This window comes from Topomyia yanbarensis, chromosome 2, assembly GCF_030247195.1.
Source record: "Topomyia yanbarensis strain Yona2022 chromosome 2, ASM3024719v1, whole genome shotgun sequence".
NCBI classification, from domain to species: Eukaryota; Metazoa; Arthropoda; class Insecta; order Diptera; family Culicidae; genus Topomyia; species Topomyia yanbarensis.
This window is the reverse complement of record NC_080671.1, coordinates 360,495,869-360,784,226: the sequence shown is the minus strand read 5'-3', so window position 1 is coordinate 360,784,226 and position 288,358 is coordinate 360,495,869. Positions and strand designations below refer to the sequence as shown.

Below are 288,358 nucleotides of genomic sequence, written 5' to 3'. Positions count from 1 at the left end.
AAAAGCATGCATATTTAAATAGGCACATATTTCCAAAGAAACGAAACTTGAATTGCGTCGCAAATTAGAAATTCAAAATGGCGGCCTATTCATGATGATTTAACAACTAGCATGGTTACATTGTGGACCAATATCCACATTAATGATTGAAGGTCGTTTTACATGTTTTGTTGTAATGAGACAGACAACTTCGTGATTGGACACAATGTGAACAAATTTTTTTTATTCAAATTATTGCGCAACATTTTTTTTAAATTTAATTGTTCTGCAGTAGATTTACATACACACATCGACTGCTATCGCCGAAAATATTTATTCCTTAAAGAAACTTAGTTTTTAATGGCGTTAGTTTAGTTGGTTACTGTTCTCAATGAATTAAGTTTTTTTGTAATTGAATAATTTAGTAGTAGTTTTCTCTAAACTCGAATGTTCGCGACCAAACCTTATAGATGTTTCAAAACGATGCACAGTAACAGCAAAAATTACAGAAATACGTATTACCAGCACTCAGTAAATAAGAACCCCACTTGCGTCTGAGTTGCTTACCATATGTGTACACATACACGCAATTGCCTCTGTGCAAGGATAGATGTATCAATACGATGCGCCGTAGCAGTAATAATAAGGATATATGTATACAAAATGCGAGTGTGTGCTCGAGATTATTCGAGAATCGCCTAACCAGCGCAACCAGACGTGGATTAGATCTCATTGATACGACTATTGACGGTATAAATACAGGCCACTTTTAATACATTGCGTGTTAATGTGAAGTTTCATGTGATTCAAGTCATGTTTAATTGATTTAATTAATTTAATTGATTTTATTGTTTTTGTTATTTTATTGACATCGCTGATGCCATTGTTTTCTTTAATTTCAATTTAAACATTTTGACATTAACATCAATTTGTATGCTCTAGACAACTTTGCCAAATCAAACATATCTACATTTCATGGTTCAGCATTGAAACAAACATCAATTGTTGAACTTTTAACAACTGCTCAGAACCACCCATTTTGATATTACCCACATTGACTCTCAACAACTAATTCAATTGTCTATTCGGCAGCACTGCAGACGAATTTACTGCTTCTTCTTTCAACCGAAGCACCGTGTACAGGAAAAACCAGGCTCGGTTTTCTAGAGCCAAACCGAAACCGCTGCTGAGAATACATCAACACAAGTTGAAATTCGTACACACATGTAAACGGTGCTGAGTGGCTCGGTTTGGTTTTATAAATTGAGACTCGGTGGAGGTTTTTCTTTCGTTTACCGTGTGAACGAAATCCAAACTGAATACGATGTGCATCACTCGTTTACACGTGTTGAGATTTTGGGAACAATACCAGTGTATGTACGTACCGGTTGGTTTTCTTACCCATCTCTGTTTTTAGACATATAGAGAGACATATAGAGGAGCTCGTGGTTTGCCAGTACATCTCGAACCGGGACATCTTTCTCGGGCTCGAAAGGAATTCAATAGTTAAGATCTGGAAGAACGGTACTTGGCACATGCTCAGACAATATGTTCGATATCATGATAACCGTTGCCAGAAGTGCAGATATCGCTATTCATTTTTCAGCTTAGCTGTCAAAAATATTCGACAAGTATTTTTTCTTTTAATATATAGTAGGTGGAATTTTCGAGGAAATTTGTCTTTAATTTTGCAAAAAAATACTTATTTTCAAAACTAAAGAAGATACAAAAAATCATCCTAGACACGAAAAATGTGTCTTTTTCAGTTTTAGAATGAGGTATATTAAAACTTTACAATATTGTGTATTTAATCAAAATTATTGAAAAATTATAAATAAATAATTTTTTCCAAACTTGGCCATGATTTATTTCTTTTTTAGCTTAGTCCTGTCTCTAAGTTAGCGGCGGATTCTGATGAGACGAAGTCGGAGCCGTGTTGTATCCAGCGGACTAAAATCTCTCGAAGTATTTCACCCAAGAATTGACCCACTGGTTTCTGTTCCCATGTCATAAGAGGCCAATAACAACAGATGTGGCTGTGGTCCACTAGGAGGTTGTCTACTTTCTTTCTCCTGACTAAACCAGCCTAGAGGCCGTGTGACATCCGGCGGGTTGAAGTATGTCAGCCAAGAATTGATCCACTGGGTTCCAGATCCAATGTCATAAGAGGCGCCTGAACGCAGGAGTCCTCGAATGGAAGTGTTTCTCCGTGCCGAGGACTGAATGGAATTATTAAAATATGCCAGTCGCGCACGGAGTGTCGTGGGTATTGTCCTTGCAGTGTAAAGGGGGGGGGGGGGGGGTGGAGTAGGGCTTTCAGCAAGAAAAAAATACTTTTTTGCGATTTTTTACAAATTCGGGTGAAGCGAATTAACCAAAACTTTTTTGTATTATAATGCATCATTTCAATAACATTCTGAAATTTTTTTCATGCTAAAATATCGACGAGGGAGTCGGTGACGACGCTTTTTGTAGAACGACACTGAAAAAAACACGATTTGTGGTGTTAACTGCCATTCAAAAACTACTCAATCGATTAATTTCAAATTTTGCATACACATTCTATGCAAAAAATATCTAACCCCTACTTTGAGTTTTGGATTTTTTTTTTTGATGATACTTATAAAATGGCGAAATTGTTCGTGAAAGATAATAATTTTAAGTTCAAATGAGTAAAAAGCACCCTTAATTGTAAATTTTCGCAAAAGCTCAACGTAGGGGTTAGGTATTTTTTACATAGAATGCGTATGCAAAATTTGAAATAAATTGATTAAGTAGTTTTTGAATGGCAGTGAACACCGCAAATCGTGTTTTGTTCCAGAGCCGTTCTACAAAAAGATTCGTCACCGAGTCGCTTGTCGATATTTTTACATGAAAAAATTTCAGAATGTTATTGAAATGATATAATACACAAAAGTTTTGGAAATGATATAATACACAAAAGTTTTGGTCAATTCGCTTCACCCAAAGTTCTTGAAAAAATTCGCGAAAAAAGTTTTTTTTTCTTGTCGAAACCCTTAAGCGAATCTCTGATACAGTGGATGTTTGTTTCTTCGCAAATCATGAGATTCAAATGATGGTCATGTCACTAATGCCTACTTCGGGGTTCGCTACAGCCAACGTGTTTGGTATCTTCCAGTAACTGTACAATAAGTGCCGGGGATGAAATGTGCAATGCTCTGATCGACCATGGTTCGAGTAGCCCAAATTAATCTTCAGCATAGATGTACAGCAACTATAAATCTATAGCGCCTTTTGCAGAAAGCACAAACTTTCATAGGTTCAAGAACCATATTTCCACGAAGGAAACTTCTATGTTTGAAAGCTACTTAACCCCGTCTTCGTTACCTTCTTACAATATGGCATGACAAATCCACGCTGAAGGCCTCGTGCATGTAAACTTGTGAATAGTTCTATCGACACATATCTTATATCCGACCTAAAACTCGTGATATTTGTGCTGTCACAGTCAATGTGACTGTTGATAACATAAACAGGAAATACGCCTATTGTTCGGCATATTCGCCGCATAATGAATCATCACCTTCTGATGATTTCAAAAGGGTTGTATCTGTGGTAGAAATGGGTTTCCACTCATAATGGGCAGTGATGCAAATACCCACCACATAATTTGAGGTAGCTCAGATATCAATTTGAGAGGCACCGAATAGATGGACTGTTTAAGCCGCACAAATTTGCATATATTTAATGAAGCAAATCACCCAACATTTGCACGAGCTGGTAGAGAAGAGGTGTTAGATTTAATCTCTGCTCTGACTGTATTACGCATGAGTTGGTAAACTGGCTCGTAACCAACGAGCTCGAAACGTTGTTATCTGATCATAAGTACATCGTCTTTGCTCATTTGAACGCCCAGGTGTAGTAAACTCTTGCGGTTCTACTGTGTGATAATTTAATTTTGAATAAGTGGTAGAAAAAATTGGATTTAATTGTGTCGACTTTGCTAGACTGTAAATTCCCACTCATATGGATGAAAGCGTTGATGCGTGTAGATCCTTTTTGAATTTTCGAGGAATCGAAAATTGAGTCACTTCCCATAACATCAGGTGTGAATACTGGTAGCTGTGAGTGCTCCTTCAAATACCTTAAAATAGTAAAAAAAATTATCAAAATCAAAGGAAAGAAGCACAACCGCAGAGGTGCTCTCTTCAACAATGCTTCGGCTCATTGTATAGAGTCTTCGAGGCTCAATACTTATCGAGTGCAAGCAAGGTTGGAGAAAGGTTACTTTTTGATTGCGCTGAGGGATGATCTGTTAAAAGATCTTCACGGGTGTCTCCTTTCAATCCCTCCTAAATCATTCGTCCCCAATTTCAGTGAGTTTGGCTAGGTATACTGTTGCTTGGTTCTCTTCGGATAAAGAAATTGGAGGAAATAAGTGAGAAAGCAGATGTCTTCCGTTTTATTGTCGAACCATATAGCTTCACTAGAATAAGGTATTCCTTTACATTCCGTGGAGTCCTAAAGAATGTTTGAAGAGGCTGGAGTTCCATAATCCTGGTTCGTAGGCAGTTTGATAGGAAGTTCTAAGAATCGTGTCGCTTACAGATACAAAATACTGCAGTATTTTTGCAGTATCGACGACCGTTCTCTAAAATTTCAATATGGTTCGTTCAACAATAGATTAACCATTGCCTGGTATAATATCGAACATAGCCGTTATCGTTTTTCCATGCTTGACCATACAAATAACGAGTCGTTAAGAACAGTCACCATACTAAAATATGCTGTTTTCCATATACATCTGGACAACATACCATTCAAGAACTATACAGATTATAGTAACATGCATATTTTAGATCTAGCGATGCATAAAATATTAGGCGGAGACAAACATTTCTTCCCTGTCACATTTCAATTCTATCCATTAATGAAATTTTATTTGTTACACGCCATCTTCGGAGGAGAGCCAGAATGTGTGGATAAGCGGGCATCGAGCGGTTATATTCTACTAGAGCGACGCCACAACTAACGGGTTGGGGATCAGCTTTGCAATGGTTGGCAAGATGCACCAAAGCGTAATCAAGTAGCAAACAATCAGTGAAAGGATGTTCATGGATCAAAGGCCATTTCTACAACTACAGCATCGTCAACGTGCACTGGCCTCACGAAGCGAGATCCGAGAACGAGAAAAAAGGATTTTACGCGCATTTGAAGCCCGCGGCAGAATGTGAAGCTCCTCATCAGCGGCATGAACGCCACCCTTGAGATCATCTGATTAACAAACTGAGAGCCAAATCGACCACATTCTAATGAACGCAAATTTCTTCTCCGACATCACAAATGTTCGCACCTTCCACAGTGCGAATATAGATTCGGAATCGCCTACAGGAAGATCGGGATACCGAAGCATGAGCTATGAAGCATTTATACAAAGTTACGAAATTTCTACGACTATCGCTCGAGCGAAGGCTATGTGCCCAAGATAACATATACAGAGATACTAATGGAGACCTTCTCACGACTGAATGTGAGCAGATCGATAGGTGTATTATGACGAATAGCGAAATAGCAGTAGACGACGTGAGTATCGCAAGACTCAGCCTGGCGACGTGCGCAGCCGACGAAAGATTCCCAGCGCCGGATCTACCTAAGATTCATAAGGTGATCGGACGGTTGAGGAGTGATTAAGCCGTTGGTAATGATCAACTGCCATGTTAACTGCTGTAATACGGAAAAGAGGCGTTGGTTAGAGCACTCCACTAGGTGATTTCGAAGATCTGAGAGAAACAGATTTTACCGGATGGAGGAAGTAATATGTCCTGTCTATAAAAAGGGTGTTAAGCGGGATTGCTGCAACTAGTTACCGAGCAATCCCATTGCTCGGTGTTCTCCCAAATTCTTTGTCGCCGCCAATTACCGTTAGCAAGCGAGTTCGTTGAGAAAATTGGCATATAATGCCCAAAAACGGATTCCCGGACAAACGACAATAGATCGAGTGATGTGTGATGAGTATTAGATATACTTCGTTTTTTTCTTTTGAAACTCGGAAAGGGCTACGACAAGATGTGATAATAAAGAGCGAGGATTGACACGAGTGATATGGTTTTCTGGAAGTCTGTTCAGCTTTTAAGCTTCGCCAGTATCGTCAATATTGTGATACACAATCTTGAGATGATGGTGGAGACGTACATTCGACTGACGGTTGAAGCAAGGCGAATTGAACTGGTCTCAAATGCGCCAGACTTAGTATATGAGAGTAAGATGTTACGCCGCCCACCAAGTATATCAATTGATGGTGGTGTCGAGCTGGTTGATGAGTTTGTGTATTTGGGCTCACCAATGACAGCCAATAATGGCACCAACAGAAAAATTTGGAAACGTATTCTAGCAAATGAACGTTGTTACTTTGAGCTTCGAAAAACCCTTCGATCGAATAATGTACGACACGCATGAAGGTAACCTTCTAGAAATCGCTCATTAGACCGGTTGTCCTCTACGATCACGAAAGCTGGAGTATGCTGGCGGGAAACCAACGTGCTCTTAGAATTGCAACAGTAGCTTGGAGAACCACCCATGCGGCTGCAGTGGGCTAAGCATGTTATTAGAATGGTGAACAACTCTGTAAAATGGTTCTAGAAACTAATCCGACAGCTACAAGGAGTAGAGATCGGCCAATATGTAGGAGACCTGAGAAGTTTTCGTGCCCTGCGAGGCGATAAACAGCCATGGTCAGAGAGAACTGGATGCGACTTCTTGATACAACACATGACAACATAGCCTTAGACTGATTGGTAAGTAAAGTATTTAAGTGAATGTTTAGCAACAAGTTTCCCAACATAAATAACATCTTCTGATACAATAATTTTAGTGATAAATCCTCCCAGAAATAATCATGGAAAATCAACTCTTCAAAAAGACTTAGTGTCTTCAGCAAAGTTGTTGGGAATTTCATTTAAAACATCTTTATTGAAGATATGAAAGCTAAATTTGTTTGAAAAATCACAGCATCCATGTGGGAAGATTATTCACCAAAACTATGTTATCAGAAAATGTTTCACGCTGTAAAATTCTTCGAAAATACTACACTTCCAAAGCTGACGGTTTCGAAGCTATGTGATATTGACCGTAAAAGCTGTTTTCGAGCATTTATTTTACATTCCTTCGCTATTAAAGTTCGTAACATAAGAACGAGTCCTTGTATACGAAGTTGTATTACGCTATTTAATTCAGTACGAAAATGTGCATTATAAATAGCACCTAACTTGACATTTTTTAAATTTTCTTCATTTCCATTCTACTTAGCGGCTATTCAAATAAATGATAGTACAAAAGTAAATCAAACGATCCTGATCTGCTAGATGCCAACGGAAAACCCCATTTTGCATCAGTTTCGATGATTCATGCAGATATTTTATTTGATATTGACATGATTTGTTAACTGTAAGATCCTCATTAAGAGATTAGTTACAGATCCCATTCCCATAATTTACCAAAAGTCCCCATGGTGTTTAAAACAATAAATTCTCAATGTATTGATCAGATAATTAACTTCCAAAATCGTTATATAATTTTTTTTTTAATTAAACTGGGTACCACCAATTTTTTTCAATTCAATTAATTTTGGTTTGGGGGGGCTTTAACCGCCACTGACAAAAAGACAAATCATGGTAAGGTACAAATTTCCGATCAACATGGGCAACGTGGCATTTGAGCCAGTCGCTACTGATTACTAATTCCTGAAAGAAGATACTAAAAATTGTCCTAAAAGGCGAACACGAAATTATTGCGACACATTCAACAGGGCATAAATTTTTTACCATTGGGTAAAAATCAACCAAATTTTGCACACTTTCTCATTGATGTGTATTGTTTACATGCTGTCAAACTCGAAGTCGTGTTTTTCGATTCAACGAAAATGGAGGTGAACCAACCCGAGTCGAGAGAACAAATTCTTTCCAAACACCTGGAATTTCCTGACCTGTCGCACCGGCAGTTGGGAAACATGTTGAACATTCATCATTCAACCGCCTCCAGAGTGTTGAAGCGGTTTCAGGAGCGGTTGACGTTGGACGACGGGAAAGGAGCTGGAAGAAAACCGGAACCGGAGAACAAAAAGACGGAGGGAAAGGTGAAGCGGATAAATTTTTTACCATTGGGTAAAAATCAACCAAATTTTGCACACTTTCTCATTGATGTGTATTGTTTACATGCTGTCAAACTCGAAGTCGTGTTTTTCGATTCAACGAAAATGGAGGTGAACCAACCCGAGTCGAGAGAACAAATTCTTTCCAAACACCTGGAATTTCCTGACCTGTCGCACCGGCAGTTGGGAAACATGTTGAACGTTCATCATTCAACCGCCTCCAGAGTGTTGAAGCGGTTTCAGGAGCGGTTGACGTTGGACGACGGGAAAGGAGCTGGAAGAAAACCGAAACCGGAGAACAAAAAGACGGAGGGAAAGGTGAAGCGGATGATTAAAGCAAATCCCAACGTCTTAAGCCGTGATTTGGCTAAAAAGATCGGCATGTCGCAGAGCTACGTCCAGAATGCAAAGAAGAGAGCTGGACTACATACATACAAGGTACAGAACTTCCCAAACCGCGATGAGCGGCAACAATCGACGGCTAAAACTCGGGCACGGAAGCTCTACGAGAAGATGCTGACAAAATATGGCTGCTGTGTGATGGACGACGAAACGTATATAAAAGCCGATTTTAAGCAAATTCCGGGGTTGGAGTTTTTCACCGGCAAGAGCAAGTTCTATGTGGACGACAAATTTAAGAAGAAGAAAATGCCGAAGTTCGCCTCCAAATATCTCATTTGGCAGGCCATCTGCTCTTGCGGACTGAGGAGTGAGCCTTTCGTGACAAAGGGCACAGTAAATGGCGAGATCTACAAATCTGAGTGCCTCGAGAAGCGCCTTTTGCCGTTCTTGCAGCAGCACGACGAAGCTCCGCTATTTTGGCCAGATTTGGCACCATGCCACTATTCTAAAAGTGTCCTGGAGTGGCATGAGGCCAATTCTGTCCATTTTGTTCCAAAGGACATGAATCCGCCAAACTGTCCGGAGCTGCGCCCGGTGGAGCAGTACTGGGCAATGATGAAGCGGGAACTTCGGAAGAGCAAGAAGACAGTCAAAGACGAGAAGGACATGTTAAGAAAATAGAAAAAACTGAGAAACTGGTACCGGATGACACTGTAAAGACTTTGATGGAGGCCATCAAGCGAAAATGCGTTCAATTTTACACTCAAGGCTCCATCGATTAACTTTTCTTTTGATTTTTGAAGTAAATTTATGTATAAAACTACCCTAAAATTTTGGTTTGATTTTAAACATTATAAGAAAATTGGCATGGCATTTTCGGTGTCGCAATAATTTCGTGTTCGCCCTTTAGACATGAAATATGCGTCTGTTTCAGTTTTAGAATTGGGTATATCAAAACATAACAGTATTGTATATTTAATCAAAACTATTGAAAAATTATAAACAAAAAATATTTTTCCACACTTGGTATTGATTTATTTCTTTTTTTAGCTTAGTCCTGTCACTAAGTTAGCGGTGGATTCTGATGAGACGAAGTTGAAACGCACATTCCATAACTCATATATTTTTAATTTTTGTGCATTTCACGCGCACATGTGGCTTTAAAAAAAATTCTCCTTAGTTGAGAAAAAATAATGTTTACCTAAATTTTTCTCCTCTAAGAAAAAATATTGCATAGGGTAATAAACTAGCCCTGAGTATACCACATCCAACAACTCTAGCGAAGGCGTATTGGTGCCTTAGTTTATAACAATTACGTGAGCCAGGTGCTGCAAGACATAAAAGTGCAATTTTATAGGCACACTTAAAACCGCATTAATTAGTAGTGAAAGACGTTATAATACATGTCATATCTAATCAGTTATGTTTTGGTTGAGCATAAATGCACAAGAAAGGAGATGAGAACTAGATGTAAGCAGGAAATCAGGAAATCGGGAAATGAGAAATAGGAAATGAGTCTAATTTGTTATTATAAATTCCATTTACGTCAGTCGTTAATTTGTAGAAATCTGAATTTAAAGAAAAATGCTCGGAGCTCGTGAAGATTTAGTTAATCATAAATCATCTGTAAGTTCTCTCAAATATGTTCGAATGACTGACGAAATTCGAACTAACTCCAGCCCCAAATTTACCCAAATCCAAAGCAATCGATCAGAAGCAATAAATTATACTCCACAGTTCAATATCCTTATATTAGGCGATATTTTTTTATTGATTCTCTTTTCGTCGAAAAGTTTCTTACCACGACTGGCAGGTTATTTGGGCAATTTCGGCTGCGGTACGAACCAGCCTGATGCTTCAGCTCCCTCCGGGACCGGCTAGAAAGGCAAAGCAAAGAATCAAAATTACTACCTATGGGCCAGTGTGTTAATAGGTGATTCTTGTTGGCTTGCTTCCTTCATCTCGTGGGTTGGTCGTTTATGCTATCCTCCATTACCATGCCAAAGGTTATTCACATTATTCCACCGAGAATGAAAATCGTATAGACAAGTTTTTCAGTTCTCCTGGTGTGTAGTCTTTGGAAGGAAGAACCGAAGAGGATGGACAGGTCCGAGCATTGGTCGAGGTGTTTTGCCGAGACTTATTTTCCTAGAGTTTATTGACTCCTTTGTAAACAGCACTGTGATACGATATTGATGAAAAGTATTGAAATTGATATTAATTTTTGTACTGTATTTGTTTTTACATGGGTTGCTGAATATATTTCGGGAATAAATATGAATACACAATTATATAATGTATTATCAAAACTGGATTCACTTATTTTTCAAAATTTCCAAGTTTGAGAAACACATTTCACTCGCGGTGCACTCCTTAAAAGTTTAAAGCGCCCAAGATGCCCATAAAACGAAACATCACTATTCGATTGAATTTAGATTTCCGAACATGTAAAAATATGCATCGTTCGCGATTCTCCAGTTTATTCAACGGAGGTTTACATCGACAGAGACGATATGTTTTTGTTTACATATCAAAACATGTTATATTCTATTAAAAGCCAGAACAGTGCGTCTCAATGCTATTTATGTTGAATGTAATTTTCATTTTTTTAAGTGTGTAATTCGAAAACATACATTTAGAACGACTTAACTGCTTCTTCAGGAAGCTGCACACGAAAATGTTCACGATATAATTTCCTTTTTTCGAGATATTTTTTCCAAGCCAATGTAAACACAACTACAGTGAAGACCCGTTTTTATCAGTCCCTTGGTGAATTTTAGTCTGGTAAAACGGGGACATTGATAAAATCTGTCTTTTTTATGAAACGAAGTTACTTAAATATTTTTCTTTAGTCCCTAGATATAGGCTCATAACCCTTTCTGATTATTTAGTTTAAATTTTCCTTAAGGTGGTCTGACAGCAGTGCTACGAAATTTCATAATCAGTTACCTATTTCTGCTTGCATTTACTGAAACCGACATTCAGATTCAACGCCTCCCTCATTCATTCACTTTCCAACTGACTGCAATTTCATGCAGAATCGAATGCTTGAGTGCAGAGGAAATATAAATTCATTCACCAACCAAAGCATTCATTTGTTATTATGTCGACAGTTTGAAGGCAGAAGTTAGCATCTTCTACATTTTCGAGCATAAGTGAACTGCGTAATCCATATCTGGTGCACTTTTGCTGAATAATCCCTCTCAGAGCTAGCATAAAAACAAAATTCACTTTGCTTCTGAAACCGAACATGTCCGAACCTGAATGCGCTGCATCGGGAAAACGAATGACGAGGGAAACGAACCAAATATTTCATTCATCGCAGCAGGCATGAATTGAATTTCGTTTTCTTTCAAGTTCATGCAGGAATGTCAATTTTTTTAAGCTCTGTCTGACAGTGAAAAAATAAAAAAATGATTTTTTTTGCATATTTCGGATCTCTAAGATAAGAAAAATATGCTGAGGAAAAGATTTACTCGAATTGAAATACTTGGTTCGTCTGCTAGAGCCCATCAAACTACCAAGTATCAATTTCCACATGATGCTGATAAAATCGGAAGTAGACAAAATCGGAGGTTGATAAAATCGAGTGTTCACTGTAATAACAGTCTTAAGTTAAAACGCTCTAAGCTAGTTATCCTCCAGAGAGAGATATGCGGAGAGAAATGCAGACAAAAAGGCAACCTTAAATTCCATTGTAAAAATCGAGCAGTGCTCCCAGAAAAAGCGAGCTGACTCGGCTGGCTCCACAATTTGACAGTTTCACTGGCTCAAGATGGCGTCTCTGCTTATCTCTCCCAGGAAGATATTCACTCTAAGTTCGTTCATGGAACAAAATGTCAAATTTCACGATAGATATGTCAGATTTGACGTGACGGCCTCAGTGTTGTCCATTCCTGAAATATATGGAGCAGCCCACGTATTGTAAGAACATCAGTAGTTGAATCGTTACGTCGAAAGATTATAAAACTGGAACAACATTCGGTCATGAACATTTAACTTGAATGAAAACCAACGCTAAAAAATATTTTTTTCCTAACATTTCTTGTATGAGATTCATAACTTTATCCCAGAGGCAACTGCTAGGTAAATTAATCGCCAAAGCACGTCCGCCTCATTAAGCTGCCCCGTTGAGCCCCGATTCAATCGCGAGGTGAGAGGAAGAATCACAAAAGGGCTCACAGGATTTACGATGCAGTTTCGGCGTTGTCGGTGATGGTGATGCTGACGACAACCAGCGCGGGTGAAGCGGTCAGACGTGGCGGTCCTAATCACATGGACCAGTTGCCGGTGCGCACTGCGCAGTCAACCCGCTCATGTCCGTTTTATGCTCGGTCATCTAAAATCGAAGTACGTTCGAATGGGCTGCGTGTTTTCCAGAAGGAGCAGCATTTTTTTAACGATTAGATTTGGATTCCTGTCGGCTGTTACATAAGAAGGCGTACCTCTGCCGGCGAAGCAAAACAACAGAAGGGTTTATTAGAATATTGACCTTGATACGGTGAATAACCTCTTCGCAGTGTTTAGAAGCACCTGCCCCTTGGGGCGATGGTGCTTCCTCAGGCCGGTAGCGATTCTTTTCCAGTAGAAAAAGCGCACCAGTGCGAAAAGGAAACATCGCGTGCATTCCGTTCGTTCGTGACCTTGAGAGGAATGTGCAATCGCAGGCGCTGAAAGACGCATTTAACCTCCAGTTAGTCACTAACTTAACTGCATTGCCTCCGCTAGTGCAGAACTGAAGGCCCGTGGCAGGTAGGTATAACTGCCATCATCCTCGCTAACGGATATTTGAGGTGCGGATATTGCTGCAGAATCAGTGTGCGATGTGTGGAAAATAATTGAAGCGTGAGCACACCTTGGTCTTTCGATGCGCGTGATATGTGCAGCTTGGTTTTCGAAATCTATGCAATAATGTTTTGCAACATTGAAGGAGGAGGTGTGTGTAAAGTGCAGTCTGCCGAGTAGACGCGTGTCTCTATTGTGAGTTACGCGAAGGAAACTGAACAAACATGCACGGTTAGGACTTAGTGACCGGATGCCGGATGGGGTGGTTGTTTCGAAACATGTTTCGTTCAACTGTGGAGATGATCTTGAACCGGTGACATTGAACGTTCTCATTGACAGTGCGAAACGTTCATTCACCAGTTGCGTGTGTTTATTGTTCAACCGAAACTTGATCGAACTAATTGTAACCAGAGTTGCGAAATGGTGACAGGTCTGTTTCAACTGGTAGAAGAAACAAACTGCAAATCATATCCTCACGGGACAAAATTTAGCATGTTTGAAACAACCTCGTTGGATAATGAGTTAACCTTTTACAACTATATGTTCCAAACGAAACGTATTTATTCTACTACCTACATATTATTATTTCTGAATTGTATCAAGCTTAGTCTCAAATTAAAGGTACAACGCTCCCATAAGCAGCTATTGAATTTGGGGCCGTTCATATAACACTTGCTCAGAAATCCCTTGGTTTTTTACCTCCTCCTTGTCCCTTCGTGGACAAGCATGGACAATCTTTGTACTCTTACCCCCTACTAACGAATATATTTCGTTTGAACTTTGTTCAAAGATTTTGTTTGTTTTTTTATTCTGGTAAATTATCTTATTCTGAATAAAATCGATTTCAATTTTTTGTGTCCAAAAGACACATTTTTGCATTCATCATAATACCGCAAAGTGGAAATAACATGAATTCATGAATTGGGTCATTAAGCTATATATAGTTTTCCGTTCCATTCGATAAATTTTAGCTCCAATATACATAATATAACATTATTAAAAAAAAAGTAAAAACGATTTTTTTGTTTTTTAAAATAAATCTTATGTAAACATAGACAACCATACATAGGAAAACTGTGGTTGTTTACATCTGGCCTATCAAGACAACACTCAAAATGAAAAAAAAAACTATATGCATTGGATAGTGTTTATGTCAAATAAAAATAACCCTGCGGGAAAACTAGGAAAACATGTATTCATTTTTTCTGTCGTGAAATTCGATATGTCAAATGCTTCTGATAGTGTCCAATCAAGACTGTCAACATATTTCTATCATTGTTGTAACCACGAAAATCAGCTTTATGTATGTAATAAAAAAGATTTTTTTCTCATTTAATGACCCAATTGGGGCGTGTAACAAGTTATCAAATCCAAAAAATACAGTTGACTTACAGAAGATTGGATCAAATGCATCTGAGAGCAAAATTGTCAGTTGTACAATTTAGGCAATTTAAGCGTTTCTAAAAAAGAAGAAATTGTGAAAAATCCACGTGGACAATTATCGTACCCCTGCCCCCTCTTCGTGGACATGCGTGGACTTTTTCGTACCCCCAACTCTCCCCTAAACTGACCACGTAGTATATGGATGGAACCTTTCATATAATTCTGACTTCTGGTTCCGGAGCAACGGGTTGCCAAGTGTCGCCACACAGCAAATTAACATTTTTGTCATACTCATATAGAAAGGTTATTCAATCACTATGAACATCGTCAACCTAATTCCAGAAAGTTTTTTTTTTGACTAATATAGGTTTTCTGTATATTAACAGGGGCGTATTTAGGGGTATGCGGTGAGGGGCCCATATCACATCCAATCCTTCCCTAAACGCCCTTCCCCATCAGGTCCCCTCTCATCAAGACCACACCCCCCACCCCCGCGAATAAAATTTCCAAATTCCTACAGAATAAACTTTCCTAATGGGTCCGAAATTTCGATTTTGAAATGAACACATTACGTAATACGGATTAACCGCATTTAATGAAAACCAGTAAAAATTTGGTTTGAAATGATTTTGAGTTTGAAACTACTGCAAAATTGAAACTAATTTAAAATTTATTAACAAGTTAAAAAATTTTGGCTAGAACCGGACTCCCCGAATCCTCCTCGCGACACACAGCATTTCAAGTTTGTAGCTGTCGATGTATTGTATGTATGTGCAAATCTATTACATTATATTAAACATAACCAGGCATAGGATCGTTATTTGGGCAAATGAGAATGGCATGAATGCACCTCTAGGTGGATTAAAACAGATTTTTTTGCCGCCAGAAAATTTGTCTAAGTGTTGAAATTGGGTACCCGGTCAAGAAAAATACGGACGAACATGGTCAGGCGATTTAAACAGTTTGACGTTTGACTCAACTCGCCTGTGCTAATTGCCCCTAGGAACAAATGCAATTTGCGAATGCGATTTAAAGACAATTTCAATACTGGCGGCTGAAATGGACTTGGTTGTTTTCGCGATTTTCAAACATGGCGGTTCATGTTTGGCTTAAGCTTGAAATTGTTTTTTAAGCAATTGGTGTGTTCTCCCTTGTACTTTGTTTGTCTAGTGCACTTGATTTAGCCAAAGAATGTGGGAAATTGTGGAATCGTGTGTAAGTAGAGTGGAACAAGATCTCTGACCTAAAGTCTTAATGAACGTCAGATTGTGGTAAGTTTTGGAGTGCAATACCAATTTCACCATTGATTCTTCCTATAATTTGGTGGTGATTACCTAATATACTGGTAAGTATACTGCCGTGATCCGCATAACAGTCCCATTTGCTATGGGTTTCCTATGCAGGTGGGACTGTTATGCATATCACGGCAGTATATCCCTGTAAAAAAAAATGCGGACGAACATGGTCAGGCGATTTAAATAGTTTGACGTTTAACTCAACTCACCTGTGCTAATTAGGCAATCCATGAGACGTTTCGGATCAGCTGATTATTTCTTGTTTACTTATTCTGACGTTACTCCGAGGGGTGCGACGTCCGACAATATCGTTGATTCGATCCAACATCAAACGAATCGGACTAACAAAGTTGTTTGTCGGACGAGTTTTTCTGTTCGCAGGAGTAGACTTGTTGACAGAATTCACCGCTGAATTGTCAAACAAACGTCTAATGGATTGCCTAATTGCCCCTAGGAACAAATGCAATTTGCGAATGCGATTTAAAGGCAATTTCAACACTTAGACAAATTTTCTGGCGGCTGAAATAGACTTGGTTGTTTTTCACGTTTTTCAAACATGGCGGTTCATGTTTGGCTTAAGCTTGAAATTGTTTTTTGAACAATTGGTGTGTTCTCCCTTATACTTTGTTTATCTAGTGCACTTCATTTAGACAAACAATGTGGGAAATTGTGGAATAGTGTGTAAGTATAGTAGAACAAGATCTCTGACATAAAGTCTTAATGAACGTCCGATTGTGATAAGTTTTAGTGTGCAATTTGATTCTTCCTATAAGTTGGTGGTGATTAGCTAGTATACTGGTAAGTATATGTGAGTGGATAATGAATCCAAAAATAAGTAATATTTGTAATTTTCATATTAGGCAATTAAGAGCGATTAAATGGCGCGTTCCCTGGGCGATTTGGGGGCGATTTAAGGGCGGGTTGGGCGGCAAAAAAATGACGGCGGCAAATCGCCCAAATGTTGCATTTGAAATAGCCCCCTAATTGCCAGCAATTTGCTGGCAAATTGAAGGGCAATTAGCGCATCCGAGTTGGCAAATAGCCCCCCGTTCGCCAGCAACTTGCCCTTTTTGACTGGGTGTTGAAATTGGGTACCCGGTCAAGAAAAATACGGACGAACATGGTCAGGCGATTTAAACAGTTTGACGTTTGACTCAACTCGCCTGTGCTAATTGCCCCTAGGAACAAATGCAATTTGCGAATGCGATTTAAATACAATTTCAATACTTAGACAAATTTTCTGGCGGCTGAAATGGACTTGGTTGTTTTCGCGTTTTTCAAACATGGCGATTCATGTTTGGCTTAAGCTTGAAATTGTTTTTTAAACAATTGGTGTGTTCTCCCTTGTACTTTGTTTGTCTAGTGCACTTGATTTAGTCAAAGAATGTGGGAAATTGTGGAATCGTGTGTAAGTAGAGTGGAACAAGATCTCTGACCTAAAGTCTTAGTGAACGTCAGATTGAGGTAAGTTTTGGAGTGCAATACCAATTTCACCATTGATTCTTCCTATAATTTGGTGGTGATTACCTAGTATACAGGTAAGTATATGTGAGTAGATAATGATTCCGAAAATAAGTATTATTTTTAAGTTTCATATTAGGCAATTAAGGGCGATTAAATGGCGCGTTCCGTGGGCGATTTGGAGGCGATTTAAGGGCGGGTTGGGCGGCAAAAAATGACGGCGGCAAATCGCCCAACTGTTGCATTTGAAATAGCCCCCTAATTGCCAGCAATTTGCTGGCAAATTGAAGGGCAATTAGCGCATCCGAGTTGGCACATAGCCCCCCGGTAGCCAGCTACTTGCCCTTTTTGACTGAGATAAGAAATACATTGCGACGAATCGTGCGCCGAATAGCGCTTCGAATCTTTCTGCGACGAAAAATAATCGTCGCGTCTCTTTTGGAAAAGCACGGACAATAAACAAATGAGTATAGATTTCTCACTCGCTGACGCTCTGAACTGTGTGCGACGATTAACAGTTTGTTCAAATCTTTCGCTCAACGTGAATTTTAACAATTGGCTTGTATATCCTACTCAATAGTTTATCGAGAATCAGTTTTGGACACGATATTGCTATCCTCTTAGAAAATTACCGATCGATTTAACCCAAAAATCGTAAAGAGAAAATCTGCAACTAAAATATGCTTCCATATTTAAACGAAATAGTTGTATGTTTTGGCCCTATGAACAAAGACTAACAGACATAACAATTCCCTAAAAACATCGATCCGACAATTTTCCCAGAACTTTAGCTCCACTTTTTATTCACGGTCCCAAACATTCATTCGCTGGTGGGTTACTAGAGATGGTCGGGTTCGGGTTTTTGGACCCGAAATCCGACCCGAACCCAACGGGTTTCGGGCCGGGTTCGAGTTCTGTAAATTTAAGCTTCTCGGGTTCGGGTCGGGTTCCGGGTTTTCAAATTTGAAATTCTCGGGTTCGAGTCGGGTCCGGGTTTTTGAAATTTTGAACTTTCGGGCTCGGGTCGAGTTTGGGTTTTTCAAATTACAAATTATCAGGGTCGGCTCGGGCTCGGGTTTTGAACAAAACAACCCAACACAACACGCGTCTATACACAAAACGCAGACTTTTTTGTAGTAGTGAATTATATTTCGTGATACGAATGGATGACACATATAACCGTACCAAATGTAAGCACCTCTGAATCACTAGAATTCGTCGTATTTTCCGGTGATCAAAAATTGTATTTTTTCATTCTTGCATAAAATTCCGTCTCTTCAGATTCGCAAGCTGCTTGAATTATTTAATTTTTAAACGAACATTCATGGGAGCATTAAACAATATGTGTTTCACATCTAAAATCTCTTTGCGTTTTATTTTTCATGATAATTAGTAATAAACCATGTCAAAAGGAATTTATCGGAAAATATCGGTTCAACTTTCTATAATGGAATATAAATTTCGACAGGTACTTTAAAACCGACACTTAGGCCGCGGCGACTTTTTCTCTACGTAAACGGTTTTGTGGTGTACATTCGTACCCCAGAACTAAAATCGCTCTAATAGGTCTAATTTTTATTAAATTTAAAAGTAAATTGAATAGTTTTATTCTAAAATCATTCGTAAAGTACCCTGTTTAAAAATATTCGGGTTTTGACTATTTAATTATGTAATATTAAATTTTGTATGGAACAAGTCTTTAAAATACGTCAAAATTCCCTTTTTTCTTCATATTGCTATAACTCCGGTAGTTTCAAATCGATTTTGACCATTTATACGTCGTTGTAAAGCTTATTAAAGTTCCTTTTGAACATTTTTTTTCAAAAACCGGTCAAAAAGTGTATTTATTCCGATGCTTTTTTGAAAACCAAACGCCAATACAAACATCAAAAATAAAGCAATATGCAATAACGGAGATGAAACAGAAAGGACTCGAAGGAACAGGTAGAACCGGTGCATTGTACGTGTAAATAAAGTAAGTATGTTCCAGAGCCTGGGCTGCAGAAGATAACGAATCGAATGATGCGTCTTGCATACTATATACAAATCATATTCACGAATGTGTTTTGACTCTTTCATACGCAAAAGCAAAAATTACGATACCGATCCAAATGCATTTTCTAGTTACTTTGATATAGTGCTTTGTTATATCAAATAACAGATACTATCATTCGGCAGAGTTGGAACTAATACAATTTTACACAAGTTTCTCGTTTACTACACCCAAAACGCGAACCGCATGAATTACATGCGAATAAGCATGATTCTAATGAGAATTTTGCATTGTAACTGGTATAATGCATATAAAGCAATATTGGTCCGGGACAAAAATGCATTAAGGCGATTACACCACAGAAACTTACACAAACCCACAGTTGAGAATGTATTAGTGAATTTAACGATATCGGAGCATTAGTATTAAAATGACTCCGCACTAATACACATGTAAAGGACATCTCCACTCGGATACATGTGTGCTCTGAAAATATTAATACACGCTCAAGGACCAGTTTCCATTTCGCCTTTCTACTGATCACATGCTGCATATTGGAGAGAACAGTTTATAGTATCATCAAATTGGTGGGGTGTGGGTGATGATTTTGTTTTGATAATATGTTGAGCTTTCGGCGTTCTCTAAACCCTAAATTTACCAGCGATATGCGAGTTCTTGCCACTAGATAGGCTCATAAATAATGATTATGCGCACTATACGCAGGAGAAAGTTACCTATATGGGAACATTGGGTTAACACGTTAATTCAAAATTTGTCGGATAGAAGCCGTCCGCCAATCATTTCTGGCATTTCTCATATCAACAGTACTTTCAGGTGATATCATATCAGTATTTTGCAGTAAAAGTATCTAAATTTAAAGTATCATAAACTATAAGGGCAGTGATGACATGGTTTTGCACTTTTGAGTAGCAGTGGCACTGGCAGTTAATTTCAGTTTATATTATTTCCCTAACATGCGAATCTAGCGCACATCATCGCCCTGGGCAACGATCCTCGCAAATCAATCTGAGCACAAATCATTTTCTTCCACTCTTCTCTGAAGCACAGAATGAGAGAGCGATGATTTTACTGCAAAAACCATTCGCTATGGGAAAATAACAACGCGTATATCACACACTCTCGTGAACGTAAACTGTTCCCGCGTTTAGTGTGGTTGGAATTTAGTTGTTCGCAGACAAAAAAGCGTAACTGTGTATGAAGACAGAAGTTCTTACAAACACCACAGAGATATTCATGTATAGAATACACCACCTTTTTGGCAGACTCAGCAAGCAAAACCAACTAATACTTTTACATGCGGGCAGATAATATGGTAGCGTGTATTCTCTATCAATTTATTTCATCATGAATCAAGCGGTGTTGGTATAATGCAGTAGCTATGCTTGGTCTACAATGCGAAGAAAGCATGATTCTAATTCGGAATATGCACGAAAGGATGTAATGCCTTTTTTGCATTGGGAAATTGTTTTGGGTGTATGTATATAATATATAAAGATATAATTTTTTTGAATTATGTACACATGACCAAACACTAACGCAAACAGTTTTGTGGGGTACATTTGTACCCCAAACAAACTTTAAGCAAGCACTGTTAAGTTGGTCAAAGGAAACAAATAGGTTGTACCTGCTTTAACGGAAGTTTAATAATCAAATTGGTTTATGATAAAGATTGCTTGCAATTAAAATAAACTATAACGGAAAAATAAAGATTTGAACTCACAAATTTGGTGGTACTTTGGTGTCATTATGGCGGCTCAAATTTAAAAAGGGCACATTATTTTTTTAAAAGCAGATAGTTTAGGCCAAATTTATTTTCTAGAGACTGTCTTTGTTCCATCAGACCTAAACCTAGCTTCACTTCCGCCAGGTTTCGTTGTTCATGACACTCATATGGTGATGATATAATAGCACCACTATCAAATCCGTGGTACATATATGAAACAAGCACTTTCAGTCAGATCGGGCTGAGATGTTGCATGATCCGGATTCCTTCATGAATTTCCACAAACTTAAGGAATTGATTGCAAAAATTTTGTGTGTTCTGTTGACGCCATTAACGGATTTTTTAAAGTTTGGAGTCGTTCCGAGAGCTCCATTGGAAATGTCGAAGCATCACTATTGGCGCGCTTACCGTGTAATCTGAAGCATAAAATAACTTAGATACCCAATCATAGATCGTCCTAACGCTAATGATGGGACACCAAGAACACGCCAGAAAATCTTGATTGATACCCTTCGATACAGGTTTGATCATTCCAACCAGTAACGTGGGTGACGTCATGTAAACTGTCGAATACGAATTGCCAATTGTCATAGCTTAATTTAATACATGTAACAAATTATATGAAATTGCCTTGCAGGAATGGTTTGTGATAAAAAAAAATTGGTTAAGTTCGACGGGCAAGGTTGTTGGAAACTGTGAACATTAAGCTTTCTGTTTCCCCATGAGTTAGCCGCCGATTTTACTTAATTTCCGGTTAAGATATCGACGATTTATAAGTTTCTCAGAACATTACAAACATTACAAACAACATTACAATACGTTCAATAATAGTAAATATAAATGCGGATTCTACTCGGCAGTGATTTGTTTTGCCATATGCAGATATAACTCAATGTGTATGGTGCTACTTCAGATTCGAGTGATTCTACTATTCTTAGATGAGCCTAGGGTCCAGCTCGGGTGCCAGGAATTAAAAATCTTCGAGATCTTTGGTTGATTCTCCGTATTAGCAAGTTGGATTCGGATCGGGCTTCTGGAATTTTAAATTTTCGGGTTCGGGTATTCCAATTCTAAAATTCTCGGGTCGGGTCGGGTTCGGGTTTTACAAAAATTTTATTCTCGGGTACGGGTCGGGTTCGGGTTTTTAAGTTTTAAAATGGTCGGGCTCGGGTCGGGTTCGGGTTTTTCAAATTTTATAATTTCGGGCTCGGGTCGGCTTCGGGTTTTTAAATTTTCATGCTCTCGGGCTCGGGTCGGGTTCAGGTTCGAAAAAATTGAAACCCGACCATCTCTATGGGTTACCCCTCAGGTTTGGGAACAATTTTTCACTAGTGGTCCCCCATATGTTTGTTCATATGTCAGTGGCGCCATAATTGCAAATGTGGCCGCAGTCCCAACTACAAATATATTTAAAATGACCGTTAAAGCGGGCGAAGCATTGTTTTCGAGTGTTATGTCTGTTAGTCTGTGCTATGAGGGCCTACGGGTTTGGCAAGACGACGTATAATTTCAACTTCTATGGAATTCATTTGTTGCAAACAAATTTACGATATTACGGCTGACTGTTCCCTATCTGTTGGCCCGAAAGGAGAGCTTTGCTCTGCAGAACCCCGGGCGATTATTGTGACGAATAACCTGATTCTTTGCGCTCCGCATAGAATACCGACATGCAACGCAGTGTGCTTCTCGCACAGTAACGCTTTCTTGTATCTTTCACTCTCTTTCTACTGTTAGCTGTCATGACGAGGAATGCGCGCTCAGCTTATCCTGCACAGCACGAGTGGGTAGTGCTTTTGGATTCTTTGCGGCTATCCGGAGAAGTGATATTCTACATCTACAGTAACCGACAAAACTGTTCATAAGGACGAAAAAAGCTTAATGTGAACGGCACAGAACAGTGCTTTACATACGTTTTTCTACCATTTATTTCCACTATTTCGATTATTACTTGTAATCTTCTTCAGTGTTTGTATCAGTCTACAAGAAGACGATTACAAGTAGTAATACCAGGTATCTGTTAAATAGTGAAGTGCAAGTGCATTTAACTATAAACAAACATAGTGAAATTAAATTCTTAGCTTAGCTTAGCTTAGGTTAGGTATAAACAAACATAGTGGAATTAAATGGTAGAAAAACCTATGTAAAGTACATACACTCCGCTAAGACCTCCGGTCGCGTATAGATTGACAGAACAGTGGTTTACAATATGATTTGTCAAAATAACACAACGGTGGATGATTTGATAAATTGATAAATTGATACCCTAGTAACGAGTAACAAAAACGATAAAAGAGTTAATACTTGTCTTTTTCAGCTCAGTGGATAATAAAAATCGTTTAAAGTGTTCTAAAACGAAGAGAAATCAATTTGATTCCAATTTTTGTTTGGTTTTTGCGCATGGTCATATTTTTTTTTACCTTATCCCAGGTTACTAAAAATCTCCGGGTGAAGGCCTTATTAGAGGTTGCAACCCTAGGTGTACGCTTCATTATTAACAAGGTTTATAATCGATGAAATGCGGCAAACTGGCATCAATTTCTTTGCTTAGTTCTTAAAAAAATAGTATAATAACGAAGCTTGAAATTTGCGAAATATGTACTCGTCTTCAAGTGGACAAAGATGGCATACTTGTTCTAAGAGCGGCGTCAAACAGGTAGGGTGACAATGCAAACAGGGCGAAAATAGGCTCACTACCCTACATCTCCCAATAATTTGAACGGGTTAAGGACCGATTTCTTCACTCACGCTTATCTTTTTTGTAGAGGTTTTAACGTTAAAATCATTAACCTCTTCGGGTTAGAAAAATCTCTCATGAATAGTTTATAACCCTATGTGCGGGGTCGGGACTCGAACCCAGGTGCGCTGCGCTCACGCTTATCTTTTAAACCTGATTTAATCTGGTTTGAAAGTTAAGCTTAGGCGAATAAATCGTCCCTCAATAAGTAAAGAAGTGTAAAGTGTTCAAAAAATAAATAATAGAAACCACATCTACTTTTTTTAAAGAAAGATGTTAAAAAACTTAAATAAATTCCCAATGTTTCTCCGTTTTACGGTATCGCTTTTGTATTCACCATATATCTAAATAAACCTGAGCAATAGTCTTTTTCAGCAATAATTCTCTAAAGCTTCCGAAAAAGCTGTAGGCACTATAAAGTGAAGCTTTTTATAGCACGTTTTGCTGTGCACACGCAGCCAAAATAAAGCAAACGCAATGTTCATCATTGAGTAGATGTTTGTACAAACTAACAATAAAGCAACCTAAATAATATTTAAATTTGCGCAAACACCTGTTTTAATCCATTTATTTCTCATTCATGAACACAAGAATTCCATACTTGCTTATTCAATATAAATTTGAAAATGATTTGGGAAATGTAAAACAAAAACTTTCTCTGTAATCAAAAAGCAATCCTTAGTATTGTATAAAAATAAAGATAGTGCATAGATATCGCTCTGTCAAATTTCACGAACATCATATTAATGATTCAAACATTATCAGCAACATCCACATATACAAATGGTAGCTATGGTAAATTCAAATTCTGTCGATATTGTTATAGAATTCAGGACCGAACGTTGTTCTTTCTAATGATTCAGATTATCAGAAACTATATAGTATTATGAGTATATATTTTCTTATCTCTAAAAATATCTTTTTTTCTGAAATATATTTCTTGCATATATGGAAGACAGTCGATTTAAATATCTTAAATGCAACAAAAAATATAACCCCTAATAGTCCCAGACTTTACGAATAAAACCGCCTAACCTCTTCTAGCAGTTTATCTATGGTATTTTCATCGATCGGAATGAACCGTTTCGAATTCCTACTAAAGAAATAAATATCGCCCGTATAAATGTCGAACCATAAGGCGTGAATGTGCAGGTCATGTGATTCGAGACGCTTTTTGAGAAACCCGTACGAAGCGATATTTTCGATCTGCTGCAACGTGTTCACCTGCGACAGTTTATCCTCGATGGCGAACTGATTCTCCGGATCGATGTATGCCACAAACTTGCGCAGCGGTGTTTCCGACGAGAAAATCAACGGTTTATCCAGACCCACCTGTTTGAGATTTTGAAATTTGCTCAAACTGGTGTTAGCATGTTCGCAGAGCCACGCTCGCAGTGGTGATATTCGGCGGTTTTTCTAAAAAGAAAAAAATATTACATTATTGTACATGCTCTAGAAAACAATGCGTAGCTTACCCTTGACGCAAAGTCTGGATCCCGCAACTGATACAGCAGATTCATCGCCTTGCAGTCACTGTGACCACAGACAATGATGTGCTTGATATTGTTAACCACACAGCCCAATTCCAGGGCTGCCGGTTCACAGCTAAAGTATTCGTCCTGAAAGTGTTCGGCGTGCGGGATAAGATTCCCGGCATTTCGCACCACAAACATGTCGCCCACGTGCGTATCCGTGTAACGTGTTGGAATCATTCGGCTGTCCATGCAGGTGAAGAACACCGCTTTTGGCTGAAAATGGGAGATGATAGAATTATTGATCATATAAATCATTGCGTTATAAAATATAATAGCATATAAATGTCACATAAAAAAATGTACCAAAATCTGATAGACACGATTTCAACTACTAATGAACTACGAACAAACCAGTCTTGTTGTTTCAGAGGAATGATGCATTTGGATAGATTGTATTGAGAAAGTGAAAATCCAGTGAGCGTAAAAAAAATTATATGCGTTATAAAATAAAATATATCTTTCAATAGTACATAGTCACATAGACACCTTTAAGTTCATATTATATGACAAAAAATCATTTTTTTTTAGATTCCAAAAACTACTCATCGTGTTGACAATTCAATACAAATAGTTGGTTACCCTATCAACACAATATAAATAAGTTTCCCTGCGCAAGTCTTCAAACCGCTTTGCTCATTCAGTGAGACATACGTTATCTATGGAAGAATCTATAGATATCACTAATCAACTATAGCTACGATAGCTCACCTGTGGATTGTCTCGCACTTTTTGGAATTCCTTCACCATCTGCTCACGGGTAGTGTTCCGGTATCGCATCACTCCTCGCAAAATTCGCTCCATGTCTGACCACAAAATGCATTCGATTTCTCCTAAATAGTATTTGACATCGGATAATTAGCTGAAACACATCAACTTAACTTAATCTTTGGTCAACAGCTGCTTCAGTTTGCACAGTATACATCACTTCATTTTCGTAGAGTGTCTAAATAATCGTAACGCCAGAACGAAAATATTTTGCTTTTAATAATCACTCCTATCAACACAACTTGTTCCGATGCGGCTCACAGGCAAAATGCTGCTGTAAACATTCGCTTGGACTATCCGCATGTTCCACCAACACAGCGCAATACACGTGCGTCTGGTAGCAGTAGTAAATAGCGGCTCGCTGCACGACGACGACGATAGAGTCGCGCCGCCGATTGGAACATAACACGATGACAAGCGTGTTCAAAGTTACGTCATCAACGGACTTCTCGCCACTAATCAATCAATACATACGGTTATCTACAGCAAATACTCACATCTGGCTAGGTATTAGAGTTTTACTTTTAGTCCGCCGTCAATCAAACAAAGTTGAAAATATTACACCAAACGTGCTAACGACGAGCTCAGTAGAGTTCATACCCATTAACTAAGGTCAAGAAGGCTTGTTCAATTTGAAGAAAGGATATCATGACCTTGGTATCTTATCAACCAATCATAATAGAAATATGATAAATATAGCCACGAAACGCTCACGACAAGTTCTTTCGATTGTATTGATTTCGAAAAGAACGAGTTTATAGTTTGATTTGCAGCATTCTTTACTTTGTAATTCGAAATTAAATTTGCAATACTTCAAAATCTGATAAATGTCGAATATAGAAGAAAAAATTCTCTATCCAGAGCTGTCATTTGCTCATTTATTCAAATTTCGCGACTTAGTTCGGTTTGGTTTATCGCCGACCAACTGATCAGTAACAAATTAATTATCTTTCAATACGGGTCACTCTTATTATTAGGGTAACCAGAGATTCATTTTTGCCTTTCTCATATAGAAAGGTTATGCAATCACTCTGAAAAACGTCAACCTAATCCCGGCGGAGGGCCAAATTTTTTTGTTCAACTCGCATAAGGTTTCTGGATTTTAACAGGGGCGTAGTTGATGCTTTACGGAGAGGGGTTACACCCCCCGCCCTCTACTTTTCACTCCCCTCCTTTAAAAATCTCCTTAAATCACCCCTCAGACCACCACCCCATCCAGCCCTCATACCCCTCCCTTTCAACCCCATCATCTTTAAACCACCACTATATCACAAAGCATACCAATTTAAGCTGGGGAGTCGTTCGTTCATGGGACTTTCGCCCTCCTCACATACCCACCCCCGCATGACAAAATAAGTTAGCAAGCAGATAACATTGATCTAATGCTGATTAGGCTAATGAAGTATGATATTTTTTTTGTTTCAAGTGTTTCACCGTCGACACGTAGCTCATCAAGTTCGTGGCTGGCATGCCATTGTGTATAAGTGCAAAGTGTACTAAGAATGTAATGGACATTTCCACAATTATGTTGAACATAAAAAGCCTCCGTGCCATAGTTTAGATAAATGAGAAAGGCACAATTGCACCGCTAGGTGGATTAAAACAGGTTTTTTAGTTACTAACGACTTCGGAAGATAAGTGGTTTAATGTTTGAAACGTTTATAAATTTTGTTGTACTGAATGGGATTAATCAATTCCTTTTCCATTTTATCAAAAAGATGTGTAGTAATGTTATATTAAATTTTGCAATAGGTAGGACATGCATTATAAAGAAAAAGGTGTTCTGAAAAATCTTCAGAAACGGTTCGAAAAAAAATGAAAAACTCCTACTCATCTCGGTCAGAGCCATCAGTGCACCAACCGAACACTAACATTATGAAAAGTTTTAAATCTAGATCCGCTAACGATTTGGTTTTATTATCATTCGTGTTGAGCTGATTGAAGCAAGCAAAGCATCTCCTCGAAGGACTGTACAATACCGCGAGGGAAACATTTGTGAGCTTGCTTCCTAATGTAATACGCTTCAATTACTTTGTGTCGTTCCGGGCTACAGGCAGAGGCAATTATTTTTATTTTCGATGAGTGGAAAGTTGGAAATACACAGCAAAACTCGATTTACAATCATCCGACCGTAGCCCGCTCGTGATTGGTTCCCGTGAATTTCATGCATCGAACCGCAAATCTTGAACTGAATCAATTGTGAAATCAGTCGAAGGCTGCTATTTAAACCACCCATTCTTGAGCTGATAGTGTTGCAATTAGCAAAGGACCATTGCGTCTACTACGGCTGTTATTCATGAAATTGAACAAAATATTCAAATTTTTGTTTCGGGAGTTTTTACCATGGACATTTGAAACCAAGGAAATAAAAAATTTGATTATTTCATTAATTAATTCCGAAAGCTTCGTATTTTCTCTAATTCATCAAAGCTACTAAACATTGAGGTACATCATACTATGTTGCGTTTCGGCTTCGCCTCATCAGAAACCGACACTAACATATTGTCGGAATAGATTAGCGCCGGCTTGACGCAAATCCCTTAAAACTAAAACACACTATGTGTTTCAATCGAACGACTGATCAAACGTGATGTCCCGTTCGAGCAGAAGTTCTGTTTATGCCGATGAGACACAGTGAAGCCGAAACTTGTCTTGGCTTAGCAGACCTATGCGAAAGCACTATGCTATATTTCACCCTAAGGAGGAAAATTTGGTAAAAACCAAAATTTCTCATTAGGGTGAAAATTTGTTGGTAAAAACCAGTCTTTGTACATGAGGGCACAAATCTTTATTTCATACTACTACTAATCTATTCCGACAATAAGTTAGTGTCGGTTTCTGACGAGGCGAAGCCGAAACGCAACATAGTATGAAATAAGGAATTGTGCCCTCCTGTACAAAGACTGGTTTTTACCAACAAATTTTCACCCTTATGAGAAATTTTGGTTTTTACCAAATTTTCCTCAATAGGGTGAAATATAGCATAATGGAGGTACATGCTTTGATCCCGTGTTTGTCAACACCGTCAATATAGAATACCGAAGCTACACTTCGTACTTTTTATAACATAGGCCAAACTCTTGATTTGATTGATTTGAGCTCCCCGCAAGCAGTTGGCAACGAAGGTTGTCCGCAAGAGTGTCAACGAAGCTACCAATCCGCAAGCTGCCCTTCCAGCAGCTGATTCCTGAGAATGCGCGGGACTTCAAAACCGATCAAGACTTCCAGAGCTCAACCGTGATGGCCCTCCAAGAAGCCAAAGTGGATCCACTCCATACAAAAGCTGGACAAAACCTCAAAAGTAGTTTAAAATGTCTGAAAATATCATCTAAGGGGCGCTGAACTCAATTCTGATTAGATTAGGACGCTAAAATAAAAATTATACAGCCTAGGGTGGTTCTATAAGTTTTTTTAAATTTCGCAAAAGTGAATTTTATTAACTTCTCAAAACAGATACTTTGTAAGTAAACAGACACATTTTGATTTCCTAGGGTTGTCCTTAGTAACGAGTTAGCTAGGGTGGTTCCAATTTATAGAAATCTGGTGAATAAAAAATGATGTTATTTTATACATTTGTTGGTAGATCTTCAGTCCAATCTGAATACCATCGTAGAAAAAATCATCCCTTCATAGCTCTTTAAGAGATAATCCTCATGTACTAATTTATGAACATATGCGTTTAGAATAGTTATAAAAGATAGCATATCTTAAGGTGTTTGAAAGAATGCCTTAATTTTTTGTTTCATTGGTTTATTTATAGTTATCGCCAAAGCTATTAAAAGATGACAGGTTTATTTGATTTTAACCCTCCAGCACTCGCGCCGTTGTATTTTGTGCAACAGCTTCCGACACTAGCGAAATCTTCTTCCAGCACCAGCGGTTACTCATTCGGGGAGCCATTCGCGCGAGTGCCGGAGGGTTAATGAAGATCTCAAATCATGCCCTACTATACTCTATTCACAGTTTCTCATAGGATGCATACAGCAGCTAAGCCGCTCAATACTTTTCCACTGATTTTCAATTCCAATGATGATACGAATATCTGTCCTTGTGGGTACTGACTTGGGTTTTTGTACGAAAATCCTGAGCATACTTTGCACTGTATGCGTATGCTTTGAAATAGAGGCGTGAGCGTTTTTGCATGAAACTCTCATCAATTTTGAAGTGATTTTTTGACGGGAGATTTTGAATTTGATTGTTGATTGTGATAGATTCAATAGGGAGTTTGCACTTGAAAATAAATCTTGCATTACTGGCCAATAACTAAAAACCGGATAAAAAAGAACACTTCCCACACTCACGTGTTTACCTTACATCGGTCACCAGTAAAGCTAACAACCAATACCTACTAAAGAAATAGTATTCATGGAAAGGTATGATAATAGTTGCAGCTAGTTTGCTTCGTTGGCTTGTATTTATTTGAATTTTTCTATACTGCAAATAACTGTGAAAATGTAGAAACACGATCAATGAAATCGTCCCAAATCCAGAATTTACAAGCAGCGTTCAGAAAAGAAATCCACCGGTGAATAATAATGCAAAACTTCAGGAAACTAAAAAAATACCATGCGTCTCCATGAAAAAAACTAATTTTTCAAATGTTCAAATATCAACCTTCGGCGCAAGATGGCACTATGATTTTTGAAAACTAGATAAAATTCTACGTCAGTTGTACTAGATGAGATCCTTCAACACGCTTTTACCGATAAAGAGATGACACTCTGAATGTAAATAAATCCGTTAAACAACATAGTTATATTTATTTTATTGGTAACTTTTGAAATACACATTATTTCTCAAAGCGAAATACTCCATTGAATTCCTGAGATAATTTTCTATTAGAAACGCCTATATGTGTTGTTAAATTATTATTGTAGTACTTATTAAAGCGAGATGAATTAGAATGAACAATAACTTTTTGTCACCCAAATTCTTGCAGATTTTGAAGATCTTGTACACTTATATTTTTTAATCGATTACCTCAAAAATTTGGCGAATACAGCTTTGGGTAATGTACATTTAGAATAAAATATAAAAGGTGTGAAAATCGACAATAAATTTTGGAGGTTTTGACCGGCCCGGCCCCACTGTGCAACGAGGCCTGCCTGATTAGTTTGATCGAAGATACGAATCTGTGCGCCAAGAGAGTAAACATCATACCGAAAAACATCCAACTAGCTCGCCGAATCAGCGGTGGGCGGGTCTAAATTATGTTCCCTCAATGAAGCAACCAACGGTCCTTTTCAAGACAAACCAATTATGTTCTAGTAGGAGTTTTAACTGAAATTTCCGCTGATGGCTTTTGGGCAAATTTTTATTTTCAATAAACCTAGGTGGAAAGTAATTCAAATTATCCGACCGAAGCTCGTTCGTGATTGGTTCCCGCTAATTTTAAGCATTAAGCAGCAAAGCTTGAACAGAAAGAATTGTGATTTTAGTCGCATGCTTCTATTCAAGCTTTTTAGATGTCTTCTTTCGAATAAATGCATATAAACACCAGGAGAGAAGACGATTATATTGATGCGGCCGCCTCCATGGACTGACTGCATTATTTAGTTTGTGCAGCTCCATGCTAGTAGCAGGGGTCAATTGAAACAAATATCTCCAATCCGGAGAACATATTCTTCAGCAAACAAAATAGCCCACATCAGCGCTATCAAACCATTCAGATAACAAACATGCCAATATCGCATTCATGAACAACAGATGAGAAATTGAAATATCATTGAATATCATTAAATTTGAATTAATAGCGCGAAATGTACTCACGACAATCCGGTTATGTCACAAACATTGCCTACTTCAGTGTTTGATGCATTGTCTCCATTTTTAGAGACCAAAATATGTGAAGCGGAAAACCCGCCAACTTACTCCGGTCCGGGGTAAGTTGGCGGTATGTGAGTATACGCCAAAAACTAAGCAATCCAATGGAGATTATTTCAAGGATCCTTTTGGATCGTGCTGATTGTCTTTTCGAGAAAACTGTATATTAACCGACATTTGCTATTATATTTCAATTTCAATACCCCGGCATTTTGACTTTTGCGGGTACTCCCTATTCAATAGCAAATTTTAGAAATTCTTCATGCAATTGTCTCCTACATTGGCGAGATATACAAAAAAGATTTTCTTACTTTGGAGTGAATTCCAGAAATAAATTTTTTTGATGACTTGCCCTGCGTGCAGCACCGCCAACTTACCCCAACCGCATATTTTATTAAAAACTATTTAAAAAATAACTTTTGTTTGTGGATAGAAGTAATATCTATACGGATACTGAAAGCTCTTTTCACGCGCTATCGAAAAATATAATCATTCGGGAAATAGATTGAAAAACGCCCTAAATAACGCAAAGTGTCTAAAATTTTGAAAATTTACTTGGTATGCTTGAAAACACAATATCACTCACAACTTCCACCAAACAAATCGTTTTGTAACAAAACGACATTGGATAACGGGTTTCACATAACTCGAGGTACACAAGAAGAGACAGCGCTATATGTCTAATTGAAACAGAGAAAAAGGGATCCCGCCAACTTATCCCAACCGCCAACTAGCCCCGGGCTCCCCTACTACTATACTTGCCTGCTGTGTGCAGTAGGTAGAAAATCTGCGAAGTGAACGAGGAGTGAAACTGTCGTCGCGATCACAGCTAATCATGGCAGTACCTAGAACCACAGAGAACAGACATATAAGCTAGAGCAAACTGTCTCGAAAAACCTGTGTAAACATTTAAATGAAAATACGTTGAAAATCAACATCGCATACAGGTTTACATGCGTGAGTCTCCATTGTATCCAAGTTTGCAAACAAGTCCCATGTAGCGATTGCTGGCCGATCGAAGCGCCGACTAGTGGCAAGTCGCTACTTGCTGTTATCATTTCAAAGCGACAGTTTAGTTTCTTACACAAGTTGAAAACTTTACTTACATAGTTGAAAAATAAATCTGGTGAAGAAAGGTCGGTCTTTTCGTTCTCGGGCTGAAAGTAAAGAAAGCCGTCGGTAGTTTCAGCTTCAGCTTGCAGTGGGCGGTGCAAACAGTGTTTTTTCTCGTTTGTTGAAATTGATCGCGATCGATATATTAAACCGACCAAATTGAAGAAGGTGAACAACAATAATTGGCCGTGTGCGCTTGTGTGTTGCTATAGTTCCTAAAACTAGCGAAGAAAGTCCTTCTGTGGCAGGCAAAGTTCGTGCTCCAACAGTACATGAGACACGGACCTCCGGGCCTCGGAAAAAGTTTTAGCGAATCCTATATATTTCTTATGTAAGAAATGGAAAAATGTGTATTTTCTTATGCCGGAAAAAATCTTAGAACATTTTGAAATTCTAAACAATCACCTAAAAAGTTATTTAAAAAAATTCTTTTTGAGGGCTGCACATAGAAAACTCCACAAATGTCATTGAAAGTTATCAAATAGAAATATGGTCTCTTCCGCAAGGTTGTTTCTTATTGTATTCCCTACAACTCTGCCGAAGAAAGTTTATTTTTATTTTCATGAATGACCAAACGAAAATGTATTACTCAGCTTTAGGTTGATGATTCATCAAAACGTGGTGAAATATGTTCCCATCGCACGTGCGATAAATATGGCTTCCAGTGCATAACTGGCGAGCTCGAAACATCACTCTACAGAGAGTCATGTATACAGAGTCTGACCGCTCAGATGACACTACGAACAGGTCTCTCTCTCCTGTCAAAGTCTTGCCGTTTTCCTAAGGCGAAGCAATCATAACATACAGCTACATATATGAATAAGTTAACGTTTCCATAATGTGCTACAATCACAATATTTTTCATACAAACTGCTTGTCGCTCCTAAATGCCCTGTCTACATATACTTCTGAATATCCAGAGTAGATTGGAGAGTGAGAGACAAATGATCACAACTATACTGTCCTGATTTACGTTTACTTATACCTCTCATGTGACTTGTATTATTACCGAATAGATTTCTGAAGACGATGATTTTCGTTAAGGTTTTGTGAAGTGATCGACAAATCGCACCACCAAACTAATACCTCTATAAAATATAAAATATTTTATGTACAAACTTTGCTGAAGACATTATAGCTCAGAAATCTAGTATCCGAATGTGAGAGGGCTACGAACAAAAATTGATGAGCAGTTCGTCGCTACTTCGGATGTTGATCATGATGTTATTTTCATCTGACTGAAACGTGGTAACTGATCAAACCAACTCGCTTATTTGGCTCAAGGTACTTGGTATATCGTAATGATTGCGATCCTAATAGTGCAGGGAAGAAACGTGGTGGTGGTGTGCTCATTGCACTCTCCAACCGACTCTCATCCAAACACAAAAATGACACTCGCAATCTCGAACAACTCTGGGTAAATATTCGTGGCCCCTATACTAATCTCTGTGTGGGTGTTCTATATATTCCCGCCCGATTCCGCAAGTGATGTAGAAATTATTCAGAAGCACATAGACTCCGCACTTGACATCGCAACTTCGATTGAACCCAACATGACACATCTACTATTTGGTGATTACAGCCAACCTGGACTTCTTTGGAAAAGCACCCCCTGTATACCCGGTATACTTTCCCAGATCATTCTGAATCAACCTTTTCGTGAGGGAGTACTATTTTACTGGTCGGAATGTCTGTACTGAACATGCGGCAAATGTCTACAATGAATAATAGGCGAAATCGAATCTTGGACCACCTGTTTATAAATGAATAAGCATCAATGAACTGCACCGTTTCAGAGGCACTTGAGCCTTTAGTTGCTGTAGACGTACATCATACTCCACTTCTAATAACGCAGATTTGCCCGCACCCGGTTCTCTATGACGAGATGGAGGATGTCAGGGAGTTCAACTTTTCGAAGACTGACTTCTCTAGATTTCACAACTCACTACAAACAAACGACTGGGAGACTTTCTTGAATTTCGCGATCGATGTTAATGCTGCCGTAGAAAAACTTTCACTGGAGCTAAAACAGCTTTTCAGTATACATGTGCCTGTATCTCGTCCCCGAGCACAACCAGCATGGTCTAACAACCGGCTCCGTAAACTGAAAAGATTGCGAGCATAACAAAAAGGGAGTTCACTCTAGCCAGTAACAGCTACAAAACACATCGCTTTCTCTACTCAAGACACGTAGCACAAACCCAATCTTCCCTTTGTAAATGGGGAACGTAAAGAAAATGGGCTTCCTTCCAGTATGTTCCTCCCAAATGAAACGCCTAATACTCCCAGCGGTATCTGTAACTTGTTCGCAAAGCATTTCTCGAGTGTGTTTAAGATTGAATCGGCTTATTCAACTCAGGTGGACTGTGACCTTCAAGATGTCCCTCGCGATGTAATCCATTTTGGAAACATTCAATTTACTGACGAAGACATTCTAACTGCCATAAGCAAGTTAAAGTCCTCTACATCGGTGGGGCCAGATGGGATTCCTTCCATTATACTGAAAAGATGCGCAAGCGCATTGTGTACACCTTTACGACTAATCTTCAACCAATCACTGTCGCAATCGGTGTTTCCTGCGTCTTGGAAAAAATCAGTAATGTTTCACGTTTTTAAAAAAGGTGATAAGCAAAATGTTTCGAACTATCGTGGCATAACCTCACTCTGCGCTGGATCAAAGTTGTTTGAGATCTTAGCAGGAAATATGCTCTTTCGTGAGACAAAAGCATACATATCGAAAGACCTAAATGGCTTTTTTACAGGCAGATCAACAACCACCAATCTAGCCCAATTTACATCGTACTGCATTAAAGATGGGTCACAAGTAGACATACACTGATGGTCAAGCTGCTTTTGGCCGTGTAGACCTCTCCCGTTTTTGGCAAAGATCGAGCGGCTGGGTGATCCATCAAATTTTACAAGGTGGCTTAAGTCATATCTCGTAGATGGATCTCTGTCTGTGAAATTAGGAAGTAACGTGTCATATAGCATCATCAACTTGTCGGGTGTACCTCAAGGGAGCAATCTCGGACCGTTGCTTTTTTCTTTATTCTTCAATGATGTTTGCTATGTTATACCCCCAGGGTGCATAGGGTAAATGTACTATAATTCGCCCCCCTAAAACATTTGTTTGCGGGAAAACTTTAAATTTCAACAATTTTGAATTGCTCTAACTAATTTTATTTTATCGTTCTCATCACGTATCATATAGTATCCAATAATCCTGAATAAAAGTGATTTAAAACATTAAATTAACGAAAAAATAACAATATTCTAAATCAAGATGTGTTTCAATTTTCGTCCCCCTAAATTTAATCTTCACCCCCCTCTTGCTCTATTCTTCGCCCCCGTGCGCCCACGCACAATTTCACGACTTCTATCATGCTACAATATCACAGAATTGGTAATAGTGAAAAGATTAGACAAATCCAGATTATATTTTCAAAAACTAACTATCAAACAAATAATACGTTAACTTACAAGCTCTTGTATTTATAGTCTTGTTATGTTGTGTTGTGTTGCGAAACGAGCGAGAAGCACTCCAAGTCCGTTCGTTCGCGAGCGTGTACGAATAGCACTGCCCATGATCGCATATTTGTCCCTTCTTCTATGGGATTTCCTATCTTTATGGGACTGATTTGCGGTCATGTGCAGAGCATGCCTAGCGCTCTTCATCGTTCGCGACCGGGTGAAGCAAAATCTCGAGCGGGAATCCTCGCAAGAAACCCAAGCTTTCATCTAGTATGTAAGGCATATCCAGGAAGCTTTTCTCGCAAAGTCTCGTGTGCTTTGTTATCTCGCAAGCGAGAAATGCGTTGAAAAGCACACGCGAGTGTGGATGCACGAAGACCATGGACTACTAATGGCATATTCGTTTTGGACAGTGCACTACACCGGTGTAGTTGGTGTTACACCCATTCAAACTTAGGTGTAATCAGTCTATCTCTTTCTTTGCACTTCACCGGTGTAGCACCAAGAAAACACGAAAACGCCATAAGTGTTCTCGATATTTCGCGCGAACAAGGAAGGCGATGTACGCGCCAACGAACGAGAATAGCAAAAACGAACAAACCATTCGTTAACCAAATAGCATTACTAGAAAAATACTCTAAATGCTAGAAAAATCAAGACACCCAAGGCTTCTCACTACATTTTCGTAACTGCACAGGATTAAAAATTTATTTGCCTCCGGTTTTGCAGCAGATGCAATGGATACATAAATTAATATGTCAAGCATATGTTTTAAAAATCATTTTGGAATTATCAACTGATATTCTTTGTGTAAATCATGAATGAAACAGATATATTTTTTGGTAGTTGACTTGGAGCAACAATTCCATTTTCTTTCAAATATTTCGAATATGCCCAAAATGACTACAGATGCTTACTTAAATTAAAAGGATATATGTGTAGATACGAAACAATAACTATTCTTTAGTCTTTCTTATCGTTATACGCAAAACTACTCCATGTGCAATGGAATACCCAATACACATGAGACAATTATACGTAGAGTGGCAGTATAAGTTCTTAAGAATGTTTTTCCAAATTATTATAAATATCCAAGTAGTAGAACCAACATTATAGCGTATTTCATTATTCCGTAATGAGGTCTCGTGTATATACTAGAAACTTTGCACGTGATTATCTCGAAATCATGTTTTTCCAAAAACGTCTTTGCTGTGACTACGATTGCCGAAAATGTTTTCAACCGATGTCTCTTAGACAAAACGCGCTTTTGTGGAAATGGTTATAACTTCGACAATTAGGGTGGATGTACCAATAGTCGCATACTCAAGGAAAACTTTTGCTAAAAATCGATGAATAGACCTATGGGCAATGTTAAAACATTAAACGAAAGCTTTCAATCCCTACTTCATAGGAAAAATATAAAGATTGTTTAATAACCAATTTATGTATTCAAAACCGCTTGTACCACTATAGGAACACATGTACCAATAGCGGTGCAATCGCTAATTTCTGGTCCTATTGTTGCAAATCCCATTGATTTCTTATGGGACTTGCAACTATAGGTACACTATGTCAACTATAGGTGCAAGGAAGCACCTATTCAAAGAACATCAATTTTTTAAAAGTTTTTTTAGCAAATTTCAAGGATACCAGTTTTATTGTCGCATAATTTTAGTGCGATGAATCGATAAAAAATATTTGTTGATGATTGGTACCTTAGTTAGGCGTATAACCCACTACTGAAACTATTGGTGCACCTCAAATATAGGAGCACCCACCCTATTAATATTTATTCATGTTCACAAGTGGGTTTTGCAAAATAGACATTGTACTACGCTAGACGTATGATAAGTATTTGATATAAATAAGGCTACATACCTTCATAAAATTTCAATTTTTTCCCTTTCGTCCTGCACCTCAATATATAAAACCCCTTAATCACAGACAGAAACTCCGTTGTATTTGTTTTCATTAAGGCTTTCCAAACGAATTAATTTTTGGCTTGTTTCTCCATAAACTATTGAAAAATGAATGGAGTGGTTGTATTTTGATAGGTTTTGTCTTCCTTACAGAGAAAGCCTAGAAACCTGCTCGGTGCTGTTTAGAATCCGCATATCATGAATATACTTTCATAAAACATCAAACAATACGTTTGTAAAAGGTTTTCTAATTATAATTGATATAGTTTAATTAAATTGTTAATAACATATTTTAGAAATCTTAAACAACTGCGCTGGATTCAAAGATAGATTGCAGAATCTGATTATCTTCACTGCAACTGAATAGGCAGAGAGCAGTCTTGTGGCGCTCTTATTTTTCCAGTATATTGAAAAGGTACTTTCGTTTAGTTACCAAGTAGTTTATCCGTTTTTACTTTGGTTTAGAGAAGTGAAAGAGTGAATAGCTCTGTAAATAGCGAAAAGCGAAGCGAAAACAGGTTATGGTATTTTAGAAAATTGTCTATTTCAGCCGTCTATATTACTTTCGAGAACATCAGAAATCGCTTGAAGCTCCATAATAGAAGTTATGGTGAAAAAACTGTTTTTGAGGGGCCTTTCACAAATAACGCCCTGTATCTCGAAAACCAAGAGCTTCCGAAAGAAATCTTTCTGGTAAGTTTCTCTACAACTTAATTGAAGTGAGTATTTTTCTATCTGAATTATTGAAGAAAATAAATTTCGTAACTAACTATTAAGAGTATTAGTCAACGATCCGATGTGATTGAAAGAAAGAGCGTTTTATTTCAAGAAATTTCCTCAAAGACTTCACATAACTAAAATCAATAGTCTACTTTGTGACCACTGTGGAACGGGGCGAAGATAGAAACCCACACGAAGAAAAGAACGCTATATGGGATTTCGCCAGGGGCGAAGATTAGAATTGAGTTTCATCTTGCGTTAATTTTCGCCACTTTTTAAAATTGTTGAAACTTAATTAAAGAAAGGTAATAATCGTGGATGTGCATTGACATGTATTCCTGCAATGCTTAAAAACATTACTATTGAATATTCTAACGCTTACTCACAAAATTTATATAACTTTCCCCGCGATACAAAATTGTCACCATTTTTAGCTTTCAGGAAAGTAAGTGCTCTACAGGTACTACTGTATTTACGATTAAAAATACGTTATGAAATATTTTTGTTGAAAATAGGGCAGTTTTCACATTTTATTCGACTTAGTTTGTTTTTCAGTAATAGTCGAAAGCAGAGTTCCAGATCGTAAAGCAGATAGAATTATTTATAATTGTTCTGCAAGGGGGGCGAAAATTAGGGAGGGGGCGAAGAATGATACTTTTACCCTATATGCTGATGATCTCAAACTATTTCTCACTGTGCGGTCAATAGAGTCAATAGAACTTCAGCGACATCTAGAAGCTTTCTGTAATTGATGTAATCGCATTGGCTCTCAGTGTGTCTAAATGCTCTATAATATCTTTCACGCGCAGAAAAAAAAATCCAATTCTCTGGAGTTACAACATCGCCGATCAATTGCTAGAGAGAGTGTCAATTATCAGAGACCTTAGTGTACACGCAATTGACATTCAGAAACCATTACTCTCACGTTATAGCACAGGCAAATAGAAACCTTGGCTTCTTAATAAGAATCGCCAACGAGTTTACTGATCCATATAGTCTGCGAGAATTGTATTTTTCACTTGTTCGGTCTGTCCTGAAAGCTTCCGCAGCTATTTGGTGTCCTTATACGAGCATTTGGACTAACAGAAAGCAGCAAAAAAAACTTATTTGAAATATTATTCTAAGAGTAGACAAACAAGTAAAACGAAATTAAATCATCTCAAAAAAATAATGAAAAATAGTAAAAAAAATGAGGTTACAACTGAAAAAGTATCGATTATATTCGTGACGAAAAAATGAGATAATTTTGAGAGTTTTAAGAGGACGTCAGGTGTAGTGGACAAAAAAAATCGACATTTTTATCTGTTTAATTTTTAGTATCGAACCTCTACAATAGTCTCGCACAATCTCGGTGGCCACGCTGAACTTTTGTTTTAAACGGTCATGCATGTCTCGCGCATATTCAATAACATACGCAGATTTCAATATATCGACAACAATTTTCGAAAAACTGACAGCGATAAAAATACAGTGTAAACAATGCACTCTAAACTAGTTCTATCCAAATTTTCTAGAGAAAATATCCAATGGATTATTTTCTATAGCGTTTTTTCCGTGATGCAATTTGATGTGGGACACCCTTCAATAGCGTTATCTCGAAACCGCGTTTTTTTAAATTTGCGAACACGATAACTCAAAAACTAAAACTCAACGAATTAACATGATTTTTTATATGAGCATGCAACATATGTGTAGCCTGTCGATGAACCACAGAAAACTGAATAAAAAATTTGTTCTCCCTACTATTTTGTAGAAAAGTGAGCGAATTTTTTTTTCTTGAGTTTTCATGAAACCATTTTCTATTTTTTTTTTCGATTTTTTTTTCCTATTTTCTGTGGTTCATCGACTAACTGCAAGTCTAAGCTAATTTATTGAATTTTCCGTATAAGACAATTTTATCGAGAGTTATCGTGTTCGCCGCGGCGATCCTCAACGGGGAAATGGTTGAACGTCTACTCTTGGAACGCTCGTATGTGCGGTTCTGAGTAATTGAAAATATTTTTTTCGTACACAATGAATGTATAAATAAACCTTAACATTACACTAAAGGTCCATTGTTGTCTTGCCTTCAAAATCGTAGAACAAAATACCTTTTAGTTTGAGCACCTTACACCAGACCCCCTCTTAAGAAACTTTTGTTTCATGATACATAAGCTCAGAATTGTGATACACTGTCTAAAGTAAGCAAATGACATTACTGACGACAAGTATTCTATGAAGGACTACTGCGTCAACATGCCTGCCCACAAAGTCAAGATCGACGGTGTGGTCGCCGATTTGGGTTTGTCATGCGTACACCCCTTGCTCCAATGAACTAAGATTTTGAACAAGACGGTACACTCCTGCAAACTCGTATCGGGTGACCTTTGGTGGGACTTCATCGCCAAATTAGGTCTTGTTCGAGAAAGTTCGTCTGCCCGTGGCTATTTGTATCGTCTCTGCACTAAATATGAGCGAATGGGTAATAAGGCCCGATGTGATTAGTGCGTAGAAAGTCATTAGGATAGCTTTTGCATTAGGTATGCTAAAAAGTGTGCATACTGTGGAAAGAGTTTATATAATCTCTTACTATGTCTAGCGTACAAACAGTGGCCGGAGAATCTGAGGTGTTCCCTTAAAAGACTATGCCACCACGGTCACTGGCGGCTCCAGGGAAGGTCACGAGGGGCACGTGCCCCCCCCCCTATTCGACCAGAAGCTGTTTTGGAAAAAAAAAATATTTGTATTATCCTACTTCAACAGGCTAATATTTTAGAAGTGACCTACAAGGTGATCAGTTTGTTTTGCTCTTTTTTACAACTTTTTAACTAAGTAAAACACAATTAATTAAATTTGTTAACAAAAGTAATTTCGAATTTTTGTTAGTAACAAGAAAAATGTAGTTTCCACTAGGGTTGCGGTACCGGTAGCAACGGTAACGAAGATCAGGGAATCCCCTCGCCCATATACAGCACGTTGTGTCCTGACTCGCGTGCGTCGCGTCTCTATAAAATATATCTAACTTAAAGTTAAAACTTAACGAGATTTAATTAACATACCATCGCCTCCAGAAATCTATCCGGTGATAGCTGAAGTTAAATGACACACTCATCAGGTAGGATGACGCAGTATAATTAAACACAGTGGTTACACTGGACGTAAAAAGGCCTTCAACAGTTGGGCTAGAATCGCCGATTCGCTGCACAGAGTGAGAGTTCCCGAGTACCTCTGTAGGATTCTGAGGATCTAGTTTCAGAACCGGTAACTGATCTACGAAACTGACGCCGGAAAAAGAAGTGTGACTTGAGTGTAACCGTAACAGCGGGCGTTCCACAGGGTTCCATACTCGGCCTAACCCTTTGGAATGCTAAATATGTACAACGCACAGATGAGTAACTAGAACAAAATCTTGGCCAAGAACCAAAATATTTTTTTTCGATTTTTTTGTTTCGTTATATTTTTTTTACATACCTAAGAACCTACTGTATAACGTGGCAGAATTAGGAGTATATCAAAAATTGTTAAAGAATTTTTGCATGTATGCCCAATGGTGATATTTTAAGGGATGTTTTAATCGTTTTCGTAATATATTCAGCAAAATCGTTTTCTAGTGATGATGACGGTATTAATAAGACAATATTATTACAAACGTCGTTCAATACAGCCGTTTGTTTAACTTCAGCTTTAAACTAACTAAAAAAGTAGACTTGCTGTGTATTGCACCAACTTTAAAAAATAGCTTTTTTAAACATTTTATTCCAAATTTTAACGATAAAAAAGTTACATTATACGGCTAGATCCGGCCAAGTTGCTGAATCAGTATTACAAAACAAGATTTCAGCTATACAAAAAATATTCAAACTCTTCCGATCTTGTCCGATCCATCAATCCCAAGCGATTTGAAAATATTGAAATTTTCACTAATTTGAGGTACACCGAAATGCTGTAGGGCCAAATATTGTTTGCCAAAATGTATCTCTATGAAAATATGCACAGGCGTCCCTTTTCTTCTCCCTTTCCCACTGATCAAATGTTTATGCAACTGGAAAAACAAATGTATTCACAAAGATCACCTAGAAATTACTAGTATTCGAAAGAATATAGAAAATTGGCCTCTGCACTGGTAGCTGGGTAGATGCCAAATTGTCCCAAAAACTAGTAATTGTCTATTTTTAGGTCGTATTAAGGCATAATAACAACAATTGCAGCAGCAATTAATTTTGGCCAGGATTCGACCCCAATTACTCCTCTGTGCAACGGAGTGCTGAAACTGAGCCTCCCAGGGGTCGTGAAAATTGTCGGTATTGCGGGCGACGTGATGCTCGTAGTGATTGGCGAATCACTAGAGGAAGTAGACATACTCGCAACGGAGGTAGTGCAGCAGGTGATAATTTTAGTCGGAGATTGTATCATTAACTGAAAGCAAAGTTAGACAACTGGGAGTGATGGTAGACGATCGGCTATAAGCTTTAATAACTACATCGACCACGTATGCGAGAGAGTCGTCAAAGTGACCTCGGTACTATCTCCACATCGGTACTCAGACACACAGGGCCTGCTTAGGCGACGACACTACAGACGAAGAGGAACATATCTCGGCCATACGGGTGTCTAGCGCGTATCGAACTATCTCGTCAGAGGCAGCCTACGTGATAGCGGAAATGATTTCCTTAAACCTTCTACTCGAAGAAAATAGCGAGACCTAAAGGGATCGAGACACGACAGGAGTCCATTAACAAGCCCGAGCTGATAACTTAAGCAAGTGGCAACATCAGTGAGATAACGTTGTAAACGGTAGATTGACCCATCAACTCATTCCATGCCTGTTGGTGTGGGTAAACAGAGTTCACGGTAAAGTGAACTTCCATATGACACAGTTCTTGTCTGGGCATGGCTGTCTCAAGAAGTATCTGAATAGCTTCGGCCACACGTTATAGCCGTTCTGCATCGCGTGCGGTGATGCAGAATAAACGTCTGAGTACGTGGTCTTCGAATGCCCGCGATTCGAGCACGAACAAAACGAAATGAGAACCATTGTCGGTGAGGATATTAACATGAACAATGGTGTCCAAAGAATGTACGCAGACAAACAAAAATGAGACACGGCGAACAGAATAGTTGTTCAGATTATGTCAGCGTTGCAACGAAGATCGCGAGAGGAGCAACGACCAGGGTCGTCGAGGCACCGATGAACCGGAAGTTACACTCCAACCGGAATCGCCGGACTCGACTAGTCAGTCTACTGAAGAGAGATAAACTAGACCAGCAGGTGCAACCGGAGTAGGCTTGATCCACCAACGGGAACTACACCGAGCGGATGCATCGTCGACGATAGGCCCACCTGAGAACCGGAAGTCATCCTCCCCCCGGAATCACCGGTCTGACCTTGGCACCTAACCGACCAGCATCGTGATAACGGTTAAGAGAAAACTTTCTACGTTGGAGTACATCGTGAAGTAGCACCGGAAAATAGTCGTCGGGGCGCCTGTGAACTAGAAGTCAACCCTCCACCCAGATTCGCAGGACCTATCTCGGGCATCGGCCCGAGAAGCATCGGTTTCGGAAGATCTTTCACTACCAGGGAACTCTTCGTCGGAGTAGGAAAGATCCACCGTCGGGGACTATTACAAGTAGTCCGTAGCGAACCGCTGGCTTGAATCGTCGCAAACCGGACGCGATCCTCCACCCGGAATCGCGAGACAACCCTCGGTATTCTACCGGACTGCTTTGAAGTAAGAAAAACGCGTGCGTCAACGGTTGCGGGAGACATTCTTTCGTCGGGAAACACTCCTGATAGCCGGACCCCATTGTCGACCACTGAAGCAAGCCCTTGCTGATATGACAGCTAGCTAGATTTGGACATAGCGTAATTGAGTCATCATGAGACTCCTAATGCTGATTTTCTTGCCACAGGAACAGTTCCCTTGGCAAACCATTCGTTTCGAAAATAAACTTTATTCTACTAGAAACCGTGAGCCTATTGAAATTCGAACCCTGCATTAATTTGAAATTGGTTTGCGCACAAGCTCGACCATAGGTCGACCACGACACATCCATCAAATTTCGTCAGCACCTGACTGTACAGCTAACGGGTCCGGGTTCTGACCGGTTTCTGTTGTTTGCGGCTACTGTTAAGTTTTTTATTTGCTGGGTGACATTTGTAGCTCAGTGTTCAGTTTTTTCGCCATAATGGCATAAATTTTTAACGAATAAACCAAAAATCAATTGTCCTAAGTGACTTCCTTGTGTGAAACCTGAAGGCATTTCAACTAAGATTGAGCCTGAGGAACCAACCCATCAATGGCTGCATTAAGATATTGGATTTAAATAAACTATAGTCAAAGAGTAAGAAAAGGCGCTTCTCGACAGACTGGCCTTTATTGAATGTCACCACTTGTACTTGGACTTGTGTTAGTTGGTCTCTGGTTGGTTTTACGGAAATCTGCTTTTCATGGAACGAGGAGTTCGACTGAATCAGTGAAATGCAATGGATGCCTGTTCGCTACCAAACCATCCGCTCTGGAACAATCATGAAATGAAACACCACGTGTAACAACAGCACGTAGCAACATCGGTAACAACAGCGCGTAGCAACAGAGATAGCAACAATAGTAGCAACGGCGATAGCAACGCACGTTGTTATTACTAAATAACAAACTCTATCTATAAATAGCAGCTAGGTCTTACTAGTTTTTTAGTTTTAATTTGAAATTCATCATGTTAACATCGAAGAGGAATAAACATATGCACAAATAGATTGCCGTGGTTTTGTACAACCATTCTTCAAGCCTCCTTCGACCATCGCTCGACTACTTGCTGTTCGGTGCGTTTTCAGTTACCCTGACGACGAGATGATTGTTGATTGAAAAGCGTGTCAATCTTCAACCTCCAGATACAGTCCACTGCCTTGGTGCCGCCGAGTGCGCCAACATATGGTCCTTCGAGCCGGATGCCGATCCAACGAGTGATATTCGTCGTCGAATACCAACAAGCAGATTGAACAAGATGTCCCCGAAAGTACAACACACACCGAAGGTAGAGCAAGCAACTAAAAATGAAAAGGATTCCAGAGCACCTTTGGTGCACCAGCGTGACAGGATCCAGAACAAGGTTAGTGCGATAAGCCGTACGCTGGAAGAAGCCGAGGACGACCCAAGCAAAATAAGTTCATCGCTCCTCAAAGTTTTCGCCAAGAAGCTAGAAATGCACTACAACGAGTTCATCACGGTTCACCAAGCGGTTGTAGCTGACACTCCATCCGATGAGCTTGAAGCTGAAGACGAAGTCCTGGACATTTTCGATGCTCTCCACACCGACACGCTTGCTTTGGTTGAGAACCTCACCGAGAGCCTTCTCCCGCACGGTTCTGGGGGTGTGAATCCATCCGTGATAGTTCAACAACAACCACTCAGAGCTCCAGTTCCAACATTTGATGGGAAGGTGGAAAATTGGCCGAAATTCCGAACGATGTTCCAAGACATTGTCGGAGGCAGCCGTGATTCGGATGCAGTGAAGTTGCATCATCTGGATAAAGCGCTGACGGGTGATGCTTCCGGTTGGATTACTGCAAAAATGATCGTTGACAACAATTTCCAGCAAACTTGGAAGCAGCTCAGCGACCAATACGAAAACCCACGAGTAATCGTCGATACTCATCTCGAAGGGTTGCTCGAGATGAAACCGATGACCAAACGCAACCATAAGGACTTACTCGAGCTAGTGAAGACATTCAACAAACACGTTGGCGGTCTCGAGTACCAGGGACTAGTAGTTGATGAACTTTCTGGTCTTATTCTCACGAAGATCCTTACATCACGACTAGATGACCAAACTCTTCAACTGTGGGAGAGGACACAACAGCACGCCAAGCTGCCCAAGTATGTAGATACTGTGGCATTTTTACGAAGCGAATGCCAAGTATTGGAACGGTTCCAGAACCGCCACCTGATGACATCAAAGGATTCATTTGTGAAGCAGCATTCGGGTCCAAAACCAAACAACCAGAAAACCCACGCTGCAACTACTGTAGCCGCCAGCAGTTCCTGTCAGGTATGTTTCGGCAGCCATCGCCATTTCGAATGTCCAGAGTTCAACAAACTTTCACCAGCACAACGAATCGAAAAGGTAAAGGAGTTGAAAATCTGTTTCAATTGCCTTCGCCCTGGTCATCGTTCCCTCGACTGCTCATCGAAAAAGACATGCTCCCGATGCCACAAACGACACCACACCCTGTTACATGAAGAAAACATTTCAAATTCAGTCGAGATGTCAACTGCTAACCAGAAGAAAGAACAAATTTCCGAGAACCGCTCGGAACCTCAGCATGTCACCAATTCCGTTGTGTCTTGTAACCATTCCCAAACCGTTAAAACAGTGATACTTATGACTGCTGTGGTGCGCATCAAGGATCCTCGAGGATGGACGACACCCTGTCGTGTTCTGCTGGACTGCGGTTCCCAAGTAAATTTCCTCCGCAAAGCAATAGCCGATCGCTTGTCCACCGAAAGAAGACCTGCGCATATACCTATCGCTGGAATCGGTGGAACCAAAACATACGCAAAGGAGAAGCTGGTGGTGGATGTCGAGTCTAGGTATTCCGACTTCTCCACTAGTATTGATTGTCTAATAGTTCCCAAGATAACGGGAGCTCTTCCAGCGGCCAAAATTGACATTTCGGCGTGGCCAATCGATGTCGATTTACCTATGGCAGATCCAAACTTCAACATACCTTCTGACATCGACATGCTCATTGGCATCTCCCAGTTTTTGCGACTATTAAAGGCGGGTCGTATGCAGCTGAGTGATAATTTACCGGAACTACAAGAAACCCATTTCGGATGGGTAGTTGCCGGAGATATCGAAGACGTGTCCACCATCCAGCATTGTTTAGTTGCCACGACAGATCCTATTTCCGACGTTCTTCGCCAATTCTGGGAGTTGGAGGAGCTTTCAGATTCAGCATCGCAGCCTACCGAGCAAGATGAATGCGAAAAATTGTTCCAGTCCAATCATCATCGAGACGAGACTGGCAGATATGTGGTGAGTCTTGGCCATGCGTCGGTTCCTTTCACTGGAACGAAGGTTTAGAAAAGACCCAGAGTTGAAGCAGCAGTACTGTCAATTTATCGACGAGTATATACAGTTGGGACATTGTCAAGAGGTGAATGAATCCGATGATGATACTCAAGGTGTGTATTATCTACCGCATCAGGCCATTCTGCGTCCATCGAGCACCACAACTAAAATTCGAGTCGTTTTCGACGCATCCGCCAAGGCATCCCGAGATGAAAAATCATTGAACGATGTGCTAAAAGTTGGAGCAACATTACAGAGCGACATTTTCAGTATTCTATTACGATTTCGGAAACACCAGGTCGTATTCACTGCTGACATTACCAAGATGTATCGGCAGATACGCATTGCACCAGAGCATGCATGCTTCCAACGAATTTTCTGGCGGTCAAACCCGGATGACCCTCTACGTGTCTTGGAACTCACAACAGTGACCTACGGTACAGCAGCAGCCCCATGCTTGGCAACTAGATGTCTGATGCAGCTCTGTGACGATGAAGGCAGTTCGTTCCCGATCGCAGCACGAATCATCCGCTTGGATTGTTACGTCGATGACGTCATTTCTGGTGCAGATACTGTAGAAAAAGCCATTGTATGCCAAACGGAAATACAACAACTGCTGGAACGAGGTGGATTTCCTGTCCACAAATGGAGCTCTAATGCCGCAGAAGTACTGGAACGAATTCCAGAAGCCGACCGTGAGCAGCTTGTGCATCTTGACAACACCTCCACGGATGTAATGAAGACATTGGGTTTGATGTGGAGCCCTCAAGAGGACGAGTTCGTGATCAGCGTCAACAGACTCGAGCGAGAAACCAGCCCACCTACGAAACGATCAGTATTATCCGAGATAGGTAAAATATTTGACCCGCTGGGTCTCATATCACCAGTCATCATCATTGCTAAAACAATTATGCAGAGGCTTTGGAAGGCCGGCCTTCCATGGGACGCCCCGTTGGAACAAGAACTTCTGAGCTCCTGGCTACAATTTCGTGAAGCTTTACTCCTGGTAAGCAGAATCAAGATACCTAGATGTACCATATCCTGTGGTGCTATTACTGTCGAAATTCATGGCTTCTCCGACGCATCTGCGATTGCATACGGGGCTGTCATTTACACTCGCTGTATCCGGCCAGATGGTACGACAAATATGAATATGCTGTGCAGTAAGTCCAAGGTGTGTCCACTAGCAGAAATGACTATTCCAAGAAAGGAGTTACTTGGTGCCCGACTCCTGTCTCGTCTACTGACCAAAGTGCTGGATTCCTTCCAGCTGGAGATATCAAATGTTGTTCTGTGGTGTGATAGTCAGGTGGTGATAGCCTGGTTACGAAAGCCGTTGCCATCGCTTGAAGTGTTTGTGCGTAACCGCGTGGCAGAAATTTTAAGGAACACAGCTAACTGCACATGGAATTACATTCGATCAAAACAAAATCCAGCCGATTTAATATCCAGAGGCCAACTTCCTCTCGCCCTAAGCACTAACGAGCTTTGGTGGAATGGGCCAGGCTTTTTGAGCACCATTGAGTATAAGTTGGAGATTCCAGATGACATCCCAGATGAAGCACTTCCAGAACTAAAACGGGTAAATATGATCGCCGCTCCAGCCGTTAACGAAAACAGGTTGGAAGTATTTTCCAGATTCAGCTCGTTCAGAAAACTCCAGCGGGTAATCGCGTTAGTCCAGCGATTTATACATAACTGTCGAATAAAATCTCCCAGCGAACGAATCCTATGACGTCATGCTACAATAAAAGAACTGCGATCAGCATTGCAACTAATTGTAAAGGTCATTCAGCATGAGGCTATGGACGACGAAATTCAACGAGTGATTTCTAATGAACCATGCAAAAGAATCGCCCCGCTTAACCCGATCTACAAAAATGGAGTATTACGTGTTGGAGGACGACTACAACATTCTCGGTTACCTTTCGATACTAAGCATCCATTATTGCTTCCGCAACATCCAATCACTGATCAAATCATCCGTACATACCACGAAGAACATCATCACATCGGTCCAACTATGTTATTAGTCACGTTACGATCGCGTTTCTGGTTACTGAAAGGAAGGTCGTCCGTAAGAAAGATCACCAGGAGCTGCGTTACTTGCTTTCGTTCGAAACCCAAAAACTCCAGCCAATTGATGGGCAATCTGCCGACCTGCCGAGTGACACCCGCTGAACCGTTCCAGAAAACAGGTATTAACTACGCAGGACCAGTGTTTGTGAAGGAAGGCCGCCATAAACCGAAAGTCGTCAAGGCCTACATAGCGGTATTCGTTTGTATGTCAACTAAAGCAGTCCATCTGGAATTGGTTTCCGACATTTCCACCGCCGCATTCCTTGCGGCTCTGCATCGATTCATCAGCAGGCGCGGCTTTTGTGAAGAGCTCTATTCCGACAATGGCTCTAACTTTAAAGGGGCTAAATCCGAACTACACGAACTGTATCTTCTTTTCCAAAGCCACCACACCATCGAGGAAATTGCATCATTTTGTCAACCAAAGGAGATCGTCTGGAAATTTATCCCATCGGAAGCTCCAAACTTTGGCGGCCTCTGGGAGAGCGCCGTGAAAACTGCAAAGTACCACTTGAAGAGGACTCTGAAAACCGCCGAACTGACTTTTGAAGAATATGCCACCGTACTTAGTCAAGTGGAGGCTGTGATGAATTCTAGACCTCTTTGTGCAACATCTGATCCAGAAGCTGAAATTTTGACTCCAGGCCATTTCTTGATTGGTCGTCCCCTGATAGCTACACCGGAACCCAGTTACAGCGATCTGCCAACAAATCGTCTAGCAAGATGGCAGTATCTCCAATACCTCCGTCAGCAGTTTTGGACACAATGGAGCCGGGATTACTTGCTGAATCTTCAACCAAGAGGGAAAAATCGCCAAATACAACCAAACATTCAACCCGGTATGATCGTGTTATTGGAGCAGAAGGATGCCCCACCGCAATGTTGGAAGATGGGAAAGGTTTTACATGTCTACCCAGGAACCGATAATTTGGTCAGAGCGGTGGATGTGAGTATCGGTGGTTCTGTCTACAGAAGAGCAGTGTCCTAATTGTCTGTTTTCCCGATTGAAGACAACTGTGAAGAAAACATCAATTCTGTGAATTCTTCCCAGCCTGGGGGGAATATGTTCGCTACCAAACCATCCGCTCTGGAACAATCATGAAATGAAACACCACGTGTAACAACAGCACGTAGCAACATCGGTAACAACAGCGCGTAGCAACAGAGATAGCAACAATAGTAGCAACGGCGATAGCAACGCACGTTGTTATTACTAAATAACAAACTCTATCTATAAATAGCAGCTAGGTCTTACTAGTTTTTTAGTTTTAATTTGAAATTCATCATGTTAACATTGAAGAGGAATAAACATATGCACAAATAGATTCCCGTGGTTTTGTACAACCATTCTTCAAGCCTCCTTCGACCATCGCTCGACTACTTGCTGTTCGGTGCGTTTTCAGTTACCCTGACGACGAGATGATTGTTGATTGAAAAGCGTGTCAATCTTCAACCTCCAGATACAGTCCACTGCCTTGGTGCCGCCGAGTGCGCCAACATGCCAATTTAAGGTTGCACAGAGAAAGCGCAAAATTCGCAAACGAAAAAAGCAGTTTTTTTCCACACCGTATGTCAGATCTTCATAAAAATCAATCAGCGTATGTAGAATGTTGTTACAGTACTGCTGATTGATTTTTATGAAGATCTGACATACGGTGTGGAAAAAAACTGCTTTTTTCGTTTGCGAATTTTGCGCTTTCTCTGTGCAACCTTAAAGGATGACTTCGACTGAGCAGACGTCAACTGACTGACAGGACATTATTTCTTTGAAAAAATGATACCTTGATCTTCGCAACAACACAGGAGTCACACAATTACTGTAAACGCTGTTCTTCAACAATGAAGAATTTATACGTGGTGTTGGGTCAACAAAATTGTGCCATGATTTCAAACAGAACTTCAATTTGTGTAGTCAATAGGGTTACCAACCGTCCTTATTTTAAAGGACATGTCCTTATTTTCAAGGTTTTTGGAAAACGTCCTTATTTTACTTAAAATGTCCTTATTTTTAGTCTCAAACCTTGGCATATACAGGGTGGTTCACCATGATGGTTTTTAAGAGGGCATGTCATGTTATTGTAGTTTAGTATTGTTTGCCACCACAGTATGCTCACCATTTTCAAATTATTCAACTATATTTCGAAAATCAGCGATCTGTGAGAAATGTGTTTCGTGCACTCTGACCATAATATGGTCGACATAATCGGCCAACTGACTCCACTATTCACCATACAATCAAAGAGCTAAAGTTGCAGTTCTCGTTATTGGATGATCAGTGAACAAATCGACCACATCCAACACGCATTGAAGAAAACATAGCGGCGGTGACATTCCCAAGCATTGGAAACCAACATTACTCGACTAATTAGCCAGATACCACTTGAAATACTTGAATCCGTCAATAAAAATTAGACCAGTCGAATGGATTACCTCAAGCGCCAACATGGTTAACATAAAAAAAATGGTTTTCAAACAATAAATGCCAAAAAATGTTCTTTCGATTGACAAATAATCATTTCGCGATTTAGTCCATTTTTCAAATTTTTGTGAAATCAAAAATGTTATTAATTATTTAGATCAACTTTATTCCAAGAGAATCAATTTCAATTGTTAATTTCAAATACTTCCAGCGATTGTTTTTGTTAATGCATACTCTCTGCGACTCATTCCAACCAAAAGTTCTTTTACTCAGAAGTAACCAAAATTTGTTGGATAGCTCTATATGAGGTTTGGCCAAAGTGATTATCTTCGCCCAATATTGGCACTACACCATTCCAATTTGTCTCGATCAAGATTCAACGTCCCAGTTCAACTGTTGGAAAATAAGCCAGAGTCCCGACTTTTTCAGAATTCTGGCTCAAGTGACAACTGATTCAGGCTCCAATTCCGAATAGATTTGGCAGGGGTGTCCTTAATTTGCTCTCAGTCCATTTGGTCAAAGAGAATAGGAAAAGAGACGAATAGTGTGAAGCCAAAAATACCTTATTGAGCAGACCAATCGTGCAATGTAAATAAACATTACTCATGCCTGAGTTGGAGGAGATAAGTATTGTAAATCTATCAAAAAAAAATTTGAATTTTCGTCAGAATTTAGTGCAATCGTGATTGTAAGGTGCATTCTAGAGTCTATGTATGAGTAAAAACAAGTTTTAGAATTATTTCATCTCTTTGTTTCGAAATGCACATCGTTTGATATACAAATTCAACGATCGACAAAAGGTTTGTTTTCAAAATATAATAGGAGTCATTTAAAGTGCTGCCTTTGGAAACGGTTGCCAAATTCTAGTGTTGAAATCATCGTAAAGGGAGTGTTGCCGTTTTGACTGATTTTCACTCTGCGTCTCTTTCACTATTCTCTTTGCATTTGGTAACCCTAGTAGTCAATGAAAGTAAAATTGAAAATTCGGTGGGGTAAAATTGGACTTCAATAACTGGAAAACAAAAACATTCATCATGTCTTGTTTATGTTAACAAAATTAATGGCGGAATGGACTCCCTGACGATTAGTAGGGAAAAAAGAATAGTGATTGCATTCAAGGATGATGTGATTTGTCTAACTATTCGCCACTCTGTAAATACAAACCGTGTTTAGAAATAAGTTTCCAAAATTCGATACTATTTAGTCTGAAAGGTATGCCACCCCTTTGCCAGCCGGCTGGAGCCGCCTACGACCACGGTAAATCCTTATGCTCTCTTGTCTCAGGAAGAGTGCTACTCTGACGATCCCCTTGTGAGAACACCCGTTACTGCTCTTAAAAACTGTAGGCAGATGAGATTCCTTGTAATATTAATACTTTACTCTTGATAGACCGACAGATATAACAGCTTGAGGAAGCGCTGACACAAAGCCGAGGCAAAAAGTCTACAGGTCTTAGAAATTTGAGATCAAACGAGGAGTTTCCAGCGCTTTCAGGAAAAATCTCAAAAAACTCCACTTTTAAACCAGAAATTCAACTTGGTGCAGAACCGGTTGAGCTCTAGCAACCATGTGTTATTGGGGAACTCCTCCGACACCGAGGTGACCTCAAGTCTCAGAGTACGTTATGGGGTTTTCTTCTCGATGATAATCGATCTAGCTTACTCCACAAACTTTGCTACCAGCTATTTATGTTTCTATGAAATCGAGAAAACGAGCAATATTAGTTTGCAACAATGTTCGCATGTACGTGGCATCCTTATTCTGACTTACTTTACAAAGCAGGTCAAGATTTCAGCACTTCCCCAAAGCGTGGCGTTGGCGGGGGCCAAACACATGCTACGGACCTGCACCTACCTTATTTTAAAGGACATATCCCCAATTTCAATGAATCAATAAACAGCTCGGAATCACACATTCTACCGTGTCCCATGAGATCAAGACGTTCAAGAAGCATTAGACAACCAAGCAGGAATGATGGTAGCAATAACAATAGCAGCAAATTCAGCATTGACATACCATTTTAATTGGCAACAAAGTCCAAACTTTGTGCCCAAAACTCGCACATTATGTAGAACGCCAGAACAGGTATACTACTGGGAGCACCATTTGAAGCTGTTTTATAAAAAAAAATCTATCTGACAAACGATCTGCGAATTGGATTCCCCAGAGAAAGCTGTGGTATTTTGTTTGTAAGTGCGACAGATAACTACCAACCGCGGTCTTGCTGTTTCGCCGCACTCTGGATTCTTTACCACTATAAAGAGTGTAAAGTCCGCGATCAGAATGAAGAATAGCCACTATAGCATGACTGTCTCGGTTAAAAGCAAGAATGATAACGAACTCCTCTCAATACGTCTTCTGAGCAAACGAATCACACGACACCGCCCTAGTAAAGGTCCTTCTTACAGAAAATTTTCTGAAAAATAAAATTATTTTCTTAATAAAACATTTATTTCCTCTCGGCGACTTATTCCCGTTTTTTACATTTTTGATTCACTTTACTTTGTACAGCGATGGTTAAATTATTTTAACTTTTCTTTCGATAATTAGTTTTAATCTACGGAAAGGAAAAGTCAAACCCTGGTGATCTAATGGTACCTGGACTAACAACGTTATCTAATGGTACCTGGAAACTCATTTCTTGGAGCAGTCGACTTAATCGTAGGAATCAATGTCTGATTAGTTAAATTTCTTCGTTTGATAAATTTCACTTAGTGATATAAGCATAACAGTTCGTTTAACAAAAATTGGATCATTGAATTAAATTGCAACAGACTATGTTCTGATTTGATTTATATTCCCGTACGAAAGCCGGTTAGTTGACTGTAATTATAGCTATCAGTAGGGAAAATCAGAGGAGAAAACCCGCAGGAAGATTATTGTTTATAGTAACTTCATGGCGACTCGTACCGGAAGTGCTACTTGAAATAAAAGTACTTCTTTTTTATTAAATATCAGTGATACGGATTTGTTGGGTTCTGCTGATGCTGTTGTAACTGCTGCTGCTGTTGGAGAAACTGTTGCTGGAGCTGCTGATGTTGCTGATGATGAGAATAGAAATGGGAAGACCCTCCGTTGACCATCCCGTGGCTGGCGTGGGTAGCCGCCGAATGGATGGCATTACTGGAATTCAAACTATTGGGATTTTCTAACTCTTCGAAATATTTCCTAGCATTCCGTATGTTGATCAATGTGGCCTCCGAGGGGATAGACGGATCGGACATAATAACCATAACGTACGTGTTACTGGTGAAGGTATCAATGAAGGCAGCAAATATACTGTTTCTTACTTCCATTGATGAAAACTTCGCGCCTAGCTTGGAACAGGACAGTTTGAACTGTTTTATAATGTTGGAAACTTTTTCAAATCGATGACTATCCCTATGCTGCTTCCGTTGGCAATGAGAAATCACTAGAAAAGTAGCTCGTTCAAATAACAGCACTTCATCGGCGTCAACGACGTTGGCAAAATAATTCAGCGAATGTTCCAATGCTTTCACGTTTGGAATCAGCTGGTAGACGATGCTGCTCCACGCCCTGTACAACGTTTCGTCCCAGATACTCGTCCGGAAGGCGGTACACTCCAACGGCCTCGAAAGCTTCTTCAGTTCCGCTTCACGTTCTTTAAAAATAATATCACGCTGCTCTTCCGCCACCAGATCCATTTTGTGTACGAGGCAGAAGATTTTGGCATCCGGCGAGTTGAGTATGATCGCCTCCAGACAGGACTGGTAGTAGTGCACTTCCTTTTCCAGCTCGCGGCTCTCCACATCGAACACATAGATCAGAACCTCCACATTGCGGAAAATGTTGTCCTTCTGGGAGGCAAAATACTGCTCCATGAATGACTCCTGGCCACCGCAGTCCCACAGGTTGAGCACCAGGTTGCCCAGGAAGCGCACGTGTGAATGCTCGACATCGACTGGAAAAGAGGGAAAAATTTGGCTGAATAAAATGTGGATCGGAATATTATGCTGATTTCGCTTTTAGATTTGATTCGCTGTAGGTTTGCAGTAATATTTCCAAAAGCCATATAAAAGTTCGTAGAGGACTTGAATTTGAAGACGAAATCAGCATTAGTTTATAAGTGTGATATATTTTTAGAAAAAAACAGACAGGTATACTGCCCATAACAGCATAAGAGTCCCATGTTGAAAAACAGCAAGCCGAGAAAAACGCTGTTCAAGATTGTCCCATCCATTGAGCCAAATGGATGGGACAACCATGTTATGGTATTTTTTTGATATTTTCTGAACAAACCCGGTAATCTTATTTGTGCAGTGTGATTCAGTGGTGATACAGAATACAATCCAACGAATAACTCATTTTCGACAAAAATCGACATGGGACTCTTATGCGTTTATGGGCAGTATAGTGTCCTTTCGCTATAGCTCACGGAAAAACCGAGCTTCGTTAGTGTCTAAAAAGTTTCCAGTAGAAATCTAAATTAAAAACCTTGTGATCTATTGGTAGTAATGAATAGAAAAGTTTTGCCAAACATGAGAATATATTAAACTTTTTCAGACGAAACAGTGATATTATTTCCCTTTGGTGGAGTTGGATGTATAAAGTGAGTCATTATCAAACCATTTAGCGTAAATAGAATTCCGAAATAGGCACGTGCAATTGTTTTACGAAGTTTCCTCTAATCAAAGCAATCCAATAATTGTTTATGACACTTCTGCAAGATCCTCATTTTCGCTCAAAACAGAAGCCCAGGCATGGAATCGATGTACCAACGCTGTCGTAACAACAAATTAATCTTCACGAAGCTGCGTCCCCTGTCTCCAGATTGTGCGGAAAACCTTAACCGTGACGAACGACGTGGCTCCGAGTTGGAGGAACTCTTCAATCGCCGAATTTCATCCTCTGCGGTTGGGCCTCAAGTGATCGGAATGGCAAGAAAAAGCCCGCTTAACTCCACAAATGAATCCACTCGAGATCCCGATTCGGATTTAGATGAAACCCGATCCGACATGGGATCTGAAATCTGCTCCGAGGCAGGAAGTATTTCCAGAAGGAGCATTAAACTTAACAGAATCGTGGGCCTCATTCAAGATGACAAATGTACCCCAACACGAATGAACGAGGCAAACGGATCGCCCAAAGAGCTAACGACCCCAAATATGACATTGGTTCCCGCAGGAGAAATTATGGCATCACCGGAAACTCCGTGTGTGAAATCAATCGACACGACCGCAAACATTAATAGATTTTGCGGGAACTTACAGTGGAACATCATAACCATCATTTCGTTAACAATTGGTCTAGGAATTGCAGAATTGGTGCTGAAACCGTGTGACAGACTGTTCCTCTTTCTTAAAAAATCAATTGAACGGACTGGTAGTTACATGTGGAGTAATTTGCAAACGATCATTGCACCTTTGAGAACTGGCGAAATGACACTCTTTGGATTAGACGACAGACCAAGAGTCGATCTACACGTGGCGTTGACGCTGGCATTGTTCTCACCAGCAGCGATCCTGCTTTCGCTAGCATATGCGCTTGTTTGGATTTTGTACATTTTAAACGTTGTACTATTAACCCAAATCAAATTCTGAAATATAGGCATTGCACGCATATTTATGTATCTTCATGTTTGGTCTCAAATTGTTCATTACGTTCCAGTATAGATTTTTTTTAGCTAGATAATAATAATGTAATTAAATACTAACAAAATAAAATTGTTCTATACGTTTTGAATGAATGTTCTTTCAGTTTATGGGTACTAATACTCACTCGTTGCTCCCAATCTCCTTGTATCTCGTGCAATATAGTTGGCAAAAATAATCGAACGCATACTGGTCTTTCCGGACCCGCTTTTACCCATCAGCAACACCTAAAATAATAACATGTGTTAATGCTGAATTATCAACATATTCGTGAAATCAAAACAGAATACTTCTATCGCTCAATTTCCACTCCAATAATGCAATAACATTACATTGCGTCTTATCAGTTTGGGGCGTCATGTTGCGAGAAATCACACACCATGACCTGATATGCCAATTTGCATATGCATGAAGATTCCAATGCAGGAAATAATTTCGGGAGCGCAAAGGTGATTAAACTCCGATACGGGCGCAAATAGTAGACCTCCAAGTCATCCCGTATCTCTTACCTTCTTCTTCATCTTGGTGACCTTCTGCGTTGTGGTTTCTCCGCACCCTAGAGAAAAAGAAATTCGATCCGAACAACGATCACCAGCCAACACACCCCCGTAAGAATCCTTACAATTTTTCCTCCACTCGCTATCAAAACCTATCAAGAATATAATGATCTAATCCGATGACCTAATTTCAACATTGGTGCTGCTCTAGAACGTGAAAATTTTATAATCTTTTGGAAAACTTCGTCGTCTCGGATCTTGATCACTGCTATTTGACTTTTCTATACGGATCCTGACTGTTCACCAACACAGATTCTGAAACGTGATAGCAATTTTGACGTTTCTTCAGTACCTCCCTTGTTCGCAGGGAGGGACAAAGAGCACAAAGGACAAGAAACTAAAGCATGCGAATGCGACGAAAACTGCACAAACACTTTCACATAGTTGCTTACTGAAGGTTAGAGAGAGAAGGAATCAAAATAAAAACGTTCATAGAACACTCAGCAAGGTGTCCAACAAATTCGAGTTCAACTGTGTTGGTGGTAGGGTAACCGCACCTGATTTTGGACCCATAGAGAAATTAAATTTATTCTTGGATATCGCAAATAATATTGTGTTTTTGTTATTTATTTACGAATGGTAGGGTAGTGGGTGAGTGATCGTTTATTGGTTTGTATCAAACTAGTTGCGGTAGTGAGAAATACGGCTAATTAAAATACCAATCGTCGCCAAATATTTCGTCAATAATTTATTACACTAACAACGGCTACTCGCCCAGCACAGATGTTGGTAGTAAACGAACGAGAAAACCCGAACAGAACGTAACATCGGAATTGTTAGTAGAAACATTGCATTTACAACAGTTACTGTTGTTAACAATATTATTTATAGTAACATCAATGATTTGGTTTTCAGCACTTTCTTAGCTTTTACACAAAAATGACGCTCTTCATTTTCTCGTGCATTTAATTTGTTGTTTTTGTACGCATTTTCTCACCATGGCGTTCCGTTTGTCCGCTTCGTGGAATGTTTTCCGGTTTTAAAACTTTAGTAAGTAGATATTATAATATAATATGATAAATATAAGAAATCTAATTTAACTTTTTTTTTACAGGCGACATGTACGATCGACGCCAGTTGATTACGGTCTTAAAGTTAAATTCCTTTCGGGACCGGGGCACCGTGCATTAATCCGGGTAGTTTTTGGCCATGTCCCTAATACCCATTTTGACAGTTCGCTGGTAGAAGCCGACGGAGACGGATTGCTCTTTCTCGCTTTGGGCGCGTTCGTTCAAAGTCGTTCGCAGAGGCACGGTTTCAGCCCTATATTGATAGCTTGGTCTGAGTGTGGTGGCAAATTGTGAGAAAAAGTGTATAGTCTGGAGGCAAAGTTTGGGCCCCATCCGGAACATTTCACGGTTATGTGGTGTATTTTGTGTTCGATTCTGGTGGCAAGGCATGTAGTGTATTAGATTTTCTCAAGGGGAAGGGGACCCGTTGTTGTTGGATCTACGGACCAGTTGTTTTAATTTAGGAGAATTTATAAACGTGGTGATAAACAAGGAACTGGTTAAAATATAATAGTGTTTGTCGACACGATTCTTGTTCGCGTTACAAGTGGTAATACAGCGTACGTGTGGTGGTGTGTTCCGTAGTGTAAAGTGTACAAATAGCTTGTGATATTGACAACACAAAGAGTCCATGCATATTAATGCACATAAGTGTGGTAGTGATATGACGCGTGATGATATCCCTAGCGCAATGGCAACGATGCCAGCAACTGAGTGGTATACGAGATGATAGCGAAGGAAAATTCAGGTGCTTTTGTTCTTATTGCATATTCATGAATCTTTTCTCTCCGGATCTCGAAATATCCGAAGATAATCGGGATTGTAAATGAGAAATATAGGTCGCGAACTAATGTGTTTTCAGGGGAGCATTATAATTCGACGCGCACAATTGTTGGGGGAGGGGTGTGATAATAATCCCGTTCCCGTGTGGCAGTATGCGTGCGACGATTCACGGTGGTTTGTGTTTTTGCGAGTTTCGGATCAAATTAAATTTTGAATCCGCACACATACTTATATGAAATGAGCGAGTGTGCGTGACATTATTCCACCAGATTTATGACTTTCCATAGTTTCATCGCGTCTAACCTCGTTTAACGCACAAACACAGCTCACGCGGCTTAAACCATTAGTCGGAATAGTACAATAATATGATTTCTCAGTGAAAGTTACAGGTGGATGAGCATAAGAGATAGCTATATATTCATATAAGTATGTAGCGGATTCATGGAGTTCTGTGTATTCGATGGATTAGGGTGGGTGCTCCTATAGTTGAGGTGTACCAATAGTTGCAGTAGTGGGTTATACGCCTAACTAAGGTACCAACCATCAACAAATATTTTTTTATCGATTCATTGTACTAAAATTATGCGACAACAAAACTGTTATTCTTGAAATTTGCTCAAAAAACTATTTAAAAAATTGATTTTCTTCGAATTTTGAGCTCCCTTGCACCTATAGTTGATCTAATGTACCTATAGTTGCAAGTCCCATAAGAAATCAATGGGATTTGCAACAATAGGAACCGAAATTAGCGATTGCACCACTATTGGTACATATGTTCCTATAGTGGTACAAGCAGTTTTAAATACATAAATTGATTATTAAACCATCTTCATATTTTTTCTATGAAGTAGGGATTGAAAGCTTTCGTTTAATGCATTAACATTGTCCATATGTCTATTCATCGATTTTTTAAAAAGTTTTCCTTAAGTATGCGACTATTGGTACATTCACCCTATGTTAAGAATACATGCGATTATTCGAAGGCATTTTGGGGATTTCGACCTATATTTATTGTGTTTGTAAATATATGTACGGCCGCTCAATGCATAATTGTCCCATGTATATGGGGAATACCATAACAGGACAGTTGTGTGTGTAGCGGCATTGTAGTTTTATATACTTAATAGGGTTGGATGAATGTTGGTTTTCGTGCTACCGGAGTCTACTAAATGAACTGTATGCATTGTCAATAATACCTTATATATTTTAGCGATCGTAAGGACGTGAACGGGGGTACTATATTCAAAAAGTGATGAATGTGATCGTTTATGGTGTCCTATACGTATTTTACTGACTATATTATAGCATATTTATTATTGGTCGTTGCAATTATATTAGATACTGATAATTCTTATGTTCGCTGCGCTCGTAAATGTTTTGACTATCCTCTAGTGAAAATATCAGAAAGTACGCTATAAACGTTAGTCTAGATAAGGTTGAGGGCTCTACTTTCAGGCTAAAGGTGTGCGTAAGTTGTTTTTGGTTTGAAGCAGGGGCTAGAGCGGAGAATAGAGAGCAAGATGTCTGCAAGCACGATTGAGCACTATGCATTGCATGGTGTTTTGCAGCGTTCGCTTATACATCGCTCCGTTTTTCATTATGACATTCTACAGAAATAGCTGGGACGCATTTCGCTGCACTTGCCACTACCGGTACCGATTCGCTCTATATACTTAAATCAGTATTTTTTCTGTGTGGATTACATTTGTATAAATATTTGGATTGCGCATAAGAGTGCTTTAGACACAGAATACTGGAATAGAATGGGCGCTGTCTTCGCGGGATGAAATCCTTGTTAAACCACAATGAATCCAAGCAGTGGTTTACGAGAGCAAAAGTGATATGACAAGATGTACGTGTAGTGACAATCCTAGTCTAGCTATCGTGTATCTATTACATTTGTTTTGCTTATGATTTTCATTATTTTGATTAAATTCAATACACTTATCCTTTCCTAATCAACAGTTTTTTTCGACATAGGATCCTGAAAATTATCCCAGCTATTAACTCAACAATTTTTGACAACAAATAAGTATAAACCGTGAATGGTTACTTGTTATCCATGTGATAGTTATTACATTGCTTTTACCCATTACGTTGATATGGTTACATAACATTTTTTAGGTTACATACCCTTGCACGTTAATGGATATTTATCTATAGGATGGCTTTTTATACCATATTATATTATATGCAATGGATAGAATGCTAAATATACTATGTAACAATTGAAAATTGGGAGGGGACGGGAGCACCAGGTTATATGAATTGAGGAATGGAATGGACGAGAGAACGTGGATAGCCAGTCCAAGTCACTCACAGCAGACTGTTTTCTTTAGAAGGTCCTAATTGGTTTCAACACACCCCTCTCAAAGCAAACAATCAGGCGGTGTACGCCCGCATTGCGAATTTTTTTTACCCTTTGACTGGACATTATTGTTGGAAGGGATTTTTTTTTTTTTTTTTTTGTCCGAGGGATGTGATTAAGAGTCTTTGCTTGACTTCTCTTTAGTAAGAGCAATAATATGAAGGTTTCATGATAAACTATATCGGGGCTACCCGCATTCACTGGAATAATCCTGTACTTTATCACATCATATCACTATCAAAATATGATTTAACCCAAAATCATAACAAACTACATTGTATAAAGTTTCACAGGGATGGTAAAGAGGAATGACAATCAACTGAAACACAAATTTATTTGCAGTTTCAAGAGCGGTACTCATAACTACATATTGTTTTTCATGCATTATATGACCCTATGAATTTATAACTCTTATTTTACTATAAAATCAAACCAACATAAATATATGTGTACAATATATGGGGAGTGGGAGGGACCATCAGGACATCTGATTGAAGAAGACAGTGGACATAGCTGGCAAACACAAGTATGTATATGGAACGATGGAGTGCAAGTTTTTATAAAGAGCTCAGGAAATAACGGTTGCAGTACGTAAGTCTCGTCACGAGTGGCTCATTTCGACTCTTATATTTATATTCATTATATTTACTTTCTATATTACATGCATTATTTTCAATTGCCATTTCGGCTGAATAGAACTTTATACGCGTAATATTTTGTTACGTGAACATATTACATTAATATTTCCATAAATTCATATAATAACCATATTGTCTTTTATACTCATTTCATTAATCATACACATAATTTTCCTTACCTTCATCTTATTCACAAGTAAAGGCTTATTGTCATAACTATTAAAATAAATGAACAAAATAAAATTTCATGGGTAAGGAGAAATAGCACAGGGCACCACACGATGGACGACTGGATGATGGAGTGGATTGCCAATCTGAGTCACTTGGAGGAAATGTTCCGTTTCCTCATGAAGATCTGACGCGAGTAAGACGCGCCTTTCTAATATACAACTACATTTTGTCATAATTGTTAAATATATTTTATCTGGATCAGGTCCACCCTTCTTTTTCAGAATTGAATACATCCAGTCCAATGCAGGTTTTTTCAGCAAATAGAGTATAGGTAATTTAAAAAATTATAATTTGTTGTACTATATTATATGATAACTAAATCATTATGCACTGTAATTTATCTTATTAAATGATACATTCACTTGACAAAACAAATAAAACTGTAAATGGGGCGGGAGCATCAGGGTATCAAACAAATTGAGGATTGGACAAAGGAACGTGGGTAGCCAGCCTGAGTCACTTGAAGGAAACTTCAGAAGGTCCGATAGGAGTATGACGCACCCTTCTCCAAACAAACCATCAGGTGGGTTCAAGCACGTATAGCGAAATTGTTTACCCTTTGGCTGGATATTATGGTTGGAAAAGGATCTTTTTATCCCGCGGGATGCGCGTAAGTGTTTCTGCTTACGGGTCCGCCCAACCCCGTTTGTTCCCTCTTCAGTAACAACAGTAATGTGAAGGTCAAATGATAAATAATTTCGGAGCTACGATAAGTCTACCCGCATACACTGGAAAAACCTTGAGCTGATGGTGGCTTCAAAACACATCACACATCATGTCCCTAATACCCATTTTGAGATTCGCTATAGGCTTCTAGTTGCTGTACAATAACTGCTGATGATGAAATGTGTAGTGCTGGCATCGAGTATGGTTAGAGTAGCACAAATTAGACATCAGCATAACCGTACAGCAACTATGAATCTATCCCGCCTTGTGCAGGAAGGAAAAGCTTCCATAGCTTTGGTTCAAGAACCGTTTAAAAGTTACTTAACCCCGTCTTCGTAGCTTTCAACAAAAATGGCATGACAAATCCACGTGAAATGCCTCGTGCATGTATACTTGCAAATAGTGCTATTGACGCATATCTTATATCCGGCCTTACAACTTATTAACTTATTAACGATATTTGTGCTGTCACGGTAAATATGACCGTTGACAACATAAACATCTATTGTTCGGCATATTTGCCACATAATCAAACATCACCTTCTGATAATTTCCAAAGGGTTGTATCATATTGTGGCAGAAATGAGTCCCCTCATAATAGGTAGTGATGCAAATGCCCACCACATAATTTGAGGCAGCTCAGATATCAATTTGAGAGACACCGAATTAATGGAATACTTGAGTAGTACAAATCTACACATACTTAATTCAGGAAACCGCCCAACATTTGCACGAGCTAGCAGAGAAGAGGCGTTAGATGTAACTCTCTGCTCTAATGTTATTATGCACGAGTTAGCAAACTGGCTCGTACCAAATGAGCTCGAACCGTCGTTATCTGATGATAAGTACATTTTTTGATCATTTAAACATCTCGATAGGTTCGTCACATAGCGTAATTCCAAATCTACGAACTGGGACCTCTACGAAGAGAGTTTGATGACTAGGTTTCATGGGTATATACCGACGATGGAATCTCCAAGTGACTTGAATAACGTCGTGGATAAAACAAGCTCATTCATAGTAGCAGCATACCAAGAGGCTTGTCCGCTTCGAGTTATGCGTGCTTCTTCTAGAGGAACACCTTGGTGGAATACCGAACTTGTTCGACTCAAATGTTATGCAGAAGAGCTTGGAATCGCAGACGCAGGGACGGATCGGAGACATTTAAGTTGGCTCGCAAAGCATACAGAAATGCCCTTCGATCCTCTGAGCGAAGTGGTTGGAACAGCCTTTGCACAAATGCCTCAAGTCTCAACGAGACTAGTAGATTAAATGTCAATTCAATTAGAGCTGCTAATTGTGAATACTCGTCTTACGAAGATGTAGTACTCAACTATCTTTTTGACACACACTTTCCAGGTTGTACGGAGCCATCACTGACGACTGCCCCTGAGCTCTTTTCAGGCAGTTCTGATTCTTGGGCATTTGCTCGTAGAATTGTGACAACCGAATCGATCAAATGGCGATTGAAAGTTTTGCTCCGTATAAGTCTCCGGGATGGAATCATTCCAGTTCTATCACAAAAACAACAAAACAAAAACACCTCAAGCATATTTTGAAAAAGGTTCTTACTTGTAGTCTTGCCACAGGATACATTCCATTAGCGTGGCGGGAAATAACTGTCAAATTCGTTCTCAAAAGTGGCCGCGTCACTTATGAGGATACAAAAAGCTTTAGACCGATTAGTCTGACCTACTTCCTTCTCAAATCAGTGGAACGTTTAATCGACCACAACATTCGGGATGTTAGCTTGGGCAAGCACCCGCTGAATGTAATGCAATATGCATATCAGTAGGGGAAGTCTACTACCACTCTGTTACACAATGTTGTCTACAACATTGAAAAAGATTTTTCGCAAAAGCAATCAAGTTTAGGAGTTTTTCTCGATATTGAAGGTGCTTTTGACAACGTGTCTTTCGAATCCATGAAGTACTTTCATAGATCACGAACTGGATACACGCTATGCTTAACAACCGACATCTGTGCTCATTGTTAAGACAAGTAGAGATAATGAGTGTCTGCGGATGTCCTCAAGGTGGTGTGCTGTCACCACTTCTATGGAACCTTGTCGCCGATGGCTTGCCGAGGAAACTTAATGAGCTTGGGTTTCCGATGTATGGTTTCTCCGATGATAATCACATAATGATCACCGGTATTTGCATTAACACACTTTTTGATTTGATACAACAAGCCTTATGTGTTGTTGAGCAATGGTGTCATCATGTTGGACTACCAGTTAATCCAAATAAAACATCAATGGTGCTTTTCACGCAACGAAGGATGACAACCGGAGCTCGTCCATTGCAGTTCTTTGACTCTGAAATTATTATCGCAGATCAAGTTAAGTACGTTGGGGTAATTCTTGTCATAAAACATAATTGGACAGCTCACATTGATTTCAGGAACAAGAAAGCTAGCATGGCCTTCGGCCAATGTAGACGGGCTTTCGGCAAATCTTGGGGACTCAAACCCAAGTGCATTCAGTGGATCTACACAATAATTGTTATACCAACGACGTTATACTGTTTCTGAAACAAGAAGCACTTTCTTGTGCATACCGTCTTAAGGTTACTGGGCTCTGGAACAGTAACCCAATAGATCGGGCAAACATACGAAGCCATACAAAACTGTTGCCCAAATGTTTACTTGGGATGAGTATACACTTGCTCCCAGTGCCCTTACACTCACATGTAGTTTTCCTTTTAAAACTTTTAATATGAGAATCCCTCTTCGGGAGGAATTGTTTGTCTTGCTGGATGGAGCGACAACTTGAAGAATACGTAGTTTGTTATACTGACGGTTCTTTGTTGGAGGGCCGAGCCGATGCTGCTGTCTATTGTCATGAAATGAGATTAAATCAATCTCATTCGCTTGGTAGATACTGTACCGTACTCCAAGCAGAAATCTTTGCGATTCTGTGTGGCGTACAATCAGCACTTTAACAGGGAATTTGCGGTAAAAGAATCTATTTTTGCTCTGACAGTCAGGCTGTCCTAAAAGCGCTTAGTTCGGCAAATTCGAGATCGACATTAGTAATCGCATGTCCAACTCAAATCGAAGAACTTAGCATTTCAAATGCTATCTACCTTCTATGGATACCCGGTCATTCCGGTATTACTGAAAATGAATGGGCGGACGAATTGGCTAGAGCTGGCGCTGTGACTGAGTTCATTGGTCCAGAACCAGTTCTACCACTGTCGATAAGTTGGATAAAGCACAAGATTCGCTCTTGGGCTGCATCCGAACATGCCAACCATTGACGTAGCTTGCAAACTTGCGTTCAAACAAAGACTTTTCTGTCGGATGTGAGTCCTTGTTGCATTTTTTTTCAAGCTCAACTGCAGTATTCCAGTCAGGACACTGACTGAACAATGTTTCAGTGAACATTGCAAACTCAATTATCACATGGCTACTATTCAGCGCGCTGAGTATTATTCATGTGATCTTTGTGAATCCGATTATGAAACATCATATCATTTGATATGCAACTGTCTTGTAGTAATGCAATTAGGTATCCGGATTTTTGGATTTCCATACATAGATGAACCTATGTACAGAGAGCTGAAACCGAAGGATATGCTATTGTTTCTAACCCAGTGTGGTCAAATCTATAGTTTTAGTCGAATTTGAATGACAATATCTCTTCGGGTGCATTGTCGTTCTGTTATCTCAATATCCCCTCGGAGGTGTTGATATATTCGCTCACTGTTTAAATAAAAATTCTGAATCCCTCCGGGGTTTGGAAGTTTAATTCCTGCTATTGTAGCACCTGCAGATCGTTCAGAATCCCTCCTGAGGTGCAGAATTCTCTGTTTCAATTGTTCTGTGTCGTTATTTTCCTCACCCCTAACCATACCACTTCCCCAATTGTTCCCATCAAGAAATGATGAAAAGACGACTCTTGGTAAGGCACAAATCTCCGAACAATATGGGGAACGTGCCCTTTGAGCCAGACGGTACTGATTCCTGATCCCATCCTGCTAACAAAAACTCCTTCCCGTGGCAAACGTGGAGATGCAGAGGTCTACACGGTCTCCATAACAACGTTTGTTACACTAACATTCATTTCCTTCCCCGATGGCTCTAGGTGTCCAGCGCCGTTATTGATATTTCAAAGTATAGAACTCTCGAAACGTACACATTGAGGATGGATAGCTACTCCCAGGCCCTATTCGATGACTCTTTGTGCAGTTCTGTTTGTTCTGGTCAACCACGGAGTAGCAACTACGAATTGTACGATCACCATGGTCATGCTCAATCAGGATCGCGGAAAAGCCATTTTTGGAAAAACGACATTTCGAGATAATCGAGTTTAAAATATCAAGTGACCACTGGTCTTGGTAGACAAAGCGCGCTTCGAAGCGCTGGAACTTTCGATCTATTACTCGGATCGCTATGAAAGTTAAGGAAATATTCTCAAGGAGTTCTAATTTTTGAATTTGTTTTAACTAATTCATAACACATGGGATACAGCAGATCTGGCATCTACAAGATTATCACCTCTCTGGATGAAGGAAAAAGTAGCAAGCAAAAGCTGAATTCTGGGTGTCTGACAATCCCGCGCGAACGGAAAGCCCGGCAGAATTTTTGCGGCCAATGGAGTGCTACTGATTGAAAAAGCGTCGAAGGAGCCGAAGAATATCACAACGCCAAATAAACGATTACGGTTATGGTCTAGGTTCCAAAATACTACCGCAAGTCTGCTCATCAGAGTGTGTAAGCATTTTTGAAAAATGAGCACTAAATGTAAGATTTTATGAAAATGCGTTGCATGGATTTATTTCTCGTATTTTTAGCAGCTGCTCCCGAGAACTGTCTGCTTTTAAGGCATCCGTTATCAGCGAAGGAGATCCATGAGATCACGATGCTGTTTAAAACATCGAGAAAAGCCTTTTCTCTCAGGCAATATAGCTTGAGTGACTTCCCAAATATTTAGAATGATTTTACAGTATAATCTGGAAGCGACACGCGTGTAGCGAGCATTTGCAGGTATGTCGGGTTGGATTAACGCAATGCTTAGTAACCGCATTGTTTGCTCGTCACTGAACCAGGCAGACTTAAAAAAGTTGAGTATTTGCGGCTTGCGTGCTTTCATCTTTGTTTTGGAGTCTGGTAGTCTACTAAAGATAGTTCAGGAAGCTCAATGTACTTGGATTCTCAACCTGACGATTTCCAATTACTATAATTATACTTGACTTTGTGTCGAAACAATCTTTGACTTAATGCAACAATCACTAGGAGCTTAAAGCTAAATTATCAGATTATACAAACAAAAATTAATTGTTCTTTTCACGAAGAAGCAAATAACAATCGGCGCTCGTCTCTTGCAGTGCTTGGACGCTGACCTACTGCTTTCTGAACAAGTCAAGTACGTTGCAATTTCATTTGTTTCCCAACAGAATTGTTCTGCTCATATTATGTTCAGAATCAGGAAAGCGTACACCAGGATGCTTGGGGTATCCAACTCACATAATATCCAATACTATCATTCGAATACCTTGTATAGAGGTAGAGTGAAGAGATTAGAAGGATCCAACTTAAGCTAAGCCATCTGCAAAGAACGGCGTTCATGGCGTTGACTTAAGCACTTACGACAACTCCGACTGCTGCTCTCAAGGCTCTTCTAAATATCAAACCACCTGGTAGTCAGGTAGCCTTATCATGTACATATAGACTGCACGTCTTCCATGTTTGAATCAGGATTTCTGTACTGTTTCAAAGATCCTTACAGCACATTCTCAGTGAAGAATTCCTCTAAAGCAGGCATTTATAACTTTTTTTTTATTTCGATTATAGAGGTTTTAACCTTAAGGTCATCCGCCTCTTCGGGTTAGAAAAATCTCTAAGGAAAAATTTCTAACCCTATGTGCGGGGTCGGGACTCGAACCCAGGTGCGCTGCGTACAAGGCAATCGATTTACCAATACGCTACGCCCACTCCCAGCATTTATAACTCATATGAGTGAATTAGTCCGGATAATTGGATCATTAACCCATTATTGCCCAACCTACTATATATAGTAGGTGCTAAGAATAACTCCTATTACTCAATTAATAACGCAGAACAGGCATTATCAACGAGTTAACATTGTTCATGTACTCTTGCAGAATATGTTTAGAGAAGTTAGAGTGGTTAAACCGGTGTTTATGTTTTGTTTTTAATCAATTTTCTTTTAAGGGGTTACACATTTTTGTTAGGATGAAAAAAATCTAATTTTTGTAAATTAGATATTCTGAAACTACATACGCTGAGCAAAATTTTCTCAAAGTTTCATTAACATCGGAATACTACAACTTGAGTTACAGCTATTCATAGACCGCTACCCATTGACCACTCGTAGGCGGCGCGTAGTGTTTGATACGCTAGACCGTTGACTCGCTGCACCGACAGTAAAACTCGATTATCTCGGAATTGTATTTTATTGAAAAGTTCATCCGCGGCGATCACGATATCTCAGGAACCGATTAACCGATCAATCTTAAATTTTCACTGGTTGCTCCTTATTATATCAGCTACTTTGAGTACAAAAATAATTTTACTGGAATGACCACATCATTTTTCATCGATCGGAAAACATAATTTGTGTTGCGCATGAAAAATGAGTTGGGCAATAATGGGTTAAGAGAACACCATTCTATAAACCGTGAGCGCTTTCGACGTTCGAAATGTAATAAAAACTGGGAAAGCTAATGAATGTACCAAGAATTTAAGCCGAACTGTTAACGTACAAAATTTCAATAACACTCAATCGAGATGACAAGCGAAAAACCATGGCCAAAGCAAGCGCGTGTATGTTGTACATAACATTGATTGCGGCTGATTGTACATACGTCAAGGCGGATTTCTAGGAACTTCCAAGTAAAGAGTTTTACACGGTTACCGGAAAAGGTTCAAGATAAGTTTATGTAGGAAAAGGGTCCAAAATATAAAAAAACACTTGATTCGGCAGGTGATTTAAACGTGTGGGTTGAAAAGCGAAATGTTCGTGATAACTGACACTATCAATCACGATGTTTATTTCAAGGAATATTTACAGAAACGTTACCTGTTACCTTGAAGCAATACAGCTGGTCCATGCTGTTTGGCCCCGATCTAGGTTTCTTTCATTAAGGGAATATGGCTCAGAAATGGTATACTTCCAAATACATGCAAGTCAAAAACCCTTAAATTATTGGGCAAGCGGTGTTTGACCATTTATTGACCGATTCACCCTTTATTAATGAGATTTAAAAAAATAACCGCAAATTTATCAAAAGTCAGATATTGTATTTCTATGTGTCCATGATTTAAAATATATGGCATCCATCTACAATCAATGCTCAGGGCAACTAACAGGCGGCAATAGCGTTATTGCTTAGTTCACATATGATTCCCAAGAAATCGCTTTGGGCGCGATCCTGCAGTGATTGGTCAAAGTGCTGTAAAATAGAAAAAAATAATATTGAATCACCAATAAACTTAACGGAACACTGGGCGTTCTCCCAGCGAAAATTCCAGGCTTGTCATACCCCATTAAATACTATCGTCGGTACAAAGCTCGGAGCAATCTGTTGAGTGCGGCGTTCGGCTTCTAGCTGTAGCTGCCTTCCCAGGTCGCCTTCTACACACGTCTGTGTCGCTACTAGATCCACTCCAGACCGGAAAGCACACTGTGGTGAGACGAAATGAAAGATTTTTTTTAATTAGAAATATGCATTCATTTGTTCGATTGACCATCTGCGGATGAAGTCTATCATATTAAATAATATCCAATAAAAATAAAATTTGCTTCGACAGTGTGGTTCGATAAATATTTTTTTATATAAAATGCATCCATAACACTGGTCAACAGCCATTTTGGTGCAGGGTTGCGATAGTAGTTTTTAGGGTAAATCGGGTGCGCTGAGTTCAAAAATGACCATAGTTTTTACCGCCGTGCTCATGTTTTTGAGATTTCTCCATTAATTTGTTATTTTTTACTAGTCAGTGTTAATTTTTTTTCTAATTTTTTCGAATTTACAAACTGTATCAAATCTGTTATTAAAAGTTGCTACAATAATTTGACAAATATTTGGATATCTGGAAAGGCATATTGAATACTGCCAAATTCGAAAAAAACAATGCGAAAACAAAAAAAATGCCACTTTTTACGAAAATTTGGCATTTTGCAAAATTCAAAATGCTGTCATTTCAAAAGTTCTCTATGGATTTCTATCAAAGATAGCTTTATTGGTAGCTGTAAGCCTCTTCTTTCAGACAAAAAAATTTCAAGACGAAAATTGTCTTGAGTTCTGATCAATTTACCTAATTGAAGAAAATCTTCAAAATCGACGCTTTTTGATATTACTGCTCGACATAAACTTCAGAAAATCTATTATAAAAATAAATGTTTTTTATAGACTTCGATGCTCTGGATATAAATTAAAAGTCATAAAGTAGTTTATCACAACCCTGAGCCAATTTTTTTTTCTTGTTTTGTAGACCAGTGTAATCGATCGACTTTATATCGAAAAACAAACTCTTCGACTGAAGTATAATAAAACGATTATTTTGATTAAATTAAAGCGGCTGATAAAAATTGCAATATCACTTTTCAAATCACTGATAGCATTTATTTGGATTCTTAGATAAGTTTCTGTTCGGGTTTATGACCTTGATAATAACCAGCTAAGTGCAGTCGTGATTCGCTGGTGCGTCACTTTTTAACTGAATCCCCTAATAAAAAATATTATACGCGAACTTTAACCCACATAGTCCTACGATTCCGCATATTGTTTGGATGATACCCTGAACAGGTCTTTAGGCTCTTGAATCATAAGATGTTTATTAGGGCCGCTTTTTAGTTGGACCAACGCTAGTCTGATTATTGTCCAACTAAACTAAACTAAAGCCTCTCAATCCCAAAATCTCATGTCAAATTTACTCTGACAATCAATGTGAACAGATGCATTAGACGACTAACGAATTTTGTCAGTCGGTCCAACTAGCGAATCGAATTCGTTAGTTGGACAGAGGGTGTGGCCCAACCAATGGATCATGACTGTACCAGCCGTGACAATTTATCATCATAGACTTTTCTACGGCCCATGTACGTGCACGTCACATGACACAAACACTACATCACTAGCTGGTGGAAAATAATAAACAAAGACGGCAAAACCAAATGGGATTGTTTTCAACCAGGAAGCTGCAGAAGTATTCGTGAGACCGGGCGACATGAACTCAATTGGAAAATCTGAGACGAACGGCACGTCCCTGCCAACTGATTTGTAGCGGACCCTATGCGGGCAAAAATACTAACAATAGAGCAATTATTGAACAATGTTTAGATGGTGTAAAGCTATTTTGAACATATTAATTCTGCAGAATTCAAATGGGATTGACGTATTGACGATAACATTATTGACAGGGTCTCGTGTAGGATCCGCTTGAAAGAAAAAAACAGAACAATACTCCAGAATTGCCTGTGTAATGTGTAATCATTAGTTTGACAACTTGTTTCGACCGACCACAAGAGCGACATTCAGAATCTAAGTACCGTAAACCGGGGTGACATTGATCACTTTTCGAAGTAATCATTGCATATTTTTAGACGCAACACATTTTTTTCAAGTTTAATTTTTTTAAACCATGTACTGATGTAAGGAGAACAAGATTGGATGGTTTTACCTAAAATTGTCCTCTTACAGCTATTTTTCCAAAAATGTTTTCAAGTTGATGTCCGTTTTCGTATTCCGGGGTAACTTTGATAACCTGCATGTTCACCCACATTAAGTTATTGATGTCAATGTTTTTCATTCAAATGGTTGTTTAAACTAATTCTGGAAAGATACTTATTGTTAAATAGATGTTAATTGGTATTATACAAAGTATTCAATGTACTGTAAAATTCGAGTAACCAAAATTCGTATAATTTGTGTCCAACTAGAATAAAAGATTCTGAAAACCTTTAAAACTGCTAAAATTGTTTTATTTCAGTGCTTTATCAATGTACAAAATGTTTCATCCATTTTAACACGTTAGAATATTGAACAATAAAAAAAAGTTGCGAATTTTAGCTTAAAAAAATTTGAAATAATTGCCAACTAGTTTCACAAAAAATTGTATTTGAAATAAACAAACTCTTAAAAGTAAATTTGGTACATTTCACTCTAAAGGAAAATAAAATCTCGCTTGTAATTTATTACTCTTGCTCAAATCTGAGATTTATATGTTTTATAAAAAATAGACACTTTATCAAACTTCGTAAAAATAAGGTAAAGTCAAATTTCGGTTTTTTGTAGTTTTTGTACCCAAACACCGAACAAAATACTCAAAAAGTATAACAAACCAGTATTTCATAAGTTTAGAGTAAAAATCATTTCAAACTAAAATTATTCGGTAGACTATTCTGGTTTAATAAGCGATCTATGAAAAAAGTTTCGAGTGATCAAAGTCACCCCGATGATCAAAGTCACCCCGGTTTACGGTACCTAGTATAGTATATCTATTGATTTTTCCAACCAACACAAAGCTTACCTCCCAGCCACGTGGATCAGCATTGAAATTCATCTGGCAAGACACGTACGAAACCTGTCGATCCTGTTCAGGGAGATGATGCAGTATGCAGGATTGAATCCGATTCCCCTCGCACTCCAGCGGGCCATGCTGACACTCGAAAGATTCGCCATCGTTGATACTCTGTGGAGAGAACGGTTTACATTAGTTATTTTTTAATTCCTTTTTTCTATGTTTGTTTAGGAGGTTGGATAACTATCCAACCTCCTAAACAAGTGTCATACAAATGAGAAAATGTTAGAGACGGGCATAACGAAGTTGGTAAGACGATTGTTTTGTGCGCAGCTGACCTGGGTTGCAATCCCAATCCCGCCCATTGACCATTGTATGAAATGCCTTAACCTCACAAATTTGACAAGTGCTGGTCCTTTTGTTTACAGTTTGGACTTAACAAATTTGAATTCAATTAAAATAAGCTTAGTGCTAATAATCAATTCCCAAGAAATTTTACCAAAAAACTACTTACCGATTCAGAGAACACTAGAAGTAATTGATAAACAATTAATTAGTTCACTTATTAGATCTTTCATTTCCCCACAATAGGGAATAGCACAATTTAAGTGTAAGGTGTTTTAGAGTACATCTATACTTCCAAAAACATGATTCCCAATATATTTCAAATGTTTCCCAATATATTATTTGGAAAATACGAATAATCTCTAAGTTCAAAATATAATCAACAGGACCACCACCTGTCACATTTAATGCATGACGTCACTGTGCAGTGACCAATAGGGTTTAACCCTTTCATACCCAACTTTTTTCTAGTACATGTAGGGTTTCAAAGCTATTTTTCATTGAAAACGGTTGGCTCAAGGAACACGAAAAACCTTTTTCCAGAAAGATAGGTGCTTACCTCGCAGTGCTAGAAGCTGCTCATTTTTTATGTTTCAATGCTAAAAACAATTCTCCTAGAATATTTTTGTCCAATTGCGTGGAAAAAGTAGGCAAAGAGTAGATATTGATAAGTTTTATCACTTTTCCAGAATATTGCAACATAACGAAGATATATGAAAAATTTATTTTTCGTCATCAACGTAAACTGTCCCTGGCAGCACTGTTCCATTGGAATCCAATCAGTTTAATTGCAATAACTTCAGTTCTAGAACTGACCCTTGTAACTGTTAATACTCAAATGAAAGGCAATAGTCACATTTATTAAACTTACTTGTTTGTGTGAGTAAATCTTGCCTCAATCAAAAGTTATAGCTGTTCAAAGACGCTGGTGTCCACAAACAACATGGGCATGAAGGGGTTAAGCTGTTTCTAACCCGAAAAAAGACTAAAACCGTAAGGTGAAAACCTTTATATAATAAAGCAAAATAAAAAAGAGAAAATGTTTCCACAGGTGTAAAAAAGCATGTGTGAACGAACTGCGATATTATAGTACACAAAATTGACCATTGTATTAAATGCCTTAACCCAGCCCCCTGCTAGGCAGCCATTTAGTCCTAGCCAACATCTGCTTTGTTAAAATCAAAACAACCCAATGCTATTGCACGGGCGACGTGGGCCTAGATGCAGCAAGGTCCATCATATGTTGACTACTGTCAAAGTCCGTATATCTCCATAGCGGATGACAGGAGTGACACCCCCTGCCTTAACCTCACAAATTTGACAAGTGCTGGTCCTTTTGTTTACAGTTTGGACTTAACAATTTTGGAGTCTATTAAAATATGGTTAGTGCTAACAATCAATTCCCAAAAAATATTACCGCAAAACTACTTACCGATTCACCAGAAGTAATTGATAAACAAATAATTAGTTCACTTATTAGATCTTTCATATAAATTTTCCCACAGTAGGGAATAGCACAAGTTAATTGCGGGGCGTTATAGAGAACATTTATACTTCCAAAAGCATGATTCCCAATATATTTCAAATGCTTTCTAATTGAGAATACGAATAATCTCTACGTTGAACAAGACCACCATCTGGCACATTTAATGCATGACGTTACTGTGCAGTGACCAATTGAAAAAATTATACCTATCGACGCATTTGTTATGAAGATCTCGAAACTACAAAGGTATTTCCATAATTGACACTATTTTAGTATAAATAATTGTTACAAATTCTTGAAAGTATGTATATTTCATGTGTTACGCCCTGGCTAGTTTGTATGAAACTTCAACTAGGTACTATAAAAATCATCGGAAAATACTGAATTCAACAAAGGTATTCAACCCCTTAAGGTGGTTGTTCTAAATCATACTTTACGATTTACGTGGCAAAGTAAACAAGCAAACATTAAAACAGTTGGTAATTTTTAAGCGTCGATAAGATTTGAATAACAATGCACTCATTTGCTGATTTGCTTTGCTTTCGGTCGCCAGCAAACAATTAACTCATTTCAAAACATGCAACAGAAGCAGAATGGATTTAATTAGAAAGCAAAAAAAAGAGAACAAAACATATTAATTAAACTGGCAGTTTCTATTTTTCCCGACCAGAAATCTCAATCTGAGCTAGGCATGAAAAAAAAGTTAGGTAGTAGGTGGTTGATTGCACCATGTCGTTGCTGTTATGCTATCTTATGATAAACGCCATTTTGGGGTAAACTAAGTTAGATATGCCACATCACTTCTCTAAAAAATCTCCACAAAGTGGTGTTTTCAGAATTTCAACATTTTGCTTGGTTTTTGAGATATAGCGAGAAACGTGCTGAGAATTTTTTAGTTTTTTCCTTCAAATGACTGTGTCTGGGGATTGGCTCAAGTTATCTTGATGTATGAGATGTTTTTACGTGTAAAACTATCTGAGAAACACAATGGCATAATCATTTTCAAAACAAAATCACAAGAATTACGAGAAGAATGCAGTTTAACCATTTCATGCTCAACTTTTTTCTAGTGCATGAAGGGTTTCAAAACTATTTTTCCTTAAAAACGGTGGGTTCAAGAAACACGTAAAGCCTATTTTCATAAAGATAGGTGCTTCCATGGTAGTGCTAGAAGCTGGTAAATTTTTACCTTCTAATGCTCAATACAATTCTCCTAGAATAGTCCAATTACGTGGAAAACGTAGCCAAAGACAGTCTGAATTGATAAGTTTTATCAACTTTCAATAATATTGCACCATAACGAAGATATATGAAAAAATCATTTCCGTCATCATCGTAAACTGTCCCTGGCAGCACTGCTCCATCCGAATCCAATTAGACTAATTGCAATAACTTCAGTTCTAGAGCTGATCCTTGTAACTGTTAATACTCAAATTAAAGGCAATAATCACATTAATGACCCTCACTTGTTTTTGTGAGCAAATCTGGCCTCAATCAAAAGTTATAGCTGTTTAAAAACGCTGTTGTCCACAAACAACATGGATGGGTTAAGTTTGAAACTGGAAATGTAGCATATTTGGCAACACTGTAACCAACAATAACTATTTTTCTAGATTGCCTGACTCATTTCCTTTAAAATGCGTCTCACCGGCTGGTTATAGACCAACTGAAGCCAAAGATACGAATCAAAGTTAATAATTGATGATTTTTTTTCTATGGAAAATTTTCCATGCACGATTATGACACTCCATACAAATTTTGTCATCAACACACACCTATGACACGTGTGAGCGCGAGTACAGTCATTCAAAGTCTATTTCGTCACATTGGTCACCATCACTGGTTCCGGAAGCTTAAAAAAATAACATTCACATCGGTTTCTCGGAGATGAAAGGTTTTACGTCCCCATCAACTGGTAGGGGAATTGTGGGAAAAACCGACACTGTGGGTAAAACCGACACCCCACAACTTTTCCTAGAAATAATTTTTTTATTCATTTCATAATGATACATTATTATTAGTACGTTTATTTAGAAAATTTTAAGAAAAATTGGATTTACGTTAGTGCGCCGAATGTCATAAAAATAAACAGAACATACGACAGCAGCGTTCATACTCGTCTGGATGTTAAATTTCGTTGGTAGATTTTAAGGTTTTAACCGAACAAAAGCTTTTCAAATCACCACATTTTTCAGTTCCTATTATTATAGGCCTTTCCTATGATCAACTAAGTGCATTGAAGACGAGTTTGAGAAATTCAATATTTTTAATTGCTTTTATAAAAAATGTGCGCTGTTGGGGTAAAACCGACACCCTATGGTTAGGGTAAAACCGACACGCTGTTAAGATGGTTGTGTATACTTGCGATTCATTTCAAAATATTGGAGATCTTTGTGACACTTCAATTAGCTTATTAAAACACTATAGTATTAGCCGAAATACACAGAAATACTTTTATTGTGTTTATTTCTTGTAAGTCTCTTTAAAAATCAAAAATTGGAATTTTTGCTTATCTGATTCTATCGAAGCTTTTGATATTTCTGCAAAAAGCTCATCAAACCGAATTTCTAGTGTTCTCTTGGTTTGTCATAGACGAACTTTATCACAATGAGACAATGATCTTTTATATACCCCAATAGATCGTTGATGATCAGAGTCCGAAAAATCAAATCTGAAAAAGATAGCTTTACTAAGAAGTGTATGTGTCACTTATAAGTGAATGAATCCAATTAGCAGAACGTAGAACGCTTGCAAATCTTCTCTTACGAAATAAAATGACACTGGAGGTTGCAATGATGTGCGCAAGGATTATTTGGAAATACTCATATCAATAAATAATCCTATAGCATAAAATATTCCTATTTATAGTACTACGTTTTCGAACTTTCTTCCCCTCACTACATGATGAAGCAATAAAAAGCACATATTTGCATCATACATACTCACACTTTATTAATCACGCATATATCTAATTTTTAATAAAGATAAAGATTTTAATAAAGTGGAGAGAAAATAAATTAAAGGGGGTGTCGTTCTTACCCCTATGGGGTGTCGGTTTTACCCGCAGTGCCTACAGAAAGTCACTTTGTTTTCCAAGTTTTACAACCAACATTTTTTAATGAAATTAATTTTTTGAAGCGCTGAAAAAATTAAGTCTTGTTAGGAATTTTCTGAAGAAGAATTCTGCATAAAAATTATAATTTTATTGATTTTGTGGCAACTTAGAAAAAGTGTTAAGCTTAAGGTGTCGGTTTTGACCACTTCCGGTTCCAGAGTTGCTGGTTGTGGAGTGTGGAGAGATACCCCAGATAATGTAGATGCGTCTGTGCTTAAAAGAATTGTTTATTGAAGTTTGGAAATTCTAAAATTCTCGGGGACATAGGTTTTTGTTTTGATTTTTTTAAATATTTTTACGCCCTCCATTCTTGTTCAGAAGTGCATTCAATGGCGTGGTTATATTTGAAAAGTATGGTATGAACCTTCTGCAATACTTCCAAAATGCAAGAAAACTTCGATAAATGATAGCCTAAATAAGTAACATACGTCACAGAAGAAATGACATTTCAAATGATGGTCAATAAATAAAACTTCCAATGACAAATACAATCATCGATGTATAGAAATCACATTTCGGAGAAAGACCGCTTAAAACTATAGTCATCATCTTTTGAAAACTATTAGCTGAGATCGACAGTCCAAATGGAAGTCTGTTGAACTCATAATGCCCTTGATGTGTGGACAAGCCTGTAAACTTTTTGAATTTTTGTCTAGTTCAATTTGATGAAATCCTGACATCAAATCAAGAGTCGAAAAATATTTCGCTCTTATCATCTAGGATAGATAGAGGAAATTTGTTATAAACTTTTTTGTTAAGTTGCTTTTGATCTTTAGTATTGGATTTATTCGGAGCTATCAAAATTGAAGTATTTTAAAGTGAGGTGAAGTCTTGAATAATTCCTTTCTTGAGTAAATCATTAATTTGTTTCGTTATTTCAGATCTGTGAACTTCAAAAGTCCTCCCACGGTATCCATGTAAGTAAAGCTTACGTAGAATGAATGATTTTGTTCAAAATTTAGTTTTTATGTGCATGACGATTGGCATGCATACATCGATACATAGGATCATAGCGTTAACCGCCTGAAGTGACAATTTTGCAGTACCGTACTCATGCGTATTGCGCGTCCTCAAATGTGCAGTGTCGACAATCTGACCGCGGGGATCGACCGCTCGGGTTGATCACCGGTGTGCTGTGCGAATAAAGTTCGATTGAGTACAGTCGAACTTTATTAAGCACGGTATAATTTAATTAGCCAGACGTTACAATATAACACGTTCAAAAGTTTACTGTTTCATATATACACTAACGCCCCGTGGTATCAGCAATCCGAATTTCCAAATCACTATCCACACGGCATTTACATTGTTATGAACTTATTTGAAGCAGCGAACTTTCTAGGTACTCAGGATCATTTGATTAAAAAAGTTTATAATGCCTATTTTCACATATACACTAGTGCCACATGGCGACGGTGTACCGAACTAACAGCTTTTCATTTTTTTTTAAATTTGCGTTGACAAGGGGGGGGGGGAGAGTTACCGTCAAGCTACGTAATTATCAGGGGGTATTTAGAGGTTTGTGATGAAATGCTACGATGGGGGAGGGGAGTGTTAAAAATCACTCAAAAAATGCTACGTCATTTATGGATGATACCTTTCGAATAACTTTGCTGAAAATCCGAACTATGTAGGCCGTTAAAATGCACAACTTCACATGCACACTAGCGCCGCGTAATTACAGAATTCTGATCCAAACTGTTAAGTTCCGATCCCCCTTGGTATTTAGAACAATTTTTTGTTGAATAGTGTAGTTTTACAGATAAATAGGAAGAGTAATTCGATGTTTGGCTACATGCCTAGCCATAGTGCACTGCAGAGTGCGAAAAACCAGGCATGAAAACAGGCTGTAAAATAAAATGTATATCACTAATTGTGCAGTACAAAAAATAATTGGTTTTTAGTAATATTGCCAAAAGTATGGCGGCTGAGTAGTAATCTCCCGCCGGAGCAATTTTTGGTAAGGGTACACGGTCGGAAGTCTAGTCTAAAGCTCGTAATTTTTAACCTAGCGCCGGAAACCAAAGTTGTTTTGATTCCCCAGAATGATAAACGAAATACTAATACTGATAACTAAAAGATCATCTAAAATTCGAAATAGAGGTGAGTGCTAAAAGATTATAAGGCCTGTCCTAAACTGTTGTCTGTTTATAACATGTTCACAGAAAACCGTAACCAGTAATTAAAGTCGGAATTCCAAAATTCGCTTTGACCGTACAAAATACTATTTCATAGGATTGATAAACGAAATATTTATTTTCCTATTAACTATCTTGCTTTCAATATATTGTTGCTTCCCTTCAAGCAACTTTTGAACGACTTCATAATTATGGGGCACATGTTCAAACTCTAATTTAAAAAGCAAGTGCCCGCCTAATCGAATTAGCACTATTCAGTATGATCTGGAAAACTATTAACCACGTTTCCATAATTCTGGTTTATTGAAAACCCCCACTTTTTCTCACGCTCAGATCGAACAAAGCTCACGAAGGTCATCGTCGTACACCTTTACTAATCCAAGGTACATAAACGGTAGTTGGTGTCTTATTCATCTTATGAGGTTTCCAAACTATTTAATTTAATCGGTATCAATATCTTTGCGTCACACTGGCGTGAAACTATAACGTACTTATGTTTAAACAAATTGAAAATTCGTGTGAAACGTTTTCATCCTCACATTTGAGATAGTCAGTTGAACAAATATAGCAAGCGCTCGTTTAAAGAATGGGTTTGAAAATGTGAGATGAATGGAAACCGAGCTTAAATGAATTAAGGACCGGTTACCCTACATAACCGGGTACCACTGTGCACGGCATAATCCGGCTAAACTTACCACCGACTTTCCAAACGGAATGAACTCGATATTTATAATATCCTTCGTGGCCTCGTAGTTGGGAGCCAGCTGGTTGGTCACCCACCGAATGCTATCCGGACACAGATGTTCATAGTACACATCGACCTTCACCTGGAAAGGTGCCAAAAACAATTCATTAGCACTAGGCACTGTTCTAGAAGCGCGCAAATCGAAATGCAAACACTTTCACGATGAATAAAACCAACCGTTGTTTTTCACTTACGGCGTCTACATTCAATAATGCTACGTTGGTGGCCACGAGGGCCACAACCAGAATCGAAACGGCTCGCTGCATGGTTGGCGGGGTTCTTGCACAGTTATTTACTATTATGGGCTTAAGAGGTACGAGCGCGCGCACCGATCAAGAAACGATCACAAAACACGACAAACCAGCTCAACTGTTGCTCAAGTACTGTAATATGGTCGCGCCAAAGCAAGGTCTTTTTGACAGAGTTCGTGTAGCTATGGCTTGAAACTGCACAGCAAATCACACAGTATTCTTTTCTTTCGGGTACCTACAGGTACAGTAGCCCGGAACAGCTGAGCTGATTGTGAGAAATGATTGTATTAGCCAGTTGCTCGTGCGAATCTGTATAGACATTGTCGTTCGTGAAGCCAGGGTTGTAGTTAGTTGCCGAAAACAACAACCACATTTATGATCACATAACTATTTGGCGGTGTTAAGTCAGACCGGACTAAGTGACAAAATATTGATTTCAAGAAAAACGGGTTTAAAGTTGGAATCGCAGCATCCTCTACGTTATAATTGGAAATTATTTTTTGCAATTGTTATTTATGGTTACATATTTCAAATCTGGCAAAAGTTGAATGTAGCTGAAGAAATGCTTTATCCAGTGTTGTCACATTTTTTTATGTTTTTGTGACTTAGTTCGGTCTGACTGACCATTTGTCTACATAAACTCAGTTAATTTTTTTTGAACGGGTTTCCTTTTGACATCGTTAATACGATCAATACCTATCAATAATACCAACATAGGTAACCGACAGTAATCCCGCTTGCTTTGTCTTAGAATTGTCACAAGTATCTATAAACTGTAATATTCTTGAGTATGGAGCAGTGGTGATTAGGGCATAGAAATATGCATCTCGGATGCTGCGTTCCATTGTGACGATAGTTTGGGTGGATTGCACACTGACTTCATCATGTTTCACTGCTGATTATCTAATAAGAGTTGGTTGGGAAACGGTTACCAGCAGTCCATACTAATCCGACCCATATTGAAACATCAACAGCATGAAGTACTGGCCGCCCACAACTCCATCGCGCGCTAGATGGATAATGGATGGGATGAATGGGAAGTGTCGATTGTATTGTATAATGGGGCTTTAACCTCGATGGGTTATTCGCCCTAGAGGTGTTGATGTTTCACTTAGTTCTTCCTTCCGTCCGTCAGAATCTTCCATAGGTATCGCGGAGATGGAAATATAGAAGGATTAAGGTCTATAATTTGCTCTAAGCAAGCGATGCGACTTGTAAAGTATAGTTTGTTATATATTTGTTTAGTTTGTCTTCGAGTACTCGAGTCACACGAAACAGAAATCGTGTTTATTTTTAAATTCTGGGCAGTCGGCTACCGAGAGTAGCTTAAGTTTTTTAAAGTAATTATGAGCTCCAAACAGCCAGCCGTGCCTGTAATGCCTGAAACAGCTAATATTACCTATATAATTGGCCGGATCACTATTTATTGCAACAACATTAATACGCATCGGTTCATTAAGTCGAATGCTATCAGCCGAGCCCGAAAGAGTCAAGAAGAGTAGTTGAAACAGATTAGTTGGACATTGGTCCAACTAGCGGAGGTCCAACTAAAAAGCGGTCCAGTTAAAAAATGTCCCACCAGCGAATCACGACTGTTATTAATATTATGCAATAATAATGTTAAGCAATTGTCAATAATAGTACTGTGCCGAAAAGGTTCAAACTTCTGCCGGTGAGGTACAGATCATATAGCTCACACACAGGTCCGAGGAGAAGGGGGGGGGGGTTAACTGTCAAGGAGGGACCCGCATGATAACAAAACCAAAAATAGATGTGCGTGAAAGTTGAAGGAAAATTTAAAAACCTCATACGAAAAAAACAGCAATTGTTATATATTGAAAAAAAATTAATAGTAGAAACGAATTAAAAAAATCCTGAAGTTTGATTTAATGTTGTGAACTTTTAACTTTATGCTCATTGCGGAGACTTGGCATCCTCAAAGGAATTTTCCAGGATAATTGGACGCAGCGTCAAAAAAACCGATTACCTTACTTAATAGTAAGGTTGAACCATCCTGGTAGGGTCATTAGAACAGGATTAATTTCTTACGGGCTTATCTTTTGTCTTCTGCCGATGAGAGTCGAGCTTAAGCAGCATAATACAAATCACTCGAGTTCACCAGCATGTCTCATTGTATAGACAGACTTGTCCATCTTTACCGTGAGAACCAACAAGTTTATTTTTTGCATTTACAAGTATTTTTTGCATTTTCCCAATCAATTGGATGGCGATATAAGACACGTAAAGAAGCTGTCATTCGAATCTCCATAAGAAAATTTTTTGAGTGGTAGAGGAATTCCACGATGATCCGCCCGAAAATCTTTAAAATCGTTACCGATCTTAGATTCCAATGAAACTTTACAAATTTCACCGGCATGGAAGACTAACCATTTTCCATAGTCAATAAGATTACTTTGACACAAGAGCTATTTTTTAAAGGATGTAGACGTTTCTACGGGCACATATTTCATTTTTTTGTTCGATTACTGTATTTTAAACAGCAAAACTATCTGAGAACGCGATACAAGGAATGAATAGTTCTGTACGATAAAATATACACCGAAAAAAATGTTGTTTCATTTTTCACAAAAACAAAAATTTATGTTAAAAATTTAAATTGCAAAAAACCCTTTTTCTATTTTTTTTTTATTTTGTCAACAAAAACCTAAAGAGAAAAGAAATATCTTGAATGTGATGGCATGATAGAGAACTTATCGCTAAAAAAGTTTTTCTAACAATAACTTTATACATGTTTTTAAATTTCATACTAATTGACGCACAAAACTGTAGTTTTATTACGGAATATATTTCTAAGTATCATTTCAAATCAAAAATTCATTTACCAAAAATCTTCTATAATGTGATAGTTGTCATAATATTCGGAATTTTGCTCCAACGAAAACAATTAATTGGTGTAAATATGCCGTTTTTAACAGTTCATAAAATGTCAACAATCTAATGTTAATTATTTTAAAGATGCAAAAGAAACTTTTTCAGTATATTTAGGTCAAGGCCTTTCAATAAAAAAAGATTCCTAACAACAACTAATGACTTTTTTTGTAATTCATACTATTTGCAGTCAAAAATACAATTTTATTCTTGAATATGATTCTAAACGCCATTTTAAATAAAAATGCTCTTAACAAAAATTTTATGAAATTTAGTAATTCTCGAGATATTTTAAATTTTGTTTTAATAATACAACTATTTTGTTTTACTACGATCTTTTCATAAGTTATTCGCGTTTCTCCATCAACAACAATAGGTTTTTCAAAAGGCCCATCTAACTCTCATTGCGTCTAGCGCAAGGTTTCAACCCACGCTACCCTGTGAACTACACACTACACAAAGCATTCTAAAGCCGACTAATGGTAGTACGGTCCACGCTCAAAAAAGATATAAATCATCGCGAATTGAGCTCCGCAAACACTTGTTCGGCATTATGTAGGTGTATGTTTGGGGAAAAACAGCCTATTCCAAGCTTTGCTATAAAATTGCACGTGTTTAGTTTTCCAACGAATAGATGATAGACGAGAACGGGTACAAAGACAATCTCTTCGAATGCTGTCAGCAGAGATTTGATAATTTATAAATTTGACACATGTGCATTTCAGTCGCAGATTCGTTATCACCAAACACGCTCGTGTCGCATTTCAAAGCTGTCAATGTTGTCAAAGATGCCGGCCGACAGAAAACTTTATAGAGATAACATTTTTCAATGTACGAAAAATTTGCTATCAATGAACAAGCATATTTCGCGCAAAACTTCAAAGTACACGTAATCTAAATGTATGAACAGTGATTAAAAATCCAAAAAAAAATTGGAATCCAACAAATGATGTAATACATAGTGATAAGGTTTTATTAATTGCGAATTGTATCCATATTTCAACTTAAAAAGTAGTTGTTTATTTTCTTTCACTACTTGATGTCTGAAACAATAATATATGTATTGAAAATAATAATCAGGCGCTATTGACTTAGCACTGGCGGACGTAGTACTGGACCCAGACGTCTATTCATAAGCGGTTTGCCTCAAGGCTAGTGATTAAGGGGTCTGCTTTAGGAACTACTTCCTATTATTTTTAACACAATTTTGACTTGAACGTGCTACAAAAATATTTAAAACAGGTTTTACGGTAATATTATTCTTTTCTCATTTTTTCACCTTGACTACCCAAGTAACAATTTTAGTTATATTCAAGTTTTATAACATTTAATAAAACTACTATTTAAAACCTTCCATGCCTACCTAATGATTTTATATCTTTCGTACAGGGAGCTATAAACCCATGTTATGACTAGTTGGCCCAGTTTTATTGTATTCAGTAGATCCTGATATGCGAACTACTATACTGCCTATGATCACAAAACAGTCCCATAAAGATAGGAAATCCCATAGAAAACGGGACCAATATGCGATTATGGGTAGTATAGAAGTAATAGATTTATTATAGAGTTGTTCTACTCTTTAAGTGTAATACTAAGCCTACTGCATAAAACCTTCTTCTGACCTAGCAGTTTGAGAACCAATGGTAATAAATGAGCATTATAAAACCATCATAAAACTACCCAAAAAACATTAGGAGCTGAACTATAAGACTACGTGTTGATTTAAAGCAGATTAAAGGTTATGTAAGCTGAATAAAACTTTCGCTGAACTATTTAAACATTAACAGTTTATTCAGCCTATTTAAAATCCAGTATTCGCCAGTTCCAACTAGGCTGAACTATACTGCTAATAAATGTAATAGCGACAATATTAAAGCTTTTATTCAACCATCTTAATTAGACTGAATTGCGAGTTGAATAAACGATGCTGTTACCAATAGTATTACTTTTAATCATTAAGCTGCACTACATGTCTTCAAAAGGTTGTTTCTACCTTTACACCACCTTTGACTTTTAGCTGAATTATGTGTTTAACAAAGGTAATTGTAACTACTACCAAAATTGGCGCGATTAGCAAATCATGAGGAATGACAACCGACCTGGGTTCGAGTCCCAATACACACACAATATTTTTTTTTACTATTAAGTGAAGGATTTTTTTTTATTATTTCGGTATATTCCAATTGAGATGTTTTGCATATATTACAGTTAAGGAGCAATAGATCAATAAATGAATAAAGAAATAAAGAAAGTTTATTTAGTTTTTTTATATCTACTGAGTTCTCACCACGGAAAATACACGATTTACAGTTTTTCAATGTACAAGCTTACCAAATCACACGCGCCCTCGTTTATGTAAATTTACCTTTTAATTCGAAACGGCCTGTTTACTTGTGAAACATGAATATTCTCATATTGAACACAAGAGAAACTTTTTGTTCCAACGTCGCTATAAATTTTTGACACCAGCATTGTTACCATGATTTTTTTCTATCCATCGACTTGCAAACAAAGGTACAATGAAATGATTATTCACGCTGGCGAACTTAGTTGATATAAATAAATAAACTATTGAATTCGAACAGCGACTTCCGCTTACCAAAAAAAAATCACAATGGAAAGAACATCATTTGGCAGGGAGTGGTAATTGAGATTGCCACCTTAGAATTATAAATGACTTCAATCCATCATTCAGTTACCACCACTTTCATATAATACCCATTTTTACTTATCTAAATGTTTTGTGACAACCATAAATCCTCACCTTGGAAACAAAAACGACTATAATCAACATTTTTGAAATAAATAAATTATCTAATTTAAAATTCCCGAATGTTCTAAAAATTATTAATTAAAAAAAAAATTGAAATAAAAAAATTATCGTAGGTTGGGATTCGAACCCAAGCCAACTAGGTTCACTCAAATCTATAGAAGGCTACTGTAGCCTTTGTACAGACTCTATTCAGCAGCCTAGACTTGTCGGTACATCGGTGAAATCTTAAGCATTCGATGTATGCAAGATTGGTTCAGACAGTAAGGTAAGTGCTTAGTATTCAACAGGTTGCTGGTTCGGATCCCAGGTACGTGATATGATATCCAACAAGGTAATACAATTTTTCTCTAACTGTAACGTAACACTAATAAAAGAATATGGCTTCCAAAGAGATTGATGGCGTGTGTAACTTGAAATAAATGTCTTTTTTAACAATTTTCCTATGATAATTCTCTCCGTTGAATAGCGGTAACGAAAAGGTTTATTGATAAAGCTGAACTGTGGTTTTCTTCAGGCTGTATACGTGCTGAAGAATTGTTCTTTCATGTGTCTTAATCAGACAAGCTGAATAAATTCTCCAAATCCCGGATGTTTAAGGGTGGAATAAACGATATATGATTACACGTATACTTCCAATGTTCAGCTAGAGCTGAATAAAGCAACTGTTAAAACGTTTATGAAACCACGAAATGTTTGTTGGGTATGTAAAACAGTCCTGAAAAAGTTTATAAAACCTCTTATGCTTTCCATGTTATGGCTTTCAGTTTAAACTTCGATTTTCTCCACTGATTAGATGCGTCCAAAAAAATTTTATCGAGGTTTTATTACTTAATACCGCAGGGTTCCAATCATCGAAGGAAATGACAGACTGTTAGGTATATAATTTTTCTCAGAATATTGAATATAAAAGAACTTTATTGTTGTTTAAAAACCTTCCGTGCTTATTCGGAAGCATGCCGTTAAATATTTATGGTGAAATATAATGAAAAAATAAAGCAAAATGAATGCGTCTCATGAAATCTGCTAAAATTCAATTTTATGTCATATTTTTCAGCAAAAATTAAAAGAACCTCTCAACCAAATCTTTATAAAAGTGTTTCAAGTTTCGTTACAAGAGCAACTGCTTTCGAAGAAATATCTTGAAACGTTTAATTAAACCACCCAAACAAACCCGAAAGCACATATTTGAGAAATGTTACTTCGTGATTTGGTATTTTTGCTTGACGGCGACATTTTGTTTCATCAAAACTTGATACACTTGAATAATCCTTCCATATGACACACTCCTAAGATGGTCATAACTGAGGAAATCATATATTTATCATAGCACTTCTGCATCTATGTTAAGAGTAGCAAGGTTTATGTTGGGATTAATCACTGCTTTCTGGTTTTAACTCAAAATGGTCTTTGGCCAAGATGGTAAATGAATGGTGGAAGTTTTTTCTATGTAACGGTGCTGTTCTCAAATTTGAGCAGCGAAATAGAAAACAAGACGGAAAACAAATCATATATTTTATTTTTAAAAGGATATTATGATATATCTAGAGCGTTTTTTCATTACATCATATCTAACAGAAACGTCAAACGGAGAAAATCGCGTGCAAAAATTTCCTTGCAACTTTCAAATTTATTTAACAATTAAAGCACACAGAAGGCTATTAATTCTACTATCACCTCTGCATTTACTCATTGCAGAATCGTATAAGCATATTACATGTTTTTCGCGAAGATAATAGGGAGATAATTGATAACTATTATTTTATTACAGTTTGCCGATCACTTTTGCTATTATGCTCTTTTACATATGTAGTCTTGGCAACACCGTTTGTAGATGGTACATTTTACTGTGACGTTTAGACAGACGGGCTTGTAGTTGTGATATACTTCATGTGCTGTATTGCAACCGAGAGTGTAGATATGAGGTTTGGCATTGGAAAAACATGCTAACTACAGTCGACTTGGAGAAACATCACAACGCAAAACATCACATCTACAAAATCTTAGCACAGCTTTGATATACTATATGTGACATTTTGACTTAAGTTGAAATTAACATACAAAGTGTTATCATTTTTCTCTAATATTTGTGGACGATAAAGAGTCAATGCTTAGCTTTTATTTGGCATAATAAACTCAGTTTGTTTACATTTGTTAGATATTACGTTTTGAATAAACGGTATAGATATGTGATATGTACTGGTCAGGCCCCTGTTAGGCAGCCATTTGGTCCTAGCCAACATCTGCCTTTGTTGAAATCAAAACAACCCAATGCTATTGCACGGGCGACATGGGCCTAGAGTCGGCTAGGCCCACATATGTTGACTACTGTCAAAGTCTGTATATCTCAATAGCGGATGACAGGAGTGACACCCTCCTGGTTCTGGTTATCATACAATGGATATACATTACAAGAACATTTGATACTTGCGACAAAAACATCCATTTAAAATTGCTGGCTAAATAATGCGATGTACTACTGAAATATTATTAGTTAACTATTTGTTGGTTATAGCACAGATAACAGACGTTTAGGCTCGATTCTAAACGTGTGTAAATACTAGAGCACTCTAGTTAGAGAGCGGCCAAGACGCGTTTGACGTATCCAAACGAGCAGAAATCTGACGTATTTCTATTGTGAATACGTCAAATTTCATGTTCGTTTGGATACGTCATGGCCTCTTGGCCACACTATAACTAGAGTGCCCTAGTAAATACCCGCTACTGAAATTCCGAATAAATCAGATGTCTGAAACACGTTCGGCAAACGTTTGTAGGTGGCGCAGTGAACGATGCAATGCAGTTGGAATGTAGCTGTCAAACACGTGTAGCAAACAGTTGCGTAGATGGCAATAGTGCAATGCGGATTTCCAACGCTTATCAATTTGAAAGTTTACACAGATTTTTGAAGAAATTTTGTTCTAACCCAAATGTCTGTTATCTGTGCTTATAGCCAAAGTCAGAAAATGTCTACTCCTAGATAATGTCAAAACACGATGAATTTGACATGGCCAAACTAACAAAGTATCTTCTTCTGGGATTTCGTTTGGGAAGCTTTTGAACTTGGTTGGCTCCTTGCGAATGAAATCGACAAACCAACACTTTGCAATTTCAAAAAGGATTCCCAGTGTCAATTGTAGCAGGTACTTGATATACCGTCTTCTACTCTGAGTAATTGTTTCCAAGTGGTTTTATAACAGAATTCAAATAACTTGCACGTTGGAATTAAACTATGATAAAACTCTCTAATTACTAAAATACTAGTTTTATATTGGTTTTATTCCAGCTTTAAAAGAGTATTCAGAACCGTTCCAGAACCATTCTTAAAACTAATACCCTAAAGTTTTATCGTGGAAGTCATAGACGAATTTTGCGCCAACTCAGATTTTAATGAAAGTTTCTGTGCATGTGAACTTTGTCACAAAAAGCCACTTTGTTTTCCCAAAAATGATCTAGACCGTCTTTTGAAAAGGGTCAAACTTTTTTACCATTTTTTTTTTAAATGGCTATAGGCTAAAAATGACAAATCCTGCAAAAAAAATTGTGGGAGTGATTTTCACAAAATTAGTCAAATTTTTGAATAAAAATATTGAAAAAATTCTGCATCGACTCTCACACTGAAAATTTAAAATTGATTTACAGAAAAACCCCATCTTTGATTTGGATGAAATTTTGTTCCAAGATAGGTAATTATGTTCCCTACCTACTGTCAAAAATTCAAGTAGGGGCACTTTCAAGGAAAAAAAGTTATTTGAAAAAACTTTTCCTTGTCCAAACTGATTTTTTTTAGTGTATTTTTATCGAAAACTAAACTAATGAAAGTCATTATCATCTCAGAATCCAATTTCCCAACTGCTAGTTGTCTGATACATGCAAAAAGTATCAGTAATGGATTTTGGTATAGTATCAATGTTTAATATCGCGATAACCGCCACCACAATCGCGAACCCACGACCCCAATACGCCGGAAATGGACATTCTACGTATAATTATTGTACATGACCCGAGGTTTCACCCGAATGAAGTCATGACCCTCGTCCATTCTCTTAGACCAAGGTTTGTTGATATTGATTTGGTATTCCTAAGCTTCCATCGCTCCACGAAATTTGCCAGGTTTCGAGCGTCCTCTGAAGAGAAATAATTAAAAACTCGTTGAAGCTACGCGATCTTTCATAAATATCACCGTCTAATGCCTAAATGTCCACCATCTCATTATCATTCTAATCCAAGTGCCCGCCTTCTCATTACCCGGAATGGAGCACTGAGAAAGAACTCAAACTAAGGTAATCTGCTATGATTTTTCAGTACTCAAAAACTCCTATGTTTTCTTCAGGAAATACAAAGAGTGCTTTACATGCTTCATCAAACGGAGACCCTCCTGTAACTATAACGATATGGACATGGTCGTTGATAGGTAAATATAAAACCATCAGTTTTGTTGGGAGAATGTTGGTAGCACTGTATCTTTTATGATAGCGCTCACCACAACTGTCATAATAATTAGCATAAAAGCGATGCATAGCTGTCATCATATGACGAACGTTTCTTGTATTCCAATTACAGGATGAATCGAACACACAACGTAGGCCCTAGCCCCCAGACGAAACATTGATTCTCTGATGATCCGTCCGTTAATCCGTCGATGGACCGGTGCCAATAATCGCGTTTTTCAGTTTTCATCAAGTTTTTCGTTTGCATTTGTAGCGTCGCGTATATTGGGAAAAATTCGGGCGATCCGACATTCAAAAGTCCCTTTCGCGTACAATTCTAAGCACTCTGCCCACCACGAAGTAGAAGAGTGTACACGGTTGTTCGCGTCGGGTACTCGTTTTGTCTGACCTTTAATCGTGCATTGGGTAAAACCCGGGGGGAAATGTAGGGACTTAAATATAGGGACACTTGGGGTGTTTGATGTCCATTTTGAAATTCCTGTTAGTTTCCAAGATTACCGAGACCAGCAACTACTTACTTCGGATTTGTAACAGCAGTCTTCGAGGGACACTCTCAGGCCTTTACGAGGAAGTTTAGGAGAGAAAACTGATTTTCTTTTTCGGAGATTTATAGGCATATTAGAAGATGTTCCCAAATGGGATGGTCAGACTCTCGCTCTTTAGTTTTCAAGGAAACATAGAAATTAGTCGTTGTGGGTGGCGTAGCGCTCTTTTCCATTTCTTATCAGAGCGTTCCTTAAAATAATGTTTTCTTTGTCCCTAACTAATTTATATGCGGGATATGTCGAAAGATCATGCGGAGTCTCTCCACAGCAGGTAAACTTTTCATGATTCTCTTCACATTTTTCACAGCACGCCTTGTTTATACAATACGTCGCTTTAGGCCGAATTGTTTGCAACGACGGCAGTCATGCCTCGCGGCACAAAAAGGCGAACGGGTAGACCCGTTCAAAAGATCAAAGTTTGGAAGAGCATATTCGGCAAGGAGCACCTTGATTTTTTCTGAACGCAATTGCTTGCGAACCAGAATTTTAACTGGCCGAAACAAAAGGTTCTTGAAGGAGCGAACCCCATACTTCGCAATTAAGGCCCTTGTTGGAGACTACACCATCAAACTCTACTTCCCGGGCGGGTACATAGACAAGATACTTCATCGTACACGGTGAAGTGGTATTTAGTTAAATCTCGGCTTATTTTTATCCGCATTCAAGTTTGTTATGAATATATAACAAATTTGTTACTGATACTTTTTGCATGTATCAGGCAATTAGCAGTTGGGAAATCGAATTCTGAGATAATTATGACTTTCATTGGTTTAGTTTTCGATAAAAATACAAGCAAAAAAAATCAGTTTGGACAAGGAAAAGTTTTTTTCAATATTTTTATTAAAAAAATTGACTAATTTTGTGAAAATCACTCCTATAACATTTTTGTAGGATTTGTCATTTTTAGACTATAGCCATTTGAAAAAATGGTAAAAAAGCTAGACCCTTTTCAAAGGAGAGTCAAGATCATTTTTGGAAAAACATTGTATGCAAAGTGGCTTTTAGTAACAAATTTCACACGTACAGAAAGTTTCATTAAAATCTGAAAGGGTGCTGCCAACTCTGAATACGATTTAGCGCGTTTTGGTGACTTTGAAGAGGAATTTTTCGTCAATAGTATTAGTAAAAGTAAAGAAATGGAAAGATTAAAAATGTAGCACATAATTGCAAAAATTATTAACATTATCTAAAAAAATTCAAAAATCCCATTGTTCAATTGTACAAAAAACAAAATAAAGGGAAAACTTTATATTGAAAGTGTGTATAGAAAAACTAAAAATCGCAAAATCAACCACATAAACAAATTAAAGTCAATTGTCAAAAAAATGTATAATCGAAAACAAAAACCAAAACAAAACCTGTAAGAATCGATAAAAGAAAACAGGAAACTAGACAATCAAATTGCAAAGATAAAAGAAGTCGAACATTGTTGAACAAATGGTGAAAATTATAAAAAAATCGGCAGATGTCATAAAACTTAAAAGCTCGAAAATAATAAAATATATTCAACATTAAAAACAAGAAATATTTAAAGCAATAGAAAAAAATGAATAAAGCGTTAAGAATGCATAAAAGTAGAGGAATTGATATAAAAGACAAAAATAAAATAAACATGAAGAAATTAAAAAAATGAATTAAACAAAAACGGGCAAAATGGAAAACAAAAAATAGTATGAAACTAAAATGGTATATCATAGAAACACACAAAATTGAAAAAATAAATTAGATTATTTAAGGAATGGAAAACAGCATTAGAAATGAAACTTGACAGAAATTCAAACAACAGCCTAAATGTAAAACGAAGAAAAAATGCGCATAATGGCAAAAAAATAAATCTAACTTTTCTAGAAAAATAAATAAAATGAAAAAACAAACCTATTGGAAAATGGCCAACAGAAAAAGCACTTTCAAAATAGGTTATATGGAAAAATGAAGAACAACAAAAATGAACAAAATGAAATATTAAGGAACATGTGTAAAAAATTAAAAAAATATATAATAAATTTGCAATGAGAAAAAATAAAACTACGGAAAACGGAAAGCAAAAAACTATAAAATATGTACCAAAATACGAGAAATGTTGACAAAGGGACAATGAGACATTTTGGAATGAATTTAAAAAAGGAAAAATGCAAAAATATATAGAGAAAAAAGAAAATAGAAAAAGGGAATGATAAGAATGAATGGAACTAATAGACTAATTTTAAAAGATTGATGGATGACAAAAGAAACAAATGAAAAAGCAGGGTATTAAAATCTGAAACAACAGAAAAAATAAAATAGAATGGAAAAATTGCAAATAAAATGGAAAAACTCAGCAATTACTATAAATTAAGGTAAGTGATATGGATAAAAATGCAAAAATTAACTGCGTTAAAAGCAGGATAAAATAAAAATATGGTAACAATGGAAATAGATAAAAAAAAGCAGAATGTTGAAATTGCAGATATACCAGGACTTGCAGCCTTCATCAGTGTTTGTATCAATATGCGAAAGACATCAAAAAAGAAAAGTGTTTATATAACATTCCACTAAGTCGCCCAAAAACAGTGCTTTTTAAAGTGCTGAAAAAATTAATCAACGAAATTTTAACAAAATTTTAAAAAATCCATGTAAAAATGGAGAAAATAGCGAAACATGGATCAACTTACAAATAAGGGTTGTGGTTGGATTTTACGCTGTGTTGGTTTCGAAAACATTCATAAAAGCTAAATAGGCTCTGCTTTATTTCTTATGTAATTCGTAGTACAAAATATATCATATATTCTTCACATTCACCGCAGAGTGTAATGTTGTGGTAGAGCATTTAGGTGTATTTTTTCGCATTTGTGAAGAGTTTTGTTGATTTAGTGGGGGCAGTACTTCACATCCTTGAATATTTGCAAAAAATCAAAAAGCACCAGCCACTCTCGCTGAGAAGGATAACCCAAGCGAACTGTGCGCTGCTCTACAGTAAACAAACGCAGGGCGTAAAATCACACTTCAGTGCCTTTCAAGAATCTTTGTGAGGAGCATATAAACCGTTGATCCATTGAAGTGAAGGTCGTGTGAATCTGAACCCAAATGGTGGTGAGCACTTTTTAAATATTGGCCAACACCGAGAGGGGCCCTACTTATCGATTAAGGTCTGCAACCCGAGAATGATGCTTATGATGACTGTGTGCTAGACGATTTATAAAATGATGCTGAGAGTTGCTGATGAAGAAAAAATTGCAAAATAATCCACTGGATTCATCCGGGCGAAATCCGAATTGCATGAACATAGACCCGGAATTTGCCTAAAAAACCGGTGTGGCAACCCTAAATAGAAGGTTGAGAAGTTTTCTTTTTCTTTCTAATTACTTTTGATAATTACCCAGCAGTTGCGAAGACATGACAATAAATCAAAAAAATCGATTTCATATTGACAAAATTGGAGACAACCTCATGACTTCTAATCAAATCATTAATTTTTAACCCCTAGCAAGTCTGATCTAATTTTTTTTTCGATTATAGAAATTTTAATCTTAGGACCATTCACTTCTTCATTCAAGTTAGAAAATTTTCTTTAAAAAAATTCTCCATTCCTATGTGCGAGGTTAGGAATCGAACCCAGATGAGCTGCGTACATGGCAGTCGATGTACAAACTACGCTATGCCCGCCTTGGTCTGATCTTTTAATTGGGTACAAATACATATATTTGATATCCAATATGCAGTAGTTTTTAAAATCATACACAAGATATTGAATTATTTTTTAAAGCATTGACCAAAATTTTAGTTTCCGTTATAAAGCCGGGCCCCCTTCAAAACTCCGGGCCCGGGCGAAAACACCCCGTCCCCACCCCCCTCTTGGCGGCCCTGAGTGTATGATATTCTGTGGTTGAAGTTTGAATGATTTTCATTATCCCTCCGGAAGTCGCGCAAATGGCTCACTGAACGAGCAGCCGCAGCTGTTCTAAAACGATTTCGCTAGATTTTCAGAGCAGCGTGCACTCACTGCACTAGCGCGACTGCCAGAAGGTTGCTCACCATAGTAGTCAAACACATAGGACTGTTTTTGCTTCTGCATTTCTAACTTTAAAATATTTTCTAAAAAATCGATGATTTACACCAAACCACCCCCACCTAAGAAAAACGTATTATAACATGAAATCATGTGAGACTACATTTTAAAACACATTTGAAAACTGCTCTCCCACGTTCCCATTTTTCGTCATCCAACAATTTCTGGTGACCATAACAAAAATATGTGTAAGAATCGGATAATTTTACTGTAAATACGAACTACATTTCAATCAATCATACATTATTTGAAGCATATTTCAACGACAATTTCTTTTCAAACCGACGCCAGAGTTAATGGTGACTCATCAATGATGTCTTAGGATAAATTCGCAACCAAGCTTTTAACAAATGACACCCATTTTGAAGATTTTCTCCACCACTTAAATGTAATACATCCGTTTCACTTACTAATGGATCTAGTGAGTACAAAAAAGCACTTATAGGTTTGAAAATATCATAGCTTCGTAGGGGAGTGAAAAATAAAAATTTTCCACTCAAACTAATCTTTAAGTCTAATAAAAAAGCTCACCGAGCTTTCATCAACTCACAATTTATACGCGAAAGGAGGTCTTAGCGGAATGAACGTACTGTATGTACCTATGTTTTCTACCATTTATTTCCACTATGTTTGTTTATAGTTAAATACACTTGCACTTCCCTATTTAAGAGATACCTGGTATTTCGATTATTACTTGTAATCTTCTAACAAACACTGAAGAAGATTACAACTAGTAATCGAAATACCAGGTATCTGTTGAATAGTGAAGTGCAAGTGCATTTAACTATAAACAAACATATGGGAATTAAATGGTAGAGAACATATATAAAGTTTCATCAACTGTTCTTCGTTAGTCCTACTCGTTTGAGTGTTGGGCAAGATCGTACAACCGGCGCAAGAATGAGGTTTGTATAGGCCAATTTTAAAACACGGATAAACAATCCATCAAAATTACAGCTAGAAAATTAATTGTTTTCAAATAAATTAGGAAATCCAGTTATTTTATACAGTTACTACTGGCGATTTTGCTCTTTACAGACATATTAAATATGATCTCTTAAATTTCCAAATTAAATGTGAATTGAATGTCTGGTATCGTTTGAATATTATGCATAACGGAATGTTGCTAAATTAAAAATAAATTCATCATAGATAAATTGATATGATGCCTTCATATAAAAACCATTGCCGCATTTGCCTACGCAGATTTTTCATTTATTAAAACTGAAACACAAACTAAAGTAAGCCGTAACGGTCATTTTAAATCATCCAAAACAGAATATGTACCATCCCCCAAAACGTCAACAAACGCATCTACCTATGCAGCGTTGCCATCCGGTAGCCAACAGAGGGTAAACGCTACTGAAACGATCAGCTCGATATTATCTCTAGTTCGCACCGCAACCGTCTCCTACTGTCAAGAGGTCGCCACCGAGTTTGACAGCTCACGCAACCATCTTCATCACGCGAAGGCCACCAATCGGAGAGAAAGAATCCGCAAGAATATATCGTCTCGCACTGTGGTCGCACGGACAGCCAGAACACACAGCCATCGGACGAGAATCGCAGCCATCTCTGTGCTCTGGTAAGGAGGAAAAATTCGGAGAGCTCGAGTGGAGAACGCAAAAATTGGACAAATTTCAGCTCCGGTCAGTGGTTTACGGTTCGATAGTTTCTTCCGGTGCTACATTTTTCGGACAGATGATGCGTGCGGGCCGTGTTTGACCCCGAAAATCGATGTTTTTCTGCCAGATCGGCGACGGGGAAAAAGTTCATGTTCGGATGGAGATTTTTTTTTCTTGTGTACTACTAGGGTCGTGAATGGCTTTTTTCGATGTGAAAGCTAGAAATCATTTTCTTAGTTTAGCTCCTCTAGAGGTTCCGTTAGTGTGTACGTGTAAGGTCCGTCGTTCTAGTGTTAAGTGATTGTCGCAGTGTTTCTGTGAAGTGTCGGCTTAGTGAAAACAAGGTATCAGTTTTCTTTTTGCGAAAAAGTATCAATCACCAGCAAAAAGTGTGAATGGGGAAAGGCAATCTGAAAGCTAGCGAAAAAGAGTGCGACGCATGCACCAGATAGGGGGAAAGAAAAAGTGGTACGGAATCGTAGTTAGTGTGAGTGAGAGTTGTAAAAATGCATTCATAGCATTAGGCAGTAAAAACGAAATTATTGTCCTTGCAAAATAATTACTCTGCGCTAGCGATTAACGAAACAAAAGTAAATCAAGTTTGGCATAATAAAGAAAGAAAATCAATCGAGAAAAAAACCCGACGATTGATCCTCTGGAGAACTGTCATTAATCGCACACGCACACTACCGAGAACACGACTAGATTCCTATTCGATTGATTTTTGCTACTGCGGCTCTGTTTGTTTCATTCTGCTGTGCTAACTAACTGGTCTCGCATATTCCGGTTCTTCATGCTTGATGGCAGCGAGCAGGACTTGTAGCTGAAAACAACAGAAACGGGTGCTGAGTAGCAACTGGAGAACGGTAAGCGTCTGAGTCATCACATCTATGCACCGAAAGAGGCTTATCACTTAGGGCAAGATGCATTCTGCAAGATCGGCACGAGACAGCTGTGCTTTAAAAGCAAAACTCGTACAGGGAATCACTCAACTCATTGGTACTTTAGTTTGGCACATTGCTTATGTTAGCTTTTTTCATTAGGAAAAAGATCTACTCACCTACAAAATCATAGTAAATTTACAATCTACAAAGGTTGGACTATATTGGACCTATGAAAAGTAACAACAAACAAAGGGAAAGGTTCTGAAGATTTATTTATCACAACCTCATAATAGGCATTTGATACAGTTTATTATGTATAATATGACAGCTAAAAGACAGTAAGACAGGTAGACGTTACAGGTCACAGAAATACATTTTTCAGTAAAAAGCTATTAACTTTCAATTCGATTTTTATGAGTACTGTTCTTGCAAAATGATACGTAATCTTTGAACATATATGTAGCCCTTAACATTGATTTATTTGAATAAGTACAGAGGCCACATTCTCACAGTCACGTCACTTAGTGACTAGAAGGAAATTTTTTCTAGTTTCTAGGTGACATGACAGAGAATAGGTATATTTTAGCTTTTACGATTTTCGTATTAGTTTGTTTTAAAATGATTAAGCAGTGTCTGAATTATTTAACTATTGTAATAGCTAATTTTTAGTACCACAAAAATTAGGTAAAATTTAGAAAAGTTTTTTTTTGGCAAGGAATTTGCGATTGGAATTCGTCTTATCAATATCATTAGTATCAAACTTCAACAAACTTAATGGCCAGATAGAACAACTAGTCATGAGTGACGTCCCGCAAGCATTTGGTTTCGTCTAGCTAGTCAACTTTAGCAAGTCGAGGAATTTGTGTTTCAACTTCGTTTCATCAGTATCATGGCAGATCGACTTGGCCACAAGATAGACGCTAAATACAAAATTAAATAAACTATTGGTGTTTTCAATCAAACAACTGATCACAACTGGCAACCAGCGTGTACAAAAGTTTTGTTTGCTCGGCATAAAAGGCCCGTCATCAAATTTTAGTAAGACGAGGAATTTTCGTTTCGATACATTCAGCTCATTCGGAGAGTTACTAGTCAAGTGTGGTTTTGGCTCAGAGTGAAATGTGTATTTTGGCGAGAACTTGTTTGTCGGTTCTAGTCCTGATGCTCGCCGCTAGACACTTTTTTCTAGTGCTTAAGATCTGTCATTCTCCATGTTCATACAGGATTGCTTATGAACATGAGATTGTGAGCGCAAAATCAGAAAATGTTAGTGCGCTGTTTTGGGTGCACAATATATTTCTTTGGACGTAATTCCAGAACCGTAGTTAATAAAATCATCAATTATTTATTTTGAAATTTGACCTGAATAGAAAAGTCATTTTATTGTTGGCTTATTTTCTTTAATGTAGCCAACTTTTGGATGTGTGGTGCTCCTGAAATCGACGCAATTTTCTTTTCTTCGCGTTTCTTTAGTGAACGCACGATTTGTAAGTTTCTCCTTCGTTCTTTCTAATTGTTGGGTATCGATAAAAACTTCTATCTGCTTCACTAGCTAGTCAACTATAAAATGAGTAGTTAGTAAATCTGGTCAGCAAACTAAATAAAGTCGTGACTTACGCAACAAATTTAATTTACGTGCTTATAGCAAACAGTGGCAATCAATCAGACCATTGCTTTCGAAATCATTCATAAAATCATTTTCCGTTATTCCAATGTACTTCAGGCCTTACAGGGCCGGCGTTACAGTTTTGCAACGAGTGGGTAGTAAGCATAGGGTGAGGGTAATATAATAAGGATTTGTCTCATTTTCGCATTTTGCATTAAATCACTTGCAGTGTGTTTGTGTAAATGAAGTTGTTGTGCATCGCTATTTTCAAATGTGTGCCCGAGATACATACGTGGCAGATTTCAAATTTATGAAAATGTCCAAAATTTCGAGTGGGTAATTACCAACTCGGTTATTTTCGGGTAATGCTATCCACGCTATCCGCCGGCCGTGAGGCCTTATAATATAATGTCCGTGAAACTATTTTCGAACCAATATTGAAAAAAAAATTCGCTCCACACACTTCCTAGCACAAAAACATTTTTGAACAAGTTCTGTACTGCCTGTGATTGTATATTTGTCCCATTTTCTATGAGATTTTCTATCTTTATGATTTGCGATGATAGGTGGGGTACTGAATGCTTAAAAGTATTGTATAAGGTATGATTTGATGAAAAGGATTATGTCCAATCAATCGCATTTTTACGACAAAAACAACAAACACAAAACATTTGTCGCCTAGCACAAAACCTCAATATTTTTATTTTAGATTTTTCATGATTTAACTTTTTTTCTGTTTGTAAGCAGGTTGAATAGATCGATTTTCAGATATAGTGCACTTTATATTCGTGAATGTTGAATTTTCAAACCCTAAGTGCCAAAATTTTGAGGCACAAAAAATTAAAAAAATGAACTTCACATATGAATTCAGCGCCACAAAATTACCCCAATGTGAAGTTTACATCAAATTCCGGCCACTTTTAAGGCTATATTCGACTTTTATATGGAAGGTGATCGCTGTACAACGTATTGTAGGTTGTTAAACACAACATAGCTTTCTGTCTCGATTAAACTATTGAACTTTACCTGAGATGTTGGCCGATATAGCGTAGTGGAAAAACCCTGCTAGCCCGACAAAAGAGGAAAATATCCCCAAAGTTAAAACCTCTATAATCGAAACAAAGAAGAACTTTCCGTATTCCGTATCTGTTTGAAAAGAATTTCCGAAAGAATTAGTTGAAGGACGCACATGGCAATATTTAAAATCAACATCTACTGTGCTGAACTTGAAATTTTTGTTTTAGTTGTAAGTAACGGGTTGCCCACTATTCCCTCCCCAAGGTTTAGGGGTTTGACGATATTGCAAACATCATCAACCATCAATTGCTTTAAGATGGGTATTGCATTACGCCTCGATAGTGGTGCATCGAGGAGACCGAGAGGGCTTATGCGCCTTTTTTATGTTATATGTTGCTTCATATTCTGCATCTGCGCATACCAACGCTAAACCACTGGTCTATGCGCGGTGTTGTGGCCGACTGGCGGATCGACGTAGATTGACTTTTGCTGTGTGCCGTGTTTGCAAATATTGTTCTATTGGTGGTATTCGTGGACGGGGCTCACGGAGGGAGTCATTGTGTGTCCATTTATCGGTCGACTTCGTCATCGTGCATATGCCAATTGAATTAATTCAATAATTAAATTAATTTAATAAAGTAGAATAAGTAGAAAACAACTAGTTGCAACTTTGTGAAAATCGTAGTTTTTCGTACTAGTGTACAACTGTTATGTGCTAGTCGTATGTCTATCTATGTATGTATTTGTCTTAGTATTTGTGACAGTTGGGTCAGGGAATGGATGCAGAACTGACGTATATGTTAGAATAGTGGCTAATACTTCTGGTAATCAATCTGAGCATTTGGTTCTATTCCTCCGGGAAAATCGGGTTGAATAAGTTAGGGTAAAAGAAATTTACCGACACACGCGAGTCATCCATTCTCGGCCAGCATTGCATGATGAAAGTCTAACAGCATGCAATTGTCGTTAATGATAAATATACAACATTTGCCGCATTTAGAGGAGTTTGATTGCATGTTAAATATGTTTTTCTATTCTACTTCATTAGTCTGTTTCTTTTGTACATCTATTAGTTTGATTTTCCATTATTTATGTATACCAAAATAGTATTGTTCAATTTATACACTTCTAGTCAAGCTCTTTGCATCTTTTTTTTTCTTTATTCGGCATGTTATGATTCCTTTTATTAGTATATCTCTACTATACGCTATCTAAACGCGACCATGCAATTGCAATAATCCACATATACTTACGCCCGCGATTTCGCCTACATGAAAACACCCCGGTAGTTAAGTAAACGTGGCATCTTTAAACTTCCAAACGCGGTCTCAAACATTAACCCACCACTGACATGAGCTGGAACTCAAGTGATATGGGGAAACGGACTACCATATGTACCATACACAAAAAATTAAGCTTCAGATTCACGGTCCGCGCACGATCAAACAAAAATACACACTACGTCATTATAAAGTCGAAGTTATACACGCGAAGTCACATACACGTGACAAACACGTTAATATACAAATGCTTGAGCCCTTCGCGATCATCCCCGGCATATACACCCCCGATCTAGTAAACATGATGGCATCCCAGTGGTGAAGTGAATGTCTCAGTTCCTATAAATTTTCAAACGCGGTCTCAAGCGTGAACCTAAAAACTCCCGCACTCGCACGATCATGAATCGGTCACTTCCGGATGTTTCTATCCTTGAAATCAGCAGACTAGGTCCATGCCTTCAATTGGATCAATTAAAAAAAGAGAGCTCTCATATCCACTGGACACCACGTTACATGGTGACATTACCGAGGACTCTAGTGATATGGGGTAACTTACTCCCTGTCAGAATGTGAATTGTACACCAAAATCTAACTATCAGAATGAAGGTCCGCGTGACCATCCAAGAACGCACACAAATATAGGAAATGCCACACGGTTACAAAATCCAGTCTTTTACACGCGAAGTCACATGAACGCGACCACACGTGACAAACACGTTAACGTACGAACGCTTAAGCCCTTCGCGATTAACAATGCACATCTACGTTCGCGATCGCGCAAACTTAATAACACCCTGGTAATAAGGAGAACGTTTTAGCACTCACGAAGTTTCAAACGCTGTCTCAAACACGAACCTACAAACGTCCGTTTTCTCGCGCTCATGAATCGATCACGTCCGGACACAATTACTCTCTGTCCTAATAACTTAGGTTCATACATTCAGTAGGACCAAAAAAAATAAAGCACATATCCACTAGACAACACGTTCCATGGCGACATCATCGGGCACTCCAGTGATATGGAAGATCCCACACTCTTTTAGCATCTTAGCCGTACACCAAAAAATAATGTATTAGACTCACGGTCCGCGCGCGATTATCCAAGAACACACGTTATAAAATAGAATTTATACACGCGAAGTTACATACACGTTAGCTCACGCGACGTACAAACGCACACGCGATCGAACACGTTAACTACAAATGCTCGAGCTCTTTGCGATGATACACGCGATCGCGAGTCCCTACGCCCGCACATACCTGAACCGTACAATGAATATCACATTCTGAATCACGTCTGCAGTAGTTTGTAGTGTGTGATTCTGACGGGCAGCCCTTCCGAGAACCTAGCTCTACAGCTCCAGTAGTACAACTCTCGAAAAAAAAGTAACGGGTTGCCCACTATTCGGGTTCTTGTTTGCCCGGCGGACCCTTCTTGTCAGGGCGACCTAGGTGCTTCTACCAAGATTTTCGGATTTGCGTAACACAACAAAGCACAAAAGGTAAACAAACAAATAAACTAATAGATTTACCGACTTTTTTCGTGACGTTCACTTTCCCTTCACTGATTCGCTGATAATCGGCTGTGCTGGCGACGAGCAATGTCATCCGACCGGCCGGGTCTAAAAACGGCCGCGTTCTCCTTCGGATGTATCTTCGATGACTGCTCCGGCAGCGGTCCGTGACATTTAGCTAGGGAGGTGAGCTTTGCTCTTTTGTTGGAACCTCCCTGGCGACGGGGCGAATAAGTGATCTACCTCAGGGGGAACCTTTGTCCGCCTTGCTTCGTTCTCCTTGTCGTTCAACTGTGGAGGAGAGCTTGGCTCGTTCTGCCAATCTTATTCGTTGAGCTCTGAAATATGTATCAATCAATGTAAAATTTTGCATATTATGAAGCGAAGAACGGTTCACGTCGAGGTTACGTGAAAAGTAATATTAATATTTTCCGACCTATATTTCACGTGGATTGTAGCAAACTGTCATAAATGGGGGACAGTCAAAAATTGATCGAGCACGTTTAAGTGCACGCAGATTATGTTGTTATATAAATGAACAAAATATACATCTTTTTGAAGTTCGATGACTACAAAATACATAGTCTTCTGATGTCCCCATTGCAAAATGTCGGGTTATACGTTTCACACCTTCCATCAGATTTTGTACCGACGTTTTTTTATTATTAATCATATTATTATTTGATGCCGAACGCCAATTTGCTTTGAATTATTTCTCACTTCCAACTATTTTCGGAGTTTTCTAGAGGTTCCGCTTGAAAATTTCTCAAAATGTCACAATTTGGCACAATTCTGGCGAGTTTGGAAAATTTTTGTCATTGGGTACAACATGCACGTTTTTGGACGTATATCATTCATGAGCCGTTTCTCCGTAGTGACAAAAAGCTAGGTCGGGCCAAAACAGCACGGAGCAATTCTATTTCTCCAAAACAGGTGAGGAATTCCCCGCCCGAAGATCCGTCCGAAAATCTCCAAAATCGTAACCGACCATTTTATATTCCGATGAAGCTTTGCAGATTTCACAGGCATGGAAGACTAAAAACAGCCAATAAGATTATTTTGACTCAATCGCAATTTTTAAAAAGGGCGTAGACGTTTCTAGGTGCATTAATTTCAAAAAAATTTTGTCCGATAACTATTTTATATAGCAAAACTACCTGAGAACGTGTTACAGGGAATGAATAGTTCTGTACGAAACAAAATATGCGCTGAAAAAATGTTGTGTCATTTTTCACAAAAACAAAAAATTACGTTAAAAATTTAAATTGCGAAAAACCCATTTTTTAATTTTTATATTTTGTCAACAAAACCCAAAAAGAAAAGAATGTGATTGCATGATGGAGAACTTGTCGGTAACAAAGTTTTTCTAACAATAACTTTATACATACTAATTGACATACAAAACTGTAATTTTATTACAGAATATCGTTCAAAGTATCATTTTAAATCAAAATGCATTCAACGAAAATCTCCCAAAATACGATAGTTTTCGAGATATTTGGGATTTTTCTCCAATTAAAACAATTAATTCGTGTAAGTATGCCATTTTTAAAAGTTATTCGCGTTACGCTATCATACAATGTCAACAATGTAATGTTTATCATTTTAAAGACGTAAAAGAATCTTTTCCAGTGTATTTGGATCATGGAGAAGCCTTTAATAAAAAAGTTTTCCTAACAACAACCTTAGACACATTTTCATAATTTGTACTATTTGCAGTCAAAAAAACAATTTTATTTTTGATTATGTTTCTAAACGCCATTTTAAATCAAAATGCTTATAACAACAAATTTCTGAAATTTCTGAAGTTCTCGAGAAATTTTTAATTTAAAATTTATTAATTTGTTTTATTACAACATTTTCACAAGTTATTCGTGTTTCTCCATCAACAACTGATAAAACAAGTATTTGTACATAAAGGGCACAAATTCCAACTTATTAGTCATGGGTGCGTTTCGCCTTCGTCTCATCAGAAACCGACACTAACTTTTTGTCGGAATAGAAAAACGAAAATTTTTCGCACTGGTCAGATATTTTCGTGTTTACCCAATTTTTCTCCTTGGAGTGAAATACAGCATAGGGTATTTGTGTTATTATACTGCAGGCCCAAGCGCAAGGGAGGGTTTTGGGGGTTCAAACCCCTCCCATGAGGGTTTCGATTTACTTTTAAAAACTTATGAACTACCTGTTCAGGAAATAAATATACTGCAAACCCTTTTGACACATACAATGTCATTGAGTTCAGCCATTCTAGACACAAGTCGACTAAGAAAACAAGGAAGAAACACTGTGAGGGTGGCTGGAAAGGGATGTATGTCAAGTTAGTCGGCTTCTCTTATGGATCGTTTCGAGAAGTTTCGATATTAGTAGCAGTTGTGTGTAGACCAGTTCCATAGCAGATGTCGGTCAGCGGGCTACAACGGGGACTAAGGAAGAAAAATACGAGGTTGGAGAAAATCGTGATATCGTTATCTGGAGAAATTTCACTGCCGATGATCACTCCGCCGGAGTGGCTGACAGCTAAGTGGATCGTGCAAATGGACATCGGTATTAGGTGAAATACCGCCACCGAGGAACTCTCAGATAGCAGATAAATAGAAACGAGTGGCGTGAAAAAGGATAAGAAACCCTGCGAAGGTACTTGTGAAGAGATGTGAATCATTATGGTCGACACCTTCAGATCGCTTTGTGTCTCGCCAGGCTGTAGCAGACCAGCGCAGTTCAGATAAACCGTGAAGGTTGGACAGTGAGCAAAGAAAAACAGCTTTGGATAAAAACATGAACGATTAACAAAAATCAAAAAGAGTAAGAGCACAATCCCTACTGAAGTAGTACCTAACGGTTGCCCCAGATGGATGAGGATTGCGAGATACAAGAGGTTTAGGTTTAGTCAGCAGGCTTAGCTACTACAATCCAATCCGAATCTACTACGAATCTATTCCTTCTCGATAACAAACATTTACTCTATCTGTTGAGCTGAGACGATTGGTACACAAGACTCGGCTCTCCAGGTCTAGGAAAAAATCTTCATTATTTGAGGCTTTCTATACCTTCCTTTTAAAAGAAACATAAAAAAATCAAAACCCTCCCCTTGAGAATTTTCTGTGAACGGGCCTGTATATTTGTTATCAACAAAGAAGCAAAGCTGTTGATGGCAATGTGTACGCATTCCATCGTTTGAAGGCCGAATAGTTGATAAATTAGTGAAGCACCCTCCTTAATAGAGTGAAAATAGGCACTTTCCTGCATTAGGTAACAGTAAAGCCCCAGGTCAGACAGAATAAAATTCTGTCAGACACAGCCAAAAAACGCCTATTGAATTTATTTAAAAAGGTTTGAGACAAGCGATTGTAATCGGCATCTCAAAACCAGGAAAACCAATCACAACTTGTATCAACCGATTGCAATGCTGTCCTGTATCCTAAAGTCGTTCGAGAAAATGATCCTGTTCCGGCTTGAAAATTGGGTCGAAGCAAATGACCAATAGCTAGAAGATGCCAAACATCTTGCCCTATAGCTCAAGTTATGAGGAAGTCAAAAGTTTTAGGCCTATCGGTTTAAGTTCTTTGCTTCTGAAAGCTTTGGAGCGGATAATCAATCATCACGTCAGGAACGTTAGTTTAGTTGAATATCCATTGCACAAAATGCAACATGCACATCAGTGTGGGAAATCCACGATTACTCTGCTTCACGATGTTGTTAACAACATTGAGAAGGCCTTCTCGCTCAAGTAATCTAGCTTGGGTGTATTCCTAGATATTGCAGGTGCTTTTGACAATGCGTCCTTCCAGTCTATTCTGGAAGCGACGCGTGATCATGGGGTATCTGCATGTATCTCGGGTTGGATAAACGCAATGCTTGGTAACCACATTGTTTGCTCGTCACTGCGACAGGCTGAGATACGGAAGTTGAGTATTTGCGGTTGTACTCAGAGTGGCATTCTCTCACTTTTGTTTGGAACTTGGTTGCCAACGGCTTGTTGAAGAAACACAATGAGCTTGGATCTCCAACCTATGGGTTTGCTGACGATTACCAAATACTAATTGCAAGACTTTGCATCGGAAGAATCTTTGACTGAATGCAATAGGCATTAAGAGCTGTCGAACGGTGGAGTGGACAAGTTAAATTATCAGTTAATCCAAGCAAAACTTCAATGGTTCTTTTCACGAAGAAGCAAATAACAACCGGGGTTCGTCCTTTGCAGTTCTTTGATTCTGAGCTACCACAGATAACAGACGTTTAGGCTCGATTTGAATCGTGTGTAAATATCCGCTACTGAAATTCCGAATAAATTAGACGTCTGAAACACGTTTGGCAAACGTTTGCAGATGGCGCAGTGATCGATACAATGCAGTTAGAGTGCAGCTGTCAAACACGTGTAGCAAACAGTTGCGCAGATGGCAATAGTGAAACACGGATTTCCAACGTTTATCAATTTGAAAGTTTACACAGGTTTTTGAAGAAATTTTGTTCTAGCCCAAACGTCTGTTATCTGTGGAGCTACTGGTTGCAGATCAAGTCAATTACGTTTGAGTTATATTTGATTCCAAACTGAATTGGTCTTCTAACATTGAGTTCAGAGTCAAGAAAGCGTGCATGGCCTTCGGGCAGTGCAGACGAACTTTTGGAAAGACATGGGGTCGCAAACCTCAATACATCTATTGGATTTACACGACAATTGTACGTCCAATACTGTCATACGGATGCCTTGTGTGCTGGCAGAGGGGAGAGGTGGTGACAGTCCAGTCAAAGCTAAACCATCTGCAAAGAATGGCGCTCATGGCGTTGACTGGTGCTTTCACCACGACTCCGACTGCTGCTCTTGAGGCACTTCTAAATATCAAACCATTACACATACACCTCAAACAAGAAGCACTATCATGTGTATACAGACTGCAGGTTATTAGGCTATGGAACAGTAACCATGTTGATCTTGCTGCTAGTCATAAACGATTGTGGTCACAAATGATTACATGGGGTGAAGATATTCTTCCTCCTAGTGATATTACAGGACATTCCATGTGAAGATTCCCTCTCGAGAGGAGTGGTTGTCTGCTCTGTCTGCTCTGCTTCAATCCCCCGGATAAAATACGGCCTCTGGGTTTTTGTCCGAAGAAAAAAAAAGATTGTTATCAACCTCCTAGTGGACCACAGTCGTAAGATCGCCGAAAATAGTGATTCTTCTTCAACATCCGTAGAAATATAGTTACCAATTTCAGTCTGATTGGATTCCATTTGAGCAATGCAGCCAGTAACATTTTCAGCTAATGGCGAAAAATAAACACCAGCTCTATATCTGATCTGATAAAATATATCAACGCATTGTGCATGCATTGGCTACCTTTTCCACGCAACTACACTATTGTAAATGGACTAGCAGAATTGTAATGAGCCCTGGAAGGTGAAAATAAATCCTAGAGAAAAGTTTGACTTGGAAGGGTTAAAATGTATTAAATCAGAATAGATCGCAAGATCTCAAAATTACTACATTCATTAATCTATGAACTTAGAAAACCTGGTTTATTTTCATTTCGAACGATTGCATTACATTCCTCGACCTAAGAAAGACAACCAGTAGGGAACACCAGTGTCATGCAGCGAGCGTGAGATGTGAAAAAGTGTAAGGAAAACAAGCAAGATATTTATAAATATAAATAAATCTTCTAAGCGCTTCGGCGCAAGCAGCATTCTTCGTTCCACCTCCAACATCAGAATCGACTCCATATCGGAGAGCTGGGTCCTTACTTGTACCGGCTTGGTTGGCTGGAAGTGATGCAGCTAGATCTTCGCAAGTTTCCTTCTAAATAATAATGTGCATTAATGGGAGAGACTTATTCCAACCCGAGACGATTAGTCACACGCACACACGTCCGCACTTGGATGCTGCTGGCTGGGCGTCGGTGCTTATACGCCAAGCTAAATATCGCCATCAAAAACGATGTGACAACGGCGGACGACGACGTTATGTCGTGACGCCGTGCGTCGCCACCGGTCTCTTCACCACCTTGTACTATCTTGATACTGCAGCTGTCTGGTCTGGCTTTTGGATTCATTCGGGATTGAGAGAAGGAACATACTGACGATTTTCCTGAGGAAAAACCTGATTTATTTCACCATGCAGTGAGATGGGATGCTTCTTATAACGATATTTGCTTATTCATAATTTTTCAGAATTGATGCGAAGTTCGCACGCAGCTAGGGGGCCGTACACTAATTACGTAAGGCTTTTTAGAGCTTTTCAACCTCCCCCTCCCCCCCCCAGATAAGAGTTCGTAAGATTTTGGTGAACTCCCCCTCTCCCTACATAAGATCCTATCATGATTATCGTAATTAAAAAATCGAATTGTTAATTCATCAAATTTATTATAGCGAAAACGATATGTATAGAATTATTACAAGAAAACTCATGACAAAATTTAACTGTAATCATCTGCAGAATATCAATTGCATGCCAATCTCGCCCAGTAGAAAGAATAACTGTTGTCAGATATCCAGTAACTCCAATTTGGTCCATAATATATTTGCTATATTCCACTTCCTTTGATTCTATTTTCTTGTGATGTAGAATTTAAAAGAGTTTATAACCTCTTCTGGCATGAATTTATTCTGAGTTCCAGCTGTGACGCTTATCGTACGCATAGCTCCGAATTAACCATCTTCGAATTTTCTTGAATTAAAATACAGTTCACACTCTGGAAATATTTTACATTCAAGATCTTTGACAATCGCATGTTAGAACATTTTCCAGATACCTTGCGGATTTGAATCGAATGTTTGAAAAGAACAAAGTCGGTCTAACAACACGAAGGGTATCAACACTTCGTAACTTGTAAGGTATATTGTGACTCCAGTTCCCGAACAGAAAAATGTACAACCAAGAGCCAAAAAATTACTCATATTGTTTGATACACAAGGAATATATGGTACAAATGAAAACAGTTCCCTTTTCTTATTAAAAAGAATATTTTCCTTATGGATTTAATTTTTTAAACTTGCTTTATGATATTACGTAAGAAAGGATAAACCCTCCATCCCCCTCAGATAAGAATTTGTAAGATATTTTGAAACTCCCCCTCCCCCCATATGTTTTTACGTAATTAGTGTATGGCCCCTAGAAGAACGTAGGTTCGAGTTCGACTCAAAAAAATCTCTAATGAAATGAAAATCGCATAAATTGTATAAAATGAATACTGGTACTTTTCGATATATCGTAGAGGATTCCAGTACAATATTTATTATATAACATCATATCGCGAACAAAAACACATTGCATAAAAGAGCTTTGAGTTAGCTACTTCTCAGAATTTTATCAAATTGTTTGATAAATTGTCTTCAGTTACTTTAATATTTAAATGTGACGCAGTTATGGAGGCCCTTTCAAAAATTCTGTAAACCATTTGAACTCAACCAAACTTTTTCGGCTCAACATCTCAGTATTTGGACTTCGATTGACATCTTATATTCAGATCACAAACCACTTAAACAAAAGAATGACTTTCTTTCGAGTAATTATCTGAATTGAACATAAATGAATGACTATTGATGGACAGTAGAGTTGATTGAAAAGGATTGGTTGACATCATGATAATTAGCCATGATAGGGTAGCCTAGAAAAAAAAACCTGTTTTAATCCACCTAATGGTGTAATTGTGCCTTTCTCATGTATCCAATAGCAAGTTATATTCAATATATTTGTGAAAATGTCTATTATATTCTTATTATACTTTGCACATATTTACAAGGGCACGACTGCCAAGAACCTCATGAGCAACATGTTGACGATGACGTATAATATTTAAATGGATAAATCAACATAAGTTAAAAGTTGTCTTCGTGTTAACATATTTTGGAATGCAGTGGGAGGGGAAAGGGATTATAACTGTAAAAGAGGATGTGAGAGTGGCCTAGTTTGTGACAATGGGTTCAGTCATCATCGAATCCGATGTGACTTTAATTCTGGAATATGCCCGGTACCTTGTTTCGGTTTAAATTCCCATATAACCGTAGTAACTCCGGAATCAAAAGTCAGATCTGAATGAAATTCAATAGCAGTCAATGGGTGTTTTGTATTTATCATTTGAAACCAAGTATATAAAAATCAGTCCAGAATTTGCTGAAAAATAGGTGTGACATTATCTTACGAACTTTGCTAGTTCCCCGAGAGTATCAAGAACCGTCATAGGTGGAGAATAATTTTTTGTTTTGATTATAGAGGTTTTAATCTTAGGGTCATTCGCCTCTTTGTTGGGTTAGGGAAATCTCTTTAGAAAAATCTCTAATCCTATGTGCGGGGTTGGGAATTAAACCCAGGTGAGCTACGTACAAGGCAATCGATTTACCAACTACGCTATCTCCACCCCCCCCCCCTAAGAGGTGGCCAATATGGCCAATGCTACTTTGATTGGTCTTTAGTGATCTAGGCCCGCTAATCCAAGTAATGTTAAATCCGTTTCAATATGTATTGCATCATTTGGACATCATCATGGTGCAAGTTTACAAGAGAATTTGCTATGTGGCTGCAGTCTTCAACCCGTAATGTAACTCTGGAACCAAATGTCAGATATGAATGAAATTCAATGGCAGCCCATGAGAGTATTGTATCTTTCATTTGAAACCAAGTTTATAAAAATCGGTCAATCATTCCCTGAGAAAAAGGTGTGACTTTAACTTACGAACTTGTAAAGTACCCGGGGCGTCAAGAACCGTCATAGGTAGCGAATGTGGTCAAAATTGCTTAAAATGATCATTAGTGACCTAGACCCGCAAATCCGAGTTATGTTGCACCCTTTTTTAATATGTATTACACCATTGGGACATCATGGTGTTACCATTTTATATGGGAATTTGCTGGGTGGCCACACTATTCAACCCGTAACTCCGGAATCGGAAGTCCGATCGACAAAAAATTCAATAGCAGCTTATGAGAGCGTTATACTTTTCATCTGAAATCAACTTTTAGCGATTCGGTTCAGCCATCTCTGAGAAAAGTGAATGAGTTTTGAAAACACACACACATACTATAGTCGGCGGAATATATAGCGCGAATGCAGGACGAGCCCAGCTTAAGTTATACGCAGCAGAGAACCTGGAAGAGGTGGTTAACTTCGGGGCATAACCCATACAAATTTAATGCATCTATTATAAAAAAGGAAGATCAAAGCAAAACCTGTGCCCCAATTATCATTCCATTAAGGTTCGAAGAATCAAAATGAAATAGGATAGGCATTTTAGACTTAAAGTACTCTTTACTTATACTCAAGACCAACATTTGTTTCTCACCCGGAGAAGAAACACAGTGGCAGATGATTTTGTCTGTTCGACAACAGGAACATTTATTGAGAGAAAACATATAGATTAATTTTTGTATACTTGCTTACAGATTATCTAATTTCATCAAGTTTGGAATATGGTACTAATTTCATATATTTCTAGGGTCGATCTATAAACTACGCTCACAAAACCACGCCAGACAGAACACGACATGTGTTCTTATAAATAATAAAAAGATTAAAAATTGAGATTTTCGTCGACCGACAAGCCTCAATGCGTTGTTCGTCAAAAAGATTTTTATGCTATTAATTATTCAGATGAAAAGAGTAGCGTATACAACAATGATATCTTCTGCAATTTTTTCTGTTGATCCAAGACCTTCATTTTGATGATATAATTACAGTGTTTAATCCCCCTTGAAGTGAACTAATTGCTACATTTTTTAAAGTATGAAAAAACGATATTACCAAAATTTTTCTCCACTGAAGAGAAATAAAGCGTAGTGCATATTGCATTGGCTTGCTAAACCAAACCAAGTTTCGACTTGATTGATTCTCATCAGCTTAATCAGAACTTTTTTTCTTGCGGGACATCACGCTGGACTAGCGGTTTGCTCAGAAACACAAATAGCGTTTTCGTTTTCGAAGGTATCGTCAATCCGACGCTAGTTTAGTCCTGTCACTATGTTAGTGTCTGATTCTGATGAGACGAAGTCGAAACGCAAATTTCATTACATAATTAATTATAGGTTTTGTTCCCTTAATGCGCAAATGTTGTTTAAAACAATTTTCTCCTTCAGGAATCAGTAGCACCTGGCTCAAATGGCACATTCCCCATGTTGATAGAAGATTTGTACCTTGCCTGATGGGAAGGATTGAAGAAGTGGTAAGGTTAAAGTCAAGGAAATAACGACACAGAACAATTAAAACAGAGTATTCTGCACCCACAGAAGGATGTTGAACGATCTGTAGGTGTTACAATAGCAGGAATAAAACCTCCAACCCCCGGAGAAATTTAGATTTTAACATTAACATCTCCGAGGGGATGTTGAGATAACAGAACGACAACACCTCAGAAGAGATATTGTCATTCAAATACGGCTTAGTTATAGCTCTTTTCCACACTGGGTTAGAAACAATAACATATCCTTGAGTTTTAGCTCCTCTGTACATAGGTTCATCTATGTATGGAGAACCAAAAAATTACTAAATTACTAAAAGGCATTTGAATATTAAATAATATGATGTTCTGTAATCGGATTCACAAAGATCACATGAATAATACTTAGCGCGCTGAATAGTAGCCATGTGATAATTGAGTTTGCAATACCCAGTCAGTGCCCTAATTAGAACAGTGCGATTTTGCATTGACATTTTCGGACTCACATCCGGCAGAAAAGTCTTTGTTTGAATGCAAGCTTGTAAGCTACGCCAATGGTTGGCATGTTTGGAAGACCAAAAGTGAATCTTGTGCTTTATCCAACTTATCGACAGTGGTAGAACTGGTTCTGGAGCAGATAGCATTTGAAATGCTAAGTTCTTCGATTTTAGTTCAGCGTGCGATTTCTAATTTCGATCTCGAATTTGCCGGCCTAAGTGCTTTTAGGGCAGCCTGACTGTCAGAGCAAAAATAGATTCTTTCACCGCAAATTCTCTGTTGATGCGCCGATTGCACGCCACACAGATTTCTGCTTGGAAAACAGTGCAGTATCTACGAAGCGAATGAGATTGGTTTAATCTCATTTCACGACAATAGACACCAGCACCGGCTCGGCTCTCCAACAAAAAACCGTTGTTATACTAACTACGTATTCTACAAGTTGTCGCTCTATCCACCCAGACAGCCATTCCTCACACTGAAAAAAGAAAGACAACATGTGAGTGTAATGCCACTCTAGAGATTGGATTTTCATGACCTCTCCCTTTTATCACCAAACAAGGCACGCGTAAACTAGCATTGATCTAAAAATTGTTGTGTAGATCCACTGAAGTACTTGGGACATCCGCGGATACTTAGTTTCGTTATCTCTACTTGTCTTAACGATGAGCACAGATGTCGGTTGCTAAGCATTGCATGTATCCAGTTCATGATATATGAAGGTTCTCCATGATCTCGTGCTGCTTTCAAAATTGATGCGAAAGACACATTGTCAAAATCACCATCAATATCAAGAAAAACTCCTAAACTTGATTGCTTTTGTAAAAAATCTTTTTCAATGTTGTAAACAATATTGTGTAACAGGGTAGTAGTAGACTTCTCCCGCTGATATGCATGTTGCATTGCATGCAGCGGGTGCTCGCCCAAGCTAACATCCTGAATGTAGTGATTGATTAAATCACAGAGAACAGACATCCATGATCGAATAAAAATATTTAAAAAACGTGTGTAAACATTTGAATTAATATACGATAAATACTAGCACCGCCACACCAACCTATCCTAAATATCCGTCAAATCCATTCCGGAACCGGTTCGAAATCCTGAATGTTCCGGACTAGTTTGACTGGGTAGAGGAATAACCGCTGTCAATTCTGTCGAACTTAGCCACAAAAAAACATGACGACAGTAGCGCACCTGGTCTGGATATCCCAACTACCTTCGAAACCGTTAGAGATTTTACACAAGTTGAATGCTGAAGATGGACGTCTGTTCTCTGTGATTAAACGTTCCACTGATTTGAGAAGGTCAAACTGATCAGATAAAGCTATTTGCCTCATCATAAGTGATGCGGCCACCTTTAGGAATGAATTTTAAAGTTATTTCCCGCCACGCTAATGGAATATCTCCTGTTGAAATACTACAAGTAAGAACATTTTTCAAAATATGCTTGAAGTGTTCATATCCTCTTTGTAGTAGAACTGGAACGATTCCATCTTTTCCAGGAGACTTATATGGAGCAAAACTTTCAATCGTCCATTTGATCGATTCGGTTGTCAGAGTTCTACGACCAAATGCCCAAGAATCAGCACTACCTGAAAAGAACTCATGGCAGTCGTCAGTGATGGCTCCGTACAGCCTGGGAAGTGTGTGTCAAAAAGACAGTTGAGTACTACATCTTCGCCAGTAGCAGTTCTTATCGAACTGATATGAAAGTCTTTCGATTTCGAAAGTAACTTAGTTAATCTACTAATCTCGTTCAGAATTGAGACATTTGTGTAGAAGCTTTTCCAACAACTTCACTCAGAGAATCGAAGGTCATTTCTGTATGCTTTGCGAGCCAACTTAAATGCCTCCGACCCGTCCCTGCGTCTGCTATTCCAAGCTCTTCCACATAACTTTTTGAGTCGAGGCAGACAAACCTCTTGGTATGCTTTTATTATGAGTGAGCTTGTTTTATCCATGACCTTATCCAAGTCACTCGGAGATTCAATCGCCGGAAGATACCCATGAAACCTAGTCGCCAAGCCCTCTTCGTGGAGGTCCCAGTTCATAGATTTGGCATTACGATATGTGACCTAGCGAGACGTTTAAATGATCAAAGTCAATGTACTTATGATTAGATAACGACGGTTCGAGCTCATTTGGTGCGAGCCAGTTTGTTAACTCGTGCATAATAACATTAGAGCAGAGAGTTACATCTAACGCCTCTTCTCTGCCAGCTCTTACAAATGTTGGGCGGTTTCCTGAATTAAGTATGTGTGGATTTGTACTACTTAAGTATTTCATTAATTCGGTGCCTCTCAAATTGATATCTGAGTTGCCTGAAATTATGTGGTGGGCATTTGCATCACTACCTATTATGGGGGGAAACTCATTTCTGCCACAGTATGATGCAACCCTTTGGAAATCATCAGAAGGTGATGGTTCATTATGCAGCAAATATGCTAAACAATAGACGTTTATGTTGTCAATAGTCATATTTACCGTTTCCAACATATTATTATTATCAGATTCCATATTCCATATATGATTATTATCAGATTCCAGTTTTATCATTAGTTTCAGATTCCAGTTTCAATATGATTGTTTCGTGTAGGTATTGTGTTTCATATTGACAATTATGAGATACTGACCAAGAGATCAGTTTTTCCAAATCCTCATGATGTACAAAACAGTAGATTCTCAATTTAATGAACCCCTCTTGAAAAATGATTATTAAAATTTTGCTTTAGACAAAATATTTTTGGGAATTTCCAAAACCATCCTGGGAACCAAACTGGTAGAACGAACTTACTCAGTATTAATGGTATATCGCGCTTAACTACCATGTAATCGCGCTTAACTACCATGTAATGCAAAAATGGCTTTTGGCGCCAAAAATGGAGTTCCGTTCTATTCAAGCACAGAGCGCATAGGTAATGATATCCGATTGCCAAGTTCGGCTGTCGGTAGAAAGATGACATTCGAAGCAAAATTTCAAAGCCAACCTTTTTAGTATGGTAATCCAGTACATATTACGGTGCTGCATTGCACACTTTCGATTCGTACCTACACAGCCTACAATGGATGAGTGATTGACACTCGAACGGTTTTTGGAGAATGCAGATGAAACACTAACACGAACTTGAACTGTTTGCAAAAAGAAACCCTTTCACGCAATTTATTTTCAACTATTCTTGAATGTGCGATTGGCCAATGTAACGAGCGTGTCATTCCATTCTGCCCTCGTTACAATTGACAACAGAAACGATTAGATCACCTTCTAATGCGTTATCTTACAACCCAGTCAGTGCAATTCCAACGTCAAACAATAATTTTCGAAATAAAAGATAACAGATTTCCATACTCGTTAAACACATTTAAGTGCACTGTCGCTTTCGTGGAACCGATGATTAATGCAATTTACCTCACCACATCCTGTACTTTCTTTTACTTCCAGTTCCTCTCAACCATTGGACATCGTCGCGTCCGGACATTTGACGTTGGATTAGCTTCCGTCGGCCTCACCTAGTGTAAAACAGGCAGCGAAATTTATATAATCATCAGTATAATCGAAACGCGAAAAAGTGCTGTGCTGTGAAATCACTCAATTTTCCGGTTGTTGTTGTCGTTGCGGCTTGGCTTTGGTTTTCTTTACAGAAAAAGGTCTTCTTTCCGTGAGTCAGTGTTTTTTTTGTGGTATCTCGTATTGGTTGAAAATCAATATAGCCACCAGTGGTCAAGTGTAGGTGCGTTTATTTGTGGCAAACAAAAAGGCGGAAGGAAGACCAAGTGAAGAAGCTATCTGGGTGCTATTTTGTAATTATCGTCATTTTCGCAACGAATAAGAAAAAGCAGAAAAAATCACGGCGAATCTGCTGCCGTTTGGGTCACGCAGCTAGGTCTTATCACTGGCAGTGAGATAGTGCCACCAAAGATTGACCTTTCGATAGTGGTCTGTCTGCTGCAGACAGCAGTGTAGTGGGGGCAACGACAGCAGCAGAATGTCCAGCGAAGAGGACAAACCACCGGCACCACCGGTACGGCTTACCAGCAATCGAGGTGGTGGCGATCGGATCGATAGTACCGCACCGGTGGACATGAAACCCCTGCCGAAAGGTAAGCTTCGGGTTGGGTCACCGTAAAAGGATTGTGAAGTGGATTTCGGTTGTTTATCTCAGATTTAAGCACTTTACATTTCACGCGATGCTGTATGCTTTCGATTTATGGATTAACCAATGTGCGATTCCCTATTGGTTCGAAATGTTTCTGTGCGGTAAACGTACGATATGACCGTAGTTTGCATAATTTGGCATGATAATATCATACATAAAAGTAGCGGGAATAATTGTGTAGTAAAGAGCTAGGTACGTACCTGACCTGACTGGCACTGCACAGTTAGTTACTGCCAAAAACATTGCAGTAGAACGAGGGTAACAATTTAAAAAAAGTATTCCACTTATGGTATTGTTTTATTTTCACTGAAAGCTAAGAAAAATTTACATAGAATAATGTACTAATATCTTTCAGTTAAGTGAATTTAGTTTTCTTTTAAAAATAAATTAGGTTAAAGCTAGTGTTATTATTGGTGTTTTCGTTATTTTCTTAAAAATTGTAAATAAACATCACTATAATTACTATATAAATGGTGCACCTCAACAAGTTTAGCAATTTCTTGTTTGAGTCCACATTATTATCTCTTCTTGTTTTGATGCAAAATCATTTTAATCACACCATTGCATAATAGGGTGGGACAAAAAATAGATTCCACCTCCGAGCAACTTTTTGGGTACCATTTGGGTCCTAGAACATCTGTGCAAATTCTTAGCTTGATCCATGAAACTATATTTTTGCGCCCACTATTTAAAGTTTACATGGGATTTTATATGGAAAAATTAACTTTCACAAAATAATTCCTCCAGGAGTCGCCCATTGCTTCTTAAAAATAAACCGTTATGTGGCTTTTGTAGGAAATTTAACACAGAAACAAAGTCTCGAAAACTACGAAACGATCCGACGCTTGAGAAAAAAGTTATTAAGCTGAAACCAATTGATGCTCTGACGATCGATAAAATATTCATTGTTTCTAGCACCACTGTTGTTGGTTGTCCAATTATATGCAATTTTGTTTTGATCTTCTCTTAATGTCTCCAAATCATTTTTCTATACTGTCTGGCCACTTCGCAAGAGTTTTCAGGGATAAATTGAGTCTTCTTTTGTACATAATAAGAGAAAATTAAAGATTTTGTATATAATTCGACCGTCAGCAGCAGTGATGCTATGAAAAGTAAAATTTTCATTAATCTTCAGGGCATCAATCGGTTTTTGCTTAATAACTTTTTCCACAAGCATCAGATTGTTTCGTGATCTTCTCGACTTTGTTTCCTTGACAAATTTCCTATAAAAATCATACATCTATTTATTTTTAGGAGGTAACGGGTGACTCTTGGAAGAATTAATTTGCAAAAGACGTTTTCCCCATACGAAATCCCATGTAAACTTTAAACAGTGGGCGCAAAAATATAGTTTCACCGATCGAACTGAAAATTTGCAGAGTTGTTCTAGGAGCTAAATGGGACCCAAAAAGTTACTCGGAGCGAAATTTTATTTTTTTCATATAACCATGTCCCACTCTATTGCATATGCAACAATGAAAGGGATAAGGTGCCAAAGAACAAGTAAAAAAGAATGTTAAGAACCATCAAATGAACAATCGCAATGATTAATTTTGTTAATTAGTAATTATAAAAATTACAAAACTCGAAAAACTGTTATTTTGAACTACTTTGCTATTAAATCTATTAGCTAAAAGATATTTGTACAAAATTTGGTAGGAAATTTTATCAATGAAATCTTGGGAAGAAAGATATAACGCATATTTTTTTGGCTAGAGTCTTTTAAGCACTTAGAAGTCAACTACAGAAAAAGTTTCTTCATGGAATTTCAAAAACTAGAAGAGATACGAGATAGAATATGATTTCAAAAGATAAATTATGGCTCATATTGAAACTCAACTTTTAGATAATAGGTATTATTATGGCCATTATTTATTATTTTGAGAAAACTAATCAAAACACAACTTTTCACCACTAAAAGGTTACCTAAATCCATCAACTGAAAGATTGGAGGGCATTGTTCCGTAGGAAATTTTCTCACCTTTTTCACTGGAACTAAAATATTTTAAATACAAGGTAGGCTTATTGAGAGAGAGGCATTTAAAGACAAACAGATCATTTGCTTAAATAGTGCAATAGCTCTAAAACGGTTGAGATTTGATGGTATGCGTAGAACTATTTTTTTCCGAAATATGATCCTCTATCATCCCTCAAGACATTCTTAATCACGAACCAAACACCCTGTATAGACAGCCAGCACGATGCTACAGTGACTTCGTACTTTTCAAGTAACCTAGTTTGTAGGTTGTTAGGCTCATCAAAACAAAACAAGTTTTGAAAAATGTTGCATCCCCAAAAAACTTGATTTATGGCACAAATTTTTTTTTGGGATTTTTGGGACACTAAAAAATTTGTTCGCTGTAATATTTCAACTGATTTTTAATTTTTCAATTGTTCTGGAAGAAAGAAAAAATGGCCTTTCTAAAGGTATGCTATGTTATATCCATTTCTTAAAAGTATAAAAATAACCGCAAAAGCGCTTGATTATTTCATGAAAAATCTTAAAATTGCTCAACATTTTTTATAAAGAAGCGTCTTTGCTTTCAGAAAAATTGAGAGAGAACACTTTGTTCCGCATCTATCGAGCTGTTTATCATCAACATCGGTTAAAAAAGGCCAGATTCATATTTTTTTTCTTATCTAGAAACTTGTTCGCATGAACACTTAAGAGGTTCGTGATCCATTGTCGCGCACTGTGGAATTCTGTGATTATATCTTCCTTTTTTTCGAGCAAAAAATTCGATTTTTTGAAAATTTTGTATGAGACCGTCCCCTAAAATTTCATGCTAACGAGTTTCTAATTTAGAAAAAATTGAATAACAGGCATTTCTCAACCGATTTTAATGACAAACAGATCGTTGGAGGCGGAAATAAATATATTCTCTAAATTCTCATTAAAACAAAGACACTTCGTTATAAAAATGTTGAGCAATTTTCACATTTTTCTTGAAATATCGCAAAATAGTGGTTATTTTTTATTGGTGTCCCAAAACAGCTGAGTATCTTAAACAAAAGAACATAGCGTAACATACTGTTTGGAAGGTCATTATTAAAACAATTAGAAATTAGAAAATCGATTTAAAATAACGGCGAAGCTATTTTTTGTGCGGAACGTCACAAAAAATAATTGATTGATGTATACCCTCCCCTAGGTTTATGAGTTGATGGGTTTGACGGTATTGCAAACATCATCAAGCATATTTCATGTATCAGTTTTAAAGAACCTCTGTCAGTTAAGTGGTTATTGCATTACGCCTGGATAGTGGTGCATCTAGGAAACCGAGAGGGCTTTTCTACGATTTGTGTTCTTTCATACTCTGCACCAGCCCAAACTAACGGTCTACTAACAGCCTTCTACTTCATTAGTTTTTTTGTTTGCTTTGTATACCAAAATAGTTTTTTTTGTTTGCTTTGTATCAGTCAATTTATTCGCTTCTACTTAATCTCTTACTTTTTTTTCTTTATTTGGCATGTTATTTTTTCCGTTTAGTACTATATCTTCAGTTAAATTCATACTGACACTCACTAACACAATCAATATTCTCTCATATACACTCACAATTTCTCTTATGCCAAATGTACAAACGCTCGTGGCCTTTGCAATAACAGAATTCTGGTCACAAACGCGAGCATGCAATTGCAATCATCCACACATACTTACGTCTGCGATCTCGCCAACATTTAAACACCCTGGATAATTAAATGAACGTTTAAGCACTTATACATTTACGAACGCGGTCGCGCGATCATGAATAGGTCACGTCTGGATGTCTCTACCCTCTGTCCTAGCAGCCTAGACTCATGCCTTCAGTTGGACGAATCAAAAAAATGACGCTCATATTCACTAGACAACACGTTTCATGGCGACATGACCGGGTGCTCTGGTGGTATGGGGGAACTCTTCCAGTATCCATACACTGAAAATTAAGTATCAGATTCACGGTTCGTGCGATTATTCAAGAATGCACGCAAATGTATCGATGGTCACACGGTTATAAAATCGAATATAGTTACATACACGCTACACGTATACTTTCGGCCCAAAAATAAACGGGAGCTGACAAAACGTTACTCGGCCGTAACCGAGATTAAAAAGATTCAGTCAGATAAACTGCGCGTAGTCGTTACTGACTTGAAACAAACCAATGGTATCGTTAGCAATAGCCTCTTTACGCTGGAGTATCGCGTCTACATTCCTTCTCGTGATGTGGAGATCGACGGTGTGGTAAGTGATGCGGGTCTAACTGTCGATGATCTGATGAATGATGGGGTTGGCCGCTTTAAGGACCCTAACCTTCCTTAAGATTTTGGAGCGCAAGCAATTGCACTCAAAGTCCATCGAAGATGGGAATTACTATCCATCAGACTCGTTTCGCGTAACCTTCGCCGGATCTGCACTTCTGAGCTACGTTAAAGTGGGAAGAGCTCGTCTACCTGTGCGTCTGTTTGTAGCGCGGGTCATGAATTGTTCCAATTGCAAGCAGCTAGGTCACATGGCCACCTACTGTAGCAACAAGCAACGCTGCGGTAAATGTGGGGAGCGACAAGCGGATTATACTTTCAGTAGGCCAGCTGAGAAATGTGTTTACTGTGGGGAGAATCCGCATGAACTTTTGACATGCCCAACGTACAAACTTCGCGCGGATAAACTGAAGCGATCCGCCAAAGATCGCTCCAGACGCTCTTACACAGAAATGCTTAAAAGAGCTGTTCCACTTATCTCCGAAAACCCATTCGTTCTCTTGCCAACTGACGATAACGCCTCTAACGACCCTTGCGAGGGGCATTCTTTGGCTCCGCTTGGAAACTCTAGGAAAAAACCTAATCAAAACTCACCTGAACTTCCTCGTAAGGGTCCTAGGTTGTCCCAAACAAGGGTACAAAATAAAAATAATTCATCAACTGGAAGTGCTGTCACAAATCCGAAGATAATACCTCCTGATTTTGGGAAATTGAGATACAACCAGGAGTTCCCAGCACTCCCCGGGGCACCAAGAATCCCAAATGCTCCCATTTTATAGTCAGAAACTCAACCTAAAACAGGATTCCTTAAATTCTCTGACATTGTGGACTGGATATTCACAGCTTTCAACATTATCCTCTGAAAAGCTTGCTGGTTGCTATTCTACCAACAGTAAGAACATTTTTAAAACAGTTGACTGAACAATGGCCCCTCCTTGCAGCGATCGTATCCTTCGATGGCTAACTCGTTAGACGGAATCACGGATCTGATCACTGTTTTACAGTGGAACTGCAGAAGTATTATCCCCAAAATTGATTGCTAGATTACAATAAATGTGATGCCTTTTCCCTATGTGAAACATGGTTTACTTCTAATATAAACCTCAACTTCCACGATTTTAACATTATCCGCTTGGATCGAGAAGACTCATATGGAGGGGTACTTTTAGGGATCAAAAAGTGCTACCCCTTTAATCGAATCAATCTCCCTTCGACGCTAGGCATTGAAGTTGTCGCTTGTCAAACAACAATAAAAGGCAAAGATCTTTGCATTGCTCATATTTACATTCCTCCTAGGGCCATGATGGGATATCGAAGACTCTCTAACGTGATTGAACACCTTCCCTCGCCCCGCCTGCTTCTTGGAGACTTTAACTCTCACGGTACAGAGTGGGGATGCCCGTACGACGATAATCGATCCTCGACAATTCAAGACCTTTGTGACAATTTCAATATGTCAATTCTGAACACAGGGGAAATGACACGGATTCCTAGAACACCAGCGCAAGCAAGTGCACTGGACTTATCTCTAGGCTCGACATCACTACGGTTAGATTGCAAGTGGAAGGTAATATCTGATCCCCACTGTATTGACCACCTGCCGATTGTAATTGCAATCACCACTCGTTCAAGACCTTCGGAACCAATCAATGTTTCCTATGACCTCACACGAAATATTGATTGGAAGAGCTACGCTGCTGAGATATCCAAAATTGTCGATTCAACACAGGTACTTCCCCCGGAGGAAGAGTATAAATTTTTGTCCAACTCGATTCTCGATATCGCGATTCAAACTCAGACAAAACGAGTACCCGACGGGAACACCCGAAAACGTTCTCCCAACCCGTGGTGGGACAAAGAGTGCTCAGACGTGTACGCGGAGAAGGCTGCCGCGTATAAAGCCTTCCGGAACGACGAGTTAGTCGCTAGCTATCGACTGTACGCGATATTAGAAAAGCGAATAAAAAATTTAATGAAAGCCAAGAAGCGCAGTTACTGGCGCCGGTTTGTCGACGGGTTAACAAGAGAAACATCGATGAGCACTCTTTGGGACACGGTCCGACGTATGCGAAACCGAAACAGTACCAACGAGAGCGTGGAATATTCAAACCGTTGGATATTCGATTTCGCCAAGAAGATTTGTCCGGATTCCGCCTCAGCAGAGAAAATCTACCGTGCCGCGTCGCTTTACAATACCGCAAACGAAACACCATTTTCGATGGTGGAGTTCTCACTTGCTCTCTTATCATGTAACAATAAAGCTCCAGGGCCAGACAGAATCAAATTCAACTTGTTGAAGACTCTACCAGACTCTGCCAAAAGACGCTTGTTGAATTTATTTAATAAGTTTCCTGAGGGTAACACTGTCCCACATGATTGGAGACAAGTGAGTGTCATCGCCATCCAAAAACCAGGAAAACCAGCCTCCGACCACAACTCGTATCGACCGATTGCAATGCTATCCTGTATCCGAAAGTTATTCGAGAAAATGATCTTGTTTCGCCTCGACAATTGGGTCGAAGCACATGGCTTACTGCCAGATACACAATTTGGCTTCCGCAAAGGCAAAGGGACGAACGATTGCCTTGCGTTGCTCTCAACAGAAATTCAAATGGCATATGCTAACAAAGAGCAGATGGCATCAGTATTCTTGGATATTACGGGGGCTTTCGATTCAGTTTCTATCAACATTCTTTATGAGAAGTTGCACCAGCAAGGTCTTTCACCAATTTTAAATAACTTTTTGCTAAACCTGTTGTCTGAAAAACAAATGCATTTCTCACATGGTGATTTATCGACATCACGATTTAGTTACATGGGCCTTCCCCAGGGTCATGTCTAAGCCCTCTTCTCTACAATTTTTACGTGAATGACATTGACGAATGTCTTGCCAATTCCTGCACGCTAAGGCAGCTTGCAGATGGCAGGTCTCTTTTTTTTTTTTTTTTTTTTTTTTTATTTCAATTATAGAGGTTTTAACCTTAAGGTCATTCGCCTCTTCGGGTTAGAAAAATCTCTTAGGAAAAATTTCTAACCCTATGTACGGGGTCGGGACTCGAACCCAGGTGCGCTGCGTACAAGGCAATCGATTTACCAATACGCTACGCCCACCCCCATGGCAGGTCTCTATTACAGGTCCCAAGGCCGTCGCATTTTTAAATATTTCGTTAATTTGACACGGCTCATAGCGGTACTACGTCATGGGGATCATTTAATTCTCTTCTATCGTTAAAGGTGTCTTGGTGCTCAGATGTTCTTTCCTGCTTATTACCCTTACTGGTGACCAGTGTAAATCCGTCGTCATTGTTTTTATCTTCTTCGCCGATATTGCTTACAGTGCTTTTTAGGGTGCTGGATGCTGCTTTTGCAGTTGTCAATATGGACTGAACAGCTGCCACAAATTTTGCAACCGTTTGTGGTTCAGGTATTGGTATTGAAAACTTTTTTTTGGGTTGGTTTTCCGTGGATTCGTTGGGAATCGATAGTGATGCATTCTCTTCTGTATCTTCCGCGCAAGGTTGTCCGTGGTGTGCTGTCTGATTACAATACTTGCACGTAGGAGTTTGCCTCTCGTGGGTGCATAACGTAGTTTGATTAATAGTAGCTTCGTGGGTTTTAAGTTTTATAGTCAAGTGGGACGGGATAGGTCTTTCGATCCGCATCCGCACCACAAGAACACCGTTAGGTGTACCCGGGAAGAAATTTCTCCACGTATCAGGTGTAACGGATTCTACTTCTCCGTATCGCGACATGTATTCTGCAACTAGATCAGGAGGGGTACGTGGTGATAGGTCATGTAACTTTCATCCACATAGTCTTTTCCTATATACACGGGAATCTTAATTCCAACTTTATCACTTTCAGCCACGTGCTTCAAGTTGTTCTGCAAAACGAAACGTTCAGCTTTGGCTAACGTGTTGAATGATATGAGTACTACATTGCGAAGATGATGATACTGAAGGTACATAACCTCCTTGAGCCTAAGCTGCATCTTCACCTTCAGCAGGTATTCCACTTCACTAAAACTCAATCGTATTGAACAGAATTTAAAGTCAACGACCGCTGTGCTGGGTCGGAGCAGACTTTTTTCGTCAACTCTACTCATGACGGCACGAATAAATTGAATGTTTCTTTTGTTCTCGAGACAATGCACATCGAGAGGTTGCTAGTTGTTGTTCACTTGGTTCGATTGTACGTCTGACTTGGGCAGAAGTAGAAAGTAGACTCTGGAGGCCGTCGACTTGCAAGGACCACTGCAAAATACCTTGGACAATTTGTCTACTTAGGCTCCCCAGCTAGGTATTGAGTTCTCTACGGAGAAAACTGAGCTAGTCGTATTTTCTAGGAAGCGTGAACCAACGAAACTGCAGCTTCAGTTAATGAAGCAATGGTCATCTGGGACGGTGGCTACATTCTATTATCCCGAAGGTATCAACGAATGCTTGGTTTAAGGGCTTGGATGTGAACCGGGACTTTATTCGTATTTATTGTGTTTGTGAGAACGGCTATCACGACATCGAGCATGTTGTTTGGCTGTGCGCAGAGTACCGTGTTGCCAGATCCCAACTAATAGATTCCCTTCGGGCCCGAGGTAGATCACCCTCTGTGCTGGTCCGGGACGTCCTGGCAAGCCGTGATCACCCCTACATTTTTCTTATCTACACCTTTTTGCAAACTATTCATGTCTAAGTTTAATACATTTTCCCCTCTCATTCACAGTAGAACTTCGTCAACCTCTCCCTGTATCTACAATATGGCATTGCTTGCCGAGTCTACTATGCATACCTTTCTTGATAACCGTCAATCCGAACATCACGACACACGTCACAAGAACATCATGACAGCATCGGAGTGCCAATAATCATCCGAAATATCGACCCTCCCCTCGTCCCTGCGATTACAGGATGGATACACTACAATATCCCCTACAATCATCAACCAGCCAACGAGAATGTCAATTTCACAGAATCTTACAAAATGTATCCCACTTCCTACCTTTTTCAAGCCGCCCCTAAATACGGCCTTTTCTTTCCCCACTAACACGTGCGATGTACCTTAAAAAAATGAATTATCGGCCTCATTAAGCTACCATATTTGGGCCTAAATAAACTTAGTTATATAAAATAAAAAGTATTATCCGTAGAACTAAAGTTATTGCAATTGTTCTGATTGGATTCCACTGGAGCAGTGCTGCCAGAGACTTTTCCAGTTATTGGTGAAAAATTATATTTTGAGATATCTTCGCTGTATTAAAATATTTTTGAAAATTGCTTAATCTTATCAATTTAGACTATGTTCCGCTACCCTTTCCGCCCAATTAAAAACTCTGCAGTAGATGTGTATTGATAATCAAAAAGTAAAAATTGAAGTGCTTCCAACACTGCTAGAGATCTTCTTGATCAAAACAGGTATTTCGTGTTTCTTTACTCTAACACTTATGAAGAAAACCCGTTTTGGAACCCTATGCACGCTAGAAAAAAAAGGTGGACATGAAAGGATTTGTTTTATCCATATTAATCGTTATGCAGTAGGATTTTCTTTTAGGCAACAATATTTTTTTTATTCGTTATATTGATTTCATTCATTTTATTGATTTTATTCCTTTTTCATTTTATTATTTTATTATTTAATTATTATGTTTTCTTTTCTTTTATGTGAATGTCGTTTTGAAACAACATTGCGAAAAACATCTAAAAATTATCGTAGTAACGTATGTGAGACAATTTTCAAAAATATATATATAAGTCGGTTTGCGCCTTTAAGGGTTAATTTTTTCCAGTTCATATATTTTATTCAGCTTTTTAATTTTATGTTTTCAGCTTTGGCCACCGTTCGATTATTTTTACAGATTTAGGTTAATGTTGGTCGGTGGAATATTACGAAAATACTCTTTCAGCCGCTAACGTTTTGTAATTTTAATTTTCTAATTCTATATAGTCATTCTTCCATCCAATTTGTTAGTTTAAAACAATATAATTTCTTTTATTAATCTTAGATTTTTTTAGTATTGTATAATTTTTATTTGATTTATTTTTTTTATTATTTTGCTTTATATTAATTACTGTATCCATTTTATGCATAACTTTTTTATTTTTTGCTTTATTAGTTGTTTATTTTTACTTGTTTTATAATTTATTTAGTTTATTCGAAGTTTTATTCGTGCAGGACTCGAAACTATGTTCAGGTGCCAACTTCGGCGAGCTATTGTCTGTGTGACTTATGCAAACTAATGAATGAATGGGAATGTCTCATCTTACTGCTAGGTGGATTAAATCGGTTTTTCTCATTGGTTATACAACTACGGTTGCTCAGATTTAAAGGGTTCTTAGTACGGAACACAAAAATGAAATTTTGTGTCAATTAGAATGGTATTGCATTAAATTATTCAAAACCAAAAACAGATTTATCGGTTATACCCATCTAGATTTTATCCAGCCCGTTTGAGTGTAAGTCTTGGCGTTTTTATTAAAAGCGCAGAACAATTTCTTACAAATTGCGAATTGTATATAATTTAAAAATTTATTTATTTTTTTCGACTAGCATGTATTTATAATTTTATTTAAATAACACACTTTTTTCCTGGCTAAAATTAAAACATCATATGCTTTCCTCGCAAGAAACGTCTATTATTCAAGTCTTATTGGGCACCTAATTAAGCATTATATCCGAAAATTGTTATTCGTGGTACTTACTAGCGAATAAGTGCAGATTTTTGGAAAGTTTTAGCACTCAACTGCTCAGTCTTCTATAAAATTTCGTCTGCAAAATTTTAACATAATTTGTTCAAACTTATTGGAATGTATTCACTAAACACCATTTTTTTGAGAAACGTCAAAATACAATTTTGGAATAAGTCGAAGCTTTTCAGACAACTTGCATACAAGGTATTTTTTAAAGCGTTGAGTCAAGATTACGTTTTCACTACATTCTGCAGCCATGCGTTCTATGATTACTGCGTTGGATTCCAGTCTTCTACACACATATTGCGATTAGATACTTTGTAGTGGAGAATACGTATAATGTACAATAAAGACAAGAACGCAACGAAATTCTTGATAAATTTAACAATAAAACCCCTTAAACCCACAAACAAATGGCATTTTCACTATACCGTTTCTAATAAAATTGTTTTGCATTGTACTTCCCACAGAACCAGATGACGCGGATCGGAAGAAGAAAACGCTCAAAAACAAAATCAAGGTCTCCAAGGCATCCCACAATGACTCCAAGCCCAACATCTCGTATCCGACCAATTTCGAGCACACGGTCCACGTGGGATTCGACGCAATCACCGGCGAGTTCACGGTAAGCTACCTTTTGACTGCCCAATTTTGATTCGTACGCATGCGTTACGGCTTGTTCTTTGTTATAATTGCGCGTTAGGGTCCTTAAATAAAATCCACTCCACTTCCACTCCAATTGAACAAACCTACCGACGCTAAGCGATTATTTAACCGACAAAATGTGCATTGACAACGAGACGCAAACATACATTAGCCTTTCCACACTTGAAATTTACATTCGGTAAATCCCAATCGACTCCGGCGATCATCGCTTTCACTTTTACCGCTCTGTTGGCTGTGCACCCAAGATGCTATTTTCAGTTTTATCGTTCGGGCGTTCTTCGTTAAGGTTGATTTCATACCCTATTGTAAATAAATCTCTTATACTTATCGTTTTAGTTCGAACCCTCAGCATTGTGCGTATTTTATTTTTGGCAAGAACTCATTACTTGTGTCATCACTAGGGCTCTGCTTAAATAGGTTGTGTAATTCTTTTTTGGTTCGCTTTATCCATCCATGCCAGGCACTGTTGACTGGCAAACCCCTTCGAAAGGTTGACTCAAATGACGAACAATCTAAAGCCAGCGGATCAATCTATTGACTGATTTATTGCGATTGTTGGTATGTTAGTGAATCAATCCGTAATGACCAAATTGGGAACTATTTTGGGATATCGGAAACTAACTTGGTAATGTGAAAAAGTTGTTGGAGCACAGCCAACACTCAATTCTTCACACTTCAATAGGCTTCAAGAAGATTCACGATGGTGAATTTGTCCTCTCTCTACTTTCCATTACAACCACTTAAGTTCAGTACAAGTCGTTGTTAGATTTTTTTACGAAGGATTGTTTCATTGGTGGTTAAAAAATAAAAAGTATTAACTCCATCTCTGGTTTCGTACCAATCCAATATTTCAATATAAACTTTTTAGATCGGCTAAAGATTTTGACAACAAAAGTTTGCATAAATTTCTCTTAATTTACTACAATTTCTATTCTATTCTATTATATTCTAACCCTTACACAGCCATTATTGAATAGCATCCTGGCAAACACTGCAGTTATTCTTTAGTGTCTTTCTTGTCAACATTAATATTTGAAGCATATTATATGTCGCAAATATTAAAACGGTCAGGCCTACTGTGCAGAGTTGGGTTGGAAGATGTTTAAATATTACACGGCAATTGAATTATTTATTTATTGAACGATTCAACCAACGCCAACGCGTTCGTTGCAACGAATCGTTTTGAAACTTGAATGAGGAAGAAACGAGGACAACCGTACCGACCGTTTCTGTTTATAGGGGGTTAGAAGAAAACTTTGGGAGTGACTTTCCTAAGAAGGTTAATGTCACTCCTTTGCTCTTTTGGGGATGGGACAGAGGTATTTACACCTTGCCCTGGCTCATTAAACCTAGGTTAAATGGCCTTTACTCTCTTAATTTACTACAATTTCAGTGCAAAAATTTGTTCGATTGCTACTATGAATGGAATCATGAGCGAAATACATTTGTTTACAAAAATCACTTCTTTTTGATGTATGTGTTTATCGGGAATAGGGACATGAATCCAAATCAAGCAAGCAAATATTGAACCTCTGTGTATGCTTCTGGAGACATTGTTCCTTGCAGATTTTTCCATTGATAGACAGGATGTTATAAAAAGGTATACTTATTCTTTCACTTCCGCAAGTGGCTTGCTCAACTAGTATTTTTGGGATTATTATTTGCATGCATGTGCTCTCAACTGTAAATATTTCAAGGAAACGTGAGGTTGTCTTGTCTGAGAGCTTATAATTGCTGAATTACTTGATGCACATGTCCCAAATTGCAGCTCTGCTGCAGCAAATTGGTAGTCCGTTATAGCCGGAATCAATACCGACCCAATCACTGGAACCATGGGAATTTGGCTGACTTGATTAATAAAGCCGACGCAAACATAGAGGCTAGTCTCAGCGGAAAACCAACTTAAACGCTTTAGCGCGCTATCGAACCGACTACAGTGCAATACTTGGAGTCACGATTCATATAAATTAAAACAATTCATTGATTTTAAAAACAATCCACCACCTTCATTTGTGATCTAGTACCAGAGAAATGTCACACTATATCGCCATTAGCGCAAAAAAAAAACTTTAAGCGCTACTCGCTGCATATCCGATAACCGCATTCTATCAATGCACTGTTGTATTTATTATAATCCGTTTCATTGTTCACCCGATTCCGCCGAACATGCATTTCTGAATCAGGGCTGTATTAGTTTGGGAAAACCTGGATGCTGAAGTAACGAAACTGAAACTTTGATGTACACCTTCGTTATTTGTTGTTTTTAATTCTGTTCTTTGAAAATATATTGTAATAAATTTTAGAAACGAGTTGGAAATGATAGAAATTGTTGGAAAACTGAACTTAATTCTATTATATTGAGATATCTACTTTTTAATTCATCAATAATATTTTTTCTGGACAGTGTTTTCTACACATAATCGACAAGCGATTTGATTGTTTAGTTTTGTTTTACTTTAGTGCCAGATTCTTAGTTCAACAAACGATAGTTGAACCCTGACCTACCCGATATATGCAATAGGATTTTTCATGCCAACGTTTTCATTTTCACCATTCATTAGTGCATATATAGACTCTCGTTATGGGTGGTTGGAAAGGTGAGGGAGGGGGGGGGGGGGGTGGGCGAGTGGGTACAGCCTTCTGTTTATACGCTATGCCCGGCTGCTTTCTGCCACCATAACAAAATTGCAAAAAACTCTACGGTCATTAATAATCGTTTACCGTCACTGCATTTCTGCTCTTTCACAGCCGTGGGCTCGGTATTGAGCTATCGCACAATTTTCGTGCCTTCCACAATAGGGCAGTCCCGTATTAAATATTGGCCAAAAAGATGTGTATCGATACTCGTTTGAAAGGTTTTGAAAATGTTTGTCTAAATTGGATCGATATTAATGGAATGGGCTAGAAAAAATACAAATAAAGTAACTGGAAATCAAACAAAAAAAATTCATTCAAATTTGAAAAACATGCAGATATGCAGTGAACACCCGATTTTATCATCCCCCGATTTTATCTACCACCGATTTTATCAGCTTTTTGACCCAATTTTATCCGCTTCATATGATAGTTGAAAGTTGGTAGTTTGATGGATTTTAGTAAACGAACCAAGTTGAATTCGAGTAAATCCTTTCTTGAGCATATTTTTCTTATCTTAGAAATCCGAAATATGCAAAACAAATTTTTTTTTTAATTTTGCACTATCACTAAGAGAAATGTAAACTAAATAATCAGGAAAGCTTATGAGGCTATATCTAGGGACTAAAGAGGAATATTTTAAGATCTTCGGTTTCTTAAAAAGAAAGAAAAAGTTTGTCCCTATTTTGTCAATGTTCCCGTTTTATCAGCCTAAAATTAACCAAGGGGCTGATAAAAACGGATCTTCACTGTAAATCAAATGGTGGCGAGCATAGCGTAGTCGATAAGTTAATTACTTTGTATGCAACGTACGGTTCCCAACCCCCACCCATCCCGATCAGAAGATCATAACAGAAAGGTTTCCAAACTATATCTTCCGTTTATATTTATTATAATTTCTGTTATTTCAGTTATTAACGAGACCTAGTTTTAAACACAGTTAGTTAGAAAAATTGCATTCTATTACAATCTTGTTGTTTGATTTTGATCGAGATAGGGTTAAAAGTTTTTCTCCTAAAAAAATATGTCTGATAATACTAAAGAAAGAAGAAAAAACATTTGTTTGCCAGGTTGTGTGAAGCCTTTCGTGAACATTTTATTAGTGTAAATAATTTTATAGAGTAACGAGGGTATACCTTATTTATGTTTGTATCGGTTTTTACAAACGTTACAACTAAAAATCTAAAATAAAAGTACCCAGTTACAAGAAAGGTTATAGTAGTTCGGCTATCTTTTTTTATTTCAACTATGTTAGTCACATTTTTTTTACATTTTAATGACATTCAATTAGCTAGAGATTACTGGGTAGGAAAAGTTATGAAAATTAGAGCCATAGTACTCAAGTGAGAGCAAGAATGTGAAGTAAACAGATCAGAAAACTAGAAGTGGCAGGGTCATTAGAACAGGCTTAATATCGTACGGGCTTGATCTTTGTCTTCTGTTAATGAGGGTCGAGCTTCGGCTAATTATTATTTTGTTTTTGAGTTAGTTAATTATTATTTTGTTTTTGATTTCTATTATTTATTAACAATTTAGTCTAGATACACCAATATATATTCAAAAATTTGCTCTTGGTGCAGGGTTGTGATAGTAGTTTTTTGGGTAAATCGGATGCGCTGAGTTCAAAAATGATCATAGTTTTTACCGCTGTGCTCCTGTTTTTGAGATTTCTCCATCAATTTGTTTTTTTTACTAGGCAGTGTTAAAATTTTTTCCCAATTTTTCGAATTTACAAACTGTATCAAATCTATTATTAAAAGGTGCTACAAATACCTGACAAATATTTGGAAAAATGAAAAGGCATATTGAATTCTATCAAATTCAAAAAAACCATGCGTAAACAAAAAAAAATGCCACTTTTTACGAAAATTTGACATTTTGAAAAAATTAAAATGCTGCCATTTCAAAAGTTCTTAATGGATTTCAATCAACTACATCTGCTCTGCGAATGCAGTGCATCGAAGTCTATAAAAAAACATTTGTTTTTAATAGATTTTCCGAAGTTTTTGTCGTGTCTGTAGTAATACCAAAAAGAGTTGATTTTGAAGATTTTCTTCAATTGGGTTAATTGATCAGAACTCGTCTGTTTAGCTTGAACTTTCTTTGTCTGAAAGAAGACGCTTACAGCTACCAATAAAGCTATTGTTGATCGAAATCCATTCAGAACTTTTGAAATGGCAGCATTTTGAATTTGGCGAAATGTCAAATTTTCGTAAAAAAGTGGCATTTTTTTTGTTTACGTATGGTTTTTTCGAATTTGACAGTATTCAATATGCCTTTCCAGATTTCCACATATTTGTCAGGTGTTTCAAGCACCTTTTAATAATAGATTTGATACAGTTTGTAAATTCGAAAAATTTAAAAAAAATTAACACTGACTATTTAAAAAAACCAAATTATTGGTGAAATCTCAAAACCAGGAGCACGGCGGTAAAAACTATGGTCATTTTCGAGCTCAGCGCAACCTACCCTTAAGACTACTGTCACAACCCTGCACCAAAATGGCTGTCGACCAGTGTTCAGGCATTGTAATTCTCTCTCACTCACGCGAGAAGAAGCTTATCCGAGGTCCAACTTTTCCGAGATAAGATGAGTCGAAAAATTATCCGTCTCCACAAATAGCGTGAGAATGATTTTCCGGATAAAATTTATTTGACTTTTTCCTTCTCACCGGAGAAGGTGATAAAATTTTAATTTCGTGGAAATCAATAAAAACTTAAAAAAATACACTTAATTACAAAGAAAAGCGGCAAAGAAATATGATAGACTTGTTTTTTCGTGTTTTGGAATAACGACAGGAAAGCAGTGAGCGAATGAAGAATACCGTGACAAACTCATTCTCTCATTCTCCGGCTGTTTTATTTATCCGGAGAAATAACACGTTGTATTTATCCGGAGAAGTTGTGTGAGTGCCAATAACTTCTCGTGTGAAAATGTGAGTTTTTATTGTCGCAGTAGCAAACTATCCGGGCGCATTTACTCATATGAGCGATAAATGCAATGCCTGCCAGTGTTACAGGCTCCGACGGCCTGCATCAGACGACGTCGTGACTTGAGATGCCGTGGGGTCCTCCTCTAACCGACAGGGGTTCCTCCAGACAATTTTGTAGTACGGCTACCTCGGGCCCGAAAAGAACCCAATAGCTGCTATCTGGCATGACCCGATAATATGCTCGATATCGTGATAACCGTCGCCACAAGCGCAGATACCACTATTCGCGAGCCAAATACGCCGGAGGTAAGGTGTCTGAGATAATAATGTAATGATCAGTGGGCACTCCCCAGGGGATAACAGAGAGTTGCGACATAAACTGAAGCAGGGCCATTGAGTTTAAACGAGGCGATGGTTTTCATTGAAAATACCGAAGCCATGTTTGGGATCACTACCGGACATATGTGATCTGAGATTCCATGAATCTCATCTTTCATGGGTGTGTCGCAGAATACAGATGAATCAGAAGCATAAGAAAGATTCACAGATTGGGCTAATACGATATTTTGTACCATTTAATCAAAGTACAAGGACATAAATCGGTTTTAAGAATTGAGCACGACAGGCCTTTCGAAATTTGCAATTACTAACGGGTTCAAGATTTAGTATCAAATGAGCAATCGATGTGAAAGGTCCCAAAATTGATTTTTCAGCAGAAGGACGCCCGCCAGTATTTCTAGACTCATCGTATGGATCGAGTGCATGTAACCCGAATCAATACGCATACAACGATATTGGATTCGCTCCTGTTTGATATTTGTAGACATTCGTCAAAGCCACTTACGTAATAATTGTAGCTAATTCGTGATGTCGTTAAATCAGCATGTGAAAAATGCATGTGTTTTTCTGATAATAAGTTTAGCAAAAAGTTGTTTCAAATCGACGAAAGACTCTACTGGTGCAGCTTCTCGGAAAGAATTTTGGTAACAACTGAATGAAAAGTCTCTTTGCTTGTATAGGCAATTGAATTTCTGTTGAGAGCAACGCAAGGCAAGGGGGTGGGCGTAGTGTAGTTGGTAAATCGATTGGCTTGTACGCAGCGCACCTGGGTTCGAGTCCCGACCTCGCACATAGGGTTAGAAATTTTTTATAAGAGATTTTTCTAACCCGAAAAGGCGAATTACCTTATGGTTAAAACCTCTATAATCGAAATAAAAAAACGCAAGGCAATCGTTCGTCCCTTTGCTTTTCTATATGCCAAATTGTGTATCGGATAGTAAGCCATTTGCTTCGACCCAACTTCCGGATACTGGACAGCAATTTAATCGATCAATACGAGTTGTGGCCGGAAGCTAGTTTCCCTGGTTTATGGATGGCGATGACCTTCACTTGCTTCCAGTCATGAGGGAGAATGTTACTCTCAAGAAACTTATAGCGTCTCTTGGCGGTGTCTGGCAAATCCTACAACAAGTTTAATTTAATTCTGTCCGGCCCTGTGACTTCATTGTTAAATGTTAAGAGAGCAAGCCAGAACTTCACCATCGAATACGGTGTTTCGTCCGCGCTGTCGTGAGTGGACGATGTTTCTCTCGTTAATTTGTCAACAAACCGGCGCTAGTAACTATGTTTCTTGGCTTTCATCAAACTCTTTATTCGCATTTCCAACATCGCGTACTGTCGATAGCTAGCGGGTAATCCGTTATCCCGGAAGGTCTTATACGCGGCGGCCTTCTCCGCGTATATATCTGAGCATTCATTGTCTCACCATGGGTTGGCACACCATCCGCGATAAATCGCGTTTGTTACTCGTTAAGTCTAAGCTGCAATCGCGGTGTGGTAAATCAAGCCAGCCAAGAATTCGTACTCTTACTCCAGAGGAAGCTCTTGTGTGCACTCGATTTTGCCGAATATCGTAGCTCATCCAAAGAATATTTCGTATGAGGTACACCATCGCCAATGTTCCAGATTTATTTGAAATCTGCCAGATTTTTCGCAGGTGACCAGACATCTGATCAAGCCAGACATTCATTAACTCTCAAAAAGGCAAGTGGTCTCAGAGGCCCGGCTGTTTACAGTTCTTTTGTTTCAATGAACTTGTAACTTGAAATACAAATGATCGAGCGTTTTTGGGCTTTCAATTCACTCACTGATAAAACGATTTAAAAGAGGCTTTTGATTTCATTGGGTCACAGGAGCGATGTTTTTTGAAATCACAATTGTAGTTTGCATTTTTGGAGGTTAATTTTGTCGGATTTTTCCAGATATTCTGAATCCTACTTTTCACTCCAGAATAACACGTCTGTAAATCGACTCAACTGTCGGAGAACGATTTTTTTTTAAATCCGTCGATATGGTAGAAATAAAGTAATATTTATTCATAATATCTGAAACTACCCATTAAAGAAAAGTATTACCTCTCTTATACTTGTCTATACCTTTGTCTTAAAGCTGTGTCGAATCAATTGGGGATGTAGCATAGATAAAGAAGAAAATTGGGGATGGGCATAGCGTAGTTGGTAAATCGATTGCCTTGTACGCAGCTTACCTGGGTTCGATTCGGTTTGGTTAGAGATTTTTCTAAAGATTGATTTCTCCAACCCGAAAAAGAGCGCTACAACCCTCAGGTTTAAACCTTTGTAATCAAAATAAAAAATAAGAAAATTTATTTTCAATATTTTTCTCTATCAATATAATTAATTAGTACTATAAACTAAATGCAATTAGTAAAATCTAGCAGACCAGTATATCAAAGCACTATTTAAACTTGTCTTAATTCAGATAACTTCAAATCTTCAAACTGGAAAATTTGTTGTACCATGTTGTTTCAGCCTCAGATATTTTCTAATATCAAATATTATTCTATTTTTATTATAACTAGTAACTAGTTAGACACCCGATCTTCTTTATTTGCAGTGAACTGATGAGAATGAAGTAAAACCTGTTTTTTTTATTGTGCAAAAACGTACAGCTTACAGGAATTGCTGAGAAACAAAAACAGAATTTTGACAACATATTCCTGCTATAGTATGCCAAAGCACCCAAAGTTATCAGGATAGGTTAGACAGTTGTTCGATTGATTTCAGATTTTCGAATCCATACGATTCAAAAATTCACCGTTCTATAAGTTTTTGTGGTTTGTTTAGTTCTGTGCACGCAGTTCCTTTTTACTCTCAGGTGAAGCATTTTCGGTATAGCTCTATAACACCACTTTTTTCTAGAGATGTCGCATTCGTTCATGTTTTTGTCGTGGGTTGTTCCATTCAATTTTTTTGTAGTTTTGGGAGTTACAGCTGTGTATCCTTGTTGTTTGCTTCTTCGTAAGTGTTTGCTTATTCGATGGTGTGTAAATGAAGCCTACGAAACTTTCCTTTATCCAGATTCATCATATCAGGAATTTGTTCCAATAACGTTCAAAGGTTAGGCCGACGCAGAAATTTTTATTTCGCGTAATTCGCCTCCGCCAAAATTGTGGGGATGGGATCTCCGTGTACATAAACGACGACAAAATCAATCGATCAATTAGACGACCTGGTGCTTGTTACTTCAAGTGACAACATATTTTTTATAGTCTTCTTTCAATAGGGAAGTAAATCCGCTGGTCTCACTACATGTGTTCATGGGCCCATATCTAGTGTCTCTCAGTGACAAGTATTTAGTGCGGACAGACGCTGACGAAAAACAAAAACACAAATAAGAAAAATCCATTTTAACCCTCCGAAAGTCGCACAGTGCAGCCGAAGAGTGCGCAAAGTTCTGAAATTTAATCGAAATAGTCTTAGAACTTCTGGCGGATGCCGTCATGTAGATAACGATGCGACTACCGGTTGTACAGAAATTACCAAGTTGAAATGAGTCTGTATAAACTTCAGTTGAGAAATGTCATGTAATTGAAATAAATAAAAGAATAGGAAAGATTTTTAAGCTGAACATTCTTGTACACCCTATAAAACACAACTGGTGAGGTAATTTGAATTTTAGTTTAATTTACTTGGAATTGGATATGCACAAAAAATAAGCCGTGTGGTGTCCGGCGGGCTGAAAACTTTTTGCACTATTTCAGCCAAGAATAGAACCTCTGGGAACTGCTCCCATGTCGTAAGAGGCGACTAACAACATGCTAGAAGTTCCTAGGTCGAGGTATTGCTCCGTACCGAAGACTTAACCTGGGCGAACCTTAAGGTTCAGGGTTGTTAATCGATAATTAATCGTCATCGTCGATAACGTTAACCACCCGTCAACGTCATCGGAAACTCCGTTAACGATAATGTATCGTCGGATTCATCGTCATCGTCGATAATTCATCGGTGGTTATCGCGATACGTTTGGCGTTGCTTTCCCGTTTATTGGAGTTGAGGTTGATGCGGTTAAGTTTCAATTGTTTAGAAATGAATAGCTGTTGAGGGACATGTTGTTGGCAGTTGAAAATCAATAGTTTGGACATTTTCTAAGCACAGGGGGGGGGGGTCCGACGATGTGTCAAAATCGAATTTTTTGTCAACTTTTCGGGAGTGTTTTATATTGAAGGAAAGTTATTGGCAGTTGACAATCAATAGTTTTGGACATTTTCAATACACAGGAGGTTCGACGATGTGTGAAAATAGATTTTGTTCAACTTTTGGGGAAAGTTTATTATATTGAAAAAGCTATTGGTAAGTGAATAATCAGCTCCAATAAGACTTTAATTTGACTAGTATCGATGAACGCGGATCAATACGTACTGAAAATTCGCCGCGTCTGTTTTAATGAATCTAATTTCAAGTTCCGTTTTTGGTAACAAGCCCGTCCATCAGGTTAACGATCCTTTGTATTTCCCTTCAATGTTCGATATAATCGTTCGTATACATGTATTTCACAAACAATCCGATATTAGAAATAGGAAACACTTTCGCTGATTTATAACATCTACAGCTATCATAACTTTTTGTCTGTATAACGTGTTATCACTCGATAGTTTGCAACCCAAAAAATATATCGTAGAGAAGGAATAGCGAAGTTAGTCTAAATAATGTCGCAATAAATAGTGATCCGGCCCATTAAGCAGATAAGATTAGTTTTTCTGGGCAATACTCCCACGATCGGCTGTGTGGAGTTGAAATTGCTTTTGTTTAAAAAACATAGGAGACTCTCGGTAGCCGGCTACCCAGATTTTAAAAGAACAAAAAACTAAACAAGATCTTTTTCGAGCGATCGTGTTTTCGAAAACTAACTGAACTACAAACTAAGGGATCATCCATAAATGACGTAGCATTATATGGGGGAGGGGAGAGTTTTGCATTTTGTGATGATGTGTGACGACGGGAGGGTAGGGGGTCATGTAGCTTTTTCAAAGGGGAATAACTAACATCGGTTTTTATTTAAAAAATCACGGGGACAGGGGGCGGGGGAGAGTTACCGTCAAGCTACGTAATTACCAGGGGGTATTTAGAGGTTTGTGACGAAATGCTACGATGGGGGAGGGGGCTGGTAAAAATTGCTCAAAAAATGCTACGTCATTTATGGATGATCCCTAATAAACTATGCTTTACAGGTCGCATCGCTTGCTTGGAGCGAATCCTAGACCCTATTTCCTTCCAAACTACCAACTCCGCGACACCTATGGAAGAGTCTGATGAACCTTCGGTATAAGATTCCTCATTTTATTCAAACGATCGCCGGGTAAAATCAGCACCGACACGATAGAAACCACGAATAAATTCGTCGCCTGATTGAATATTATTAAAAAATATAAGCAGTGCTCCTTATAGCCGGCTATCCGGAGTTCAAGTTGCTTATTTTGCTAATCGTATTAAATATGATGATATATATATATGATATGATAAATTTCCCAAATTCTCGGCAGCCGGCTGCCCAGAGCAATTATTACATGATAACGCTATTGGCACACTTACTAACAACTCTCCCCTTCCCGTGATACATGTGGAGATGCAGAGGATTCCTCGGTCTCTAGTAGCAACATGTATCGGACTAACATTCCTTCCTTTCCCAGAAGATCTGCATTCGGACGTAGCCGGCGTCGGTATTGATCAGCATGCAGGGATCGGAATAGATTGTACAATGTGGCTCATCATGTTATTCCCAAGCATGTTGTTCCAATCAACATTTTGCAACCTAATTTGGTTCTGGTCAATAACGGAGTAGCAACTACGGGCGATCTCTTATGCTTATGCTTATGCTTAATTTACTTGGAATTGGATATGCACAAAAAAGACTCAAACGTATCTATTTTTTTTCGACAACCTTGCGCGAGTGAAAAGTAAAGCTCAAAACTAGTTAAATTTAAGGCTAAAGAACCTGCTCTTTGAGTTGTTTTATTTTTCTATTTATCAAGGCTTCACCAATTTCAGTGGCATATAAACTAATCGTATTTAATAATGTGGTAATGATAACTATGTTGATGTCACAGGGGAGACTACTGTCTCTCGGATTCCCCTCCATGAATTTCGACGAACTCAGTAACAATATCAAAACAAATGAGCATGGAATTAGCTTTATTGCAAGGTATCGTGTGCCAGATTTCCACGACTTTTTATTGAAAGTGCCAGAGCTCATTTCAAAACACTTGACAACGCTGATGAGATCATACGAAACATTTATTGCATTCGGTGGCCCTGAACCACTGGCAATAGTAATTACGTTTGGCAGATGGTTGCTACCGTGGGAATTAGAGATTACCTTCTACGTGCCATCTAACCGCAGCGATATCAAGCAGAGAGAACCGGAATCCGTGAATCTGCTCGATCCAAGCGAATAGTAATAAAATCGTGAAAGTTGAGGTCTTCTCTATAATAAGCCATGTTTCGCATAATGCAAATGCATCGCATTTCAAATTTGCTAATAAATATTTACTAGAATCGATTTTCGGGGCAATGTTTTTGTAATTCCACTATCGAACAGGGATCAAATCCGTGACCTCGTTCGTTGAATTAGCCATCGATGGATACATTCGTTGAAAGGAAGAGCCGTTTTGAAGTCAACTGCATCAATAATGTTTTTACTGCGAAGGGAAAGCTTTTATTAGGATCATATCTCAGCAGATTCGCGCAGTTCAAACTCGAGTCGGAAACGACACCATCTATTTCAACCTAGTTAGCTGGTACATATACATTGTACTCCTTCGTAAAAGGGCCGTAGCCAACAATATCGTTTAATTTGGCCGGTATTATTACGACATCCATCTCACCGTAAGGCGAACCATTGTCAGGAGCAGTTTACACAGGTAGCTCATAATATACGAAACACTACCACTGGCCTGCTCTGCTGGTCGAATAGCGGTTAACGTGCACTTGCAAAAGAAGAATAGAAATTGCAAAACCTCTGAGAGGCGGTGAACGCTCAAGGTAACCTTGAAAGCGAATTAGCAAGCTTTGCACGAACTGAAAAAATCGTCTATACGTTCCGAGAGTCACCGTACGAATCAAATTCCAACTTCTATTCAATGATATTACCCAGGTGGTTAATGGGTTCAATGGAAGACGTTGTTTATAGTTGAAAGTAGATGCGTGATTTTCAACGGCCGTTTTGTGGAACTACCTATCACTGAGGAAAAGGACACAACATCATAGATTGATGTGCCTCAAACTGCGCGGAGTCAGATTTTGAATAATGTCATTTTTATGTAAAATTCCGACTGTCACTGCCCGTCGAACATAAAACTTATATTTATGTCACTAGATTGTTTCTTTATAGGTATTACTTGAGAAGGAAAGAAGCAAATAAATCTGCCAAATTTCATCCCAACTTTGACTTTGAGGTTTCAAGATCACCTTGAATGGCCTGTCAGTCTCGAAATCATATAAAAGCAATTCAAATAACTTTTTAGTTGATATTGTAGAAACCGTTGAAGATCATCCAATCTATCTGTTGTAACATGTCGTTCTCCTGTTCGACCTATCCAAAATGATATTTTCATGTTTTTACATTAAATATTTATTGTTTCAATTTTCGATATATTTCTGTGAAGTATATTTTAAGTAATACAGTTTCAATCTTCGATATTTTCTTCGATCTTTTAAATATGTCATTCGAAAGGCTCTGAAGTCAGGATAATCGCTAATATCGCCGGAGAAGAACGGGGTTTCTTCATAGTGGAATTACGCTCGACGTTCGTCAATGTCATTCACGTGAAAATTGTAGCGCAGGGTGCTTAGACATGAGTCCTGGAAAAGGCCCGTGTTGCTAAATCTTGATGTGACAAGTTTAGCAAAAATGTTGTTTAAAATCGGTGTAAGGTCATGCTGATGCAGCATCCCAGAAAGAACAATGGTAGAAACTGAATCAAAAGCCCTCAATATCCAAGCAAACCGATGCCATTTGCTCATTGGTAACATGGGCTATTTTAATTTTTGCTAATAGCAACGCAAGGCAATCGTTCGTTCCTTAGCCTTTGCGGAAGCCAAATCGACAGTAAACCATTTGCTTCGACCCAATTGCCGAGGCGGAACAAGACCATTTTCTCGGACAACTTTCGGATACCGAACAGCATTGCAATCGGTCAATACGAGTTGTGATCGGAAGCTGGTTTTCCTGTTTTTTGGATGGCGATGACACTCACTTGTCTTCAATTATTTGGGACAATGTTACCCTCAAGAAACTTATTAAATAAATTCAACAGGCGTCTCTTAGCAGAGTCTGGAAGATTTGTTTGGGGCTTTGTTTTTACATGATAAGAGATAAATTTATATCCCTAGCTTTTCTTTGTATACAAATTTTCCTTGAGAAGGGAGACAGTAAATATATCAAAATTCAAACTTTGACTTTGTCCTTTCAAAATCACCTTGAATGGAATGTCATTCATAGTATATCATATGAATACAATTTAAATAACTTTTCAGTAGATATTGTAGAAAACGTTCGAGACCATCAAATCTATTTGCTGTAACCCGTCGTTCCCCTCTCCGATCGATTCGAATGTCATGTCATGATTTTCATGCCCGAAAAGAACGTTGAAACTTCAGTTCAAAAGGTTCTGAAGTCAGAGATCATCGGTGATATCGGCTGAGGGGAACGGGATTTCTTCGTAGTAGAATTACGCACCCACATAATACCTGTACATATTTCTACAGCGTCACATTCTGATAAAGAAGAAGTCGACGGCTTTTGTTTATTTTCGTTATTAATCCCGCTGCCTTTATGGAAGAACCCAAACATGTTCAAAGATCAAATATTCGATTCAAAGATTCGATTGGCTGAATTATTCTTCCAATAAATTGATAAGACAATAAGTACAATATTAGGCTGTTATATTTTTCCGATTTTCGGGTCATTAGATTTAATCTACAAGCGTTTGCAGATCTTTCTTTGGATCATTGGATTGGGTTTTGGAACCATAGTCTTCTGATTTTAAGATTTTTGGAACTCTGGATTATTGGGATCATTTAGATTTACAAATTTTCGGAATAAAGAATTTCCGCATCTATGTTCTTGGAATAACTGGATATTTAGATTTCTCAGTTTATTCACTTTTAGATATTTCTACCTAATTATTGCTCCCAGAATTAGTATTACGAAAACTATCTACTTTCTTTAAAACCGTTTTGACCAATTATTCCTGTTTTTCCCAATGTGCCTCTTTAGAAAAACAAATCCCCAGCCCATTTAAGCATTTATAACTACATCAAGGCCTCCCCATCAGAAACTACAAGGAATGTTTCGAATAATAGTTTTATCCGTAACTTTTGGCAATTACGCCTAGCTATGTATCATGTTTGTTCATCTATCCCAATTTTCGATTGAAACAATCTACGACCCTGCCCCTAGCATATACCTGGACGTATATGGGCTGAGAGATTTGCTTCGGTTACAGCTACAGAAACGTGCCTCGCTGGCTTGTGTGTACATACACCTTCAGCCGTACAGATTCCGGAAGAAGGGAAATTAAATTGTAACACAAGCCCAGATATGTACTGCAGCTGTTATAATAAATTGATTTTCAGAAGCTAACACGCCACAAAACAGTCCACTGGTCGGACAGTGAAAAGGAGGACACCTGTAGGGAACCGCCCCAGGCAGATTGTTCAAATCGCAAAAGCCAATGCAAAGCTGTTGAAAGGCTAATCGAAAAATGGAATTATTAATCATGCTCTGGATGCTCGCTCGCTGATGGAGCACCGGATTTATCTTTCAAATGTGTTTTAATTGATAAATCGAATCTATTCGTCTGATGATAATCCAAATTAAAAATCAGAATGCTTCTACTGTAAATCTTTTGAAATATTTTTTCCAAGTGTCATGCCATGCACGGCCAACCTGTCAACTCAGATGGTATGAAAATCAACCAACCATCCGCCACAGCAGAGGAATGCACCTCATCACCAAAATGTGCTTCAGCCGTTTCCGTTAAGTTCCAGACATTTGATTCCAAAATATAATGAACCCCTTTTAATATCATTATAAAGTCAGATTATTTCACCCGATACCCTACACCGGTAAATCTCACCTAAACCTTTTAGAGGGATTTTTTCTTCACTAAACGGCTTCGTACACCACTACAGGTCTGGTGGTCATCAATGTTGTATTTGTGACCTAATTCCATCAAGATAGCTACGATCATTCAACTTCGCCTGCGACCCCCAGTGATCGCGTTATCGCCTACACGATCAACACACGGTAACTGATATATGGGTGTTTGTTGGTCCAGCAGTTCTTATGGTTGCCGGTTGTGACGCGTGGGCTGGCATTAGCCGAGTTTTGTCAGATCTCAATACATTTGTCGTATGTAGGAAGTAGCAATGTGGTCGTTAAATTCATACCGATAGTCCTATTTGTTTGGTTTATTTGAAAAGGTGCACAGCCTATTAGATGATTGTAATATTTCAAATAAACACATTCTATTGGCCCATATCTGAGATGTTCAATAGCCATTTACTATGCAATCCAATAGTTATATTACCTAGCCGATCTCTCCAGCGACCATGATAAAACGAAACACAGTTACACACCCACATTTATGACGCTTCACTACTTCTAAATATGCAGCAGTTTTCTCCACCAAAGAAACTAAAAAAAACGTATCATTAGCATCTACGTTCCAATTTTCTTTTATGGCGCGATACTACAGCGTTTGTCCCGCGGTTGGAAAAATAACTACAATAACTACTCACAGTCAATAGCACCACCACTTCGGCCGAGATGGTGACAATGAAACCCGCCTTGCATGGATGATGGTGGTTACCCCAAACGCCAAACGCGTCCATATTAGATCCTACCAACCCATAAAATGCTAAGCGCATAAAGTGGGAAACTGCACCACACAACGCATTCGTTTCATACTAAGATTGGATTGGAAGGCGTAGAATTGCCTGTATTTCACACGGTTCTGTTTGGTTGTATATGGTTGCACTGAAAAACTTTTGTTACGCTTCGTTTCCGCCGTTTTTTATGACTCTGTGAAAATGCATTTTATTCTCCGCGATGCATGTTGGAGTGTTGTTATTGAAACGGTTTTTTAGAAAATTCTCATAGCCAGTGCTAGAAGCGTTTTGTATAATCTGAGATTTCTAAAATAAATTGAACGAAAAGATAGATTGAAAAGGTATTTTATGATGCCGAAATGCTGATTGGACTAAAAATAAAAAATACCACTTGTTTTCTGTTTGCTGTTTTTACGGTCTATAAATTTATTTCAAAACACTATAAAATATAAATATAACTGCTATATTTAACCATTGACAACATAAAATAATGATATGAATGCATCATGCATCATTTCTCCTAGATTTCAATTCCTGGAGAAACACGAAAAAGGACGTATTGAAAATAGTTCGCATTTTTCCGCATATTTTATAGGTAATCATATTTTGCACAAATTAGGAAAGTTTAATAAAGTGTAAAACTACGAAAGAATTAAAGTAGAACAGTTTTTAAGATACAGCGAAAAAATCATTTCTCCCTAAAAACCAGAGATTCATTATCTAAAATCAAAATATCTGCAGTTATAGCGCATAAATATTGAAAATTTTAATTTATAGAGCCATAGTACTCAAGAGAGAGCAAGGATGTAAAATATACAGATCGGAAAACTAGAAATGGCAGAGTTGTTAGTAACAGGCCTAAAATGCTACAGGCTAATCTTTTGTCTTCTGTTGGCAGGAGTCAAGCTTAGGCAGCATAACTACGAATCACTCACAGTCTACCAACATGTCTCCTGGTAAAAACAGATTTGTTCCTCTTTACCGTGAGAACCTGCCCGTCTTTATACACATTGTGTTCGCTTTACTTGATGCACAATACAATGACAAGCGAAATGCTACATACTTTAAGACAATCCGACGCGTTAATATTTATTGTATAAGAATTGATGAAAGTTTCATCATGAAACATAAGTGCGACGCAGAGAGAATTTGAATGTGTTGTTATAGCCGTTTAGGGAATTTTTTGTTGGGACCGTTTTAGTATTAACCGTCTTACTATTAGAATATTTTTTCTTATTACCGTAAAGGTATTGCGGCAGATGTTTGGGTGTATAGAATGTGATTACTACTATCTAAGTTTATTAAAAACATAATGTTTATTCTTCAAAAAAACGTCAATGAATATTCGAGAAGGAGCCCTGGTTACTAACCAGTGGTTAGCCGTACGACACAACTTAGCCAAGAGCGCTGGACGGCACTGACGTTCATCTTCCGGATACAGTTCCGAATCCTGGTGGTCAATTGCTTCGTATCCTTAGCCCACCAATTATTTTTGTACACTAGGGCACTGAAGGAGCTGAAAAAATCCTCCATGGGACGGCACTAGGGTAAGTTGGTCGGGTTCCTTTCTTTCGGCACGTACGGTATCCTCCTGGTATACTTGTTGATTGATGGCCAGACCGCTTAGCTTAAACCACGGATTTGAAATCCATCTGTCCGATATGACGATGCACAGCATAACTTTTTTTTCAAATTTATTCTTAAACTTATATTTTACTTTGGGAATGTGACCGACTTGTTGCTGGAATAGTAACTGTTATTTCCTGGAATGTGGGTCTTCGAGAGCGGAAAGTAACTTTCGAACGACGTCCCGCGGTAGTTCTTCGTAATCCACCGGCACTGCGATTTAACGATCGCTATCTGCTCGTCCGTGTACTCGGGAGACCGAGTCTTCTTGCGACAGATGATGTCCTCCATCTTGAGGGTTCGGTGAATCAAGGTATGGGAGCACTGATATTTTCTGCCGACATCACGCAAACTCGTTTCGTCCTTGTTGTCGAACAGCTTTTTCAACGCTTCCTTATTCTTCTTCATCATTATCTTCGCCGGACGGCCGCTAGCGGCCTTCTGCTCCACGCTTAGGGATGCCAGCATCCGGTAAACTGTACTCACAGACACGTTTTCGTCTCGAAAGTGGTCTACCGTAAACTATTTTCCACGATAACCGTGCGTTTCGTAAAACCGTACAACACGCTCGCGGAGTGCTTGCTGTTTCGACGCCATCTTCGATTGAACTGACAGCACCCGAGCGAAAAGAAACATGCCACCCATTTTTAGGGAGCCCAGAGAGCAATTCTCTTGAAGAGAAAAAACTTGAGCTCTTCACTGTAATTACAGGCATTGAAATCATTCTCATTTTTATTGAATTTTTTAACTATGTAAATAACAGTACCGTAAACCGGGTGACATTGATCACTTTTCGAAGTAATCATTACATATTTTTAGACGCAACACATTTTTTTTCAAGTTTAATATTTTTAAACCATGTACTGATTTATGGAGAACAAGATTGGATGGTTTTACCTAAAATTGTGCGTTCACAGCTATTTTTTCAAAAATGATTTCAAGTTGAAGTCCGTTTTCGTGTTCCGGGGTGCCTTTGATAACCTGCATGTTCACCCACATTAAGTTATTGATGTCAATGTTTTTCATTCAAATGTTTGTTTAAACTAATTCTGGAAAGATACTCATTGTTAAATAGATGTTAATTAGTATTATATAAAGTATTTCGAATTTTACAGTACATTCGAGTAACAAAAATTCGCATAATTTGTGTCCAACTAGAATAAAAGATTCTGAATACCTTTAAAACTACTAAAATTGTTTTTTTTTTCAGTGTTTTACCAATGTACAAAAAGTTTCATCCATTTTAACGCGTTGGAATATTGTTGGGAATTTTAGGTTAAAATAATTTGAAATAACTGTCAACTAGTTTCACAAAAAATGCATTAAAAATAAACAAACTCTTAAAACTAAATTTAGAATATCCCAATCTAAAGTAAAATAAAAACTTGTCGCTTGTAATTTATTACTCTTGCTCAAATCTGAGATTCATTTATTTTATAAAAATAGAGTAAAGTTAAATTTCGGTTTTTTGTAGTTTACGAACAATATACTCAAAAAGTATAAAAATTCAGTATTTTATAAGTTTAGAGTTTTTACTTTTTTCAAATTAAAATGTTTTTATCATTTCAAATTAAAATGATTCGGTAGACTATTGTGGTTTAATACGCGATCTACGAAAATAGTGTCGAGTGACCAAAGTCACCCCGATGATCAAAGTCACTCCGGTTTACAGAACTTTGCATCAATTTCAAAATTACAATTGCATTTCTTTAGTGTTATTGGCGCTAAAAAAAATCCAAATTGTACGTTAAATAATGCTGAAAATGTATTTGCTATTTAAATAAATAAGTCATTAAACTCGAGAGCCACTCCCGCTTCTTGTGTCAATTTTCTTTCTTGTAGGAGAGTAATGTTTTTAAACCAGACCTGTCGCTTGCTGATCATGTATCACTTGTGTCCATGTCGTCGTCGCTTGAGCTTTGATTTTCACTGTTACATGTTCGGTGCTTTTTCGTGTTTTCAAGTGACTCTGTTATACTGCCTATGATCGCATATCAGTCCCATAAAGATAGGAAATCCCCTAGAAAACGGGACAAATTTTGCAATCATCGGCAGTATAGCGGTCTTCTTTCTTGTTTATTTCATCGCTAGGTATGTTAACTATTGGCTTAGAGATACCATGGAATATTGTTTGTCCGCCATTTAATTTTTGACCGACTGTCTGGGGTGTATCATGGGATGTCATAGGTCGTTTGATTCATACTCGTAGCCAGAAGTTTGATTCGGGGGGGGGGGGGCGAAATTATTACATAAATCTTTTATTCTAATGACTTGAGATAGTCACTAAATCTGAAGGTAGTTTTGAAAAGCTCCTAATGAAAACAATTCCCATGATGTTGAATTTGATGTTTATTATTTATTTGTAAATACAATTTACTCTCTTTACAACAATGGATATTCTAGAGTTCAAATTGTTTATGCGCTAACCGAATATGACAATCCTTGACAATGCTAGAAAATGCAAGGTTTTAAACACTTAATCAAAATGAGTAAAAATGTTCATGAAATGTTCGAACGAAGAGAATGTCGAAATTTTCACTAAATCTTCTGATTTAGCAAGCGGTTTGCAGATGCACAGAAACGATTCAACTTTTGTTTTGATCTGGCGCTTTTTGATATATTCTAATTAAATGAAACTATTTTCAAGACTGGCCTTGGCCTAGCAGATCAGAGCCCAGGAAGGATTCTTGGTGATTAATAAGATAGACTATTTTCTTTGCTAAAGAAAATATTCTCTGGGCGGGAGATATTTTTTTACCAATTGCCCACGGCTATTAACACGGAACTGCACAAACTAAATATTGCATGTATATTTCAATGATTTAATCAACTAAAAGAAAATGCCCAGAATTTAACATATTACAGAAAATTGCCCAGAAATTGAACACAAAACGAAAGAAAATCACATAATCACTGTTAAGTGATTTTCTTTCGATTTGTGGCCATTTTCTGAGCAATTTTCTTTAATATCTAATATCTTCTAAATTACGTAAAATTTGTCATCTGTATCTTTGATGACGCCACAAAAGTAAATAAAAACTACAAATATAAACAAGCTCAATAATTTCAGCATAATTGGTTCTGACACATGGAAGGCACTTACTTCCCCTTTGCGAAAAACTTTCTATAACGATTTCGGTAAGGACGGGCATAGCGTAGTTGGTAAATCGATTGCTTTTGTACGCAGCTCACCTGGGTTCGATTCCCCACCCCACACATAGGGTTAGAGATTTTTTCCAAAACAGATATCTCTAACCCGAAAGGAGGCGAATGACCCTGAGGTTAACCTCTATAATAAAAAACGATTTCGGTTACACTTTCTAAGTTAAATCGTCGCTTCGTTGAATAAATATATTGACACTAATCTGTTCAGTAATTGGTTTGTTTTTCAAATAAATGTAATTTGCGCTAATTTTGTCCACAATTACCACAAAGATTGCAAGATGTTCGACCACTTGAACGAAGCTGTAATACCTGTTTGATTAAAGGTTTATTTTGCCATATTCTAGAGTTCAAAGTGTTTATGCGCTAACCGAATATAACAATCCTGCTTGAAACGATGCTTGAAAATGCATGATTTAAACGCTAAATCGAAATGAGTAAAAAAAAATTATAAAATGTTCCAACGAAAAGAATGTCGAAATTTGCATTAAATCTTCTGATTTAGCAAGCGGTTTGCAGGCGCGCAAAAACGATTCAACTTTTATTTTCTCGATCTGGCGTCTTTTGATATATTCTGATTGAATGAAACTATTTTCAAGACTGACATTGGCCTAGCAGATCAGATCCTCAGCCAGGAAGGATTCTTGGTGATCAATAAGATCAAAATGTATATTTCAATGATTTAATCGACTAAAGGAAACTGCCCAGAATTCAATATATTAAAGAAAATTACCCAGAAATTCGCAACAAATCAAAAAAAAATCACTTAACACTGATTACTAATATCTTCTAATTTACGTAAAATGCATTAACTTTATCATTGATGACACCACCAAAGTAACTAGAAACTGTAAATATAAAAACAGGCTCAACAATTTCAGCATTTTTTGCTTCCGACACATGGAAGGGAAACTTACTCCTGCTTTGTGAAGACTTTCTTTAACGATTTCGGTTACACTTTCTAAGTCAATTCGTCACTTCATTAAACAAATATATTGACACTAATCTGTTCAGTAATAAGTTTTTTTTTAATAAAAGTAATTTACACTAATTTTTTTACACAATTACCACAAAGATTGCAAGATGTTCAACAACTTGAACAAAGCTGTAATACCTATTTGATTACAGGTTTATTTTACCAAAATTTGAGAAACAGTTTCAATTAAAGCTGTTGCACCTAACGCATCAAAGTCCTATGGATAACGAAGATGAAAGGGTCTTTCCAAAATGAGAGGATCAGAGCACAGTTCCGAAAGCACTCGAGTTGAATTTATAAAAAAGATAGAAGAAGTGCTCTTGAGTCGATTTCAATTGATTGACTCTTTTTTCTCTTTTCTCCGTGATTTTTTTTCATTTCTCTCATTTTATTCCATAATTAATGAAAATAAAGCAAAAGACTGAAAACATGAAATCGAAACAATAATCTAAACCTATTGGCTTATGGACTCAACTAGTTACAACCTTTTAGTCGCTCTTTATGATTTTAAATGATGTCTATTCGCTGATTCGTCACGTTGTTTTGGAACAAAGACCTTAATTGGAAACCATAGAAAGCGACTAAAATGCTGCTGCTGGTAGTAACATTAAGCTCATTATGATTGGTTGACTAATATGTGATTTAGTATCATTTGACATCCAATGGAAAGTAAGGACAAAATCACTACAGTCCTACCACTACTGTCTCTATATCAAGAAATTTAGTAATATATGAGTATATACAATTCATGGGTGAATATGAACATCTCGGTAAAACCGCTGTTTTGCCACTTTTTGGCTTGTTTACGTTTAGACGTTTTGCTTGTTTATTGTTCGATTTTTAAATATTTCAAGATTTTTCCGGATTAACAGTGTTTTAGTACGGAACGCATTCCCCGCATAAAAATAAAATTGAGTGGCTATAGAAATACTATTTCATCACAATTATGCGAAAATAAAAACTATTTTCTCCTCTGTATCAGTAAATTGAAATGTTTTTGCCAAGCACATTTGAGTGAGATGCCTAGGGTTTCTACAAAGTGTACAGTGCACTAACCTATTACAGAAATGCAATTTGCGTATAATTAAAAAACTTGTCATTTAAATAAATCATCATTGTTTTGTTAAATGTGACTATCACCAGCAATAAAGTTTCATTTTTGGAGAGTTTTGGTGCTTAGTTTTCTGTAAGTTTGGAGAAACTAGGCGAAGACGTCGCAAAATTAACTGGATGGACAAAAAACTGTTTTTTGAGTAATTTATAAATCGCGTCACACTACTAGTAATAAAAGTGTGAACTCTCAAACTTATCATCTGTGTATTTGGTGTTGTTTCTTGAAGGGTCTAAAGATCTAAACAAAAAATCGAACCCCGACACTACTTCCGTTTGCGGTCCCTTGACTTATTATTTTGACTAGCTTAGCAGCCGATTCAAGCGAAAGTCTTATTACAAGTGAAAACCCAGGTAAATTTGGGCAAATTTTGAAGCATCATGGTGCCTAGCGTGGTTAAAAAGATACTCCCCTGGTATATAACCGACCAGGCTTCAATCCCCGTTCCCTGGCAAAAACTGGTTTGGACAATTCGACCTCAAAAAGACTAATGATTCTCAAACTCCTCTGTAAATAAAAAAAAACACGCGTCACTTACTTCACGTTAACCCACTCTCTTCGGTCAATTCTTCTCACATACTGTATATCGCTATCGTATAATCACTAATCCATTTATTTCGAGCATTTTCATCATAACCAGACCTCGCCCACTCAAGCGCTGATTGCGGATTTATGAGTGTAGACTTGTTGACAAATCAAACAAATTAAAAACATTCAACTTACCTGCCCCATGCTTGCAATCACTGTCTGGCGCAGTTGTGTAGCTCTTGTTCCATAACTTCATACATTCGATAGCGCCCATACCCCACCGGAGCGAGTTATTATGCTAAGGGAGCAGACCAACATATGAATCTGAAGAAAAAAACAACAACAGAATGTTCTATTTTATGTTATATTTTTCTTTTTCATTTACAAGCTGCCTTTAAAAGTAAGTATATTTGGCGCTTTGCTTTATTTTTCTGTGGTTATTTATACACTGGAATGTAGTTCTACCCTAAACTAAAACACTGTCAACCTTTGCTTGAGTCCTTCTTCCATAGCACCTCTATCAAAGCACGTCTTTTTCGTTAAATGTTGATCCCCATTCTATAATATTGATGATTGAAAATTATTTTCCCGGCCGAAATATTGATGTACCCCTATCTGCTGACTATCTCTGCTTGTTATTGTGCTTATTTGTTTTTTAGACAATACTAGTTTTGTGAAGTGAATAGCTGATAAATTACCTTTTGGAAAAATTGTAGTCATTTGATTTCAGTAAGATTACTCTAGCCGTTTGAATATACGTACTAGGCAAGAACCGATGGACTAGGTTAAAAAAATGATCAAATCAGTAACGAAAGTAAATTTTTATATAATAACCGAAATATTTTTATATATTAATGAGCAATCTATTAGATTTCTTTCATTTATTGATTTCTTTCGGAACAGGGTAAAACCTACTCGAGCTGAGATTCTATCGATCTCGCTCTCCAGCAAGCATAAAATTTTCTCATCTTTCGTAACAACAGATTATAAACATTTAAATGATACTTAAAACTATAATTATCACTTATAGTACAATTTCATCGCTTATAAACTAACACTAGGATTATTACTAAGAGGAGAAAGAATTTTGAAACAGTACTTTTACAACATTGCGAGACTGGTGAAAGCCAAAGACATTGGAACAACGAAAATAGATGCCACATACTAGAAAAGGGCTCGTTGTAGCCGTAGGTGGTTCTGGCAGATTCTAGGTTGATTCGCAGAAAACCATTTGGCCGAATGCCATCTTCCCCAAAGTGCGTTTGTTTTGGATATGCTTGCAGAAACACATCTCAAGACGAACTGCTCAACTAATGTAGTATAGTGTATCTGTGAAAGAACCAGATTTGAATAAACTTAGAATTGTTAATTTATTGATTTTTTTTTTCAATACTTTTTCATGAGAATAGGCTTGATGACCTACAATTCGAAGATGCTACAAGTTGTTTGGCTAGAATAAACGAAATTGCACAGAGAATCATCGAATGGCGCTCCATATTTTCATTACCTCCTCAAAAAGAAACACATGCGGTTTGGTCGGCCTATGAAAGGAAATGAAGTATTTTTTTAATAAAAATTGAACAAATTTGAATTGGATAAAAAATATTAATTGAAAAAAATCTTCTTTTCCTCTGCTTTTTGACGAGTTATTGGAAATTCTTTTTAGAACATTCCCATCAAGTTTTCATGTTGTAACTAAATTAGTTATGGAATTTTCGTCCCGACTTTGTCTCATCAGAATCCGATACTAACTTAGTTAACGGACTAAGCTAGCGCCGGATTGACGGTAGCTCCAAAAAACGGAGACACAATTTGTGTTCCTGAGTAGTCAAGCATACTATCCCACAAGAAAAGAAGCTCATTTCAAGCTGATGTAAACTAATGAAAACGAAACATTTGGTTTGGCTTAGCAGGCCAATGCAAGATGCACTATGCTATATTTCTCCTTAGTGGAGAACAATTTTGGTAAAAACTATTTTATCTCCATTAAGGAGAAAATTGTTGAAATGTTGTCACTTCACTACCACGAACACCTTTTTGTAACCTTCCCATCTCATATACGACGTTTAATGTGAAAAATGAAAAAAAAACTATTTTGAGTATGGCAATGTAAGTTAGATTAAAAAAATTTCACACTATTGGAATTGTATTGTAAATATGGAAAAATGCTGGCGAGTTAAAAAATTTGCAATAGCTTCCTTAAGCAAAATAAAATTTTGGAGAGCATAAATATAAGGAGAAAAAATGGAAGGAATGTTGGTTTAACTGAAAAATGTAAAGAAATAAGTAGAAAACGTAGCGATATAAAAAATAGACAGCCTTATCTAAGCTTAGAACAGTGGAAAAATGGAAACATTAAAGAAATTAAAATTTAACAAAAGAACAAATAACAAAACCAGCAAAACATGAAAACGTGAATAATATTAATAATAATAGAAGATAACTAATAGAACCATAACAAGAATTAAAAAAAATTTAAACTAGGATAAATAATTGCAAAAAATTTATAAATTGAATAAAAAGAAAAAAAGCCAAGCGTTGGAAAAATAAACCCTGATTTTAATCCACCTAAATGTACAATTGTGCCTTTCTCATTTACCCAAACTATGGTTTAATAGCTGGTTTATACAATATAACATTATGGAAATGTCTATTACATTCTTATTACACTTGGTAAGCATATATAAGAGCACGACTGTCACGAACCTGAAACATGTCGACGCTGATACACTTAAAACAAACAAAAATATAATATTTAATCGGCTAACCAGCGTGAGTTCAATGTTGCCAAACCATCTTCGGGAAACTAATGTGAGTTTGTTAGTTTTGATTTGTTAGTGAACATGACCACGTTTCCGGGGCACTTCCGGTGCCTATGGTGGTCAATGCGGTTGACGACACATCGGTTTGCTGTCAGTAGCCTAGAATTGCAAATGCATGTTATTTGGCACCCATTTTATCAATTTTTTTATCTTTTTGCATTCATCGCGGTATCTGTTTTAGTCGGATTTTTCTATGTGACCGCACTCCACAACCCGTAACTCCGGAGTCAGAACACGGATCGAGATGGAATTTAATTTCCGTTTCCGGCGACGCAACACATCTTAATTCGGAATAACGGTTATATCGGTTTTTAGATGGCTAGACCGATTTGATGAACTTAGTCTTAAATGAAAGATTTGAGACTAAGTTGATCAAATCGGTCTAGCCATCTCCAAGAAACCGATATAACCGTTAATCCGAATTTGGATACTTCCGCTGGGGCCTCCGTATCCGTCGATAGTGGCCAATGTGGCCAAAAAGACATTAAATGACTGTTAGTGACCTAGATCTACAAATACAAGCAGTTGGGGTCACATTTTGGATTTTTTTTCACCTTTTTACATTCATCACAGAATTCGTTAGAATCGGGATCGTACTCATCGCCCTGTAATTCAGGAACCAGAACTCGGCTCAAAAAAAAAATCAACGGTAGCCGATGGAAACGTTGTACCTTTCATTTAAAATCAAGTTTGTCAAAATCGGTTCAAAAAATTCCTAGAAACCGATGTGAACAAATCATAACAAAATTTGTTTGTAACCACACTCTTCAACTAGTAACTCCGGAACCAGATGTCGGATCAAAATGAAATTCAATAGCAACCAATGGAAATATTATACCTTTCATTTGAATCTTAGTTTGTAAAAATCGGTTCAGCCATCCCGAGAAACCGATGGACATTTTGTTAATAAATCCGCACATACACGCGCATGCATGCATACATACATACACACATACATGCACACAGACATTTTGCGATCTCGACAAACAGTCGAATGGTATGTCGGTTAGAAAGTCTGTTTTTGGAGCAATTGCATATGAGAAAGGCAAAAATGAAGGAAAGGAATACAAAAAAAAACAAACAAAGATTGATATGAAACCAATGAATATAACTAAAAATTTCATTGAATAGAGAATAATAAAAATATTCAGAGGCGGGCATAAAGTAGTTTGTAAAACAATTGCCTTGTACGCATATGGGTCAGAATCCAGCTCTGCACACAGGGTCAGAGATTTTTCAAAGGAAATCTTTCTAACCCAAAAAAGAAGAGGAATTACCCTAAGGATAAAACCTTACTTGAAACAAAAATAATGTTTAACATAAAGAAACTAGATTTTAACTAGATAATTAAGAAATATAAAAGAACTGGTGAAATGGAAAGTAAAATAAGTTTATTTCTAAAAACAAAAATGAAGATGAAACAAAAAATGGAAAAACTAAAACTAACTGAATATTTTTCAAGAATATGACAATCACTAAATGAAAAAAAGGAAAATATAGAAAATGACGAACAGAAAAATAAATGCCAAAGTAGGTTCAATGAAAAACTGAAGATAAACTTCGGTTCTGTTTACGAATCTGTACTGTATCATAGGGCTTCAGCACCAGGGTGGCAAAGGATGGTTCAAATCTTAACCAATAGATTGGATAATCGTATTCGGGGGTTTCAATTTCGCCTGGTCATTTTAGGTCGGTTTCATCGTTAGCAGCCTCAGTAAACGGCTTAACTTCAAAGTCAAAAACACGAGTATCTTTATCAAGTAAATTAGAGTTTAATGTTAGGGTCAATATATTGCATTAGTTGACAGTTTTTTGTCGAAATTACAGTTTCTGTTCAAAATCCGGGCCTCTACGCTAACGCATTGAATCGTGTCAAATAAACAAAAGAAATAAAACTTATGGCCATCTCGTGTTGTATCCATCTCGAAACCGAAATTCTATAAAATTGTTTTTAGATACTCTATCCAGTGACATTGAAATTTTAAATATTTTTATATGTTAATATCCCAGCATTGCCTATCTGGTTCAAAGCACATGTACTACTTAACAAACATGCGTAGGATATGTGTCATTATTCTGTTTATTTTCAGTTCTAGCCAAACATATCAAATGGTCCTAAGTGCAAATGACAGTTTCTCTTTGTTTACTTTCTCTTTCGTTATTAACTCGGCCGTTTTTCGTTTGTTCCTTAACTCTTAGCATAAAGTGCTAGTCGAAATCAGAGTTTTTCGATATATCCAGAAACAATATTGAAAAGTTTTGTGATGACGCCGTAGTAATCGAAAGAGAATGTAAACAAAGAGAGGTTCTCATTTGCACTTAGGACCATTTGACATGTTTGTCGAGAGTTATTCAAATTGTGTTGGCTACTACATTCATACACACCTATACCGACGATCAAGCATCAAATAATAATCCATCCAAAATGTGGCAACCATTTGATTAGCTTGAAAGTCTACGTTACGACGATCTCACCACCCGTCACTGAACTAAACAATAACTTAACCCATCTAAAGTTCAACCGAAAGGAATGATACCGTAGATCGGTAGAGCTCCCCTTCAGCGCTATTATGATGATGGGAAATAAAACTTCAATCAACAGGTTTGTTTTCCCACTTGATAGAAGCGAAAAAGGCAAAGAAAACGATGCGTTTTTTTCGTTTTCATAAACAAACATGTGAACAAAGTGGCATTCAAATCAAAACAAACAAATTGATTCCGAGTCACACCGCCCAGAGAAGCAACGTTCGGATAGCGCAGTCGTTGTGATCCCCTCTCTTAGTCCTACTGGAAGGGTTAGTATGGACGGTCCAGTGAGGCAAAGGCACGGTGGCGGTGCGCCGTACCAGATCGTGTTATGGATACACTTCGAAATGACTTCAATCGACTGTTGAATGCTGGTTGAAGTCTATAGCGCAAATTAACAATCTTATTTTCATTATGGTCTTGTAAACAATGCGAGTGTACTCGCGATGAAATTAGGTTCGGTAAGCGTGGGGTGCAATCATTTGTTGAGAGCATACTCCCATCCACCAGTTGTTGAGTGAATGGGTCAGTGGCGTAGTAGCGGGGGGGGTTTTGGGGACGAAACCCCCCCCGAAATATTTTGGAGAGATTTGAAAAAATTGAATATGTTAAACAAAAATATGCCTAATATTTTAAATGAAATTCTTCATTTGCATTCTTCTTTCAATGAAAAGTTTCATTTGCAAAAGTTATCTTGTAAAAAAATTCCCTTGTAGTGAAAATTAGCTGCAGACTCGACACCTACCTGTCGGCACGTTGTGGAGGCTAGCTCAACCGCCGAGGACTATAACGAGTAGATCGCGGCGAAGCGAGGAGCTAGGAGCTTAATGGTTCACGAAACGGATATCGGTACCGAAAGAAATTTCGCCACATTCTGTAGTCCTTGACTGACGGCGAACATGGACTGGAGAGTGTGAGAGAAGTATCCCCATAGAGGCCACCAGGCGATTCGCTACCGCATCGGCCAATGGAACTAGAGCTTCCATTTCCCGACGGTTTTCAGCTTCGCGGGATTCGGGAAATAAATAATAAATTTCCCGGGAAATCCCGGGAATACAGAAGAAAAATAAAAAGGTGAATGATTTTCTTGAAAACAAAAGAACAAATCGAAAAGTTTTGAAACCCGTTTGATTTCAAGTATATTTGTCCTAAAGGCAGTTGTCAGAAAATGGCGATTTGGTGGCCTATACATCATTCAATCATTCGATAACTCGTCAATAAGTTTACGCAACATCAACTCCTTTGATGATTTTTCTTGGCTATATGTATAACCTAAATTTTGGTAAATACGATTACAATTGGGACTAAACACAGCTGCTGGAGTTACTGTCCAAAATTCGAATTCGATGTTCTGATACGATGGAATGTAATTAATTTAATGCAAAGCACCTTCTTTAGTAATCTTGAATGAAAAGATCGAGCTGCTTCAGGGTAGTGTGCAGTTATTTCCGATCAAATGAGAAAACGTGATATATGGAATCCATTTCCGTCACAGTAAGATCAGCATCATTTCGAATTAAGTGTGAATCAAAATTAAGCAGATAATGGACGAACTGTGCAGCGATGGATGGAGCCTATTATCGATTTCCTGTTACGAGCAAGTATATGGATTGCTTGATCGTATCCCTTTAAAAATCCTGCCTGCATCCTTGAAAGCATTCAAAGAGTTTGGATGCGCATAATATTGGACAGATACAACGTTATGTATTTCTTTTCATACATCCAAAAATTTACAGATATTATAGTTACAGTATAACAAATAAGACGAAATATGCATTCGATGAACCGACCAAATATTTCTGCAGATGTTCTAGAAACATTCCTTGTTCTAATAGCGTTTGCGTTAAGAATGATATCACTAAAAACCATCCCAAGTTTTGTAACATACACTCACCGATTTTTTAAGAAAGTACCGCGCGTCACTAACGCTACAATCTGCATTCACTACTCACTCCAAATGCTTGCCGGTAAAAATATTTCCTACAGAATTTCTTTCGCAGAACCTAAGCTTTTTGGAATAAATTAAAAATCTTTTTCCCGGGATTCCCGAATCTCGGGAATGGGAAAACACAATTTCCCGGGAAATCCAAAAATCCCGGGATTCCCGGGAAATAATTTCCCGGGATGGAAGCTCTAAATGGAACCCTGCTGCAGCACGAAGAAGGACGGGCGGCAAGCTAAAGTGGAAGACGAAAGCCTTTAACGAAAACCTCTTTGTTGAGTTACTTCGGCGAACAACGGAATCAAGTACATTGATACGGCTGACGGCTTACAAGAAGGATTGTGATGGCTTGTGACGTTACAATATCACGAAAACTAGGGCCATGTAGTAGACGGCGTGCAGCTTACTGGTTAAATGAGTAACTCAGTATGCTATACGCTGCTTGTCTTAAATCCAGAAGGCGGGCTCAGAGCGCAAGATCGGAGAGTGAGAGAGGAGCGCAAGCGACGTATCTAGAAGGTAGGGACTCTTTAAAACAGGAGATCAAGCTTAGCAAGCCAATTGCCATAAGTAGCTGTGCTGAGAAATAAACGCCAGTCCCTGGGGGACGCGTACTGAGTCGTCATGACGAAGACGAGGGTCCGTCGACACCAGCTGAAATATGCCCGGGTAAGCTAAAGATAATCGTTGAGGGTCTCTTCCCGAATCACGATTCAACTACCTGGTCACTGACACCGTACGGCGAAGAAGAAGGAGGTAACACAGTCGAGTGGCAAGTGACCAACGACGAGCTCAAAGACGCGTCGATGTGACTAAAATCAAAGAAAACCCAAAGAAGGCAATGCGAGTCGCAGCGGGCGTTACTCAGAGCTCCATTCTCTGTCAAACACTTTGGAATGGGATGTAAGATGCACTGATAACATAAATTCGTGAATATAATAAATCATGCAATGCACGAATTCATTCGTCGTTTTCTGCAACTAAGTATTTTCGTGCATTGTAAATAGTAAGTTTCGTTCATTTCATGAACAAGAATGGCCGTATGGTGAACGAAAGCTTTCGTAAATTTTACACATTTAATGTACACTTCACGAATGATATCGTTGATAACGACATTATTTTTCGTGAATGAAATGAAATGTTTTGTTTATTTTAATAAACGTTTGTGTATATTTCGAACGACTTCGTTGGTCGCACGAAATCTTTTCGTTTATCTTAGAAAAGTTTTTGTATTTATTGGCCTCTTATTGTTTTCAGTCGATCTTTTAAGATCGATGTTTTTTTTAATTTAAAAAAATCGATCTGGCCAAATCGATTTTATTGTGATTCGAAGAAATGGCCGCTTGATGAACGAAAGTTTCGTTTATTTTGATAAACGTTTATGTATATTACAAACGAATTCGTTGGTCGCATTCGATCTTTTAGGATCGATGTTTGACAACACCGATATCGCTCAGGCAGAGAAAAACTCAAAATTATTCATACAAAATCAACGAGCAGTTCGCGACGGCTCAACTGATTCTGTACTGCTCCAGATTCTGAATCAAAAGGAAAGCGAAAGAGGTCCAGGAAATCTTCCTGCAACCGGCGGACACGGATACGACTACTAAATAGTCAGACAACAACAATTATCTGACGAATAGCAACAATTGCTCCATATTGCTCCTTTGACGTGGACGGTTTGACGAATGGTGCTCGTAAATATTATAAAGATATTCGTATATAACAGCGAACGACTCGTTTGCTGAATGAAGCTGTTTCGTAATAAGCTAGCGAAAGTCATTTCGTGGTTTTCACGAAAAACTCGTAATAATAAACAAAAGTGTTTCGATAGAACTACGAACGATTCATCATATGTACGAAAAATTCGTATATTTTATGAAAGTTGTTTGTACGAAATTAATTCCTAGAGATTTACGGATATATTCTATCAGTGTGGGGTCTTAACACTGCGGCTGCCCAGGAAAGTGAAAATCGTTGGTTTCGTGGACGATGTGTCAATAACGGTGAGACACTTGAAGAAATGGAGGTGTCGGTGACGGAGACAATAGATGCGATCGAGAGCTGGATAAACGGGTCAAGCTGCAAATAGCTCACCACAAGACGTTGCTGTTGGACAGCAACTGCAAAGGGGTTCAGCGGATACAGATCACCATCGAAGGGCATGTGATTGCATCGAAGCGTGCACTGAAGCAATTGGGAGTGATAATCGACGACTGATTGAGCTTAAACAACCACGTTGATTAAGCATTGCTCTATCCCGGGCAATGAAAAGGCCGACTCATTAGCAAAGGTGGGCGCATTAAATAGTGACATATACGAAAGACCAATCTGCTTCAACGAATTTTTTAGTATTTGTCGTCAGAGGACACTCAACAGTTGGCAAACCTCGTGGAGCAATGGTGAACTTGAACGATGGCTACATTCGATTTTCCCAAAGGTATCAACGAAGCCTTGGTTCAGGGGGATGGATGTGGGTCGGGATTTTATTCGTGTAATGTCCCGACTTATGTCCAACCACTACACCTTAGATGCACATTTGCGGCGTATTGGGCTTGCGGAGAGTAGTCTGTGCGCTTGTGGCGAGGGCTATCACGACATCGAGCACGTTGTCTGGGTATGCGCCGGGCATTTGGACGCCAGGTCTCAGTTAAAGGATTCCCTTCGGGCCCGAGGTAGACCACCCAATGTCCCAGTCCGAGATATGCTGGCAAATCGTGATTTCCCCTATATGTCCTTTATTTATACTTTCATAAAACTCTCTTTTTATTTCTCGTTTTTAGAAGTTTCCTCTTGCCGTGTGGAACCGATAAGCTCCAGACTGCCACTATGTAACCGCCGTCGCCCTTATCACTACGGAATCTAAAGCGAGAGCGACTCGAGGTCCGAAGGATTCCCTTTGAAGTATTCCCCGCGGGTCCGAAGAATACCATCCGCCAATCCGACCTACTAGACTGAGGCGCAAATTTGTTTCGCTGATCTCCCGTTTGCCCGAAAGTTGCAAGTTTTGCTCTTCTCTACCGGTCACCATCTACGCCTTCTCTCCCCTGTCCCTGATACAACTACTTCTACACCGATTTTGGAAATGACCAAGCATAAGTGTCCGATAAAAAATCTAATTTGTATTCCGTATTCCTAGTTTTAAGATAGTCGTAATTTCTACTCTTTGTTAAAACTATTGTCCCCCATCTTGTAAATAGAATTGTATCCCTAGTTTTAAAACATCTGTGAAATTTTTCATAAATATTTGTTCCCCCTTTTGTGTACCAAACTATATTGTTAGTTTTAAGATAACTGTAAATATTTCCTAAAAAACTATTACTATTGAATTCCTTGTTTTACAATTTTTCATAAAAAAGAAATCTTTTGCCCCCTCTCTTATATATAGAATTTTTTTTCTAGTCTTAAGATAGCTATAATTTTTTTCTTTTTTATAAAAAAAATATTTCAACATTGTAACCTCCTAGTTTTAAGATATTCAAAATGTAAAAGCAAAAGAATTCGGCACCGCCAAGCTAACGCATTTGTGCCTATCAAATAAACGAAATGAATAAAAAAAACCACGTTGATTACACATGCGAAATGTCGGGTCTTTATCTAGTGTTTAGTCATCGATTACCCTGACGGAGGATATCAAGTGCTACAATCAATGAAATGTTAGAAACGTGAGGAAGATGATGAGAATCGATTCGATGATGACGTAGCAGCAGGAATGGGATAATACGGAGAAAGGAAAGTGGACCTACTGGCTCATCCAAACCTGTCGACGTGGATCAATAGAATGCACGGAGAGATGACCTTCAACCTGAAACAGCTTCTACCGAGCCACGGCTGCTTAAGGAGTATCTTCATCGGTGTGGGTACGCAACGTCAACACTGTGTCTGGAGCGTCTTTGAATGTCCGGGGTTTCAATTATTTGAATGTCCGAGGAGAGTCTTTGAATGTCCGAGGTTTGAAGTGACGTGCAGGGAGCTACTTAAAATGGGAGAACCGGACATCAACCCGGATAATGTATCCTACAGAATGACAAGCGACGTAGAGACGTGGAACACAGTAAACAGAGATATGATGTAGATCAGTGATTCTCAACCTGGGGTCCGCGGGCCCCAGGGGGCCGCGAAGTCATAGCTGAGAGTCCGCAAAGAAAAATATATTTTCCGAGTGCATATTGAAATTTCAAATCTTGTTTCCTAACAAATTGAAAATAACATATTGATAGCATACAAAATTGATGTTTATCTGTGGGGGTCCGCAGCAACCCAGTGTGATATCTAAGGGGTCCATGGTACGAAAAAGGTTGAGAACCGCTGATGGCATGACCGTCTTACAACGCAATAGACATCGAACAACGATTTCGGGAGAGCAATCACCGCCAGGGAACTCTCCGCAGGTATAAGCTAAATCCACCGCCGAGGACTAGTCGAGAAGACCGCAACAGAGCAGCGAGTATGTGTCGTCGAAACGCCAGCGAACCGGACGTCACGCTCCATGCGAATTCGTCGGACCGACCATGGCTCCCCAGAATCGATATTGGGAAAACTTTTTTCGCCAGGGAACTTTCCGTTAGCGTAAGCTAGATTCACCGCTGGGGACTAGACGGATTAGACATCAATGAGACACCACTAGTCGCGGGTCATCGGCGCACCAGTGCACCGGATACCCAGCTTCACCAGAATCGCCGAACTGACCTCGGCACCTAGCTGATTGGCTCGATCTCGGGAGAACTTCTCTCGCCGGGGAATTCTCTGTCGGAGTAGGCCAGGTCCATCGTCGGGGACTAGACCGAGTTGTTCGCGAACAAGTTGAGGACTGAATGGACCATCGAGGAAGTAGTGCTAAATGGCCCAAGAAGAGAACTAAATGGCTTAAGGTGAAGATATGTGGAAGCCACGTTGCTAGGCACCGACTCGCTTGTTTACATTAGGAAAAACTGAAATCTGAAGTGAAAATTCAAACGCACAAATGAGAGTTTCCGAACATTTTCCTTTGGTCATCTGCACATTGGCAGAAAATTTGAAGTTTTGTTAGTAAACGATTAAAGTTTCGCGAGTGTTTTTGCAGTGATTTGTGAAAAAAGTGCATTTGAAAAAGTGCAATGAAAACGATAAGAAGAGTTTTTTCGAAAAGAAACCCCAAGTGAAGAGGGGTGATATTTTCGCACAAAATAGGAGCTACAGATGGCATTCCGTCAAAAACTCGGATTGATTGTATAGGAAAATATTCTAGCTTCCTTAAGTAGCAGTTTCGTGGCACACCAGCAAGGTTAGTGTGTTGAAAAACGTATTTTTATATTTGCTCATGTCAGATACATGGTTAGGCAGGGGAGAGGGGTGTGGGTGGCGTAGGAGTTATGTTGTGGCTCGCATGTATAATGTCCTTAAAGGAGTTGCGGTGCTAAATAGCACCGGTTACGGAGCCAAAGGGCTCAAGAAGTTGTTGTATTGAAACCAAATAAGAATCGGTATCGGGAGAACTTCTTTCGTCTGGGACCTCTCCTTTAGCTTACAGTCAGATTCACCGCCGGGAACGAGACCGCGTAGACCGCAACGATACACCACCAGCAAACCGGAATCGCCGAACTGACCGTAGCACCTGGCTGGTTGGCTCTAACTTCTCTCGCCGGGGAACTTTTCGTCGGAGTAGGCTAGATCTATCGTCGGGGACTAGACCGAGTAGTTCGCGAACCAGTCGGAAGCTCAACGAGGAAGTGGTACTGAATGGCACAAGGGAACTGAAGGGCTCAGTAAATTAGACAGTCTGAAGTTTGCCGCCCAGATTGTCCTCGTAGGGGAAGAGCATTTATTCTATACCAACAGCTAGCTTTTCTACCTTGACTACCCAAACCTGTTCCCTGAGTTGTTGGTTTTTGAACATTTTTTCCTGCTCAGAATGTTTTTGAACATTTTTTCATATATACACGAAAAAAATTTCATATCCCCCCCCGAAAAATTTTCTTACTACGCCACTGGAATGGGTTACGATTCGTGGATTTCTGTGCATTAGGTTGATCTATGCGTGGCTTTGCTGTTATGCTGTTGTATCCCAAAGTCTGGCAGTGACAGACATCCAATTATTTAAGCTGTTTTTCTAGTCACTGCTACAGATTTTCAGCTGAACCATTTACATACGTCAGCCCAGGCCCGTAGCCAGAATTTTTATTCGGAGGAATCGTTAAATATAATGCATAATTTGATTAGTTCCGATGATTTGCTAACAATTCCGAATCAAGGACATTAGATCCTAAAACTTATATCGTTGTTATAATTGAAAATACTGTAATTTACTGCATTAACCGCACACGTCATCCCAGGATGTCGCCAGAAAATCTAAGAGTTCAGTCTGTTTGAAAATTGTATTTTTAAATAATTTATATTCATAACTATTAAATTCTTCAAGATAATAAATAACGTTTACTTTATAAAAATTATATGTTTTTCGCTAAATTCAACCCAGCCTTTTTTATTAAATTTAATAAGTCATTTTTTTGTAATTCTGCTTCGTTTCATCAGTAGTTGACATACTGTCTTGGCCATCCGATAGATACTAAACTTTTTTTAATTGTTTTATTGTTCGGGGTTGAACATTGTGCACTGACTAATAATTCTTGACAAAGATATGATGACGGCGTAAAAGCCAACTGTCAAAATTCTCTTTGAAGGGGAATTTCGGACAAACCGTTACTAACCGAAAACAGTTCAAAGAAGTTGTTGAAAGAGAAAACTTTTCTCTTTTGCTTACTCCAACATCTGTGATTGGCGAGTAACGGTTTTTACTGGAATTTCCACTCAAAGTGAATTTTGGCAGTCGGCTTATACGCCCTAATCATATATTTGGTGAGAATTTATCCATCAATGGTTTTTTGGGTTCACTTATTTTTTTTGCAATATCCAATTCTTGTGAAAATCGCTTCAGACATTCAAGACATTTAAACTGGACAGAATTATTGGACTTATATATATGGAAATTGCGGACATAATAATAGATAGTAAATATGGGGCTAAAATAAATGATGACTAGCTTATGAGACCAGTGCCAGTATACTATAATCCTCAGGTCTCGAAAAAGATTCTTCAAACGGAAAGGAAATCGCACCTTTTAAAGTACAATATACTTTTCTTTTTCTATTAACACATACAGCTGGCTCGAATCCTGCCTTCCCTAATGAACCGAATAATTCATTCCGATGTTTTTCTCGCCTATACCCGCTTGTCGCCCAATCTGAGCCGGGTTAAACGCGAATTCGCTTCAATGAATTGGTCAGCCGACCTTACATCGTCTTAGACATCGAAAAAGTCATGAAATATTCTCCAGCACGTTCCACACAGCGCCTTTGGTGGCAACGGCGGCCTGCTGCCAAGCCAGCGCTGGAGCATAGATCACATTAGTAGGTATACGAGTCAACAGCAGTGCGGTGTAGGGTACCAACCACCACAACGAAGGCACGTTCATTCGGGTCCGCCTCAGCACTTTTCCCGTCAAATCTTTCACGCGCCAGCAAACGAGAAAGGTGGCGCGCGGAGGGCAGCATTCGTCCATACCTACATAATTTCTCTTTTTTGTCGCTGCAACCCTATAGCTGGAAAGGCTGACAATCGAGGGGGTCCCCGGCACGCTCAGCAGCAGCCGATCCTATGATTTATGACCCCTGCTGCTGCGGTGTCGGACGCCAAGTCTGTTGCAAAAGACAATTTGAAACCATGCGCGAATGCGAAATGATCCCTCACCCTCGCACCGTCTGCGTCACGCTTGGGCCACTCCATGCCATAACCGTAAACGCGCACTTCGGCCCCCGTTCCGCTAGAGATTTACTATAGACGCTCCGAGCGAGAAAGAGAGAGAGTATGTAGTAAGAAAGAGAGATAGACAAAGATTAGTTATGTTGTTTGCACTTTCCGCTACTCCACGAAATTGATCGTGCTGATCTGCTGCTTAGCTGCAGTGCTTGCCGAGAGAGGGTTGATTATTCTCTCGAAGGAGTCGTAGGTTTAGGTCATATTGCCGATGCAAAATATTCAAACTAGTGAAGTTTAGTAATAACTCAACCAGAAGAACATCTACATATAAAAGTCAATGTTTGTATGTACAGGGCGTTTGGTTCATGGTTAAGAACCTCTCGAGGGATGATTGACTGTCATATTTGGAGAAAAAAAATCGTTCTACACAAACTTTCAAATCTCAACCGTTACTAAGTTATTGAAATTTTGTGTTAAAAACTTGTTGTCATAAAATAGCTCTAACTCAAAAAATATACTTTGTATTTCAAATTTTTTTGATCCATTGGATAGGTGAGAAAATTTTCTATTGAAAAATGTCCTCAAACGTTTCAGCTAATGAGGTTAAGTAACCTTTTCACAGTAATTTATTTAAAATTTAATAATTTTGATCGATTTTTGGTCCATTTCGCGAAAATCTTAATAGTTTAACCATTTTGATAATTCAAATTTTTAGTCTTGAAGAGTTGCATAATTTGTTCCTTGACATGATACACTTATCTTTTCTTGTTTTCATGTGTTTGGGTTATTGAACTTGGATATTTTTATCTCATATTCACTTATATTGGCTCTTATTGAAAAAGTATGGCACTAATTGTACCTTTTCTTATTTTTATTCGAAAGCGAGGGAAATCTTGCATAGAAAAAGGTATAAATACCTTTCAGTTGAGTGAATTTAGTATACTTTTAGAAGTTAATTAGTTTAAAGTTAGTGTTATTATTAGTATTTTCGTTATTTTATTGTAAATAGTAAATAAGAAACAGCACCATTATTATCATGGAATTAATGCATCTCAGCAAGTTCTACAATTCTTTCTTTGGCTCCATTCAATTATCTCTTTTAGTTTCGAAGCAAAATCATTTTTTATCATCTCGTTTCATATGCAAAAAAAAAGATTTCGAATTCACTACATCTGTGATGAAGTCATGCTGTGTTAATTATTAAATTGCAGCGAAATGAAAAGCGATAGGGATAAAGTGTCAAATAACAAGTTGTAGAGAATATTAAGGGGCACCAAATGAACAATAGTGATGATAAATTTGGCTGATTAATAATTAGAATAATTACAAAATTCTTCAAAAAACGCTAATTTTGAGTTATTGCACTAGAAAAAAGTCATTTAGTACACTTAACTAAAAGATATCTGTACATACATCGAAAGGAAATTTTCTCAACTTTCCAATGAAGCCCTGGTAATAACGATATAAAGCATATTTTTAAGATTAAAGTCTTTTAAACACTTGCAGGTCGATTACAGGAAAAATTTAGAAGTGAAATTGCAAGGAAACGAGAAGAGATAGGTATATCATGTTGAAGAACAAATTATAAATCGTCCTCAAACCCATCTTTTGGATAAAAGATAATGCTATAATCATAATTCATTATTTTGAGAAAATTAACAGAAACCTCATCAAAAACATCAACTTTGAACTACTTTACAACTAAAAGATAATTAAAACTAATTAACTGAAAGATATGAGAACATCATTCAATAGAAAATTGAGATTTGATGGTATGCGTAGAACGATTTTTTCTCTACAAATATGACAGTTAATCACCCCTCGAGAGATTCTTAATCATGAACCAAACACCGTGTATATGATTTATGGACGGCTTAACCGATTGCCATACAAATTTATACGTAGTAGATATTTGTTATGGAGCGTGTTTGTGTGCTATTGGTTGCGGATTATCTGCCCGCCAGATGGCGCTTCGGAACAAATTGTGTTTTACTCCTATTTCGTTGAATGTCGCAGCAACGCGCGATGGGTATTAGCAAGTTATTTATAAAACCTTACAAAACTAGATTCAGGACCATATAAAATTTAAAGACCTTATAAAATTAGAGTCGACTGACTAATCCACTTTTTTCTTGCAGATCCACTTTTTACAAAACCGACCACTCTTCCGAGTAACACCAGCTTCCTTGCAGGGCAATGTGCCCATTATGGTAGAGCATATTCTGGTCCTATTTTCGCACCTAGCATATGCGTTAATACATAACTTTATTTTAGCTAGAGAATGCCTTTATGATTAAGTTACTACAAAAACACTCATTAAACACTAGGATAGGCCTAATAATACGTGATTCAGAAATACGATGGTTCGAAGGTCATGTTTACTTCAGATACACTACCACAATCAAAACAATCTTTCTGCATCCAGCACACAGGAAAGAATCAACAGTTTGGCCAAACAACTTCAAGTTATTCAACTGATTACTGATCTCACAGATTTTCTTTCATCCACACATCAAACATCGCGTTCGTGACAACGCAATGTTTGATGTGAAACTAGTCATTTTCAGTTGTTATCCTTTGCATAGTTATTGGCTGCAAGCGCAATTCTGGTAACTGTTCTTCTATCAGATGACGAGGTTCTGTCATGTGTGTGATGTTCATGTTTTTTTGATCGGGTGAAAAAAGTAGAAGGATTCGTTTTACAAATCATACGATGGCGTCTATGGTCTGGTTACCTAGTTAGAAAGCAACGTTTTAACCGGATTTTTTTTCGATGCGATGAAGTTTGGCACACCAAGAAGGCGATAGGTGGATTGTTGCAGTGTGGATAGATACACAGAATAAAACATTTATTTTCATTTATACTGAAAATTGAGACATTTCTGCGTATTTTATAGATTTTTAAGAAACACTACACTGACACTTTATTCTAAGAAGTTATAGAAAACTAGCTAATACCCGCCGCGCGTTGCTGCGACTTTCAACGAAATAGAAGAAAAACACAATTCGTTTCGAAGCGCCATCTGGCTGACATACACTTTATTCTAAGAAAAATTATATATAATATAGCTGAGCCAAAATTTCCCAAACGAGCCACCCAAATTAGGAGAAATTACAATTTCGATATAAGATTTGTTTTCTTGGTAGTATTTGGCATGGCAAAATCAAATCCAGATCACAGCAAAAAAAAATGACCGTAATATTGACCTTTGAAGTTGCCCGTTTATTTTTAGAAAATACTACGGGCGACCTAATTAACCGATTTTAATTAACTAATTGGCAGTGAAATTGTCGTAAGACACAGATTGTTCGTAATTCTTTCTGATCCGAAAAGTTACTATTTTGCATATTTTTCAAACAATTGTTAATAACAAAATGAAATAGGGACATTTTTTGGTCTGAGAAACCACATACATTGAAACCACTATTTACGAACTCTTTTTTACGTATTATTCGATTTACGTAACTTTTACTACGAACTAAATACGAAATAACGAACTCTGTTTTTAAGAACCAGGTTCGTAAAAAAAGTTTGAGTACGAATAGTACCGTGTGAAGTTTTACACAATTTAAAATATTCTTAACTAACAATTACTAATAAAAGTTGGATATTTTTGGAATGAGATTGACGAGGCAATGACGGAAATCGATGTTTCAGACCATTTTGAAATTAAAGAAGGCGACTTCCGGTTTAAAAAACAACCTCAACAATATGGGTATTTTCGGAATGGGATTGATGGAGTCGATAACGAAACTCTACGTTTTAGGCTATTTTGAAATCCACGATGGCGACTTTCGATTTATAAAACTCTATAACCTTAACAATATCGATGTGTCCGGAATGGGATTAGATCATGGAAATCGATATTTAGGCCATTTTGAAATTCAAAATGGCGACATCCGATTTAGAGTACGCTCATTAACCTCAACAATCTTGGATTTTAAAATGGCGTCGCACATCGATTTCCGTAATCTACCTGTCACGCCCGTTCCAAAAGACCCATATTGTTAGGATTTCAAAAAGATTTGCTTAACCGGAAGTCGCCACCTTGAATTGAAGTCCGATTTGCGTTACCTACCTGTCAAGCCCGTTCCAAAAATACCCTTATTGTTGTGATTTTGAAAAGTTTTGCTCAACCGGAAGTCACAATCTTGGATTTCAAAATGACGTCACTCATCGTTTTCCGCAATCTACTTATCAAGCCCGTTCTAAAAATATCCAATAGCCGTTATGTAGTCATCAAGCCAGTTACGAGAATATCCTGGTTCACGAACCTCAAATAATATACAGAAAAAATCATCAACATATTACTTATTACAAGCGATTAGATTAGATCTTAATATCTGTATTTCAAAAACTTCTTGGATCCCCATAAATATCAATTGGACGCAATACCGCATTGAACTTTTTTGTTATGACCCTCCATGAGTATGTACCGAATCCATACGCGACCGAAAAATAACTGGATACGCTTGTAGATCTTTGGAGCTTCACCCTAACAAATTCTTGAAATTCCTGGAACATGAGAAAATATAAGCAGATCTACCTATCTATTTGACACAGAATACTTTTTAAGTTATATAATATTGTAAATTGCTTTTACGAAGTGAAATTCTGTAAGAATGTGTAGAGAATTTTTTAAGAGCTAAATCCCAAATAACGAACACTTTTTTTATAAACCAATACAAGTTACGATTTAATTCGTACATGGAGGATTCAGTGTATACTATTTTTAGTACCGAACAACATGCCACCGAGAAAAAGAAATAGCCCGCCATTGATCACTTAGTTATACCACGTCGAACGTCGTTGCGCAAGACTTTCGAACAACGGGTTTAACCCATTCATGCCCAACTTTTTTCTAGTGCGTGTAGGGTTTCAAAACTATTTTTCCTTGAAAACGGTTGGGTGAAGAAACACGAAAAGCCTATTTTCATAAAGATAGGTGCTTCCATGGCCGTGCTAGAAGCTGGTCAATTTTCACCCTCTAATGCTCAATACAATTCTCCTAGAATCATTACAATAGTCCAAAAACGTGGAAAACGTAGCCAACGGCAGTCTAAATTGATAAGTTTTATCAGTTTTCAATAATATGGCACCATAACGAAGATATATGAAAAAATAATTTTCCGTCGTCAACGTAAACTGTCCCTGGCAGCACTGCTCCATCCGAATCCAATCAGACTAATTGCAATAACTTCAGTTCTAGAGCTGATCCTTGTAACTGTTAGTACTCAAATTAAAGGCCATAATCACATTAATGAGCCTTGCTTGTTTTTGTGAGCAAATCTTACCTCAATCAAAAGTTGTAGCTGTTTAAAAACGTTGTTGTCCACAACAACATGGGCATGAATGGGTTAAGGCATAAACAACTTGCGTTGCCGCGACTCCGCATGGACCAACATAGTTGATTCAGCTTTTGTCGCATTATCGAACGATATGGAATGGAAGCGCGGTAATTATTTATTCAGCCTATTACTTTGAATTGAAAGCGATGACATATTTAAACATCTACCGATTTCAATTAATGCATGCACAGTTTTTGAAAGAAAGTTTTTTGAAATTCATTGAAATTATTCTAAAAAATCGTAGAAATGAGAAAAAATACGAATTTTTCAGCCATTATCTTTGAATTCTACCGGCGTCGAATGGTCGCGAATGACCATTAGGCCGAAGGCCACAAGGATGAATGGACCGAAAAGAGTGATAAGTAGAGTGGTTGAAATTGAAAACAAGATTTTTTAAAATGATCAGTATTTTTAAGCTTCGTATAGTAATGTTTAGCATATTATTTTTTATGTTGTAATATTAATATGTTTCAATATTAAGAGCCATAGTACTCAAGAAAGGGAGAAAGTTTAGAAAAGAGTGAGCAAGCTTAAAGTTTCCCAACGACATAACCCTTAACCACAGGAATCAGGATATATTGGCATTTTTAAATGCGAATCACCTGAATATGCGCCATGTCCAGACAAGCGTAAAGTGACTTATGCTTTCAGAACCAATGTCATCTTTCTCGCTGCCTATTTACTGCCGTAAAGGAATAAATGCGCCATGAAACATCGCTTGAAGTCGGATGCTTAAAATAATTCATACCCCCTATGTTTGAGTAATCCAGGCATACAAGTGCTTGAGTTCTTCGCTTGGGAGGAGCTGCCACTTCCGTGAGTGCGACTATACGCCGCTTCGGATCTTGGGTTTGTATACAAAAAACGCTTTTAATCCACCTAACAGTGTGATGAGACATTTCTTATAACTCTTATCACTCTCTTCGGATATTATATCGTTTGAGAACATTTAGAACTTGATGCTTCGCGATGTTTTTGATAACACATACTACATGGGATAGTGGCAGGACTCAGAGAATCGCTCAAATCAGCATAGGAAAACATCAGTGCTAGAAATCTCAAACCAAATCAATGGGAAAGCGAAAAAATGGCCCATAAAATAGACATACAAACGAATTATTGCTAATGCTCTGTTAATAAAATATCTAAATTCCTCAATAAATGCATTGTGGTGGGAAAACTGAATTTTCCTAAAGGGGTTATGTATATTGTATTGAGCCAAAAAATCGATTTTTTTTAATCGATTTGAAGTTTATACTTTACTCAGATTTACAACGCGACTGAGAACTAAGAAATCAACGCTTTTTCTTAAAAAGAGAGAGTAGCAGCGATACCATTCAAAGAAAATCAACAGTGAATATTTCCAGACTTGGTTTTATTTCCTATTTAAGAACTATTGTGTTTTTACATTTCTTATAAAAGAAATGTATAGAATTCGCTCAAACTTTCAAGATTTTTTCCGAGGCCCGGAGGGCCGAGTCTTATATACCAATCGACTCAGCTCGACGATTTGGGACAATGTCTGTGTGTGTGTGTGTGTGTGTGTGTGTGTGTGTCTGTGTGTGTGTGTGTGTATGTAACGGACAAATTCTCATTCGTGTTTCTCAGCAATGGCTGAACCGATCTTATCCAAACCAATTTTAAATGAAAGAACTAAACAGTATGAACGCTATTAATTTGTTTTTGATTCTGATGTTTAGTTTCCAAGATATGAATGTTTGAATGTGTAAAAATGGCGTTTTTTGCAGTTTTTTTGGATTATCTGCCGAAATTGACAACATAGATTAACAATTTATATGTTTTTAGACAGCTTTAACGAATACCTTTCGAACAAGCTATAGATTGTTGAAATCGGACTATTATCAAAAGAGATATTAAACATTAAATGCGGACGATAGATTTTTATCATTTCCCATTGCCAGAAATATGACCAAAAACAAGTAATCTATTATTAACGCCAAAACGGCTTATTTTAGGTTAATAGTATCTTTGGAGAATTTAATGGAGGTAATATGCCCTTTCTTTTGGTATTGCGCTTTTGCTGATTAATCCCCCTATGAGTGAGATATTTTCACAAATTTTCTTGGAAGTGATTATATCGAAATGATGTCTTCAGCAAATTTGTAGCTCTTACTTTTGCGAATAACTTTACTAAAGACTTTAAATATCTATTTTGAATACTTTAAAAGTTATGGCTTGTTGTTTGTTGATTACTCTTTGTCGCCTATTTATTGTTCAATATAGTAATAATCCATTGAAATAAGCTAAACATTATTTCGATAAAACGAATTTTGTATTTCATTTTACTATCTACAACCGCTAGAAATAATCACCGAACACTTCCAAGTTGTCTGGACGGAACTTGTTAACTTATCAGTACAAAAATGTTCATTTGTGCGAACCTTCTGACTGCAATTCGATCTGAAACATATCGGAAAATAAAAAGCGAAATAAATAATTCCGAGCAATGGCGTAGCCAAGAGAAGGTTTTGGGGTTTAACACAATACAACCCCCCCCCCACACCCCCCACCACCACACCCAAAAAAAAATTGATTGAAGTTGAAAATTTATTGATGCAGATCATGAGGACTTTTGATAAATTGTCGGAATGGTTCCTGATATGTAACTGATCTGTTGGTCTTGATTTCACAGTTGTCTAATTGCATCAATATCAAATTCCTGCCTGAAAACATTCCAATAGAAAATTCCAGAGTTCTGTAATCAATCATAATCCTCAGATTTATTTTCAAATTGATCTCGTTTTTGTAGAGATATACTGTATTAAGGGTCTTTATTTAATAGGAAGCGAAGTTAAAATTGATTTAATGTCTATGAAACATAGAACTGCTCACCAAAAAAATGCATAACTTTCAACATTGGCTAAAAATGTTTTTGCCTTTCTCATTCACTCTAAAATTCGTCAATCTAATCCCGACCCGGAGGGCCGAGTGTCATATGCCAATCGACTGAGTTCGTCGAGATCGGAAAATGTCTGTGTGTATGTATGTGTGTGTATGTGTGAATGTGGAAAAAATGTGACCTCTGTTTCTCAGAGATGGCTGGACCGATTTGCACAAAGTTAGTCTCAAATGAAAGGTGAAACCTTTCCATCGGCTGCTATTGAATTTTTTATTGATTGGACTTCCGGTTCCGGAGCTACGAGTTGAAGAGTGCAATCACACAGCAAATTCCCATATACACTGAAATGAAAAATTTTTAAAATCAAATTTGTATTTTTGATGCCAAATGACTTTAAAATGCATGAAACATTGAGATGTTTGACAAAAATTGACTTTTTTGGACTTTGGTACATTTTTGCCTTTCTCATATAGAAAGGTTATGCAATCACTCTAAAAATCGTCAATCATACCGGCCCGGAGAGAATATGCAGTGAGGGGTTGCTACTTTAAAATTAAAGCTAGTTTAAAATTTCTTAGTTGAAAATTTTTCGGCTGGACCTGGACCTCCCGGATCTTTCTCCATGATCCGCCGCTGGTTTCAAGCGATGTTTCAGTATCACATAGTATCTCAAGATCGTGGCTGTCGATCCATTGTATGTATGTGTAAATCGTACTGAACATGTAATATTCATTTCCACCATTGTATTGAACATAACCAGCCATGGAATCGTAGTCTGGACAAATGAGAAAAGCACAATTGCACCACTAGGTGGATTAAAACAGGTTTTTATTTTGGGAATGCGTCGAGTTGAGACGAAAACGTAATATGATTAATAACGAGGATAACACTTTCCAAATGTAGAGAGAAATTTATGAAAAAGGTTCTGATCGATTTTGATGAGCATTTGATTTTTGTTGTATGACCAATTATATGTATAAGTCAAATGTTTAAAAACAGTAATTTAAGGTCAAGATAGCATCATTTTGAAACCGCCAATTTCGGAGGTTTAGTATCTTCAATGAGTTTTACAAACGTTAAACAGCGCATCATTTGACAAAATAATTTTGACGGTATATCGTCCAAGAAGTATTTATGGTGAATTTTCTCAGGTTAATATTCATGGCTACAATAAAGTCTCAACAAATTCGCTAAAGACACGAACTCTGTTACTATTTTCTGAAAAAATAATTCTGCATAATTTTTAAACTTCAAAAATTACGGTTTCGGAATTATGCCGTTTGGGCAGTAAGATCGATTTTTACCAAACCCCCACCAATTGTAAAATTGGTATTGTAAAAAAACGTAAAGGCGATACTTTAATGCTAATAGGTGGGACCGAAAAAGTAAACAATCGCCAAAGGGGCGATACTATCGTTTTGTCAATTTCAATAGCAAACACAAATTTTATTTTAATAATTTCAAATATTTCATGAAGTTTTGGATTTCGATCACTGCATCATGCAATCTAAGTTGTAAAAAACACAATAGTTCTTAAATGGGAAATAAAACCAAGACTGGAAATATTCACTGTTTATTTTATTTGAATGGTGTCACTACTAGTATCGCTTTTTTCAAGAAAAAGCGTTGATTTCTTAGTTCTCAGTCGCGTTGGAAATTTGAGTAAAGTATAAACTTCAAATTGATTCAAAAAAAAATTTCGATTTTTTTGGCTCAATACAATATATAACCTCTTTAGGAAAATTCAGTTTTCCCACCACAATTTAGATATATTATTTATTTATTCCTTCGTTATTGGCTAATTCTGCCATACAGACTGTTACTTAAAATTATTTAACATGTACAGTAACAATATATAACAACACAGACAATCGAGCAACAAGCAAAGGTAACAATACAGTATTCCAAACAAAATTTAATTACAAATTCAGCGCTGTGGGGGCTCCCAAATGTCAAACTTTTCGTGAAATTGTCGGAAACAGAGTCCCAATGGCCATGTTGATGGAGATAGTGCTATTTTTCTTAGCCTTGCGTCAATTCCTACTTTGAATGAAATGAACGGCATTAATGACTCGTCCTTCCATTCAGGTACGAGCTTCTTCACAATTGCAGCATTAGTTCCGAGTGATTCTGCGACCAGAGTAGCAATATCTTTCTCACTCACTGTGTTCTTGACACGCGTAAAGAATAGCCAACAAAGATTTGTAGAATTACTTGACTCCAAAGAACCAGCAACCCTACACCCTTGTTTCAATCGAGTGGACGACATTTGCGGGATTGATTGAGCTAGAGGTGAACTTGTTTCCGCCAAAGAAAAACGAGATACAGCCATTTCGGTAATTGATTCACTCAGTATTCACATCGACAGCAACAGTAGCCGCATGAGCAGGGGTAAATGAAGTAGCATCGGTGATCGCCTCGCGTTTATCTCGAAAAGCCTGCATCTTGCGAACGCCGTCCATGATCGTCGTACACGGGGTACACATCCACCAGATATTCTTGTACCTGTTGCAGCAGGTGACCTCTGCAGTAGACAGCACAGCACATTCTGCATGATAATTATCCTGACAAAATCCATCACAAGAAATGGTTACCCCTCCAGGCATGATAGGCAAGGCACATTCGCAGCAAAACATCTTCAATCAGCACGACTTTCTCTTATTCGATACAGCTGGTATGATGAAGAATAACGTTCTTTTGTTTTCGACTGTATAGAAGCGGTAGCACCGAAAGATAGAACAAACGGATAGTTCGTTTAATCGGGTGAAAAATCGGCTTTTTATCTATAATATCACCAGCGATGTAAAATGTACGATCCGAAAACAGTGCACTATAACTGATAAAAGCGAATGGCAGCAAAATACGATATGGAAATCGATCGCGCGACTATTTTCCACGAAAAAGCGAAAGCAGCTCAGCTGACAAACAACCGGTCGGAGGGAATACACACAACTGACTTTTATTAACAGAGCATTAACAATAATTCGTTGGTGTGTCTATTTTATGGGCCATTTTTTCGCTTCCCCATTGATTTGGTTTGAGATTTCTAGCACTGATGTTGTCCTATGCTGATTTGAGCGATTCTCTGAGTCCTGCCACTATCCCATGTAGTATGTGTTATCAAAAACATCGCGAAGCATCAAGTTCTAAATGTTCTCAAACGATATAATATCCGAAGAGAGTGATAAGAGCTATAAGAAATGTCTCATCACACTGTTAGGTGGATTAAAAGCGTTTTTACATCCTAGATTGCATGATTCAGTGATCGAAACCCAAAACTTCATAAAGTATTTGAAATTATTAAATTAAAATTTGTGTTTGCTATTGAAATTGACAAAATGATAGTATATATAGAATATAGTCCCTTTGGCGTTGGTTAATTTTTCGGTCCCACCTATCAGTATTGAAGTATCGTCCTTACGTTTTTTACATTTCTTATAAAAGAAATGTATAGAATTCGCTCAAACTTTCAAGATTTTTTCCGAGGCCCGGAGGGCCGAGTCTTATATACCAATCGACTCAGCTCGACGATTTGGGACAATGTCTGTGTGTGTGTGTGTGTCTGTGTGTGTGTGTGTATGTAACGGACAAATTCTCATTCGTGTTTCTCAGCAATGGCTGAACCGATCTTATCCAAACCAATTTTAAATGAAAGAACTAAAAAACAGTATGAACGCTATTAATTTGTTTTTGATTCTGATGTTTAGTTTCCAAGATATGAATGTTTGAATGCGTAAAAATGGCGTTTTTTGCAGTTTTTTTGAATTATCTGCCGAAACTGACATGACAGAATAACAATTTATATGTTTTTAGACAGCTTTAACGAATACCTTTCGAACAAGCTATAGATTGTTGAAATCGGACTATTATCAAAAGAGATATTAAACATTAAATACGGACGAAAGATTTTTATCATTTCCCATTGCCGGAAACATGACCAAAAACATGTAATCTATTATTAACGCCAAAACGGCTTATTTTAGGTCAATAGTATCTTCGGAGAATTTAATGGAGGTAATATGCCCTTTCTTCTGGTATTGTGATTTTGCTGATTAATCCCCCTATGAGTGAGATATTTTCACAAATTTTCTTGGAAGTGATTATATCGAAATGATGTCTTCAGCAAATTTGTATCTCTTACTTTTGCGAATAACTTTACCGAAGACTTCAAATATCTATTTTGAATACTTTAAAAGTTATGGCTTGTTGTTTGTTGCTTACTCTTTGTTGGCTATTTATTGTTCAATATAGTAATAATCCATTGAAATAAGCCAAACATTATTTCGATAAAACGAATTTTGTATTACATTTTACTATCTACAACCGCTAGAAATAATCACCGAACATTTCCAAGTTGTCTGGAAGGAACTTGATAACTTATCAGTGTAAAAATGTTCATTTGTGCGAACCTTCTGACTGCAATTTTTCTAACTTATAACCATCGGATCGATCTGAAACATATCGAAAAAGAAAAGCGAAATACATAACCCCAAGCAACGGCATAGCCAAGAGAAGGTTTTGGAGTTTAACACCATACAACCCCCCCCCCCCACCACACCCAAAAAAAAAAAAATTGGATTGAAGTTGAAAATTTTTTTGATGCAGACTGATTTAATTCAATAATACAATAACAATTATCTGATCCATAGATTGATAACCTGTTGTTGTAAACATCATGAGGACTTTTGATAAATTGTCGGAATGGGGTCCTGATATGTAACTGATCTATTGGTCTTGATTTCACAGTTGTCTAATAGCATCAATATCAAATTCCTGCCTGAAAACATTCCAATAGAAAATTCCAGAGTTCTGTAATCAATAATAATCCTCAGATTTCTTTTCAAATTGAGCTCGCTTTTGTAGAGATGTACTGTAATAAGGGTGTTTATTTAATAGAAAGCGAAGTTAAAATTGATTTATTGTCTATGAAACATAGAACTGCTCACCAAAACATTGCATAACTTTCAACATTTGCTAAAAATGTTCTTGCCTTTCTCATTCACTCTAAAATTCGTCAATCTAATCCCGACCCGGAGGGCCGAGTGTCATATGCCAATCGATTCAGTTCGTCGAGATCGGAAAATGTCTGTGTGTATGTATATGTCTGTATGCGTGTATGTGTATATGTGGAAAAAAAATTTGACCTCTGTTTCTCAGAGATGGCTAGACCGATTTGCACAAAGTTAGTCTCAAATGAAAGGTACAACCTTCCCATCGGCTGCTATTGAATTTTCTATTGATTGGACTTCCGGTTCCGGAGTTACGAGTTGAAGAGTGCAATCACACAGCAAATTCCCATATAAACTGAAATGAAAATTTTTCAAAATCAAATTTGTATTTTGGATGCCAAATGACTTTAAAATGCATGAAACATTAAAATGCATGACAAAAATTGACTTCTTTGGACTTTGGTACATTTTTGCCTTTCTCATATAGAAAGGTTATGCAATCACTCTAAAAATCGTCAATCATACCGGCCCGGAGAGAATATGCAGTGAGGGGTTGCTACTTTAAAATTAAAACTAGTTTAAAATTTGTTAACAAGTTGAAAATTTTCGGCAGAACCCGGATCTCCCGGATCTTTCTCCATAATCCGCCGCTGGTTTCAAGCGATGTTTCAGTATCACATAGTATCTCAAGATCGTGGCTGTCGATCCGTTGTATGTATGTGCAAATCGTACTGAACATGTAATATTCATTTCCACCATTGTATTGAACATAACCAGCCAAGGAATCGTAGTCTGGACAAATGAGAAAAGCACAATTGCACCACTAGGTGGATTAAAACAGGTTTTTATTTTGGGAATGCGTCGAGTTGAGACGAAAACGTAATATGATTAATAACGAGGATAACACTTTCCGAATGTAGAGAGAAATTTATGAAAAATGACGATTTCCATTCGACTCTAGCAGGTTCTGATCGATTTTGATGAGCTTTTGATTTTTGTTGTATGACCAATTATATGTATAGGTCAAATGTTTAAAAACAGTAATTTAAGGTCAAGATAGCATCATTTTGAAACCGCCAATTTCGTAGGTTTAGTATCTTCAATGAGTTTTACAAACGTTAAACAGCGCATCATTTGATAAAATAATTTTGACGGTATATCGTCAAAGAAGTATTTATGGTGAATTTTCTCAGGTTAATATTCATGACAAGTCTCAACAAATTCGCTAAAGACACGAACTCTGTTACTATTTTCTGAAAAATTAATTCTGCATAATTTTATAACTTCAAAAATTACGGTTTAGGAATTATGCCGTTTGAACAGTAAGATCGATTTTCACCAAACCCCCACCAAACCGAATTTCTGGCTACGCCGCTGACTTCCAGTAAGTAAAAACAAAGTCGTTCTAGACTCGTTCACAAGAAACGTCTTCTAATGCTGAATATCTATTATAATACATTAAAACCCCGATTTTATCAGCCAAATAAGAACATATGTTTGATGGGCTCTAGCAGACGAACAAGACAGAAGTCGAGTAAATCCTTTCTTGAGCACGTTTTCCTTATCATGGAGATGGAAATATGTAAAGTAAAAAGTTCATCATAATCAGAAATAGTTATCAGACTACATCAAGGGACGGGAAGAATATTTTAAAGAAAAAAATTGCCCGATTTAGTCAATGTACCCATTTTGTCAGCCTAAAATACACCATGAGACTGATAAAAATGGGTCTTTATTGCATGTATTATTAGGTATATTTCACTTTTGGGGATTTTTTTATTGCATCGAACTACAACAATTTTTAGGTAGTTTTCAAGGGGTTCTTCCAAAATTTGGCGAACCTATTCCAATTCGTATACCAATTAATCGGTATACTTAAGGGTTTATATATTGCAGATAGAGAAAATACTGAAATTTTCAGCTTTTTCCTACACAATATTACGAAAGCAATTTTTCCTAATAAGTTTGTGAAAATTATAAACTATTTGAAATTTTTTAATAGTTTTATTTTTTATTTAACCGTGATTTTTTAATAAATAGTGACCATCGCTTCACAACGTAGTCTATTTTTGATGGCTTACGGTGAGCACGAACTCTCGAATTGCTGAACTGAAAATTATGGAATAGAAATTAATTTTTAATATTCTTTACAGATTTAACTCGCCGCGCAGATAGCTCTGAATTAGACCCGCTGGTGCCCTAAGACGATTTCGCTAGATTTTCAGAGCACTGTGCACCCAGTGCATTAACGCAAGTGACGGAAGGTTATCGAAAAGTTTCGTGAAAATGAAAATTCCAGTAATGATGATGATTTTCCCAAACGGTTCGTTTTCGAGATGTTTTTATTTGTTCTTTGGCATTAGGATTAGCGATAATAATCAAATCAAGGATACTACTGGGAAGTCACCTTTAGAAAAAGGCGATGTCGAAGTAAAATTTGGAACTATGCACGCATGCACTTCAGAGATAGCGTGATATCAGGAGCTGCGATTTCATTAAATTTTCTTAGTTCTCAGTCGCGTTGGAAATTTGAGTAAAGTATAAACTTCAAATCGATTCAAAAAAAAATTCGATTCTTTTGGCTCAGTACAATATATAAATTCAGTTTCCCCACCACAATTTAGATATTTAGATATTTTATGGGCCATTTTTTCGCTTTCCCATTGATTTGGTTTGAGATTTCTAGCACTGATGTTGTCCTATGCTGATTTGAGCGATTCTCTGAGTCCTGCCACTATCCCATGTAATATGTGTTATCAAAAACATCGCGAAGCATCACGTTCTAAATGTTCTCAAACGATATAATATCCGAAGAGAGTGATAAGAGTTATAAGAAATGTCTCATCACACTGTTAGGTGGATTAAAAGCGTTTTTACAATACCAATTTTACAATTTGTGGGAGTTTGGTGAAAATCGATCTTACTGTCCAAACGGCATAATTCCGAAACCGTAATTTTTGAAGTTTTAAAATTATGCAGAATTAATTTTTCAGACAATAGTAACAGAGTTCGTGTCTTTAGCAAATTTGTTGAGACTTTATTGTAGTCATGAATATTAACCTGAGAAAATTCACCATAAATCCTTCTTGGACGATATACCGTCAAAATTACTTTATCAAATGATGCGCTGTTCGTATGTAAAACTCATCGAAGATACTAAACCTCCGAAATTGGCGGTTTCAAAATGATGCTATCTTGACCTTAAATTATTGTTTTGGAACATTTGACCTATACATATAATTGGTCATGCAACAAAAATCAAATTCTCATCAAAATCGACCAGGACCTGCTAGAGTCGAATGGAAATCGTCATTTTTCATAAATTTCGCTCTACATTCGGAAAGTGTTATCCTCGTTATTAATCATATTACGTTTTCGTCTCAACTCGACGCTTTCCCAAAATAAAAACCTATTTTGATCCACCTAGTGGTGCAATTGGGCTTTTCTCATTTGTCCAGACTACGATTCCATGGCTGGTTATGTTCAATACAATGGTGGAAATGAATATTACATGTTCAGTACAATTTGCACATACGTACAATGGATCGACAGCCACGATCTTGAGATACTATGTGATACTGAAACATCGCTTGACCGCCGCTGGTTTCAAGCGATGTTTCAGTATCACATAGTAAGATCCGGGAGGTCCGGGTCCTGCCGAAAATTTTCAACTTGTTAAGAAATTTTAAACTAGTTTTAATTTTAAAACAGCAACCCCTCACTGCATACTTCCTCCGGGCCGGTATGATTGACGATTTTTAGAGTGATTGCATAACCTTTCTATATGAGAAAGGCAAAAAAGTCCAAAAAAATCAATTTTTTTCAAACATTATTTTTTCGAGTTTATATCAAATCTCAATGGTTCATGCATTATAAAGTCATTTGGCATCAAAAATACAAATTTGATTTTGAAAATTTTTCATTTCAGTTTATATGGGAATTTGCTGTGTGATTGCACTCTTCAACTCCTAACTCCGGAACCGGAAGTCCAATCAATAAAAAATCAATTGCAGCCGATGGGAAGGTTGTACCTTTCATTTGAGACTAACTTTGTGCAAATCGATCCAGCCATCTCTGATTAACAGAGGTCATATTTTTTCCACATACACACATACACACACATGCATACGTACACACACATACATTTTCCTATCTCGACGAACTGAGTCGATTAGCATATGACACTCGGCCCCCCCGGTCGGGATTAGATTGACGAATTTTAGAGTGAATGAGAAAGGCAAAAACATTTTTAGCAAATGTTTCATAGACATTAAATCAATTTTAACTTCGCTTTCTATTAAATAAAGACCCTCATTACAGTACATCTCTACAAAAGCGAGCTCAATTTGAAAAGAAATCTGAAGATTATGATTGATTACAGAACTCTGGAATTTTCTATTGGAATGATTTCAGGCAGGAATTTGATATTGATGCTATTAGGCAACTGTGAAATCAAGACCAATAGATCAATTACATATCAGGACCCCATTCTGACAATTTATCAAAAGTCCTCATGATGTTTACAACAACAGGTTATCAATGTACGGATCAGATAATTGTTATTGTAATACTGAATTAAATCAGTCTGCATCAATAAATTTTCAATTGCAATCCAATATATTTTTTGGGTGTGGTAGGGAGGGAAGTTGTTAAACCCCAAAACCTTCTCTTGGCTACGCCGTTGCTTGGAGTTATTTACTTCGCTTTCATTTTCCGATCTGTTTCCGATCGATCCGTTGGTTATAAGTTAGAAAAATTGCAGTCAGAAGGTTCGTACAAATGAACATTTTTGCACTGATAAGGTATCAAGTTCCTTCCAGACAACTTGGAAGTGTTCGGTGATTATTTCTAGCGGTTGTAGATAGAATAATGAAATACAAAATTCTTTTTATCGTAATAATGTTTGGCTTATTTCAATGGATTATTACTATATTGAACAATAAATGGGCGACAAAAGGTAATCCACAAACAACAAGCCATAACTTTTAAAGTATTCAAAATAGATATTTAAAGTCTTTAGTAAAGTTATTCGCAAAAGTAAGAGCTACAAATTTGCTGAAGGCATCATTTCGATATAACCACTTCTAAGAAAATTTGTGAAAATATCTCACTCATAGGGAGATTAATCAGTAAAAGCACAATACTAAAAGAAAGGGCGTATTGCCTCCATTATATTCTCCGAAGATACTATTGACCTAAAATAAGCCGTTTTGGCGTTAATAATAGATTACATGTTTTTGGTCATATTTCTGGCAATGGGAAATGATAAAAATCTTTCGTCCGCATTCAATGTTAAATATCTCTTTTGATAATGGTTTGATTTCAACAATCTATAGCTTGTTTGAAAGGTATTCGTTAAAGCTGTCTAAAAACATATAAAGTGTTAATCTATGTTGTCAATTTCGGCAGATAATTTAAAAAAACTGCAAAAAACGCCATTTTTACACATTCAAACATTCATATCTTGGAAACTAAACATCAGAATCAAAAACAAATTAATAGCGTTCATACTGTTTTTTAGTTATTTCATTTAAAATTGGTTTGGATAAGATCGGTTCAGCCATTGCTGAGAAACACGAATGAGAATTTGTCCGTTACATACACACACACACACAGACACACACACACACACAGACATTGTCCCAAATCGTCGAGCTGAGTCGATTGGTATATAAGACTCGGCCCTCCGGGCCTCGGAAAAAATCTTGAAAGTTTGAGCGAATTCTATACATTTCTTTTATAAGAAATGTAAAACATGCATTGAAATTCGAAAAAAAAACTGTAAAAACTGTTCTCCAGGCAAACCATAAAAAAAATTGAGCGACTTAGTAGAAGTTATTAACCCTCTTAAAATGGATATCTTTAGTTATTGTTAAAGCAAAGCCTTGATACTAAATTATGAGACCAGCACCGTTTATTATAGTGGGATTAGAGCTACGCAAATTTATCTGAAGCCATGGAAGCTCCTCAGTAGCGCATGATTTGAAGAAAAAAATACATAATCTATTTTCCCAAACTACTAATAAACACATCTATCTTGTGATAAGCATTGCGGTATGTCATGGTACGAAATGGTGTCTACTAATGCTTGTAACTGCTACGGGCCGCTGGGTTATATTAAATGAAAGCAAATATTACTTTTGTTCCCGGAGTTAAACTAATAACCCATTCGGCCTAATGACTCATTCGGCCTAATGACCCACTCGGTCTAATGACCCTCTCGGCCTAACGACCCACTCGGCCTAACGACCCACTCGGCCTAATGACCCACTCGGCCTAATGACCCACTCGGCCTAATGACCCACTCGGCCTAATGACCCACTCGACCTAATGACCCATTCGGCCTAATGACCCATTCGGCCTAATGACCCATTCGGCCTAATGACCCATTCGGCCTAATGACCCATTCGGCCTAATGACCCATTCGGCCTAATGACCCATTCGGCCTAATGACCCATTCGGCCTAATGACCCATTCGGCCTAATGACCCATTCGGCCTAATGACCCATTCGGCCTAATGACCCATTCGGCCTAATGACCCATTCGGCCTAATGACCCATTCGGCCTAATGACCCATTCGGCCTAATGACCCATTCGGCCTAATGACCCATTCGGCCTAATGACCCATTCGGCCTAATGACCCATTCGGCCTAATGACCCATTCGGCCTAATGACCCATTCGGCCTAATGACCCATTCGGCCTAATGACCCATTCGGCCTAATGACCCATTCGGCCTAATGACCCATTCGGCCTAATGACCCATTCGGCCTAATGACCCATTCGGCCTAATGACCCATTCGGCCTAATGACCCATTCGGCCTAATGACCCATTCGGCCTAATGACCCATTCGGCTTTCGGTCTAACGGCTCGACACCACCACCATGATAGCAAGGTAATGCAAAACTCATTAAAATGGTATTTGCCAGTAATAACTAGCCAAAGTCGCTTTGACCACATTGAGCACATACTACGGCTCTTGATTCCATATAAGCAGAAATTAAAAATGCACAAACATGGGATAAAGAAAAATTTAAAAATCGAATTTTGATGACAAATGTCTTCAAAAGTCATAAATTCGAATCGTGTAGATCCAGAGCTCAATGACCCGTTGCGCTACTAAATGGTTTTTCTCGCACAAAATCACCATCCAGCCACGAAAATCCGTGCCAAACCACCTGACATCCGACTGTTGGCAATCAACAATACGACCAAAACGATTAACTTAAATTTCCCTTGAAAACGGCCATCAAAAACGGCCGAAATGTTGGGCAATTTATAAACCAATCGTTTGCCTAAATTTTACCGATTGAGAAAGCCGTAAACACCCGTTCCCATTTGAGACTAAGTTTATGAAAATTGGTCAGGGAAAAATAGGTGAAATATTTGTCACATACATACAGACATTTCCGGATCTCGTCGAATTGAATCGAATGGAATATGAGACTCGGCCCTCCCTAACCTTTATATATGAGAAAATACTATATGAGGTTATTCATTTACTGTTAGATGATCCATTACATAGTGATCCGTGTATTCATAAATGAACCTTCATCAAACTCACGGTTTAATGTAATACTCAATACAAGGGGCAAACACGTCAACTCTGCAAAAAGTACTCATTACTTTTGAGAAAAATCACGAAATATCTGATAGAAGCAGCTAAGCTGGCTCGATGTATTCGCCGAGCACAACGTTCTAAATAAATCCAGATAAAACAATGTTTCGGAGATGCCTTCAAACAATCTCAACTTGAATAAATACATGAAAAGCTCGGTGTTGAAGTTTCAACAAGTAGGCTTCAAGGCCTACTAGCAGAAATGCTCACGGCTACCGCAGCAAAGGTCGAGAATGCGGCTATTCTCATATGAGAACAGCACTCATCGTAAAGTTGAACAAGATGTAAGATAGGTGGACCAACAAACAAAAACACCCGAACAACAGCGAGTCCAGTTTATACAAAACGTATTCAAAATAATAACTAAAACTGAGAAAATACTTATCCTAAAACATATTACCTTCGCTGTTACCATTTTTATCTTACGCATAAGCAAAGAGCCTCCCTCAGTTGGAGCCCAACAACCGGTGACAGCCATTAAAACTCGGAGGGCCATGCTTCTTACCATGAATGAATATGAACCCCGCCGCTCTCTCTCTCACTCAGTCTCGATGATGCTTCTCCATACTACCTACCGGCGGCGACCACCCGCCCGATCAATGTATATTAATGCATCGACGTCGCGATGCTTATTGGACGCTTCAAGTCGCCCACTGCCACCACCACCACCACCACCACCACCACCAGAAAGCGAGGACGTCGCTTTCGACGCTCACTTTGAGGCTCGTAAAGGTTTTCGGTTTCGGAGAAGTTGACTGGCTGGCGCTGGAGATCGCGCCCGAGGAGGAGGGCAAAACATAAGCACCTTTGCTGGCGAGTCGTTAGTTTCGGTTACGGTGCGTTTTGGACTGGATGTGTCCGATTTTTTTTTCGGTAGGTCCTCGGGAAAGTTGTGCGGTTCAATTAGTTGCAACAATCGTGAACTGATTCACAAGCGACGGGGCGATCGTGAGGTCGTTAAGTTTTCTGCGTGATATCGTAAAACCCATTACCCATTATAGTTATTACGAGGTGGCCAGCTGAGTGCGGCATGTGAGATCAGCTTCCAGCCAGGTGGCGATCGCGGATCACGCGGCGAAGAAATTGAAGAAGCCCTCAAGTGTGTCAATGTGATGGGAGCCGGTGCGATGAGGCGAGATAAAGTGCATGGTGCTGCAGCATGTGTTACGTGAATGCGTGTCGTTTAGGTATCGATTTTCTCTGAGAGCTGCCGCCCGGGTAGGGAAAAAAACAACATCGCGCAACAGCATTACCGGCCAGTCACTGTGGCCCAACTGCACAGACAGGGTTCGAGTACTTTTGACCGATATAGGTGCGATCATGATTTATCGCGAAGCTTAAAGGTTGTTAGGCCGAAGAAATTGTTGACGGAGGTGTGTGTGTGTATTAGTGGGTTATTTTTTATACTAACCTTAGTGTGGATATAACAGCTGTGAGAAATAGTAATCCTGGAATAACTTCTCAACGGATTGACTCCAGGTAATGATCTTCCGATTATTGTGTGCCTTTTCACAATCGTGAATTTTGATTTGTTTACAGGACAAATAAGATTCGAGGACTTCGGTAATTCTTTAAAATTCCAATTAACTGTAATTTCTTTTAGTTCGAGAATTTCTCAGTAAAGAAAATGTTGATCAAAATTAGAAGTACTTATTTAACACCAAAGCTGACATAACAGATAATCCACTAATTCGTGTTTTCTGAAGTTTATGTGTGTGCCGAAGTTCCCAGCTTTCGCAGTGCTTGATTTGGTAAATAGCTCGTAATTGTGAAATCTACCAGTGGAGTGAGAAAATCGTTTAATTTTAATTATTGTGTCGTCGAATTTAATCGTTTGCAATAGGTTTTTGTTGAATCTTACGACGTAGTATTAGCCAATGCTCCCAACGGGTCAGATAATCTTTCCTCGTTGTTGAATAAAAAGTGCATGCTCTTCTCGATCCACTTCAAGAAATCGGCAATCAATTTTTTGCTAAAAAGTCTATTTCTTTCCCACGTTTCAACTTCGATCGCTAATGAGAATTTTCAAGCCTGAGGGCCGTATGAAAACTACTCGAGCTGATAGATCCAATAATGTTCCTTCACCAGCACTATACCATTGACGAATAATGGGGTTTCTAGCCGAAAAGATCGACGACGGCCAACCTGCTAGTTTTTACAATATAGGTTGTCGAATTCATTTTCAACCTGTTTCTATCGTCACTCTAGTCAGTTGTTGAAATCATTGGCGTTGGTTATAATACCATTTATTATTTTTGTCTAATCATTGTTTCAAATGGTAGGGTAAAATTGGGAGCGATTGAATGTTCACATTTTAGTTTCGGTTAAGCACGAGTATTTCACAATATTTTCGTAACGATTGTAGGATTAAATTGTATTGTAAGGGCGAATGAACAAATAAGTCTGCTGAAGTCCACTAGGAGGTTGATAGCAGTCTATTATCTTTCTCTGGACAAAACCAGCCTAGAGGCCGTGTGACATCCAGCGGGATGAAGTTTCTCAACCAAGAATTGATCCCCTGGGTTGCTGCTCCCATGTCGTACGAGGTGACTTTAAATAAGAGTCCTCAAGTCAAGATGTTTCTTCATGACGAGGACTGAATGGCTGCTAGGACTAAAATATGCCAGTCGCGCACGGAGTGTCGTGTGTCTTACCCTTACTGTGTCATGCGAATCTCTGACACAGTGGACGCTTTTTTGTTTTCACAAATCGTGGGATTGAAATGCTGGTCCTGTCTATAGCTTTGGTTCAAGAACCGTATTTCCATAAAGGAAGCATCTATGTTGGAAAGCTACTTAACCCCGTCCTCGTAGCTTTCAACAAAAATGCCATGACAAATCCACATGAAATGCCTCGTGCATGTATACTTGCGAATAGTGCTTTTGACGCATGTCTTATATCAGACCTAAGAACTCGCGATATTTGTGTTGCCACGGGGCGTGGTAAGAATATATGTGTGTACCCTGAGCAGGAAAAAAAATTACAAAAGCAACTCAAAGAACGGGTTTGGGCAGTCTAGTCCCCGACGAGACTTCCACGGCGAGAGAAGTTCTCCCGAAACTGAGCCAATCAGCTAGGTGCCGAGATTAGTTCGGCTATTCTGGATGGAGTGTGGCGTCCCAACGACACATACTCGGTGATCTGTCGCAGCCTGCTCAACTAATCCTGGACGGTGAATCTATCCTAATCCTGCGGAGTCTCCCGGCGGTGATTGCTCTCCCGAAACCGTTGCTCGCTGTTCACTACACCATTTCCGTTGTAAGTATAACCACTCTGTTGACCACGTTCTATGTGTTTACATCGCTTGTCATTCTGTAGGCAACATTATCCGGGTTGATTTTCGGTCTTCCCGTTTCGAGCAGCTCCCTGCACGCCGCTTCGAACCTCGGACATTCGAAGACCGGTATCTCCTAGACGTCCTCACACTCCGGGCACAATGATGACGTTGCGTGCTCGAACCGATAAATATACTTCCAGAGCCCAACAGGAGAGGTGTCAGGTGAAAGTTCACCTCTCCGTGTTTTCTATTGACACACGTCAACAAATTTGGAATTAGCCAGTAGGTCTCCCTTCCTTTCTCCGTATTGTCCGATTGCTGCTACCACGTCGTCATCGAATCGATTCTCATTATCTTCCTTACGTTTATAATGTTCCTTTGATTACTGTACTTGACACCCTTCGCCGGGTGATGCAAATGGTGATCATTCAGGCGATAACGTAAGCTGCCTACGTCGATATTGTTCTATACGCCCACACGACTCGTACGGCCGTCATCCGGAACGTACTGTTCAGATTTTCGTGGTTCCGCTTGGTTTTCAGCACTGCACCCCAGGCAGGAACCCCATATCGCAGTATCCACGACGAAATACTAGATAGCAAACGTCTCGTGCTGCTTCTCGGGGCGCTGACGTCTGGCATGATCCTCGCTATTGCGCGTTCGTTGCCATCGCCGACTTTTCGCGGGTGTTGTCAACGTGGTTATTGAAGCTCAACGTGCCATCCGAAGTCGATCTGTATCCTCTGAACCGCTTTGCAGTATATGACCAAGTATATCTCCGTCTTGTCGTGAGCTATCTGCAACTTCACCCAGTTCATCCAGCTCTCACTCGCATCTTTTGTCTCCGTCACAGACACTTTCGCTCCATCTAGTGTCTAACCCATCACCGTTAATGACACGTCGTCCGCGAAACCAACGATTTCCTGGGCAGCCGTAGTGTAAAAACCCCATCGCACATCCCGTTCCAACAAGTTAGACCAAGAATGGAGCCCCGGGCACTCTACTCTGAAAGTAGCTCTTCAGAATCTGACATGGTTATACTGTTCAGCGCTGCGGCGATGGCTTCCTATCTTGCGCTGTTGAAAGGATTCTTCACATCTATCGTAACTACAGTGCAGTATCGATCTCCTCTTGTTTAGATGCCTTCTCAGTGCTCACGAGCATTGCCCAAATTACCTCTTTGCGGAATCCTAACTGCATCTTAGACAGTCCGCGCTCACCCTCCGTGCATTTCGTCAGCCTGTTAAAGATAATTGTTTCCAGAAGTTTTCCAAGTGTGTTCCTGGCATTGGCAGAAACACCAGTTTCTGTACCTTCTACATTTCGGGGAAGCTGCGTTCAGCTAGACACTTCTGCAGCGCATGACCGGATATGCCACGAGCGCACTTTTCAGCGCCACGTTTGGTGTATTCTTTCCGAACTGATGGTTTTCTTTGATTGTAGTCGAATCGACGTTTCTTTGAGCTCGTCGTTAGTCACTTGCCACTCGTCTGTGTTTGCTCCTTCTTCTTAGCCGTACGTTGTCGGTAACCAGGTAGTCGAGTCGTGCTTCGGGAACAGACCCTCAACGATTATCTTTAGTTTACCAGGGCACATTTCAGCTGGCATCGACGGGTCCTCATCTTCGCCTTCACGATTCGGTACACGTCCCCCAGAGATTGGCGTCTACTTCTCAGCACAGCTCCTTATGGCAAACTGGCTGCTAAGCTTGATCTCCCGCTGTAAAGTAACCCTAGCTTCCCGAAACGTCGCTTTGCGCTCCCCTCTCAATCTTCGATCTTGCTCTCTGAGCCCGCCTTCTGGCTCTGAGACATGCAGCGTGTAGCGTACCGAGCGACTCCTTTGCCCAGTAAGCTGGACTGCCGGTCGTCGTTTTCCGTGCAGTAGCAGGGTTCCTTTGGCCAATGCCGAATCGCCTGAGATGGTCGTTATGGGAATGCTTCTCGCACACTCTCCAGTCCATGTTCACCGTCAGTGAAAGACTACAGAATGCGGCGGAATTTCTCTCGGTACCAATGTCCGTTTCGTGGACCAATTAGCTCCCAGTTTTGTCACGATGCCAGGAACCATTTAGCTCCCCGCTTCGCCGTGACCTACTCGTTTTAAAAACGATTGTATCATACTGTAGCAGAAATGGGTTTCCCCACATAATCGACGGTGATGCAAATGCCCACCATGTAATTAAGGGCAGCTCAGATATCAATTTGAGAGACACCGAATTGATGGCATACTTAAGTAGTACAAAACTGTACATAATTAATGTAGGAAATCGCCCAACATTTGCATGAGCTGGCAGAGCAGAGGTGTTAGATGTAACTCTCTACTCCGACAGTATTACGCATGTGTTGGAACACTGGCTAGTACCAAATGAGCTCGAACCGTCGTACATCGTCTTTGATCATTCAAACGTCGGCTTGCCCGCTATGAGTTATACGTGCTTTTAGAGGAACACCTTGGTGGAATACCGAACTTGGTCGACTCAAAAAATTATGCAGAAGAGCTTGGAATCGCAGACGCAGAGACGTGTCGGAGGCCTTTAAGTTGGCTCGCAAAGCATACAGAAATGTCTCAACGAGACTAGCAGATTAAATAAGTTACTTTCGAAATCGAAAGACTTTCATGTCAGTTCGATTAGAACTGCTAATGGTGAACACTCGTCTGACGATGATGTAGTACTTAACTGTCTTTTTGACACACATTTTCCAGGCTGTACAGAAGACGGCGCCGGTGGTTGAGTGGTAAGCGTGACCAATTTGCCTGGGTTCAATTCCAGCCGAGGTTGTTGAGATTTTTCTGAGGTGAAAAAATCTGTGGTCACGTCTTCCTTCGGAAGGGAAGTAAAGCCGTTGGTCCCCGGTCTATGAGTTTGGTGGATCGGTATCTAGTCCAGATAGTGAAGTCACCTCTCTGGCGTCGGTAAAGAAGAAATGATCCAACTTCTATACTCTTACTAACAAAAATATCTTCCTCCTGTGATACTTGTGGAGTACGCAGTAGTATATACGGCATCTAGCAAAAGCAAGTATCGGACTAACCATTCCTTCCCTTTCCTTCCGCGATCTACGTTCGGGCCTGGCCGGCGCCGGTATTGATCAATAGTTTAGGATTACCAGGAGTTGCACATTGAAAGATGTTTCGCTATTCCCAAGCATAATTATCTACTTATTCTCTATGTAACTTCAGCTAGTCCAGATCGATAACGGAGTAGCAGCCAGGGGTGGTCGCATAAGCTCAGCTCAAGCTCAAGCTCACATTTTCCAGGCTGTACAGAGTCATCACTGACGACTGCCCTAGAGTACTTTTGAAGTAGTTCTGATTCTTGGGCATTTTCTCGTAGAATTGTGACAAACGAAACGATCAAATGAGAGATTGAAAATTTTGCTCCGTATAAGTCTCCGGAAAAGATGGAATCATTCCAGTTCTACTAAAAAGAGGGTATAAACATGTCAAGCATATTTTTAAAAGGTTCTTACTTGTAGTCTTGCAACAGGATAAATTCCATTAGCGTGGCTTAATGATATATTAAGAGTACCTTAATATATCATGAACTGGATACACGCAATGCTTAGCAACCGACATCTGTGCTCCTGATTAAGACAAGTACAGAGTAGGAAACTGAGTGTCTGTGGAGGTCCTCAAGGTGGTGTGCTATCTACTACTTTCATGGAACCTTATCGTCGATGGCTTGCAGAGAAAACCTAATGAGGTTGGATTTCTGACAAATAGCTGCGCTGATAATTTTCATATAATGATCACCGATATTTGCATTCACATTTTTTTTTATTTGATGCGGCAAGCCTTGTGTAGTTGAGCAATGGTGTCTTTATGTTGGACTATTAGTTAATCCAAACAAAACATCAATGGTGCTCTTCACGCTACGAAGTATTACAACCGGAACTCGTCCGTTGCGGTTTTTTTACCATGAAATTATGCGTTTCGGTTGCATTTCGACTTCGTCTCATCAGAATCCAACACTAACTTGTTTCCGGAATATATTTACAATATTATCGTCATACTCAGTTGCGTTTCGGTTTCGCCTCATCAGAAACCGACACTAACTTATTGTCGGAATAGATTAGCACCGGCTTGACGCAAATCCCTTAAAACTAAAACACACTTTGTGTTTCAATCGAACGACTGATCAAACGTGATGTCCCGTTCGAGCAGAATTTCTGTTTATGTCGATGAGACACAGTGAAGCCGAAACTTGGCTTGGCTTAGCAGGCCTATGCGAAAGCACTATGCTATATTTCACCCTAAGGAGGAAAATTTGGTAAAAACCAAAATTTCTCACTAGGGTGAAAATTTGTTGGTAAAACCAGTCTTTGTACTTGAGGGCACAAATTCTTTCACCCTAGTGAGAAAATTTTGGTTTTTTACCAAATTTTCCTCCTTAGGGTGAAATATAGCATAATGTTATCGTCGCTAATTTAATGTTATCGTCGTTAATATTAGTTTCCTCGCTGATAATGCTGACCGATTTTGTGGTACTAGATGTAGCTTTTGCCGTTGTCATTAATGCATTGTAGCTTTTGCCGTTGTCATTAATGGTATTGGATTTGATTTGCTTATATGAGTGTTTCTTAGTGAGCTCTGAGCATGGTTTTTCTCATTGTGTCGTCTGATCAGCTGAGCCGCAGCATGCGGTTGGCCGCGTTGGCCCCCGTCAAGGGGGGGGGGGGTCGCTGATATCTTGGTCTGCTTTATAAAATAAGTGATATAATATAATATAAGTCGGAATATGTGTGCCGTTTGCAGGTAAAGGATAAATTATTGTCCGAAAGTCGAACTGAAAAAGAAAGTCAATCTAATCACCAAAAGAGCCCAAACTGAGACTCGACAAAAGGCGGCAGAAGACTACACCACGGTCCTGTCAGGCACATTTAGATTTACTCAAATTTCCCCAAAGAGATCGTTTGAGTTGCACTCTTATCGAGCCAAAAGAGCACGCTGGGCAGGATAATAGATGATATGGACTCTCCCGGCAATAGGCACATTCTTGTAGAACAAGACGTAAATAGGCAAAGCGATCCCACCAAAGATCACTCGATACAAGTTTGTAGGAACATTCTATGTATTTTGCACCATACTGTGCAGTTGTCAATTCAAAATTTCTGCTCACTGGAGTAAAAAGTCCTTGAAATAGTCGATCGTGTGCTTCAATAGATCCAATAGATGAAAAACTCGAATCGATAACCACACCGTCGATTTCAACTTTTTTGGTGGGCATGCAGGCACGGTAGTACTTCATAAAATACTTGTCGCTAGTAATGCCAATTGCTTTCATTGGACGGGTTATCGCAAATCTGAGAATATCTAGGTGTACTTCCGAAATATCTGCTATTTAGCGAAAGATCTTTGATCTGACAGCACATCAGATATGATTCGATGGAGTTCAATAGGTATGATTTAAAATGTCGGAGTCTTCAATAACGAATTGTGGTCGCCATCCCAATAAATCAATCTTTACCTACTGTCTCCCGGAAAAATACTCCGTTCGTCGCTTTCAATAACTGCAATTATGATATTACAGACATATCTTCAGTATGCTTATATTGAAAATATCACAAAACTTTAGTATCCCACATAGATGGTTTTACCCGAAACTGGGTGGGAAATTTCAGTTTTTCACATAGCTTGTGAATGATTTTCTGAAAATTGGCTTCTGCATTTTTTAAATTGTTATTTTCTACTTTGAATTGAAAAAAAATGATTGAAATTTATTCGAGCGATCTGTTAATTCTGCTCAATTTTGTATCGGTGTGTTTCGTTCCCTGTTCACATTGTGTAGGGAAATCATGAATTACACAACCTACCCCTGACGCTTCTAATCAATCCAATAACATTCAATATACTCACAAAACGCTAGTTACAAATCCGGGGCACTACACTATGTGCCAATTTTCTAGTCAGACACTACAATACGGGAAACCCCTACGCAGCGATTAAGCAAAAGTCATCTACTCTAACAGACTCAAGCACACAATATACTTATGAAAACTTCAAACGGTTACAAAAATATTCATTGCGGATCAGAAAATACCAAACAATCGCTCAACAACGTCTGCCTCTAATGTCTGTAAAACAACAACCAACACAGCAGCCAATGCCAAAGAAGACTACAAGTTCGTAAGAACAATAAACTAACAGGGGCATCCGATCATGCACAACAAGAAAGTGATGGACATTTAGAGATGTCATGAAATTTTAAAATTTTAGGCGAGATCGCTCAGATTATTTAAGCGACATCGTAGCGATGATGAAATGGACGTGGACGCGAGAGAAAGCAGACCGATTTACCCCCAAGTTTTAGTGGATAGTGCAGCTAACATTGTAAAAACATACGAGACTCACGGCTCGGCTGAAATCGTTATCTGCTTTATAAGCTTAGTCAAGATACGGGAGCCAATTATATATTCATAATAATACATTGGTCGAAAGTCTGACAGAAAAAGAAAGCCAAAGTTAAAATCAAAGGGGTGCGAAACTAAGTCTCCGCCAAGGGCGCCAGAAGACTAGGCTTCGGCTCTGCTGATCATAGAACTAACATAGCGCGATTCCAGACCGTTATCGATATTCTCATTATCCGTATAAACAGATATCTTGCTTTTTTACGTTGTCATACACAACCACGTGTTTAGCTTTATATCTAAATTGAATTCTTTTGACTGGATCAATTTGATGATCGGAAATCAATAGCCACCATATATGACCAGAGCCCCACTCATCTCAATTGTTTACCACAGCGAGACAAAAAAAATTTAAGGGTTGTGTACAAGACACGACCACGATGACATTAAAAATGTAGCCAGTTTTATAAGCAATCAATATTATCCGTGGCCAAATTAAAACCCCTTAATGCCATAGACTGTTTCAGAACTACACACAGGCATGCTATTCTTCACTAGAGATAATTGTTGAATTTTTATATTAAAATCGATAACCTATAGTGTGATAAATTCAAGTTTTAAAAAAGTTTTATTCAAATCCATGAAATGGGAACATCAATTTATGATGCTCACAAACAAAACCTTACATCTATCTTTAAATACCTGCTATCAAATTAAATGTTTGCAAGCATGATAGAAAATTAACTGGTCATAACTCAAACTATTCGTAAACAAAGAAAGTTTAACATATGTATCTTTATATATTCGGTAGTATAATTAACATTAACTCTGAAATGTTCTATATTTGGAGTCCATTGGTGGAATCCTGAAAAGGACTATTTGTGGAATCCACAAACACGCGTGCTATGGAATGAAAAGTATTAAACTAACTAAGGGCTTTTGGTTTAACAAAAATCACATGCAGAATGGAACAATTAGTCAGCTGCAAAACAAGGTCTGCCTTCTCACGCTACTTACATCAGATAAATATTTCGAAATAACAAGAAACAACCCTTCCCTTCAGAATCTAATATGAAATACTGATAGCTTGGAACGTGACATCGGCTTTTATCTCTTTCGCACTGATGATGGAAGGACTACCTTCACGAGAATAACGAAAAAATATTTGCGGATTTTTCACATCCTCCGATTTCTATAATATTATATTTTGGATTTGGTTTGATTTTCGCCAATTTCAGCATGACAATATACTTTTAAATAACTGTACATTTTTGTATTGTTTCGGAAGGATAATTTTAAACAAATCACAGATTGTTGTAAATTTCAGATTGTCAATGTACGCGCAAGCAACAAGTAACGAATATAAACGGCGGAATTAGGTTATCGTTGTCATCGTCAAGAATTTTTCAAACTTGTTCTTCATTGTTGGTTATAGCCCTGAAAAGGGCTTTTAATTTACAAAAATAACATGCGAAATGGAACCAACAGTCAGCTGCAATAACGATTTGCCGTCTCTTCCAGCCACGCGCTACTTACATCGGATAAATAATTAAAATTGGAAAGAAACAAACAACCTTCCCCTTCAACAGATAATTTGAAATACTGATAGTTTAAAACGTGACATCGGCTTTTATCACTTTCGCATTGTTGATGGAAGGACTGCCTTCATGCAGAATAACGAACAAAAATTTGCGGATTCTTTTTGGTACGGCTTTCGCTAGTTGGCAGTGTTGCTACATTCTCCAATTTTCTGAAACATTGCAGAATTTTGGATTATGTTTCCGAAAGATTATTTTTTAATAAATCACAGGTTTTCACCAATTTCAGCCTCGAAATGTACTTTAAGTAGCTGCCCATTTTTGTATTGTTTCGGAAGGATAAATTTAAACAAATAACAGATTGTTGCAAATTTCAGATTGCTTGCGCGTGTGCAAGCAACAAATAACGAATATAAACTGCGCAATTGAATTATCGCTGTCAATGATTGGAAATATTCAAATTTGTTCTTCATTGTTTGTTATAGGCCTTAAAAGGGTTTTTAATTTAACAATAACATGCAGAATGGAACAATTAGTCGGCTTCAACTGAGGTTTGGCAACTCTTCCAGCCGCGCGCTTTTTACATCGGATCACCGGTAGCAGTGATCAAATGCAGCACTCTACGCAGCGCATTGTCAACATGCATGATTGCTACTGCTGTTCTTTACGGCCCGACGATCGACAGGAGAATGAAGTCGCTCGAGAAATGATATTCTTTAAATAGTCGAGGATGACGTCATTCATAGAAGCGTAGTGTGCTGGGTGCTCAAATCTGTCGTACGAGACGCTATAGATAGGGTGATGAGCCTATTTTCACCATACTAAGCAAGGTGCCTCATTAATTCGGTAATTTCTTGCCTTACAATCAATGGAATGCGTAAAAATTGACATCAATCGCTTTGCTTCGTTGTTAAGAACCAATATAATAACACAAATGCGTTGAAAACAGTAAAATTCTCGTGTTTGAGCACAATGAAAACTCGAATCGAGTGCCCCTATTGTTGCGCTACCATTTGACTCAATGCGTTGAACAAAGATGGCAGACACTGCTCTAACCAACGGCTTCAAATGGGTAGGGTGATAATAGAAACATGGCGCAAATAGGCTCATCACCCTACGATGTTATTTGGCTGGCAAAAGAGCAACAACTGTTTCAAACAGGCACACGGCACATTTATTTATAACTTTTCGTGTTCGTTTGAATCACTAAGCTGCTCCCTTTCGACGGCGCTGCCGGGGATAGATTGACTGATGTATGAGAGTTTTCACGTTTTCGAGATCTGTTCATTTTTGCTTGTTTTTCAATAGTGTACTATTGAAATACAAAAACACTATAGCAATAAAACATAATTTCAGTTAATTCTGAATTGTTTAGTGATAACCAGACGGAAATCCGTTCATAAATAAGAAAGTTATTAGCGTTCAAAATAGTGACGCAAAAACGTGACATCGTTTGATTTTAGATTTTAGAATGACACCCTGCCCCAGATAGTGCAGTAAGACATTTTCAATGTCAAAAAACAGTTTCTTCAAACCTTGCGTTCAAACAAAAATTGAGATGTGAGTCTGAAAGCACAATTGCAGGCTTCTACTCAGGGCACTAGCTGGATATTTTAAACTCTATTGTCGCATGGCTACTATTCAGCACGCTGAGTATTATTTGTGTGATCAATGTGAATCCGATTATGCAACTTCATATTATTTGATATGTAACCACCCTGCAATAATGCTATTGCGTGTCCGGATTTTTAGTTGTCCAACCTGTACAGAGAGCTAAACTCAAGAATATGTTATTGGTTCCTAATGTTTACTGTTTTGTGTTGTAATGGTATTGTGTATCTTCAATTTACCAACCTTTTTCTTCTTTAACTTTTAACCTCTCTCTCTCCATCCTATTAAGAAAATGATGATATGACAACGCAAGGCACAAACCATCGAATAATAAGGAGAACGACACAATCGAACCACTATATTCAGGTTTTTAACTGGTATTTCAATAATTTGGTGTTGTTGGCGGTGGTACGACTCCATGGTCTTTTTCCGTTATTCCGACCAAAACAGGTTCAGAAAGAGAACAGCCTTTTATCAAACACTCGTAAATTTTCCAGTTCTCGGTCCCCGTTGCAATGAAAATATCATTTTCCAAACCACAGGTACAGATAGCCTGCCAAACCAGATATTTCTTAGTAAACTTCGAAAGTTTCATATGGTTGAAAACATCTGTAACCATTCAACTTCCGGTTATCGTAGAACACGTCTGTTCAATCATCTGTTTGGAGTCTGTCTTAACGTCGTCAGTTACCACGCAGTCAACATTCGTCTGTATCGTCGTGTACAGCTTCCGGAATTGTGTTTGGTCATCTTGTTTTATTTTTCGTGATTTCGAGTCACTACCGTTTTATAACTCGACAGACCGGCTCGTTTTTAGCTCGATGTACGCTTGTAAATCTCTTTCATCACTGGGGATTTCGGCTTCCGATTCCTCCCCCCCCACCGATCCAGGTTTCGTGGATATCAACAAACGTTCCCCGAACAATTTCATTATGTTTGTGACAGCTGATATGGCCACCTCGGACGACTTCGTCAAGTTGACTTGCGAGTTAATCAGATTTTAGCGAGGCGTGATTTTGAAGAGTAAATGATACACAATAAAAGGAATCATTTTACACTCACACATTTTTTGCTTTATATGTTCGGTTTAAAAAAAAAGTATCAAGTTTAAAGTGACCAAATTGTCAACATAATTCTATTTAGGTGCCATTTTCCTGAGTGATAAATAACCTACGTACTTATATTCATAAATCAACATACATTTCGTAACCGATAAACCAGATCACTTTCGTTGCTCGATATAATTTCGTAACCAACTGAAGGACACTCTTGAAACCTGCATTGCACAACACTGGCTAGATGGTTCAGATATCGTACATAGTACTTTACGTACATTGGCCGTAAGCTATAGGTACAACTTTTCCAATCAAAACATGACATTCTACATAAACGTCCGTCGTGCCCCGACTCTTACGGACTGTAGCACCACAGTAAGTATGCAAAAACATAAACATGTTCCTCACGGGCCGGTTTCCACTCTGCGATTAGCACCAGTTCAAATATTTGAACCTGATCGGCACTCCGGGACATCGTGTGGAAAATTCAAGATTCCAGTCGTAGATATTTTCTTACACGGGGTTTATGGTGCAAGTGTGTTTTGTGCATATCGTCGCATACGGACTGAAAATCTGGCTTCTTTCTCCCTCTCTCATACATAATGTTTTCGACTGAGCGTCTCTCTTTTGTTATGAGAGCTCGAATGGGTGCTTTTGCATAATTTGTTGTGTTCTTATTTTTATGCTATAAACCCTACCCTTCGCCTATCTCAGTGGGTCCGCTGTTGAGAATCCCTAGGATCCCAACTCATTTATTACACGCTACATTTACCGCAATGAAACCATTAGGCCAAATCTACACGATCACTCAAAACCATACCAAAAGCAGAATCGAGAAAAGTGTGCGTGTGTGAATTGACGTCTGATCTATCAAGCCGATCAGCCACGCAACTCAACCGCTGTAGCCTTCCAATATGCGCGATATGAATCAAGATATTCATCGCCGTCACTAGCTTCCACAGGTCCGCTCTGTGGCATAGCACAAATCCTGGTCCGGCAGACATTCTTGCCAATCGTCGCGTCTATCGGAGTAAAAGACGGAAAACGATCTACTTTATTTATTACGAAATGAGAAGTGCGATCAAGATTAGTTTTTTTTCTAACCTCAATCTCAGAGACCGTAGGGCCTTGATTGCCAATGGTTTGCTCCAGTTTACCAAGGTTCACGAGGAAAGTGCGAAAATACAACATTTGAAGTGTACGCAGTACACTGTTTGAAAAAAATCTATGATGGAACGCTGACAAGTATACCTAAGCATAATTGAAACAAATGAGCTCGCAAAATATATTTTATATTTATATATTTATGATTCTTGGCTTTCAATCCTGAATGCCGCATATATATTCTCCCTACTTTAGAAAATATGCAATTTACATGCAACGTGTAAAAGATTTCTATTGCCCTTCTTTTATTGAGCATTTACGTCATACTGTTGAATGCCCAACACAACACCGCATATACGGGTAGCGATTGACAAACCCGACGAAACAAAATATTACCAAAAAAAAATCTTTAATTGCCTCTTCACCGCGGTACTTTCCAAAGGGGCGAAATACACCAAAACGGTAAGCAACTCTGCGAACGAACGATGAAAAATGAACCTACGGCCAGATTTCATCAGGATGGTGCTCTGTTGAGTGTTATGCTTCACCCGATCACTCGCTGTTGAAAGGCACAACGGCTCACTCTTCGTCCGTTCGGACCAAGCTTCAACTGCCGCCGCTCTAGATCGCGATCGGAACTGGACAATAAATTTACAACCGCGAAATACGTGTGGCAACCGGCATCTGAAGCTCAACCAGAGCATAGCAAATAGGTCAAGGTTGTCGCGGCGAAGCCTGTCAATCTTCCCGCCACGATAGATTGTGGTTTCAGACAAGTTGCCAAAGTGCATAGTTTGGGTAATAACGGGGTCCTAAGCCGTCGCAGTGGGGCCTTGCGCATTGTGTGGTTTTGTCGAATGGTCTGTAACCCCAAGCAGCACAAAACCAACAGGCGGTGCAACCGCAATCAATTCATAGTACAGCAACGTCCATGATTCATCGCGGATTAACTATGAGCCATTGCAACAGATTCCCATGGTTTCTCCTTGCGAGGTTCCCGCGAAACTATCGATTGTTCGCTTTGGCGCACCAATCCTTCAGAAGCTCTTAAAGCTTACTTTCTCATAAAACCATTAATTATACAACTGTCAATCAATGGAATTTGCGCAGCTGCACATAATTACTAGGTACCGTATCGTAAGCAACATCAACATACAGCATGTATTGGACAACTCGCAGTTTTTTTTACTATTTGAATATGTTTTCTGCCACATACCGTTTCATATGGTTTACTACATTTTAGTTACATCAAGTCTATAATACGGTTATGAGTTTTACTAAAATATTACGTTTGCTCTTTAAACCCGCTAAGTGTTTCATGTTTTTTATAGTTTGACAAAATAAAAGTCAATACTTCCAGCACACATCATACGGGCTCGTTTATTTATGTTTTTGGGAGAATATTACACCTTCATCAATTACGCTATCGGACGTCATCCCGGTTTAAAATGTTAATAACTATTGCTTTATTACGACCTTTTAAACACAGTTCAGGTTGGATGGTAAATTAACCCGTAAGAGGCTGTGCTGTAAGCGTTGACGTTTTTGTTACTCCGCAAAAACCTTTCAAATAGAAGGTACCTGCCTTTTCAAGCCATTTCGTTGCTTACTGTTACAGCATAAATTACTTTTAAAAACGGTGCTGCCTGCAGGTGGTATCGAGTGATTAAAAGTTATGTTGGAGCATTTTTCACAACCTTTCAATGAAGAAGACCCCTGTCCTCTGAATTTGTAACTAGGTTATTTCAGCTATGAGTCAATTATAGGGGAAAAGTAATTAAACGGACATGGGGGGAAAGGGGAAAAGTAATTAAACATACTAGAGTGTATCGTGGAAGGTTATTCTGTCTCAGAGTTTTAGTTTTCGAAAAAAAATGGGTTGGTAATATCAGAGACATAACCGATGAGAAGTAGAATACACTTCAGCCTGGTAATTCTCAAGTAGAATACATTTTAGCCTGCTAATTCGAATGGTTATTATCGTCTGAAAGTTTTTATTAAAATCAGTTATTCCGGTGTTTAACACTCTGAACACCAAGGGGGTAAAAAGATACGCGGACTACCAAGGGGTCGGATTAAAAAAATAGGAGAATAGAGTTGTTTACCGTAAGTTAAAACAAAAAGAATAAAACAAAGTCAGCGAAAAAAATGGGATCACTGTTTTGACTTCGCGATATTTTTGATAACACATACTACATGGGATAGTGGCAGGACTCAGTGAATCGCTCAAATCAGCATAGGACAACATCAGTGCTAGAAATCTCAAAAGCTAAACCAAATCAATGGAAATGCGGAAAAATTGCCCATAAAATTGACATACAAACGAATTATTGCTAATGATTTGTTAATAACATATCTAAATCCTCCAATCAATGCATTGTGTGGGGCAAACTAAACTCTCCAAAAGGGGTTATATATGTTGTGCTGGGCCAAAAAATCGAAAAAACATATTTGAATCAATTTGAAGTTCATACTCTCAATAGCGTTAACTCAAATTTCTAACGCGACTGAGAACTAAGAATTAAAATTGCAGCTCTGGATATCACGCTTCCTCTGAAATGCATGCAAGCATAGTTCAAATTTTGCTTCGATATCGTCTTTTTCTAAAAGTGATTTCCCAGTAGTATCTTTGATTGGAATCATTATCGCTAATCCAAATGCCGAAGAACAAATAAAAAAACTCTCGAACCCCGTTAGGGAAAATGATTATCCTTAATGGGATTTCCTTTTTCACGAAACTTTTCGATAACTTTCCGTCACTTACGTTAGTGCTCTGGGTACACGCTGCTCTGAAAATCTATTAAAAAATTCAAATGCTTTTTAATTTTTACAACATTATTAGGAAAAGTTATCTAATATGCTTTTGTAATATTGTGTAGGAAAAAAGCTGAAAAATTCTGTATTTTCTCAATCTGCAACATATAAACCCGTAAGTATAACAATTAATTTAGGATACCTTTTTAACATAAACTATCGCACGAATGGGAATAGGTTCGCCGAATTTTGGAAGAAGTCGATAAAACAACCCCTTGAAAACTACTTAAAAATTGGTGTAGTTCGATGCAATTGAAAAAAAATATGTGGGACACAGTGAATAATAAATACAGTAAAGACCCGTTTTTATCAGCCCCATGGTTTATTTTAGGATAACAAAATGGAAACATTAACTAAATCGGGACAGCTGTTTTTCTTTCTTTATAATAAACTGAAGCTGTTAAAATATTCTTCCCTTCCCATAATAACTATTTTTATTATTTAATATACATTTCTCTTTAAGGAGTCCTTTAGCGTAAAATCAAAAAAAATGTGCATGATTGCATCTTTAAAATAAGAAAAATATGATCTTGAAAGGATTTATTCGAAATTTGCTTTGTTCGTCGGCTAGAGCCCCTCAAACATGTTTTCGTATGAGGCTGACAAAATCGGGGCAGACTAAATCGGGGCTTCAATGTATTATAATAGATAGGCAGTATTTGAAGAAGTTTCTTGTGGACGAGTGTAGAACGACTTTGTCCCTACTTACATGGAGTCAGCAGCGTAGAATTCGGTTTGGTGGGGGTTTAGTGGAAATTTAATTTGGACAGTACCAAATCGTATAATTACGAAACCTTTGAAGTTTTAAAATTATGGAGAATCAAAAAATTGTAACAGAGTTCCTGTCTTTAGCGAGTTTGTTGAGACTTTCATTTAAAACAACTTTATTGAGGGCAATAATACTACGTATATGGAGTATATCGTGTTATAAAATTCTATTTACGAAGTGTTACTTCAGGAATCAGAATATATTGGCTCAAATGGCACGTTCCCCGTACATAGTCGGGGATTTGTGTTACTTAATCTAGTTTTTTTCTAAAATAACTTCTATTATTAGGGAGTGGGCGTAGCGTATTGGTAAATCGATTGCCTTGTACGCAGCGCACCTGGGTTCGAGTCCCGACCCCGCACATAGGGTTAGAAATTTTTCCTAAGAGATTTTTCTAACCCGAAGAGGCGAATGACCTTAAGGTTAAAACCTCTATAATTGAAATTAAAAAAAAAAACTTCTATTATGAGCTTCACAAGCTCAAGCTTTGGATAAAATGTAAATTTTATTGTTTATAAACAATAGACAACATAACATAAACAGTCGGTTGTCACGGTAAAGATAGACACGTCTACCTTTATCAGGACACATGTTAGTGAACTCGGTTGATTCGTAGTTATACTGCCTAAGCTCGACCCTTATTAACAGAAGACAAAGATTAAGCCCGTACGATATTAAGCCTGTTCTAATGACCCTGCCACTTCTAGTTTTCCGATCTGTTTACTTCACATCCTTGCTCTCACTTGAGTACTATGGCTCTAATTTTCATAACTTTCCCTACCCAGTGATCTCTAGCTAATTGAATGTCGTTAAAATGTAAAAAAGAAAATGTGACTAACATAGTCGAAATAAAAAGAAAGAAATGAACAGTAAAATCATAATAATTTATTTTAAAATTAAAAACAAATAGCCTAAAATATGTTAATACCCTGAACACATGGAGCCTTCATGTCTTCAACAAAGTGGTTCGTAGTAGCACTCCTCAAAATTTTGCTAAAGACATTAAGTCTGGAACTAAATTTGTTTGAAGAGTAAATTCTCCATAAATACCTCTTGGAGGATATAACGCCAAAATTATTTTATCAGTTGATGTGCTGTTTAACGTTTGTAAAATTCATCGAAGGCATTTCATTCATTTAATTCATTTAAAATTCATATAATTCATTTAACTCATTTAATTAATTTAATTCATTTTATTCATTTAATTAATTTAATTCATATAATTCATTTATTTCATTTAATTCATTTAATTCATTCAATTCACTTAATTCATTTAATTCATTTAATTTATTTAATTCATTTAATTTATTTAATTCATTTAATTCATTTAATTCAATTAATTAAATTAATTCAATTAATTCATTTAATTCTTTTAATTCATTTAATTCATTTAATTCATTTAATGCATTTAATTCATTTAATTCATTTAATTCATTTAATTCATTTAATTCATTTAATTCATTTAATGCATGTAATTCTTTTAATTAATTTAATTTATTTAATTCGTGTAACTCATTTGATTCATTTAATTCTTTCAATTCATTTAATTTGTTTAGGTTGTTGATTTTATTCATTTTTTCAATTACTAGGTTTCTTCAATATTATTATTTCTAATAATTTAGGATTTCTTTCATGTTATTTTCAAATTTCACGTTTAATGAGCTGAACTTTTTTTTTTGATTGTAGATTGCTGCTTAGGGTCTTTAGCCTCTTTACTCGGGTTAGAAAGATCTCTTTAGAAAAATCCCTAACCCTATATGCTGAGCGAATTTGATTAATTTATTTTATTGTTGTTACTTATATTAATCATTCTACTCATTTTATGAATTTGATAACTATTTTCCAACTTTTTTCTCGTGCATGTAGGGTTCCAAAATTATTTTTCTTTGAAAACAGTGGGGTCAAGAAACACGAAAAGCCTTTTAGCATAAAGATAGGTGCTTTCCTCGCAGTGCTAGAAGCTGCTCATTTTTTACCTTTCTATGCTCAATACAATTCTCCTAGAATATTTGCAATAGTACATTTGTGTAAACGTATCTAATAACAGTCTAAATTGATAAGTTTTATCAGATTTCAATAATATTGCAACATAACGAAGATATATGAAAAATTAATTTTCAGTCGTCAACGTAAATTGTCCCTGGCAGCACTGCTCCATTGGAATCCAATCAGACTAATTGCAATAACTTCAGTTCTAGAGCTGATCCTTGTAACTGTTAATACTTAAATGAAAGGCAATAGTTACAGTTATTAGCCTTACTTGTTTTTGTGAGCAAATCTTGCATCAATCAAAAGTTATAGCTGTTAAAAAACGTTGTTGTCCACAAACAACATCGGCATGAATGGATTAAGTCAGTTTTTTTGCCTAAAAAGCTGTAAAAACAAAAAACAAAATTTCTTAAAAAACTTGTATCGGCCAAAGCGATATTTTTGCCGAATAAATGAAAACTTATAAACACCCGATATTTTAGACAGGAGCTTGCTATCACTAACGAAAAACACGACGCACGAAAGGATCGAAAGTGGCCATGAATGACGTCCCATATCTCGAAAACCAACAGGTTTTGATCAATTGTTTTTATATAGCACATTTCAAATTTCAAACATGTAAAAGAAATATAATTGATTTTTTGAAACCTCAAGACCGCCTTAAAAAGACCGATATAAAATTTTTCGATTCAAGCTACCGGCAACGAGCTGATCCAACCGATACAACAGAAAACGAACTGCATCATTTGAATGCTACTGTTTATATATGGGCCAACGAAAGTATCTAGAATATGGGATGTGGCTAGCAACGCTGTATCATGTGTCGCACGTCAGTAGAACAGCACGGACCAATTATAACATTCACAAAACACATTTTTCGTTATTTATAGTTGTCGTACATTTTACGGAAATGAATACAATATAAGTGCACATATTTCGGTTGTATACCATTCCACCGAAAGCCATTTCCCAGAAAGCCATTCCCCAGAATTCCCTTCCCCAGAATGTACCATTCCCCAGAAAGACATTTCCCAGATTGTACCAGTCCCTAGAAAACCATTATCCAGAATGCTCCATCCCCCAGAAAGTCATTCCCCAGAATGCCCCATTCCCCAGAAAAGTTAATGTTTTATTCATTATTTGTGGTTAAGCCAAATAGTTGCGCATACCTAATTCAAGGAACTTATGCGGTGTTAAGCTGCTGAGGATGTGCCGTCGAAAGCGGCGGCCTTTCGCAAGCAAACCTGTTATCCTCTCGTATAACCGGTTTACTCGAACATAGGACTTGGTTCCTTCTGTCAAACATGAGCAGTTCTTTGAATTTGTACGCCCAGTAACTCTTGCACGCAAACTTGTGATCTTTTCGTCTGCCCGGTTTATTTAAACATATGTGTTGATTCCTTCTTTGGAGCTTTCCTTGAATCCATATTGGAATCGAAATGAATGCATATTTTGACAAATGGTTTCGTGGGTTTTAGAGCATTTATCTTTCCTTTGTTTTGGGTATGTTTCGTACGCAAATGTACGATCCACCCGATTACTCGGTTTACTTAAACAGGTTGCACTAAATACATTCGATAGTATTTTCATACCTTACGTCAAATGGTACTTAAACCAGAGAGTTACAGACATAATACTCGACAACAATTATTCGCCAATGTTGAATTGAATATATTTTTAGTTGGGACTGTTATCGCATTTGCAATTATGGCGCCACTGACATATGCGTAAGCATACGGGGGATATACCAATTGTTCCTGGGTCTGAGGGACAACTAATTTGTAAATGAGTGGTTGGAACCGTGTATAAAAGATGTAGCTAGTACATAGAAGACCCGTTTTTATCACTCCCCGATTTTATCAGTTTTTTTACCTAATTTTGTCAACCAGACAGGGTTATAAGGATATGTCTTGGGATAGAAGAGGAACATTATTACAACTTTGGTTTATTGAAAAGAAATAAACAAATATGTTTTGTTATTGTTCCCATTTTGTCAACCCAAAATTTGCTAAGGGGGCTGATAAAAACGGGTCTTCGCTGTATTTTGGCCGAATTGGTGCAACGATATTTTTGCGAGAAGCTATCACTGCATCAGTTCCTTGACTTAGGTAATGTACAAAGTTTTGGTTTCGCCACATAACCTTACTTACATAACGCTGTTTCATTCTTTTGGATCCTAGGATCTACCGCTTTCTATGGTTGTTGCCAAATGGCACTGAAAACATTGTCTTATGCTGCTACCAGTGCACTCTTCGAGGGGAGCAATATGGCCAACATACTGAAAAAATGTTTTGATTTTCATCAAAAAAATGTCCCACTTCACAAAAAAAATGTCTGGGAAATGGTTGCAACTGTGGAATGAGCATTGGTTCATTCTGGATATGGTTTTCTGAAGAATAGTTCTTACTTAGAAAACACTTCGGTACTTTGGTTTCTGTGGAATGGTTTTTGGGGAAAGTCAGCCAATCTTTATTTTAATTCGGAATAAATAATGTCATCCTAACTTCCGGTTTCAACACAATGCAAATCATTTCAAATGTGACCGAATCGAAGAATGTCGTTCGATGGAAGTGGGAATGAGTAGTTCGTTTGAAAAGATCAAATCAATAAAAAAAAGTAAAACTTTTTTGGGGAATGACTTTCTGGGAGATGGTGCATTCTGGGGTATGGAATTCTGGGGAATGGTACATTCTGGGAAATGACTTTCTGGGGAATGGCTTTCTGGGGAATGATTTTCGGGGGAATAGTATACAATCCATATTTCCCATCAGATAGTGCAAAAATATAATGCTTTCGTTCAGTACAATGGAAGTTATTCGAATTCCAAAACTACAAAAGTACCTCAGCACACATTTTTGAAACGGGAGTCCCGTATTGAAACGTTCGAACTATTCTACTTCAAAACTGGCTCTTATGTTTGCTGATCACTTAAAAAATTCCATATTACTGACTGACATTCCACTGTCAATCTCACCTCTGCTCAATGCATTAGTTCAAATTGTAGGATGAGAACGGAAGCTTGTACCGAATTTTTACTTAGCTTAAACTCGATATTTATATATATTCTGTTAGAGATATCATAAGCGCGATTACGCGATTCACTGGTTGTAATCCGAACAATAGCGAATAGTCTGAATAATCCTGACCAAACTTGAGAGAGAGAAGGAGAAACTATTGAAAACTTCTCGAAAACAGACATTATCCTCCCACGTGGTTTAAATATAAAAATAGAAACTCACAATTACATGGGAGAATGAGTCTATTAACTTAGTCTTTTACCAATTTACCAAATAAAACAGAATAATTTCTAACTTTTTTTAATATAGATCAATAAAATAACAAAACAAGTGTTTTCCCCTCATTTGCTACTAAAGCTATATCGTAACGTTCCTCTTAAACAGCTATAGGAAGATTTTTCGATCGTATTGAGCATTTTAAATTCCATTTGTTAGTACATTTGGTCGGTGTTAAGTCAGACCGGACTAAGTCGCAAAACACCAAAAAAAATGAGATAATGATAGCACTGGATAAAGAATTTCTTCAGCTACACTAGACTCTTACCAGATTTTAAATATGTAACAATAAACAAGAATTACGACAAAAATTAATTTCCATTTATAACGTAAAGGATGCTGCGATTCAAACTTTAAGCTCGTTTTTCTCGAAATCAATATTTTGTCACTTAGTCCGGTCTGACTTAACACCGACCATTTGATACTATTTTCCGATCTTACGGGAGTCTGCTTTCAATTTATTATTATTAGTCTAAAAGTCATTCGCTAGAAAAAATTCACAAGAAAATAATAATCCACATTACATTGCATAGTGACAACGCTACACAGTAAAAAAAATTCGATGCTTGCTGGTGTTGATGCTGTTGCTGCTGCCATATTTTTGGTGTTCGTCATCAGACTTAGAAGCACTTACGATGAACAATGGATGGACCGGATTCATCGTATTCTTCCTTCGAGATCCACATCGACTGGAAGGTGGACAGGGAAGCCAAAATGGAACCACCGATCCAAACGGAGTATTTGCGCTCTGGAGGTGCGATGATCTTGATCTTGATTGTCGATGGGGCCAGGGCGGTGATTTCCTTCTGCATACGATCAGCAATACCTGCGAGCGAAAAAAAACAAATATTGTACTTTTGAGGTAAACAGCCAAATGAAAAAATAATTACCTGGATACATGGTGGTACCACCGGACATAACAGTGTTGGCGTACAGATCCTTACGGATGTCGACATCGCACTTCATGATTGAGTTATACACAGTCTCGTGGACACCCACAGCTTCCATTCCTAGGAAAGATGGCTGGAACAGTGCCTCTGGGGCGCGGAAACGCTCATTGCCGATGGTAATGACCTGACCGTCTGGAAGTTCATAGGACTTCTCCAACGAGGTAGAAGCGGCAGCAATAGCCATTTCCTGCTCGAAATCCAAAGCAACGTAACACAGCTTTTCTTTGACATCGCGAACGATTTCACGCTCAGCGGTGGTGGTGAAGGAATAGCCGCGTTCAGTCAGGATCTTCATGAGATACGAGGTAAGATCACGACCGGCCAAGTCCAGACGGAGGATGGCGTGTGGCAAAGCATAACCTTCGTAGATTGGAACTGTGTGGGATACTCCATCACCAGAATCCAGAACGATACCGGTGGTACGACCGGAAGCATACAATGACAGAACAGCCTGGATGGCGACGTACATGGCAGGCGAGTTGAAGGTTTCAAACATAATCTGAGTCATCTTCTCACGGTTAGCCTTCGGGTTCAACGGTGCTTCAGTCAGCAAGATCGGATGTTCCTCTGGGGCAACGCGCAGCTCATTGTAGAAGGTGTGATGCCAAACCTTTTCCATATCATCCCAATTAGTGATGATTCCATGCTCGATCGGGTATTTCAAAGTAAGAATACCACGTTTGGATTGAGCCTCATCGCCGACATACGAGTCCTTGTTACCCATACCGACCATCACACCCTGGTGCCGGGGACGACCAACGATCGAAGGAAACACGGAACGCGGTGCGTCATCACCGGCAAAACCGGCCTTGACCATTCCGGATCCATTATCAACAACTAGACCGCCAGCATCGTCGTCACACATCTTGTCTACTTATCACTGTGCACTATTGTACCGGAATATAGCTTAATTTTGCGACCTGAAACCGCCGCGACTAGGAAGAGACTGTTCATTCTGTGGCAAGGGATCATTATCATCGACTTGAAACATATTCCTCCCACCCGTTCAAAACTAGGGAGTCTGCGTAGTTGGCTCCTTGTTCAATCCGCACTTTTATCGTGATTTGCGGTGAAATTTGTTTCGATCCCGTATTCTGAGCGGTGTAGTTTTCCTAACTGGGTAACGAGCGGGAAAATTAAAAAAAAAACACTTTCAAATATGAACCGTTCATTATGTGGTGAAAAATCGAGCAAGTGTGTGGTTGATAAAAATAATTATAATATCAATTCATGTCAGAAGGTACCATATGTGGTAGCAGACACGGTTTGCTTTGGTGGCGGGCTGAGAGACAAATGTGTTAAGGTGGGCGTCTGGTGTAAAGTGCTCAAACCGAAAGTAATTTTGTTTTACGATTTTGAAGGCCAGGCATCAATGGACCTCTTGTGTAATGTTAAGGTTTATTTATACATTCATTAACCGTTGTGTGTCCGACGCGGCACCCGGGTACCTTTTTAAGTTTCAATTAATTAAATTCCTATGTTTTATCCATAGCTGGAAATTGAAATTTTGTGACATCTTAGAACTTCACTAAGTCAAGCTTTTGGGTTAACAATATTGTTGATATAATAAGGGTGGGAGTGAGGAGGGGCTCCTGAATTATCTTACTACGTAACAGGCCGACGTGGGTACCCGGGTACCTACAAAACTAAAATGCCCATAACTAAGGTAATATCCAACCGATTTCGATACTTTTGGCCATTTTGGATTCAGAAACTCATCCACTTTTGGACTTGGTAAAAATGAATCGGGTTACTTCATTCGGTTCCCGGGAATCCGGGTTTCCGGAAGCAGGTTCCAGTGCTGGGGAACTATTTGCGAACTTCAATGGAATACTAGCAATATGGGTATCAAAATTCTTGGAATTGCATCAGTAGGCTGTATCTCGTGGTTTTGGAACCATTTGGTGATTTGACCCCGGAACGGACATTCCGTAGCAGGCTCCCGTGGGGCCGTGAGTGGCCATTCCATTCCAATTCCATTTATCAAATTGCCATAGGGTCCCGTAACAATAAAAACAGACTTCCGAGACAATTTGAAGAGTTTTGATACTCATATTGTTAGGACATTATTAAAATTTATCAATCATATCCTAGTACTGGAATATTACTCCGGAAAATCCGGATTACCAAAAACCAGATCCATTATTCCGGTTCTATTGTACAGAATCAAAAATTGGACGAGTTCCTGAATCCAAAACATCTAAAAGTGCCCAAATCGGTTAAAGGAAGCCATAGTTATGAGCATTTCAATTTGTGGGTACCCGGGTACCCACGTTGGCCTGTTAAAGGTGTTTTTTTGTTGGACACATAACTGTTAAAACAATACAAACATACAAGCATTCCAAGAGTAGACACGTCCTACCATTTTCACGTCGAGGAGCGCCATGGCGGACATCAAAACTCTTGATAGAATTGTCTGAAACAGGAAATTCAATGTGATCTATAAAGCTTAGACTCAAATGGCGTCATAAAAACCAAAAAATCTTATATTGGAAAGTAAAATTCGGTCACTTATCTTCAAAATACTGGAGAGTATTCTATTAGTTTATGCTATTTTCCGTGTTTCATCGACTGGCTATACATATTATGCGTTCTCAAACAAACAACAATACAATCCGTTGAATAGCTTTTGAGTTGTCGTGCCCGCCAATTTGAAAAAAATGCGATTTCGGAAAACGATCGACTTTGCGGGTGTGACAACCAATACGTGCGAGGAACACATGGCTGTTTAAAACAAAAAGAGGTCAGCATGGCCATCGAGATTGCGCGAGACTTTTCTAAAAGTTCATTATTAACAATTGGGCGAATAAAAAAAACTATTTTTTTACCTACTACTCCAGACGCCCCCCTAAGGAGTTACACCACCGTAGAGCATGAAAAATTAGAAAATTAGGTTTTTTTCTTGACGCAATACAGGTGTGAATCGAGATCTTGTAAAATTAGATAATACTAGAAATCTTGTAAAATTGGATAATACCAGTTGTGTAGCACAGAAAATATTTTTTCAAGTTATTTGGCCACAAGATTTTTCCGTCGATGCGTTTTTTAGAAATGGTCTATGGCCGGACATCTATCTCCCGTAATTCTTAACATAGATCTTAAAACTAAAGTTATTTTTCAGTTTGCATATAACAATAGCCAGCGACGTACGTAAGATTTTTCGATATTTAAATTTTTCGCGAAACAACGCTCTTTTTAGTAAAATATGCTGAACGTGTCATAAAAATCGACACAAAATTGGCGATTAAAAAAATAACCAATAAAAAAATTAAATCCTGTACGCATGACGCTGGAAAAATCAATTTTGAACGCACTGTGAAAATTTCAAAGTGATCAAAAATCATTTGTTCGAGCTACGTTTACGGCCAGATAAGGCAAATGTAGTTTCGAGAAAAACGCGCTTAAAGTTTTGTAAATTTGAAAATTTAGCAATTTCAAAGCTCTAAAGCATATTTTAGACAGATAACAGATTTCGGTTCTTTCTAATTCTACAGTGATTAAACGCAATTCGATTAAATTTATTTTCAAATCGGTTTCTCGGAGGCGGCGGCTTCATCTATTTGCACAAGGTTAATTTTAGAGATGGTCGTTAAGGTTAATTTTAGACATTCTTTCGAACCCGACCCGAACCCGAGAGCTTGAAAATTGAAAAACCCGAACCCGACCCGAGCCCAGTATTTTAAAGTTCGAAAAACCCGAACCCGACCCGAGCCCGAACATTTTAAAATTGCACAATCTGACCCGAACCCGATAATAAAAGTTTTGTAAAACCCGAGCCCGACCTGAACCCGATAATTTGAAAGCTTAAAAACCCGAACCCGACCCGAACCAGAAAATTTATAATATGAAAAACCCGATCTAAACCGGACTTGTTAACACGGAGAATAAACCAAAGATCCCGAAGATTTTTAATTTTAGGCACCCGAGCTGGATCCAAGGCTCATCCAAAAGAATTATAGAATGATTCGAACCTAAAGTAGCACCATACGCGTCCGATTATATCTGCCTATGACAAAACGAGCAGAATTGGCAGTTATATTTACTATTATTGAACGTAGAATTTGTAATGTTCTGAGAAACTTATAAATCGTGGATATCTTAATCGGAAAGTAGGATAAATCGGCGGCTAACGCATGGGATATCACGAAGCATAATTACGACAGATTCAAACTACCTTGCCCGTCGTACCAAAATTTCTAATTTTTTATCGAAAGCCATTCCTGCAAGAGTAGTTTTGTATAATTTATTATATGTATTAAATTAAGCTGTCAATTGGCACTTCGTATTCAACAGTTTACACGACGTCACCCGCGTTACTGGTTGGCACGGTCAAACTTGTGTCGAAGGGTGTCAACCAAGATTTTCTAACGCGTTCTTGATGTCACATCATTAGCTAGTACTATATGCGCGCCAGTTCTCGGAACGACTCCAAACTTCTACAAATCCGGTTATGGCTTGAACAGAACACACAATATATTTACGATCAATTCATTAAAATCGTGAAAATAATGTATTTTCATCAAAGAATCCGAACCATACAACGGACCGACCCGGGGACAAACTGAGAGAAAGTGCTTGTTTCATATATCTACCACTGATTTGATAGTGGCGCTAGTATACCATTACCGTATGAGTACTATCGTTGATAGATTGTCTCTACTTTCCGTAGATTTCTACTCGTTTGACCAATATTTTTCGACAAATGCACTTTGACTTGGTTTATTGAAGATTATCATAAAATTTAAATCGCACAGAGATTTTAGACGAGAATCACTTATGGTTGAAGGCTTTCTCATTAAAAAATAAAATAATTTGGACAGTTTGTGAATCTTAAGAGAAGAAATTTTATACATAAATAAAAATACAATATTTGAGCATCAGAAAATATGACGAATTCTTGCAATTCAAAGGTGGTAAAATTTAGTACAGTTATCCCGAGCAAATACTCATGGGTTTAAACACCACATAGCCCCTTGAAAAGACCTTAAACATGGTCCGTGCCAAAATTCACAACCATTAAGACACCATAAAATGATCTCAGTAACCCATAAATATACCAACATATGGTATTTTATATGGGATCTACCGGATCATGGTGATGGTGTTTTCATGAGTTGAACCCATTTCAAACACCCATGTCAAACCCCGTGAGCATGGGGGTATTATGGGCTATTCTTTTACTCGGGATATGTGTCATCTACTCGTATACGAAGTAAAGTTAAATACTACAAAAGGAGACTGGGTATTGTGTATAGACGTAAACAGTGTCAAGAAATGGTTGGGAGTGATCTGTTCAAAACCCGAATTCGACCCGAATCCGAAAATTTCAAATTCGAAAAACCCGAGCCCGACCCGAACCCGAAAGATTAAAATTTCAAAAACCCGGGCCCGACCCGAACCCGAGAAATTCAAATTTGAAAACCCGGAATCCGAGAAGTTTAAATTTACAGAGTCCGAATCCGACCCGAAACCCGTCGGGTTCGGGTCGGGTACGGGTTTCGGGTCCAAAAACCCGAACCCGACCATCTCTATTAATTTCAAACGAAAGGTGTGCTGGTTGCAATTGAATGGCTGACATCCAAAATGGGTTTTTCTTATGGAAAACAGGGAAAATTTCCGCATTTCCAAATTAACATTTTTTACTTTTCTCATATAGAAAATATGCAATTACTCTGAAAATCGTCAACCTAATCCCAACCCGGAGGGCCGAGTGTCACATACCATACGACTCAGTTAGTCGAGATAGGAAAAAGTCAACGCTAGCTTATTCCTGTCACTAAGTTAGTGTCGGATTCTGATGAGACGAAGTCGAAACGAAAATGAAAGTATAGCTTATTTGGTTATTGGTTTTGTGCTCTTCATGTGCCAAGATGGTTTAAAACGATTTTCTCCTTAATGGAGAAAAAATAGTTTTACCATAATTTTTCTCCGCTAAGGAGAAAAATAGCATACTATTATCAACTTTTTAATGGAATTAGACCGCCCATGATCGCATATTTGTTCCATGTTCTATGGGATTTCTATCTTTATCTGATTTGCGATGATAGGCAGTATATGGTGTCTATGACGAAGTTGTAGGTACGGTAATTGTAAGTATATCTTTTGAAGATACGAACTTTGTAGATCCTACAAATTTTGAAATATGGCGCATTTTCTTAAATTAAGTTAAATTTCCACCCAAAACATACTTATTCTTAATCGTGTTCAATTGTTCAACTCATTTCCTCACTATGTAATTTAGATATCATGTGAGAAACTGTTCTTTTCTCGTCGTACGAACAGAATATAAAACCCGCTTTAACTACATTAGAATGTAAATATCGAAAATAATGTAAAAGCCTTCAAATCGGACTGGGGCTCTTCGAAATAAAAGTCGTTAAAAAAAACCTTTAGTATAGCAATCGGAAAATATATATATCCGTTTCAAACAAAGTAGTTTTCATTAATTGACTTCCCAAGCAACCGGAAGTTCAGATAATACTTAAAAAACACACGCGAACTTTCAAGCTGCTTAAGCTTGAATGACACTTGACGCTAAAGCCGCCATTGGAACAAAAAACGTATTGCAAAATTACTTAAAACGAGAAGCTTATTCAACTCCCTTATACGAACTTTTGGTTGCTTGGGTTTTAATCTAGAATATATAATATAAGATTTTCCTGCGAGTGAATTATTAGCTTTTATCCAGTTCTTATCCTGGAGGTTCATCTTTGCTAATCTTTTGAGATGATAGCTTTTCAAACATTTCTCATACTGAAGAATTTCAGTCCACTTGATGTTAACATCCCATTTTTACATTTTAATATATTTAAAGTTGGTTTACGAAGCGTGTTCTGTTCTTGTGACTTTTTTTTCGGTCGCTCATATGTAGTAGTGGGCAGTAAATCAGACCAGCTTCGTAAAGCAAAGATCGTGGAGTAAGCTAATTCGATTATTATCGACCAGGCAACTTCATACCATATGATGAGAATTGAAGTCTCTTCGGTGCCGGGAGGAGTTCCGCAATATCACAAAGTTGCTGATACCTAGTATTTTTAAGACCAGGAGCTGCTCGGTTTTGTATCAGAGCTTCTGCGGGCTATTATATTTGACGGGCTCTCTAGAGAAAAATTTAAGCCTTTACGAGGAATCTCTGCTGCCTATGGTTTTTAGAAGCTGTAAAAGATGCTCCCACATGGGGATCGCCTAACACACCTTTTCTAAGGCAACATAGTGTAATGATTTATCGTGGTGAGTGGTGTCTCTCTCTTTAATATTTCTGCAAACAGCGCTTTCAAGGGAACGATTCTCCGGCGCTGTTTAAACGCGGGACATGATAATGGATTACGCGGACTCTTCCCGCAATAGGCACACTTTTCAGCATTTCCAATGCAAGAGTCATTCTCATGATTCTCGACGTCACACCGAGCCTTATTGCTCCCATGACCCATTCTTGTATGTTGTGCAACGATGCAATGCATGACACTTGCTACGAACAGCCGAATAGGCAGACGATCCTTGTCGAAGAAGACGTCCTTAAACTCAAAGCAATCCCGCCAAAGGTCACCCGATATAAGTTTAGAGGGACAAACAATTTTGTCCCGTCCAGTGCGATTGCCGCTCGAAATCTTCGCTCACTGGAACAAAAGTTTCTTAAAGTAGCCAAAGAATCAACAGCCAACAAATAGCATAACAAACCCGAATCGGTGACTGCGCCATCGATCTCAACATTGTAAGCGGCCACGTAGACGCAGTAGTCCCTCACAAAAGACTTGTCGCCAATAGCGTTATTTTCTTGTTTTGGAAAATTCTAAGCTTATCTGAGCGAACTTTCGAGATACCTGTCATGGTTGAATATTTCTGAGTCAGTTTTTTTCAAAATCTTTAGAATACTTAACTTAGTGGTTTTCAGCCTGGGGTGAATTCACCCCACGGGTAAATTAGACTATTGTAGGGGGCGCATAATCCATGCGAGATGAATTTAAACTTGTTATCCTAACATTGCCGTCGGAATTTCGTCCTGCTATATTGTTTCAGTGTGTGTCAAGAATTGAGCTGCTTGCTGAGAGTGCTCAGGAACAGGTTTCTAGTGGGAAAATCATGGTTTTAAACCAATTGAAAATCATTTGTTTTTTTTTCTGAGATGGTAAACAATTTTCAGAAAGGAGTACATCGTAAAGATCAATATTCAGAAAGGGGTACATGATGCATATTTATTTCATTCTTTAATACCATAACCGTACGCTCGCAACTTACGCTTACGGGGTTACATGCCTTTTAATTTTTCAAAAACTAGTACAGCTTCATGGGAACATTTTCCCAAATTTGTATCGAGATCCAAGAAATAAATCGAAAATGGCAGCACTTCCAAGCGCGCTTTGCCTACCAAGTGCAGTGGTAACTTGAAATTTTAAACTCAATTATCTCGAAATGTTGTTTTCCCAAAAATGGTTTTTCCGTAATCACGATTGTCGAAAAACTGATCAACTGATTTTCTTCAACTTTTTTTCCAATTGATCGTAATTAATTTTTCTCGTATCTTAACGATTCCTTTTTAGGCATAATTTTTTGTATTGTAGGTAAGAGTTTTTAAATACATTTTTTAGGAAAAACGTTCCCGAATGCAGGAAAAAAATTATTTATTCAACTAATCGTTAAGGTGCTCATATGCTAATGTAATTTATTGAGATTTGGGATTTTAGTTGATCTATTGGTCTTTAATCGTGGTCACTGCAAACCTCTTAAATAAAAAAGGGTTTCGGGGGAAAAGCCATAACTCCGTCAATTATCAATATATTTTTATAAACTTATGCTTGTTCATTTCACTGAAAAATGTACTAACAAAATACTATAAGTTTGATGCAATGAAATCATTGCTTTGTGCCTTTAGGTAAATTCAAACTTTCTTGACATTTTTCGTACAAAAAGGTATGTAACCCCTTAACTCCACGCATCAGGTTCTGTACAATATCCGGCTGCAGCTTCTTCTATACGGAAACCAACTTTTCTTCATGACTTCCTCAGATTTGACCACCTTGGGATGCTTCCGTAGTGCTTGCTTCATAACTACCCAGTATTTTTAGATGGGCCTTAGTTCCGGTGCGTGGGGGGGGGGGGTCATGTCCTTAGGTACGAAAGTGTCCCCGTTGGCTTCGTACAACTACAGGACAACATTTGAATAGTGGCAAGTAGCTAGATCCGACCAGAAGATCGTAGGGCCCTCGTGTTGCAGAGGAAGCAGACGCTACTGCCGACACTCCTTGAGGTTGATCACCCCGTTTACAGTCCCGGTAGTCACGAACGGCGCACTTCGTTTACCACATGAGCAGATCACTTGCGAAATCATATATTTATTGGCAAACTTCTGTTTACTTACTTCCTCCGGAACATCAAACTTGTGCTGGGCGGTGAAGAGCAGTAGCTCCGGAAGCTGCCAGAAGTCCGCCTCATCATCCAAGCCATCAGACAATGAGGCTTCATCGGCATCTGGGTGTACAGTTTCCGAGCCTGGGACTTTCCCACCGTATTTTCCCGTTCGTCACGATTTAGAACATTCTGCACTTTGTAAGGGAATGTAGTCTAGGTTGGGACGGGTTTGTTTAGAGGCTGATATCTTGTTTCCAAGACAATATTTTTTAGCTTGTAGTACACTATTTTGTAGATATATTATGTGGCTTAATGTCTACGAATGGAAGATGTTTACTTGCAATTTTAAATAAGACTCAGGATCAATTTTCTACATGACGGCAAAATGGCCAAAAAAAGTGTCGTATAGGTTGGGACACTTAAAACAATTTAAATAATTAAAGGCAATTTAAACATTAATGCATTATATTTATTTTTTGATTAATATTTATTTGTTAATTGGTATTTTAGAATAAGAATAAGTAACTGAAAGACTTATTTACTTCCATTTGACAAAGTTAATCTGACTCACAGTTTTTACATGTAAAACTTGTACGCAATCTTGTACGCATGCGCAATTGTATGGTGTCCCAAACTATACGACATGCTTGTCCCAACCAATTTTTCGAAGAAAAAAAATCCAATGAAGCAAACGCAAAACTCTGGTCGGTAATAATATTTTAGTGACTTCTTAACACTTTAAAATTATTTACGTTGAAATTTCGATGAAAAAGATTCAATTTAAGATGGCGCAAAAATCAGCACAACAAAAGATTTTTCGCTCGTTTCTTGACATTGCTTAGTGCAGCAGTGACAATAATGAACTATAACTTCAACTTGGTATAAAAAGTGAGCTACGATCGAGTCTAGTATGTGCTAAAAATAACAGATGGCAACACTGCATAGGAACGAAAATATCGAGCTGTCCCAACCTATACAGCGTCCCAACCTATACGACAATCCCTTACGTATGCAGTCCCTCCCGGTTCTCGGCTCTCTGAACGAAAGACTTTGACAGATTAAACTTTTTGGCCACATCCCTGACCGATGCATTGAGATTCCGCGTAAACGCTTTCATTTTACGGTTGTGATCCTGATTACTAATAGAGCATCCATTCTGACCGCATTTCTCCTTCCATTCGATGCTCAGAGTTTTGTAGTAATGTATAATCGCACGACTCACCGATGTCTGCACGATTCCGAGCTATTTTCCGATGTCTCGACTAGAGAGTTGAGGATTTCCCAGGGGCTTGCGCAATTTGCGACGTTGCGTTTTGAGTGACGCCATTTTTTCCAATTTTTGAAACACTGACAGCGATAAAAAATACAGTGTAAACAATACACTCTAAACTACTTCTACCCAAATTTTCAAGAGAAAAATACCTAATGGGTTATTTTACGCAGTGTTTTTCATGATGCACTTTGATGTGGGACACCCTTTAATTTTGTCTATCTTTGGATTGAGGATTTTACGTGTGTCAAAAGTTTTCTTTGTAATGTTTAATTCAAAAGCATAAAATTTGTATTTGTCATATATACACCAACAGGCAATTCAAAACCCCAATGGTGTCTTAATGCTAAACTTATGGCTAACAGTCAAATCGTTACAAACTTAATAAAAAAATAATGCAGCTAAAATAATAACAATACACTGAAAAAAATATAAAAAACAGCAATGAAGGAATCAGTCGAAATTAACGGGTCCGTTGAAGGTTCTGGAAAATCGTAGACGTAGAGTTGGGCGAGACAAATTAAAGTCGAAAGCTGATGCGACTCGGTTGAAGATCCGTTGTAGACCAGCAATGGCTCCGTGCATGCTATAATTAGTGCGTCGAAATGGCAATCTGAGCATAAGGTTGTTACGCGTTGTTCGAGGTGCGACATTTATATTAATTTGTTCCAAGATGGCTGGGCAATCCAGATGACCTCGCAAAGTATCAGCAACGAACAAAACCCTTGATGTATTCCTTCGAACAAGCAGGGGTTCCAAACTAATCAGCTTGCACCGGTTTTCGTAACTTGGCAGACGGATGGGATCTCTCCACGGCAACCTACGAAGCGCAAAACGTAAAAAGCGTCGTTGCACGGACTCAATTCTGTCAACACCGTTGTTATAGTTTGGGCTCCAAACTTCGCAACAGTACTCCAAGATTGACCGCGACAAAGAGCAGTACAGCGATTTGAGACAATAAATGTCCGTAAAATGTTTTGCAATCCTGAAGATGCATCCCAGCATTCGAGATGCTTTGCTAACTGTATATGAGACATGTTGTTTAAACGTGAGTTGCGAATCTAGTATCACTCCTAGATCCTTCACCTGACTAACGCGTTCGATTTCAGTATCCAGTAGACGATAGTTAAAACAAACCGGGTCTTTTTTAGTGAGAACGATATCACCGAGCACTTCTTTGGATTTACACACATACGGTTCGTGTTACACCAGTCAGCGAAGGTTTCAAACTGTCGTTGCAGTAATCTACAATCTTCAGTAGAGCGGATGAGAAGAAACATCTTGAGATCGTCTGCGAAGGACAGGCGTGGAGTCTTCAGAACTAGATGGACGTCGTTGAAGTAAAGCAGAAACATCAGCGGTCCCAAGTGACTTCCCTGGGGTACTCCTGACGTAGAAGTAAATGTGGATGCCTGACAATCTCCAATGACAACCACTATTTCTCGACCTGAAAGGTAGGATCGAAATAACTGCAACAAACTACCGTTAATTCCAAATCTCTCCATTTTAGCGGAACTTGACTAACAGCAAGTTCAATTTGATCAACTGTTATGGCCTCATCTGTGAACACATTCGCAAATTTCTCCGAGAAAAGTCTGCACATATCTTGGGATGTGGTAGCTGTGCGGCCGTTGAAAGTCATAGATGATGGCAATCCGGATTCCTTGCGCTGCTCACTCACGTATTTTCAGAAACGTTTTGGGTGCGACTTGAGATTACGCTGAATGTTTTGCTGATATCGAAAGAAACAATCTTGACTAGCTCGTTTATAAGCATGGTTGAGACTGACGTAATAGTTTCTAAGTGAGATTGTGCGATACTTGGTAAACCTCCGCAGAGCAGCTCTCTTAATGGACTTCAGTCGTCGCATCGTGCTCGTTTGCCAAGGAGAGCCGATTTGTTGATGATGAACTTTCTTCGGGACGTGTCTGTCAATAACATAACCCAAAACGTTGGAAAATGTTTGAACTGCGGTATCAACATCTTCGGGGTCCAGAATATTTAGCCAATCGAGAGTGGAGAAGAGGTCTGCGATACTGCGATGATCAGCTTTGTGGAAGTCGTATGAGACGAGGACCGGAGGAACAATGTAATCGTGCGCCAGGGTGCGATCGATCGTGGCGATCAATGGTGGGTGATGTGCTACTGCTTTCAGTAGAGGAGAGGGAGCCATCACTACTGATGTAGCAAAAACCTGATCGCTGACAAAACAAAGAACAAGGTGGCGGTTATTCTCGTTGGCAATAGGATTAATTTGTAGTAACGTGGCTGAGCTGTAGCTGTCAAGATGCCTCGCCGCCCCTGAGTGAAGAACGGAGTGATCGGAGTCCGGGTAAAGAAATCTATTGCGGGAAGATTTCCACGAAATGCAGGGGAGATTGAAATCTCCTAGTATGATGATCTCATCAACCGATTTAGCGTCTTCGAGGATGGTAAAAACTGAGCTGCAGTGTGCGTCAACGTATTCGATATCACGGACTCGGTCAGGTGGGACGTACAACGCACACAAGTACAACTTACGGTCACTAAGCTCGATTATCGTCCAGACCTGCTAGAGGCAATCCCAGCAAGTCTTCTCAACAACTCGTGCCTTCAAGCTGCGATGAACTGCTACTAATACACCACCTCCAGTAGATTTACGATTATTTCTAAGGTTCCGATCGCAACAAAAAACCTCATATCCAGTACCGAACACCTGACTGGAAAGCGTGTCATTAAACAACCACGTTTCGACGAAGACGATGATATCGAAACTGTTATCGGAGACTGCAAGGCGATACTCCTCAACAGTTGAATTGATACCACCAACGTTTTGGTAGTATAGTAGCAGCTTGTCCCGTCGTTGTACCAAGGCTAGAAATCGAAGAGTTTTGAGGCAAAAAAGAGCTCACAGGAGCTTCATACTTTCCTGCTGTAGGTTTGCGGAAGACCCCTCGTCCCAACTCCACCACAGGACCGGGACGGCTCCTGGTCGCACAACAAGCATAGTATCCAAAATATATCATGAAAAAATTAGTGCAAATTTAATTGGTCACCGCTAGATTAGCTTTCTCAATATCTGTTTATTAATTATGTAAAAATAACCAAAAATGTGATAAATCAAGTAACGCAAAGTTGAATGTGGATTTCTTCTTGAATTTATTAGCAAATCAATGTAAATTATGGTAATTCAATGAAATTTTCCACGACAACCAGAAGAGGAAATGTAGCAAAAAAATTTAAATTACGAATTTGTCGAAATTCCCTAAGAAACATCTGATAAGATGGGCTGTATGTACGTGTGGCTCGAAAAGCGACTGTTTCATTGTAATTGGTACCGTCAACCAGGAAATTTATGTAAACGAGTGTCTGCTGCCTACCCTGAAACAATACGATTGTTCCGGACTGTTTTGGCCTGTCATTACGAAAAAAGACCATGGAGTGGTATACTACCAACAACACCAGAATAAATCTAAATACTGGTCGCAGTGGTTCGTCTCCTACAAAAAATACCACCAACAGCGTTCAGGGTGCGCCCAAAGACAGGAACCATCTCAACACACCGGAATTCCACTCAATCGAGAGATATTATCAAGTGGAAATTGAAGCAACCGCGGCATTTCGAAAACGGTCTACAGCAAGTTATCTGAATATTTTTGCTGTATTTATTACTAATTGAAAGCAAAGGAAATTCGTTTTTTTATTAAAAAAAATATCAATTTACACACATTCTGCTTGGCAAATGATCTTCCGGATGAAGAATCTACCAGCTGCCCCGTAAACTTCGACGCAGAGAAAATGTCTATTGCCAATCAGCGAACGAACAACTCAAATTCTTCGCACAGCGAACAACTTTAATGAAATTCATACCTGGCAGCGCTATTCGGAGGAGCGGATCCGCCACTCCGTGGGTGTTTCAAAGTAGCATTGTACCGTACCATATTAGACAGCATCGCTTGCAGGCTTCCTGAACTGTGAACGGCTGTTAATAAATGCTTGCTGTAAACCAACGAAAAGATTTTAGCATTCGCTTCCCTAGCATGGGGTATCTCTACAAGTGTAAGGAACGGCACTGTGTACATACATGTGACATGTGCTGTGAAGGAGTGTTGGGAAAAATGCACCCACAACCGGCGGAATGGTGGCGTAAAGTGACACAGAGGGATATAAAATATTTATAGAAACCCTTTATGGGAATTGCTGTTCAGAAAGGTGGTTTGGTCGCGTAAATAGTCTAGTGATTGTCGAGGTGAGATAGTTACGCGATAGGTGCTAAAATATTGCACTGCGGCAATAACAGATCGTAGATCATGAGGCCGCTCTGCCGTTGAGATCATGTACGGGCCGTATGTCCCAGCGCGAGCAAAAATGCACTGCAACAAAGTTAAAATAGGCTGGATATATTGTATCATTCCTGGCAAGAAATAAATACGAAGGCTGCCCTGTCATTTACTCCTTCGATGATGCTTACGATCTCCTGACTTGCGCCAACACTTTTAAAAGGCATTGCGTTACATATTTTTCGCCGTAAATATACAATCAGCCCGCCCTGCTATTGCCGATGGAGAACCCGGTTCAATTTTGCACACATTTTGTCAACCGACAGGCGAACAAGTCTGCACGGCGGGCGGGCGCGCGGAACCAGTTATGCTCGCAGAGATCCTATAGGGGAGAACCGAATCCCACGTCGAATAAGGAAAAGTCACGCAGCTGAATTATGCGTTGTACAAGTTGCGAGATCTCCCGCCACTGGTATGTTTTTTGCTATTTGATTGGGTAAATTTGAGAGTTTCATAACGCCAGTCCTGATACAATTTCATCGACTAAAAGCGGCATTGAAATATAGTATCTTTTGACCCTTTTTAATAATAATACATGCGTGAAAAATGTACAATTATATTCACGTGAAGCGAAGCTTTGAGTCCGGCGAACATGTACGCTATAATTAAATCAGCCTCAACTAGAGTGTTGTAGAAACGACACATTTCAAAAAGTCGGACGAAAGTTTTACGTTTTTAAAAACGTCACATAATTCTGAAACTCACAAACCAACACAACAGTAGGAGATAGCAAACACCCACAGGCAAATAGAGCAAAATAGTCTGGAACAATGCAAGTATGACAGCATCTTACGAGTCTTGCCAAAATAATTCAACATTGTCCGTAAACTGTACCTCAATCGGTTGGGATAGGATTACGGGTTTGCCCGCATGCTTCAGTGCTTTAATATCGACATACAACCTGGTCCAGCCGCATGATCTCTTTCACCTGAACGCTTGATTGCGGGTGATGTTGTAACACAACGCGCGTTCATTTATTCCTCCACGCTTGATTTATTTTTCACCGACCCACCAGGAACAAGGAACGTGGAATGGAGAGCGGAAACGAAAGAGTATATGTATACAAGACGAAATAATACCTGCTTGTTGTGGGAATCCCTCCTGGCTGCTCAAAAGGATCGAGATGATAAACCAATCTCGTAATTATGTGCATTCGCACGATTCACGACAACGACGGCGCTGGTAAGGTGGAAGACGAAAAGTAAATTTGCACTACAAATTAGCACAAATCAGGCATACTACAAACGGTACACGGTATGTGGGATTTTGTTTGAAAATATGCGCGAAAATAATAACATGAAATGAAAAGTAACACTAAAATGTCAATAAATTAATAGAAGATACATGAGCACATAAGGTGATCATATAATTTCGTCGTGTTTTTTATTGTTTCTACCACTATACAAACATGCCTAAAATTTACAAACAATAATAAACTATTTAGTCTGCAGATCTGCACACAAGTAGACCCAAAGGAATGCGGTGCATCAGCCGTTATACTTCTCCGCATTGCGATATGACTTTGTGAATAGTGCTATCGTGTGTATTCGAATACAGATCATGCAGTCGTACCTCGATTACGTTATCTTCACAATACACCCTAACCGTTAACAATGCCTTTCATATTATTACGGGAAGCTTTGTTCCGTCCGGAATTGTTCCGTTAAAACATAACTGTTGAATCCTATCAGTGCAACATTACGTATATGGTGAAACTGGATAGTGTGAACTTCTGTTTCATCGATATACATTTTATGAGCGGTCTAATTTTGTAAACGCAAAAATCTACAACAGCAGTATACTGCCCATATAAGCATAAGAGTCCCATATGGATTTTTGTCGAAAATGAGATATCTGTTGGACTGTATTCTGTATCACCACTGAATCATAATGCACAAATCAGTTTACCAGGTTTGTTCAGAAAATATCGAAAAAAAATACCAAAACATGGTTGTCCCATCCATAAGGCTCAATGAAAAATGTAAATGTTGAACAGCGTTTTTCTTGGCTTGCTGTTTTTCAATATGGGACTCTTATGCATATATGGGCAGTATACTGCCGTTATAAGCATATTTGTCCCATGTTCTATGGGATTCCCTATATATATGGGACAATTATGCGTAGAACGGCAGTATAGTGACGCTGTAAGAAAATCTCAGTGACGGTACCGAGTACCGTAACAGCACTTGTTCACATTTGGCTGATGACTTCATATATGTTAATACTGGGTTGGTGCGACTGTTGTTTTTTCGATAGCTTTGCTGGCTTATAGCGCGGTATAGTGGCCCGGAATGTGAATTTAGCAGGAATTTTAACATTTTGCTGAAACTAAGTAACTTATACTAACAATATGTATAGAAGAGTTTTTGTACTTTGCAAGGCCCTTCTTTTCGTTTAAATAGCAGCTAGGGTGGTTCTAAGTTTAACAACATCTAAAATCGAACTTTTTAAGCATTCTAAATAGAGCCATATAACCTTCAACGAAGTTGTAGAACGATTTATTTTAGAAAAGATTGCTGAAGCTTCATCTGTCATACTTTTCATTTCACAAGAAATTTAAAATAAAGGTTCAGCGCATTCCTTAAAAAACAGCATATAACTTTTGGATTCTTTACACTTTCAGTACCTTTGAACAAAAAAGATATTTTTAGGGCGCATAATTTGTTGATTTTAATAAAATTAGAACCACTCTAACTGATGTTTGAACAAAAAGAAGGGACTCACAAGCTACGAAAACTTTTCCCAAGTCCTTATAATGTTAAGGACAAGTTCTTTCAGTTTTGGTCAAATATACATCAAACTGTTTATTATCTCTGAATACTGAATATTGTGCTAAAGTTACAAACAAAATATTTTGCATGTGCTTTACCTATTTGCTGCTACTATGAACTTCCACTAGGCCCCTTTCAGTATCTTGAAATATGCTAAAGTTAGAAAAACTTTGATTCTTCTACAGTAGAAGAAACTGGGTTAAAGTCGCTTATAAAATTATTTCATCTTGCAAACAAGCTAGCTGAACTATCGTTTTTGGTTGCGTTATCAGGCTATGTTATATTATGAGTTTTTCTTTTTCTGGGGAAGGTAGGGGGTGTCGCAAATACATATGCGGTCAATACAATAAACACAAGTATTCGGTTCCGTATGGAAATAGTCCAAATTGCTGGTTCGACATTAACCGTTATGCGTCCATAAAAAAACATCTTTACCAGGCCAACGAGGGTACCCGGGTACCCACAAATTGAAATACTCATAACTATGGCTTCCTTTAACCGATTTGGACACTTTTAGATGTTTTGATTTCAGGAACTCGTCCACTTTTTGATTTTGTAAAATTGAACCGGATGAATGGTTCTGGTTCTTGGTAATCCAGATTTTCCGGAGTAATGTTCCAGTACTAGGGTATAATTTGTACATTTTTTACATTGTGCTAGCAAGATGAGTATCAAAACTCCTCAAATTGTATCGGAAGTCTGTTATTTGTTGTTACGGGACCCTATGGCAGTTTGAAAATGAAATTGGAATGGAATGGCCACTCACGGCCTCACGGGAACCTGCTTCAGAATGTCCGTTTCAGAGTCAAATCACCAAATGGTTCCAAAGCCATGAGATATAGCCTACTGATGCAACTTCAAGAATGTTGATACCCATATTGCTGGTATTCCATTGAAATTCACAAATAGTATCCCAGCTCTGGAATATGCTTCCGGAAATCCGGATTCCCGGGAACCGAATGAAGTAACCCGATTCGTTTCTACCAAGTCTTAAAGTGGATGAGTTCCCGAATCCAAAAAGTATCAAAATCGGTTGGAAATTACCTTAGTTATTGGTATTTCAGTTTTGTGGGTACCCGGGTACCCACGTCGGCCTGTTACGTAGTAAAAAAAATCAGGAGCCCCTCCTCACTTCCCCCTTACTATATCAACAATATTATTAACCCAAAAGCTTGACTTAGTGAAGTTCTAAGATGTCACAAAGTTTCAATTTCCAGCTATGGATAAAACATTAAGTACTAAATAGTGCTGTCATTATATTTGCACCAATCTCGTTGGAAATACCCTCAGGTTTTTTACGCGGAGGATACAGGCCGCGTAACTGAAAACCGCGTAAATTTCAAAATCCGCGTGAGTTTCAAAATCCGCGTAATTGAAAACCGCGTAAATTTCAAAATCTTCGTAAATGAAAACCGCGTAAATTTCAAAATCCGCGTAAATTAAGACCGCGAAAATTTTCTGATTATTTAGTTTAAATTTTTCTTAAGGTGCAAAATTTAAAAAATAACAAAATTTCTATTTTTGCATATTTTTGATCTATAAGATAAGAAACCTGTTTTAATCCACCTAGCGGTGCAATTGTGCCTTTCTCTATCATGAACAAGAGAATGTTTGAGTTGTTTATATTCATTAAAAAAATTTATCATATCACATTTTTATTATACACGACATGACAACTATATACAAGAAAAGAAATCATTATTCGAGTTCTAAAATTTTGTAGAAGAAAAAACAGCCACGGTAATATTAAATTGAAAATAGGTGCGAAATCGGCAGTCCCAAAAAGTCGATCTTTATAAAAAAAATTTCGAGATAACATAAAATCTCGACTTTTCATGCATTTTAAAGAAGTTTAACATCAAAAATACGAATTCGATTTCTGAAATTTCATGGGGTCCCCCCCCTTTAAAAAAAATTAAGTTTCGGCTTATATGGGAATTTTATATGTGACCGCACGGTTTTGTCTATATTTCCGGAACCATATAAGCGATCCGTACACAATTTTATAGACATCTGTGGGGATACTATAGCTATCATTTGGGACTAAGTTTGTGAAACTCGGTCCAACCATTTCCGGGAAACTTATGTGAGTTCGTTAATTTTGAAAGATGGCCGCTTTTCCTGGGCACTTCCGGAACCGTCTATGGTGGTCGATGTAGTCAACGAAAGTTTGGTTGGCCGTCGGTGATCTAGAACTGCAAATTTTTATTGTTTGAGAGACATTTTAGCGAAATTTTTGCCTTTTCTGCTTTCATCGGAGTATCGGTTTGAATCGCAATTCGTTATGTGATCGCACGCCACAACTCGTAACTCCGGAACCGGAAGTCGAATCGGGATTAAATTTAATAGCCATTTACGGGGGCGCAACACCTTTTATTTGAGACTAAGTTTGGTTGAATCGGTTTAGCCGTCTCCGAGAAACCGACGTGACTGTTATTCTGAATTTAGATACTTTCGCCGGGGCTTCCGGAACCGATGATAGTGGCCAATGTGGCCAAAGAGAATTGAATGGCTGTTAGGGACCTAATACTGCAATCGAATTAGTTTTAAAATTATTAAAATCGACCTTCTCTGCGTGATCGTATTCATCACCCTGTAATTCCGGAACCGGAAGTCGGATCCATTAAAAATTCAATAGCAGCCCATGGAAACGTTGTACCTTTCATTTGAGACTAAGTTTGTCAAAATCGGTTCTGCCATCTCTGAGAAAAATGAGTGACATTTTTGGTCACATACACACACAGACGCGCATACATACGCTCACATACATACATACGCACAGATATTTGCCGAACTTGACGAACTGAATCGAATGGTATGTCACTCGGCCCTCCGGGCCTGCGTTGAAAAATCGGTTTTCAGAGCAATTGCAATACCTTTCTATTGAGAAAGACAAAAACATGCTCAAGAAAGCATTTATTCGAATTCAACTTGGTTCGTCTGCTAGAGCCCATCAAACTATCAACTCTCAATTTTAATAAGAAGCTGAGAAAAGGGGGCAAATAGCTGATAAAATCGAGGGCAGACAAGATCGGGGGCTGATAAAATCGGGAGCTGATAAAATCGGGTCTTCACTGCATTAATGTTTGTGGTACAGCGTACAAAATGAAGATGATTCAAAATTATGCGGCAATCGAATTATGCATTTAATGAAGAATTTAATCGACGAATCATTTTGAATCTTGAATAAGGAAGAAACGTGGACAACCGTACCAACCGTTTCAATTTGATGGGGGTGTGATAAATCGTAGGGCGTGACTTGGCTAAGAGGTTTAATGTCACTCCTTTGTTCCTAGGTTCCTGGGAAGGGACAGAGGTATTTAGCCCTGTCCTGTCTCATAAGTCTAGATTATAGCGCGTTTGAACATAAAACACGCTATTCTGACAGCAAACCCACGACGATAACGTGATGAGAAATCACGAAAATTGCGAATAAGCTCTTGAAAGCATGAACATAGATAAACTATCGGCTGTGTAGCACCCAAATCGTGAACCAGAATCACAAGAAAAACTAAACGTGTCCAGGGAACAACCACAGTAACTCAACCAACCAACCTGTTTTCTCAAATCAGATTTCGTACCACCATGCCTCGAAAGTTGTATGATTCCAAGAATGTTGACACATTTACTGGATTGAAGCAACATTTTCGGAGACTTCGGGAACCGTCGTATGATTAGTTGCACTTTATACCCACAAGTTGTTGAACCGTAGACCTAAAAATCTAAGCAATTTTCACCAATTTTATTGTTTCACTTATGTTGATATAAAAAACCAAATAACCAATACGCATGCAAAATGCGTCTGAATAAGTATTTATGTCGTTTTAAATGCTATTTAAATTCAACCAATACTTGCACCCAAAGCAAAAATCTCTTGCAAGGGACCATTCATAAATTACGTAACTCAAAAATTGTCCAAAACTGACTCCCTCCTCCCCCAATGTAACAAATTTTCACAATTTTTTTTACCCCTCTCTCCCCTGTTACGTAACAAATTCGTTAAAAAAATTTCTCCAGTAAAAACATGTTACGTAACATTCTAGCTTACTCCCCCTCCCCTATATGTTACAACATGTCACATTTTAAAATACCTCCTCCCCCTTAAAAGCGTAACATAATTTATGAATGGTCCCTGTAGTCACATATGGTCACCGATACACATATAGCGCTAATATACTGGCGAAATTCATTTTTTCTGTTTCTTGCATTACATGCAAGGAAGCTTCTTGCAATTTTTGCACATTACCAGAACGCTTGCAATTTTCGCTCGTATTTATTGCATTATTGTAAGCTATTCTTACCGGGTACGTTTTGGGTCGGTAATTTGAACTTATATTTGGACCATACCCGAGAAATCGTTTGCTAACATTCGCCGAAATCTACAAACAGATTCGAATCGTTCCTATAACATATACCTACGGAACTTTGAAAAATAACTATTCGAAAATCGATACGAAAGTAGGGAGATTAAATAACAGAATAGTGTAACACCCTGCCTGCTGACTCCAAAAACACACCCACAACCTATTTCGTAAATCCCGAATCGTTCGACAACAAAGACCAAAAATACTATTCTCCGTTTACATCCCCAAAATTACGTGATCAAAATGTTCTTCAAAATTGATTTCCATTACTTTCCATCTCAAGATTTGCAAAATCCATTCAACGGTGTATACCGGTCAAATCACGACTGACCGATTTTCGACGCTAATGGTCCGTGGGGACCACCGCTCAAGGATCGCTTGCCATCACAGTACAGAGCAACAATCACGATATATACTATAACGATGGAATGCTCTTTCCTGCTGTTTAAGCATGGCTTAGACGAATTGGAAGCACTCGAGTTAACCTTTCTAGTGATCAGAGAAAGGCGTTGCAAACACGAGCTATTGATGCCTCAAACTTTTTTTATTTATTTCGTATTAATTTGGATTTTCCATTCAAATATTCCCGATAATTTCACGTATTAGAGTTTGAAAGTATTTTGTATTGACTGTTTTGACCTTAGAAAGATCTCATCACATTACTAGACGAATGTGATCGAAATTTTGTTTTAATTTAGGCAACAAACCTCGGCCAATTGGAGGCCGCTATACTGCCGAACGGTACCCCACGGAAAGAAGAAAAAGACCAATCAATAACTCGGGAAAGTGGAAAATTATGTCATACCGCACTGATCTATCACAGCGCAACATAATTTTGCATGGCACGACGATGACGACGACGGTTAGTGGGCATTGCTTTTGTTGTCGATTCACTCGAACGATGACGTAAAACGACCATAAACGATTTTCATTTTTCGTTATACCGCATACTTATGTAGAAATTGGCTGGGCGACTCTTTCCGTGGACCTTGAAGTTTTAAGTAAAAAATCCCCCCAAACTCTGCCCATAAAAAACTTTCGCAAATGCCGTATCAAATAAATGTTTTGGAATAAAAATGTCGTCCTAGTTTTAATTTAATTCAATTCAATTCCTACTTTCAAGAAAATCTTAAATTTTTCTTGTATTGGCAAATTAAAACCAAGTCAAATAATTTATTATATTTAATACAGTTCAAATGGGAGTCTAATCGACACATAGGCACGATGGTATACTCACTACTTACAGATGTATGTGTGTAATAATTGTTTCATTGCAATTAAATGAATCGTACGTTACTTAATCGTTACTGTAAGGTCTATCATCTAGTCTCTTTACATATAATTATTTCAAGCTTGTAACCACACAATAGGCAACCTATACAAAATAACTGGTTCTATTAAAGTACATAGATTTCCTCTCCTAATATTCCTACGGTGGGTATAAGTAACCCAATCGAAGAAACTGGCAAGCCAAAATTATATCTTTCATTACGCGAATGCCACTTGCACGCCCTTGGTATAAAATACCTACCTAGTGATGAGCCTCTTTTCACAATTCCCTATGGCCTAAAGTACCTATTAAAAACTGGAAGTTAGAGCAAGATGAAAATAGGAACACTCGATGCGAAGGTTTGCTACGCATAAAAATGAGGCGAAATTCTTAACACTGATTGATTGGTGACTTTGCAATTATCAAACTGGTGAGTACCCTGCACAATACTCCTTTAAAATAGGTGAAACACCCTACATCAATAGTCAAAACATCTGGTACAGCGAAAAATGAACAATGAGCTCCGAACTCCGGTCTAGAATCGCGCTATACTTCACTGCTATAAGCACATTTGGCTGCACCGAACAGCAAGCCATGCAGAAACAACCGATCGGGCACAACCCCAGACTCTCGGGCTTTGGCACAAAACGACCAAATTGCAGTCTCGGTTAGTTTTTGTTTCAATTTTAATCGGAATGGAATTAAGTCGTCCCAGTGCGCCACCATCGGCTGCCGCAGTAGTTGCGGTGCGGGTATTGGATCGATGTATTAGCCATAAATCTCCTCCTCACGATTATCCCATGTTATCCCCGTTAAATGTTCCATTCAATCTTTTCACCTTTGGGAATTGTAAGTGGCGAAATAGTGGTACAGCTCCAATGGTGCAGGTCGGTTTACATTTGATTGTTGTTTATAGGTGTTCCGTTTCTCTTGATCCGGCCGATTAGCGTTGCACAATGTATTAGTACCGAGTGCATTTTTCTCTTCTGTTGCAACACTACAAGAATGTTAGATTGCCATTCGGGGAACTCAACCGAAAGTTCGTTAACAGCTTATGCTAATCTAGTGCAATTTTCCTTTTTTTTCAGGGCATGCCAGAGCAATGGGCGCTTATGCTGAAGAACTCCAACATTAGCAAACAGGAACAGAAGAAAAATCCTCAGGCAGTGCTTGATGTGCTCAACTGGTTCGACAATAGCAGCAAACAACGACCCAGCTCCAAGTATATGACCCATGGTCTGCATACCACAACGCACTCTGGTAAGTGATTGGACTACATAACTCTTACTGAAGTTTTTTATTCCCTGTTTCCTATATCCTAAATCAACCTCCCATGGATCTTCTTCGTCACGTTTTATTGTCAGTAAAAATAGTAAGAGATTTGTGTCCAAAGATATCCGTTTCGCAGTGGCTCCTGGGTCTTTAAGAAGTTACTGTAGAGTTTATTACCTTTTATATTATTTGAGAAATAAAACTGAAATCGTACAGTAAACGGATCACATCCAAACATAAAGGGTAGGTCGATAAATTGCGACACATTAGATTGGATGAATTGGTAAATCGACTATAATTATCGAAATGAAACCAACATTTTACACTAGTACAATATATGAACTTATTTCAGTTTTCAAACACCAGTTAAATTTTAGAATGAGTTTAAGTTATTTGCTCGACATTTGCGCTTGACGCCTGTAGAGTCGATTCTGATACATTTTTCGAAGTTTTTCCCACTTCCGTAGCATTTCGTTGTCGTGCTTCCCTTGTCCCCAAGTAACTATGAGTATTAAGCCATTGCACAATATTGGCCATACATTTGCACTAATGTTGTATTGAAACTCCATTATAGCATTAACAATTCATTAAAGCTCAATATTAGCATCATTAATGCATAAATGCATTTAGTATTATTTCTTACTCTGTATACGTATATAAAGCTGATATTAGGCGTGCAAGCTTCAAGGATCGTTAAAGCATGTACACTTTACATGTGCATTAGGGCATTGCAAAAAATTTTTTTTTTGAATTCTCAAAGGCCCCCCATATTGTGACAAATGTCAAAGTAAGCTCAGAGGCCAAATTTCACATCATTTGGACAATTCTAGACCCCCGCCCACTTCGCTTGAAATTTTTGAAATCGGTGCTATGGGAAAATGTGGAGGAAAAATATATTAAATCCTATGACTTTTGAAGTAGCAATCAGAAAATTACAATTTTTACCTCTTTTTAAAGGAAATAACCTTATTATTGGAATTGAGATATTCCTGTTTCTATAAAAATACGGGAAAGTGGGGTACTGGGGCAATTTGACCCTAAAATCCCTTATTTTTTTGGATTTTTCTGCTCCGTTGTGCAAACCATACATATTTTGCAGTTTTTCTAATGTCAAAAAATTTCAGAAATCGAACGGAACCTTTTAGACCTTTGTTCGAATACGAGAAGTTGGGGTTATAGGGCCTTTTGTCATTTATATTAAATTTTATCATTTTCTCGTACATATATCTCTATTATTCTTCATTCAATTTTCATAAATTGTACCTTGTTGAACGTGAAAAATACAGGAACAAAATAAAAATAGATTCGTTGCCGGTAAAATTCAGAAACATCAAATTATCTGACATATAGTCTCGATTTCACATTTTTATCCTAAAATCGCACATATTAACTCCATTTAGCAACAAAATTCTTATTTAATTTACTACTTATAGTGAAAAATGCGCTTAGGAATCACATGAGAAAAGCTTCATACCTGGACAAATAGGTGAAGTTGAGGTATTAGGACATTTAATGAAAAAAATGTGGTTTGTAGAGTTAATGTCAAAAATTTTTATGCTTTTGAATTTTAACCCAAACGAATCTATTTTTGTTGTATTTTTAAGAATTTTCCGCGTTCAACAAGGTACAATTTATTAAAATTGAATTAAGAGTAATAGAGATATATGCACGAGAAAATGATAAAATTTAATATGAATGACAAAAGGCCTTATAACCCCAACTTCTCGTATTCGAACAATGGTCTAAAAGGTTCCGTTCGATTACTGAGATTTTTTCACATTAGAAAAACTGCAAAATATGTATGGTTTGCACCATGGAGTAGAAAAATTTAAAAAATGAGGGATTTCGGGGCCAAAATGACCCAGTATCCCACTTTTCCGTATTTTTCTAGGAACAGGAATATCTTCATTCTAATACTAAGGTTATTTCCTTTAAAAAGAGGTATAAATTGTAATTTTCTGATTGCTATTTCAAAAGTTATAGCATTTAATATATTTTTTCTCCACATTTTCCCATAGCACCAATTTCAAAAATTTCAAGCGAAGTGGGCGGGGTCTAGAATTGTCCAAATGATGTGAAATTTGGCCTCTGAGCTTACTTTGACATTTGTCACAATATGAGAGGGGGGGGCCTTTGAGAATTCAAAAAAAAAAATTTCTGCGATGCCCTAATGTGCATTTAGTGCCACTATATAGCAAATATAAAACCGATATATAATGCTATTATAATGTTGTGGGTTTATTCGTTTTGCAACTCCTCTTGAAGATTATATTCAGCATATTTCATTTGCGCACTTGTCGTGAGGGACGAGGCGAGGTATCTCTGTTCGAGACTTGCAAAAGTAAATTTACATAAAACATTATCCATATCGTGTGAGAACGAAATTCCGATAAGGTTATTCAGTATTCACTGCAATGCATTCGAAAGGAGTCAATTATTGTCCCAAACAGTATTTTTATATTTTTCTTTTTTGTTCATCATACCAAAAAGAAACCATAAAAAATCGTTGCAGAACCACACAGCAGAAAATGACAGCCAACTCAAGCTTTCTAGTAGCATGACATTTGTACATTGGTGCTATATAATAGCATTAGTACCGCACAAACTCTGCACAGTAATAGCACTATATTTCGCCTTTTCTGGCATTATATCAGGACATATGGCTTAGCGGCTCTTTAAGACTGCCTTATCTGTAGATCTAATGCAGATATTAGGCTACGTTATAATGCTTAATGGTTACTATCCTTTGGTCATCCCAATCCCGAACTTCAATAGGTCTAAATCGAACGAGGCCCTTGGTGGGTAAAAAACATTTGACACAAAATCCACAGAATTAGCTGCATGCATATTGCACATATGTTTGAACCGGTTGTTTCGAAAACGGCAAAAGAAGTTTTGTAAATCACACCATTTATGGCACATTTGGTCATAAGTGCATATGGGCTGCAAATTCAGGTACTTCGAAGTGAGTTTCGACAGCTTCTTCCGTTTGAAACTATCATCCAGGGCAAACTCCAAAGAAACGTCCTTGCCTGTGTAATATTCCTGAGTTTGAGCTTGTGCGACCACCCCTGGCTGCTACTCCGTTATGGATCGGAACTAGCTGAAGTTGCACAGGGAATCAGTAGATAATTATGCTTGGGAGTAGCGAAACATCTTTCAATGTGCAACTCCTGGTAATCCTAAAGCGTTTTTGATTAATACCAGGGCCGGCCAGGCCCGATCATCGTAGATCGCGGAAAGAAAGGGAAGGAATGGTTAGTCCGATACTTGCTTTTGCTAGAGGCCCTATATACTAGTGCGCGCTCCACAAGTATCACGGGAGGAGGATATTTTTGTTAGTAAAAGTATATAAGTTGGATCTACTCCTTCTTTACCGACGTCAGAGAGGTGATTCCACTACCTGGACTAGATATCGATCCACCAATTATTTTGTGGACCGGGCACCAACGGCCTTACTTCCCTTCCGAAGGAAGACGTGACGACAGGTTTTTTCACCTCAGAAAAATCTCAACGACCTCGGCTGGAATTGAACCCAGGCCAACTGGAAAGAGTGGCGGTCACGCTTACCACTCAACCACCGGCGCCGTCACGTCCTTGCCTGTGGGATATTCCTGACTAGAAACTGCCTAAAATCCGCTTTGATGTAGGTCTCATCATCAATGACCGGTATTTCGTTCTGCTGAAGTTCGCCCCGATTTGAGAAGTTGTGCCCTTGTACGTTTTCAATCCGGATCATTTCTTGCCACTCTGGAAAAAACTTTGCGAAACATCAAGTTTTTGGTCGACATCAACATCAAGTCCCGCGTCGAAATATTGGGATGCTGCTTGAAATGAGGAAGCATTCTCTCGTTTTCTTTTGCGCGTTGTTTCCGGTTTTCATCCAGCTTGCGGTCTATTATCGTTCGTTCCGGGATCTTTTGGAGGACCGCGATGCAACAACCCAAGATTTTGCTCGTGGGTGAACAAAATCATTTCGCGAATGGTTTGCTCATGTTTGCCCATTTCTACCGGAATCTCACTGACAACTACACAACTGAGTGGATGTAAACAGTACACTCTAAAGAAAAAATGGACAAAATTTGGTAAATTTCAGTCAAATATGAGAAAAGTTACACAAGATTGAAAGTGTCGCAATAATAACCGATTCACCCCTTACTTTAAGGACGAATGCCTGCCATTGATATTCAGTTCTTTTAAATTCGAAGGACGATTTTCAACAATAATTTTTTAATTATGCTTACCTTAGTGTTCAGTTGGAATTTATAAATTTATATACTTTTTAGAAATTTCGTCCCCAGTTAACGCAATCAATTTCCGTCGGCAACTTCTTCTGGCAGTAAAGTTCATTAGATCTCATTCAAACTGGTCGACTCACCGTTGTCGTTTAACTTCTCCTTATACTTTCCGAATCCGTTCGTTCATCGGATAATCTGATTACATACCCACTCTCTAGAACATTGTAGCCGCCCATGGTACACCAGCATCATTATTCATTGTGCAGATGCCTTCTCCAGGCTCCGTAATAGTTCACAAAATGTTGGTTGCAAATTCATCAAATAAATTTGGAAAATGCGGTTTAATCTGTTATGTGAGAATCCTGGTGCAACAAAATTTGAGTTACATTTGTTTTTTTTTTCAATTCGTTTATTTGCCAAAATTACGGGTATCCCACAAATCATACTAGCACCCACATCACATGATCTGGTACTTTTGCAATCCGCTATCTGTTTGCAATCTCAAGTGACATTTGCAAACTACAGTAGAACTGGATGTCTTATATCCGTTGTAGTATCGTGGGTTATACCATGTTCACATTACAGAGTTAAAACATGTTATAATAATTAGCAACAAGAAAAAAATTATCAAGATAGAGTTAAAACACGTTTTGACTCGTAGTGTGAACGTACACCCAAAACGCGAGCCGTATGAATTACATGCGAATAAGCAAGATTCTGATGAGAATTTTGCATTGTAACTGGTATAATGCATAGAAAGCGATATTGGTCCGGGACAAAAATGCATTAAATGGCGATCACACCACAGAAACTTACACAAACCCACAGTTGGGAATATATTAGTGAATTTAACGATATCGGAGTGTTAGTATTGAAATGACTCCTCACTAATACACATGTAAAGGGCATCTCCACTCGGATACTTGTGCGCTCTGAAAATACTAATACACGCTCAAGGACCTGTTCCATTTCGCCTTTCTACTGATCACATGCTGCATATTGGAGAGAACAGTTTATAGCATCATCAAATTGATGGGGTGTGGGTGATGATTATGTGTTGATTTTATATTGAGCTTTCGGTGTTCTCTCAACCCTAAATTTACCAGCGATATGCGAGTTCTAGCCACTTGTTAGGTTCATAAATGTTAGTAATGAATAATGATTATTTAAGCGCACTATACGCAGGAGAATGTTACCTATATGGGAACATTGGGATAACAAATTTCAACATTTGTCTGATAGAAGCCGTCCGCCAATCATTTCTGACATTTCTCATATCAACAGTACTTTCAGGTGATATCATATCAATATTTCGCAGTAAAAGTATTTAAGTTTATAGTATCATAAACTAGGGCAGTGATGACATGGTTTTGCACTTTTGTGCAGCAGTGGCAGTTACTCATTTCAGTTTGGATTATTTCCCGAACATGCGAATCCAGCGCACAAGGTAACTGTCATCCCTATCTCTACATACAGAGTTTGACAATTAGGTTTTACATCAACCGACATAACCCCACAAAATAAGCCGGATGAACTTTGTTTGACAATTCTCGGTGGTTTGTTTACATGGGAGTTACATGAGTTCGAATGTAACAGATGAGCACCCGTTGCACTCGCACTCACGCAATTGACAAAGTAAACAAACCACCGAGAATTGTCAAACATGAACTTCATTCATCATAAGTTCATTCGTGTCGTCATCTTGTAGAACTCAATATTGCTTGTGGCAGTAAAAACTGGATTCTAACCACACTGCGCACTTACTATTCTTCTATTGAATTCTTCTCATAGACTGGTTAGCTCGATTGGTCTGTCCATGAAAATACCATCTCTATCACTTGAAATACATGTGATTTGACAGCTCGCAGTTTTCAGTAGCAGTTTGATCACTCGCACTTCGAAAGTGCGGAGTCCAGGTTGGTGGGAAGTGCGCAATAGATAACATCGTTTTTCAACCGATCAATGGCGGTCAATTTGACAACGTCAAAATCGCTTGAAATGTCATCAACAACATTGTTTTCTATAGCTGTATGCAATAGAAAACAATGCACACTTTCTCTAATTTGATCGAAACTTAAGTGCTTCTCATTTTTATTAAGACAAATTTCGTTAATTTTGTTACAAACAAAGTTTTTTATGTTGACTACGCCAATATGACGCCATCCTCTTGAGCGCACATCATTGCCCTGGTCAACGATCATCGCGTATCAATCTGAGCACAAATAATTTTTTTCCACTCTTCTCTGAAGCATAGAATGAAAGAGCGATGATTTTACGGCAAAAGCCATTCGCTATGGGAAAATAACGCGTATATCACACACTCTCGTAAACGTAAACTGTTCACGCGTTTAGTGTGGTTGGAATTGAGCTGTTCGCAGACAAAAAAGCGTAACTGTGTATGAAGACAGAAGTTCTTACAAACACCACAGAGGTATTCATGTATAGAATGCACCACTCAGACTCAGCAAGCAAAACCAACTAATACTTTTACGTGCGGGCAGATAATACGGTAGCGTGTATTCTCAATCAATTTATTTCATCATGAATGAAGCTGTGTTGGTATAATGCAGTAACTATGCTTGGTCTACAATGCGAAGAAAGCATGATTCTAATTCGGAATATGCACGAAAGGATGTAATGCCTTTTTTGCATTGGGAAATTGTTTTGGGTGTAGTGTTACAAATGTATTTTTGTTACAAAAATTAAAATAGTAAAAAAAATATGTTTTTAAAGCAATGAAGACCCATTGCTAAAGAGTGTTACGATAGAAAAAATTGTCAAAGAATGATGTGTCAAACTTCCATTAAAAATCAAATCATGTTTCTTTTGTAAGTTCAATTGATACATGATAGGGGAACATGGGGAGACTTGACCAAGCGCGAGATTCAACAATTATCAATAACGTGTTCTATTTGTTATTCTGTGATACCTACTGTGAATGTTAATCATGTCACAAAAAAATCCCCCTAAACACCAGCCTAATATAGTCGTTATAATACTATTATAACATATTATATCAGTTAATGGCTGATTTCGTGATGTGTGAACCTGCGATGTAATCAGTACAATTAATCCCAAAAAGAAAGTGCATTAAAAAAAATCTAACTTTATGAAATACAAACCTTTTATATTTTTTACTGGTGCTAAAGACATCGACAATATGGAAAAAAATCATTACAGTATATTTTATGCCATTATTTTTTGTTCTGATATTTCAAAATCCTCTTGGTCAAGTCTCCCAACGCCTTGGTCAAGTGATCCCACGATGGGGAGATTTGACCAGGAAAAACGATCTCAAAAAAACTTTCATAACTTTTCAAAAACTAAATTAACAAATCTAAAAAATTCATGAATGCGTACCATACTTCTGCACATTACATTTCAACGAGTTTTGAATGATTGAAAACTTTTTTAGAGATTTACGTAGGTTTAACTGAAAACCTGGTCAAGTCTCGCCATGTTCCTCTAAAGAAAAAATATTTACTCACGCTTTCTTTCTAATCAATGCAAATTACCGGGCCTTTCGTCTGAATCCTTCTATCAAGCTTTGCACAGCCTCCTTTGTGGCGTTCCTGCCAGTTTGCCTTGCTTTCATGTCCTTGTCGCCATCTGGACGTTGTTCGCGGCATACCACTCCATGGCCTTTTTCCGTAATGGTAATATGCCAAATCTTGTCAAGAAAGGAAAGGAACAATTGTGTTGCTTGAAGAAAAACAGCAGGTGTTTTTACAATAACTCCTGTACATAATTTTCCTGGTTGATGGTCACTATTGCGATGTAAATGTCGCTCTTCAAACCACAGGAACAGATGACCTGCCACACGAGATAATTCGTTGCGAACTTCGACAGCTTAATGGATTTGAAAATCTCTATCCTCTTTTCTCTTCCAGTAGACGTATAATATTCCTGTCCTGGAACCTATTTAAAGTTTGCCTTGTTGTAGGTTTGTAGGTCATCCTGTACCACGCAATCCAACTACGTAAGCATCATCATGTACAGCTTCCGCGATCGTTCTCTGGCCGACTTGGTTTGCTTATCTTTACAATTTGGAGTCACCGCCTTTTAAGTCGACGGTCCGACTCGTATTTTAGCTTGATGCACGGTTGCAGACGACACTCCCAGCTTAAAACTTTTTTTGGTTGTATCCAACGGGGTAAACAGATCGAAATGACGAGTTGAAAGATAGCAATTATATGAAAAAATGAGGATTTGAACCTGCAACCCTTGGGACTCCGGCTATTGCACAAACCATTATGTTATCCGTGGCCTATGATGACGTCCCAGGAATAACACATGATCAGCTGTACTGTACTTTAAATAAATACTTTGATCCTAGTTACTGCTCATAAGAAAGCGACACGGTTTCATCACAGAAAACCTTCTTCGATTCTTGATATTCGCTGCATAGATCTCGTTTTTGCATAGCACTTCATGAAATACTTTCCCCAAGACCTTATTTGAGCTGTTCCTAAAGAACCAGGTAAAAGATATGGATTAGCAACCTCTAGCTGTTCTCACTGATTAGTGATTACTAGCCCACTTATAGCATCATCAAACAAAAAAATGTATTGGAATAGGACTCAAACCTTGATCACAATAGTTTCACTCAGACGAAGAAGAAGAGAAATCCATTGAACATAAATATTTTCAGTAACGTAATAGATATCTTTCGCATCTGTAAACATAAAATACAGCTTCAATGGATCTTAAGGGTGAAAGTAGTTCCTGACACCCGGGTTCCATAGGTAGGTGGCGAGAGATGCTCTGCCAAAGATATGCAGGCAAATTAATTTTCGTTTTTCGTTAGATCGTACAGCTCATCGCGTCGTTTATTTTTTTGCTTTTGTGCGGGTGGCTAACGAACACGTTAGTCATCGCCGATTTTGAACGTGCCCTAAGCCTCTATTCACCCGACAATGAGGTAATAATAGTAAGCCAAAGGTCAACACTTCAAAACAACCGGATTGCAAACGCATCTGATGTTGTGTTTCCGGACGATCGGTGATGACGGTGCGATGATGCATGATTGAGCACCGTTCGCTGGAGCCACGGAGACATCGTGCTTGTCTGACTGGGACTTTACGCTTCGATGGGTGTTGCTTCATATAAACTTCAGACTACCCGTAACCCTGCCCTCAAGGCGTAAAACCGTATGTGCAAGGAAACAATACACAAAATATTAGTATCAGTCCGTCTCCTTCGCATACCGACAATAATGGACAGAAAAAAGATTAGCTAAGACAGATTTGATCTCTTCCGTGTGTACATTTTTTGCTCGAATCAATGCGTTAGGATGTGTTGGTTGGGTTAAGCGTGGGGGTTTCGAGAAGGTAATCGAAAACGAAAAGACAAGACTTAGTATCCTGGCGACCATTTAACGGGTTCCACATAGTAACCTTTTATGGCCATAGTGAGCATCCCATCCGATTCGTCATCAGTAGTATCATTTCCATTACTATCAACACGACTACCGCCATTTGTCGCTTAAATTCATAGTCCTTTGCCGACTTGGATTTACGCTCCGTTCAAACATTCTAATTGGTAAACTTTGGATCTGCGAAAACAAAATTAAAGACAATATTTTTAATACTGATACATTTTTGCAATAGGAAAAATATTTTTATAAAGCCGTCCTACTGGAGCTGTAGAGCTAGATTCTCTGAAGGGCTCCCAGTCAGAATCACTAACTACAACTGCAGACGAGACGGGTAATATCACCCGCTAAAACACTGCTTAACCGTTGTGTCCGACGCGGGTACCTTTTAAGGTTTCAATAAATGAATTTCCCATGTTTTATCCATAGCTGGAAATTGAAACTTTGTGACATCTTAGAACGTCTCTAAGGCAAGCTTTTGGATTAATAATATTGTTGATATAGTTAGGGAGGGAGTGAGGAGGGGCTTCTGAATTTTTTTACTACGTAACAGACCGACGTGGGTAGCCGGGTACGCACAAAATGAAATACCAATAACTAAGGTAATTTCCATTTTGATACTTTTTGGTGTTTTGGATTCGGGAACTCATCCAAGCATGTTCCAGTTCCAGCACTGGGATACTATTTGTGAATGTTAATGGTAATATTGCAATATGGGTATCAAAATTCTTGGCATTTCATCAGTAGGCTATATCTCGTGGTTTTGGTTATATTCATTGTACGGTTCAGATATGTGCGGGCAAATGGATTGCGCGAGCGCATGTATCATCGCGATAGACTCGAGCGTTTGTACTTTAACGTGTTCGATCGCGTGTGCGTTTGTATGTCGCGTGTGCTAACGTGTATGTAACTTCGCGTGTATAAAGTCTATTTTATAAAGTATATTTTATGTGTCTTTTCGCATATTCGCGTGCGTTCTTGGATGATCGCGCGCGGACCGTGAATTGGATACTAAATTTTCGGTGTACGGTTCAGATACTAGAAGAAAGTGAGTTCTTCCAGATCACCAGAGTTCACGGTCATGTCGCCATGGAAAATTTAGTGGATACGAACGTTATTTTTTGATTGAGCCATCGCGATCGCGGGTGTAAATGTGCGTGGATGATCGCGAAGGGCTTAAGCGTTCATATGTAAACGTGTTTGTCGCGTGTGTGTGACTTCGCGTGAATACATCCGTTTTTGTAACCGTGTGATCTCTCTCGTATTCCCGTGTGTTCTTGGGTGGTCGCGCGGACCGTGAATCTGATACTAAATTTTTAGTGTGCGGTTCAGATTCTAGGAAGGAGTGAGTCCCCTCGTATCAACAAAAGTTCTCGGTCATGTCGCCATGGTATCTGGTGGATATGGGCGTTATTTTTTGACTGGCCCGGTTGAAGGCGTGTGTAGAATGGCAGTATAGGACTCGAAAATAAGAGATAAAAGGCAATTGAGAGATAGATTAGACAGGTACAAGATACAGCTAAAATTACGATTATCACATGACAAATATACATTAGTACTTTGAAGTACTAATGTATATTTGTCATGCATATTTGTCACACTACTAATACTTGAACAGCCAACCACAACACATAGCATAGGGGATCCCGAGGCTATTCGGACCTACTTAAGCAAATCGGATAGATGTGAAAAAAGTTACCGGTCAAAAGTCCTAATTGTTAGTTGGAAACCTCAGCTACATTTTGGTGCCATAAAAGGTTCATTTGCACAATTCAATGGCAGCGCTAGGCGACGATTTGCAAACCTCTACGTTTTTTCCATCCTTTTACAATGTAGGGGTAATTCGGACCTCCCTACAGGGCAATTCAGACCATCATTTTTCTTTAATTTTTTTACACTGGAATTATGTTTACCTATGAATTAGTTACAAGTCCTTAAGAAGCAAAAAAAATACTTTACAAAAACTTAATGTGGTATTTCACAGCTGTCGATTGGCGGCCCATGTATTATCTTTGCTGTGGCGTGTGCAATGGTGTGCGCAACCGCAAGCCGCTGAACGGAGGTTGACGGAATATGGGGTCCGAATAGCCCCGTACGCTCATATCTCACAAAAGTGGTGAGTGTCTCGAAAATATCTCTGTTTTCACCCAAACAAAAAACATTCTATAAAATAGGAGCCTCCAGCTTTCCAAAACACTTACCTTTTATTTTTTCACTTTTATTTGTTGCTGGCAAAACAACGTAAAGTATCCTTTCTACAAAGAACAAAGAATTAACTTCAGCTCAATGTTAATGTTTCAGAATAGCGGTTTTACGAATATGTACGATAGTCAGAAAGTCCTGCTATTCTCTGAGAAATCGAGGGGGTCCGAATTGCCCCCACTGTCTTAATAGCCCCGGGTTTCCCTATACTTTCTCGTTTATCTATTTAGGTATTGGTTGATTGTTGGTTGTGAGCTGTTCAAGAGAGGAAAAGTATAAAACAGAAAATAGGCTCACATCAGCTCTCCCGGCCTTCTCGATTCACCACTATCAAGGCGTATTCTAATCAACATCTTGTAGCGGGCTTCTTATATAAATCGAATTCTGAGTAGTCATAATGATTGGTGGATTATTAACAAGAAAACTAATTAACCTCTAGTAGTAGAACTTGGTGAAAATGGAAACTAAACAGAACCATTATAAGTGCTATAGCGTTCGTTAAATCATTGGGACGTTTTTGTGTTTGCGAAATCTAAGGCATAGTTGGGCGTACATAACCGCGATTGCATGTTCGTCTTTGTGTGTAATCGCGAACGGCTCGGGCGTTTGTAAGTTAACGTGTTCGATCACGTGTGCGTTTGTATGTCGCGTGGACATTTGATCGTCGCGTTTGCTCACATGTAAGTAACTTCGCATGGATAAATTCGATTTTATAACCGTGTGGCCTTTCGGATATTTGCATATGCTCTAGAAAGATCGCGCAAACCGTGAATCTCATGTTTAACTTTCAGTGTACGGTTCAGGTACTAGAAGAGAGTTCCCAATATCACTAGAGTTTATCGTATCCTAATTTATCCCATCCGATCTTCCCGAATGAATCGAATCGAATGGTCGAATTGAACACCGGAAAAAGTGACAAGCGAATCCTGGAAAGAAAAAAAATTGCACACGAGGCAATAAAATACCTTCTATTCTATCATATACACCAATTCTGCATCCATTCCCTGAACCAGTTGTCACAATTACTCAGACGAACACATACACAGATAGACTTGCTCATACAAATTGTTCACTAATACTAAAAACTACAATTATTACTACACTAACTCTAATAAGCTTCTACTTTTACATTTCTTTAGTGGTTGATCATTAGTTTGGACTGGTGCAAAGTATGTAAAAATACAAAATATAAAAAGGTCCATAAGTCCTCTCAGTCTCCTCGATGCACCACTACATTGACGTAATACAATAACCATCTTAAAGCAATTGTCTGTCGCAAAATATGCTAGAGCAACCCTTTTCATTCCATGCACTCTTATAGGAAAGTACTCACAATTCATAGTGGTCCAGAATGTAAAATTTGACGGAATTTCAACCTATAAGCCTTATAATATGTTTAGGAAAGTTGTTGTACTTTACAAAGTCCTTCTTTTCATTTAAACGGAAGCTAGGGTGGTTCTTATTTTAGCAAGATCGAAAATTGAACTTTTTATCGGTCCGAGGTAGAGTTTGACTTTCTTCAATGAAGTTGTAGAATAATACGTTCTACCCAAATTTTCTGAAAATATGCAAGATCTATCTATCATATTTTCCACTGCATGAGGAATGCTAATGTAAACTTTAGGATATTCCTTGAAAACGGTTTTATTTATGTGACTAGTGAAGTTTTTTCTGTTACACAAAAGTAACCTTTGGACAACTTGAAGATTATTTTAGTGCGCTGAATTTGTCCATATGGTCAAGGCTTCTGTCTGTCACGTTACATACGCATATTTCATAAGATAAGTCAGTAAAAACGATAAAATCAGATTCTATCCCAACTGCACATTATTAAGGTCACTTAACGGCACATTTTTTCTACAGAAAGTTATTTTCTATCATGAACGGTTTGCGTGTTATTGTCATTTTAACACATCTGTCACGTTACACAATTTTCGCAGTGAGTTTGGAGGTTGCCCGACTAAATTAAAAAAGTCTGTTCCATTGGCCCTCAAATTTGCATGAACACAGTTTTAAGTTGAAGCTTGGAAAACAAGGAAGAGTTTGAGATATAGTTTTCCTGAAGAAAAACTTTGTTTTCAGTTTTATGGAGTATTCTCAATGATCTGTCACATTACACCAGAATCTGTCACGTTACAGTTCTTTATTTTTATTGAAGCAAGCATATCGAGACAGTCGTGCACAAATCATCCTTGGTCTGGGAACTGAGTATTAACGGGAAATTTCATGTTTATTTTGAAAAACATATTGGTTTTGATGAACAAACGTGAATAACTTATGAAAAGGTCGTAATTTCACGAAGTAATATATTATTTAAAGAAAAAAATTAAATTAAAATAAAAAAAATTAAAAATGAAAAGAATTTTTGAAATATGTTAAAACCTTTTATTGCTATTTTCTCCACAATGCAATTATATTTTAAACATTTTCTATTTGTAATTAAATTTTAAACGTGTTATGTTTTTTTTGCGTTTGGTATCTTTGAGTTATTTATTAAAAGAGCGTATTTTCACTACTACATATTTTTGTTGAAGAAAAAAATCAAAATATTTCGGAAAATTTTTCTTAAGAGCATTTTGCTTCGAAATTATATTTAGTATTAGTATTGTAAAAGAAAATTATATTTATGACTGGCAAATACTGAGAAATTTAGAAGCATACTTGAAGTTAAAAATGTTTCCTTACTAATAACTTCCTAATAATGTAATTACAGTTTCTTCAAATTTTAGGTTTTCGCTACCAAAAAAATGTTTTTTGTAATTGTATGTTTTAACATTTTTTTGGTTTCTTATTGAAAAATTTGACCAAAAAATATTCACGCAGAAGAATTGATTCCCTAGAACTCGCTATCATATAGTTTTGCCACACCAATGGCGATTTTCGAACAATATATTTTGAAAGTAATGCATTCAGGATCTGATACGCCCTTTTTAAATATTACTCTTGAATAAAAATTGTTTGTTTAATAATGCAAAACACTTAGTCTCCCACAAAGATGAAACGAAGATAATTAGAATCGAAGATAATCACCATTTTGACGTAATAAAATCAAACTTAATGGAATTGCTTCACAACAGAAAACATCTGTCACGTTACATAAGATCAACTGTGTTTTCTCAAAAATGAATAAAATTTTAAGGTTTTCACAATACAATTTAAAAAGGAGGAAAGTAGTAAGAAAAAATATAGGTTAGACATTGTATGCATGCTTTTAGTGTGGTCCACAAAACTTTTTCGAATTTTTGATCTGTCACATTACAAGTTATATGGTTTCCATTACTTCACAAATGGAAATAAGCATTTATCTAAATTCATCTCAATTTTTCAAGCAATATCATCAAATTTAAATTAGACTACAATGGAAAAATGTGGTTCCAGGCAAAAAGTTGAAAATATGCATTTTGTGTACATTTTAACTCCTTACGGTCTTTTAGTCAATTTCAATTAAATATATAACTTTTTCAAATAACAATACCTTCGCTTAGGGTACTTAACATTGGAAACTGTTTCCACCAAATGAAACATCATGCTCTGTAGTATACATCATCAAAAAATAGAAAATACGATATATTCTTGTATCTTGCAATATTTACTAAAAATTATTTTATTTTCAGTAAAAAGTATATATAACTTGCAACATACATTTTTCCCAAAGGAAAAAAAAATGGATGAACCAATTTGCGCTTGTAGCACGTATGTGGTGTGAACTGCTTGGATTTAGTGTCTAAATGGCGCCAATTTGGTATTTGTTTGGATGCATAGTCTAACTGACAGCAAGTTGGTGTCAGTTACTAACAAGTGGGACATGAAACATATATAACTTTCTAATGAAATAAGCTAGAGCTTCAGTAGACTGAAACAAACTGTTTTTCTTCAAAATATCTGATAATATTTCTAAATCTAAATTGCATGTCTTCGATAAAGCTTTTTCAAGTTTGATTTTCATCCGTTTTCTGAAAGACTACGAAACTCCTCTATCTGGAACTAATCAAAAGTAAATTTTAAGATTTTAATAAATTTGGAATTACCCTACCCACTATTTAAAATAATAGAACGGTCTTGTAAAGCGCATACACGTAGAGAAATATAGCATAATAGAATCAAATATTTTGCGACTTTGATTCTAATTCAAAGATTTTGATGAAACAGATATAAAATTTCTTTTTTTCGAATACCAAAACATTGTTGGTACAAAAATATTGGCTTTAGTGACAAAATAAACTGCATTTTGATTCTAAAATCCCTGCAAAACAAGGAATATTCGCATCAAATATATTAAAATTTTGATTCAAATTCAAGCATTCAGTTGAACAAAAAAAATGGTTGCTTGTACAATAGAATTATTTGAAGTAAAAATACTGCTGTTAGATTTTGAAATATTGCTTGAAAATGGTTAGACTGTGTTTGGTTCGATCTCCGCCATTTTGTTGCATCACACAAATAAAAAAATGGACGCATCGGAGGTCGAGAGTAAAGAATTGGAGTTCAAGACGCTAGGTTTAGACGATTTTGGCGATATAAAAATGTAAATACAATTTGATTTGTGTAATGCCATCGTGAGTGCTTTCTTAGGTGAGAAATTATTTAGTAATGGGGCAATACCTATGGACCTAATATTATTGTTGTTATTTCAGAAACAATACACTGTCGAAATTTTAAAATTTATCGAACGTGAGGAAGTAGAGGAGCTTAACAGCATTTTTTTAGCAGAAAGGTTGGAAAAGTTGTCATTCATAATTACGCAAATTTAAAAATATAGTTTCAAAACCGAAAATCTAGAACCTACGTTTTAACTATAAGGTGCAAAGATTTCGCGCGGGCTTCCAATTCTGCTCACAATCTAATGCAAAGTTAAAAAAACTGAAATCACCTAGTTTCTAAAATTCATGATATATTTTTTGAAAATCTTGAGCGAAATTGGGATTCGGTGCAAAATACGAGCACCTCAGGATAATGGAAAATATAAAAAATCAAGATATTAATGTTAATTACACCTTTTTTGAAAACAAAAAAAAAGTTTTTTGATTTAAATGGATTTGTTCATTGTTTTAAAATAAAAAGCATATTTCAAATAACAAATGATATATACTTTGTTTCGAAAAAAGATATGATAGATTCAAACAAAATTATTATTGAATCTACATAAAGTCCTATGAGGGATTGTTAGTAGAAACAACAATAATTTTTTTAGAATCTAATAACAAATATTTTTGAATCTAAAATAATTGCAATTAGTCCCTGAGTCAAAAATATATATTTTTGATTTCTAAGTGAATTATTATGGAATTTAATATACATTTTTCTGCGTGTATTAACGAGAGACAATTTATAGAGAACCAAATTTTTAATATAACTTTTGTATTTTTCATTTTTACTGACATATTCTTTAGATGATTTTCAGAGTTGTTGAAGACGAATGTTTTCTTCTGACACATCAAAACTCAAGCTTCTATTATGAAGAAGATATAAGTATTGAGTTCTACAAAATGACGACACGAATGAACTCATTAAGAATAAAGTTCATGTTTGACTATTGAATACTTTACGCTGACGTCACAAATGAACTCAAGTGTTCATTTTTTACAGTTCGCTTGTACTGTTTACATGAACTTAGAAAAATTCTTTGCGAATTGCTTCGAGCGAATCTAGTCGCCCACAAAATTTGTCTAAGTCCATGTAAATAGTACAAGTGAATTGTCAATAAAAGTGAGGTTAACTGTGCCCGTAAAAAACCTAATACTCGTAGGTTTCTTTACTTTGTCAGTTGCATGAGCTCGAGTGCAGCGAGTGTTCATCTGTTACATTCGAACTCACGTAATTTCCATGTAAACAAACCACAGAGAATTGTCAAACGAAGTTCCTCCGGCTCATTTTGTGAAGTTATGTCGGTTGGTGTAAAACCTTATTATAGGGTTTGTATACCTATAATGGACCCTTTACGTATAATGGACCCCCCGACGTTTTTTTGTCAAATATTCCTCATTAATAACTGTTTTTAACGTATACTGTTGATTACAGGACAGCTTTAAGACTTAGACAGAAATTAGAATGGGTTTTATCACCATAAATCATTTCAAAATTGATATTTACACTCAATTTCTATCCAGTGCAGCATGACACAGGGTTTGCAAGTAATTGTTTTACTATTATAAAAAGAATACTTCGCTCTGATGTAAATAAACTACGCATGAAAAAGATATTGTTTTACTGGTTAATACCTAACACTAACACAATCTTTTGCGATGTAGATCTAACAAACTAAGATAATTTAAAATTTATATTGAAATTCTGGGGGTCCATCATGGACAAGTGAAACTAGGTATCTGCGCATTATGAACCCCTGACACATTAATATAACTAGAAACTTGTAATAACAACTAATAGAATTAAAAAGAGTTAACAATATTCTGAGGATTCAGTATAAGATTGATTGAAACCATCATATTGAAAATTTTGCAGCTCCTCAGTATTGGATCAACAAAATTTATGGTTCCTACACAAATCAATAGACAAAAACTAATAACAGTAGGTACAAATACATGAAGGCTGCCATGCAAAAGTTCATTCGAGCGACTAGAACCATGTTCTGTCAAAAAAAGCGTGCAGGCAATTTGATATCACGCTCTACTGTGAAGTCGCGGAGTATATGGAAAAACTGGCCTGAAGGAACAAGAAAAGCTCCACGCTTTCCACCAAAGAAGAAAATAAAATAGTGACATGGATAGCCCGAAAATATTACTTAATAACCATGAAAAATTAAATTTTGTAGTAATACTTTAGCAAGTTTGTCATGCACAGTGTTGCAGAATGATTGCAATTTATTCACTAATATCCTTCTATTGAAAAGTAATAGAACAAATATTTTTGTTTTAAAAAAAAGGTGGTGCTAAACGTTCATGAAGCTTTACTAAAATTTGATTATACGGAATACTAAAATAAATACCGTAAAATGTAGCATTGATTATTGTTTCGAATAACTTTCTTGAAATCAACAAGCTGTAATTAATTTCGTTTTTGAAGTTAGATAATATAGTTCGAAATTTTGTATAAATTGCATATATCCAGGCAATTTCATGTCCATTATTGTTACGCCCGAAATAAAACAAAACTAAAGATATAAAGTACTTTTATCGAACTTTATCAGGAAAATAGTAGAAATTAAATAGTTGGGGATTAAATCATGTAAATCATGGGCCCTATCAGCTAAAAATTCTTACGGTTTCTTCAAAACGCTTCATGAATGTACAAGCAATTGTATGAACTGATCAAAATGATGCAAGAAGTTTTGTCGTTTTTAATTTGTATTTGGTATCTTAAAATATTATTAAATGACAAAATATTCGTTGTCTTAATACACTAAACATGTTTAGAGCCGACTTGTTAATATTGAAAATGCTTTACTCCACTGTATTGTTGATGGATTGTCATAATGCGACCACCAATCAATTCGGACAATTGCCAATTACAATTTTCGTAAACTTGTGTAAGACTTTCTATAATGCAGACCTCATCGCCTTACTCATAAGCGTCATACAAATCACATCGCTTGATATAAAAGTCATGTTCGCCTTTGAAATCAGCACCAGATCAACTAAAAATTTAATTCATTAGTCAAAGGTTTCGAGTGCCATTGAAATATTTAATGAAAGGAAAGAATAACAAAATTTTGTTATTTTTCATATTTTATAATTTTCTTATAATGCTAATCTAAAATGACTCTTGATATTACCAGAAAACTGTAAAAATACAATTTTATGTATTAATTGTTGGATATGCGTATAATGGACCCGGGTCCATAATGCGCATATTCGACCCTGGGTCCATAATTGGAAAACGGGTCCATTATAGGGATATGGATACCAGTTCGAAATATAGAATTTTACTAAAAGAATCAAGTTGAAATGCTTTAAATTTGCATTATATTGTTCCAAAGACTTGGTATCATCAATTGATAGAATATAACATTAAAAGTACAACTGGATTTATCCAAATTCTTTGAAATTGTTAGCACCGTCTACTGCGGGGTCCATTACTAGCACATAAACCCTACTTCGAATCATAGCCATATATGTAGTTGAAAAATAATTATCTTTCGTTTGCCCTCATCAATAAAAAGGGTGCTATAAATAAATTATAAATTTTCAACTTTTGGAAAATTGTGGAGACTGCTGTTATGCTCCGTAGAGAACCTAGAAAAGGTGGTCATCTTCGAGGCAGACCAGCTGATTGTATTTGCAATCGAGGAATATTTCGATGCGGCGGGCGTTCTAGGAGACTGAAGTCTGGCAGCCCAAGATCGAGTGTCCTGGAAATTGAAAATACATTCGATCATGATTCGGAGAACGCTGATTGCTCGGCCGCTATTTTTGAGAATACGTAGAGTTGAGACAAAAAGTCAATACAAATAATAACGAGAATAGCTCCTTCCAAAACTATTTCATTAGTCTCATCGATTGAAACACTCGCGTCGCAGCGGTCGAAAATAGTAAAAAAAATTCAATATTTGTTGAAGTGAAATATTTTCTGAAGGTGTTAAATTGAGTTCAGGCGTCCAGTTTCATCACCTATGCCATTCAGTCGCTATCCAGTTTCACCACCTATGCCATGCAGTATTGAAAGCATTGAACATGTCAGTCCATGCAGAAAGTTTCGTTTTCCAGAACAAACCAGAACACGTGGTTAAAAATGAGTTGCGAATAATATTGTCATGTTTATATAGAAGGCGATAGAATAGAGATACTACTACATGATCTGGCCCCGCATACTTGCTTCAAGTTCATTAAAAGACACCCTAAAGCATCAACGGAGCATCTAAAGCTTCTGTAATATTCTAAAAATGAATATTATTTTCAGCGGGCTTAACAGGTTTCAAAACAAATGTTACGGATTTGCAAAATCTTTTGGCTTTAAGTTAATTGTTGATTGACTGTTGCAATATTGCTCTAAAACATTAAATATCTCGCTCAAGATTTTTGCAGGGATTCATTAGCAGAGAGCAATATCTTCAACTTCTACATATTAGAAAAGAAAATTATCTGTGGAGGTTTGAAAGCTGTTCTACGTTCATTCTTCAAGAATGGAATGATACTTGTAGGTTAGTTTTTGTTTCTGAATTTCCAATATTATACCGGAAAACTAGTTTCAACTACCAGGTTTTCTCAGTATTTCTGGCTGGATTATTGTAAATTCGGTGATTGCGCTGTCAATTTTACAATTTCAATTACTGAATTTTCAGTCAAGGTAATCTGCAAATTGATTAAACTCACATTGCAGAGCTTTCCGCATTTTAGAATGTGGTTTCTTTAAGCTGATGAAAATTCCTTACAGTTTTACTGAAATGGATGACCAAATTTTGGAGTGTAGTTCTGGAAAATAAATTTGTTTCTTTTCAAATTACATACAAAACTTTGAAGGAGCTTTCAGCGAGATTGGTGTATAACTCGTCATTACTGCCAAAATATGTTCTTTGGCTATCGTATATTACACAGTTCACCACACCTAAGTGCAGAGTTAAAAATAATCGAAGCTCTTTTTTGACGGCTGAAAATGAACCTGAAGAGACTCGCGGTGATTAGAAAAAATATTCATTCAAATATCCATGCTATTCATTCAGTTGAATATCGTACAATATATTCATTTCACTAATTATCTAGGAAAATGTTTTCAAATGCCGGTAAAGCATATAAAACAACAATCATCATCGCTTACATTGTGCCACGGCCTACTTTGATGCGTTTGATTCGTTGTTGTACGGTCGCTTCGTGTAATAATCGGAGATGAATGAAAATCTGCATTGATGAATGGACGGTTCGTTCGTTTGACGTTTTCAGCTGCGTCACTGAATATTGAAAACGAATGCGGCTGAATATGATCAATTTTCATTCAATGAATTTGAATATTTTTAACTCTGCCTAAGTGTATTATGATTTATTACTCAATTACACTAACCCACCGTCACTCGATTCAGCGAAAAAGTGATTCATGGGCTGACCTGCGTCATCTCACAACGGAAGTCTTTTATTGACAACATGGGCTGACCTGACGCCATTCCGTTCAAAGTATAAGTTTTCGAACTTTCTTCCTACTTACGTGTACTATTCAAAACATTCGTATGTTGCACTAGTCAATCGTAATGTATTTTCCTACGAATGCCTTTTACTTCAATGTCGGGTGTCTAGGGATTTATTCTATCGGAGAACTTGCAATTTGTTTGGGAATAAAACTGAAGAAGTGTTCCGATTTCCGAATAAGACTAGTAATAATTATGATTGAAATTGAAGATTACATTCTTACAGATTACAGATCTCTGTTTTTATTAGATTTTTGGATTTAATCAAAGAATACGAATTTGGCATGATAATTGTGCTAATCTGTTTTCCCACTTTATGAATAGCATCAAGGGTTTATAGAGGAAACTAACAATATTTGATGGCATAAGATAACAAAAGATAAAAACAATAAAACTGACGAAGTCTATATTGAACCCATATTCCCCCAAATACGTCCATCATCCTGCATATCGGCCTATTTTTTCAAACACCCACAAAACCCATGCACCTTAATAAGCGATATCATCTCTAAATGCATAACACAACAAGTGCAATATTAATGCTCACTTCCAGCATCGTCCATAGGTTCCTCGCTGAGCCGAGTCAGCAGCAGTAGCCCGAGCAGCACCCCGACGGATTCGGAGTCGCACGGTCCTGGCGTCAACCAGGTACATCTGTCCAGTTCCCACTCGCAGGCGTACAGTTTGGGACCGCTATCGTCGCACCACAACTCGACCGGTGAGCGAGACAGCGACGAACTCGGCGGACTCAGCAGCGGGGGTAGCATCAGTGGCAATGGCATTCCACCGCCCATCGCCAGCCGACCCGAGCGGACAAAGTCTATCGTAAGTATTGGTTATTACTGGTTCGCTTCATTCAATTAGTCTATAATTAAATATTGATGGTCCCGCACATTGATCGTGGCTATTAAATAATCTAAATTCTACCAATTCATATACAAAACCCCTTTACTTAGAGATCTAATTCTTCCGTCCAGGCACCATTTTTTTGATGGACTGTGAAAAAAATATAACGGAAAGATCAAACCTGGTTGAGTAAAGGGCACAGTTTTACGACTTGGTCCTCCTGGGGTCATCGTTCAGAGACCCAAAATTTGTTTATTTATTGATGGCGTTTAAAACTTTATGGCCCCTGCCAACTCGCTGGAAAGTGCAAATTGCCGTACAGACAGGATGTTGTGAAATATCTCTGCCTGAATGGGTTGATCTTACACTCTACTCAGGTTCTTTGCTAGAGTTTTTGAATGATTGCCTGAAAAAGTGTGTTTTGGATATTCTACTAATTATACAGGAAGGTTTTCCCAACATTCGACAAAAACTGACATTTAGTTGGAACTGAACACGCGTCTTAATTGCAATGTTACACAACTGATTAAGCATGATGATCAGATATGTTGGATCAAAAATGGACTAGTTAGAACAAGGAGAAAGTCATGCTTTTTTCGTTCTGTGGTTTTACCAGGAGGGTATAGGATTAAACAAAATACAACTCGGTTGCTTCATTCTACGATCTTCTCTTCTAATCGTACCTTCTCGCTCTTTATATTGTGTTCCATTTGACCCAAACTAGTCGGGGGTTCCTGTTACCTCGGTTCATTCATTTCCGTTTCTTGTAAGAAATCTTGTCGTAAATTCTTTCAACTGTACCTGGGTTTCAGAGTTTAGCTTTATCTACATAACAATTTTCTGATATTTGTTCGGATTGGTCACAGTATTTTTTTTTTTTGCAATTTTCTGCCCCCTTCCCACGGCATTGCCCGCCTTGTCTACGTGAGGTAACACAGCTAGAAAAATAAACTAGAACCTACTCAACGCATGTTTTCCCACGGATGGAATTCGGGTGACCCTTTGCTTGGTTTCCTTCAGTATGAAGTGTGCATTTGAGGTTGCTAGAAGTGTGTTTTCGGTTGCAGTGTCTGACGTGCGCAATACATCACCAATTATCAGGCCTATAGTAGGCTATGTAGTGAAAATGTTTCAGGAGATTTATGCAATCACAAACGCCTTTCAACGGCAGTTGTCCAGTTTGATTGATCGACTGTCGTTTATGCTACTGGTATGTGGAACTTTTAACAAATTACACGGTGCTACAGTGATTTTGAACTTTTCAAGTGACCTAGCCCAACGCACCAAAAAAGCTGAACAAGTCTTTGATTCGAGAGAATAGGCTGAACAAGAACTGATTAAGACATTATCCAGCTAAATTGTTTGTTGGGAGTATAGGTTGTGAGTCTCATCAAAAGCAACAAGAATTTTTTTTTTGAAACTTTTGTATTCCTAGAAAATCTTGATTTCTAGTAAAAAAAATTTCTGGGACCTTCGGCACAAGAAAATTAGCTAAGTTGTCTTTTCTGTGTCGATTTTCAGTTACTAGTTTTGGTAAGAAGAAGAATAGACATGCTATATTATGCTGTTTTGTAAGAAATATTGCACGATTTTTTTACACCGAAAATACCTTAGCACCCCTCCCTCTTAAGTTATGCGAGACCATTCCTAAATTTGGAAAATTGAATAACTCCGGTATTTTTCGACCAATGTTGATGGTCATAATGCCGTTGGAGGCGGAGTTAAATGTTCCTTCTTGTTATCATTAAGACGTGCCTTTATAAATATTTTTTTTTGAGCCGTTCGCATATGTTGCATGAAAAAATCGCAAAAAATTGTAATTTTTTACATTGTCCTAAAAGCGCATAATATTTCTTACAAAACAGCACAATTCAGCATATCGTACGAAAATCTGTTTTTCTTCTTTCCAGAACTGTAATAAATCGAAAATCGGCCGAAAATGACAATTTTTGGTGCCAAAGGTTCCAGAAATTTTTTTTTATTATAGAAGTTTTAACCTCATGGTTATTCGCCTCCTTTCGGATTAGAAAAATATATTTAGAAAAATTTCTAACCCTATGTGAGGGATTAGGAATCGAACTCAGGTGAGCTGCGTACAAGAGAATCTATTTACCAAGTACGTTATGCCCGTGTCCCCATTTCCAGAAAATAGTTTTTCGCTGTAAATCAAGATTTTGTGGGTATATTAAACTGGTCAAATGTTGTTTTATGTTGCGTTCAACTGGTCCCACAACATATATTAGTTCATTCAATGTTTGTATTTTGTAGCGCCATGTAAATACGATCTGGCCAGGGATTTTGCGTCGTTCGGATTCATCGAGTATCATTCACCAATGATTCGGATATGATCTCGAAAGCGGTCTTCTATATTCAAATCATTTATATTTTAAATTGAGACATACGGTCAATTTACAAGTTGAAATTATTTTGTAGGTACTAGCTGTGAAGACAGGTAAAAATAAATGAATAAATACTGCTTTGTATCAATATTCAGAGATCTGAGAAGATATCGTCGCTGTTGTGCTATCTTATGACAAACGCCATTTTGGGGTAAACTGAGTTAGATATGCAACATTACTAATCTGAAAATTCTCTACAAAATGGCGTTTTCAGAATTTTGAAATTTTGCTTGGTTACTGAGGTATAGCGAACACAGTGATGAGAAATTGTCAGTTTTGACGTAGGACTTACGTCTTTCTTTACTATACTGGGTGTCATTTCAAAATTTTCAAAACGGATGCGTTACGTACACTTTGAACCTTAATAACTTTTCTCCTACTAAAGGAATTACTAATATTGTTTCATAAATCGAAAGGAAAACGTTCAACGCTTGCTATTGATACCATGTTTGCTATGTAAAACTTGTTTAAAAAGTTCAAAAACTACTTTTAATGCGAATCAACATTAATGCTAGAACCTATAAATATGGGTGTCACAGTTTTTCTTAAAGCCAGACGTGTCTAAGCCACAGAGCAGAACACACGTACATGTGCTGCTCAACGAGAAGCTGCATTTGGACTACCAACCAGCTACTGCCTTATCGCTGCCAACCAAGAACTGTCGTCGCCCTGCGTGAAATTCATCGCTCTCAGAAGTGGACAGAGTTACTAATTCGCAAGCTGCTCTTCCAGTGCCTGGTCCGTGAGATTGCACAGCATTTCAAAACCGATCTCTTCCGGAGCTCAGCCGTAATGGCCCTCTAAGAAGCCAGCGAGGCCTGCCTGGTTAGTTTGTTGGAAGATACCAATCTGTGCGCTATCCATACCAAGCGAATAATCATCATGCCAAATAATTTTCACAACAAACGGTTCTTATTAGGACCACAAAATCGTTCTCAGAAGAATTACAATTGAAATTTCCATTTCGTGCTTTGGAAAATAACTTCCCTCTTATCGGGTTAGTTATTTTCTATAATAATATCCGAAAAATGTACGATAAAACTAATAAACTGACCAATTGGACGGAAGCAAGAAAATACCTACAAAAATTTGAGTCAGAAAAGTGACATTGACGGAAAAATGCTTCGATCGTGTCTAATTGTTTGGTAGCTGAAGTTGCCGATTTGTTTTCCAACGTCAATTATTTGCGCTGTGCTGTACGGAACAAACAGATTTTTGCGCGATTCGTTGGGAAATAATCAAAACAATTGTGTAGTAGATTCCGTAGATTTTACCGTAAATTTTGATAGATTTTGTAAAAGCATTAATTAGCCTGCTTTGATTGGTGGTTTTTGCAAATCTTTCAAGAACATTAGTGAATGTGGCAACCCTGCTACTAAACGAAAGCCACACCAAAAAGAATGATGAAAATATTTCAATTTGTCGCACAAAAGGATGGACATCCATCTGCACTAAGAAGTTTATAAAAGAGATCGCATTGCGATATACAATGCTCATTCGATGTGAGCTGCGAAAGGGGAATGTTCGTGTATTTACGCAGCAGAAGCGAATTCGGACAAGGTTCGAATCGTTAGAAAGGATTCTCGTCTGGTATCACCAAAAATAGTTATCTGAAAACCGTTCTTATTAGGATGAAAACATAATGGAGAAAGAATTGAATTAGGAAGTTCCATTTAATAACTTGGATTGAGTTTGCGCCTGTCAATTCTTCTGTACATGTACCAGTGATTCATATAAGCAAATGTTTATCAAATTAATCTACAAACCCGTAGGTTTTTGCAAGTCCTAGAAAATCAGTGAATGTGGCAATCTCATTCGACATGAAATTTCCAGTAAACATTCATTCAAAAAGTGCATTGGCTCAAATTATCCATGAATGTCATATGATATGCCCAAGTTTAGTCCTACGTCAACGCCGCGGTTATGTTCCGGACATTACCCACTCCTAGTTTTTTGCTTTAAATCACTGTATCTTGGGATTCGCTTAAGTAATGTAGAAGTTTTAGATGTTTTTATATGTAAAAATGTCTGAGGAACACAATGGCATAATAATTTTTAAAATAAAAATACATATATTGCGAGAAATATGCAGTTTTACTTTTAAATTGGCAATATTTCATATTTGGCAACACTGTAATTAAAAATACTATTTTTTCTAGATTGCTTACTCAATTTCCTTCAAAATGCATTTCATCGATTGTTTCTAGGCCGAATAAAGCCGAAGATATTAATAAAAGTTAATAATTGATGCTTTTTTTCTATGGAAAATTTTCCATGCACAATTATGACACGCCATACAAATTTTGCCATCAATACACGCCTACGACACGTGTGAGTGCGACTTTTGTTTACATTTATAGTGAAAACTCGCAACATAGTCAACCGAACTTCGTGATATTTGAGAGTTTAATACAGAATAGATTGAAGCATTAATTGTCTTCTTTGAATTGTTTTTACCATTTATAAGTTTCAAGATATTCAATCTCGAACTTTAAAAATCGTTTTTCTCGAAATGTGCTAAATGGCGCTTGTCATAAGATAGCACAAAAGCGACGATATGACAAAAATAATATTGCTCAGAACTAACTCATGTATATAGTAAGATAATGTGATTTTACTCACAAAAAAAATCTTTTTTTCGGCGTAAGATTCTGGGTACAATTTTTAGAGTATTTCGTACCCACTGTTTACGAGAAATGTCTATGGGTCATTTCACGTCAAATTTACAACAAAAAATTTTATTCCTTCCAGATTTTTTCTTGCATTCTGTAGCTAAAAGTAATTGACACGTATTTTTTAAATAAGTTGGATTTGAATGTGTCGTATTCCACTCGTCAGTAACTGACACCAACATGCTATCAGTTAGACTATATCCAAACTAACACCAAATTGGCGTCAGTTGGACATTAAATCCAAAAAGTTTACACAAAATGTGTGAACGCCCAAAGCAGCTGGTTGGTACCGAATTATGTCTCGGTTAGCAATGCACAGGGGCTCTGGGTCGCTGACGAGTATATGGGACCGAACTCTAGTCTTTTGGCATTAGAGCCGAACGCCTGTGAGTATGCAACTTTTATTTTGTTCCTAAAGGAAGAAATGGATATACCATACCATACATACCTAACATCAAATTGGATAACTGACGCCAATTTGGTGTTAAATTGGATATAGTCTAACTGATAGCAAGTTGGTGTCAGTTACTGACGAGTGGAACACGAAACATTCGAACCCAACTTATTTAAGCGAGGTTTTGTGCCCTTAACGCGCAAATTGGTATATCCATTTTTTTCCTATAGGAAAAATAAAGGTTACATACGTATGTTTTGTTTTGGCTGAATATAGACATTTCGGACCCTCAGCTGTCTATCATCTATGAATAGTGTATATTAACGACGCTGAATACCTCTGGGCAAAGACTCGCCATCTCTATCTTATTCTTATTATTTATCTGTAGGTGTCATTCCAATCGAGCACGAGGCTTGTCAAAGGCACTCAATCCGAAGTAAATCGCTTCGAATCCTTTTGGAATGAGGGCCATTGACAGGTCTCGTACTCGATTGGAATGACACTGACAGATAAATGGTAAACAAACGATAGACGTGTCGAGTCTTTATCCAAAGGGATTCAGCGTCTTTAGTGTATATAACATTTTCATGGCTGTCATGTAACTCTGTTATATCTCACAAATATTGGCGGTTTTCGTGTGCGTGCGCTAAGAATAAATGTTTCTTCGGAGCGCTATTTAGAATGCCAAATGGTTATAGGAAATAACACTTCTTCGACCGGTCGGCACACTCGCGGGAATAAAGTTCTCTAATGTTTTTTTCCGGCCTGGAATTCTCACACGAAGGCTGGTATCCTCCAGAAAAAAAAATCGGCGGAAGCTCTCCGATTACGCAACGTCTTCATTTTGAGGCTAGCTATTAGACCGGCAACAATTTTTACTTTTTTCGGAACACTGTTAATTCAAATGGTAATTGGATGCACAAATCATATGCAAAATATGAGCTGTTTCTGATAGCTCTAGTTCACCCATATAAGCTAGAACAAACTTGCCCGAAAAACCTGCGTAAAGATTTAAATGAAAATACGTTGAAAATCATGCCTGAGTCACCATTGTATCCAAGTTTGCATACAAGTCCCGTATAGCGATTGCTGCCCGATCGAAGCGCCGACCAGTGGCAAGTTGTTACTTGCTGTTGTCATTTCAAAGCGACAGTTTAATTTCTTACACAAGTTTAAAACTTTACTTGTATGTCAGTTCTCAGTGGTAATATATATGCAAAATCGGAAATGAAAAGTTAAAATCAAATTAAAAATTCCGCAGTAACTCTGCATACCTCAAAACTTATGGTCACATAGCTTTTTTATAACGAACAGCTTTGTTGAAGGTTGCATATTGATTGGAGGTTCCCCGAGAGGGTTATTTAACTTTGAAGACCAACCCATTTTTTGAAATTTCCTATTCTGTGCGAGAAAGAGAAGCAACACATAACTTTATATGAAAATATCTTTTTACTGCAAAATCGGATCAACTTGCAGTCTTCGGCAATGTTGATCCTTGTGCCTTAAGCTATATATCTGCAGATTACGGGATGCACAAGATACTACTGGCATTTTTACTGAATTTATTGTTTCTTTTGCCTATTTTTCATATATTTTCACATACAAACATGAAAATACTTGTGAGGGAGCTAGAGTTTTCGGAAAAAGCTCATATTTGACAAATGGTATGTAAAGCCAATTACCGTTTGATTAAACAGTGTTCCGAAAAAAAGTCAAAATTGTTACCGGTCTACTAGATATCTATAGTCCGTCTTTGGCACGATCACCACAAAAACAAAAGCCACCTTCCCCCACCGCCGTCGTCATCACTGAATATCGAATTCAGCACTGGCTTTCGCTAACAGAAGGAATATTGGGATATAAATATTGCTTGTGGCACTAAAAACTGGATTCTAACCGCACTGCGCACTTACCATTCTTCCATTAAATTCTTCTCATAGACCGGTTAGTTTGACTGGTCTGTCTATGAAAGTACCATCTCTATCACTTGAAATACATGTTTTTTGACAGCTCGCAGTTTTGAGATCACTCGCACTTTAAAAGTGCGGAGTCCAGGTTGGTGGGAAGTGCGCAATAAAACCCTAACAATTATACACGAATATATAACAAAATTTTCTACACCTATCTAGACCTAACGAAAAGTTCACAAGAGAAAAAAACAAATATAAAATAGAGAGAAATGTGAATAGTCATATGGGGTAGTGGTGAACATTATATTACCAAAACAAATACACTCTACGGAGAGAGTAATCAAAAATAGATGTGTTTCCACCCATTGCTAAATTGTTACCCTGATGGGCTACAAATTAAAACATGTGCATTATCGTAGGGGTTTGCATGTCGTGTGTGCTAGCGTGTATATAACTTCGCGTGTAAGAATTAGGCAGTCTTTCCAAATGAACATCGAACACAATGTTCGCTCAAGTTCTGTGCTCATCTTATACCCACATTTCGCGTGCAAACTCGAACGCGCCAATGCGTACCAAAACACGAGCACATGTACGTCTGCACAAACGAACCCCATGTACGTACGCGGTGTTCGTACACACAGGTTTTTGATTTTAATTCTCTCTTTCTCTCACTCATCATTACTAGCATTGACTCATTCTGTTTTGTGGTTGCCTTTCTTGTGTACGCACACGGTGTTTAAACCTAAGTTTGCACATCGTTCGCTTGGGTTCGGTGTTCGATGCGAACCTGTACACAAAGGCAAGGCATGTTTAAGATTGAACGCGTACACGAAATTTTGTGCACGGGTGCAAACTTGTCGATATTCATGGGAAGACTGGAATTAGGTTTTATAACCGTGTGGCCATTCGCATATTCGCGTGTGTTCTTGGATGATCCCGCGGGGACCATGAATCTGATGCTTAATTTTCGGTGTACGGTTCAGATGCTATAGGAGGCATAGCACGTGTCTAGTGCATATGTAGGGCTGAGAGTAGGGATTACCGGTCGTAACCGTTCAGTTACCGAGGTATTAACGTGTTTGCGAGATCGCGGGTGTTGGTGTGCGTGGATGATCGCGAAGTGCTCGAGCATTTGTATGTTAACATGTTTATCGCTTACGCTAGCGTGTATGTAACTTCGCGTGCATAATCTAGATGTTATAACCATGTGGCCATTCGCATATTCGCGTGTATTTTAGAATGGTCGCGCGCGGACCGTGAACCTGATGCTAAGTTTTTAAGGGGGGTTAAAGGTTTCAGCGCGAACAAAAACACTTTTTTGCGATTTTTTTAGAACTTTGCGTGAAGCAAATTTATCAAAACTTATGTACGTTAAGTGTATCATTTCAACAACAGCTGTAATTTTTCTATGCAAAACTATCGACAAACGACTTGGTGACGAAGCTTTTTGTAGAACGTCTCTGGAAAAACATGATTTGCGGTGTTACCTGCAATTCCAAAACTACTAAACCGATTTCTTTTAAACTTTGCATACACATTCTATGTTAAAAATACCTAACCCCTACGTTGACCTTTTGAGATAATTTTTATGTTTTATGTTAACGTGATGAATGCTAGAAGAGTGATATTCTCCATAGGGGCCATTCATAAATTACGTAACGCAAAAATTGCCCAAAATTGAAGATATTAATAAAAGTTAATAATTGATGCTTTTTTTCTATGGAAAATTTTCCATGCACAATTATGACACGCCATACAAATTTTGCCATCAATACACGCCTACGACACGTGTGAGTGCGACTTTTGTTTACATTTATAGTGAAAACTCGCAACATAGTCAACCGAACTTCGTGATATTTGAGAGTTTAATACAGAATAGATTGAAGCATTAATTGTCTTCTTTGAATTGTTTTTACCATTTATAAGTTTCAAGATATTCAATCTCGAACTTTAAAAATCGTTTTTCTCGAAATGTGCTAAATGGCGCTTGTCATAAGATAGCACAAAAGCGACGATATGACAAAAATAATATTGCTCAGAACTAACTCATGTATATAGTAAGATAATGTGATTTTACTCACAAAAAAAATCTTTTTTTCGGCGTAAGATTCTGGGTACAATTTTTAGAGTATTTCGTACCCACTGTTTACGAGAAATGTCTATGGGTCATTTCACGTCAAATTTACAACAAAAAATTTTATTCCTTCCAGATTTTTTCTTGCATTCTGTAGCTAAAAGTAATTGACACGTATTTTTTAAATAAGTTGGATTTGAATGTGTCGTATTCCACTCGTCAGTAACTGACACCAACATGCTATCAGTTAGACTATATCCAAACTAACACCAAATTGGCGTCAGTTGGACATTAAATCCAAAAAGTTTACACAAAATGTGTGAACGCCCAAAGCAGCTGGTTGGTACCGAATTATGTCTCGGTTAGCAATGCACAGGGGCTCTGGGTCGCTGACGAGTATATGGGACCGAACTCTAGTCTTTTGGCATTTTTTAGAACTTTGCGTGAAGCAAATTTATCAAAACTTATGTACGTTAAGTGTATCATTTCAACAACAGCTGTAATTTTTCTATGCAAAACTATCGACAAACGACTTGGTGACGAAGCTTTTTGTAGAACGTCTCTGGAAAAACATGATTTGCGGTGTTACCTGCAATTCCAAAACTACTAAACCGATTTCTTTTAAACTTTGCATACACATTCTATGTTAAAAATACCTAACCCCTACGTTGACCTTTTGAGATAATTTTTATGTTTTATGTTAACGTGATGAATGCTAGAAGAGTGATATTCTCCATAGGGGCCATTCATAAATTACGTAACGCAAAAATTGCCCAAAATTGACTCCCTCCATGTAACAAATTGTCACAAATTTCTCTATCGCCCCCCTCCCTCCCCTATTACGTAACAAATTCCATGAATTTTTTTTTCTTCAGTAAAAGCATGTTACGGAACGTTCTAGTTTACTCCCCCTCTCCCATATGTAACAATATGTCACAATTTCTCGGACCCCCTCCCCCCTAAAAGCGTAACGTAATTTATGAATGGTCCCGTATTACTAAAGTTACAGATCATGTCGCCATTGAACGTATTGTTTACTGGGTATGAGCGTCATTTATTCGATTGGTCTAACTGAAGGCATGGACCTATGCTACCAGGACCGAGGGTATGGAGCTTTCGGACGTGACCGATTTATGATCACGCGAACACATGTGTTTGTAGGTCCACGCTTGATGCCGCGTTTATAAGTTTATAAGTACCGAAACCGGGGTGACTTTGATCATCGGGGTGACTTTGATCAGTCGAAACTTTTTTCGTAGATCGCTCATTAAATCAGAATAGTCTACCTTGAGCTTGAGCTTGAGCTTGTGCGACCACCCCCGGCTGCCACTCCGTTATCGATCGGGACTAGCTGAAGTTGCACAGCGAATCAGTAGATAATTATGCTTGGGATTAGCGAAACATCTTTCAATATGCAACTCCTGGTTATCCTAAAGTGTTTCTGATCAATACCGACGCCGGCCAGGCTCGAACGTAGATCGCGGAAGGAAATGAAAGGAATTGTTAGTCCGATACTTGCTTTTGCTAGAGGCCGTATATACTACTGCGCACTCCACAAGTATCACGGGAGGAGGATATTTTTGTTATTAGAGTATAGAAGTTGGATATACTTCTTCTTTACCGACGCCAGAGAGGTAATTCCACTACCTGGACTAGATATCGATCCAGCAATTTCACCGGGGACCAACGGCCTTACTTCCCTTCCAAAGGAAGGCGTGACCACAGATTTTTTCACCTCAGAAAAATCTCAACGACCTCGGCTGGAATTGAACCCAGGCCAACTGGAATGAGTGGCGGTCACGCTTACCACTCAACCAGCGGCGCCATCATAAACCGGAATAGTCTACCAAATCATTTTAATTCGAAATAATTTTTACTCGAAGCTTATAAAATACTTATTTGTTATACTTTTTTTTAAATACTGATTTGTTATACTTTTTGAGTATATTGTTCGGTTTTTTGGGTACAAAAACTAAAAACTAAAATTTGACTTTACCTTATTTTTAAGAAGCTTCGTGAAGTGTCTATTTTTATAAAACAAATAAATCTCAGATTTGAGCAAGAGTAATAAATTATAAGCGAGTTTTTATTTTCCTTTAGATTGGTATGCGCAAAATTTAGTTTTAAGTTTATTTATTTTAAATACATTTTTTGTGAAACTAGTTGGCAATTATTTCAAATTATTTTAAGCTAAAATGTTGCGACATTTTTTTATTGTTCAATATTCCAACGTGTTAAAATAGATGGAACTTTTTGCTCATTGCTAAAGCACTGAAATAAAACAATTTTAGCAGTTTTCAGAACCTTTTATTCTAGTTGAACACAAATTATACGAATTTTGGTTACTCGAATTTTACAGTACATTGAAATACCTTGTATAATACCAATTTACATCTATTTAACATAGAGTAGCTTTCCAAAATTAGTTTAAACAAACATTTGAATGAAAAACATTGACATCAATAACTTAATGTGGGTGAAAATGCAGGTTATCAAAGTCACCCCGAAATACAAAAATGGACTTCAACTTGAAACCATTTTTGAAAAAATAGCTGTAAGCGGACAATTTCAGGGAAAAATACATACATCATACATGGTTTAAAAATATTAAACTTGAAAAGAATGTGTTTCTAAAAATATGTAATGATTACTTCGAAAAGTGATCAATGTCACCCCGGTTTACGGTACTAAAATGTTCGTTCAATCACCGGGGTGTTTTCATGTTTATGAGATCGCGGGTGTAGTTGTGCGTGGTCGAAGCTCGAGCGTTTGCATGTTAACGTGTTTGTCGCGTCTGCTAGTGTGTATGTAACTTCGCGAGGATAATTTTGATTTTATAACCGTGTGGCTATTCACATATTTGCGTGTGTTCTTGAATGATCACGTGAACCGTGAATCTGATGCTTAATTTTCAATGTGCGGTTCAGATATTTTAGGAGAGCTTCCCTTTTACCAGACATCTAGGTCATGTCGCCATGCAACGTGTTGTCTGGTGGATATGAACGTCATATTTTTGATTGGTCCAACTGAAGGCATGAGTCTAGCCTGCTAGGACCGAGGGTAGAGACTTCGAGACGTGACCGATTCATGATCACGCGAGCGGCGGGTTAATGCTGGAGACCGCGTTTGTGAATTTATAGATACTGAAACGTTCACTTAATTATCGGGGTGCCGTAATGTTGGCAAGGTCGTGGGCGTAAGTATGCGTGGATGATTGGAATTGCATATTCGCGTTTGTGACCAGGTTTGTGTTATCACGAAGGCCACAAACGCTTGTACGTTTGGAATGGGAGATCTTGTGAGTGTTTATGAGAGAATATGCAATTGGTTGTGTTAGTGAGGAGTGCTAGTATGAATCTATTTTAAGATATACTCATAAAAGGAAACATAACATGCCGAAAAAAGAAGAAAAGATGCAAAAAGATTAATTAGAAATGTATAAATTGACCGATATTATTTTTGATATACATGAGGCATGTACAAGTAAACTAATAGAAGTACAACAAAAACAGACTAATGAAGTAGAAAAAAAACACATGTAACATGCAATCAAACTAATTAAACTCGTCTAAATGACATTAACATTATCCATCATTAACGACAATTACATTCTGTTAGAATTTTGTCGTGCTATGCTGACCAGGAAAGGATGATTCACGTGCGTCGGCAAAGTAATTGTACCTTAGTTTATCCAATCCGACCTTCCCGAATGAATCGAATCAAATGCACGAATTGAACACCGAAAAAACGTGACCTACGAATCCTAGGAAGGATCATCCACTATTATATCATATACCTCAGTTCAGCATCCATTTCCTGACTCAGCTGTCACAAATACTCAGACGAACATATACACAGATATACATACCGAGCAGAGTCTGATAACAAATTGAGAACTAAACTTGATGTTGTGATGTGGTAGGGAATGATTACCCAGGTTGTTATCATTTTGGTCGTTTTAAGGACATTATACATGCAAGCCACAACAAAGCTCCTACGCCACACACACCCCTCTCCCCATCCTAACCATGTATCTGACACGAGCAAATATAAAAATACGTTTTTCAACACACTAACCTTGCTGGTGTGCCACGAAACTGCTACTTAAGAAAGCTAGAATATTTTCCTATACAATCAATCCGAGTTTTGACGGAATGCCATCTGTAGCTCCTATTTTGTGCGAAAATATTACCCCTCTTCACTTGGGGTTTCTTTTCTTCTTCTCGTTTTCATTGCACTTTTTCAAATGCACTTTTTTTCACAAACCACTGCAAAAACACTCGCGAAACTTTAATCGTTTACTAACAAAACTTCAAATTTTCTGTTAATGTGCAGATGACCAAAGGAAAATGTTCGGAAACTCACATTTGTGCGTTTGAATTTTCACTTCAGATTTCAGTTTTTCCTAATGTAAACAAGCGAGTCGGTGCCTAGCAACGTGGCTTCCACATATCTTCACCTTAACGGTTAAAAGATCAAAATCGAAAGCAGAAAAATTGCACTATGACATCAAACAGAAAACTATTCATGCTATCAGTGAAAGCAAATTGAAAACTCATTGAGATGGCGAAATATTTCATCGATAACAAAATAAGTAATCAATTTGATGTTTGTCAAAGAAATAGAAACAAACATTTTTTTCTAAAAATGTAAGCACATCAAAATGAGATCAAAATATGATGTCATATCTGTAAAAGTTTAAACTGATATCAAAATAAGATTTCAATTTGATGCTTGATATCAAAATATGTTGTCTATTTGCTGTAATTTTGATGTTGGACTTTGCTCGGGATACGATTATCACATAACAATTGTTCACTGGTACTAAAAACTACAATTATTACTACTATAACACTAATATGTTTCTACCTTACATTTCTTTAATTTGGTTGTGCACGATGACACAATGACCCACACTACGAGCCGCGTCCACAAACACCGCCATTAAGCCCCACGACCCACAGCAAAGGCAATCCACGTCGACCCGCCAGTCGGGCACATCAGCGCGCACAGGCTAGTGATTGATCGTTGGTTTGGGCTGGTGCATAGTATGAAAAAAACACAAAACATACAAAAAGGCCCATAAGCCCTCCCGATCTTTTCGATGCACCACTATCGAGCCATAATGTAATAACCATCTTAAAGCAATTGTCTGTCAGAGGTTCTTCGAAACTGATGCACGAAATATGCTTGATGATGTTTGCAGTACTGTCAAACCCATCAACCTAGGGGAGGGAATTACCCCGTACACGTAATGTTGTACTAATAACGTTCAATAGTTTAGCAGAAGCAGAAAGCTTCGTGGTGAAGAACAATATGCGACACGATTTTGAATTTCAGAATAAAGACGTTGATTCTTCATAGATAGATTTCAATTGTTTTATGGAGAGACTGAAGAGCTCTTAGATGCTTCAATATCACGAATTCAAATGTTTGAATCGCAAGTAGTTATCAGGGACTGCTCTAAGGTGTTCATGCTGAATACTGACTATAGGAGTGTAATACATCAAAGAATCAACCATATTTGTGACTGATAAGTTCGAAAATAACTATGAATCTTTAAAAAGTTCAATATAAACTATTATGTTTTATTAAATTGAATTTGTTTTGTCTAGAATATAGAATCGAATTTGCACATAATATGTTTGTACTTACCATTCCCAAAAGATTTTGGAATTCTTCTAGCAGGTTAATACATTGAGATTTCTATAATGCACAAATGCGAGAAATTTTAAAATTTCTGGAATTGTAGTTCTTTAAAGTGAATCTAATAGATGTTCTTTACATGGATCCATGGATCCAGGTGTCTGTAATAGAATAGCATACAACATAATTGACTAATTATTGTGTCTCTTCCACCCATCCCACCACAGTACACGAGGCCTATCGATGAACCGACGCCGATCTCGCCGCCAATACCTCCACATCTCAGTAGCAACGCGACGACCGGCGTCCGCAGTCCCACGTTCGATAAGAACAAAAACTCGACGACGATCCTCACATCGACGGTAAACACCAACTCGACTACGGCAGCGACGGCTCAAACTCCGACCGCCGCCTGCAATCTGAGCAACGCCAATAATCAACTGCAAGGTAACGATGAAAATACAATACTAACTGTACTAACACCAACTAGCAATAGAACCGACTCACTAATAACGGAAACGGCCACGACAACGGTCTCTCCGACTACCATATCGACGACACCAACGACGATAACAGCAACAACAACTACAACAATAACTACAACATCAACAACTACAACCACATCATCTACTACATGTCCATCCTCACCAACAGCAACACCAATGGGCACAACGACGACGGCAGTGCCTCAAGTAGGAGGAGGTGGAGGCGGAGTAGTTACGACGACACCGACGGCTAATACTGAACCTAGTACGCAGCAGCGCGCAAATCTAAAAAAGAAGAAAATGTCCGACGAGGAGATTCTCGAGAAACTTCGAACTATCGTCAGCGTGGGTGATCCGAAGCGGAAGTACAACAAAATGGAGAAGATTGGTCAGGGTGCGTCGGGAACAGTGTACACAGCAATCGAAAGCTCAACCGGCATGGAGGTTGCCATCAAACAGATGAACCTCAGCCAACAGCCCAAGAAGGAGTTGATCATCAACGAGATCTTGGTGATGCGAGAGAACAAACATCCGAATGTGGTCAACTATCTAGACAGCTATCTGGTATCCGAAGAGCTTTGGGTAGTGATGGAGTATCTGCCGGGTGGATCACTGACCGATGTCGTCACCGAAACGTGCATGGATGAGGGTCAAATAGCGGCAGTGTGTCGGGAAGTGCTACAGGCACTGGAATTCCTTCACAGTAACCAGGTGATTCATCGGGATATCAAGAGTGACAACATCCTGTTGGGACTAGACGGTAGCGTGAAGCTGACCGATTTCGGTTTCTGTGCACAAATTTCACCCGAACAATCCAAGCGAACGACAATGGTTGGCACTCCGTATTGGATGGCACCGGAGGTGGTCACGCGGAAGCAGTATGGACCAAAGGTAAGTTGATGGATTTTACGTCTTAGTACACTAAATTAATTTCCTTTCTCTGTCTCCGCTGTCAACAGGTTGATCTCTGGTCGTTGGGAATCATGGCAATTGAAATGATCGAAGGTGAACCGCCTTACTTGAACGAGAATCCTTTGCGGGCCCTCTACCTGATTGCCACGCACGGCAAACCAGAAATCAAGGAAAAGGAAAGGCTCAGTCCTGTGTTTCAGGATTTTCTCGACCAGTGCCTAGAGGTGGACGTAGATCAGCGATCCACCGCATTTGAGCTACTAAGGGTAAGTGTTCCTTGTTACTATTCCAATATTCGTCGATTGTACTAACATTTCCAAACTCTACAGCATCCGTTTCTGAAACTGGCCCGACCGCTGGCAAGCCTGACACCGCTGATTATGGCCGCAAAGGAAGCTACCAAGGGCCACTGAGATGAGGCGAAAGCCACCGAAAAAGAGGGCGATACCGAATCGAAGGAAGCACCTGCCACGGCTGTTTCCTAAAAACCAGTGCTGGTGTGTTTGTTTGTATGCAGGTTTGTGGATGTCGGAGCTAGTAGGCCGCTATCGACCGCAATCGTAGGCCGCTGTGCAGTGCTGCCGTACTGACACATGTGATTGATGCTTTAATGCGATGGGCTAATATCTACACATACAAAGTCAAGGCACATGTGATGACTGATGGATGCACGCGTGAGCGCAAAGCGTTTGAAAGAAGAGAGCGAACGAAAAAGTCAACCAATATTAGACCCATAAGAAAAAATAATAATTTAGTGGAAGTACTACATATATTTAAAACATGTTAAAATTAAGCAGAAAAGTCTAAGAGAGTTGTTAATATGGAAGCAAGCTCTTCCCAGGCGGAACAATAACAGAGAGAGAAACAACAATAGCAAAAATGTGTGGACATTTGAACGCTTAACAAAATACAAAACAACGTAAATCAAGCGAATGAGTGTACGATATTGTCTGGTAGCGTAGTTCATCGTAGTCTCAAACAATTGTAAAAAAAACTGTGTGAATGTATATATAGAGTACAAATGGTGTAGAATCAGATGAAATGCAAAAAGTGACATTTTTGCGCCTAATTTCGACCATCGTGTCCTTTCTCACGGATGGTCATATGACTGATACGTGTTTAGGAGCCAGAAGCAGTATACAGCATGTTCAAGTTCGCTCAAACGCATACTACGAGTAAAGACAAATCTTAAACAAACATAGGAACGAGATTGACAAAATTACATCAAACCAAACAAAAAAAACATGAAAAGTGCCTACACCAAGTGTATGTGTCAGCAAAATATTAAACTAAACAGCAGAGCAAGGAAAACACGATTTAAATTATTTAACCACTATTTATGTGTGAGCTAATTGCGAAACGAGGACAAAAGTTTACAATCTAATATTCAAACAATACAAGTATTACCTGTCATTTAGATACCACGTACGTTATTTTCGTTTTCTACTGTATCTATTCACTATCGCTAAACCCGCTACGTACTAACAACTATTTGACTGCTTGGATGGTATATTCTGGAACCATTTACACAAGCCGAGTGTTATAGGCGAGGAAAAAAAGTATTTAACCGATAAATTTAGATATTGTTTCATCAATCATAAATAGTAATTTTGTAATTCCATCGGTACTATTCATTTGTTCAGCCTAGTGGAACAGGTCACCAACTTCTACAGCTATTAGGCGTTCATTGTATCAGTTGTTGAGAGTACTTTTTAACAGGTCATCAACGAACGTTCTATCATTGATCAGGAACACGCTGAACGCTCATCTGATCAGCATCGCAGTATGTCTTTCCTTCGTTAGTCTCCTTTTGATAGCAATGATAATTTTGCTCAAACTGTTGGTAAACTACTCATTAAAGCATAAGAGTCTCATATTGAAAAACAGCAAGCTGAGCAATACGCCGTTCATGGGATAAACATGTTTTGATATTTTTCTTGATATTTTCTGAACAAAGCTTGTAGTCTTATTTGTGAAACATCGGTGATTCAGAATACAATCTTACAAAAATACAAAATACAATCTTACAAATTTAAACAATGGTCCTTCTTCCGAGGCAAAATTACAGTCTCTAGAATAAAAGACAGCAGCGAATGGCACTAAAGGTCCAATTGTATTTATAAACAAAATTAAAATAGTGATAGAATGGTATGGATAGTATTCAATTGAACGTAGCTGCTTCACTAGTTTCGCTATGGTTACCGTAAACAAATTAATACGGCTGTCATTTTTTCTAAGCCTAGCCTACTTACATTCATTGACAATTAGGTTCTTTACTGACACAGTTAACCTCACTTTTCTTGACAGTTCGCTTGTACTGTTTACATGGACTTAGAAAAATTTGTGGACGACTAGATTCGCTCGAAGCAAATCGTAGAGAATTTTTCTAAGTCCATGTAAACAGTACAAGCGAACTGCCAAAAATGAACACTCAGTTCATTTGTGACGTCATCGTAAAGTATTCAATGCACCGGTTGACAATCATCCCAGATCGAGAGATAATTGAATACTTTACGATGATGTCACAAATGAACTCGGGTGTTCATTTTGGACAGTTCGCTTGTACTGTTTACATGGACTGAGGAAAATTCTTTGCGATTTGTTTCGAGCGAATTTAATCGTCCATAAAAATCTAAGTCCATTTAAACAGTACTAGTGAACTGTCAAGAACAGTGAGGTTAACTGTGCCAGTAAAGAACCTAATTGTGATTAAGATGATTGTCAGGCACCCGCATTTACGTCTACGTCCGCAATAGTTCAGGGAAGCTACTTGCGGCCGTTGATGTTTTTGCTTTACTACAATGACGTATATTTAGTACTGAAGACTCTCCGGTCCATCGTCTGCGAAAATGATTTGCTCCATTCTTTCAATTGAGGATTGCAAATATGTCCAATAATAGCTTGAAACCTTCGCTGATTGTGGTGTGGCAGAAAATCGACTGTAAGACCGCTAAAATAACAGGGGAGGGGAGGGACTTTCCTGGGTTTTTACTCATCTAATACTTTCTCCTCGGTCGAAGTCGAATCAAAAAACAACATCGAAACAATTTATACACTTTCATATAAAAAATGAATAAACGCTTGACTCAAGTTTTGTCAAATTCCTGCGTATTGTCTACTGTTTACAAGTCTTTTTTAGGATCCTCTTCTAAAATACGTTCGATGGGCCGATGTTGAGGACAATTTGGTGGATTCATGTCTTTCTCAACGAAATCTATACTTTTTTGTGAGCCAGTTTGGGCGTAGTGCGTCGACGCTAAAAACAGACTAAAACAGTGGAAGGGAACTATGCTTCCCACTGTGTACTGTACTGTGTTTAAGTTGGAACAATTCCACATTCCCAAATAGATCTTTCTCGATGTGCGTGTTCGTATCTTGTGTGTAGGCGAACGTTGTTTGAAATTAGGATTATCGAAGGATGATGACGTCTCCAATATCACCACTTCATTATCGGAACGTTATCTATTAGCTGGTGCAAGCAGTTGTCTTTGTAGGCGAGTTTTGGCCGTCTGATGAGGTTGTCGATTTGTTGATGGTATTTATGTTATGTGTCTGCTGTTGGCCGCGTTCACTGAATAACTTGCAAGTTATTTTCGGATCGCACGATAGGTCCTGTTAGTGTTGGTGCACACACATCGATCTTACCCGGTCAAACCATTCGGAATTTGATTCGGAATCCTGAATGGAGTCAGTATGGATTCCAAATCAAATGCAACAACCGATTCTGAGTCGGAATCGGTTGTTGCATTTGATTTGGAATCCATAATGGCTCCATTTAGAAATCCGAGCCGGTTCCGGAATGAGTTTAACTGGGTATCATCCGTTTCCACTTTCGAAATATAGTCCTTGCGTAGTAGCACTCCAAAAATTCAAGGCGTATAAAGCAGATGTTATGCTGGACTTGATGAGAAGAAGCTACACGTTGCTTTTGGAATCCAAGTGCGATCATTACTAGCAACTCGATGGTTGACTAGCGATTCGACAGGAACGGTGTAGACACTCCTTGGGGTAGATCTGCCCTTTACAATCCCGGTAGTCACAAACGGCGCACTCCGTTTGCCACATGAGCAAATCGCTTGCCAAATTATGTATTTATTGGTAAAGTTTCTACTTCCTTACTTCCTCCGGAATATCAAACCTGTGCTGGGCGGTGAAGAACAGTAGGCCCAGAAGCTGCCGGAAGTCCACCTTGATGTAAGTCCCATCATGACAATGAGGCTTTGTCAGAATCTGTATATGGAAAGTTATCCAGTGTAGAGAAACGAAAAGAACAAGATTTTTTCTGTAACACCCAGAGATATACGCGCAAGTATGAAATCATATCGTCAGATCAGTATTTCTATTTTTCTATTCGTATATGTAAAGTTCTTACTCACAATGACAAGGAAATTATTAAGCTAGAGCTTGAACGACTGCATGGGATGCCAGTGTTTTCTTCCTGAAATAAGAGCTGCCAGTTTTCCGGCTTTCGTGTTCGCCTAACTCTGAATATAGTAACTCTACGTCTTTGCCGTTCGTCGCGATTTGGAGCCTTTGTACGTATGCAGCCCTTCCTGGTCCTTGGCTATCTGAGCGAAAGAATTGAACAGATTAAACTTTTTGGCCAAATCCCTGACGAAGCATTGAAATTCCGCTTAAATGCTTTCACTACACGCTTGTGATCCTGGTCACTAATAGGACAACCATTCTAACCGGATTTCTACTTCCGTTCGATGCTCAAAGTTTTGTAATAACGTTTAATCACACGACTTACCGTTGACTGTACAATTCCGAGTTGTATTCCGATGTCCCGATGAGAGAGTTGAGGATTTTCCAGGTGCTTGCGGCGTTGCTTATCGGGTGACGCCATTTTTTTCCAATTTTCGAAAACTGACGGCGATAAAAAATACAGTGTAAATAATACACTCCAAACCACTCCTACCCAAATTTTCAAGAAAAAATACCCAAGGGATTATTTTCTACAGCGTTTTTTCGGTAATGCAATTTGATGTGGGGCATTCTTTAACTCCTCTTTGTATAGCTGGAAGGTCCTATGATATTTCTTGGTGACTTCAACATCCGCCCGAACAAAGAACTAACAACCAATTCGTTCCTCCCAGACGACTAGAGGGATATCGAAAAGATCACGAAAAAAGCGTTACGGCTAGAGCTTCCATCCCGGGAATTTATTTCCCGGGAATCCCGGGATTTTTGGATTTCCCGGGATTCCCGATTCCCGGGAAATTGTGTTTTCTCATTCCCGGGATTCGGGAATCCCGGGGAAAAAGAATTTTAATTTATTCCAAAAGACTTAGGTTCGGCGAATGAAATTCTGTAGGAAATATCTTTACCGGCAAACGTTTGGAGTGAGTAGTGAGTGCAGATTGTGCTTTTCCAACTGGTTTGCAGATCAATGGACAATATATTTTTAGGCTCACTGATATGTTTTCGTGATTTTTTAGGTATATAGTCCAAGCCATACTTAAAAGACTGCTAAAGAATGTTGATTAATTTGCCGGCCGTTGTACCGAAGCATTTCCTTACAGTAGCGTTAGTGATGCGCACGATATCTCTGCAACCGATGAGTCGATTGATCAGATTTTTAACAGTTCTTTTTATAGTTTATTTTAATAGTTAGATCCTGAATGAAAGGGCTTGCAATCAAATTAGTAATGGAAATTGCGTTACTTTCTTTAAAAATCGATGTGTGTTTGCTTCAAAACTTGGGATGGTTCGCAGTGATATCACGCTTAACGCTCTTTTTAAATTAAGGAATTTTCCCAGAACGTCTGCAGAAATATTTGGTCGGTTCATCGAATGCATATTTCGTCTTATTTGTTATACCGTAACTGTAATATCTGTAAATTTTTGGATGTATGAACAGAAATACATAGCGTTGTATCTGTCCAACATCATGCGCATCCAAACTCTTTGAATGTCGCTTTCAAGGATGCAGGCAGGATTTTTGAAGGGATACGATCAAGTTACTTGCCCGTAACAGGAAATCGATGGTAGGCTTCATCCATCACTGCACAGTTCGTCCATTATCTGCTTGATTTTGATGCACACTTAATTCGAAATGATGCTGATCCTACTGTGACGAAAATGGATTCCATATACAACTTTTTCTCATTTGATCGGAAGTAACAGCAGACTACCCTGAAGCAGCTCAATCTTTTCATTCAAAATTTCCAAAGAAGGTGCTTTGCATTAAATTGATCACATTCCATCGTATCAGAACAACGAATTCCAATTATGGACAGTAACTCCAGCAGATGCGTTTAGTATATCGTCCCAATTGTAATCGTAATTACCAAAATTTAGGTTATACATATAGCCAAGAAAAAGTTGATGTTGCGTAAAATTATTGACGAGTTATCAATAGATTGAATGATGTGTAGGACATCAAATCGCCATCTTTTGGCAACTGCTTTAGAACAGATATACATGCAATCAAACGGGTTTGAAAACTTTTCAATTTATTCTTTTGTTCTCAAGAAAATCATTCACCTTTTTATTTTTCTTCTGTATTCCCGGGATCCCGGGATTTCCCGGGAAAATTATTATTTATTTCCCGAATCCCGGGAAGCTGAAAACCGTCGGGAAATGGAAGCTCTAGTTACGGCAGGCATCAAGAGTGTACCGCGAACCAGCGGTCGGATTAGGGTAAAAACGGTTCGATGGTGGTGATCAAGCAATGTCGGGTGTGGGACGGATACGTATATGGCTGAACTGAAAAAAATAGACGAACATAGTCTAATAGCTTCGTTGGAATTCTCAAAAGCGTGCGACCCTATATGGCCACATAGTTTCCTATCTAAAAGGATTATTCAAGTATCGATAGGAGGAAAACCCATTCCATGGTTAATTATGTAGCCTATAAGGCTCCGTTTTGTCAGTAATGCCGTTTCTCATCTCGATGTATCCAATTTTCAGAGTGGTACCGAACGGAGTAGGAATATTATTGTACGCGGACGATATTCATCTCACCGTACGAGTCTGCAAAACGGCTGAGTTTAACCTCTTACGGATTATGTTGGTAATGTTTGGAACATTACCCAACACAGATCACTTCGCTGAGGACAGTCTTCTTCGACAAGTCATCCAACATGAGATGGTTAAATAAACGATTGCTATCAAAAGTGTTGATGCATGATCTCTTAACGAACACCTCGTTGCAATATATGAATGAAGTTTTCCGAAAAACTGAAGAAATGGAAACAAAATATTTCGTGGCGCCGGACAATGGGAAATTCATGAATGCATATTACCAAGCTTAACCCCTTATCCGGCGTCCTTACGAATGACTTGTCTTATGTTCAACAACACTGATAAGCAACTTTTCCGTGGCCCCGGACAGTGGAATATGGGCGAATGCATATTACCAAGCCTAGCCCTTCATTCGGCGTCCTTACACATGAGTTTTCTTATGCTCAACAATACTGATAAAGCACGAATGTCAAAATGCTACGTACCAATTTTATCTCCAATCTACCCACTACGAAAAGCGAATTCAATGTGTATCCATGTGAGACATGTGTTTTTATTTAAATATTGACGTAATTTAAATATATATATAAGGGACCCACGGCTCCGTTTAACTTACGCATGTGATAATTTCAAACAAACTAATTGAAAGAATAAACAACTTGAACTCTTGGTCTT

The 288,358-nt window shown here is 38.1% G+C and overlaps 5 protein-coding genes across 10 annotated transcripts; 1 reads left to right on the top strand and 4 right to left on the bottom strand.

The window, feature by feature from the left end:
- Positions 1-24,459: 24,459 nt before the first annotated feature.
- Positions 24,460-26,438, bottom strand: LOC131684386 (beta carbonic anhydrase 1-like). Of its 2 annotated transcripts, XM_058967232.1 has the most exons (4): positions 26,279-26,438; positions 26,067-26,217; positions 25,299-25,571; positions 24,460-25,239 (listed from the first exon to the last, which is right to left on the bottom strand). In XM_058967232.1, exons 2-4 carry the CDS (start codon positions 26,157-26,159, stop codon positions 24,838-24,840), a joined length of 768 nt encoding a protein of 255 aa, XP_058823215.1. In that variant the 5' UTR covers positions 26,160-26,217; positions 26,279-26,438; the 3' UTR covers positions 24,460-24,837. The 2 variants fall into 2 exon arrangements, with proteins under 2 accessions (XP_058823215.1, XP_058823214.1); XM_058967231.1 differs by having other exon boundaries at positions 26,067-26,437.
- Positions 26,439-55,150: 28,712 nt separating this feature from the next.
- Positions 55,151-59,164, bottom strand: LOC131684385 (ras-related GTP-binding protein A-like). The gene is made up of 3 exons (XM_058967230.1): positions 58,843-59,164; positions 58,461-58,560; positions 55,151-56,643 (listed from the first exon to the last, which is right to left on the bottom strand). The coding sequence occupies exons 1-3, from the start codon at positions 58,852-58,854 to the stop codon at positions 55,676-55,678; spliced, it is 1,080 nt and encodes a 359-aa protein (XP_058823213.1). The 5' UTR covers positions 58,855-59,164; the 3' UTR covers positions 55,151-55,675.
- A 12,667-nt stretch (positions 59,165-71,831) lies between these two features.
- Positions 71,832-83,397, bottom strand: LOC131684381 (GILT-like protein 1). Its single transcript, XM_058967225.1, has 5 exons — positions 83,098-83,397; positions 82,854-82,985; positions 75,084-75,245; positions 72,095-72,235; positions 71,832-72,004 (listed from the first exon to the last, which is right to left on the bottom strand). The coding sequence occupies exons 1-5, from the start codon at positions 83,167-83,169 to the stop codon at positions 71,915-71,917; spliced, it is 597 nt and encodes a 198-aa protein (XP_058823208.1). The 5' UTR covers positions 83,170-83,397; the 3' UTR covers positions 71,832-71,914.
- A 15,935-nt stretch (positions 83,398-99,332) lies between these two features.
- On the top strand, positions 99,333-282,142 carry LOC131684379 (serine/threonine-protein kinase Pak-like). 5 transcript variants are annotated; one of them, XM_058967221.1, is made up of 9 exons: positions 99,333-100,348; positions 119,873-120,531; positions 131,980-132,134; positions 241,310-241,481; positions 263,942-264,201; positions 279,545-279,764; positions 279,972-280,693; positions 280,762-280,980; positions 281,044-282,142. In XM_058967221.1, the coding sequence occupies exons 2-9, from the start codon at positions 120,417-120,419 to the stop codon at positions 281,125-281,127; spliced, it is 1,947 nt and encodes a 648-aa protein (XP_058823204.1). In that variant the 5' UTR covers positions 99,333-100,348; positions 119,873-120,416; the 3' UTR covers positions 281,128-282,142. The 5 variants fall into 5 exon arrangements, with proteins under 5 accessions (XP_058823204.1, XP_058823201.1, XP_058823202.1 ...); XM_058967218.1 differs by having other exon boundaries at positions 263,930-264,201; XM_058967219.1 differs by having other exon boundaries at positions 99,335-99,442; positions 263,930-264,201.
- On the bottom strand, positions 215,941-217,833 carry LOC131684380 (actin, muscle-like). The gene is made up of 2 exons (XM_058967224.1): positions 216,823-217,833; positions 215,941-216,758 (listed from the first exon to the last, which is right to left on the bottom strand). Exons 1-2 carry the CDS (start codon positions 217,745-217,747, stop codon positions 216,553-216,555), a joined length of 1,131 nt encoding a protein of 376 aa, XP_058823207.1. The 5' UTR covers positions 217,748-217,833; the 3' UTR covers positions 215,941-216,552.
- Positions 282,143-288,358: the final 6,216 nt, after the last annotated feature.

Coding starts and splice junctions, on each gene's coding strand:
- LOC131684386 (XM_058967232.1), bottom strand. CDS start 26,159: ATGGAGCGAATTTTGCGAGGAGTGATGCGATACCGGAACACTACCCGT. Junction 25,572..26,066: donor AAGTGCGAGACAATCCACAG/GTGAGCTATCGT, acceptor TCCCATTTTCAG/CCAAAAGCGGTGTTCTTCAC. Junction 25,240..25,298: donor ATCCAGACTTTGCGTCAAGG/GTAAGCTACGCA, acceptor TTTTCTTTTTAG/AAAAACCGCCGAATATCACC.
- LOC131684379 (XM_058967218.1), top strand. CDS start 120,417: ATGTCCAGCGAAGAGGACAAACCACCGGCACCACCGGTACGGCTTACC. Junction 264,202..279,544: donor CCGAGCGGACAAAGTCTATC/GTAAGTATTGGT, acceptor ATCCCACCACAG/TACACGAGGCCTATCGATGA. Junction 280,981..281,043: donor CCGCATTTGAGCTACTAAGG/GTAAGTGTTCCT, acceptor CAAACTCTACAG/CATCCGTTTCTGAAACTGGC.
- LOC131684381 (XM_058967225.1), bottom strand. CDS start 83,169: ATGCAGCGAGCCGTTTCGATTCTGGTTGTGGCCCTCGTGGCCACCAAC. Junction 75,246..82,853: donor TTCCGTTTGGAAAGTCGGTG/GTAAGTTTAGCC, acceptor TTCTCTCCACAG/AGTATCAACGATGGCGAATC. Junction 72,005..72,094: donor CGACGATAGTATTTAATGGG/GTATGACAAGCC, acceptor TCTATTTTACAG/CACTTTGACCAATCACTGCA.
- LOC131684385 (XM_058967230.1), bottom strand. Junction 56,644..58,460: donor AAGGAGATTGGGAGCAACGA/GTGAGTATTAGT, acceptor CCTCTTTTCCAG/TCGATGTCGAGCATTCACAC.
- LOC131684380 (XM_058967224.1), bottom strand. CDS start 217,747: ATGTGTGACGACGATGCTGGCGGTCTAGTTGTTGATAATGGATCCGGA. Junction 216,759..216,822: donor TGGTACCACCATGTATCCAG/GTAATTATTTTT, acceptor TTTCGCTCGCAG/GTATTGCTGATCGTATGCAG.